Here is a 288,358-nt window from a genome sequence, read left to right as displayed (position 1 = left end):
TTCTGCTGATAGGCCAGTTAAATTGAAGATTGGGGATTAATCATTGGCTTTAGCAACAAATAAGTCATTGGCAAATTTGCCTATATCCTGATAGATTGTAGATGACGGAAAGAAAGTAAGAGTCAGCTGTCCTACTGACCATTGATTCCTCAGAACCTAATTAATTTTTTGGCATACAGTAGGTGCTGAAGAAGAAGAAGGAACATATTAGTGTGAGTCAGGATTCCCAATTCTACTAAATCTAATGGCAATGAGCCAACAACAAAACTGAGCTATAAACTCATTATATCCTTCAATAAGCAATGGCATCCATCTCAAACTCTAAATGAAAAGAACGGAGAAGTCATGTTTAGCCTTCTCTGCTGGGCAAATTCCAATAATGTCCCCCACAGGCCATGATTATAGTTCAGTAGTAAGATAGTATTAGAGCAAAGACAGCTCAGCACCTCAGCAATGAAATACCATTCCCTCTATATTATGTGATGTTTTGGTTTGCTAAAGCTGCCAGTATGCAGTATACCAGAAATGGATTGACTTTTACAATTGGGATTTATTAATTTACAATTTACAGTTCTTAGGACATGAAAATGTCCAAATTAAGGCATCAACAGGATGATACCTGGACTCTGAAGACAGGCTACTGGCATCTGGGACACCTCTGTCACATGGGAAGGACCTGGCCAGCACCTACTGACCCTTTGCTCCCAAGTTTCACTGTTTTTAGCTTCTGGTTCTAGGGGCTTCCTCTGTGAGTTTCTGTGGGCCTTGCTCGCTTTTCTGGGCTTTTCCTGTCTCATATCCTCATAAAGAACTCCATTAAAATGATTAAAACCAATCTGGGTGATATCTCAATTGAAATAACCTAACCAAAAGTCTCACCGACAACAGGTCTGCCCCCATAGGAATAGATTAAAAGAACATGGCCTTGGGCAGGCCATCGTGGCTCAGCAGGCAGAATTCTCGCCTGCCATACTGGAAACCCAGGTTCAATTCCCGGTGCCTGCCTATGCAAAAAAGAAAAAAAAAAAAAAAAAAGAACATGGCCTTTTCTGGGGTATATAACAGCTTCAAGCAAGCACACATGAGGACCCCAGCAGAGTCAAGCAAGATGTGTGTTAACAGATGAAAAGCAACTCAAACTAAACAGCAGCTTTAGGAGTAATTAGAGAGGAGTAACTGTATTCAAGATAGGCAGGACAACTATGTTCAACTCATATTTATATCACTTCAAATAACAAAGCAGGGTCCTAGCGACCTGAAGGAGGAAGGCTGCTAAGAAACTGCTCTGTATGCAGCAATGGGAAATAAATAAGTAATATTCCAGGAAAATGATGCACAAGCACAGAGAAACCAGTAATGCTCAGCTTTGAGAGGAGTGACCATAGCTCTGGACTAGAGAATCAGCCTGATGAATAATCACCATAACTGCTAGATGCTGATGAGTATTTTTACCAACATGCATAGGCAGATACTCACCAGTGAATGAATGGGTTTTCATAGCTCTACTACCCAGCAGACAACAGTCTTTGTGTATTTCTTTATTATTTCAACAAAGAAGTTACATTTTAATACTAAGTGCTCTCTGTTAAAAACTTTTTAATTTATGAAATAATTCATACTAACTATACAACTCGTAATGTGTTGATGTATTCAGAATATACTAAAAAGGATATAAAGAAAAAAAAAACAGAAAAGTAGGGGATAAATTTCTCATGAATTCACAACCTAGACCAGTACCTGCTATTACTTTAATCATGTTTTTTCTTCATATATATATATTTATATATATATTTGTGTGCACAACTTTTAGTATAAAATTGGGCTTAAATTACATATATTATGTATATATATAGTTTCATAGCTCATTCTTATTTCACTTAACTTTTTCACATCAAACATTTCAGCTCTGTTTCCTCTATGCTGACTTTATTCTTAGGAGTGTTTTTTTTTAATATATGATGGCAAGTAGGTCTACAAGAGGCTCCATTATGAAATGGTCTACAGATGAAAACCTGCTCTTTGTACACATTTCCCCACATCAGTTCTCCAAAGAACTCTAAATGGGCCTATGTGCATTATATGTCTATCCTAGATCAATCAATCACGGTGTACAAAGGAATGCTACACCATGATTGTTCAGGTCGGGTCCACATTCAGCCCCTGGACTGGAAGAAGGAGACTTTCAACTAACAATTCAGCCAGGTAGGAGAAGCAGTGTCCCAAAAAGGAAAAAATTCAAGTGTTAAAACATGTACTAGATATCCACTAAACCTTGATAGCAAAAATTATCTGAAAACATCACAATTAATTATTGCCTAAATTTTATTGTATGCATATGCTGTAATTAATTTAATTTATCCTTTTTTGGGGGGGTAAGCAATGCCAAGACCTGATAATTGAGTTTCACTGGAGTAAGATCCAAGGCAGGGTAGAAGATATAATATCAGAAGATGTGGGTTCCAACCCTGACTCCTTCATTAAATAGATAGCCCAAGCTTTGAGCAAGTCACACAACTCTACATTTTAGTGTCTTCATCTACATAGTAGTGGTAAATCATATCTGCCCTATTCTTGCCCAGAATTTATACAAGAAGAGGATAAAATGTTGATGCCATATCTATAAATACTTTTCAAAGCTGAATGAGTAACACAAATACCACTTCATACAAATCATTTTAATTTTGGTGGTTACTCTTTTCATTCAGAATTTTAATCTAAAACTTATCAAGGCATTGGACATACTTTGTCCATTTGGGGAATCTTTTTCCTTCTAGTTCTTCACAGGAAACAGAAAAGAAGTTTAAAAAAATAAGTGAAAAGATAAAAACCTCCCTCATTCCAATTGTCCCAGTCTTCGAAAGAATAATTCTTGTAAAGCTAAAACTTAAAAGCTCAGGTTTGCATTTTCCATAGTTACCTCACAAATTCAGCTTTAAACCCATGTGGCTCTGTAAGGGTGTTCAGTGCCTGTTTTAATTAGTTTCTTTTCTCCCTTGAGACAATTAAGATATTGGCATTAACACTTTTCAAATGCCACTTGTACAAATTCCAAAAGGACACTATTTGCAGAACTAGCCTATGACAAGGCCAGAATAACACATCATTAATGGCTTAAGCAAAAGAAAAATGTATCAATCAAAACAGTTCTTTTATAAAAAGACAATAATTAACCAAATGCCCACGTGTTGGCGGATACTGTTATTTCACAGCAGATTTAATGTGGTGGTAACACCACTGATTTGGGAAGTGAAAATAATTGATGCTTCAGACATAAGTGGTACTGAAAATAGAATTTTCTTCCTTTGGATGATTGAGATGCACTGTTGACTAAAAACATCCATTTCTATAACCAGCAACCCTAAAGGCATACTAATAGATATGGATTAGAGAATATTCTGTCTCCATGGTAGCTATAGCCTAAGCATCTGTGTTGAGCTTCGTTACTGCTTCTAGATGTAGAATATTGTTCAGTTGATAGATAATTGAGACACAATTCATATTACCCATGACATAAAGTGATTAACTTAACTAACCACAGTTTTGCAGTTGGACATTTAAAATCTAGCAACATATTAATTAAATATAGTCTATTATTATTCTAAAATAGTAAATGTGATAGAAATAAAAGAATCAACTCAACTCATTCAATTCTGTTATTGAGCACCAAGTCTGAATCAGGCACTTTGCTAGGAGTGGTAAGTAGAATTTTATATAAATGAAACTTTTGTACAAATAATATTGCAAAATAGGAAGTGCTATGTATCATAAGAAAACTGTAGATAAAATACCATAAAAGAAAAAGGAAAAGATCAGTGAAAATTTCATGAAAGAAGTTTTTAACCTGGATTTTGAAGAATAGATAAAGCCCACTGTTCTAGTTTGCTAGCTGCTGGAATGCAACACACCAGAGATGGATTGACTTTTGATAAAAAGGGATCTATTTTGTTAGTTCTTCAGAGGAAAGGCAGCTAACTTTCAACTGAGGTTCTTTCTTATGTGGGAAGGCACAGGATGGTCTCTGTTGGCCTTCTCTCCAGGCCTCTGAGTTCCAACAGCTTTCCCCAGGGTGATTTCTTTCCTCATCTCCAAAACCCTGGACTGATCTGTGAGTGCTGAGATGAGGTATGCTGAACTGCTTGGCTGTGCTACATTGATCTCTCTCATTTAAGCAACAACCAATTAAATCAAACATCATTCATTACAGCACGCATGCCTCTTAGCTGACTGCAGATGTAATGAGCAACAGATGAGGTTCACGTACCATTGGCTCATGTCCAGAGCAATAGATCTGGGTACCTTCACCTGGCCAAGCTGACAACTGAATCTAACTACCACACCTTCCAAATAAGGGAAAGTGAAGGAGAAGTGTGTAGATTTGTGAATAGTTCAAATAAACTGAAGCATATGATATTTAATAGGAAATAGTAGGAATATATGGTTCAAAAATGGGTAAGCCTTTGAGCATGATTTTGAATGACAGGTTATAGCCATATTTAAAGTGAACTGGAAGTTGTTGAGTGCTTTTGGGAAGGGAATTGCATGATCATAATTATACTATGGGAAATCATACTTATTGTGTCAGAAAAATTAGAGAGGAGATATATATTGGGGCAGAGAAAGTTAAAGGTCATTTTTTGAAAAATGCAGGCAAGGGATAATAAGAACTTGAATAATGGTAAATTCAGAGGGAATGATGAGGAAGGAAGCTTGTGCAAGTTTTCATGGTACTTGATTGGCAGGACTTAGAACTTGTTCCCTGGGAAAGCAAGAAGGATGGAGTGGCCTTCAAGAACTTGGATCTGTATCATGGGAAATACAGTGATTTCCTTAGCAGAAGCAAGGAACACAGTAGGTGCGAAATAAGATGAAGAGGCTAATAACAAAACTAACAAAAGTCATTCAGTCGTCAGAGTAATAGCACAGTTTCTAAATACACATTTCTTTTTTTTAAAATGAGAGTCTGCATGATAAAGTAGAAAGGGCATTAGAATTAGTCCCAAGCTTCTGCTTTTAACTTCTTAGACAATTGAGATCTTAACCATCCCAAACTTTCTAGAAATGATCATTTCTATTTATTTTGTCATGATAAGTTAGAAAAGGCAACTCTGAAAGTCATTCCATTGTCATATTCCATGTGAACATGGTATATGTCCTAGTTTGCTAGCTGCTGGAATACAATATACCAGAAATGGAATGGCTTTTAAAAAGGGGAATTTAATAAGTTGCTAGTTTACAGTTTTAAGGCCGAGAAAATGTCCCAATTACAACAAGTCTATAGAAATGTCCATGAAAGGTATCCAGGGAAAAATACCCTGGTTCAAGAAGGCCGATGAAGTTCAGGGTTTCTCTCTCAAGCAAGAAGGCACATGGTGAACACAGTCAGTGTTCCTCTCTCATCTAGAAGGACACATGGCAAACATGGCATCATCTGCTAGCTTCTTCTCCTGGCTTCCTGTTTCATGAAACTCCCTGGGAGACAGTTCCTTCTTCATCTCCAAAGGTCCCTGGCTAGTGAACTCTGCTTCATGTGGCTATGTCATTCTACTCTGTTCTCTTTGAATCTCTCTTTCTCCAAAATGTTTCTTTTTTATAGGACTTCAGAGAATAATCAGGACCCACTCAAGTGGTCAAATGCCTCTACCTAATCCAGTTTAACAACCACTCTTGATTAAATCACATCTCCGGGGAGATGATCTAATTACAGTTTCAAACATATAATGCTGAATAGGGATTAGAAGAAATTGCTACCTTTACAAAATGGGATTAGGATTAAAACATGGCTTTTCCAGGGTACATACATCATTTCAAACCAGCACAGTATATAAGGAGAAAAGAAGAAATGATTTGTCATTCTCAAAAGATTTGAAAATTCAATTTAGGTAAAATGGGAAAAACTTTTCAATTTTTTTCTTTCTTATCTTTTGTTATTCTTGGGACATACATACAACCTAAAACTTCCCCCCTTTTAACCACATTCCCATATACAACTCAATGCTGCTTATAACACTCCCAGTAATGTGCTGCCATTACCACCATCCATTTCTAAAGCTTTACAACCAACCTAAACAGAAATTCTGTATAAATTAAGCATTAACTCCACATTCCCTATGACAACCCAGCCCACTGGTAGGCTATATTCTGAATTTCAACTCAGTGAGTTTGCTTACTCTAATTATTTCATATCAGTGAGATCATGCAAAAGTTCTTTGGGTCTGGCTTATTTCAGTCAGAATAAATGTCTTCAAAGTTCATCCATGTTGCTATATGCATCAGGACTTCATTCTTATTGTGGCTGAATAATATTCCATTGTAGGTGTATATGACATTTTCTTTATCCATTCATAGGTTGATGGATACCTGGTGTATTAGCTAGGGTTCTCTAGAGAAACAGAATCAGCAGGAGATATCCGTAGATATAAAATTTGTAAGTGTCTCACATAACTATGGGAATGTACAGTCCAACTTCTGTAGGGCAGGCTGCAAGCTGGTAACCCCGATTAAGGTCCTCAATGAACTCTCAGGAGAGGCTGGCTGGACAACTGTGGGAATGGAAAAATCCAAAATCTGTAGGGCAGGCTGTGAAGCTGGTGACTCTGATGAAGGGTCTGGATGAACTCCACAGGAGAGGCTCGCTGGCTGAAGCAGGAAGAGTGACTATCTCTTCTGAATCCTCCTTAAATGGTTTCCAGTGATTAGATTAAGCACCACTCGTTGCAGAAGACATTCCTTTTAGCTGATTACGAATGCAATCAGCTGGGGATGCAGCCAATGTAATCATTCTTTAAATCCATGAAATGTCCTCATAGCAACAGACAGGCTAGCACTTGTCTGACCAGATGACCGGGCATCACCACCTGACCAAGTTAACAAATGAACTTGACCATGACATCTTCTGTCAATTGTGCTTCCATCTTCTGGCAATTGTGAATAATGCTACTATTAACATCAGTATACAAATATTTGTTTGAGTCCCTACTTTCAATTCTTCGGAGTATATACCTAGTAGAGGGATTGATTGCTGGGTCATATGACAATTCTCTACTTAATTTTCTGAGAAGCTGCCAGACTCTCTTTCATGCAGCTACACCATTTTACATTCCCACGAGCAATGAATGAGTGTTACTATTTCTCCACACCCTCTTCAACTCTTGTACTTTTCTGTCTGTTTGTTTTTACTGGCCATTCCAGTAGGTGTGAAATGATATCTCATCGTAGTTTGATATCCATTTCTATAATAGTCAGTAATATTGAACATCTTTTCATGTGTTTTCTAATCATTTGTATTTCCCCTTTGGAAAATTTTATATTCAAGTCTTTTGCCCAAATTTAATTGATTTGTTTATCTTTTTATTGTTGAGATGTAGGATTTCTTCTTATATTCTGGATATTAAACCATTATTGGATATGTGTTTCCAAATATTTTCTCCCATTGAATAGATTTATTTTTCAATTTCATGATTAATTCCTTTGATGCACAAAAGTTTTTCATTTTGAGGAGGTCATTGCTTGTGCTTTGGGTGCAAAGTCTAAGAAAACTACTTTCTACCATGAGTTCTTGAAGATGTTTCCCTACATTTTCTTCTAGGAGTATTATGGTATTTGTTCTTATGGTGTGAGATAAGGGTCCTCTTTCAGTCATTGAATATGGATATCCAGTTATCCCAACATCATTTGTTGAAGAGTCTGTTTTATCATAGTTGAGTTTATTTGGCAGCCATAGATGTGAGGGTTTATATCAGAACACTCAATTTGATTCCATTGATAAAATAATTATCTTTATGCTAGTACCAGGCTGTTTTGATTATTGTGTACCTTTGCAATATGCTTTAAAGTCATGAAATCTGACTTGACTTACCCTTTGTTCTTCAATGTTTTCGGTTATATGGGGTCCCTTGTCCTTCCAAATAAATTTGTTAATTGGCTTTTCCATGTCCACAAAGTAGGCTGTTGGATTTTTACTGGCATCACATCGAAATTTGTAAATCAACTTGTGTAGGACTGACGTCTTAATAATATTTAGTCTACCAATCCATGAATATGGAATTTTCTTCCATTAATTTAAGTCTTTGAGTTCGTTTAGCAATGCTTTAGAGTTTTATGTGTAGAAGTTCATTACATCCTTGATTAAATTTATTCCTAGATATTTTAAATTATTTTTTCTTGATTTACTTCTCAGTTTGCTCATTACTAGTGTATAGAAACATGGATTTTTGCATGTTCATCTTGTACCCCACCACTTTGCTGAACTAGTTTATTAGCTGTAGTAATTTTGTTATATTTTTTTGGTACTCTCTGTCTATATGATTATGTCATTCTTCCATTCAAATTTGACTGCTGTTATTTCCCTTTCTTGCCTAATTGTTCTAGCTAGAATTTTCTAGCACATGTTGAATAAAGTTGGTGACAGTGGGCATCCTTGTATTGTTCCAGATCTTAGCAAGAAAACTTTCAGTCTTTCACCATAAAGTACAATGTTAGCTGTGAGTCTTTCATATATGCCCTTTTATCTTGTTAAGGAAGGTTCCTTCTATTTCTATTTTCTAAATGTTTTTGTTTTTGTTTTTTTATCAAGAAAGGCTGTGTGTATTGTCAAACGACTTTTCTGCACCAATCAAGAAGATTATGTGGTTTCCCCCTTCATTTTTTTAGTGTATTACATTAATTAATTTTCTTGAGTTGAATCACAGTTTCATAGCTTGGATAAGACCCACTTGATCAGGGTGAATAATTCTTTTAATGTGCTGTTGGATTTGACTTGCAAGCACTTTGTTGAGAACTGCTGTGTCTTTAATAGTAAGAGAAATTGGCCTGCAAATTTCTTTTCTTGTAGTATCTTTGTTTTTACTATTAGGGTGATGTTGGCTTCATAGAATGAGTTAGGCAATGTTCCCTCTTCTTCAATATTTTGAGCAGGATTGGTATTAATTCTTTCTGGAATAATTAGTAGACTTCACTTGTGAAGCCTTTTGATCCCAAGGTTTTCTTTTTTGAGAGGTTTTTGTTTTGATTTTTAATGAAATTTTATTGAGATGTATATTCACATACCATATAACCATCTAAATGGTACAATCAGTGGTTCATAGTGTCATCATATAGCTGGGCATTCATCATCGCAATAGATTTTTTGAATATTTTCATTATTTCCACAAAAATAAAAATAAGAATAAAAGTTTTTTTAAAAAAAAGTGAAAAAATAAGAAACACCCCAAACATCCCATAGCACCCTTCCCTTCTATTATTTATTTATTTTTTTGTCTTTTTTTTTTTTTTTTTTTTTTTTTACTGCAACTGTCCATACACTCTATCAAAGGAATGTCAATCACAAGGTTTTCACAAACACATGGGTTGAATTTATTGTGCACCCCAGGAAAGCCATGTCCTTTAATCCTCATTCAATATTGTTTGGTGGGAGCTTTTCAATGATCCTTGGAGCTGTGTCTCCACCCATTCAAGGCAGCCATTTCTTTTAATCCCTATTCAGTACCATAGGTTGCAAACTCAATTAGATTATCTCCACGGAGATGTGACTCATCTAATTGTGGTATTAACCTTAGATTACAGGGAGATGCGACTCCACCCATTCCAAGTGGGTCGTGATTACTTTACTGGAATCCTTTAAAGTGGAAGCATTTTGGAGAAAGCTTCAGAATGATGAGAACAATGAGACAGCCATGGGAGAGCATGAGATCCACGAGAAACAAGAGAGCCTATGCCACCAGAGACTTTTGGAGATGAACGCCCCTGGGGGAGCTTCATGAAATAAGAAGGCTGGAGAGAAAGCTGTCAGATGCTGCCATATTTACCATGTGCCTTTCCAGCTGAGAGAGAAACCCTGAATGTCATTGGCCTTCTTGAGCAAATGTATCTTTCCCTATATGCCTTAGATTGCACATTCTATAGACTTGCTTTAATGTGGATATTTTCATAGTCTTAGAACTGTAAATTAGCAACTTAATAAATTCCCCTTGGTAAAAGCCATTCCATTTCCAACATATTGCATTCCAGCAGCTAGCAAACTAGAAAAATCCCCCTCTCAAATTTTATTTTATTTATTTACGTCTTCTTTCTTATTTTCTTTGTCAGTCTAGATAGTGTTTGTCGATTTTATTGACCCTTTCAAAGAACCAATTTTTAATTTTGTTAATGCTCTCTATTTTTTTTATACTCAGCTCTATTCTGCGTTCTTTCTTTCCTCCTGCTTGCCTTGGGTTCAGTTTGCAGTACTTTTTCTTGTTCTCAAGGTTTAGAATGAGGTCTCTGACTTCAGCTCTTTCTTTAATAATGTACACATTGGAGCTATAAATTTCTCTCTCAGCACTACCTTCATTGTATCCCATAAGTTTTGATATATTGTGTTCTCATTTTAATTGGTCTCAAGATTTTTATTGAGTTCCCTTGCAAATTTTTATTTGACCTACTGATTGTTTGAGTGTGTCTTTTAACCTCCATATATTTGTGAATTTTCCACTTTTCCAGCTTTTATTGATTTCCAGCTTCATTTTATTATTGTAAGAGAAGATGCTTTATATAATTTCAATCTTTTAAAATGTATTGAGACATGATTTGTGACACAACTTGTGGTCTATCCTGGAGAATGATTCATGTACACTTGAGAAAGACGTTTGTCCTGATGCTTTGGGGTACAACGTTCTGTGTATGTGTTTTAGGTTTATTTTACTTATCCTGTTTTTCAAGTTCTCTATTCTCATTAGTATTCTGTCTAGATGTTCTAACAATTGATGCTGTGGTGCATTGACTCTCTAACTATCATTTAGAGGTCTATTTCTTTCTTCAGTTTGCTAACTTTTGCCTCATGTATTTTGGGGTATATGGTTAGGTACATAAGTATGATTATTGTTTTGTTTGTTAGTGGTTTGCCCCTTTTATTAACACATAGTCACCTTCTTTGGCTCTTATATCAGCTTTTGGCTTAAAGTCTATTTTGCCCAATATTAGTAATAATTACCCTAACTCTTTTTTGGTCACTATACACCTGAGGTGTCTTTTTCCATCCTTTCATTTTCAACCTATTTGTGTATTTAGGTCTAAGGTAAGTCTCTTGGAAACAATATATATAGCTGAGTCATGCTTTTTTATCCATTCTGCAATCTGTGTCTCTTGATTGGGGAGTTTAATCCATTAAGATTAAGTGTTATTGCTGTAAGTACAGTACTTCAACCATTTTACTCTCTGGTTTTTATAAGTTGTATATTTCTATCTTTATTTTCCTTTATCACAGCCTCCTTCTCTGTATGTTTGATCTTTTTTGATGTCTGACTGATTCCTTCTCATTTTTGTTCCTGTGTGTTTTAAAATGCTTCCTCTGTGCTTACTCTGGGGTTTACGTTATACAATCTATGTCTACAACGTACTAACTTAAAAAGATAACAATTTGGCTTCAATAAAGCATACCCATTTTCTGCTTCCATAGCCTTCCGTTTCTCGTTTTAGGTTATTCTGGTCCCACTTTAACACTTTATATTTTGGATAGTCATTATCAAGAAATATGACATTTTCTTGGTAAATTGTATCCTGATTCCTATAGGAATTTGAAAATAGAGCTGTATATTGAGGAAACAGTACCGCTGGATTTTGCATTTACCCTTTTAGTCACCTTTACTGAAGATCTTCATTTCTTCACACTATTCCACTCTCCTATCTTTTCCTTTCCACCTGCAGAACTCCCTTTATTATTCTTGTAGAGCATATCTTTTGTTGACAAACTCTCTCAGTTTCTTTTTATCTGTAAATATTTTAGATTCACCCTCATTTTTGAAGGGCAGCTTTGCCAGATGAAGAATGTTTGGCTTGCAGTTTTTCTCTTTTAGCACCTTAAGTGAATCTGACCACTGCCTGCTCTCTGCCATGTTTTTTGATGAGAAAGCAGCACTTAGCCTTTTGTGGAGTCCAGGTGTGCTGGTTTGAAAGAATTGTGTACCCTAGAAAAACTGTGTTTTAATCCTGATCCAGTTTTGAAGGAGCAACATTTCCTTTAATCCCTATTCAATAACATAGGTTGGAATCTTTAGATTAGATTATCTCCATGGAGATGTGACACACCCAATTGTATGTATTCACTTTTTTATTAGATGGAAGTGTGACGCCACACATTCCAGGTGGGTTTTGATCAGTTTACTGCAATCCTTTAAAAGAGGAAGCATTTTGGACAGAGCAACAGAGTCATGAGTGAAGAGAGTCACCAGAACCACAAGAGCCTGCAGCCAAAGACCTTTGGAGATGAAGAAGGAAAACACCCCTGGGGGAGCTTCATGAAACAAGAAGCCTAGAGAAAAAGCTATCATATGTTACCAAGTTTGCCATGTGCCTTTCCAGTTGAGAGAGAAACCCTGAACTTCATCAGCCTACTTGAACCAAAGTATCTCTTCCTGGATGCTTTAGATTGGACATTTCTATAGCCTCGCTTTAATTTGGACATTATCATGGGCTTAGAACTGTAAACTTGCAACTTAGTAAATTCCCCCTTTTAAAAGCCATTCTGTTTCTGGTATATCACATTCCAGCAGCTAGCAAACTAGAACACTTAGTATGTGACACATTGCTTTCCTGTTGCTGCTTTCAGAATTCTTTCTTTAGCCTTAGCATTTGTCATTATGATTAGTATGCATCTTGGAGTAAATCTATTACTATCTATTCTATTTGGAGTACTATGAATTTCTTGGCTTGTATATTTATGTCATTCATAAGAATTTGGAACTTTTCAGCTATTATTTCCTCAAATATTCTTTTTACCCCTTTTCCCTTCTCTTCTCTTTCTGGGACACCCATGATGCATATATGTTTGTGTGCTTCATGTTGTCATTCAAAGTCCTGACACCCTACTCTATTTTTCCATTCTTTTCTCTATCTGTTCATCTGTCTGTAAGATTTTGATTGTTCTGTCCTCTCATTTCCTGATTCTCTTTTCTGCCTTTCAAATCTGTTCTAGTTGTATGCCTCAACTGTATTTTAATTGCTAGTATTGTGACTTCCATTTCCATAATTTTTATTATTTTTTATACTTTCAAATTCTTTATCCTCATACACTGTCTTCTTAATATCTTTTATCTCTATATCCATATTTTCCTTCATCTCCTTTCATTGACTTAAGAGATTAGTTTTAAATATTTTTTATTAATTTTTCCAAATTCTTTTTCTCTGAAATTTTAATTTGTTCCCTTGTCTGAGCTGTATCTGCCCATTTCTTAGTGTGGCTTATAATTTTTTTGCTGCTTGAGCATCTGATTATCTTTATAAGTTAACTTTGAAGGTCACTTTCTCCCTCTGGTCTATGGTTTTATCATTGATGGGGTTTGTGTTAAAGCTCTTTTATGATGCTTGATCCAACTAATTCTAGACCGTTAGGTAACCCATATTTAACTGCTTAGGATTTCTCAGGCCTTCTTCTTCTGATTTTTGCCCTGGATATGTGGAATAATTTTTATTATTGTACTTTTTTGCATAATTATTTCACCTCCAGGAGAAAGTTTTCCTTCCTCCAATCTTCTCTGGGAAATCTTGATTTGAACTGTTTGTTTCTTGTAGTATTTTCTCCCCCTGCTCTTATGATTTTTTTTTTTTTTTTTATGTTCTCCCTCATTCAATACCCCCCTTTCCTTACACTTTTTAGTTCTGGCATAGCCTTTCAGCTTAATTCCCCTCCTCTTTTTTAACATGAGGCTTTTCTGTCTCATTTCTTCCCCATTAGAGTGTCCCACCTAGGGAGCCAGATGAGGTTAACGAGAAATGTGGGCCACTACAGAAAAGTCCATTTTACATTTAGATGGTCTAGCCAACAGAAACTGGATTTGAGTGAGCATACCTCTTGCCAAAAGTTCTGCCTGAGTCTGTAACTCTGCCCTCCCTCCCTGCTGGGGTCTTTTTTGCAGGCAGCACAACTTAATGGCTATGTTCTGCATGGGGTATCTATGGACTTATGTGCCTGTGCCTGGATATGCATGGGATTCTAACTCACTACTGTGAGTGGCTCTATTTTATGCATGCATGGCTGGAGGAATTCAGGATATCCTGCCTCTGTACAGCCAAGCTGCAGAGGACTGAGTATTGGGGAGGGATCCATACTGATGGGTCTGGGACAGGAATTTCTCACCTGATCTTGGAGATTATTATTTTTTCTTTGATTCAGCATTGGTAGAGTCCTTCTCCAGTCTCTATCATCATCCAGAATTCTAAGAAAATGGGAATTGTCATTTTATTAGTTGATTCTGAGGGAAGACTTTTCCAGAGGATGTCTTATGTCACCATGTTGATAATGTCACTCCAAGAACTTTCTAATTTTATCTTTCTTAATTTCAGGGTTTCTTGAATTCAACAGAGAAAAACTATATAAATTACATAAAAGACAATTGATCAGAAAGTAATCTAGGAACCTCTTATAATTATGACTTACATTAATACAGTTTGCCAGGATTTGGAAAATTCCTTCACATGCCTCAAGACATACAATGTCCACTTTCCCAATCTCCTCTGAACCTTGTGGAAAAGAGGTTAGGTATTATTGTCTCTAATTTACAGGAAAAGAGGCCCATAAAGTAGAAGTGCTTTACCTCTGTGGCTAACAAATTGAGAACTCTGGAAACCAGCCCAGAATTCTAAATGATACCCAATGCTACCCCTTGAAAAGGACTGATTTGCTTTTGAAGTGTGTCCATACTGTTCTAATTATCCTCTTCTTATACACTGCAATCATTTGTTTGTGGTGTGTTGTTTTGCAGTGTCACACAGGAAGATCTCAATTAATTACTATTGCTGATGATAAGGATGTTACTAGTCTATCTTGGTTAAGTCAACTGCTGTACTGACGACAAGCTCAAGCCTTGAAAATATGAATGTTATGGCATACAGTGCATTTGTGGGACAATGAAGAACATAACTCATTAGTTCTTTAGCCTGAGGCCAACATATAGCTCAACCTGGAACACTGCCTCTTTCTGCATGTATCCAATTTATTCCATTTCTAGGAAACCTGAAGAAGCATAGCAAATATCAGTGCAAAAGAGATCATTCAAAAGTTTATTTAAATGAATGTGATTTTCTCTTTCACTTTTTTATTAGGTGATCATTTCCTTGTTAAGCCAGATTTGGCTATCTGCGTCAGAACAGATCATTGTTATAGTGGAAATTTAAAGTAAAAGAAGAATCATTATTTAGATTTTGATTAGAAAAAAACAAGACATTTGAGTCCCTACTCACATTTGATATTTCACTGAGAAAATATTTTTGAAAGGTAGTTGTTGTGAGAAGATATTTTCTTTTCTTTCTAAAATAAGATGATTGGAGACATGATAATTTCTGTACAAACATACATATATACATATATGTTTTTCTAAATCCCTTAAATTACTCTTAACATACCCAAATTACATAGAAATATGAGGAAATTCAAACTGGGGAGGCAGAGGAAGCACTGTTTCAATCCACCCCAGACAAATGTGGCCAGAGCCATTGTTTCAACTGCATATCAGACAGGGCCAAAGTGGTGGAGATTTAAGTATGTAGTGCTTCCCTCAGGGCTGTGGGGGAGAGTTAGCTGAAAGGCTGCATTTGCTGAGCAGACCAGGAAAGCAGAGTGTTGGAGTCATCAGTGAGGCTTCTCATTTCCTCCCTGATCCTCACCCCATGGAACTTTGGAGCAGGTCTATGCCTCCTTTGTGGATGCCTGGTCTTGTTTTGGCTGGGAAATACTGATTTGAGAAAGTCCTATTTGAAGTTACTTTCCTCCCAGAATTTGCCTTCCAAGCAAAAGCAGCTAGAGAAAATGAAAAGAGGGGAAACAAAGAAAGAAAGAAAACATAGAGGCAAAAGAAATACCAACAGAAAAGATCAAGATTCCTGGAGAAGGAGCAGAGGAAAGGAAGCTTTCTGCTGGAGGTGAAACAACTGCACAAATAGTGCAATCTTAAAAACTGTACTGCATACACAGACCAAGAAGCAGATGAAGAAGAGGTGAAAAAAAATTCTGATCAGTTAAACGGGGTCTTCTAAAGGTCTAGAATAAGTCAAAACCAAGCATCAAAAAAGAGTCTTAACACAAACCCCACCAACAATAAAACCCTAGATGAGAGAGAGAAACTAACCTTCAGAGTTAACTTATCAGGATAATCAGATGCCCAGACATCAGCAAAAACTTATAAGCCATACTACAAAACAGGACAATATGACTCAATCAAAAGAACAAATTAAAACTTCAGAGGAGATACAAAATTTGGACAACTTATCAAAGATGTTCAAAGAAATCTCCTAAATCAATTCAGAGATGAAGGAAAATATGCATAAAGAGATAAAGGACATTAAGAAGAAAATCTGTGAACATAAAAAAGAATTTGAAAGTATAAAAAGAAATATAATAGAAATTATGAGGATGAAAGGCACAATACAAAAGATTAAAAATAGATCAGAGGCATGCAATAGCAGATTTGAACAGGCAGAAGAATCAGCAAAGTAGAAGAAAAGACAATAGAAATCTTATAGACAGAACAGATAGAGAAAAGAATAGGAAAAATAGAGTAAGTTCTCAGGGATTTGAATGACAGTATGAAGTACAAAAGCATGTATGTGTCATAGGTATCCCAGAAGAAGAGAGGGGAAAGGGGACACAGGAACGTTTGAGGAAATAATAGCCAGAACTTTCCTCTCTTAGCAAGGACATAAATGTATAGGTGCAAGAAGTTCAAAGTATTCCAAAGAGAATAAATCGTAAAAGACCACCTCAAAAAAGACATGCTAATCAGAGTGTCAAATGCAAAGGATAGAGAGAGAATTCTGATAGCATCAAGAGAAAAGCAATTCATCACATAAAAGAATTCCACAAAAGACTAAGTGCTGGTTTCTCACCAAAAACCATGGAGGTGAGAAGGCAGTGGTAAGATATATTTAAGGTATAAGGTATAAGGTAAAAGAAAGAGAAACACTACAAGCCAAATTTTTTTTATTTGCCAAAATGTCCTTCAAAAATGAGGATGAGCTTCCAATATCGAATGTTTAGGGTTGCCATAGCCCAAATGACCCCAGAGAAAGGTATGGAAAGATCAAAGGTGATGGTGGAATTATACATAGAAGATAGGACTTAACAAATGAATATGAATGCTGAATCATTAAATTGATATCTTTTTTAGTCTCCAGTATTTTAGAGCAGCTAGAAGTAAAAACCTAAAATTGTGAAACTGTAACCCATGTCAAAGTCTGAAATATGTTCTACAACTAATTGTTGTGCTGTGCTTTAAATTTATAGCTTTTTTTTGTATATATGCTATTGTTCACCAAAAAAAGAAGGAAAAAAAAGTCAATTGTGATGATAAAAAAGTATTTAAGCCCTCTAGCCGCCTATATTCTGGAGCAGCTAGAAGGAAAAGCATGAAAGTATTGCATGGTAGCCTATGACAAACTCTGGGATCTATCCTGTAACCACTTGTTGAAGAGTGCTTTGAAAACTATTGCTTTTTTATTTCCTTTCTTTGTATATATGTTATATAATAAAATGTTGTATATATGTTACATATAATGTTTTATATATGTTATGTAATGAAAAAAATTTTTTTTTAAATTAGAATGGGCATAGCCCTAATACCCCTATGCAGTGTGAGAAAGATCAGAGGTGATGGTGGAATTATACAGAGAAAGTTGGGTTTATCAAATGAGTGTTGAATCATTTTGCTGATATATCTTTTAGCCTCCGGTACCTTTGAACACCTGCAAACAAAAACCTAATATTATCGAATTGTAACTCATACCAAACTGTGAAATTTGTTCTACAACTATTTGTTGCAATGTACTTTGAAATGTATTGTTTTTAAGTATATATGTTATTTAAAGAGAAGGAGTATAACAGAGAAGATAGGATTTAACAAATGAGTAGAACTGCTGAATCAGTATATTGACATTTCTGTCTGTCTCCAGTGTCATGGAGGCACTAGAAGGAAAAGCGTGAAATTGTGAAACTGTAACCCATACCAAACTGTGAAATCTGTTCCATAACTACTTGTTAAAATATACATTGAAATTTATTGCTTTTTTGTATATATTTCACAATTAAAAAACATTTAATTTTTTTTAAATGAGGGTGAGGTTAAAATAGTTACAGATAAACAGAATCTTTTGGTCATCAACAAAAATACACTCTACTAGAAATATTAAAAGAAATTCTGCAGGCTGAAAGGATACGATAGGAGAGAGTGGTTTCCAAGTAGTTGAAGAAATGAAGATTATCAATAAGGATGACTAAAAGGAAAAAGAGGTGCACAAAAAAGATATGATATAAAATGCCAAAGGATAAAATGGCTGAAGTACTGCCTTTACAGTAATAGCTTTGAATATTAATGGATTAAACACCCCAATCAAAAGACAGACATTGCAGAATGGATAAAAAAAGTCATTACCCAACTATATGCAATTTAAAAGAGACTCACTGCCAAACCCAAACCAAAACTACTCCAGCCAATCCTAAGGAACACCTAAGGCCATAAGATTCTACAATGTTCCATGCACTGGAGTAACCTTCCAGAAACCTACAACCTCCAGATAAGTCCAAGAACCAGATAAGTCTTGAAACCTACAGGGACCAGCAGCTCCAGAATATCAGCTAGTTCCATCTCCCTACCCCATATTATTGACAGTCCCTTCCAACATGAAAAAGTTAAAATGAGCATAGCCCAAATACCCCTAAGTGTGAGGTTGGAGAACGAAATTCCATGTTAAAAAAAAATGAAAAAGACCTGGGGAAGCTATGCTAATATCAGACAACACAAACTTTAAATGCAAAACCTTTATGAGAGAGGATTCTGTATTAATAAAAGGGACAATCTTCTAAAAAGAAATAATTATAAATATGTGTGCAGCTAACCATGCTGCTCCAAAGTACATAAGGCGAACACTGTCAAAACAGAAGGGAGAAATAGACACCTGTATAATAATAGTTGGAAACTTCAATACACATATCTCATCAACAGACAGAACATGTTATACAGAGGATAAATTGGAAACAAAGAATTTAAATAGTATGATAAATGAAATACACCTAAAAGACATATGCAGAAAATTGTACCCCAAAACAGAAGGATATACATTCTTTTCATGTGCACATGGATCATTCTCCAGGATACACTAGAAGATGGGTCACAAATCAGGTCTCAATAAGTTTTTTGAACATTTTTTGTTGTTAAATATAACATGTATGCAAAGAAAAGAAAAAAGCAATGATTTTCAAAGCAAACTTCAATAAGTAGATACAGAACAGATTTCAAAGTTTGGTATGTGTCATGATCAAGTTCATGTGCCAACTTGGCCAGGTGCATTTGCAATCAGCTAAGGGGAGTGTCTTCTGCAATGACTGATGCTTGATCTAATCACTAGGAGGCTTTTAAGAGGGATTCAGAAGAGACAATCATTCTTCCTGCTTCAGCCATCCAGCCTCTCCTCAGAGTTCGTGAGGACCTTCATTGGAGCTGCCAGCTCACAGCCTGCCCTACAGATCTTGGACTCTTACATCTCCACAGTTATGTGAGACACTTTTATAAATTTTATATTTACTGTTATCTCCTGCTGATTCTGTTTCTCTAGCGAACCCTAGCTAATATAGTATGGGTTACAGTTCCACCATTTTAGATATTTACTTCTAGCTGCGTTAGTGTACTGGAGACTAAAAGAAATATCAATATAGTGATTCAGCAATCATACTTATTTGTTGAAACATACCTTCTCTGTATAACTCCACCATCACCTTTGTTCTTTCCCCCACTCTTTAGGGGTTTTTGAACTATGCCCATTCTGACTTTTTCATGTTGGAAGGGGCTGTTGATAATATAGGATGTGGGATGGAGCTAGTTGATGTTCTGGAGAGGCTGGCCCCTCAGTATTTCAAGACCTCTGTGGTCCAGGGACCCATCTGGAGGTTGTAGGTTTCTGGAAAGTTACCCTAGTGCATGGAACCTTTGAAAAATCTTACATAATGCCCTAGATATTCTTTAGGATTGGTTTTGGTTGGGATTTGGCAAGTTATGATAGATAGCAATGTCTAACTGAAGCCTGCCTAAGAATGATCTCCAGAGTAGCCTCTCAACACTATTTGAACTCTCTTAGCCACTGATACCTTGTGTTTCACTTCTTTTCCCCATTTTGGTCAGTATGACATTGCTGATCCCATTGTGTCAGGGCCAAACTCATCCCTGGGAGTCATTTCCCGAGCTGTCAGAGAGACTTTCACCCTTGGATGTCATGATGCGCTTAGTGGGGAGGGTGATGATTTCACTTGCAGAGTTGGGCAGATCTCAATAAATGTTTAAAAATTGAAATTATACAATGCATGTTCTCTTTACAATAATGGAGTGAAGCTGGAAATCAATAAAAGCTGAAGAACTGGAAAATTCACAAAGATATGGAGGTTAAGAAACACACTCTTAGACAATCAGTGGGTCAAAGAAGGAATTGCAAAGGAAATCAGTAAATATCTTGAGTCAAATGAAAATGGGAACATAACATATCAGAACTATGGGATGCAGTGAAGATAGTGTTGAGAGGAAAATCTATAGCCCTAAATGCTTACTTTAAAAAAGAAGAAAAAAGCTAAAATCAAAGACCTAACTGCATACCTGAAGGAACTAGAAAAAGTACAATAAACTAATCCCAAAGCAAGTAGAAGGAAGGAAACAACAAATATTAAAACAGAAGTGAAACTGAGAATAAAAAAATAGAAAGTATTTAAAAGAACAAGAATTAGTTCTTTGAAAAGATCAATAAAATTTACAAACCCTTATTAGACTGTCAGAGAAAATGCAAATAAATAAAATCAGTAATAAGGGTGAACATTACGACTGGCCCCATGGAAATCAGAAGGATCATAGAGGATACTATGTACGACTATATACCAACACGTTAGATAACTGTTTTGGTGTTCTAAAGCTGACAAAATGTAATATATTGGAAATGAATTGGCTTTTAAAAATAGGAATTTATTAACCTACAAGTTTACAATTCCAAGGCCATGGAAATGTTCAAATTAAGTCATCAACATGCTGATATCTTCTCTGAAATCTGATTTCTAGCAAGCTTGGGGTCCTTTGTCAGATAGCAAGGCACATGGCAATCTCTGCTGGTCTTTCTATCCTGAGTTTCATTTGTTTCCAGCAGCTGGTTTTGGTGGCTTCCTCTCAGCTTCTCTGGGGCTATTTCTGTGAGTTTCTCTTGATTTTATCTTTTAGCTTCGATATGTGTTTTATCCTCTTATAAAGGAGCACAGTGAGAGAATTAAGACCACCTTGAATGAGGTGGGTCACATCTCAATTGAAATACCTTAATCAAATGTTCCCACCTACAATAGGTCTACACTCACAGGAGTGGATTAAAAGAACATGGCCTCTTCTGGAGTATATAACAGCTTCAAACTACCACAACAACCTAGATGAAATGGGCAAAATTCTAGAAACATATGAATAACCTACATGGACTCTAGAAGGAGTGGAAAATCTCAACAGAGCAATTATAAGTAAAGAAATTGAATCAGTCATCAAAAACCATACAACAAAAAAAAAATCCCGGGATCAGATGGATTCACATGTGAATTCTATCAATCATTCCAAGAAGGAGTTATACTAATCCTGTTCAAACTCTTCCAAAAAATTGAACAGGTACAATGAAAATGTTCTTGAATTGACTGTGGTGATGAATATGCAACTATGTGATTATATCATATGCCATTGATTTTGAACATTTTGAATGGATGTGTGGTGTGTGAATAAAAGTGTTTAAAAAAAATAGCCTTGAGACTGCATTTATTCTCCCTATCAGTTTCATACACTTTAAACTAAATTTGTTTTCCTTCCACAAATTTTTCTGTTATTTGAACTAATGATAAGCTATTTTCTCCACCTCATATTGCGCTGTACTACAGAGAGAGTCACAGAATGAGAAATTCAGAAATTTCAGTTATCATCTTGATGTAACTGACTAGTGAGAAAAATCTCATTCTGCCATTAGAAAATATTTGGAAGTTTTTATGTAAAATTCTTCCATTTTTATATTTGGCACTGTGCTGAAACACTCAAGGGACATATATAAATAAATATCAAGTAGTGAGTTACAAGTGTGTGAATTTTACTAATTCATATGACTATACATCTAAAAATTAAATATTATGCATTTTATTAATAAGAAACTCTGTAAATTCAGGTATCGTGAACGTAATTGTCCTTGCCTCCTTGACATTAATATTTAAATAATAGCTGTTTGGAGAAAGTAAAGGGGAAACACTGGAATGCTTGTTTGCATTTCGATGGCAGGAAGGTGAGGAGAAAGGTACAGCTAAAAGCAGAGCAGAGAATGAGCATGGAGTGGTGAAGGGGGACCATGAAGAGGATGGCGAACTTGAAGGGATTATACAAGGAAGCAGATAACCATATGAACCTATTTCAGAAACTTACATAAGCAACTGAATTAAATTAAAAATTAAGAGAATATATGAGAAAGCATCTGCCACAGTGTCTAACACAAATAGACTCTAAATCGGCAGCCCAAACCCTTTGCTATCAAGTGCTCACAGGGGTGAGTTTTAACCATGCACAGGAGTTGGGGAAGAAATGGCTGATAAAAGGAAAACATCTGCACCTAAAACGGACTGTAAGTATACCTATTTGTTTCCTTTAAGTAGGTAGAAAGCAAGTCCCTTTCACAAAGAGATACAAATGAAACATATATAAAAACTACCTCAGAGCAATGGGACAGTATTCCTAGAAAGCCTATTCCCTGCTTAGTCCTGCATTGGTGCAGTGGTAACTGACGCAGCGATACAACACTTGCTGCCCAGAACAGTTTCGAAAACCAGTCAACTACACATACATCAGTCTGAGAGCAGGTGCCTAATGTATTGTGAGTGCATCTTATTGCGGATGCACTTGACTGTGCATCTTATTGCAGGTGAAAGTCAAGAAATGCAGATAAAGGGGTGAGGGACTTAAAGCTGCAGTGCTGGGAAGTAGGGGAAAAGTGGGGGTGTTTCTTGGGGAAGCTCCCTGGAAGCTTCAAGGACATGATTCCCAAAACACCTTTTCTGAGGATACCAAAGTCCTGCTTATAGGGATTTCACTTTCTAAACATTCTTGTTTGTTAAGGTGTAGGTGTTACTGAAGAATTAATACAAGAAGAAAACTTAGGTTCCAATTCAATAAAGGGAACTGACCTCGTTTCACAGAGCATCGGAGCATAGGCTTTTCTGAACTGCTGTGAATACTCTGCCTGGTTCAAACTCAGGAAAGATATTACTTCTTTCTCTTATGATCTACCTACCACACACCTTCAGACACATCCCTTTCCTACATTGTTCTTATGCTAGAGCCACACAGCTAAGGGAAACTCCCTTCCTTCCTTCCTTCCTTCCTTCCTTCCTTCCTTCCTTCCTTCCTTCCTTCCTTCCTTCCTTCCGTCCTTCCTCTCTCTGTCTGACTCTCTCCCACTTTCTCTCTTTTCTTTCCTTCATTCACTCCCTCCCTCTTTTTTCCTCCCCCTCTTTCTTTGCTTTTCCTTTTTCTACTCTCCTCTTGAGGCTTCTCTTTTTCTACATTCTCATCTAATAAATAGTTTTTCAGGGGCTTAATCTTTGGGGATTTTGCCCAAAAGCAGTCTGGATCAATGGGAAAGCTGCATGGCTTTGCTCATGCATTTCTATTAGCCAAAACGAAGAAAACAAAGGTGTAGAGTACACACTTCCTGGAGCTGCTATTAAACACTGCAATTACCTTTTCGTTCAGAAAGAGCACTTTACAAGCCTCTAACATCCAGTAACTAAAGTCATATGGAGAAATCGGTTTTCCTCATGCAGCAATGATCCCAGCTGCTGATCATTAACTATTTCCCTTCAGAGAGAAAGGGGAATGGAATTTTAACAACTACACCCTAACTTGATTCTTTCAAGCAGAAAAGGGTAAGAAAACCCTCACCCCAAGTGATACTTCAAATTATGCCATGACAGTTTATAAATTGTTATGCCAATTTCTAAATATTTTTGGCCACACTATCTCTAAGGATAAATTTTTATTCCACTCTTGCATCCGACTCTTATTTTACATTTTATTCAGATATCAAGAAGACAGCAGGATAGAAAAGTTAGACTCCTGAGTAGTTCTTTAGAGAAGGAAATCTTACAATAAAAATTGTTCCCACATTACAACAGCAACTTTCAGAATGTTACAATTTTCAGAATGAATCCAATAATGGGGTTTCAAGGAGAAACCCTAGCCATTCACAGGCCCTTGACTAAAGGACTCTCTTCTTTCTGGAAGAAACTCATCTTTAGCTAAAGGAAGGATGCTTATGGGACAGTGAGTAAGGAAGGTGGCACGGGTCCAGTCACTAGATCACAGCTGAATTAACTTTGGCAATCAACACAGTCTTGCATTCATCCAACCGCTATTTGCTGAACATCTGTATTTAAAATCCCTCTAATACTATCTTGTGATAGCAAAATGAAAAAGGCCAAGTTATCTTGAAGGAGTTCCAAAATCAGTTACTGGATGTTAGCTACTCATAAAGATCTCTTTCTGATATACTAGGCGCTATATAAAAAGTTAAGAGAATAAAGTCCAAGGATACATTACCAGAATTCTGAGAGTTCAAGCCTTGGAAACCCTTGGGAAGGTAAGTGGTGGTGGTTATGAGTGCAAAATAAACTTTTGTGAAATGACGATAAAGTTATTTAATTGTGATTTCAGTGTGAATAATCTTTGTTTTTATTTATTTGGGGGAGATTCAAGTTTTTAGGCACTGCAACCGCATGAAAGCTCCATTACAACCATGTGGCAGTAGGAACACTGGAATCCAGGTTTGAACCACTAAGATTGCAATGTCATTGCATTTTCTAAGCTGAAGATGATAAACATGAAATCCTCAAACCTCTCTTTTTCATCAACCTGTTCTTTAAAATAATTATGCTTAATTATTGTATCAAGCCCTATGTTAGAATAAGGCCTATAAATCATTTAAAGGAAAATAAAGGCAAAGATATAGTATAGTAGATCTCTCACTGGCCTTCCCTGATATTTATACTGCTTGATCTGATTAATCTATTTGGATTAATTTATCATAAAATTTGACCACAATATCCTTTCTATTATATTCTGATTCCTTGTTTCAGAACCAGATACTTCATCATTTGCCCACAGCCCCAGGACTTCAAAACAACTTGGAATAAAAAGTACAGATACAGTTATTAAGCGCATATACGTATTTCAATTTAAATAATCAATCCAAATATTCATTTTTATTATAATCTGTGGTGAGAATAATTCTGTTCAAATTCTGTGCCCTCAAATAGTCTCTATGATATCTTACATGAAAAGAACAAAAAGAGCAGTAATTTAGCCTTATAATGTCACTGAACATCAGAAAGCACACCCACTTCCCTGGTAAGAAGGAGGGCACGAGCACTCAGCAGTGTACATGGATAAAGCATAACTGAAGCCTCCTTGCCTGGGGCCCTTTATATTCAGGGGCCCTTTATATCTCTGTATTCGTCTCAAAGACCCTCTCATCTAGGTCTCCTTCCATTTTCAATGTCATCCTGGCTTGGTATAACTCGTCCTTTGGGCCCTCCTGTGCCTCTAGATCAACAGGCTGACACGAACCCCACTGAAGTGGGTGCTGACGTCAGTACAGAACTGAGTTTCAACCCAAATCATCTGATACACAAGTCTTTAAAAAGTCCAGGCACTCTTTTGATGTTTACCCCCAAAAGTGTAAAAACCGTGCTTATAATCATTTTCCATTTTAAATTAAGCAACTTTCTAACAACTTTTTAAGAGGATATAAGCTCTCTCTATACAAAGAGAAATTTGCATGGCAGCTTCTTGCTAAGTATCACAGGAAAAATAAATTTCCTGACTTTCATCTTCAGCTAAGGCTGCCCACTGCAGCTAGCACAAATGACAAATTTTATTAGCAAAACAGTGCTGTTAAATTGTTTTTATAAGGATAGGTATATGTCTGTCAGGATAAAACATTTAAAATAATTTTAAAAACAGAATATAAGTAGTTTCATTACAGTAAGTCATATTGGACTTGCAATAAATATCTGTTGAATGTTAGCGTATCTTCAGTTACACTGAATTAAACTGCTAGATATCAAGGGTGGGGGAGGTTTGGAGAGAAAAGGGACAAAAGAGAAGTCAAGATAGAGGCTGTACTCCTTCTTCTCAAAGAGAATGATGTGCCAAAGAAAACAGTGCTAATAATTGGCAATAGCACTTAGCACATTTTTTAGTGCTGCATGTAGTTCTCACAGACCTTCATGACCGTCAGTTGTTCTGTGGGCCAGAGTGACACAATTTCCCTGAGCTCTAGCAGAATAGTGCGGAAATTGGCTTAGGATTCATTTCCCTTCTCATAGGTCAGGGTGTTTGGGTTATTGTTTCCTATGTCATAACTTAATAGAGCAAAATATCTACAATTTAGTCCTATCTTTTCACTTATGTTCATTGCAACACTAACAGATATTTTCTATTTCCTTCTATTGCGTATTTGACTCTGAGTTTTTCTTAACCATTTTCCGTGTGTGTGTTGTGTGCGTGTGTATAGGATTATGGCGTTACATATACAGGGTTATGGGGGTTATAGGGTTATGGAGTTATGGGGTTAAGGACTTTAAAATATGCACTCCAAACCAACAAATAGTCCTCAAGGGCAAATATATAATTATAAATATATGTGTGTGTTTCTTCTAGGGTTCTGGTTGGAATGTTTTATCCACATCTTTATACTACAAAGAAATATCTCCTTTATATGTCTGCCATGTCCAGTGTCTCCAGCTATTCGTCAATGCCTTTGTAAGTCATCATTCTGTCTTTTAATCAATATGCATTTCTCTTAATAAATATATAGATCCCTGAAAAGCAGTGTGGTACAGTGGAAAGCACATAGCTTCGGTTTTATCAGATTTGGTTCAAATGCTTCCAAACCATGTGACCACAGTCAAGTTACTTAATATTTCTAAGACTTAATTTCCTCATCTGTAAAATGGGATGATAATAATACTTAATTTATAGGATTAAATAACTCATCTCCCTTAACCTTTATGTTCTATTTGAATGAACTATATGAGAAAGTCCTTTCAGCACATGCCTGCTGAAATGGACACACTCTATAACCTATATACCAGGACAGAGCTTCCCTCTATATGCATCTTAATATGGAATTGTCCTATAAATCACTGCATCCCTTACATATAGTTGAGCTGTAGGGTAACAGCAAAACTGGGAAAAACTAAGTCCCTCTAAAAATCGTGGATCATTTCATCTGACATTATGTATTTATGTTTTATTATTTATAGAAAATTATTCAAAATTGTTATAGTAAGGTTTTCAAAATAAAGATACACACATATATAATAGTATGCCCGTTCAATAACTTTTCCCTGAGGACTGTCTGTGGTTTTGGAGTGCATATTTTGAAGTCCCTGAGAACTCTGGAAAGTGTTACATCTCAAACACTTAACATTTACATTTGGATTATAATTCCCAAGTTTCACCATTTTGGATACTATATGTGAGCAGATGCGAGTGGAAGACATTCCAGTGAAAATCCCTATTCTGTCAGTTTTCCCACTTTGTTGAGTTCTAATAGTAGTTTTAAAAAGATTTATATTTTCAGAGCTCTCAACCCATCCAATGAGAAGATTGTTTTGCTTTGTTTTGTTTAATCTTGTGTATTTTGGTCTTTCTGTAAACCTTTACATTAGCCACTGCTTCTGAAATCCTGACAAAGTAAGATGTTGTGCAGCAACATTTCCATGAAATACAATGACACACCGAGTGTTGAAAATTTTGTGCAATGTGCAGGTCTGTTTCTACTTCTACATGAAGTTTTATTGCCCATTTCTCTTTTTTAAAAAATAACAAAAAGGATCTGCTTTTTCCCATATTGTATTTGGATGCTATCCCACAATTCATATGGAATGGTTTGCAGGATGAGGCATTTTAACTTTGCATATTAATAATGAGGTTAGTAAGATTACCCTATCATCATCATCTTCTTCACCACAAAAAAAATCATCAAATTCTTGGAGATTACAAAGAGTTCCAATTGAGATCTTAGTATTTCAGTTTGCTAAAGCTGCCAAGTGCAATATACCAAAAATGGGTTGGCTTTTACAATGGGGGGTTAGTAGTTTACCAATTTACAGTTCTAAGTCCATGAAGATGTCCCAATTAAGCATCAACAGGATGATACCTACTCTGAAGAAAAGCCACTGGCATCTAGGGTTTCTCTGTCACATGGGAAGCCACATGGCTGCATCTGCTGGCCCTTTGTTCCCGGGTTTTGTTGCTTTCAGTTCCTGGTTCCAGTAGCCTCCTCTCTGAGCTTCTGTGGGTCCTCTCTTAGCATCTTTGGGGATCTCCTCTCCTTATGAGCTCTCTCTCAGTGTTTCTCTCTGAATTCTCTTGACTTTTTCTGCCTCTTATCCTCTCATAAAGGGCTGTAGTAAAGTATTCAGACCCACATTGAATTGGGTGACCCACATGTCAATCGAGGCAACCTAATCAAAAGGTCCTGCTACATCAGGTCTGCATCCACTGCAATGGATTAAGAGCATGACATTTTCTGGTGTACGTAACAGTTTCAAACTGGCACACTTAGGTAGCAGTAGTGACTGCTTTTCATGGCGGAAAGAACTGAGGACCTCTAGTGCTGTTTCTGACATCTTTACCTGTGTGAGTTTGGGCAAGTGATGGCTTAAATTCTTCAGGATTCAATAAATGAATCTAGAAGCTAGAAGGTTTCATTCTTTGACCTCAAAGATCTATTTTACCTCCAAAATTATACTGTCTAAGAATGAGTGATCAATACCAGCAGAACAATTTAAATTATAAAACTACTGAGTAGCCTTTTTCATTTAATTCTAATATATACGTACATCTCTTTCCATGGATTTTCTTTTTTAATCCTGTACTTTTAGAATTCATTCAGATATATCCCACATATAAAACTCACTATATAAAATTACCAAATTATCCCTAATAAAGTTCTGATACAAATCTTCCTATTTACAAAGTTTCAGAAACTTTCTATTAATGGTTTCAATAATGATAGGGAATACCTACCACCCAGTTTTCTAAGAATCATAAAAAATATGATCTATTCACCATTAAAGTAAAAACACAAGTTACATAAGTTGTTAATTTTCAGAATCTCTCTTCATTTTTCATATTTTGATGTACATTAAAAGAACACCAAATATTCATAGGTGAATCTGAATCTATATCAGAAATATGCCATCCACAAGATTATATATATGTGAACATGCATTTTAAGTACAAAGAAAGTCAAGTTTTTTGAGGTAAAAAATAACTTTTAATAATTTTATGGCAAGCAGGTTAAAGATGATGGATAATGTTTGCTATTATAGTATCTATTTCTCCAAAAGCATCATGCTATCATATTCTGTTTTTACAAAGAAGCACTACAGAAGTTCTTCATTTTACAAAGCCAAAACAGACTTATTTTCATGATAACAATGAAATTTAATTAATCTGATTTTTGCTATTATATAAGTACACTTCAAAAACAGCTTTCAAAATAATAATAATAATAACAATTTTTAAATCCGAGTTTTCACTTTATTAGTTACCTGTCTAAACTTAGCTTAAGCGCTCTGGCTGGTTTTCGTAAGTTTGAAAGTGAGCCAATCTCTTAGAAAAAGAAATTATTTTTCTTGGGGAGTTTATGGCTTGGGGAATTGGTAACAGGATATGGAGACATTTTTTTCCTTTTACTTTCTTTCTTTGTGTGTGTGTGTGTGTGTAAGTATGTGTATTGCACTTAAGTTGTGAATATATCCTGGTTTGGAACTTAAGGGAAGAAGTATACTGTGATTTGAATACTGATAACTGTTTACATGTAGTTCAAGCTATAATGTTCAACAAATAGCTAATATGTAGTTGCAATGCTTAATAAATATTTTTCCAATAAATGAATGACCTATTGAATAAAGGAATACTGGAAATTTGAATGTCATTTGTACTCAAAAAATGTCTAACAGTTGCTCAGTGAGTATGTATCTAGTTAGTATGTCAGAAAATTGATCTTCATGAAAATTAGACCTGTTACACAAAGCGGTGAGTGTTAGGCTCTTTGATTTCTCCCAGTGCCTGAGGTGATAACATTGTAGATATGGGGAAAAGGCCACATTGAGAATTTTCCTCTGTACTTTAACATAAAACCCTAAGCACATCTCTGAATTTCCACTGTTCTCAAACACATGTTAAACAAGAATACATTTTTACTTTGAATATTATAAGAGAAAGTACTTCTAAGAACAAAACAAAATAAAATTTCAAAGCTCCAAGAGTTTAGGATGTATAAAAAAACTGGAGAGATTCCATAGATTTACCTAAAAATAATCCGGGCTAATAAAATTTGCTTGGTCTGAGAAAATTATGGAACTCTTCTCACTTAACGAAATCTCAGCCAACACAGTACTAATAAACTAACCTCATTTTTCATAACTATATTTTTGGACAGCAAAACTTCATAATATTGGATAGAATCCACAGTAAACTGATTCTTCTTAAGATTTCAGTGAGTGTGTGGTCCTTTACCATGAGAAAAAACATGCATTTTGGTTTGCTAGGGTTTTGTAATCAAATAACATCTCAAAATACATTGAGCAGAATAGCTCTCTGTGTAAAAAAATATTAATTAATGCTCAGAGAAAACAAATGCCAGGTAGGCTACTATTTTGAAAAATCTCAGTATCAGCTTCTATAAGTAGTCCAATATAAACACTGGTGTCTTTAATTTTTCTATAGTATGTCTTTGTTTTCTAAATGTAATGGCTCTGTGTAAACTGCCTTCCAGCTCTATTTGTAAGGCTTCCATTAGCAAAATAGTGCTGAAGGAAGCTGCCGGAGACTAGTGATTATTGGTCAACCAAAGCAAGAACATCAATATTTTAGAAGCAAGGCTTCCAAATATTTTCACTCCAAGGCTTATAATTGAAGCAAGCATCTCATTCAGAATCTGTACCTCTGATGAAAACATTCTCCACCTAGCACTAGGCAGCTGCACTCTGGAAACAGCATTTTTCCAGGGACTAAGCAGTCTTTAGGGAAGCTTAACAGAAGGGAAAATTATATGGAACCCAGAGTTCTGGGTGACATAGGCACGTGGTTGAGAATGAGATACAATAGGCTTGACTGAAAATTTAAAGGAGAAAGCAAAATCCAGGCTATTTCTCAGAAGAAAAGAAAGTCGGTTTCATGGTGGCAAGTTTGAGGACTCTATCAGAAAAAAAATGGCATGGATGTGGACAGTAATATAGGAGATGACGAGACTGTAGATCTCAGAAATGCAGGGGAGTTAAGATTGTCATATAATCCAACAGTCAATTTTAGCATGCCTGTAGATAGATACAAATGTGTTAGCATAGCATATGACCTGTATTAGGTATGGATATCATTGGGGTATGATTTAATCTGTCTCTTTCACCTCATTAATTTTCATGGGCAATAGGTTTTTAATTCATTTATTTCTTTTTGCTTCTTTAGTGACTTCATTTTGGTCCTGCTCTTCATTTGTTTTGTCCCCATAACATGTCTTTCAGCAAATGTTGGCTTCTTAGTATCACATTCACCCATGATCACCTTTACAGAGATTATGAAAATAATGAGGTCAAAATTTTAGATGAGGTGTCCTCTTTATGCTAAATATTTTGGAACCAGTCTGTATCTATGCTTAGTTAACTAGATCCAACTGCTGTGGCTCTAAGAGTAGTTGAGAAAATTTCTTTAAATGATACTGGAAATCCTGCACCATATTGGCTTTGTAATAAACAGTACAATGAAAATACTATCGTCTAACAAATTAGCCTTGCTTTGAATGACTTAAGTTTCAATCTTAGTACTGCTATTGAGCTCTGTTTATGATTCTGGAGCAGTCAATTAAACTCCTGGTCTGTTAGTAGTTGCAGAAAATTGACTCTATATGCCACTTGTTGGTCAGAGATACAAAAATAAGCATCGGTTGAACCACACTCTGATTTTCAAGTAATAAAAATAAATAGTAGAGTTACTCACTATTGTTACTCAATAAGGGAATAAATCATCCTAAACAGTTGTTAATGGCACATCTACCTGAGTACTGGCTTACCAAAAAAGCTCAGATGATATCAACTATACATTCGTAAACAGTATTGTTTCTGCACAGAAATTTATCAAAGAAATTGGAGCAAGATACTCAAGTGACCTACTTGTACATGCCAAACTCAGTACATCTATGATACAACTCATGATCTCCATGTATTCCAATGACCCCCAATTTTTCCTTTTACAGAGTTCTAATTTCTGTGAATGTCACCACCATCTATCCAGTTAAAAGAATCGCCTCCCTCACCCTTAATCCCTGTCATCAATTTCCCCACCTAAATATCATCAATTTCTCCACCTAAATATCTCTTGACACTATTCACTTCTTGTGATGGTTAGGTTCTGGTGTCAACTTGGCCTAGAGATGATGCCCAGTTGTCTAGTCAGGCAAGCACTGGCCTGACTGTTACTTCAGGAATATATACTGGAAGGCTGATATATTAAATCATCAGTTAGTTGATTGCATCTGTGGCTGATTGCATCTGCAATTAACAAAGGCGTATCTCCCACCAATGTGATAGTCCAATCAGTTGAGGGTTTTTTTTGTTGCTGTTTGTTTGTTTTTAAGGAAGAAGAGAGGCTTTTTCACTGCTTCTTCAGCCAGTGAGCCTCTCCTGTGGAATTCATCCAGACCCTTCATCCGAGCTGCCAGCATCACTGCCTGCCCTGCTGATTTTGGACCTTTCCATTCCACAGTTGCATGAAACACCATTATAAATCTCATATTTACAGACATCTCCTATTGGTTCTGTTTCTCTAGAGAATCCTGATAAATATACTTTTCTATACCCACACATCCATGTTACCAGCTTCTCTTGCCTATATTTCTTCAGTGATCTTCTGAAAGAGATCCCCAAATCCATTTTCCCAATTCCCCCACCAACACTATCTCCACACTGTGGCCTGTATGTTTTTTTTAAACATTTACTTGATTGTATCATTCCTTAGCTTAGCTCCTTAAGTGGCTTCCTCATTGCTCTTTTGGTAAAGGCTAAAATTGCTAAGGTGGGTCACTTTTATGCCTAAGACAAATTAGATATGACAGTTAGCATTCATTTTGGTGAGTACATGAGTCAGTCTGTGTTCTGCTTTGGCAACAACAATAGCTATCAGTGACTTACAGCAATGACCATTTATGTCTTGTTTTTACAGTGCTCATCATAGATCTGCTCCATGTTGTATTTGTTCTGGAACCAAGGCTGAGGGTACAAGCCCATGTGGAACTTTTCAGTTTAATGGAGAATAGAAAAGATGGTGAACCATGAGCTAATTCTGTTCAGAGTGATAAAGGTCAAGTCTGATATCAATACAGCAGGACGTACAATTTTCTCACAGGAAGAAAGGACAAGGAATGTTTGGTGTAATGACAATACAGCCTACTACAGTGACTAAAGAATAAGCCTAAAAATCCAAGTTGTTCCAAGAAAGAAGAGAAACAAAGACTGAATATATGAAATTATTTTTTGTATCCAGACAAACTTCTGGTCAGGATTTTCTTTAATTTAAAGATGAATTAGTATCACAGCCGCAGAGTTTCTTGGTCAATAGCCACAAGATCTTCAATTCCACCTTATTACCAAGATCATTGTCTATATAAAGATAAAAACCCAGGGGCAAAGCAGAAAGCATGCAAGAGCATCTTCAATCTATCAGATAGATTCCCGCAGGGGTAGAGGAAGATACCAGATGCACCTCTCTAGGATTTAGTTCTTCTTACTAGCAGAAACAAAAAGTGGAAATAAATTATCTCTAAAGTTCCTTCCAATGTTAAGATTTTAAGTACATATATATATATAAGAATAAAGATCAAAGTGATTAGATGAGTGCATAATTGTGCTTTATTTGGAAAAGTAATTCTCAAATACTCCTTTTACAATTTAATACTTATTTTTATCTTAATAATATATCAATACAGTTAACAGAAAAAGTCAAATGCAGACACATAAAGAAAAACAGCATTTCTTTGTACCATTTCTGCTTAAGCCAATAGACTACTTCTCAGATGTAACCACTTTCACTGTTTTGAGGTCTTTCATGTAATATGTATCTCAGTATTTTCAAATAAGATGTTTTCAAATTTTCAGATAAGATGTTTTAATGTTATTTTTTGCAATAATTATGGAATTTTACAGTAAATGAGTCTGACTATGGTCATTTTTCCCATCCATTGTCCTGAGCCCTCGGAGAATACTTTCAATCTGGAAATCCTGTCTTGCAATTCTAGAAGTTTTCTCCTATATTAGGTTTTTGATACTTGATTCCTGTCTGCTTTTTCTGATTTCCATTTTGAACTCCTATTACTCTGTTGTTAACCCTTTTAAAAAGACTTTTTAAATGTAATACCTTTTTTCTCTAATTTTCTCTCTCATCCTTTTTTTTACTTTCTTGGCCATTTCTTCAACTCATCTTCCAACTCTTCTACTAATTATTTATTTCTTTTTTATTTCTGCTATTTGATTTGTTTTGTCTCAAAGAGGTTTTCTGACTATCTTTCTATTCTTAGCATCCTTCTATTCTTTTAAATGCACTGTATTCTCTTATCTGTCTGATGATAGCTTTGTTTCCTGGCTTTATTTTTTAACTTTCATCTGATCTAAGCATTCTGGAAAGAGGGTGACATTAGTATTTGAATATTTATAAATCCCAACATAAAATCAAACAGAGAAACAAGATAGCAAAACCCCAAACCCACGGACAACAGCTAAAAGCAAACCATGTCACAAGGTATTCACCAGTCTCAAAATACAAGAAAGAGGGTACAAAGCATCAACAGCCACACCACCTATATGATATCAGTCTCTGAGCAAGAGGAAGCAGAAGGAATTTTCTTTAGCCCTCTTCACTGTTGCAGTCCTTTAAAAGTTTAGTAATAAATAGTTTTAAGAATTTTAGGTTTGTGCATTAGTCTCAATGTTTCACTGGCTCTTTATCTTTCAGGTTGTTTTCTACTTTCACTGGTAATCTGTCCATTTTTAAGAATAAAACTGATTGAAAACTGTGTGTATAGCTTATAAAGTGGTGAGCTTTCTGGTGAAGTAATAAGACATCTAATTCCGTGAGTGAACTACACCAAAATGGCAATATCTCTAGGAATTTGCTGCTGTTGCTGCTGTCTAATCTTCTATGGAATAGTTTCTTTGAAGAGAGATATTCCAATCTCCTGCCTAGAAGTTAAAAACCATGCAGTTAGCATTCTTGGAAACAAACCAGGAAAGCTATTATTTTTATTATGAGTCTCACTGTTTTATAGATTTTCAGTTTTCCCTTTTTTCATTGTGGTACTCCTGCCTCATCTATCCTTGGTGTCTCTGAGACCAGAGGCTCTTTAACTTCTTAGAGCATAAACCTCCTAGCTCCTGCTAGAATGTCATTTCTTGTCTGTGTGGAAATCTAACTGACCCTTAACACAGATTTTTAATGTTTCTTTTTGGGCTCTATTTTCCCCCAAACATGGATACCTGTTGCCTCCAATTCCTGAATTTCTCCCAAATTTGGGTGCTTTTGCATTGCTTCTCTGCATCCCACTTTGCAGTCATTTAGTTCTGTGCTGTTTGAAATAATGTATGTCCCCTAGAAAAGCCATGTTTTAATCTAAATCCCATCTCATAAAGGCAGAATAATCCCTATTCAATACTGCATGTTTGAAGCTGTAATCAGATAATCTTCCTGGAGATGTGATTTAATCAAGAGGGTTGTTAAACTAGATTAGTTGATGACATGTCTCCACCCATTTGGGTGGGTCTTGATAAGTTTCTGGAGTCCTATAAAAGAGGAAACATTTTGGATAATGAAAGAGATTCAGAGAGAGCAGAGAAGAATGACATAGCCACGAGAAGTAGAGAGCCCACAAGCCAGTGACCTTTGAAGATGAAGAAGGAAAACGCCTGCCAGGGAGCTTCATGAAACAGGAAACCAGGAGAGAAAGCCAGCAGATGATGCCATGTTCGCCATGTGCCCTTCCAGCTGAAAGAGAGAAGCCCTGGCTGTGCCTTCTCACTTGAGAGAGAAACCCCGAACTTCACTGGCCTTCTTGAACCAAGGTATCTTTTCCTGGATGGATACCTTTGATCGGACATTTCTATTGACTTGTTCTAACTGGGACATTTTCTTGGCCTTAGAACTGTAAACTAGCAATTTATTAAATTCCTCTTTTTAAAAGTCATTTTGTCTCTGGTATATTGCATTCCAGCAGTTAGCAAACTAGAACAAGCTCTAATCCTTCTCAGATACCATTTGTCCTTCCAACCTCAAACTTTTGTTGACATCTTTTAACTGTTGTCACCCCTCTAATTCTTTTTGCTTTGGCAAATTTGTGTGCTTTTATTAAACCTGTTTTTGTTGGATTTGGAAAGCATCAAATCTCAAAATATGTGCCCAGTCTTCCACATTAAACATAAATCTTCCTTCAGCCTATTTTTAAGCCTATGTATATGTTCTTATATAAGTATGATGTTTATTTTCTTCCAACATTTTAAAAAAGAGGGAAGCATGAAGACTTAAGAGCCATACCTTAATTGAAGCATAACTTCAGTTTAATGTATTCCATGCTCCGTATAGAGTTCTTTTTCCTGTTTTTGTTTTTTTTTCTTCTATTTTCAGTGTGTTTGTGAATGTGCTCACATTTAATTCTACAGCATTCCTGTGAAATACAGACAGTTCAGCTTTAATTGTTAGTGTGGGCTTTTGGGGTTAATTCTTTGACTGCAGCTGCTAAATTCAGTTGATAGTGTCTCCAATGCACCAGGAAAATAGTAATGAACAAAGGTAAGAAATAGTGCAAGAGGAGGGGTTACAGGAGGATTGGGCTTTTCAAAGCTTCTGATGGCTTTGCCAGACATTCATACAATGTACCTTTAGTCACTATGGGGAAATGAGTAATAAAACAAATAAGCATTTTGTCAAAAATAATCAAAGTTAATGCAACACATACACACACACACACACACATGTCATCCAACTAGTTCAATCTAAAAGCTGTATGTGTCCTGGTAACTGTAGTCAGATTCTTCCAATGCATAAGCTGCTTCCTTGAGATAGTAAATTCTACACATACATTGCAAATTAAGTAAGAGCTTTCCTAGAGGAAGAACCTTTGTTTAAAAAATAAAAGCACCCAAACACACTACTTCTTAAGGAAGTTCAAAGAAAGCACAATTCACCAAATATTTCTTCAACTGGAAATATCTAGGGACTCCTATACCTCCCCTCTTAGATCATTATCTGACACTTTTAGGCTCTTCAAAGACTTCTTACTGACTCTTTTTTCCACCTCCTTCTCCAACTACTATTCTCCTTAGTTACCTAATTTTTCCAATGAGGAGATTGAGCTTGAAGACATTAAGTGAATCATCCTAGGTTCCACTTCTAAGAAGTAGTAAAGCCAGGATTCCAATTCAAGTTTGTACAATTCTAAAGTCCATGCTCTTTCCACCATGCCATGCCCTCAAAATGAGTCAAAAAAATAATTTGTGTAATTATGAGGAAAGAGAGGAGACAAACTTGAACCAAGATAGTCAAGCCAGCTGGTCGCATTTTCAAAGGTAATAATCTACTATAAACTGTGACATAGATTTGAAATCACAGAAACAATGACATCTTAGAGTCAGGGGACAAGGACTCCTCAAAAGGAAAATCCTTTCAAAGCACACTACCACTGTGATTGTACTAAAGTACAAGGACTGAGCACCACACAGTATATCCACAGAACTTGTTCAATATTATGAACAGTCAAAAAAGACATTTTTCAGAATGCCCCAAAGTTGAGCTTCTTATATTATTGTCTTTGTTAAATTTTCAATCTGTTTCTGTAAAATCACATTCATTAAAATAGTCATTAACTGCCGAAAATTTTTTTCTATGAGTTTCATCTTGGTTTAAAAAGTTGTATTTATTGTTCTGAGTTGACTAAAATTAAATATGAAGTTAAATTTTATCTGGCTCCATTATATGTACCCTCAAAGCCACAATGACTAGTTTTTCATTAATTAAAAGCTTCTGAAAATTAACATGAATATTGTGATACCTGGATAATAATAAACCCAGTAATCAGTATGAATGAGGAATGCCCTAGTTCTTTATAATCCAGGGGCCTCTGCCCCTTGGTATTCTGGAGCTGAGCAGTCCTGGGCCCAAAACTATTCTAAGGATGAGGAAGCACTTAGGTATAGAGAAATGGTAGAATTTAACTAGAAGTAGAGGAAAGGTAGAAGAATTTCTGGTAAGAAAAATAATCCTGATGGCAATGACTGCTGTTTGTCCATCCAACAGCCATTCTCCCATTTCCTTGCTAAGCAATTTCCTATATTATTGAGACTAGCAATGTTCCCAGCTGAAAGTTCATATTTCATGACCTTTCCTGCAGCTGGGTGGGGCCGTTTTCTTAAGCAGAGGCGAATGAGATCTAAAGTAGAAGGTACTGGGAGGAATAACAGGAAGGCTTCTTAACAGGGTAAGGAAAAGCTAAATGAAGTCCCATTTGATGTCCTTCTTTCCCCCTTTCTCTTAACTGGAAACAGATAAATGGTTGAAGTTCTAGCAGCCATCTGTGACCTTGAGAATGGGGTCTGCACGGTAAGAATGAGGAAGCAGAAAAGTTAAAAACAGCCTGGGTCCCTGGCACCTGCAGGGAGTCATCACGCCAGCTCTTACCTCCTGCTCTTCAGGCTTCCTTTCTGTGATGGAACATTATTCATGTTTAAAGTACTGTTGCTTTTGGGTTTTTGGTCATTTGCAGCTGAATTTTTACTTGACTGATACTCCTAATGGGAAATTGGTATTTTAGTGTCAAATGCATTCAAGTTATGCTATGAGAATCAGTCAATATTATAAAGAAGAAAATGTGTTTTATAAAGGCAATACTTGAGGACTGTGAAAGTATCAGGTCTATTGAGATCTGCAGCTGTCTGTTGAGAATGGAGCCTGAAGCAGTGGTGGCCCTCAGTGGATACAGTACTATGGAGCAGGCAAAGCATAAGGTAGAAGGGTAGAAGGAGAAATAAGGAGTGAGACCAACAGAAGAGATACTGCCCAAAACTTCCTATATACGTGCCAGAAAGTGATTTAACAGGAAGATTAAATAGGTGCTTTTCAACATCTAATTAGACTCTAGGAATAGTTTTGATCAGCTACGAAGATGAAGATGATGTTCTTTCTGGAAAGAGACCAAACCTGTATGTTTTCCCAGATGTTGAGGAACATTTGAAGAACTATATTACCATGTATCATGTTGAACCATAGAAAATTGCTACTATTTGACCATTTTTTACCCTTCAAAATGGGAATTCCATACCATTCATCTTTACACTTTTGACATAATTTTAGTATTCTTAATTGTTAAAGAAAATTCTTATTATTTTTATGCATCCTGTTTTCATAATTTGTATTGCTCATGAGAACCACCAAATAGCCACTTACCGAACTATTATCAATTCCTATATTTATTTGTGAAATTTATAGTAATATTTTCATTTTGAAAACATTCATTTCTAATGAATTTTATTTTTAAACATCATCCTCTACTTTTAACTCATCTTTTATTTGTCAATTTATTTTGCTTATTTCGTTTCTAATAATCTTGAAACAGAAAAAGGTGACAACTATAATGAATGTTCAATCCATAAGCAGGGCCCATTGCATGCCTTTCCTCCTTATACTTTCTCACCACCACACCTTCAGTTTCTCATCAATGATTAGGGAAGAATTAAAAAAGAATTCTTAACATGGGGTATCATGATTCCTAAATATTTATATTTTCTCCATGGATAAAGGCATACTTGTACTATCGGATCTTATTATATAATAGATTTAAGTTTGCAAACTCAAATTCTTATACAAATCCAGTGGTTTGGCTGTGGTAGTGGCATCCTGGAGATGGAGAATATCATAAGAGGGCCAGCTACTCAGATTTTGCTGTCAGATACCAAATAGGAATGAGACGATGCTAGATCTTCCCAATTTTCAAGACAAATTTACAATCTGACTTTTTAAATAAATTCTTCCAATTTATAATATTAGTTCATTTTTATAATTCTGAGAAAGCTGTGCAAAATATGTCTGTGTGCCAGAATTGCCCCAAAAGCACTGATAAGCCCTTGATAAGAAATCATCTGATCTTTAAAACTTTGGAAGTCTATCTTCTCCCATGTAGAATCTTTAGATATCAGCTAACCCAGGCAAAGAAGAACTGAACCTTCTCAGATATAAGGTCACAAGAATGTCTGTAGACAAGTTTCTTTTCTCACCTGTCTATTTCTGCTGACACAGTTTCTTCTAGTCAGGATTAAAGAGGGACTCCCATTTTGTAGACAATACACAACAACCAACATTTATTAAGCAAGGGGAAATGGAAAGGAAGAGAAAAGGTAAAATAAATATGGTTGATATTTGTGGGTTTCTTTGAGATAGCTTACAAAAAAAATGACAAGCCAAGTAAATGAACATTTTTTTTACTTCCTGAGAACTTGATGGCAGATTTTCCAAATATACCTTACACTTGTGAGCTGAACTAGCCCACATGTACATCTTGAGAAACTTTTTGCCATTTTAGTTTAAATCTAGATAGAAGATGGTTTAACTTGCCTGCCTGGTATCTACTTTTCCTTGGAATAAATGGTATGGGGGGGAAAGAAGTCTTCCCAAATTAGATCCATGGAGATTCTAGAAGGAGGAGCTCCAAATGAATGTTGAATTTCAAAAGGAAAAACATTTCAAGAAAGGATGAAGGTATTTGCCTTCATTCTAATTCTTTTCATGATCCTTTTTTGTTTTCCTATGATTGCCTAGCATATTGGCCAAATCACATGTCTAGAATTCACTTCGGTCTTAATCTATAACTGAATGCCTGTGAGCAGCAGCAAAGAAAAGAAAGAAAGACAATAAAAGATAAATCTACACAGTTCTTATGGGTAGAACGTGTTATCACCTAACAGCTCTCTCTATTTCTGTCCTTACAGATCCCTTCCCAAACGCCCATCAAAATATAGTAATCATTCATGTGACTTTCTCAGAAATTTGTAGAAGCATTTCACTTCTGATTTTATACCTAACTGGCACATTGTATTCTTTCCTTAACTTTATGATTTGGCTATTCTCCTTATCACTTTGTATTTTCTCAATGTGAGCATGTCTGGAAACCCAATACTGGAAATCGATGTACTGGCATTTCTTATAGAGAACGATGTCATTATGCAATGTTTGAACATACATTCTTGCCTAAAATAACAGAAAGAAATTAATAAAGAAGCAAAAATATAGTAGGAACTATGAAGACTCAAGATGTGGTACCAGTTCAGCCATCAGACCCAAGAGTCCTCTACCTGGAAGCTGGAGCCTGGATTAGATCATCTCTAACATCAGTTCTAGGGCCTGCCCTACATCATTTATAAGAGTTCCAATTCTACTTTAGAATCACCAGGGCTTTTGAAATGGCAGGCAAAGAATAAGATGCTGCTGGAGATATTGTTGGTGAGTTATGTTTCCCATCTTTCTCTGTTTCTTTCAGTAAACTGAAGATCCAAACTTTTTGTTTGTGGCTTGTCTCCATGACTAATTAAGATTGCAATCTCATTGATCAGGGCTCAAAATGATGTTTGCTTCAATGTGTAATGTATTGATGGAGCTAATAAATGTCAAATAACCATTTATAGAACAACCATGTTCTGAGGAGTTGTACTCATATGTTGATAACAAGCATTGTTTAGGCATGGTGCCATTATGTAATTGGTTGACCTTATGAATATGTTTCACCTCTTCAGGTCAGAGTTATTGTATCCAATTTGCACCACAGGCATAGTCCCTCTTTAGAGCTATCAGCATTTTAAGATTTTTTAAATGGTTCCAAAATCTGAAAAAGAAACTGCAAAATCAAAATTAATAAATGCCAACTTATATGTCAAAGAAACCTGAATTGTTCATGATACCGACATAACTGCAACTCAACTCTTATATTTCTCACCTATATGTGATGCCATTGCATTTTAATATGTCAGATCTGATGTGAGGTATATAGTCCTCAGGGAAAGGTTAAATGGTTCTGCTGTTGGCTTCATTTTCCTTTCCTATCCCTAATATTCTTAACCAAGTTCAGCGAATCAATTGGAAGATAGGTCATTCAACCATATGTAGTTTTCTGCCACCCCATGACATCTTCTTTATGTATTTCCATATTATTTTTGAGGCAAGAGAATTCCTGATTTAAAGTTCTGAAATATCATTGCTAATATTCTTACTACACAAAGTTGAAGCCTTGAACTGATCATTTAGATAGTTTCTAAATTTGAATAAAAAGCCCTATGGCTTACTTGCTTGAATCCCCACTGCTCCAGGCTATCCATGTTTGAAAATTAGTGGTGATCAGTTTTCAAAAGCTAGATAGAAGATAGAGGCAATATGATATAAGAAATAAAATATCTAGTGGTTCATTCATTATAGAAGTTTGTCTTTTCACTCTATTGAGGGAAAAAAATGAAATTACAAAATAGCATTACCAACTCAAGCCAATTAGGAATTGAGTTGACAATTTACCCTCTGGACAAATAAAATCAACATTTATAGGATGTTGGAATCTGAGATCAATACCTTGTACCTTTAAAATACATCTGCTGTCGTTTTCACTAACATGAAAATCCATTGTTTTCTGGCATTTGCCTTACAAAAGTCAGCATTTTCAAAAGCTGAAATAACGTTTTCCCAGCAGATATTAGAAACACTCTGCTAAGAAAGAATCACACACTTCATTCCTTAATTTTGAGAACTGTCATCATATGCTTTCCACAGGACTATATCTGAATGATGTGTTTCAAATTTCTCCAATGCCTGGCCCAGTGCCTGGCACATAGAAGGACTTAATAAACTTTGGCTAAATAAATAAAGCAGTAAAAAAGAGTGAATTATGAACAATCAGACTATTATATCTAAACGTAGAAATTATTAAAAAGTTAATATCTCAAAAGTTAAAAAATAAACTTAACCAAGGCTCACCTGGCTCTACATTGACAAGCATCTTAACTTTAACATTTAGCTCTACAACATCTGTCTCCTGAGACTGTTGTGAAAATTAAATAATGTAACCTAGGAATGGCATCTAATTGAGGTTAAAATGCATTTAGTTTGCTCAGTTCCCCCACTATAATATTATAGAAAAATATTACTATATTCTACTTTCTCTTAATATATAGAATATTTTGTGTCAGGACAGTCTAAAGTTGATTTCTGCAAAATGGCAGATTTTCCAAAGCTTAGGAAATTTCTCTTTATACAGTTAAGAAAAAATACAGGAAGAAAATATGGAGGAAAAATGCCAAAATTTTTTATACCAAATTATATTGTAACTTTAAAAATAAGTATTTTATATATGATCCAATGTTGAAAATACTTTTAGAATTATTAATTGTTAATAAAATATTGTTAATGTTTCAGAAAGCCCTCATTTTTATTGAGTATCAAAGGAAGCATCATTAATTTGTTTCAATTGAGATGGTATTTTTTATATTAAAATATAAAAATGTTTACCATTTTTTGTGCACTTATTCTATGCCAGGCACTACATGTACTATTTTGTATGCATTATATTTAAAGTTTACAAAAGCCCTTTGAGATTTATTCTTTCTACAAATATTTATTCAATATCTGTTACATACCATCTACTTTCTTAGCACTGGACTCAGCAATAAAAAAAGCAAAAGAAAATTCCTGGTTTAAGAAGATTAGGTTCAAGAGTTGGGCACAGTCAATAAGCAAAAATTTTAGACAATTGGTATTCTGGGGTAAAAAAGACTAAGGAGATAGGGAATCTGGGGATAAATGGTGATTTGCAACTTCAGATACAGTGACCAAAGAAAGCCTCACTGAAAGGATGACGTTTGAGTGAGTGAAGGCATAAAACTGGTGAGGGAGTTTTATTTCTTCTGTGTGAAGAAATAGTCAATGCAAAGACCCACATGACTCATTTGAGGAGTGGTAAGGGGGCCAGTTTGGTCTCAGCAGAGTGAGGTCAAAGATGAGGTCAAAGAGTTAAATGGGTAAGGATGGAATCTTGTAGATCCTAGTAGGTGCCTGTAAAGATATTAGGAGACAGATACTGTCATTCTTACTGCCACCACCATTTTGCAAATGAGGAAGTTGAAGCTTGGAAAGTTTTGGTAAAGTTCCATGATCGCACATGGAACAAAGAGTAAAAAGGCATTTGAACCCAGGCCTGAATCCAAAGACAGTGCTTCTTACCACCATTACATCCACTAAACAGTCCTAACCTATGGGAATGTTGTAAATGTTTATGATGGTGATTGAATTATCACATGTCCATTAATTACGGGGTGAGTGACGAGTTTCTATTTTCTAGCAACCAATACAATGTACACTATTCCTTCTGCCTGGAATGTTCCTCCCACCACTCGTGCTTACTTCTACTTATCCTTCAAATGCTACTTTCTCAGAGAAGCCATCTGCCACCATTCGATCTAAGTTAGGCACCCTCTAATAGCACCCTGCTCTCTTTACTCATAGATCTTATCACAAATTGCAATTGTATATTTATCTCTATGTTTATTCAGGTAAAGCATCCTTTTATCATTAAATGATAAACTCCATAGAAGTTTCCCCCTGCAGATACAGTGTCTAGGATATAGCACATACTCTGAATTAATTACAGGATTTAATGACATTTACAGGAATAGAATAACACAGTGAAATAAGTCAATATAATGAAGTCTACTAAAAGAGTAATGCATGTGTATCTATTATACAAGATTATCATTGTTCATGTATTAAGCTTTTATTCTATGCAGTAGTCACATGCCAAACTATAAGTTCCATAAGCTTTTGGAAAAATGCTTTCTATCCATCTTTGAATCTCTTGATTCTAGCATCGCACTTGGTGGCCACTATCCTTGCATTATATGCTATTAAATACAATGTCAGGAACAAGGATTGATGTAAAGTATGTTGATTCTTACCACAGTGAGTCTTGTTACAATTTGTACCACATTCTGTTGAAAAAAATATATACTATTTTTCATCAATCAACAATCAAATCTTTGATTGTTACAACAAGACAATATGAATTAGTTTTAGAAGAAGATAAACTTGAAACTGCTTCCATTTTTTTCACAATAAAACAAACGAGGTAACTCAGAGTAAATAAGGATGGCCTGATGGCCCAGAAACCAGGCCATCTGTGGTGGCCTCAACTCTGCTCCTGAGGACTTTTAGTACTTGCCTTCTTTGGCTCTTACATGTTACATCAAAAAAATTGTGGGAAGTCTGGCAGAATATCTAGAATTTTGGATGGTCTCTGAGACTTATTCCAGTTAAAAATTTCTATGAACCTAATTATACTATCCTTTGAAATTCTTGGAAATATTGTCATTTGAAATACAAAATTGGTAATGTCCCAAGCTAACAAATATTCATGAAAAAACCTCTTTTCCCCTTTCTTTGTGAGCTATCAGGATTTAGAGTCACTTTTAAGTGTAGTATTTGGATTTCGGAACAAATAATGCATTTTTTTTTGAACAACTAAATCATATTTGTTATATATACTTTGAGCATTAGTAGACAGAAAATACATGTACTTAAAAATTGAAATGGTCTTCAGACCTACTGAAGCTTTGTAGCTACATCAAGGATGAATTTAAAGACATCAGTTATTCAGTAAAATAGACTCTTGAAACTTCAAAGACAAAAAGAACCACATCACAGTTAGTCAGTGTATGTCACAGTTTTTCAATCTCAGCACAACTGATGTTTTGGTCCAGTACATTTTCTGTGGTGGAGCTGTCCTGTGCATTGTAGGACACTGTTTTAGTTTGCTAAATACCAGAGATGGAATGGCTCTTAAAAAAGGATTTTATTAAGTTACAAGTTTACAGTTCCAAGACCATAAAAATGTTCAAACTAAGGCATCCAGAGAAAGATACCTTGACTCAAACAAGGCTAATATCTGTCACATAGGAAGGCACATGGCTGGTCCTTGCTCCCAGTTCTCGTGTCTCCAGCTTCTGATGTCAATGGATTTCTCTCTAAGCATCTGTGGGCCTCCACTTAGCTTCTCCAGACACAACTCTGGGTTATGGCGTGCTTAGCATCTCATGGGAAGGCACATGGCGAATCTGTTGGGCTTTGCATCTCCCAATGTCCATGTCTAGGCGTCTTCTCTGTCAGCACTCCAAGCATGTCCAAATGTCCGCATCTTTGTTGGCTCTGAAGCAACTGTATCTCCTGGAGTTTCTGCATTTCCAAATGTCTGTGACTGCACCTCCGTTTCTCCAAATGCTTCCCGTTTTAAAGGACTCCGGTAAACAAATCAAGACCCATCTGGAATGGGCAGAGTCACATCTCCATGGAAGTAATCTAACCACAAGGTCACACCCACAACTGAATGGGTTACATCTCTATGGAAACAGTCCACTCAAAAGGATCCTACCTGTCATGGTTAGGGACAGGTGTCAACTTGGCCAAGTTGTGGTACCTGTTCATCTGATTGGGCAAGCGCCGGCCTGTCTGTTGCAATGAGGACATTTCATAGGATTAGGTCATGATCACGTCAGCTACATCCACAGCTGATTCCATTTGTAATCAGCCAAAGGGGAGTGTCTTCTGCAATTAGTGATGCTAAATGCAATCATGGGAAGCCTTTTAAGGAGAACTCAGAGGAGACAGGTTCCATTCCTGCTTTGGCTGGTGAGTCTCTCCTGTGGAGTTCATCCAGGCCATCCATCAGAGTCATCGGCTTCGCAGCCTGCCCTGTGGATTTTGGACTCTGCATTCCTACGGTCACGTGAGACACTTTCATAAATTTTATATTTGCAAGTGTTCCCTGTTGATTCTGTTTCTCTAGAGAACCCTAACTAATACACTACCCTACAATATTAAGTCAAGATTAAAGAACATGCTTTTCCGGGGTGCACAACAGTTTCAGATCAGTGCAGCTGTCTAATGACATTCTGGTGTCTACCCTCAATGTGACAGTAGCACCACCCAAGTTGTGATAACCAAGTACCACTGCCAAATATCCCTGAGGGTCAACATCATCCATGGTTGAGAACCACTGGTATATATGGAATGACTGCAGGATCCATGGCCTTGAAAACAAGCCCCCTCGTCACACTCCAACTGACCCACAAAAGTCCTCACAGAAATGATAACAATTGCACGTATGTTGGTGAAATGAGTCCAGTACTAGTGTCCTAGACTGGAAACGCAGAAGCTCCAGGAGATACAGTTGCTTCAGAGCCAACAAAGATGCAGACATTTGGACATGCTTGGAGTGCTGACAGAGAAGACGCCTAAACATGGACATTGGAAAATGCAAAGCCCAGATAACTGAGTCCCTATATTTATTTGGGTAAACAAATTGCTGCAGCCTATATCTGAAACTTAATGGAAAATCTAGAGAGGTTAACATATTTGCAGTTAAACAACTAGTTAAAATGATTTACATAATCTGTGAAAATTCACACACGCTTCCTAAATTATAAATTAAATCCAAAATTTTAAATTCGGAACAGTAAGCTTCTGAAGCATTTTATAAATAATTCAAACAATTAGTGAAAGCCTTTACTTCACCCTTTAGAAAATAAGTCTTACTGTGCTTCGTACTAAAATCCCTATGCACTAAAACATTCAAACGATTCAATTGCACTCACATAAACTGAGAATTGGCAAATAATCAGACACCTAGATGTTGTCTTAAATATAAATAGAATTTTGACAGAATTCCATTTTCTTTTCCTTGTCTAAGTTTAGCTGTCCCTCCAAAATTGTGTAATAGTATGGACACAAGACGATGAAAAGAAGCAGAAATCTGAAAATTTGAAGGGATAATCTAAATATAATTATGACACCACTCTTAGGATTCTCTGCTACATCTTTCATCTTCCCACTAATCCATGAATGAAGAAAGAAGCTGAAGCCTTACTGTATTAGTCAGGGTTCTCTAGAGAAACAGAACCAACAGGATATATCTACAAATATGAGATTTATAAAAATGTCTCATGCAACCGTGGGGATATAAGAGTCCAAAATCCATAGTACAGGCTGCAAGCTGGCAGCTCCAATTAAGGTTCTCAATGAACTCCCAGGAGAGGCTAGCTGGCTGAAGAAGAAAGAAAGATTGTCTCTTCTGAATCTCCCTTAAAAGCCTTCCCAAAAAACAAACAAACAAGCAAAACAAACAAAATTCAACAAATGATGTTGCAATAATGGGATACTCACATGGAAAAATAATGAAAAGTGACTCCACCATACAGCATACCAAAAAAAGCATTTGGGTGATAGATTAAGTGTCACTTATTGCAGAAGACACTGCCCTTAGCTGACTGTAGATGTAATCAGCTGTGGATGCAGACAACATACTCATGATCTAAGTGCCTGAAATGTCCTCATAGCAACAGGCCAGAGCTTGCTTGACCAGACAACTGGGCATCATCGCCTGGCCAAGTGAACACATGAATCTCAGCATCACACTTACACTGAAAACTGAACCTTATTTATAATTTATAAGCATGAACTCTGAAGAATTGTTCCTCATTATAAGGCACAGGGGTCCTGATTAAAGAAACTATGCCAAGGCTTTTTCCTACAACTCAGGGCTCCCTCTTCAAAAAGGTAAAAAGAAGTGATACAGTACTTATAATATCTCCCCTCAACTAGAAACCCAGATACATATTATCTAGAAAACTGTTAACCTTCACTTTATAATATTTATGATGATTTACATTAGCCAGAATACTTACTACCTACCTCTTTGTTCTGGCAATTTTTCTTTGTCTTTGGTAATTTTTATTTGTCTATTCAGAGGCAGCATCTCATGCAAAAAGTTGGATAGGAATTGTTTGGTAAATTTGTTGGAAGTGGTCATACACTAACAGTAGTATGTTGGCTCACAAGTAAAGCTAGCTAAAGGGAACCAGAAAACAGAAGAATCTCAGTGGTGATATATGCAAGGAACCACTAGCAAGTGTCAAATGGTATGACAAATACTCTGAAACGTGAAGAAAAATGAAGAAAACTAGAACATAAAGGAAATAAATAAAAGAAAGTCATGGGAATGAAGTTAATGTTTATAGAGAACAGAAAATTAAGAATCAACTCAGATTACTAGTGGTCAAAAGAAAGGGGCTAGAATCATGGACAAAGAATACAGAACAATATTGATATAAGGCAACTTTCTTGAACTGAAAAGCAGTATAAGCAGTTGTCACAGTCAAAAATAACAATAAAATCAATGAATGGTGACAACTGATACAAGTGTGTATACAACAGAGTTAAAGAAAAAAAAATCATGCAAGCATCCAGGCCAGGGGAAATTGTCTATTTGGCAAACAGGATATTATAATTTTTCTCTTTAAACATTAAATGTATGTTTTCATTTTATTTCTTTTTCTGAATAGATGCAAATGTTCTGGGAAATGATCATGATGATATTGTGAATTACTGATTATATATGTAGAATGGAATGATCAAAAGAGGAATGTTTGCCTTTGTTACATGTCTTTTGGTATTTAAAAGAATAAAATAAAAAAATTAAAAACAACAAAAACAACAAAAAAACTTAATTCTTTCAAATTAAGAGAGAAGACTCATTCTCTAAAACAATAAAGGATGAAAAAGTCAAAAAAGAAAAAAATGTAATGGAACAAAGCCAGGCAATATTTGAGGGAAAATATGTGACTATAGAGTGTTTTAACCAGTAAGTTGTGTTTCATCTAATAAGCAGAAATAGAAGTATCCAAAAATATTCCATTTATGACCTTTACTGAAAAAATTGCTTGAAGAAGTAATTCCAATTCACCACGGCATGAATCGAAGTTAAGATCTCAAGAATGGAATATTATTATATAAAAGACTACTAGTAAGTATTGCAACAAATTAAACAGAAGTATGTGTAATTAAATCTGTTTACAAAAACAGATTCACACATCAAAATTTTCCATACATCAAATAAAACATATGAACTGAAACAAAATGATGTACTATAAAATTATTTCTATTTTAAAAAACAGATTTTAAAGATGAAATGTTGGGGAATAAGGGAATAAACAAATTAACTTTGACAATTAGAGAAACATAGGCTAAAATGGTTGCAAGTAGAATGGCAGTAATATAGTCAAAATTAATAAATAGCACCCAAAATAGTGCTTAATAATGTTGCATTATTAATTTTTAAATGGAAAAAATCAAACATTCAGTTACCAATTATGGGGAAAGTAGAATAACCAGTGGAAAAATAATAAAATTAAAAGCAGAAAGGAAGGAATTTGAAGACAGAAAAAGAAGATAAATCATACAATTCAAATGCTGATTCTTTAAAAATGGCAACAAAATGAATATTTTACAAGTCTGTTCAAGAAAGTAAAAGAAATTACAAATACAGTTTTGGAGAAAATTATTTTCAACTTTAGAGAAATAAACCATAAAAATAATGCATTTACCAGTTTAAAAATAGACATACTAACATAATTGCACAGTATGATCAAGTCGTATTTTTATACCTATACAAGGATAGGTATACAAAGATGGTTTACTGTTAATTCATGTACTATCATAATTCATCACACAAGTTGGTCAAAGAAGAAATAAATCATTTCTATAGATCTGAAAGCAACATTTAATACAATCTAACATCTATTTATGGAAAATATATATCATAATAATACAAAAATTGAATTTTAAAAACCCCACTGCAAAATAGCACCAAAAAATTTAATTTCAGATTAAGACAAAGATTCACATTTTTTGACAAAATGGAGAATAAACAAGGATACTTATTCTTTAAATCAAGTATAAGCAAGGATGCTCAATATCACCTTTAATATGAACAATAATTATAATATGCTGTAAACAGACAATTTTCCATATTCTTTTTTAACTTTTTAATTGCATAGTATAACATATATACAAAGTAAAGAAATAAAAAGGAAATAGTTTTCAAAGTACTCCTCAACAAGTGGTTATAGGACAGATCCCAGAGTTTGTCATGGGCTACCATATGATCTTTCAGATTTTTCCTTCTAGCTGCTCCAGAATTAGGAGACTAGAGGGCTTAAATATTTTTTTATCGTCACAATCGACTTTTTTTTCCTTCTTTTTTTGTGAAAAATAACACATAAACAAAAAGCTATAAATTTCAAAGCACAGCACGACAATCAGTTGTAGAACTTATTTCAGACTTTGACATGGTTTACAATTTCACGATTTTAGGTTTTTACTTCTAGCTGCTCTAAAATATTGGAGATTAAAAGAGATATCAATTTAATGATTCAGCATTCATATTCATTTGTTAAATTCTTTCTTCTCTGTATAACTCCAACATCACCTTTGATCTTTCCATACCTCTCTTTAGGGTTGTTTGGGCTATGGTAATTACCAATTTTTTATATTGGAAAGGTCTGTCACTAATATGGGGTAGGGAGATGGAACTAACTGATGTTCTGGAGAGGCTGGGCTAGGGTTTCAGGACTTATCTGCAATTTTCCATATTCGTAACCAAGACAATTGCATAAGTTATCCTTAATCCTTACATCAATCCATGAAGATGCTATTATTTTCCCAGTTTTAGTGAGGATAAACTTAAAGTTTTGAATACTTGAACTGGAATTGAAACAAGGTCTTTCTAAATCCAAACTGGTACTTTTGACTGCTTTTTATGGATTTCCTTGCTTTGGATATTCTAACTATTGAAATAAGGCAAAAGAAACAAATACGGAAAATAGGAGACCAGATTAGTTTTATTTGTAGATGATAGAGTTATTTACATTAAAATCAAGGGAGCCGGGCAGGCCACGGTGGCTCAGCAGGCAAGAATGCTTGCCTGCCATGCCAGAGGACCCGAGTTCGATTTCCGGTGCCTGTCCATGTAAAAAAAAAATAAAAAAAAAAAAGTATAAAATCAAGGGAGCCAATTGAAAATTATTAATGAAATAAGAGAATTCAGTAAGTCATCAGACACAAATAAATATGAAAAATTACAGTGGTTGCATTTGAATATATAATGAAAATGCTCCCTTTGTAATAACAAAAAATATATAACAAGAAAGCATACCTCTAAAATGTGGAGGAGGGCAGGCTATGGTGGCTCAGCAGCCAGATTCTTGCCTGCCATGCCCAGAGACCCAGGTTCAATTCCCGGTGTCTGCCCATGCAAAAAAAAAAAAAAAAAAGCGGAGGAGCTATATGGAGAAATCTATAATGTGTGTGCTAGTTAGTAAGCTGCCAAATTTCAATATACCAGAACTGGAACTGCTTTTAAAAATAATAAAAATTTAATAAGTTACAAGTTCATAGTTCTAAGGACATGAAAGTGTCCAAATTAAGATATCAGCAAGAGGCTGATATTTCACTCAAGAAAGGCTAATGGGTTAGGAACACCTCTGTCAGCTGGGAAGTCATGTGGCTGATATCAGATCTTCCCTTGCTCCTGAGCTCCATTGCTTTCAGCCTCTGTTCCTTTGGGGATTCTTCACTTTGCTTCTTTGGGGCTGGCTTTCATCTCTTTACTTCCCTTGGTTGCCTCCTGGTTCTGACTTGATTAACATCCCAGGGTGATGTCTGCTGGGCTCCAAGCATCTCCAAACATTTCTATCTCTGTTCTCTGAAGCAACTGTTCTCCAAGCATCTACATCTGCTCTCTCTGTCAACTCTGAGGCTTCTGACATTTCTGTCTGCTCTGTCATTTCAGAAATGAGTCCCCTTTTAAAGACTCTAGTAATTTAATCAAACCCCACCTGGAATGGGTGGAGTCACATCTCCATCTAATCAAAAGAGCACACCTACAATTGGATGTGTCACATCTCTATGGATAGAATCTAATCAAAGCTTCTGCCCTACAATGTTGAATTAGGATTAAATGAAACTGTTGCCCCCACAAGATTGGATCAGGATTTGAACGTGGCTTTTCTGGGGTACATAATACTTTCAAACCAGCATAATGTGGTATTGGTAAAAACTTTAAAAGGGCCTAGATGAATGAAGAGATAGGTTTATCTTCTTGAATAAAAGAGAAACTAATGTAAAGATACTAATCATTTCCTCATAATTTGATAATAATTAAAATAATGTTACAATGGTACAGTCAGAGGACTATATAAAAAGAACATACTTTTTATATAGGTCAATTATGATTATAATTGACAGTGCTTAATTGTATGTGAGTGTGATTGATAGGGGAAGTTTAAAATCATGAACACCAGTAGAAAAGCCAAATGATGAAATATGGAACTCTTTAATGTAGTCAACTTTGTGGTGGATAACTATGATTAATAGCACAAACATCAAAAATTTATTCTATGAACTGGAACAAATGTGTGAAACTATTACAAGGAGTTAACAATAGAGTGATATATGGGGCTAAAAACTCACCAATTGCAAACTATGGACTATAGTTAGAAGTAATATCTTAATATTCTTTCATCGACAGTAACAAATATACCACACCAATGTTAGGGAGCAATGATAATTGTGGATGAGGGATATGGAATGTTTTAGGTTTTCTCTTTTTTTAATTTTCTTTTTTTTCCTGGAGTAACAAAAATGTTCTAAAATTGATTATGGTGATGAATGCACAACTATATGATGATACTATGAGCCACTGTATATACTTTGGATGAATTTTATGCTGTATGAATATATCTCAATAAAAATTGCATTTAAAAAGAAAACAGCAAAAATGGACACAAGGAAATACATAAATGTTTCTTACTGGAGAATGTATTTTTTTCCAGTAAGAAGATGGATAAAAGTATTAAGTATAATAGAAGACAAGGACATTTCTAAGATGCTCTATCTTCAAGAAAATACATAAAACAACTTGAGTCTAGATTACAAATGTATACATGAAATATACTGATTTTTAATGCAGCTATGGATATCAAATATTGATAAAAATATTTTCTTTGAGTATTAAGCAAAACTGTGGCTTCCACATCATCCCATATTTTTGTTTTTTTATCTATTCCAAAAAAAAAAAGTGAGAAAAAGCAATTTGCAAACTTTTAAAGTTTAACTGTATACATATACTACAGACAGATGAGAGATATAGATAGATAAATGGAAGGATGGATGAGATAGAGAGAAAAAGAAGGAGAGGAGAGAGAAAGAGAAAACTCTTAGCAGATGCTTTTGGTGCCCCATCCAAATACCCTTAACTGAGAAGTGTACTTGCCAATCCCCCTCCTTCCCAGGAGCTTTGTCTTATAACAACAGTCTTAGTTGTCCCTTCTCCGGAGACTATGGAATTTTACTCGCCAGCTTGTCTAATTTTTTTTTTCATTTACATCCATGAGAAAGCCTTTGAAAAATAATTGTAAAGAATAAAAGAGTTCTTTTTTTAATGTGACATTATTTGTGGGTGGGGGGAGGGAGATGAAAAAGTGGAGATCAGTATGATAGATGATGCATCAACTCAGCAGAAAATATCTTAATGATTTTTAAGCTTTATTCTGATTATAAAAGAGTTCATGTTAACTATAGAAAAACATAGAGGCTGTATAAAACTATAAATAAGGACATGTAAGAACAATAGATCAAATCTCTTGTTGGACTATTTCTATTATTTCTGTTCATATTTGTATTTTGCTTTAGAAATTATAATGATAGTAATCAATATCATTCAGTGAACAGCTAATATATACTGGAAACTATGAAAACACTTGTTGACATAGAGGAACTCATTTAACAAAATAACATCATGAGGAAATGAACAAACTGATATTCAAGAAGACAAAGTATCATATAGTTAGGAAGTGGGAGAGCTGGGGTTCAAATTTAGAGCTATCTTCCTTCAAAGCCTTATTCTAAACCATTATGATATCCCTACATCCTATATGCAGACAGCCACAATATTTTAGTTCATCGGAATTTTCTCTATATAACTAGTGTTTTACTAAGCAATAGCACGGCCTTAAATCTTCTCCAAAAATATTTATCATTTCTGCATTTTAAGCATGTTCCATACAACTTTTAAAGTTTCTTTTTCCTGTGGTTAGACATTTAGATGATTTTTCCATTTTTTATACTATAAAAATCATAGATAAATTCTGAAAAATAGAATTACTAGGTTGAAAGGTGTTGCCTCCAAAAATATCTACCACTTCATATTCCTATTAGCAATGAATGAGAGTGTATCCTCCATTGCTCATCCTTTAACTGCATCTTCCACTATTTACTCATTATCATTATCATCAATTTGATAGGGTAAAGTGACAGCATGTCAAAATTTTAATTTTGATTTTTTTTATTTCTAGAAGTGTAAACATTTATTATTACTTCTAAATGTCATTTTTATTTCATTTTATACTTGAAATTCGTGAATCTTTTTTATTGATTTTTGAGAGTTCTTCGTATATTATGAAATTGAGATTTTGTTCTGAATATTGACAAATATTTTACTACTCTATTATTAATTTTAAAACTTTTGATTTTTTGAGAATAAATATCATTATAGAGTTGTTGTGCACATGTGTTTGGTTATCATATAGTACTAAGCCCTAAAAGATATGATTTACTAAAAATCTAAGTCCTTAAGTGACTGCTTCCAAAAGGTTATGTTCCTTACTTTAATAGAAAGCAATTGAATTTTCAGATAATCTCTGTCCCAAATTTAAGTATTTTATTTAAAAAGAACACTCTATCCAAACTATGAAATGATTTATTGAAAAATATCTAAGAGTCAGAAAAATACAATAAAAATTTGTTTGTTTTTTTATTATTTGAATTATTTATTAACTGTTACTTCTACAGTTGCATATTTCACACAATATTTTGATATGAACCAATAATTTTTTAAGGCAATTGACTGAAATATAGTCACATATCACATAACCATCAAACTGTACAATCAGTGGTTCACAGGATCTTCACATAGTTTGAACAGATAAACTTTAAGTAAATGATCTGAAATTGGGATTTTTAGAAAAAGCAGCTTCTCCTGGGCTACATTATGTGGTTAAAATTGATAAACCAAAATTTCTTGAAAGTTCAGAACAGTACCTGGAGAACGATTCCAAACTGCTTCAACAAAATTAAAGTATATATACTATGATCTGTGTTCCATGTATTTTAATATATTTGAATTCTTTAAAAACTGACCTGTGATGACGGCTGACTGGTAACTTTAGCCACAGTTCTCCTTTCTGAGCATCTTCCCTTGATCCACCCTCCACATTTTGTCAAAATTGGTTTCTAAAATTCAAAGGAGGTATGTTCTCCTTAAATACACATACACTATTATATATAGTTGATTAATCAGAAAATTTCTCTCCCTCAGCTAGGCTTAGAAAAGCATGTTTCCTTCTTAGATATGGGAATTGGAGTCTACCTCTCATTTTCCAAAAATATGACTCCCATTTTCCAAAGTATATTTTTTATGAAGGGCTATAAGTCTGTTTCAAAAGACATACAGATGCCTTTTTATGTATATTACAACTTTGGTAAATTGCACCTGACAAAATAATGAGAATATTAAGTCTGTGCCCTTAGAGAAAATGAATGGCGGTGTAAAGGGTTGGGAGAACAACTTTAGTCAAATTGAACACAAAGTCATCTCTAGGTAAACTTTGACATTTGAGGTTTGAATTCATCTACTCTTAGGAGTTCCTGGTTCTAAGAAAGCAACTTGAGAAAAACAGGGAGGTCTCCTAGGCATTGAGTAGTTCTTGAAGGTCAGATGTGCATGACTCAAATTTGCATCAGACAGACAGTCTTTGGTAACTAAAGGAAATGTCTTAGATAAAACACGTTGTTGAGTTTGACTCACTTCTGGAAAAGCTATAAAATTATTGAATGAAAATTCTGCTTCAGAGGGTCAATTCTACCTTTTCCATTCTTATAAATGGACTACTTTCCTTCTACAACGATACCCACTATATTTCAGAAACCAAAACAAGTAAGAGCTAACCTAAAATTTACAATGTAACCAGAAATATGAAACAGCTGGCAATTTTCTTCTAGTAACAAATTGGGATTATTGAAGTGCATGTATTACTTCCCCAATTTTATTTTTTTTTATGCATAAGATACTGTGTGAGGAGTAAATGGATATTACAAAATGGAAGGTATTATCTAGGACTACCTCAAAGTATTATAGAATTTTAAAAATTCCTAAACCAATTCAATCCAGCAGATTAGTATTTTAGCATTTAAGGATACAGCCAAAGGCATATATTAAATTAAATAATTTGGATGGACTAAGATCATGAAATTGTTATCTTAGGCTGCATGATTTTTCATTTAACAAATATATAGAGGGAAAAAAGAAACATGGAAAGAAAAGAAGAGCAATGAAAAGGAAAAAAGAAAGGAATAAGAAGCAAGAAAAGAAAGAGAAGAAAGGAAGGACACAGGGAAGGAAGGCGGGAAGGGGGAGGGAGGAAATTAATCTGTGCAAAACCCAATGTTAACTCAAGAACAGTTAATACAGACCTAAGTTCCCTAATATTAGGAGGTCACACTCTAGATGTTAAACAATGAACTGTAGTACAGAATGTTCATGAGAAAAAAAAAGATGAAAAGACTTTATATATTTAATTATTGGTATTTAGTTTTAGTCACTCAAATCATTGTTAAATAGCAAAAATTGTATGGTATAATAAATAACTTCTCAAAATTACTAAAATGAAAGGAAATTAATTTTTTTCTTTTATTTTCATCTTTCACTGGAAGAGTTTGCTCTTAAAAATAAGAATTTTACCTTCAAATATGTTTGGGAGTATATGAAGAAAGAAATGAGACATAATTTTAAAGAAAATGCATATAAATGTATACCTCACTTTTTAAAAGAACATTTTAGGAAACCAAAGCAATTATTTCAAGAAAGAGTAGGCTTTCTTGATGAAGCCCTAAAAACTATGAACAAAAGCATAATTGTGAATGACTATTATTTTTACAACACAGACAAGAAATAGAAACTAACACCAAAGGAAAATTAATTCAATAGCTGGAGGCAATATTACAGGGAAAAGCAAGGGCCAATAAATGCTTTGTCCTTGATACACATCAAGCAAAAGCATAATAAAACAATGCTTAAGAGATATTTAACTAGTTGAAAACATCTCAAAGATAAAGTTGATTACAAATCACTATTGGAAGAAAAGTGATACTGAGCTTTTATTAAATCAGATTTCATAAGCTCTATGTATAAGGTTAGATAACAGTGCCAAATATTTTATTACTTTTGTTTTTAAAATCTACATAAATCTGGGTTAAATTGATTATAGCATTATGTATTATTTACCAGGTCTAGTAAGTAATCTATTACACAACTGGAAAATCCTAGAAAAAGAAACTCCTGTATGTTTACTTAATATGATTAATTTCTACTTCTCTGATATGCCCAACTAGCCAACTAGTAATCAATAGTTATCTAGGTAACTTCACCTTTGGGTCTTGACTTGGGCTGATCAGATAAAACTCAATCTAAGGGACATAACAAATGTGATAACAAATGTGTTAGTATTTTACAGATTAATATTGTCTTTTAAGAGAATCTTTTTTTTTTTTCTGGTAAATACTATATGTCAAAGTAACTGCCCTAAAGAAGAAATAGACAAAGATCTGTATCCTTTTGAGATAAAGGACAAAGCAACCATTGTCCTTAGTGAGTTATACTGAACTTGCTGAAATATTTTTGGAACAGATCTCAGAACTTAAAATATATAGTTTGTTATTAATTCTATTTATCATTGCATTACATTTAGTTATTTAAAGAGGAAGGGACATGAAGGACAGAGTGAATGGCATACTATAAGGAAATCTATTTTTATTTTTTATTTTTATTTCTATTCATCTATAGACAAATGAATATAGGTTCCTTATTTATGCTTGTTGAGATGTTATCCATACTTTAAGATTTAATCCAGTGATTCCTCTTTCCTCTCATTATGCCATATAGAAACATAAATTACATATTCAACGTTACTTAGACATACGTCATAAAGAAATAGAAATTGGAAAATTATGAGACATAAAAGTATAAAATAAGCTGAAGAGGGAGACTGGGGAAAAGAAAACTAAATCTGGAAATGGTACTAAATTGTAGCACCTTGTGATCCTAAAATAGATGACAAAAAACAAAATGATACTTTTTATTGCAAAGGTTCTTGTTATAATCTAGCAATACTGATGTGCATTTGAGAATTTGGCAGCCTTGATGAGGTGAGTAAATGTAGAAATTACATGTTGATATTTTGTAGGGTACTGGGGAGAAAAATGGAGAAAGAGGAATTTTTCCTAAAATAAGATTTACTGTACAATTCTTTTTTCTTTGAAAATTGCCTTGTTCTTATGTTTTTTTTTTTAATATATTCATTGCAGTTAATTGGCTTGAACTTTACCCCACAGGGAAAATAATGCAATATTTAGCCATATAGTAGCTAGGAATTTGACACTGAATTCACTGAAAAGTACTTGAACCAATATCCATCAATGTACTCATATCCATAATATTTATCACAAAATTTTTGCAATTAGGCAAAACCACAAGGTTACCAGTTTATAATCTTGTTCTTGTGTTTGATGAGAAATTATGAAAATATATTTTAGAAAGCCTTTTTGTCCATCATAAATTATCAGTGCTGTCCGTGTGTTTAAAGAAATTCAGTGAAGGCAAGCATTGTTTATGGTGCGCAAAGATAATTAGAAAGAGATGAAGTTCAGGCCTTGTCTTGCATTCGATTTGGCTTAATTTATGTTGAGCCTTTCCTAAAATATGAGTCTGTGTTACTATTAGGTTATCCCACTAATGAAATATCATTACACATCATCCTTTCTTTTCTGTCATTTTCATGACCCTCAGCCTAGGCTTTCACTCTTTCATGGTTGTACTGGCACAAAATCATACCTGCAGTGTGTCAATAGAGATTAATGGATTTAGTGGATGCTTTCTGATGTAGTAGGGGTATGTAATGTAGAAGAGTGGTAAGAAGGTGGTTGAACCATATCTAATGCAATAGCATCCCCACTGTTCTGCATACTTCTGGGTTGTCTTTCTTGCCCAACATGTACACTGGTACCCATTTAGTCTTCCTAAAATATCACTTCTCATTTGCTACTCCTTCTCCCTGCCCTGCCCTGTTCATCCATTCAACCATTTGAATGGTTACCATGGTGGAGTGGGTTACTGTATGGTGTGTTGTGAGAACACAGCCTCAGGAGGAACTTTGAGCAGATGACTACTTTATTACTTACATAGCACAAAGTGTCCAAAAGAGCAGGAGAAGAGATTCCATTCTGGCCAGTCTTCCTGGTGCTTAACAGTTCAGGTCAGGGTCTGTGAACCCACTTCACAACCAAAAGGAGAGGGAGGCCCTATGTTGTTTGCATGTTGCATATTTATACTTCTCCCAGTGGGGCTGAGGAACCCTGTCACTGAGGGTTCCCGCCCTTATAAGCACTTGGGACTGCTTATTCCTGGTTTCCAGATTTTAGGTCTGGCCAGGCCTTTTCATTGGACCTAACATATTGCCTGTACTGTGCAGAATGGAAACATACTGAAATATCTGCCCACAATAGAAAATGGGGTGAGAGGTAGGGGGCGGGGAGTAGGCATGGGCTAAGACAGGGCAGAGAGATGGCAGCTAGGTGTGTCCCTGACTTCCCCAGCAACCACAAAGCCTTAATATATGAAGTTCAAGATCTTTATCTGTCATCAAATGCAATCTAGATAAATTGCCTATTTAGTCTGCTGTTCCATGAACAGACCATATAATTTTCTGCCCTTGTTGGGATGTCTTAAGTTCTCTTTCTCTTGAATCCAAATTTGACCTGTGGGCATGAACCAGTTTATTCTTATCCATCTCATGAGTTCTTCTCCACTCACTTCTTAAAGGTCATATAGTGCTGACTTTATAGATTGCTTGAAAAATCTTACATAAATGAGATAGGATAATATAACTTGGTGGCTTTCACTTTTTCATCCTCCTGAGAATCATCTAGAATATTTATTAAAAACAAGTGTATTAGCTGGGGTTCTCTAGAGGAACAGAATCAACAGGGAACACTCGCAAATATAAAATTTATAAAAGTGTCTCACATGACCGCGGGAATGCAGAGTCCAAAATCCACAGGGCAGGATGTGAAGCCGACAATTCCGATGGAGGGTCTGGATGAATTTCCACAGGAGAGGCCCACCAGCCGAGACAGGAAGCGACTGTCTCTTCTGAATTCTCCTTATTAGGCTTTCAGTGATTAGATTAAGCATCTCCCATTGCAGAAGACACTCCCCTTTGGCTGATTACAAATGGAATCAGCTGTAGATACAACTGACATGATCATGATTTAATTCTATGAAATGTCCTCATCGCAACAAACAAGCCAGCACTTGCCCAACCAGACAAACACGTATCACCACTTGTCCAAGTTGACACATGAACATAACCATGACAGTCCACCCCTTGTCAACTTGGCAGCTATACATACCACCTAAAACCACACCTAATTTCTAAATAAAAAAAATAAAACACATATATTTTCTTTCACCTAACAATACTCAACTGTCTTGCATATAACTGGAAACACACAAATCTCTCCAGAATAGGGTGCAAATCCTTGGATAATATTCATTCTTAAACTTGATATCTTACAACTTAAATAGTATAAGATGAACAAAACAGCATTACAGTCCTCGTTTCTGTAACTGATCACGTGGTCAAAGTTCATATTTATCACTATCTTCTTCCACTACCCATTCCATGTTCCCTTTCCCCTCAGCAAGCACTTCAGCTGGCCGTGGTTCTTTGCCTGGTGGGGTGACCCAAACCTTCATTCCTGAAGTTTCAGAGCCATTAGTAGCTCTGCCTGGATTGAGCAGTTGCAATTTTCCATTGATTTTAATCACAGGGCCTGTAGTACTAAAAGACGTCCTAGGGATCTCCTATATTCCAAGAAAACTCTTCTTTACCTCCATTATGTAGTTGCAGTCCTACTTGCCCCTGATAGTCAGGATCAATCACAACAGACAATAATGTAATCCCCTTCTTGGCTTGTTGATCCAGTGGCATAAGTAGCCCAAAGTGACCAGGTGGCAGTCTTAACTTCCAGTTCAGTGGAATCATTGCTGTTTCTCTGGGAGGAAGCACTCCCCATTTTGGAACTAAAACCTGTAGACCTCAGGGTCGCAGGGACAGGAAGCAAAAATTTTCCTAGTGGATCATTAAGGGTAACAGTGAGCAGTACCACTCCCATTTCCACCCTTGGTTCCTGGACCCATGGATCCTGGCTATGAGAGAAACAGCACCATATAGTGGATGCTGATTCAAAGCATATACAGCTTCCTGGAGAACATTACCCCAGTCTTTCGAGGTATTACCACCTAGTTGGTACAGTAATTGAGTTTTCAAAAGGCCATTCCACTGTTCTATCACCCCAGTTGCTTCTGGATGATGGGGAACATGGTAAGACCAGAGAATTCCATGAGCATGTGCCCATTCCTGCACTTCATTTGTTGTGAAGTGTGTTCCTTGATTAGAAGCAATGCTATGTGGAATGCCATGGTGATGGATAAGGCATTCTGTAAGCCCACGGATGGTAGTTTTGGCAGAAGCATTGTGTGCAGGGAAAGGAAACCCATATCCAGAGTATGTGTCTATTCCAGTAAGAACAAATTGCTGCCCCTTCCATGAAGGGAGTGGTCCAATGTAATCAACCTGCCACCATGTAGCTGGCTGGTCACCTCGGGGAATGGTGCCATATCGGGGGCTGAGTGTGGGTCTCTGCTGCTGGCAGATTGGGCACTCAGCAGTGGCTGTAGCCAGGTCAGCCTTGGTGAGTGGAAGTCCATGTGGCAGAGTCCATGCAAAACCTCCATCCCTACTACCATGACCACTTTGTTAATGAGCCCATTGGGCAATGACAGGAGTTGCTGGGGAAATAGGTTGACTGGTATCCACAGAACGGGTCATCTTATCCACTTGATTATTAAAACCTTCTTCTGCTGAAGTCACCCTCTGGTGTGCATTCACATGGGACACAAATATCTTCATGTTTTTAGCCCACTCAGAAAGGTCTATCCACATTCTTCTTCCCCAGACCTCTTTGTCACCAATTTTCCAATTATGGTCTTTCCAAGTCCCTGACCATCCAGCCAAACCATTAGCAACAGCCCATGAGTCAGTATACAAACACACCTCTGGCCAGTTTTCCTTCCAAGCAAAATGAACAACCAGGTGCACTGCTCAAAGTTCTGCCCACTGGGAGGATTTCCCCTCACCACTGTCCTTCAAGGACACCCCAGAAAGGGGTTGTAGTGCTGCAGCTGTCCACTTTCAGATGGTACCTGCATATTGTGCTGATCCATCTGTAAACCAGGCCCGAGTTTTCTCTTCCTCAGTCAATTCACTGTAAGGAACTCCCCAAGAGGCCATAGCTCTGGTCTGGGAAAGAGAAGGTAATGTGGGAGTGGAGACCATGGGCATTTGGGCCACTTCTTCATGAAACTTACTTGTGCCTTCAGGACCTGCTCTGGCCCTATCTCGTATACACCATATCCATTTTCCAATAGAGTGCTGCTGTGCACACCCAACTTTATGGTTTGGTGGGTCAGACAACATCCAGTCATGATAGGCAACTCAGGTCTCATGGTAACTTGGTGGCCCATGGTTAAGTGTTCAGTCTCTTCTAAGGCCCAGTAGCAGGCGAAAAGCTATTTCTCAAAAGGAGAGTAGTTATCTGCAGCACATGGTAAGGCTTTGCTCCAAAATCCTAAGGGTCTGCGTTGTGATTCTCCTATAGGGGCCTCCCAAAGGCTCAAGACAGCATCTCTATTTATCACTGACACTTCCAGTACCATTGGATCTGCTGGATCATACGGCCCAAGTGGCAGAGCAGCTTGTACAGCAGCCTGGACCTGTTGCAGAGCTTTTCTGGTCACCTGATAAATGGGCTGGAGTACCATACGCAAATGAGGAATATGTTGTCGCCAAAATCCAAAAAGACCAGCTAGGTGTTGTACCTCTTTTTTGGTCGTAAGAGGGGCCATATGCAGCAACTTCTCCTTCACCTTAGAAGGGATATCTCGACATGCCCCACACCAATGGATACCTAGAAATTTCACTGAGGTGGAAGGTCCTATATTTTTGCTGGATTTATCTCCCATCCTCTGACATGCAAATGCCTTACCAGTAAGTCTAGAATAGTTGCTACTTCTTGCTCACTAGGTCCAATCAACATGATATCATCAATATAATGGACCTGTGTGATGTCTTGTGGGAGGGAGAAATGATCAAGTTCCCTGTGGACAAGGATTATGGCATAGGGCTGAAGAGTTGATATACCCCTGAGGTAGAACAGTGAAAGTATATTGCTGACCTTGCCAGCTGAAATCAAACTGTTTCATGTGGTCCTTACTAATAGCTATTGAGAAAAAAGCATTTGCCAATCAATAGCTGCATGCAGTACCAGGGGATGTATTGATTTGCTCAAGCAATGATACTACATCTGGAACAGCAGCTGCAATTGGAGTTACCACCTGGTTGAGCTTACCATAATCCACTGTCATCCTCCAAGACCCATCTATTTTCTGCACAGGCCAAATAGGAGAGTTGAATGAGGATGTGGTGGGAATCACCACCCCTGCATTCTTCAAGTCCTTAAGAATGGCAGTAATCTCTGCAATCCCTCCAGGAATACGGTATTGCTTTTGATTTACTATTTTGCTTGGTAGGGGCAGTTCTAGTGGCTTCCACTTGGCCTTTACCACCATAATAGCCCTCACTGCATGAGTTAGCAAGCCAATGTGGGGATTCTGCCAGTTGCTCAGTATGTCTATACCAATTATACATTCTGGAACTGGGGAAATAACTACAGAATGGGTCTGGGGGCCCACTGGACCCACTGTGAGAGGGGCCTGAGCTAAAACTCCATTGATCACCTGGCCTCCATAAGCCCCCACTCTGGCTGGTGGACCAGAGTGATGTTTTGGGTCTCCTGGAGTTAATGTCATTTCTGAACCAGTGTCTAATAATCCCCGAAATATCTGATCATTTCCTTTTCCCCAGTGCACAGTTACCCTGGTAAAAGGCCATCAGTCTCCTTAGAGAAGGCTTGGAGGAAGATTAACAGTATAAATTTGTGGCAGTATAAGAGGGTTCTCTCCCAAAGGGATCTGGCCTTCCCTTCATTCAAGGGGCTCTATGTCTGTAAACCATCCAAGTCTGGTAATTGATTAAGGGGCTGTGACTCTGTGTTTTTATAATTCAGGTTAGACTTCTGTTCACGTGATCTAGAATTCTTTTGTTTATACAGCTTGAACAATAATTTAGTAGACTGCCCTTCTATTGCATTTCAGGTATCCCATGAATACTACCCAATGCCACAAATCTCTGCATGTCATATAATTTTGACGCCTGCTTTGAGTTTGTTGTCTATTATAATAGTCACGTCTACTCTGTCATTGGTGATTAAGTACTGCCACCTGGCTTCTGCCAACTCAGGATCCCATCATCCCCATTGTGTTTAAGGATTCCAGCTCAATGACAGCAGTTCCTACAGTAATATCTGACCTAAAGAGAAGTGCAACTACAGAACTCTTCAGGGATGATGGTGCTAGTCTCACAAACTTATTTCTCACTGTTCTGGTAAAAGGTGCATCCTCCGGACATTCCTGGGGTGTAAGAGCAGACTTTGCATGATAAATTCACTCTAACATTCCAATCTCTCTAAGCCTCTGGATCCCCTCATCTACATTATACCAGGGCAGTTCTGGAATTTCAACCTCAGGTAATGTTGGCCACCTTTTGATCCATGTTTCCGCCAACCATCCAAACAAACTGTTAATACCTTTTCTAACTGCTCAAGCTATAACATTGAATGCAGAATCTCTGCTTAGTGGGCCCATATCAATAAATTCAGTCTGATCCAGCCTTATATTCCTCCCACCATTATCCCACACTCTTAAAATCCATTGCCACACATATTCCCCTGATTTCTGTCTATATAAATTGGAAAACTCACACAGTTCTTTTGGAGAATAATGTACCTCCTCATGTGTGATACTTTGTACCTCACCTTTAGGGGCTTGTTGGGACTTTAGTCTAGTTATAGGTCTGGAAGAAATGAGGGGTGGTGGGGGTGGGTCATGAAAAGAATTAGAAATATCTTCCAAGCCATTTGCTTCAGGGCCTTCATTTGCAGTTTCATCTGGTGAAACAGGATTAATCACTCTAGGGCTAATCCCTTCAGGAGGAGGTTGGGTGGCCAACTCCTCAAGGCAGGCTGAAGGTGGGGCAGTTATGTCCTTAGGGAAAACTACTACAGGGTTTTCTAGAGAAGACTCAGCATGATCGAGGGTTTCAACCTCACCCTTGACATCATTATCAATCCATATGTCACCATCCCATTTTTCAGGGTCCCACTCCTTTCCAATCAATGCCCTCACTTTAATGGCAGACACCAAGCAAGATTGAGATTTCAGCTTACATTGTAAAGCTGCTACTCTAACAATAAGTTTCTGAGTCTTATTTTCAGAGATCTCAAGTCTACAGTTACAGGAAATAAGATTTTCCTTCAGGATACTCATAGAAATGTCTACATCTGTCAGATGGCCCTTAAGCTTCTCGTTTGAAGTGTTAAGCCCATCCCTTTCACTCCTTAATGTAGCCAATGTATCTAACAACAACCAACCAACATCTCTATACCTCTTTCTACAAAACTCTGTAAAGGTGTCAAAAACATTATCCCCCAGAGCCTGGCTTTGTACGAGCGAAGCATGAGGAGAATCGAATGGTGATATTTTGACTGCCCCTTTTGCCAACTCAGTCCATGGATGGGGAATGTCATTCTGATCATGGGAATTAGAGTACTTACTGTCTTTGAGTCCAGTCAGAGTAGAGAACCATTCATAAAAAAACATTTTTAAGATTCTGCTTCTTAAGAACCACTCCTGATACCAAGACGTATTAGTTAAGGTTCTCTAGAGAAACAGAATCAACAGGGAACACTCGCAAATATAAAATTTATAAAGGTGTCTCACATGACCATGGGAATGCAGAGTCCAAAATCTACAGGGCAGGCTGTGAAGCTGATGATTCCGATGGAAGGTCTGGACGAATTCCACAGGAGAGGCTCACCAGCCAAGACAGGAAGTGCCTGTCTCTTCTGAATCCTCCTTATAAGGCTTTCAGTGATTAGATTAAGCATCACTCATTGCAGAAGACACTCCCATTTGGATAATTACAAACGGAATCAGCTATGGATGCAACTGACATGCTCATGATTTAATTTTATGAAATGTCCTCATCACAAGTCACAACAAACAAGCTAGCACTTGCCCAACCAGACAAACAGGTACCACCACTTGGCCAAGTTGACACATGAACCTGACCATGACAACAAGGAAAGTTTGTTACAGCAGTTTTGAGGTGAGGCCTAGAGGTCTATATTTTAACAAGTAAATGCTTTGTTAAGCAGACCTATATTGTACAAAGAGCCTGTGGTAGTGAGAGTTAGGTGTCAATTGGCCAGGTGAAGGTGCCTAGTTCTATTGCTGTGGACATGAGCCAATGGCATGTGAACCTCATCTGTTGCTGATTATATCTCCAGTCAGCTAGGAGGCATGCCTGCTACAATGAATGATGTTTGATTTAACTGGCTGGTGCTTAAATGAGAGAGCTCAATGTAGCACAGCCAAAGCAGCTCAGCCCAGGCTTTTGGAAATGCAGAAAGGAATCACCCCTGGAAAGTTGTAGGAACTAGAGGCCTAGAGAGAAAGCCAGCAGAGATTGCTTTGTGTCTTCTCATGTAATAAAGAACCTCAATTGAAAGTTAGCTGCCTTTCCTCTGAAGAACTATATGTTAACTAAATAAATTCTCTTTTATTGAAGGCCAATCTGTCTCAGTGTGTTGCATTCCAGCAACTAGCAAACTGGAACAAATTTGGTAACAGAGAAGTGGGGTGCTGCTGAAGTTTGCAAATACCAATCATGTTGGACAAGTTTTTTTGAAGGATAAGGGAAAGATTTTAGAGGAACTATGAAGAAAATGATGGAGAAGTCCTGGAGTGCTTGAAGAGACTGTTGGTATAAACAGAATCACTGCCAATCTGGACAAAGGGGAACACAAAAGGGACAAACCAACCCATATACATGGAGAGGGTGAGTTTGCCCTGAAGGCAGAAGATGAGTCTCCCATCTCATTGCAGTGGAAGAGTTGTGCCACCTCAGGCCTTGGAAAAGGTACAGCACACTCCTTGGGGACTGGAGAGAGCTTGGCTGCCACCACATGCAGGGGTTGAGCATGTGCCCCAGAAACGGCAGAGAGCCCAGGTGTGGCCCCGATGCCTGGAGAGGGTGGAGTTGAGAAAAATGTGGTGGTCTCAATGTTCCCCAAGGTTGATTCAGAAAGAGGCAAGCCACTGCATAGGCCCTTGGAAAGGGTGGGACTGCCACTTTCTGAAGCTGAAGGATAAATGACTTTCAGACTTTGAAATCCAATGGTGTTTGCCCTGTAGGGTTTTCAGAACTGCTTGGGTCTTGTGACTCCTGTATTCCTTCCAATTTCTCCCTGTGGAAATAAAACCTATATCCTGTGAATGTCCTTCTTTGCACATTGGCATCAGAAAACTTATTTTGAGATTCATAGGTCCACAGCTAGAAGAGAATTTTTTGCACTTTAATATTGTTTAAGGTGATGTGTATAGTTGCCAAGTTGACAAGGGGTGGACATGTGGTAGTTAGATTCAGGTGTCAACTTGGCCAGGTGAAGGTGGCTAGTTCTATTGCTGTGGACATGAGCCAATGGCATGTGAACCTCATCTGTTGCTGATTGCATCTGGAGTCAGCTAGGAGGCGTGCCTGCTGCAATGAATGATGTTGATTTAATTGGGTGGCGCTTAAATGAGAGAGCTCAATGTACCACAGCCAAAGCAGCTCAGCATGCCTCATCTCAGCACTTTCAGCTCAGCCATTCCTTTGGAGATGCAGAAAGGAATCACCCTGGGGAAAGTTGTCGGAACCCAGAGGCTTGGAGAGAAGGCCTGCAGAGATTGCCCTGTGCCTTCCCACGTAAGAAAGAACCTTAGTTGAAAGTTAGCTGCCTTTCCTCTGAAGAACTATACATTAACTAAATAAATCCCCGTTTATTGAAAGCCAATCCATCTCTGGTGTGTTGCATTCTGGGAGCTAGTGAGCTAGAACAGAGTCCAAATTTAAAGCTGATGAATCTACCACCTATTAGCTATGGACCCATAGGCAAGTTTTTAAATCTCTCATTGCTTCTATGCATTCTCAGAAAAATGGAGTTGATTGTGTTGTACAGATAAAATGCTTCACTAAATAGTAAGCAATCAATAACTATTAACTACTAATATTATTGTTGACAGATAACTATGTGACTTTGGATCATTTTAACTACCATCTTTGAATAGTTTCCTTATTAACAATCTGATAAAAGAAATGATAAACTTTCCTGACTTCCAATGTCTATAACAAAATGTAGACAGGATCAGTTACTTTACAATACAACTATTGTTACGACTTCTACCATAAGACCTGATATAAAGTACATTCTCAAAAAAGTTCTTGAAAGCTGAATGAAAAAATAAATGTGCCCATTGTATACAAGAGAGGGCTAGTACCTTTTCTAGTCAATTCCGAAATTAAAACAACTGTTATCATTATGTACTCTTTCCTGAGCATTCCCATCCCCTTGAAAAATATTGTTGAAATTTTGCCTTAGTCTTTATTTTTTTAAATGCACAACTTTTCATTTGACAACTATATTGCGAATTGAAACCATTATTAGTCTTTTCTCTATTTCTTTGATAACTTATTTTTATAACCGCCTTAATTTTGTTACTAGAGTTTTCTTCTATACTATTTACCTGTGTTCTTGGGATAAATTATTAAACAATTTTTTCTATTAGTAGAAATTGTAATTTCATTTAAATAAGGTTTTAGCTGAATTCTTCAAATTTTGGCATGCAGTATGCCTTCTTTTTCATTCAGAACTAAGTACTTCATAACTCCCCTCATGATTTCTTCTTTATTGCCTAGATTATTTATTAGTGTGTTATGACTGTTATATCTTCCTGAACTTTTACAAATATGCAACATTTTCCTTTGTTCCACATATCATATGTGTGTGTTTAGCTACATAATAAAATAATCCCCATATGCAATTTATTTAAACAACTTTGTGATGAGCATCTGTGCTGATTTGAAACTGTTGTATACCCCAGTTCTTTAACCCTGATTCAGTATTGTTGGTTGAGGTCATTTTTATTAAGTTGTTTCCATGGAGATTTGACCCACCCAACTGTGGATGGTACCTTTCGATTAGGAGGTTTTCATGGAGCTATGTCTTCACCCATTCAAGATGGGGTCACTTACTGGAGTCCTTTAAGAGGGAACCATTTTGGAAAAAGCTTTAGAGCCCACATAGCCAGAGATTTTCAGAAACACAGAAAGCAAATGACCCCAGGGAAGCCATTTGAAATAAGAAATGGAGAGAAATCTAGTGGACCCCATCATGTACCTTCCCAGCTGACAGAGAAACCTCGAACGTCATCAGTCCTTTCGTGAGTCAAGGTTGCCTTAGAGCATTTTTATGCCCTTAGAACTGTAAACTTGCAATGTAATGAATTAACTTTAGAAAATCCAACCCTCTTCTGGTATACTGCATTTCCAGCAGCTTTAACAAACTAAAACAGCATCTGTGCTGTGTTTGTCTTCATTTTTTTATTTTTTTTTTAGATTTACTTTCCATATTTATCAAAGTTATACATACACAGAGGCAACCATTTTCACTTCTTTTAGGTCACACTTTTGGAATTTAACAGCACATTTCTATTTCACATTATTGAATGGATTTTTTAATTTAGGCCTTATCGTCTGAGTTCCTACAAATGTAAGATCAAGACTCAGTCCCATTTCCTCCCCTAGTACCCAGCAGGTACTCTCCCTCTTCCCATTACCTCATATTTCCTAAAGGGTTATATTGTAATTTAGTTTAGATCCATATTCAACATTCAGCTCCATGTGACTGTGCAAATGCTATTGACACACAAACATGTAGTAACCTATGAGCCTGTTATTTTAAATAAGATTTCGTTTTCTCTAGAGTTAATAATTACTTGTTTTTAATTTTCTTGTTACTTAAGTAATTCATATAAATTTCCTCGTAAGGATTTCAGACCCGAGTTTTATCTCAATTTCTTCTCTATTTTTTCTAGATCAGATACCTCTAAACTCAATCCACAAATGCCATTTTGAGAACTCCCTGATCCATCATCATGGTGATTTTTTTTTTCCTCTCCTTCCTACATTCCTGGTTTCTTGTTTCTAGATTTCCTCTCCCATGCTGCAAAAGTCTATCTCCAGTAGCTTCCTCAGAAAGGAAATATCTTTGCCTAAAAATGTTTGATAATACCTGAAAATGTGTGTTTTCTACATTAAAATTTGATTGATAGTTTGACTAGATATAGTAATTTAAGATGGAAATCATTTCTCATCAAAACTTTGATTGCCTTATAATTTCCAATGTTGTAAAATAGGAAACTATGTCTCTCTCCCTCCCTCTCTCTCTCTCTCCTTGTATGATCTTCAACTTTCTTCAGCGTTCTAAAATTTCCCAGTGTTATACTTTCATTGCAATTTCATCCATGTACTGGGTCCTCGACTGTTTCTTTCAACCAGTAAAATCTTACCTTTTAGTTCTGAATTTTTTTTCTTGAATTAGTTGAAGGATTTCCTTCCCTTGAATTCCTCTATCCTCACATTTGGAATCTGTATTTATTAATAAACCTCCAAGGTCACTTGTCTAATTTCCTTATTTTTTTTTTTTTCTGTTTCATCTCGTTGTCTTTTTACCCTAGGTTCCAAAAAATTTCCTCAACAATATCTCCTACCCTTTTAACTGAGTTTTACCTTGTTGCTATATGTGTTTTTAAAATCTAAGAGTTCATTTTTGCTCTCTGTTCTGTTGTTTTATTTGGGGGGTGGGGTGGGGTACATGGTCTGGGAATCAAACCCAGGTTTCCTGCATGAAAGGCAAGCCTTCTACCACTGAACCACCGTGCACCCTGAATGTTTTTTAATAACATCTTGTTCTCATTTGATGGTTATGATACCATCTCTAATCTCCCTCAGTATGTTAATGATTGCTTTTTAAGTTTTCTGTTTGTAAAATCTTCAAATTTGTGCATTTGTTTATTGTCTGTGTTGTGCTTTATGTTTCCTGTTAATAGATTTCCTGTAATTTTTTATGTACTCTCCATATTTAAGAGATCAATATTAAAAACCTGACTGATAGGGAAATGCAGACTTATCTCATTGCAAGCCATCATTTCCACCCTACTATGAGACCCAACTATGTTCTGTTCTTCAGAGATAAATAGCCGATTTTGTTTCAGTTGCTAAGAAGATGGGCTTTGAGTTCTAGGAACTTTCTAATCTCTTTTTTGGCATCTTCAACCTTAAATATGGAAAATAAATGCCCCCCATGCCTCCTTCCCTCTAGTGAACAGCACCTAAGGGCTGAAGGAGTAGGCAGATTCTTATTAAACTGCTGCTTCAAAGACAATTTGTTTTACTTACTCTCAAGCTATTCTTCTTAAATAAAGCTACTATCAATGATTCCAAGATTGTTTTATCCCAATATAATCTGTGCTATACCTTGCAGTTTCTCTTGCTAAATAAGAAGGAAAAAAATGCAAGTTTACTCTCTATAAAGAAATGGGTTTGGGAGGAAGAAAGGAGAGAGCGTGAAGAAACTCAACATTCAAAGTGTCAGCACCTCCAAAAGGGAAAGGGAATTATACTTTGACTTCTTTGTCAAATTGTTTAGGCTCAACCATGCAGCTTCCCCAATCCACTCACACTAGCCCACTCAGTGTAGATTTCACAATAACCAAAAACCAGGCAAACACCTGCAGAGATAATGCTGCCAACAAGAAGATTTAGATGCTCAGTCTGCTTCAAAGAAAATAAAATTAGAAACTGTCTAATTTTATGTAAAATTCAACATGCACACAAAGACGAGAACAGTTTTAGAATCACTGTTAGGTAGAATATCCTACAGAATTAATAATGTGCATATGTATCAGTTCAACAAAAATTCTACGTTATCTGGTGATCATTTTGACTACGGATTGGCAATAAAGATGCTTGCCCTTTGTTCCTAGTTGAGTAAATGGAGGAATGTCAGCCCTGAAGTGCAAAAGTGCTGGCATTTAGCAGAGCCAGCTGAGAGCTACAGATTGTGTATCCAAAGCAATTATATTTTTAAACATGTTCAAAGTTATTTTTAACCTTTTATAGTCCTTTCTGGTTTTAACTGTTCAGAGGCTATTTTAAATCTTTTCCTTCTATATTAAATTTGGAAATGCAGACAAGGATGCACTGCAAATTATGAATGAAAGAAGGAGTCAGCATCAAGAGGAGAGGAGCCTTTCTGAGTTGTCTAAAAGGAGAAAGCGGCATACCTAAGGCAGAAGAAAGGGTAAAGTAGATTGGCAGTCTCCCATTTTCTACAGAATCTGTTGACAAACACTTCTAGACCAGTATCTACCTAGGCCAGGGCTTTATCTCTCTTGGTCTCCCTGTCTCCCTTTGTGTCTTGTCTTTGCTGTGACTTCCTTTGGTGTCCTACCTCCGTACATGCCCAAATCATGCTTCCTTAGGGTACCTACAATGATTGGATCCAGTTGAAACTTACTTAACTGCTTTAGATATCTTATTTTTATCTTCCATGGATCATCAACTTGTGGTTGCACAATTTGCACTTTCAATCTACGCACCTCTCTAGTTTATGAGATCCTGGCCTCTGATGGAGTTACTCCAGTCTGCTCTCTAGAACTTCACTACCATTTGTCTCTTGTTAGATTCTTGGGTGGGGTAGGGTCAGACGGAGTAAGGAGGTATACTGTATTCATTTGTTCTTATTTAAGAAAATCTGAGAGATTTATTTTTCCTAGCCATTCTATAATATTTCTTTCTGAGTACATCTTCTTCTCCTTTTTATATCTCTCAGTCCTGGACTTTTAGATTTCATTCCTCAATGCCCCCCCTCCCCCATTTTATTGTTTAGTGTCTCTTTCTCTTAAGAAAATGCTCCTAAGTTTTACCAGTCATTCTTCCTTTATGCTTCTTTCATTCTTCCATTGCTTCTTTTCATAGAATAGGCTGAAGAAACTGTTATGGACTTTGATATGTTAATGAATTTTAAGGAAGGAGATGAAGGAAGGCAGAAAGCAGAAAAGTTAGGCAGGAGGAAGGAGGATGGAGGAGAACAGAAGTATATCAACCTAATTTGACTGTTCAGCAGGAGTGGAAGGGATAGAAGGATTAAATGTGCAGTGATCAATTAATGGAAAATGAGATGGAAACTAGTATGTGGGGGAATGGAAGAAATGGATATGAATAGTAAAGCAAACTTCATCTCATTCTGTTGCTATGATTTAGAGAAATTGAGATTTAACAGGTTCAGTTGAGGATTCTTTCCTTTTAAAATCTAAGAACAGTAGAAAATACCATTTTTTAATTCCTCCAGGAGAGTGCATCAAGCATTATAGATTCCCATTTGTGTGTGTGTGTGTGTGTATATGTGTGCGTATTTTTGTCTAAGTACAGAATAGATTTTTTTTTTGGTTGTTTTTGGGATTAAATTAATATTTTCTTCAACATCTTTACTTGCCTTATATCACTTAATTTCAAAAGTTAATTTAGGCATAATTTTTTTTTTTCTGTGAAACTTTCCCTGATAGCTTAACGTTGTTAGGTAACCCAACTCCATATTCATTTACCATGGTTTGCATATCTTAGAATTTTATTTAATGGTATTTATTTCTTCCAGTTTCTAGAAAGTAAATTCTTAGTGAGCTTAGACCATGTCTCCTAATTTTTTGTATCCCCAGTGTTTGTTACATAGTAAGAATCAAACACGTATTTGTTAAACTAAGCTGAATTTATAACAGAGGCTCCAGAAAATCATGTCTCCTTAAGAGAGGAAAAGGTATGGTAAAATTAGTCAAGATATACAGGTTTTATTCTTAGTTCAGTCACTAAATCTGGCCCTACATAAATCATATTTTTATGTTGGCCTCCATTTTTCATTTGCCAAATCAGAAGTATATTAAGACCACTTTGATTCAAAAACTCTTTTGCTAAATGTCATTCCTCTCATTATTTTGTTTGAGTATATTTGACTTCTAAGACCTCTGCCCATTTTCCAGAGATGACACCTTTTCTAAGGTCACACCCAACCAAAAAATATCACCCAAGTATCTACTATTGAATGCTATTATTGAATCAGAATATTGGAAGGGTCTATAATGACCATATGAAAAATTAATGATGCTAAAAATCAAAATACATGCAAGTATGTCCTGACATTGTTCTAGAAAAGAATGAAAAAATTCCAAGGAAAGAATGGAACCCATTAAAACATGTTGGTCATTATCTCCCTGTCCTAGTTTGCAAGCTGCCAGAGTACGATATGCCAGGTACAGAACGGCTTTTTAAAGGCGGAATTTATTAAGTGGCAAGTTTACAGTTCTAAGGCCATGAAAATGTCCAAATTAAGGCAAGGCTATGAAGATGTCCAAATTAAGGCACCAACAAGAGGTTATCTTCACTCAAAAAAGGTTGATGAAATTGGGGTTTCTCTCTCAGCTGGAAGGACACATGGTGAAACCTGCTAGCTTTCTCTTCTGGCTTCTTTTTTCATGAAATGCCCCTGGGGGTGTTTTCCTTCTTCATCTCCAAAGGTCTCTGGCTGCATGGGATCCAAAGCTTTTTCCAAAATGGTTCCCTCTTAAAGGGCTCCAGTAAGCAACCCCATTTTGAATGGGTGGAGACACATCTCCATGGAAAAATCAGAAAGAAAGGTCCTATCCAGCAATATTGAATGAGGATTAAAGGGCATGGCTTTTCTGGGGTACACAACAGCCTCAAAACACCACCACCCCCTAATATGCCTAAATATATAACAAGTTTGTATATGTAGCTCATGAACACATCATCATTAATATGGGTCATTGATAAAACAATTTAACCCTCAAGCTCACTTCCGTCATACAGCTAAATCACTATAATGAACCATGACCTTTACTACAATCTGTAAAAAAGGATACTAAATTGTGGTCATATGTTTTCAGCAGGGACTTCTTACATCCTTGCTGATTATAGTAAGGAACAAGAAAATTTTGCACATAAATATTTTTAATATTCCACATATAAGTAAAAAGGAAATAAAATGACATTTTAGTAATGTTTTGGAGACCCAGAATCCTTTTTCTAATAAAAATTCAGGGCTCCTAAGGAACTATCCAGAAGACTGGAATATTAGATACTGCTGTTGGCTAACTGTATTTGTTTTCATGCCCTTAAATTCTCAAAGCACAATGTTTTATTTATGGGAACTCTATATAAAACTTGGAAAATTAAACAAAAACAAACAGCTATGGTTTACCTTTTGAATTATGAGAGTTCAAAAATTACCAGCTCAACAATGAATTCATGTTACTTTCATGGCTCCTACCTTTTAAAACACCATTACAGTAGACATAGCAAAAATAATTAAGACATGCCACCAAACCCACACTGTCATTTATTTTGTATGCCATAAAATTTTTGTCTTGGACCTGATAGAGTTAGAGAGCGTTCCATGTTCAGCAGGGGACATCCCCAATGTGTGGAAAATAAGATTTCTGGCTCCTAGGTCCTGAATCTATAAGCCATGAAATTGGGTACATCTGGAAATATTGAGTTGTATGTTGCAAGATAGGGTTGGAGAAGAAAGCCTATGAGTAATCTTTACCAGCCAACTTGACTCTAGGAAGAGCTATCTTTTCATCCATCTTCTACTCATGATAGCTGTTGGGCATCACTATAGAACTTTAGAACTATAATTCAGGGTTAGCAGCAAGAGATTGATTTTCATATTTATCTTTGTGGATTCTCAGGCCTGTTCAGAGGGTTCTAATTATTTATATAAACTTGGACATCTGGAGACTCATGTGCAAGAACAGAAGATAGTCACAATTTCCTTTAGATAATAGAGTCCGTTTACAATATTTTGAGAGTCTTGTGTTAGGTACAGAGTGCCAAGCTGCAAAACTCTTGGGGAACATGAGAACACATGTTCAGCCAATAAATACCACATAAGAAAACAAAAGCTTAATTTAAAGCAAAAGAGTAATCAAGTTTCCCATCAGTATCCTCCCTTCTAAGCTAAGCAGTCAACATGTTTAAAATTATTTTCTACTCCATTAGTCATGTTGCTCACTCTTCTCTGAACACTTTTTCATTCCTCCCTTTCCTTTTAAGATATAAGGAAGGACAGTAGATACAAGACACAAATGTATACTATGAGAAGTGCAGAGGATAGAAATAGAAACGTTCTTTATCCTTCACACAAATTTCCACAAATTTCTGAAATAATTTGGCTTTTCCACACCTGTACCACATTACTGATTCAAGACTTTGTAGAAACAGAATACAGAAGCAATAAATCTGCATTTTCTTTGCAGCAGTTTGCTGCAATATGACCTTGAACAATTCACAGGGCAATACACAAACTACTGTTGGGATCAGAAGATTAAAGGCATTTGCTTGTGGAATACAGATACATAAAACAATAGAAACAGAGTCTCTCTGATTGGAGCATGGATCTAGATTCTTCTTATTCATTCACTAGCTATGGCTTCTGTGATTCCAACAAATGAGCCACAGGACCCATAGCTGGTGTGCCAGCCATAGCCAGCAAAAACCTCTGCATATCCTGAGGACTCCAAGAAATGCAGTTTCAGATGAATTGACTTCAAGTTTTTAAAGCTTCCTTCATAAATCTAAATGTTACCATTTTCAAAGGCCCTGACTCAAGGTATAGTGGGAAACCTGGGAGGAACCCAGAGCATGTCACCCGGTGTTATTATAGAGATTTGATTTTTCTTTCAATACACAACAACCCAGAATATTTCATCACTGAAGGAACTATAAGTTATCATCATTGTCACCAGGTTGCTCAACCAAGAAATTGCGTAATATTTTCTTCCACTGAGGCACTGAAGAAGTTTTTTGAGAAGTACTTGAGAATTTTGATTGAAACTCGTGGAAGTAGACGTACGAAGCTCCTTGGCACTGTGCTTAAAAAAAAAAAAATGTGCTGTGCAGGTTTAGTGAAACCATTTTATAAAAGCCTCGGCTTGGGAAGGAGTGAGTGATGACACATCAAACAGGACGGGGCACCCAGAGACTACAATATAAAGAGACATCTGAGTCACAGTACTCTTAAAAGTCTCAGTGAAAACCAATGGTGATGGGTCATGAATATGGTATGGGATGTTTGCACACACAATTCATGGCTTAGAAAATAGAAGTAAAATTCTTTCTTTAGATAACATATCAAATTGGTACTTCGTGGTCACATAACTAGAAGGCACTGACTTCCCAGGGTTGATAAATCATTTAAAATAGGCTTGTAAAGAAATTCCCTCCAACTTGAGATTCTCACCAAATTCCCAAAGTAGCAACATGTTTTTCTTTCCTCTTTGCTTCATGGGATTTCAAAATTAAAGCTAGAGATGCTAACCTCCTTTCCTTTTACATGCTGTTTTTCAGGATCCAGGGAATTCTGGATCAACTACAATCCCGTGTGAGCTTGTTTGACATTTAGAGGTGGTATTTCTAAAAGGCTTTTTCTCCATATACCTTATTTTGTCTCACCTCCTTCTCCTACTGTCTGGGTGCTTCCTGTAGGTGCAGAGCAAGAGAAAGAGTGCAGTGATAAAAATGTTACCTCTTTCAAAAGGGGCAATTTTTATACTAATCTTATCATTTCAGATCCAAAATTAAATATCTTTTTAGTGTCTCAAATTAATATTATTTTACTACAACCATACTACCCTGAATGCACCTGATTTCATTTGATCAAATTAATATTATTTTAGGTGTTTAATGTATGCAAATATATTTTTTACTCTCTTTTATTACATAGTTATTAATCGAAGAGATACTACTTTGTGAATTATGTTGGTAAAGAGGATAAACTGTTCTAATTATTCACCTCTCTCTGACACTATGTTAAACATTTTTCATTTGATCTAACCTCATCCACAAAATAACCCATGTGATAGGGAAAATTGTTCCTATTTTACAGGTGAGGGAACAGAATGTAAAACTTGGCCCAAATCGCTCAGCTTGGATATGAGTCCAGGCTTTGACCCCAAATCTCTTTCTATTTTTATTCCCCATCTTGCCTTCTTTGGAGAATAATAGACCTTCACTCAACAATTTGATGTGCCCTTACTGTTCATGGGTTTCCTTTGATCTGGGGACACAGAAAGCTCTCTCTAGGCCACCAGACACCTCTAGAAATAAATATTATGAGAAATAACCCAACACATCACAGATGACACTTTCTCATTATTTACTTCATTTCATTTACCTCAAGGTGGTCAGGGCATACATATTTTACGTTTCCACTTTATGCATGTGGAAATCAAGAATTAGAGAGAACAATTGTTTGTTAGTTGCAAGCTGGAACTTAAAATCACTATCTTTTGATCCATCTCTGTGATCATCCAGATTACCAAATATTTTGCCAACCTCACAAGAGAAGGTCAATCTCCTTGGAGACATCTCTACACATGATGTAGTACATACTTTTCCTTTAAATATATCTGTAAAAGTGAAAGGTATAATATTTGCATATTTTACTGAGTGAAATTTTTATAATTTTTTTATCTGTTTAAGTATTGTACATAAATATAAGACAATGTCCTACCCAAATTATGTATTATACCTCACCCATAATATTCTGTGCTTAAAACTTCAGCTACAGGTAATTCTCAGGTTTGCATAGAGCATTGGCTTTGCCAAGGAGTAATTTTCTTTCTGGCTCTTATGTTCTAGATGCTATACCTGCTTGATTAATTCTTTCAACATTGACAGAGTGTCTAGTCCCCTGTACCAAATCCCTAAGAATACAAAGATAAGTGAGATAGGATCACTGTCCATAAAGGGCACAGAGCCTGGTGATAATTATTTTTCCTAGTCAGCCTCTTGGTCCATTTGATCAAAAACTCATTTGTTGCTGTCCATTGATCAAAAACTCATAATTCATGGCAGAAAAGGTTCTATTTGCTGGGGACAGAGCTACAATTCACATCTGTACTGTTGTAAGAGCCTTTTTTCATACATTATCTCAATACAGTGAGGAGAAAATGCCCTAAATTAGCTATCCTAAAGACATTAAGAGATTTTCCAATATGCTGAAGAAATTTTGGAGATTTTAATCTCCCATTTTTCTTCTCTCTTTTGTTTCACTCCTATTCTTGCCCTTTCTTTTGCTGTCTCAGCAATGTATGGGATTCCCAGTTCCAGGGAAAAACAACTCCTCTCAGGTTAAAGAGCCACAGTTTTAATTGTCTATACTGACTTGATTTGAGTTTAACTGCTTCCTCCTAAAAGTTTAACTAAATTCATTAATGAAATCATGCCTCTACCAGATTTGAGAAGGGGGTGTCCTTCTCAAATTGATCCCAAATTGATCATCCATTGGTTGGAGCCTTTAAACAGACAGATGAAATTCATAATTCACATTGTATACAAGTATGGCCAAAGCACAACTCTCAATACTAAAATGCAATATTAAAATGAAAAAGAAAAAAAAAGGTTGTCTAGAAAGGAGCGTGAGGAAGAGTTTATAGTATTTCATTTTACTCAGTAAAGTCCAAGGGTACGTGATCAGCCTGAGAATATACATGGAACACTCCCTAGGCCTACTGAACAAATCATATTTAAGCAGAAAAACAGAAAATTGGAAAGAATGTATTCTGCTTTTGTTTCTTCATTTTACATGATTTCAAATCACCAAAGTTCATAGAAAAGAATTGGGATTTATCAATAGTCTGTAAAATCTTTTTCCTTTCTTTTATTAAAAAAAATTGTAAAATTAAAAAAAATACAAATGTATAAAATTCAAAAGGTACAAGGCAGTAAAATAGAATTCTTCACTGCACCTTTTTGCTAGTCACCCAGCCCTACCAACTCAGAGTAAACTATAGCACCTATTTCTTCTATTTCCTACCAGAGCTCTTCTTTGGTCTGCTAATTCTTAAATCCAGTGTGAACATTCTAGGTATTGTGGCCCTGCTCTAAAAAATATGATGCAGTATTTTCTACCTAAATTTGACATTTTTCTAATTTGTTTTCTTATTCTGAGATCTCTTCCTTCATCACGCTGTTAAGAACTTCTAAACAAGATGGAGCAGGTGACCTTGCCTGCCTTTCATTAAAAGCTGAGTCATGTGGCTGGATGCCCTTGGAAAACAACTTCTTCAGGATGTTTGAAGTGTCAAGTCCAATCTAAATTGATATCTCACATGTTCATCAACCTTTCATAATTAGCACGTGCTGTATTGATTGCATGTGCCCAAAAGCTGAGCAACTATGAAGTGCCTGAATTATGCTAGGTCAAATCAAGAATGCTGTGTCAGGGCAAAAGGGATGGAGGCTGGTCTTTTTCCAACCTCACTGCAAACACAGTTCTGGGCTGTTTATATCTTGGTGCTTTTTCTGTCACTTACTAAGCCACCATGGAGAAGATGAAAAATTCTAGTACTGGGTGCATAGAAGTAATTTGGCCAGAAGCCAAGAGAGTGGCCAGTGGATTGCCATGCTAAACTGTGATTGTGGAATTTTGCCTTTATTTGGGTACCAGAACAAGAAAGGAGATTAACAAATAAAAAGGATAGAAGCTAAGAAATATTTCTTGAGGGAAAAAATAAAAATTTTTTGTGAATTTGGGTCATTGAGGGATTTATCCCTACATTTTAGTGCCAATGAAAGAAAACCCCTGTTAGTCCTATAAAGCCCTGATCCGTGTACTCTAACACATTCAACAGATGTCTTATATTATGAACAGAATGCTTGTATGGCATAAGGCCTGTCTAATCAGTGTTCATTAAACAAGGACATATAAGGGGTGCCAGATACTTGGCCAGCCCCATCCTTTCTATCAGGCCATATACATTTAATATAGTTATTTACACTTGGAACATCTAAAACGAATAAACTTGTCCTAATATTATACTATAACTTGTTAATTCTTTAAATAGAGGGGGTCAGGAGAGAAAGAGTATCAGTATTTTATTATTTCTGTTCCTTGAAGTAGGCTCTTTTCTTAGGCTGACACCAGATTCTACAGGCATCTGGTTGCTGTTCTATTCTGCAAACAATATAAAAATTAGACTTCTTAGTCTTTTTCCTCCTTTTATCACTATTAAAACCATGACTTAGATTTCAAATTTGTGTATTATTAAACTTGAAGGTTTATCTCCTATAAGACAATGCTGATAATTTGCAGGGCAATCGGAAACTTGAATCTTAGAGGATAATAAGCCAAAAATAAATTCCTTTTATCGTGAAAATAGGAAAACTCTGCCAAAATGACAGAGACAAGTTCTCCTGAAACTGACAAGGATTTAGGTGCCAATCTGATGAATCTTCCTATCCTCTTTGACTCATTAAAATATTTTACGTGCAGTTCTTCCATTAAAAAGAAAATACTTATGGAAACAACTGCAGAGGTGATACTGAGAAATGGGGGGTGGGGATCTGAAAAAGACTACGAGATAAAAATAAAGATTCTGTTAGGCAATTACAGAAGCTAAAGCAGTAGACTAAATAACAATTTGAAGCAATCATAACAGCTGCTTAATTGGTGAGATTTCCTTCCTAACTTCTTAACTATGTTATCCTTTATGCAAGCCTTAGGTGCCCCCTAGCTAGGACAGGAAAGAGAGTCACAGAATGTTATAATTAGACATGCCCATCTGAGCTAACAGAGTCCAGGCTCCCATTGATTACAAGAATCCCCTCTAAAAAATCCCTTCCAAACAGTTGACTGGATGCTACTAGAAGCGCTGATAACTACAGAGTCTGATTTTTTATTCCATCACAATAAATGCCTTAATTAAACTGAAACCTCAAACTCTCTTCTCTTATGTGGGTTGACAGCTCTGACTATACAACAGAAAGTAATTTAGTTGAAAAGTGAGAAATGCCATTTACTTTGGTGAATGGTGAGTCATCATGACTATACCACTTAATCTGCATAGAATATGAATGGGTCCTAAGAGATCTTCTAATTTAACTTTCTTATTTTACATGTGAGGATGCAGAGGCCAAAAAGGTTAAGTAACTTGTCTAGGATCATAAACTAATTAGTGTCACAAGGGTGACCAAAATCTTGTCTTGAATGAGATGACCTATATAGAGTCGTAGCACAGCACCAGAGACACAATATGTGCTCAGAAAGCATTTATTTCCATCTCTTTCCCATTCATTTCTCAGATTCCTAATCTAGAGTTGTATATCTTACTTCATATTTACTGAATTGACTCAATGGAATAAACTAATTTTTCAGTCTTCTGGGGCTTGAATTTTCTTTCAATCACTGCAGCCAGATTGACCCATGTTGGGTGTTAGGTATATCTGGGATGTCTTCAGCCAATCTATGTTCAATTTTCCTAAAATATACTCAGACTAAGTAAGGTGGGTGGTAAAAGGAATTTCAATTGCTGCTTTGAGCATCCCTGCCACTCCCACTGCATAAATACCTGTTCAGCAATGAGTAAAAAATTCCATTTGAACTCAATTAAATAATATTAAAAGTATATACCATAATTTACATATTATGCATTAATTCAGTATTCAGGCAGGAAGCATTGTCTGGTCTCCCACAACAAATATAAAAAATCTGGCAGATAATATCTTTTTGATATGTACTTCTGGTTAAATATGTAGACATTCCCAACCAAAGAGAAGCTTTCCATTGGAATATTAACTGCTATATTGATTCTTCAATAACCATTGTAACTTTATTTCAAAGCTTTTCATATTAGAATGGAACTTTCAATATCATCTAAGTGGTTATAATTTGAAAAGGATTAGGAAAGCCTTTCTGCACAGACGGTTCAGTGGTAGAATGCTCGCTTGCCATGTGGGAGACCCAGGTTCGATTCCAGCCCAGGCACCCCCCCACCAAAAAAAGCCTTTCTGACTGAAAAATTTCCCTAACAACCTGTCTAAAATTTGCAGTCTAGGTTGTTAAGCGCTGAGTAAAGGCAATGACTCAATCATTCAAAAAACATTTTTTGAGTGTCTACTATGTTTCAAGCATTCAGCTAACACTGAATAGGCTATTCTAAACAAAACAGATTATTCTTGCTCTTAAAATGCTTATAATCAAAAAAGAAAAAGTGGCAGACTTTTCTGATTGTGTACTTCATCAAATACTTTTCAGCAGGCATTCCCAATCTATGGGTAATTATCTGTTGATATATTATATATGTGTACTACTGAACTAAAATATCATATATGTTGTAAAATGTATACACACCTGGAGATTAAGAGTGATGAGCTAGAGATATATAATAATAGAGGCTCTATTGTTTTTGACCCACACCCCAGCGTATCCCATTTCACATCCTCAGAGAGTACATTCTCACTTTGGAGACTATTGGCCTAGTGAAGTTAAACCTTTGATTTCTCAGTAAATTGAACAGCATTTCTATGGTTCATTTGTTTCCTGTCATGCTTTGATTACACTTTCATTATCTACTTGTTGCAGAAACTTATGAAAAGGTCCACTATGGAAAATTGGGGGTTACTTCAGTTTCATGCACAAAAAAATAATATGGGGCGGGCCACGGTGGCTCAGCAGGCAAGAATGCGTGCCTGCCATGCCAGAGGACCCGGGTTTGATTCCTGGTGCCTGAACATGTAAAAATAAAAATAATAATAATAATACGTTTCCTTCTTTCTCCTCTCTCAAATCAAATACATCCTTTTTAAAGCCCAAAGGGAGAAAATTAAATGATAACAAATGCACATAGGAACAAATGAACTAAAAACTGAAACCAAAGCTACATCTCAAACAGGACAAACATAAGCAATCCACAAGTGGACCAGGTTCACCAAATTGTCACAGAGGAAGCACGAGCAGTAGCTTCAGGCATGTGCTGCCCCAACACCCAGAGAAACCCCAACCTGTCAGCAGAGATTAGGCTGGAGAAGCTGAAGAGGTGAGAAGAGAAGGCCGCCAGGACAGTGGGAGAGAAAATGAGAAGAGGCCCCAAGGAGGAACAGCTCAGGTCTGAGGCTGTGGAGTACTGGGTGGCCTTCTTAGGGCCAGAAGCCTTGGGGCTGGAGGCAGAGCCCACAATGTGTTTTCAATTTGGGGAACAGAAACTCACCATAAAGGTTGTAAATATATATGACCTTTTCCTTCTCCATATAGTTAGACTAAGTCTCTTGACACCACTCACGATAAGCATTCAAGAGATTTCGATGGCAAAACAGGTTCAGCCCTAGCTTTGTAGACCAGTGAAATAAAAGCCCGAAGGTTTTACTGGTGTATGTTTAGTCATTTAAACCCGAATGAGAGAGGAAGTGGTGGTGGTAGGGGGAGATAAAGGACCACTCAGGGCTCCTGTCCAAATGAACAAAAATGTATTTGTCTTCCTTGCCTCCTAATCTTGGGCCTGGAACAGTACTTTGTAATCTTTCTATTTTCTTTGGATTCACTTAAGTGGTGAATTGTCATGCATTTTTGAACTGCACTAAATGCTACCTCTGTCAATAACAACTCTCCCAGGATTAACAAATGCTAAAAAAGCCAACTGGCTGACAAATTCCTAAACTGAATATAGATTTAAATGTATATTTCCCTCCCCCCTAGTTTTTTTTCCTCTGAATTAAATTCCAGATGTTTTACAGGACAAAAGATCTGTGTTGCACTCACATCAAAAAAGTGATATGGTTGATTGTGTGAAAATCCAGATAGGAGCCTGAAACATTCAAAATCTGACTTAGCATAAACATGGAAATCCAATAAATTTTCCTTTGTATAAAAACTGGGGTCATTTTATTGTACAATACAGTTGTAAATATAAGTATAAAGATTTATGATATTACATCCATTCCCTGTGACATCTTCCCTGACAAATTTATTTCATTTCTTTATTCAATATTTAAAATGTTAAATTGCTTGTTGGACTCACAGACTTAAAATTTGGCTCTACAATTTTTTTCTTAATGCAATTATGGGTGACTTTATTAAGAGCACTAAGGCTCAGTTTTTATATCTGCAAAATGGGGATAATTATAATCTCTACCTCATAGGGAGGATGCATGACCCTATTTAAAATTGCAAACACCCTTCCTACACTTTCAAACTTCTTTTCACCCTGTTTATTTTTCTCCACAGCACTTTCATGATTTCACACACTATATATTTTGTTTGCTTATTTATTATCATTCTCCTTTCACTATAAGTTCTATGAGAACAATTTTTCTTCCCTATTTATTCATTGCTGTATTTCCAGCACCTAGTATGGTGACAGAAACTTAATGGGTATTCAATAAATATTTGTTGAATAATGAGTGGATGGATGAATGAATGTTTCTAGCTTAGTACAGTTACTGACATATGGTACACACCAATTAAATGATGGTAGTGTAGTAGTAGTGGTAGCAGAAGAAGCAGTATTATCTTTTGCATGTTAACATCACATTGCCAGGAAAAAGAATCAGTACTCAATGAATTGACTCCACCCTCCTCTAATTCCTTTTAAATTTAGAGTCTCAACTCATCCAATTGGCACCTTATTATTCCTAGTCTTATATCATCATTGACTAGAAAGGACAATTGGTATTTATTTTTTAATCAAGGCAATACCTGCATCAATTACAGAGTCAAGTCAGTTTAATGAAAAGTAGGTTCATTGGGCAATCAGTTTCCCAGGTGCACTTCGCAGAAGTTATTCCTTTAGCTGTTCCTCTCTTGGGTCCTTCATGTAGCTGCCTCCAAATTTCATATATATTTGCTTATACCCCTATTTCTTGATGTATAAATTTCAGAATAGTTTGCCGGCTTTCTAGTAAGGTACATGTCACCTACCAGATTCATCTCCCCCTACAGCATCCCCAATAAAATAATGATGTTCCAGTGTCCATACTTTTTTAATAACCTGAGGAATGTAAACATACATTAAACTTTCTGATTCATCAACAATAGACAGTATCTTTAGATTGCCTACTTCTAACACAAGGATATGAATGTTCCAATTCTTCTTTCTAATTTGCAACTCAGTATTTTCTATTTCAACATCTGTCAATTTTATATTTACTTTCCTTGTGAAGACTGATATCCACTGCTTTTTTTCTGTAGATTGTCTACAAGTTATTTTAAAATCAATAAGCAGCATATGCTTCACGATGATTATGTAAATATTCACTACAGAGGCAAGTAATGTGCTAGATAATATTTCTTTTCCCAATGTTCAATGTTCTGACTCCTCAATATTCCCAACATAAATTTCAAAGAGATTTTCTTGTTCCGCACATTACTGTCTGCTTTTAGTGTATCCTCAATTTAAGCCTCATTCATATAATCTATTTCTATTATATTTCTTTTTCCCTGAAGACCTTCCACTTAGAATCTTCTGTCCTCTTCCTTTTAAGACTCTAATCTAGAAGGCTAGCTCTTCATAATTGTTGTGCAAGCATTTCATTTCACAAGTCTTCAGGTTTGAATCTACTCTTTCTTAGTTACCATACCCCTTTCTTTTTTGGGTTCGTCCTTTCTTTTACTTCAAAATGTACTTCAAAACAAAGGATGGGTTAAGGTAAGCTTTCTGAGTTCTTGCATAACTGGGATTGTGTTTTACATTTATACTTCATTGATAATTTAATTGGGGTAGAATTTTAGGATACAAATCATTTTTCCTTTATGATGTAAGTGCAGCACTACTCTTAGGAACCAGTGATATTGATGAGAGATCTAAATTAGTCTGAGTCTTATTGTTCTGTAAATGATTTGTTGTTGCTGTTCCTGTTTCTGTTAGAAGTGATGGTCATTTTTTTGCTCTCTGAATGTTTTCTAAAACTTTTCTCTATTTTTAGTGTACTGAAAGTCCACAACAGTGTTCTGGATATAGGTTGTTTCTCTCATTCTGCATGCTGGGCATGCAGTAGACACTATCAATCTAAAAATATGCATTCTTCTATTATTCCTTTGATAATTTATTTCTCCCCCCTCCCCCACTGAAATCTTCCTCTGTTCTCCATCCCAATTTCCCTCTCAAACACCTATTTGTTAGAACTTTTGAATTGATCTCATGTGCTTCTCATCTTTTCTCTTTTTTTCAATACAGTTTTTTCCACATACTCCACAATCCATACAGAGTGTACAATCAACGGTTCTCAGTAAAAACATAAAGCTCTGCTTACATTGCACAATCAATTTTAGAAAATTTTCATAGCTCCCTAAAGAAATAGCCCGTGTTCCTTATATCCCCCTGTTTTGGTTTGTTAATGCTGCTGGAAATGCAATATACTGGAAATGGACTGGCTTTTATAAAGAGAATTTATTAAGTTACATGTTTACAGTAACTTAAGTCCGTAAAAATGTCCAAACTAAGGCATCCAGGTAAAGCTACCTTGACTCACGAAAGGCTGATGGGTCTACAACACCCCTTTCAGCTGGGAATGAATGTGGCTGGTGTCTGCTGGTCCTCTGGCTTCTGGTTTCAAACAGCTTCCCTGGGAAGGATTTTCTTTTTGCATCTCCAAATGTTTCTCTCTGTGTTGATGCTAAAGCTTGTTTCCAAAATAGTTCCCTCTTAAGAGGACTCCAGGAAGTGACCCACCTTGAATGCACAGAGACACATATTCATGGAAACTGCATAATCCAAAAGATCCCTCCCAACAATATTGAATCAGGATTAAAAAAAAAAAACAGCTTTTCTGGGGTGCATAACAGTTTCAAACCGGCACACCATCTATTATTGACACTTGACATCAGTGTGGTACCTTTGTTACAATTGATAGAAAAATATTAAGATATTATTGTTAACTATAGTCCATAGTTTACATTAGGTGCATTTTCTCCATATATCACCTTATTATTAATACCTTGTAGTTATACATTTGTTCTAATTCGTGGAAAAATATTCTTGTATTTATACTATTAACCACCTTCATCATCAACAACAGGGTTCACTATGTCATACAGTCCCTTGTTTCATTTTCTAGCTTTATTTCTAGTGATATTCATGATCCTAAACCTTCCCTTTCAACCTCAATCACAGGCACAACTCAGCAATGTTATTTACAGATATGATAATATGCTGCCATCACTTCTATCCATTTCCAAATATTTACAATCAACCTCATTTAACATTTCTGTAAGAATTAGGTAGCAATTTCCCATTCTCTATCCTCATTCTATCTCCTGGTAACCTGTATTCTAGATATTACCTTCATGCATTTGCTCATTATATTTAGTTCATATTTGTGAGATCATATCACATTTGCCCCTTTGTGATGGGCTTATTTCACTCAAAATAACATCCTCCAAGTTTATCCATGTTGTTGCATGCATCAGGACTTCATTCCTTTTTACAGCTGAATAATATTCCATCCTGTGCACATACCACATTTTGTTTATCCATTCATTGGTTGATGGGCACTTGGGTTGCTTCCATTTTGACAATTGTGAATAATGCCTCTGAATATTGGTGTGCAAATGTCTGTTTACAACCTCACTTGCAGTTCTTCTAGGTATTTAGCTAGTAGTGAAATTGCTGGATCATATGGCAGTTCCATGCTGTTCTCTTTAGCTAGTTGCCAGAATGTGATATACAAGAAATAGAATGGCTTTTTAAAAAAGGGAATTTATTACATTGCAAATTTACAGTTCTAAGGCCATGAAAATGTCCCAAATAAAGCAAGTCTATAAGAATGTCCAAATTAAGACACTAACAAGAAGTTACCTTCATTCAAGAAAGGCCAATGAAGTTCAGGGTTTCTCTCTCAAATGGAAAGGGACATGGTGAACATGGCGATGTCTGCCAGCTTTCTCTCCAGGTTTCTTATTTCACGAGGATCCCCCAGGGGCGTTTTCCTTCTTCATCTCCAAAGGTCTCTGGCTGCATGGCTCTCATGGTTCTTGTGGCTCTGTTGTTCTCTCCAAAATGCTTCCTTTTTTAAAGGATTCTAGTAAATGAATCAAGACCCATCTGGGGAATGAGTGGAGTCACATCTCCCTCTAATCAAAAGTCAATATCCACAACTGGGTAGATTATCTAATCAAGTTTCCAAACTACAGTACTAATATGGATTAAAAGAAATGACTGCCTCCACAAGATGGATCAGGATTAAAACATGGCTTTTTTTTCTAGGGTACATAATACTTTCGAACTGTCACACATACCTAGCTTCCTGAGGAATCATCAAACTCCCTTCTATAGCAGCTGTACCATTTTACATTCCCACCAGCAGTGAATAAGTATTCCTATATCTCTACATCCCCTCCAACATTTGTAGTTTTCAGTTTGTTTCATAGGTGACTATTCTAGTAGGTGTGAAATGATATCTCATTGTGGTTTTGATTTGCTTTTCCCCAATAGCTAGCAAAACTGAGCATCTTTACATCTGTTTTTTAGCCATTTTTATTTCCTCTTTGGAAAACTGTCTATTCATGTGTTTTGCCCATTTTTTAATCAGGTTGTTTACCTCTGTTCTTTTTTAATTTTATTTCATTAATCATTTTTTCTTAAGCATTGTGGTGGGCTGAATAATGGCCTTCCAAAGATGTCTGTAGATCTATAAATATTATGAAATTTTTATAAGGATTGTCTCATGTTATTGCCTGATGGGCAAATTCAGATTCTGTAGGGCAGAGCACAAATGAGGAACCCCAGTGAAGGTTTTCAAAGAATTCCCATGGAGTTGAGATTTCCACATTCCACCTTCTTGCTTCCATGGCTTTCTTCTCTTTGCCTGATTTTCATTCTCATAAAAAGGACTTCGGTAATAGGAATAAGACCCATTCTGATTGAAGTGGGTCACATCTTAATTGAAGTCGCTTCATCAAAATGCCCTGCTTACAATAGGTTCCCCCCACCTGCCCACCCAGGCAAAGACTGACATGTTTTTTCTGGGGTGCATACAGCTTCACACTTCCACAATCCACCCTTCAGACCCAAGACATGTTCTTTCCATTTATCAAATACATTCTTTCCATTATAATATTCCAAAAATCTAAAGTCATTTCAGTAACAATGTGAAGTACAAAATTTCATCAGAGTCAGTTATGGCTTTGGCCTATCTTGGGGCACAATTCCCCAATGCCTATGAACTTAGAAAACAAGTTATCTTCTTCCAATATACAAAGGAGGAACAAATATAAGATAAACATTTCCATTCTAGAAGGGAGAAACTGGAAGGAAGGCAGGGGTCATGGTTCCCAAACAATTCTGAAACCTGGCAAGACATACTCCATTAGATTTCAAGATCTGAGAGTCATCCATGGGACAATGTTTTGTCTTCTGGGCCTGATGAAGTAATACTGCCACCCATTCCAAGGGCTTGCACGGAGGCTATGCTCTTGCTGATAATTGAGATGAAAGCTCTATCCTCAGTCATCAAATGCCAGGGCATAGACTCAACCTTCTCAGAGCACTGGGGTGATGGCCAAACTGTCTACAGTCCATGGGGCATATGCTCCACCCTCTTTGAATATTGGGGTATCAGCACTTTTCCTGAACAACAGTGCAAAAGGCCCAAATCACCAGGGAAGATTTGCCCTTTCTACACACATGCATGGACGCTGCTCTCTTGGCCCAGGAAGATATCTTTGGTCCAGACCTCAGCTTTCATGGTTCTGCACTTGAAGTGATTTTTCCTCTATCCTTTTTCTGCCCAAGTTAGTCCACTCTGACAGTGATCCAGTTCATACAGATCCCACAAAAATCTTGTTGGTTTTGCGTATAGTAACCAGGGGTCCAAACCATCAGATGAAAAGAATTTTCCACAGAGCTTTCCTGGATAACTGCATTTCCAATCCTGACTTCTTCTCCAGAAATTGCTAACTAATTTCATGTTCAGTTAAACCCACACATGCATCACTATTCTGTGCGAACTTGTATTCCAGAACTTCAGAATTTTCTAAACCATCAATTTCTGGTTTCTTTGTGCACAAGGAGTTCATTTCTCAGATTATGCTCTTACTCTCACATTTCATATAAGCTATAAGGGGAAATCAAACTGCACTTCCCACATTTAGTTTGGAAACCTTCTCAGCTGAATATCTAAGCTCATCATTTTCAAGTTCTGCCTTCCATCCAACATCAGAACTTAATTTTGCTAAGTCCTCTGCCATTTTAAAACCAGGATCATCTTTCCTCCAGTTTTCCAATTACATATTCATTTTCTTCTATGGCCTCATCAGAAGCACCTCCAGCATCCATAGTTTTATCAACAGTTTCTTCAAAGCAATATAGGCCTTTTCTATCAAGCATCTCACAATTCTTAAAGCTTCTATCCATTATCCAATTCCAAACCATTTCCACATTTTTGATAATAACAGCACCCTACTCTTGGTATCAAAGCTGTATTAGTTAGGGTCCTATAGGGAAACAAAACTGATAATATCTGTAAGATCTTAAGAATTGTCTCCTATGACTGTGGCAATGGATAAGTCCAAATTCTGTAGTGACTCCGTAGCTGGGAACTCTAATGAAGCTATTTGATGAATTCTCAGGGAGAAGCCGGGTGACTGAAGCAGAAATGGAAAATCTCTCTTCTCTTCTGAGTTTTGTTGATTTCAGCTTCTTGCTTCCATGGCTTTCTCCTCTTCATTTGAACTTCATTCTGCTTATAAAGGACTCCAGTAATAGAATTAATCCCCATTTCTGATTGAGGTGGATCACACCTTAACTGAAGTTAGCTTCATCAAAAGTCCTACTTACAAAAAGAAGTCCTACTTAGTATATGTGCCACAGCAGGAAAGGATTAACTTTAAGAACATGTTTTTCTTGGGTACAATCCACTTCAAAGCACCACAATGTTCATGTCCTAATCCCTATAACCTGTGAATGTGTTACTTTACATAGTAAAAAGAAGTCTGCCAATGTTATTAAGTAAGGTGATGAGATTATCCTGAATTGTCCTAGGTGGGCTCAATATAATCACAAGCATCCTTATAAGAAGGAGGCAGGAGGGTCAGAGTCAGAAAAGGAGATGTGGGAGAGAGGCTAGAGTAATATGTCAGATTAATTCCCAAAACCAAGGAATATGGATAGCCTCTGACAAGATAGAGAGATGGTATCCAGAGATGTTTAACAGCCATAAGTGATAAACGCTCATGACAGGAATCTCCTGGAATACTAAGATAAATACATCTTATGAAATTGTCTTTATATTCCAGAGATCATGAGTCACCTAATATGATTGAAATTCATGAAAAATGGTCATTTTGATCACTGCTTTCTTGTATTCCACCATTACAAATATTATCAGCTTAAATAAAGCCACTGGCTATAGTGTTAAATGTTTGTTGAGGTAATATATGAAAATATCATTCAATAAGTCACAGCAACTATTCTTTCTCAATTATGGCAAAAAGTTTCTGTTTATAAGAATTAGTTGATATTCCCTGAATGAAATTGAAAAAAAAATAAAGCCGAACACTTTGGGGCAATTAGTACTTTAATAAAAATGTAGGAAGTTTTTAAAATATCATTTTAGAAGCATATATTCTTTCTTTCTTTCAAGTTTGTAGTATCTTTAGGTCATTAAGTAGCATCAGTTGTATTACATATAAACAAATTTATAGCACAGAGACTAAACAAATCAATGTGGTGTTTGGTACTTCTGTAAACTCAAGAATGGGAATGTATAAATTTTCTACGACTATTGTAACAAAGCAGTACAAACTGGGTAGTATAAAACAACAGAAATGCATTCTCTCCAGTTTGGAGACTATAAATCTGAAAACCAGGTATTGACAAATTCATGCTCCCTCTAAAATCTCTAAGGATGAATTCTTCCTTGCAACATCCCAGCTTTGGGTGGCTGTCAGAAATCCTTGGTATTCCTTCATATGTAGCTATCACTATAATTTCTGTTTTCGTTTTCACACAGCTTTCTTCTCCCTGTGTATCTCTGTGTCTCTTCTCACAAGGACATCAGTGCTTGGGTTTAGGGCCCACCCTAATCCAGTATTTTCTCATTTTAACTAATTACATGTGCCAAGACTCTATTTCCAGATAAGGTGGCATTCACAAATACTGGGGATTAGAATATCAACATACCTTGTTGATGGGGCCAGAATTCAACACATCTTTTGGGGGGGCTATACTGCAAACCTACAACAGCAAGTTACTTTGAAAGATGGGAGTCATAAATCAAAATATTTAGTTCTTAAGTATCATTATTCAATTCATTATTTAGGTTGAGATTTTAAATCACAGGTTTAAAATTTCCAATGTTTGGACTGATACTGATACTGTTGACATGTACATAGCTGGCCACTTCTTAAGACCAACTCTGGTTGCTTCCAATCCACTTGAAAGAAAGCTTTCCAACTTTGATTATCTTTGTGAGGGAAGTGGTAACATTTCTGCTGAGAACAAAATGCTTTCCTTAACTCTTAACTCTCTGAAACAAAATTGGGAAATGGAACAATGCCTCAATCCTAAACCAGTGAACACTGTAATGTTTCCAAGTAAATCAATTCACTTTGTCAAACCCATGAAATTATATAAAGTCAGCTGTCAATGAAATCTTAAAGGAATTTTCATATTCTTATTTTGGAATTTTTATTGAATCATTTAAGGAGATATTTTAGCTTTTCGCTTTGATATACATCAAAGTCATGTGTTCTTCAATTAAATGGTCAATCTCATTCAACATGGATTTCCAATCAGATTCTGAGTCACAGCCTGCCAAGGTAAAATACCGATCTCTGGATAAAAGCAAGAAAATTTCAGTAGAAATCCTTGGGTAAAATAAATGGCCTCTGTTCTGTTTTAAAATATCTAAAAGATCCAGGAGTTTATGCTTGAGAGAGAGAGACAGAGAGAAGAAGAAGAGTTCTATATGTTTCTCAGTATACGTGAGACGTACAGAAACACATCATAAGAGCATTTACCCAACTAGAATGCAAGAGAAAGGTGATACTTTATTTATTATATATAAAAACAAATTGCTTATTTCTATTACAGTGAAAATGTGACCTTTAGTTTGCTGGTATTATTAAATAAAAGAAGTACTTAATATATCAAACTAAGTTCTCTCATGTATATTTTAATGAAGGTGAACTATTGACATGTGATAATAAATAGCTGTATATACTGCAAAAAAATTCAGGAGAAAAATATTGCTACATCAAGCAGAGAAATAGCTGGCTATAAAATATCCATGTTGAAGTCCCATGGTAACTGGAAGACTGAAATTTAATTCTAATTAAAGCTTCATTTAAAAAGAAGGATAAATTAACAGAGTGGTTACCATAGCAACAAAGGGAGATGAAGGGTATCAGAGTACCCCTGCATTAAAAACAGGTAACATCGTAGTTACTGTACTTGCTAAATACATCCATCTTGACAATTCATTGCATGTATTCTTAACTGATAGCATATTATACCATCTCAGAAAAACTGGACCATATAGAAGCAATGCATTTTTTTCATAAATTATAGTAAGAAATAAATTAACAGAAAATATTAAATATATATGCCAGCATTAATTTTTTTGCTTTAATTTTTTATTAATTTTTTAATTTTTAAAAATATATAACAACAAACACAGACATTCTTAACATATGATCATTCTGTTCTACATATATAATCAGTAATTCACAATATCATCACATAGCTGCATATTCATCATCATGATCATTTCTTAGAACATTTGCATCAATTCAGAAAAAGAAATAAAAAGACAACAGAAAAAAATTCATACATACCATACCTTTACCCCTCCCTTTCATTGATCACTAGCATTTCAATCTAAATTTACTTTAACATTTGTTCCCCTTATTATTTATTTTTATTCCATATGTTTTACTCATTTGTTGATAAGGTAGATAAAAGGAGCATCAGACACAAAGTTTTCACAATGACACAGTCACATTGTGAAAACTATATCATTATACAATCATCTTCAAGAAACATGGCTACTGGAACACAGTCTACATTTTCAGGCAGTTCCCTCCAGTCTCTCCATTACATATTGACTAACAAGGTGATACCTATTTAATGCATAATAATAACCTCCAGGATAACCTCTCAACTCTGTTTGGAATCTCTCAGCCACTGACACTTTATTTTGTCTCATTTCTCTCGTCCCCATTTTGGTCTAGAAGGTTTTCTCAATTCCTTGATGCTGAGTCCCAGCTCATTCTAGGATTTCTGTCCACACCCCTGGGAGCCATGTCCCACATAGCCAGGAGGAGGGTGGTGAGTTTGCTTGTTGTGTTGGCTGGAGAGAGAGGCCACATCTGAGCAACAAAAGAGATTCTCTTGGGGGTGACTGTTAGGCCTAATTTTAAGTAGGCTTAACCTATCCTTTGTGGGGTTAAGTTTCATATGAACAAATCCCAAGATTGGGGACTCAGCCTATTGCTTTGGTTGTCCTCACTGCTTGTAAGGATATCATGAATTCTCCACTTGGGGAAGTTGAATTTTCCCCCTTTCTCACCATTCCCCCAAGGGGACCTTGCAAATACTTTTTTACTCACTGTTCAAATCACTCTGGGATTAATTGGGGCCTCTCTCTGGACAAACCTACAAAATCTTGTGCCCTACTCAAGGTTCCATGTACTTATGGTGTTCAATTAAGCTGCCACATAAGTTATATTAGGAACTGCACCAGTCAAAATACAGATTTTGTACCAAATAAACATTTTTGACAGCATTAATTTTGTTGGCCATGTGTAGGTACTTACATTTCCCAGATAACCTTAGTTTATACAGTCATTCACTTCACCTAATACCAATGGTGATTTTTTTTCCAAGTAAGCATTGGATAACTTGCACTGAATTTGCTCCTATTTGGTTTCCTTGACTTCAGATGCTAAATCTTTGAAGCTTCCACGCAACAGCCTTCTTCATGGCCAGCAAAACCATGATGATCATCTGTAGTTGCTCAGGCTTTAATGTTTTCTTTTTATTATATTTCCCATAGGCCAGAGAGATACAGTCCAATCTCTCTTAAACTCTGTTACCCAGTTGGTCTTCCAAGATCATTGCTATCTACTCACATAGCCAGTCCTTGTTCTTTTTATAAAATAAGTCTGTATTTCCATCTAGTTTAGGAAGTTATTTTTTCAAAGATATCATAAAAGAACTATGAAGATAGTGGAAGAAGCACTATGAAGATAGTGGAAGAGTCAACACCTTGATTCTTTGTCTTGATCCTGCTACGTAGTAAGTTCATATTAAGTGTCACTTAGTGTCATCTTAAATAAGTAACTTCACATCTCTGAACGATGACCAACAAAAGTGAAAGTATTACATCAGTAATTTTTAACATCTTTCTACATTAAACTCTTTGTTTAATATAACATTAAACTCTTTGTTTAATGTAACATTAAACAGAAGCCAAATTTAAAAATAAAAGAAGAGCTGTTCTAGATTAAGTGAGATTTAAGAGCCTATATACCAATTCACAGGTTTCCTATTGGGTCATGGAGATACTTAGAGCTCTTGGAACACTGGAATTCATTTTAATTCAATAGTCTATGATTGTATCAATTAATTCAACAACCAAAGAAACAGAGAGAGGTTTTCATGCAAGCAAGAAAACTCTACTGCCTATAAAATGGAGAGGCCTAAACTCTTGATCAAAGACAAAAAAAAAAAGAGCAAGTTGTCATTTGTATAGGAAGTAACATAAATTTTTTATTTCCAGTAGAAGTCCTAAGTCACAGTGATCAATTGAGTTGTAAGTTAATTCATTGATAGATTAAAGTAATGTATATTAGGGTTGAATTTTGTTGCATGTTCAAGGAAACACAACTCACAGTAGCTTAACCAAATAGAGAATTATTTTTGCACTAAACAGTTAATAGTTAAACAATCTGGCACTGAAACAGCAAGTACACAATATTGTCAGAGTTCCAGTATTTTTCTGCTTCATACATCCTGGATTTAGCTTGAGTTTTAATGGTTTCAAGATGGCTCTTTTTGAAGAATAAGAAATAATGTTTGTGGCTGGCCAAAAAGCCACCACTTCCCTCACATTTGGGTTTCAATTAGGAAGGAAGCAAAGGTTTTTGCATCCAGCAGGTTGTGCAAATACCTTCTTTGACCTTCCAGATCTTCTCTTTACACTTTTCACTTTATTGTTGTTCTAGAAAGCTAAAAATAAACTACATTAATGGGTTTCCTTGCATTCTAATATACTATTAGATTCAGCCAATAGGAAGTTCTGCAGAATATTGTAGGGAAGGTGAAGAAGTTTTGGTTATTTCCTTCCTATTCTGACCCTATAAATTGTCTCAAGCTGCCTCCACTGAAGATCATACCTCTATGTGAGATTTTCCTTACAAGTTCTTTGGGTTTAGGAGTGGAAACAGCCCCAGCTTACTACAATATCCTTTAAGGTTGGTTTCCTATAGCTTACTGATAACTTTGTAAATAATCATTTCATTAACTCTTCCCTTAATTAATCTAATGGCAAATGAGAGCATAGGCAAATAGCAACTACTAACACAAATGCACTCTATTGACTAAGTAACATCCAGACACATTCTTATTCAATACATAGAATTACGTTCACTCACTTTGAAATCCAGGATATCAGGAAGATGTAAAGTCCTCTGCATTCAGTTCAAATATGGTTCCTCCTATTCACTGACCAATGGAGCGGCCCCTTTCAACTCAACCAATGTGCATGCATAGAGAAGGAATAGGAACAAAAGCACACAATAAATTCCCCAATCACAGAATAATTGGCAGCACATGGCAGACACTAGTCATGCTAAGAAGCGAATGTTCCACAAAATATCAGAAATGCTGGTTCTAATGTTTTTGAGCTACTGAACTAACACCAAGAGCACTTAACCTCCTGACTTCTTGTGTGTGGGTCTGTGGTTGTTGATGATTGAATCATGTCCTCCACAAATATATATATATGCAAGTCTTAATGTACTTTCTTGCGGGTGAACCCATCTGTATATAGTACCTTTGAAGACATTACAATCAGTTAAGGTATGGACTCATTTGTGAAAAGGATCTGCTATGATTCTATTTGATGAGGGCGATTAATCCATATGACTGGAATCCTTAAGAGCAAGGGAAACTTGTACACAGTAAGTCAGAAGAAGCCAGAAGTTAGGAACTCAGAGGAAAAGACAGAAGGAGAAAGAGATCACAATGTGACAGAGGACTGCTGGAACGTCATGGACTTCAGGAGAAAGCAAGTCCTGCCTATAACTTGATGTTGAATTTTCTAGCCTCCAAAACTATAAGACAATAAATTCCTGTTCTTCAAGCCAATCCATCAAATGGTATTTGTCATAGCAGCATGGCAAACTGACAATGTATGTGTACATTTATATTTATAAATATTTTGAGCTTTCTGTTACTTGTTACGATAAACATTACTAAGGCATTGATTTTCAGCTTTTAGGTTAACTATAGCCAGTGCATGATACATTCTTTCATGGTTGAACAGAATATATGTGTTATCAACATTCAAAAGAAAAATGTAAAATCCCTGATACAGAAATGGGGCAAAGAGAAGGTAAAAGGGATAAAAGAGGTGCTTATAAACTGGAGAGTCAAGTGGTATTCTCTACAATAAATGTAATATTACATTTATTGTGTATATATTATAGATTTTCCACTATAACCAATGGAGATTCAAAAAATAGAAAAGTAATTATATTTTATATTGATGGGATGAAAGGGGAGGAAAGTTGTTGAGTGATGTCAGGGAGCTAAATCTTTATCTTCTTCAGAAATCAATAGACATTTTGTAAAGTGCCCTAACATACTTAAAATCATCCAAATTAGTGCTTCTCAAATTTTATTGTGTATATGAATTACCTGAGAATCTTTTAAAATACAGATTCCCGTTCATTCTGTGTGAGGTGGGATAAGGTACTGAGATTCTGCATTTCACACTCCCAGATACTTTCAAGCTGATCCAGCAACAAACTTTGAGAAACAAGGTCTTAAAATGACATCATCAGCATCTGGTGGCAGATCCTAAAGCTGTAGGAATGGTCTTAAGAAATGAATAGACTCTATGTTACATGTTCAATGTGAAAGAAATCAGGTTATTTTTGTATGTGCATGTTTGGCTTAGTTTTGAGACTTGTTTATTTGCTGTAACCAATATATTCTCCATATTTTTTTGAAAGAACAGTACAGACATTGTGCCAGTTTGAAATGATGCATGTAACCTACAAAAGCCATTGTTTAATCCTAATCCCATTTTGTAAAGGTAGCCATTTCTTCTAATCCCTATTGAGTATTGTATGCTTAAAATTGTAATCAGATCATCTCTTCCTGGAGATGTGATTTAATCAAGAGAGGCTTTTAAACTGGATTAAGTTGAGGCATGTCTCCACCCATTTCGGTGGTCCTTGATTAGTTTACTGTAATTCTATAAAAGAGAACGATAAGAGAGAAAGCCAGGAGATTCAGAGAGAGTGGAAATGCTGCAGCACCATGAAGCAGAGAGTCCATCAGCCAGCGATTTGGAGCTGAAGAAGGAAAACACCTCCCAGGGAGCTTCATGAAAAAGGAAGCCAGGAGAGAAAGCTAGCAGATGATGCTGTGTTCGCCACATGCCTTTCCAGATGAGTGAGAAACCCTGACCATGTTCGCCATGAGCCATCTCACTTGAGAGAGAAACCCTGAACTTCACCAGCCTTCTTGAACCAAAGTATCTTTCCCTGGATGCCTTAGATTTATTTCTATAAACTTGTTTTAATTGGGACATTTTCTCAGCCTTAGAATTGTAAACTAGCAACTTATTAAATTCCCCCTTTTTAAAAACCATTTTGTTTCTGGTATATTCCATTCCAGCAGCTAGCAAACTAGAACAGACATAGAGAATGAATACCTATATAATGTTGCAAGTGATCTCTCCTTGTCTCTCAGTTTTATAGAAAATTATGGTGATGATGATGATGATGATGTCGACATATTTTTTAGTAAAAAAAGGAGTTGCAGGTAGGAGAGAAAAGGAATTGCAGGACACCTTTTACATATTTTTTTCCCAAAAATACCCTTGTCTGCACTTAAACCCCCATTCAAGTTTAACTAGAGTAAACTTGACATTAATGAGGCTTGAAAATGCAGAATCCCACAGTAGTAAACACAACTTTATCTGCAAATATCACAATGTTCTTATGTAGCTTAACAAAACAAATATTAAAATAACCATTGTAAAATACAAAGAGATAATCAAAATAATTCTAAAACATACACAAATTGTTTTAAAAATCCAGTTCTACATAATGACATAAAGAAATGTAGGTTAACAACAAAAAAATTACTATGAATAGTGATTCACTTTGTAAGGTGCATATTTTCTTTAAAAAGAAATTAACCATAGGTTCTTTAAATGACAAATATCCTTAGCATATTTAAGATTCAATTCAACTTAAATTTCACCCATATTCTCAGGGATACACATATGTAATTATAAGCATATCCTTAGAGTCAGTTCCTCAAAGAAACACTTTGTAAAAAATTGAATCAGTCATCAGATGGAATTTAGACAGATGCCAAACATTTGGAAGTATCTGGGTGATTGACTACATTTTTCATTTTTCATATGAATTTTCCTGCAGTCTGTAGAGTAGACATTGCCATAATATATATATCACTTTCTCAAAACTGAATACATTTTAAAGGGCAGAGGAAATTATAATTACAAACTCATACATATGGGATTATTCTTTCACAAATCTGCTAATCATAAGGGTTCAAATAAATGTCAAAAAAGTAAAGAACATTTTTTTCTCCTTGTACATGGAAGTTAATCAGAAAAAAAGCTTTACCTAATTAAAGCTACAATGTAGGGGATGATATGAAGTTTTTCCCTTTATTTTCCATCACTCTGATATTTCAACCTGCTGACAATAAAAATGAGATTTCTTCACTCTTTAGTGTATACATGATATTAGTCATTAGAAATAGTCATCGAGGTTTGTGATAAGAACAATCATGCTAAGTAAGAAAAACTCTGAACTATATTAAATAGCATTTATCAATTAATTTTAGTGAAAACAGTCCTATGTAAACAGCTTACTGGTAACACTTCGAGTGCCTTTAAAATTGCACCAATCAATTCCAGTTGTGAATAAATTCAACCCAGACATTTATTAGATTTGTTTTAACCTCATTGACATCATGATTATTGATAACATTTAGTAAGGGCACAAAAATGAGACTAACAGAAATCTGATTTCTTAATATGAAGGAGCAAAAAGTTAGAAGTCAAAGATTATGAATGATGAAAGCTATGTTTACTTCCTGCTATATCCAACTACAATTTATATGTGCCATATAATGCCAATTATTAAAATGTATAAGGCAATTAAATATATACTAACTCTATATAATTTTACTAAAGTTATAGCAATTTAAAGATACAGGCTTTAAAATAAAGGGCTCTTCTTTTGTTGCTCAAATGTGGCCTCTCTTTCTCTAAACCCAACTCTGCAAATAAAATCGTTAACCTGGTCCCTACATGGGACATGACATCCAGAGGTGAAAGTCTCCCTGGCAGCGTGGGATATGATTCCCAGGGATGAGCCTGGCCCTGGCACCATGGAATCAACAATGCCTTTCTGACCAAAAGGTGAAAAAAGAATTGTAACAAAATAAGGTAGCAGTGGCTAAGCGAGTTCAAAGAGAATTGAGAGGCTATTCTGGAGACTACTCTTATGCAACCTTTATCTAGATATTGCTATTTACCATGGTTTGCCAAACCCCAACCAAAACCATTCCTGCCAACCCTAAAGAACACCTAGGCTTTATCTGAGATTCTACAAAGGTTCCATGCACTATGATGACTTTCCAGAAACCTACAACATCCTGACAAGTTCCTAGGCCAGAAAAGTCCTGAAACCCAGAGGGCCCAGATTCTCCAGAACATCAGCTAGTTTCATCCCCCTGTTCTATATCATCAACAGTCCTTTCCAACATGAGAAAGTTATAATGGGAATAGCCCAAATACCCCTAAATATTGGGATAAAGATAAAAGGAGAAGGTAGAGTTATAATAGAGAACACAGGATTTAACAAATGAATATGACTGCTGAATCATTATATTGATATTTCTTTTAGTTGCCAGTGTCTTGGAGCTGCTAAAGGGTAAAACCTAAAATTGTGGAACCCATATCAAACTCTGAAATTTGTTCTAAGACTATTTGTTGTGATGTACTTTGAAATTTATTGCTTTTTTGTATATATGTTATTTTTCAGAATTAAAAAGTTTTTAAAAAGTCTCCCTTCAAAAATGAATCAATTCCCACACTCAAATATTCACACTCTGTGTAGAGCAAAGATCATCCATTACCATTCTGCCAAACCCTACTGTTACAAGATATTGTTCAAACTTTTAATGTAACACCATTAAAATTAATGATTATCATTCTTAATCTGGGCATTTTCTAAAGGGCATTTTTTGTAAATACATAATAATAATTACATATGAAATACAAACAAAATAATATATTATCAAGATCTATAATGACAGCTTTCAGGTTTATGATAATGTTCAATTAACTAAGTCAGTGAAACCAATGTAGTTACATCATGCTTGACTAGGAGTGAGAATGCATGAGGCCAGTAAAAATGACTAGACCTTTAGACCTCTCTAGAAATTTCAAAAACCTTTGAAAGGGATTCATTGTAAGAGCATAAAGACTATCATATAATTGTAATCATTTGTTCACAGATATGAAAAAAAGGATAGGTATAAAATTAATATTTTCAGAATACCCAACCACAAGCAGCTACAAAGATTTTAAATCTATATGCTGGCAGTGGCGATACACAATTAAAAGTCAAGGCCACAATCCCATTACTAGGTATATATTTGGAGGAATGGAAGGCAAAGACACAAATGGACACTTGCACACTGATATCTATAGTGGCAAGATTGCCAAGAAATGGAAACAGACCAAATGACCATCAATGGACGAGTGGCTAAACAAACTGTGGTATACACACATTATGGAATATTACACAGCAGTAAAACAGAATAAAGTCAAGCAGTATGTAACAAAATGGATGAACCTTGAGGATATTAAGCTAAATGAAATTAGCCAGAAACAAAAGGATAAATATTGTATGGTTTCACTAGTATGAACTAATATTAATGAGCAACCTTTGAGAGTTAAAGTTAAAAACACAGGGTAACAGGAGATAAAAAGAGGGTAAAGATTAGGCATTTGATGTTGATGGAATACAGGATGTTCAACTGGATTGATGGTAAAGATCCAGACATGGATAGTACAATACTATCTGATGGTAGCACAGTATTGTAAGTACACTGAGTGAAGCTGAGTGTGAGTATGGTTGAGGGAGGAGGGCTGGGGGTATGTATGACACCAGAAGGAAAGACAGAGGATAAAGAATGGGACCCTAAAACTTAGAGATGCTTAGAAGGAATAGTGATGGTGATTAAATGCACATATATTAGAATGTTTTTGCATGAGGAAGAACAAATGAATGTCAACCTTGCAGGTTGCTGAAATGGGATGGTATGAGGAGGGAATGCAATCAATGCAAACTAGAGTCCATAGTTAACAGTAACATTATAATATACTTCCACTGAATGTAACAGAAGCAATTATGATATGCTTCTATTGAATGTAACAGAATCTATATGTCAAAGCTAAATGCCTATAAGTGGGGCATATGGGGGAGGGGTATGGAATTCTTTGCAGAAGAAATGGAAATGTTCTCATATATATTATGGTAGTGAAGCCGTGGCTATGGGATTATCCTGAGAACCACTGATTTTTCACTTAGGTTGGATTGTATGGTGTGTGAATAAAACTGATTAAAAATGAACCGAGAGATAAAAGCGCTGGGGAAAATGTGGAGAGAGAGAGATGTACCTAGTGACTGTTGATAGGGAAGCAGAGGCGTGTAGCTCCTCTGGAGGACAGTGTGGATAGCTCCACAGGAGGCTAGGGGTGGGGTTGCCATATGATCCCGCCACCCCATAGTTAGGTGTATACCCAGAGGAACTGAGAGCGGGACATGAATGGACAGTTGCACACTAACATTTATGGTGGCAGTGTGAGCAATTTGCAATGGATGGAGGTAGCCTAAAGGTACATTAAGTGAGGAATGGAAGGGGGAACTGTGGTGTATACATACAATGGACTGCTGAGTGTCTATAAAAAGGAATGAAGGTGTGAAACATGCAAGAGATGAATGAAGCTTGAGGACCGTATGTTGAGTGACACAAGGCAGAAATGAAAAAACAAATTTTATAATCCTAACTAATATTAACTAACCATAAGGAACAAACTCTGAGAATTGAATTCGAGAGCATAGGTTATCAGGTGAAGGTATATTGTAAGGATTCCTAGATTGTAGCTCTTACAGCAGTCACATTTATTCCAGAGTTATAATTGTGATTACTAAATTCTGAGATACTGAGCTCTTTGTGTATAACCTGGTCGTCCCCTGGAACTTCGGGCATTTGTATGACATCTGAGATTCCAGACCTAGAGTTCTGCTGCTATGAAAGTCAGCATTACTCCGTGCAGTAACTGTTACAAACACTGAAAAAGTGATCAGACTTCAATTAGAGATATGAATGAAGCTGATCTGAGTAGGACTAAGGTAAATCAGACTAAAGAGTAACAGATGATATCGACTGTATTTAAAACTTCATCTTCTGTGGGAGACCAAAGGAAGAGATGTTTATTTAGTGCAAAATTTATATTTTCAGTAGCACACTATCAATTAGACTTGCATGGTCTGCTTATTCAAACACCATAATTACATGAAACTGTGAAGAAAGCGTGAGATCTTGTTTGTTTGTACAGGTTGGTGTGATGTCCTGATATATCCCAGAGTAACCTGGGCAAGAGATTAAAAAGTATTTACAAAGACCTCTTGAGGGACTGGGATAAAAAGTGGAAATATTCAACTTCCTGACTTGGGGATATTCTTGCAAGCACTGAAGACTACCGAGTTGATGGGCCAGGCTTGATCTTGGGGCTGACTCTTATGAAACGCCTTCTTGCAGAGGAGAAGCTAAGCCTACTTATGATTATGCCTAAGAGTCATCTCCAGAGAATCCCTTTAGCTTCTCAAATGTGACCTCTCTCTCTAAGCCAAGTCCACAGGCGAACCCACTGCCCACTTCCCTTCATGGGACTCCCAGGAATGAAAATCTTCCTGAAAACATGGGACATGACTCATGGAGATGTACCTAGCCCTGGCAACATCAAAGTGAGAAAGCCTTCTTCACCAAAAGGGGGGAGAGAAATGTAACAAAATGAAGTTTCAGTGGTTGAGAGATTTCAAATAGAGAAGAGGTCATTCTGGAAGCTATTATTTTGTAATATATAGATATCCCTTTTCAAGTTTTGGTGTATTGGAGTAGCTAGAGGGAAAAATTTAAAACTGTTGATCTGTAATCCAATAATAGCTTTGATTCTTGAATAACTATAGAACTTTTAAGGTCTGTCCATGTGATTGTGAAAACCTGTGACTGATACTCCCTTTTTCCAGTGTATGGACGGAGGAGTAAGGAAAAAAAAGACAAAAAATAAATAAACAATAGGAGGTGATGGGAGGAGTATGATATTTTGGGTGTTCTTTTTACTTTACCGTTTCTTATAAAAAATGTACATGCTCCTATTTGGAACAATGGAAATGTTTGGGTAATTGATGGTGGTTATGGTAGCATGATGTTGTGAACATAATATTTTTTTATCAACACTGAAATATATTTATGAATGTGGTTAAAAGGAGAAATGTTATATTGTATATATGGTAGTAGGATAACATTTTTTTTAAAAATCCATGAAAGTGCACTATACAAACAGTGAACTCTAAACCATGGACAATAGTTATGAGTACAATTCTAAAAATATACTTTCACCAATTGTAACAAATGTACCACATCAATGCAAGGTGTTGATAGTAGGGTGGTTTATGAGAACGCTGTATTTTACACATGATTTTTCTGTAAACCCAAAATTTCGCTAATAAAAATTAAAAACAAAAAAAAGGGAAGGCAGCAATGACAAGTCTATCAGATTATAAAGTGCCAAACTATTCAAGAAATATTGACTGATACTATCTCACAACTGTGGAGAAAAGTTCAGATGAATTTCATTTTGAACATATATAAAGGGGGAGTTCATTTAAAACATGTGTCAAACTCTTTTTAAGTTATCAATATTTGACCACTCAGGAGGAGAACTTGGGAGTCATCAGAAACTGGATCCTGAAAAAGATTGACTCCACATGCTTATGAAAACAGAGGTGACAATGAAATGTAATCCAGTATCTCAAAGTAAAAACTATGGTGGCATATGCAATTAGAATACTCTGGACAAAGTTGTAATCACATTTCATTATGGCAGGTTCTAAGAGAAACATCAAGAAGAGCCACACAGAGTCACGAGGCCGAGAGCCTGCACAGTCTGAGACCTTTAGAGACGAAGGAAAAGGCTCCCCGGGGAGCTTCATGAAATAAGAAACCTGGAGAGAAAGCTAGTGGAGTTTGCCATGTTCACCATGTGTCTTTCCAGGCTAGAGAGAGAAACACTGAACTTCATCGGCCTGTCTTGAGTGAAAATTTTTCTACAGAAAGCAGCTGTGTAACCGTATGGTGAAGTGGCAGGAGCTGAGTTGCTGTGACGTCATTAAGATGTTTCTTATCCCTGTACTGCCTTTCTTCTAGGAAATAGGAGACCCTCTTCTTTGACAATGAGTAGATGAATCCTTATGTTGCAAAGTTCCCTGGGAAAAGGGAGTTCAAGCAGATCAAGATAAGTAGTGAAGCTATTAACCATTCCATTTTCACAGCATGGAAAATGGCAATTTTAAGGAAAAGCAGAAGTCTTTGAAAGGATATTTGGTGACCCAAATTCTTATGTCTATTTAAAAAGGAAATTGCTTGCAATGATCTCTCAGAAAGATACCTTCCATTCTATGTTTTCAACATTTCAGCTATAACCCATGATGGAGAAAATTAAGAGTTAAGTGAACTGTGTTCTAAGTGAAGTCATCAACCTTTCTAATAAAGGCAGGAGCAAAAGTAGTGAAAAGTAAGAGAACAAGAACGATAACTTCTTAAGATAAACCTAAGGATAATAATAGCACAAAGTGGAAATTGAAGCTAATTTTCTTTTTGTTTGTTTGTTTGTTTAACATGGGCAGGCATCCAGGAATCAAACCTGGGTCTCCAGCATGGCAGGCGAGAATTCTGCCATTGAACCATCATTGCACTGCCCAAAGCTAATTTGTATTTAGGAAAAGGTCTCACAAAAATCTCTTCTTTTCTAAGTTACAATGTAGAGGCCAACAACAAGATCTTGCTAAGAAAGGGAAAAGAACAGGAACTCTTCAAAGTGGAAGAAAAAAGAAGAAAACTGTAGAAGAGCCCTGAAAGAAAGAGAACACATATTTTAAACAACCAGCTAATATCTCCTGAAGAACTTTGATCCAGGAAAAAACAAGCATGGCTTTTGAAAGAAAAGGAAAATCTATGATCTGGCATGAAGAATTATGGGGAGGGAATGTGGCCTAAAACATTATTACATTATAAATTTAACAACTGAACAAGCATCATGTAAAAGATGGAAGCCTATGAACAAACTAAAACTGATTTGCTCAAGTAGTAATGACTGAATGTTTTTGTGAAAGCTGATTAAAAGGAGAAAAGTTTGGGGTGCAAGGATAGTTCAGTGGTAGAATTCTTACCTGCTATGTGGGAGATGTGGGTTTGATTCCCAGCCCACGCACTTTCCCCCTTCCCCCCCCCCCAAAATGGAGAACAATTAAATATTTTAGTCACTGCAAATGTTTTAAACTTGCTGGTCACTGATGTATCTTATAATTTTGTTTTAAGAATTAGAATTGTTTTATGTAAAAAAAAACTGATTCCTTTGAGGACTTATGCTATATATATGCCATTGTATTCTTAAGAATCTTTTTACTTTGATAAAATTGTTTTGCCCTGCCACATTCAATACTCCCACCCCAAATCCTGGTCCAATGAATAAAGCATGAAAAATGAAAATATGAATAAAAATATTTCTATTTCAAAAAAAAAGAATAAATATTACCATATAAGAGCAGTCCCCCAAATCCAGGATTCAAAAAGGACAAAAGCCAGGAGCATATTTGGTCAAAGTTTTATAAATAGCATGAGAAAGTAATAATGCCTTCTCTTTAGTTACAAAAAACTTTTATATCTATTAGTTTTTTCAACTTTAAAAAGAACCTATACACTTGTTCTATTTTGCCAGCTGCTAGAATGCAACACACCAGATATGAACTGGCTTTTAATAAAAAGGGATTTAATAAAAGGGAAAGGCAGCTAACTTTCCACTGAGGTTCTTTCTTACGTGGGAAGGCACAGGATGGTCTCTGCTGGCCTTCTCTCCAGGCCCCTGGGTTCCAGCAACTTTCCCCGGGGTGACTTCTTTCTGCATCTCCAAAGGCCTGGGCTGAGCTGCCAGTGCTGAGATGAGGTATGCTGAGCAGCTTAGGCTGTGCTACGTTGAGCTCTCTCATTTAAGCACCAGCCGATTAAGTTAAACGTCATTCATTGCAGCAGGCCCACCTCCTAGCCGACTGCAGATGTAATTAGCACAGATGAGGTTCACACACCATTGGCTCAAGGCCACAGCAACAGAACTAGGTGCCTTCACCTGGCCAAGCTGACAACTGAATCTAACTACCACAACACTAAAAAGAACTGATACTCCAGAATAACTACTAAATAACCAGAAACAGTACAGAACAGCTCCTGGGGCCATGTCAGGGACCAGACACACAGCGTAACCCAGTCTGGACCAGCTGGACTGGCTGCGAGCACCCCCCAGAACAGTGAGTTCCCAAAACTGCGGCGGTCAGTGCCCCTCCCCCACAGGCCACTTCCCAGAGGGGAAAGGAAAGGACTTGACCAGCAGCAGGGACTGGACACAATCAAATGCCAATTGTGGAACTAATTAACAAATTCTGACTACTAAAAATAGGCCCCCAGCTTAGGTGAACCTGATCAAAGTGGAGGTTGCTCATTTTTGCCGGCACCAAAGGGGCAGGACTGACAGAAAAAGGGGGAAAAAAAAAGAAGGAAACAGAGATTTTTGTGGCTGTGTATCTACAAAGGCTTGACTGCCTCTGGATACAGTGGCAGGACTTTTCAGGCTGCAACTGCCCCAGGCATAGGCAGAAGTGAGCTTTTTTGGGGGCTTGTCTGGAGCCTGCGCCTTCCCCAGGGGAGGAGTGAAGCCCAACTCAGGTGGAATCCCTCCATCAAGGAATTCAGACACCAGGGCTTGGTAATTTGAAGCCATTAAAGCCAGCCTACAACCTCTCCTCTGTCTCCACCATGCCCCCAGCAGGGAGAGTCTGCCAAAGTTAAAGGTACCGCATCATCTTATGCTGGTGGGACCTGCAGTCAGACAAGCACCACACACAGGGCAGGATAAGAAAAACAGAGTCCAGAGACTTCACAGGAAAGTCTTTCAACCTGCTGGGTCTCACCCTCAGGGAAAACCAATGCAGGTGACTCCTTCCTCCTGACAGGAGGCCAGTTTGGTCAGGGAAAATCTGTCTGGGGTCTATAATATCTAAGTAGACCCTCCTAAGTGTGTGTGTGGGGGGGAAGGCACCACACAAGCAGGACAAGAAACAAGAAAACAAGAACTGAAAAATTCTCCTCTGTTAAACAAAATAAGCTAACGGTCCAGATAAAGCTGAACGGAATGTCAAAGAACAGATAGACAACAAATTCATCCAGCAAGAAAACCCTAGATAAAAGAAGTGAAAGCAATCTCCAGAATAAACTAATTAAGGTAATTAAATGCCTAGACGCCAGCAAAAAAATAACAAATCACACTAGGAAAATTGAAGATATGGCCCAGTCAAAGGAACAAACCAACAATTCAAATGACATACAGGAGCTGAAACAATTAATTCAGAATGTACGAACAGACATGGAAAACCTCATCAAAAACCAAATCAATGAATTGAGGGATGATATAAAGAAGGCAAGGAAAGAACAAAAAGAAGAAATTGAAAGTCTGAAAAAACAAATCACAGAAGTTATGGGAATGAAAGAGACAGTAGAAGAGATGAAAAAAACAATGGAAACCTACAATGGTAGATTTCGAGAGACAGAACATAGGATTTCAAAACTGGAGCACAGAACATCTGAAATCCAACAAGAAACAGAAACTATAGGGAAAAAAAGGAAAAATATGAGCAGGGACTCAGGGAATTGAAAGACAATATGAAGCGCACGAATATACGTGTTGTGGGTGTCCCAGAAGGAGAAGAGAAGGGAAAAGGAGGAGAAAAACTAATGGAGCAAATTATCACTGAAAATTTCCCAACTCTTATGAAAGACTTAAAATTACAGATCCAAGAAGTGCAGCGTACCCCAAAGAGAATAGATCCAAATAGACATACTCCAAGACATTTAATAATCAGAATATCAGAGGTCAAAGAGAAAGAGAGGATCTTGAAAGCAGCAAGAGAAAAGCAATCCATCACATACAAGGGAAGCCCAATAAGACTATGCGCAGATCTCTCAGCAGAAACCATGGAGGCGAGAAGACAGTGGGATAATATATTTAAATTATTAAAAGAGAAAAACTTACAACCAAGAATTCTATATCCAGCAAAATTGTCCTTCAAAAATGAGGGAGAAATTAAAACATTTTCAGACAAAAAATCACTGAGAGAATTTGTGACCAAGAAACCAGCTCTGCAAAAAATACTAAAGGGAACACTAGAGACAGATACGAAGACAGAAGAGAGAGGTGTGGAGAAGAGTGTAGAAAGGAAGACTATGAGTAAAGGTAAAAAGAAGGAAAATTAGATATGACATATAAAATCCAGAAAGCAAAATAGTAGAAGAAAGTACTCCCCATGCAGTAATAACACTGAATGTTAATGGATTAAACTCTCCAATCAAAAGACATAGTCGGGCAGAATGGATTAAAAAACAGGACCCATCTATATGCTGTCTCTACTCAAAGGACACGAGGCGAAGGACACAAATGGACATTTACACACCAATATTTATAGCAGCATTATTAACAATTACCAAGAGATGGAAACAGCCAAAATGTCCATCAACAGACAGTTGGCTAAACAAACTGTGACATTTACGTAAGATGGAATATTATGCAGCTGTAAGACAGAATAAAGTTATGAAGTATGTAACAACATGAATGGACCTTAAGGACATTATGCTGAGTGTGATTAGCCAGAAACAAAAGGACAAATACTGTACGGTCTCACTGATAAGAACTGACATTAGTGAACAAACTTGGAATATTTCCTTGGTAACAGAGACCATCAGGAAATAGAAATAGGGTGAGATATTGGGTAATTGGAGCTGAAGGGATACAGATTGTGCAACAGAACTGAATATAAAAACTCAGAAATGGACAGCACAATACTACCTAACTGTAATGTAATTATGTTAAAACACTGAATGGAGCTGCATGTGAGAATGATAGAGGGAGGAGGGCTGGGGACATAGATGAAATCAGAAAGAAAGATAGATGGTAAAGATCGAGATGGTATAATCTAGGAATCTCTACAGTGTATAATAATAGTGAAATGTACAATGTACAAATTTTAAAAATGTTTTTGCACGAGGGAGAACAAAGGAATGTCATTGCAGTGTGCTGAAAATAGATGATAATACTTTAAAATGTCACCTTATGTGTGAGACTAAAGCAAAAAATGTTTATTTGTTACAAAATTTAGATTTTGACTAGAGCATTTCCTAATATAACTCATGTAGATAGTTTGATTGAATGTCATAAGTACTTGGAATCTCAGGTAGAACATGAGATTTTGTTGGTTTGTCCAGAGTGATGCCCCGATGAATCCCAGAGTGATTTGATCAGTGACTGGAAAAGTATTTGCAAGCCCCCTTCGGGGAATGGTGAGAGTGGGGAGAAATTCAACTTCCTCAACTTGAATTCTTGATATTCTCACAAGTAGTGTGGACAACCAAAGCTATAGGCTGAGCCCCCAGTCTTGGGGTTTGTTCATATGAAACTTAACCCCACAAAGGATAGGTCAAATCTACTTAAAATTTAGGCCTAAGAGTCACCCCCAAGAGAGCCTCTTTTGTTGCTCAGATGTGGCCTCTCTCTCCAGCCAACATGACGAGCCGTCTCACCACCCTCCCCCTCTCTGCGTGGGACATGACTCCCAAGGGTGTGGACCTTCCTGGCAACGTGGGACAGAGATCCTGGAATGAGCTGAGACTCAGCATCAAGGGACTGAGAAAAACCCTAGAATGAGCTGAGAATTAACATCAAGGGATTGAGAGAACCTTCTCGACCAAAGGGGGAAGAGTGAAATGAGACTAAGTGTCAATGGCTGAGAGATTTCAAACAGAGTTGAGAGGTTATCCTGGAGGTTATTCTTATGCATTAAGTAGATAACACCTTGTTGTTCAAGATGTAGCAGGGAGGCTGGAGGGAACTGCCTGAAAACGTAGTGCTGTGTTCCAGTAGCCATGTTTCTTGATGATGATTGAACAATGATAGAGCTTTCACAATGAGACTCTGTGAATGTGAAAACCTTGTGTCTGATGCTCCTTTTAGCTGCTATATCAACAGATGAGTAGAACATATGGAATAAAAATAAATAATAGGGGGAACAAATGTTAAAATAAATTTAGTTTGAAATGCTAGTGGTAAATGAAAGCGAGGGGTAAGGGGTATGATATGTATATCTTTTTTTTTCTCTGTTATTGTTTTATTTCTTTTTCTGTTGTCTTTTTTATTTCTTTTTCTAAATCAATGCAAATGTTCTAAGAAATGATGAATATGCAACTATGTGATGATATTAAGAATTACTGATTGTATATGTAGAATGGAATGGTATCTTAATGTTTTGTTTGTTAATGTTTTTTAATTAATAAAAAAAGTTAAAAAAAAAAAAAGAACTAATAGTAATACACTTCATAGATAAGGAAATGAGGGGCCACAGAGGTTAAGGGAGTTTAGGTCACAATGAAAGACGTCAGAATCAAACCCAGTTCTTCTGGTATTGTGCCTGATCTCCTTCTAACTTAAAGTCTTTTCCCTTCACTCTGAAGCTAAGCACACTCAAGTAGCTTCCTTTGGAATTTTGTACTAGATCGCAGCATATAAGGACAAAGAGACATCCTTTGAGTTATGTTTTGTCTTTTGAATTATGTTTAGGATGAATTAAAGAAAGTATTTTACTTAATGAAAAGTACAATTATGTAACCACAAAAGGTGGAACAAACTACAGATGTAAAAATATCAAAAGATATATATGAGGAATGGCACCAATATTTCTTGACAATAACCTAACAAGATACAAAGCAAAATCAGGATATTCCAGGGCCAATCTGAGGTTCATATCAAACGAACAAGAAGAATGCCTTTCAGTAACTTGTCCCTTATGGTTTTTTAAAGAAGGGAATGCTGAGTTGGATGGATCTGGAAGTACTTCTCACAGGTTACATATTTTGTCTATAATGGTGCAAAGCTCAAATGGTGCCCATGCCTAGTGGCTATATCTGTGCCCAGTGAAGGTAAATTTATTTGCTCCTAAGCAAAACAGTCATCTCAGCGATGTGTTCCCATCTACACATGTGGCAGCAAAAAAATGGTCTGGCAGCGCAACTTGCATTCCTCTGTCCCTATACAAAGTAGAATATGAGTGATCTGTTTTTATTTAAAGTTTTATTTAGTCTTGTATTTGTTTCATATAAATTTCTTTTTTCTTTTTTGGAAGTAGGCTAAAGTTACTTCTTCAATATGTCAAGCAATGAGAATTTATTTTGCTCACTGTAGTATTCCTAAACCTGCTTAGAACAGAGTTCAGCGTACGGCAGTTCAGCACGAGATCAATACGTGCTGAATGAATGAAAGAGTCACCTTATGGATCCTTTGAGTAGATCCAAATTCAAGTTTACATTCTTTTTTTTCCCCACTATGTTTTTCAATGCACTTATAGAATTGTATAACACCAAGAATGCTAATCTGAATATGAAGCAATAAAGAAAAAGATGATTCCCTTAGGAAGCCTGAAGTTTTCTCTACTTTCCATCATCATCTCCACACCCTCATTCTGGACATCCTCATTTTTTCACTTATATGACTTTAGACTTTAGTTCAAATGCCTTCTCTTCAGAGATGACTTTCCCTTCTATCTCTAGTCATCTCATCTCTATTCAGCAAGTTTTTCTTCTTTCATTCTTCCTTCTTTCTTCTTTGTACTTTTTATAACTTGCCCTTAATTTTAATCATTTATGAATTTACTTGGTTTACTCTCTCTCTCTCCCCACAGGAGCAGGGATTTTTATAATATATGCAGTTACGGGTTGCAGTGTTTGACATATACTGAATGTTCAATAACTCTATGTTCAAAGAATGAATGTCTGATTGAATGAATGAATGAATGAATGAAAGATCTGTCTATCTCTACCCTCAAACTGTTGTGGTTCATTCTCCATATTTACCACTAGAGTGATCTATAAAAAACATCAGTCTTGTCATGTTTATCCCCTGCTTAAAACTCTTCAATTGCTTATCACAAACTACTGGATAAAGTCTGAAGAACTTACTCAAAAAACTTGCAGAAATAAGTACTCCTGTTATTTCCATTTTAAAAATGAAGAAACTAGGCCCAAAGAGGTAGAGAAACTAGTTTACATTAATAAAACTCGTGAGCAGGAAATCAGAACTTAAATCTCTATATATGTCTCCAAAACTCATGTTCTTTTCCACTCTAGTATGCTGCATTCTTGAAAGAAAGTGGAAATGGCATATAAAGCCCTTTATGAATTGGACTCAGCATCATGTCTCCTCATCATTTCTTTTACAATCTGCTCTAGAGATGAATTCCTCACATTTTCAAAATATGCCCTGTTCTTTGCTTCTACTTTACTTTTATACCCTTTTCACATGTCCTTCCTTCTTTCCTTCTCCTCTTCATCCATTAACTTCAAGGACCACGGACTCTCTGAAGCGCCCTTTACCCAGCGCCGAGCCACATGAACTATACTTTCGACTCTCCACCATTCATTTTTTGTCCACTATCATGAAATTCTAGTTTACATGTTTGTCACCTCCTGACTTGGAGTTTCTTGAGGGCAGAAATTCTCACCTCTGTCTCCTGAACACATAAGAATTTAAAACAATGGCAACTGAAAGTGTGTGTGAATCAGTTTCTCAGCACTCTATTTCTTAGTGGATGTATAGAACTGTTTCTGTTTGACATCCACTTAAACTCTTAAGTTTTATCAGGATCAGAAATTGGTCTATATTTGATTGGTGCTGAGTATCCTAAATCCTCTTTGCCTAATGGACTGCATAATAATAGTAGCAAACATTAGAAGAAGCAGTGTTACTATATTCAAATGCTCCCATGAATCTAAGTAAGGGTCAGATGAGCAAACAATAGACAATTCTTATCCCAGTTTATCTGCAGCCAACTATATATACATATATATATACATACATATATACATATATATATTTATATATACATAGTTTTCTTCACTTAAGACAAGGCTGTGTGATGTCTCAGAAAGTAGTAGATAGCCCTTATTCATGGTTCTGAGTGCTGGCCAGTCACATGGACATATACTGATTCAGGATATTTCAGTACACTTCATAATTATAGATTTTCTATGCAGCTGTGAACAAGTCACAAAATTCTGCTGCCCCAGACACTCTGTAGGATTTGGCTGATGCTCTGTCTCATGGTGTATTATAAGAAATGATGAAATATAGAGAAAAAGGACTAAGGACAATGCACAATATGGAAGATAATAATGGTCAGCAATTATTAATCTTTTTATTTTTATAAACACTGTACTAAAAAGTTAACATATATTATCTCATTTAATATTCATAAAACTTGCAGAGGTAAGTACTACTGTCATTTCTGTTTTATAAATGAAGAAACTGGGTCCAAAGAGGTAGAGAAACTAGCTCACATTAATAAAACTGGTGAGTATGAAATCAGAACTTAAATCTATATTTGTGTCTCCAAAACTCATGTTCTTTTCCACTGTACTATGCTGCATTCTTGAAAGAAAGTGGAAATCAGTAAAGCTGACTTTTCAACTGTCATCTCCCCCATTCTCCTTTCATACAGCCTGTGCTTTCTTGCCAAACTCACTGAGTTTCTGGGGTTTCCTATCATGGGACTTCACTAATACAGTTCCTTTGGTCCAGGAGGCTCTACCCATATCTCAATATGAGAAATTTCAATTCATCATTCAAATGCATTTTAAATGTCACTTTTCCTACAAAATTTTTCCAGATACCTGCAACAGGATGTGATTTTTCATGAATAACAGTATATTATCATGTCTTTAATATAAGATCATATGCTTTTTGAAAAGACAGTCCATGTTCAAATTATTTTTATAATTCTACAACATTGGTTTTCATAGAAAAGGCACTCAGTAAAATTTGTTTAAATAATGATTTGTGAGCCTCCATCAGTTAAAATAACTGAATAAATCAGTGTTTATTCTTCTCAAAAATATTCACATCGTACATACTGCATTTCCTACATTACACCAAGCATTGGCAATATAATGATGAACAAGAAGTAGTCTGGCCTTCAAGAATATTACAGTCTAATGGAAGAGGGAGAAAAGTAAACTAGGATATACAAGGAAACTAAACTGAATAAATGAAATTGATACTATGATGATAATAAGCATAGGATGCAATGAGAGCACCCAACCTGGTTTTAGAGATCAGGAAAGATTTCCCAGAAGATATATTGTCTAAGCTGAGTATAAAGATGAGTAAGAGTTAGTCAAGGAAAACAAGGGGTAGAAGAGGGGAAAGAAAGATGTCTCAGGCAAAAAGAACCACTTGGATAAAGGTTCTGTAGGCAAGAATTTACGAATAGATTGGTATGGCTCAGGCATACATTTCGAGACCAGAAGCAGCTTCAGAACTTAACAGATAAACTTACTGCCCTCCCCCACCCACCTACATGGGACATGACACCTAGGGGTATGACTCTCCCTGGCAAGGTGGGACAGATGCTGGGAGCCAGCATCAAGGGATTGAGAAAGCCTTCTTGACCAAAAGGGGGAAGACAGATATGAGACAAAATAAAGTTTCAATGGCTGAGAGATTTCAAACAGAGCCGAGAGGTTATCCTGGAGGTTATTCTTCTGCATTATATAGATATCCCTTTTTAGTTTATGGTGTATTGGAGTGGCTGGAGGGAAGTACCTGAAACTACTGAGCTCTGTTCCAGTAGCCTTGATTCTTGAAGGTGGCTGTATAAAGATATAACTTTACAATGTGATTGTGTGATTGTGAAAACCTTGTATCTGATGCTCCTTTTAACCATAGTATGGACAGATGAGTAAAAAAAATCATAGACAAAAATAAACAAACAATAGGGGGGATAAGGGTTAAACTAAATTGGGTAGATGGAAATACTAGTGGTCCAAGAGAGTGAGGGATAAGGGGTATGGTATGTGTATTAGTTAGGGTTCTCTAGAGAAACAGAATCAACAGGGAACATTCACAAATACAAAATTCATAAAAGTGTCTCACGTGACCATGGGAACACAGAGCCCAAAATCTGCAGGGCAGGCTGTGAAGCCGATGACTCCGATGGAGGGTCTGGACGAACTCCACAGGAGAGGCTCGCCAGCCAAAGCAGGAATGGAAACTGTCTACTCTGAATCCTCCTTAAAAGGCTTCCCTTGATTAGATTAAGCATCACTCATTGTAGAAGACACTCCCCTTTGGCTGATTACAAATGGAATCAGCTGTGGATGCAGGTGATGTGATCATGATCTAATTCTATGAAATGTCCTCACTGCAACAGACAGGCCAGCACTTGCCCAACCAGACAAACAGGTACCACAACTTGGCCAAGTTGACACATGTCCCTGACCATGACAGTATGTATGAGTTTTTTCTTTTAATTTCTTTTTCTGGAGTGATGCAAATGTTGTAAAAAATGATCGTGGTGATGAATACACAACTATGCAATGAGATTGTGAGCCACTGATTGTATACCATGTATGGAACGTATATGTGTGAAGATTCGTCAATAAAAATATTTTTTAAAAAAAGAAGAAGAAGACGCTTCAGAGATGAAAACAAGTGCTACAGGACTTTTTTTCTATCCTGAGTTACTCACTACTTAGAGGAGAGGCGATCCAGGAACACTAGTGAAAGGGTGATAATCTTGCTTGCATGAGGATCATTTATTGGAATACAATCCTCTCTACCTGACTATCCACACGGGGATGAGCCAGTGCCCCAGACCTGGGCCAGGCATTAGGAATTGAATAGTATTTCTTCCTAAAGTACTTAAGGGAAAAGAAAACACCATAATAAGTATTAGTTTTCTAAAGAAAGCATATTTTCCTTGTTCACATTGACTTTGAGCCTACTTATTATGAAGCATAACATGGAATTTTTGTTCAGAAAAGCATTTGACTGAATGCTGACCAATAGAATGTAGTCAGAAATTATGTATGTCACATCCTGGCATGGCTCGTAACAAACCCCACTAAATTTTCATTTTTCTTCTCTTCATGCCCACTCAAGGCAAATGGAAAGAATTCAACAGAGGACTTCTAAGCCCTAAGAAAGGGTGAAGCCTGAGTGACTCCATGAAGCAGATCACTCAGGTCATCAGATCACCATAATGTATTAGACTGCAACTTGAGGAAAATAAAGTTTTATTATATTAATTATTTGTTAATTATTACACAACTTCATTTGAGAATATCTTTAGTACATGGTACCTTGATGACATTTTTGAAGAATCTACATGACTCCAGAATATTACATGTAACACTGTTTATCAGGATATTTGATATCTGGCAGAAAAAAAATTCAGAAAATAGATTGACTGTAGATATATTGGTGTCATTTGTCAACATATATACCTAGATTTTGTTCAATTATTCCCATGATCCCATGAATGGATTTGACTGTGGACCACTGGGATGGCTTTTTTTTTTTTTAACAAATAGCAGGGCCTTTGTTTTTTTAAAAACATGTGGATGATGAGTGTGCATGTTCAAACTTATTCTCTCAAGTACCATCAAAAGAGGTGCTAGATTGGAGCCTCCATAGGCAAATAAGTCAAGGTGCCTTGAGACCTTTCTAGGTGGGTTTTGGGACTAAACCAGTTCAAACAAACAAGATAAAGTCCATACTTCCCTTAAGTCATTCACCATAGATAGTCCTCTTCAGGTTGGCCATGAGGAAAGCAAAAAGAATGACAATAAGTCAATTATGCTATAGAATATCCCAAGCTTTTATACAAAACCCTTGGATCACATTACTTTGCAACATGTACCGCAAAATAGTTCTGTATGAGATGTGTGTCAAGTGGGAAGGGGGTGCAGGACCTTAGAATAGTTTGTTTCCTCTTATTTTAGGGAACAATTAGGCAGAGTGCTATTTAGACTGCTATATATCTTGCAAACATTATTAATTCTAAAGAGTTACATTTATACTAGGGAAATGGGACCTCTTAGAGAATTTGTCTTCCTAGCTCCTTTACACATTTTCTAGTACATTTCTAGGATATTAATGATGTATTGATACTAAAAAATAACAGAATTTGTGAAATTTTAATATTAAGCAATATTTCCTTAGTACATATAATGTTATCCTTTACGAAAGGTAATTATTTTTCTCTCTACTGAGGGATTGTTAAATTCTCTAACTTAATGGTTGACAAATATGTAACAATTCATTTATCTCAATTAATATTCATCTCAAGCAAAATATATACTTTTGTGGGAAAAAAGAAAAATTATGGTAGTTGAAACTTTGGGGTTTAACTCAAAAAAATATCTTGCCCATCTCATGACACAGATGTATAATAAAAGTAAATTAACCAAAACAATTTACCCCCCTCTGGTTAGTTTACTTCCTATGGTCCAATACAGTTTTCTCAAAATGAAAACAAAACTAATCAAATCCAGCAAAAGAAATTATTAGTTATTTTTCCAGTGATTCTGGAATGCAGTTTGATGCTTAATTTTCTCTCTTATCTTTTTCGGCTTTTAGTAGAAAGTTCTTCACTTACTAACGGAGGGAATTAAATTATTTAATATGGATATATCACCTCTTCTTGCCTGAAAACAGGTGGTGAAACTTACAGTGATGATTTCAAGTGAATTTCCTTCAACTTTTTGTAGAAAACATTTCATTTTGTTTTCAGACATTTTTTGGTAACAGTTATAGAACTTTATAGTTTGAAACTTCAGAGACCATCCAACCCCCTCATTTTATAGGAAAAGATACTGATAAAGTAGTTTGTCAAATACAAGTTCAAATTTTCATGTAAGCTTGTCTATGTTTTACTTTGCCTTAACCAAGATAACCAATCAATTTAGTCAATCAGATTGTGTCAACAATGGGCATAATATGCCTATTACTGGTGCTTGAAGAACTCCAAGACATTTTTTTCTGACAATACTATAAATTGAAAACTTCAATACAGTTTAATAAATCAGCGCAGTCTTATCAGTTGCATAAATTGTTAAAGTCTGCAAAATTGACATATAAAATGAGAGGCATCTGGAGTCATTTCAGCACAGAGCTTTGCAAAAATGAATGGATTAATACATGAATTTCTGATTCCTAATTGCCAGACCTCATGAATCCAAATACCAATCAAGCAGAAGCTATGTTGTCATTGTTTATGTATGAAGTTACCTAATGAGTTGGCCTGAAGTATCAGCACACACAGTTGGATGGTAGAAAGGAATCAGAAGATTTATTCACAAAGAATCCCCTTGTCAGTCCCATTAAAAACTGCAAACAAATAAAGGACAATATTAATGACCTGGAAAATTTTCTTTGGTTGGTAGAATGGGGGGAGGTCTTATTGGTACTTTTTAGAAGAAACCTAGCTTTAGTTTAGGAAAATACTATTAAAAAGAAAATATTCTATATAAATTTGAATAATACATGGGCTAATTTCTTGTTGGCATTCTTCACTATGGCAAGGTATTTTTTTTCCAAATCCAGTTCTACAACTAAATATTTTTCACAACAATAGAAGCTTTCCATGTTTCTATAATGCTGGAACTTGCACCACTATAGGAGTCAGGGTAAATTCAGGATGCTGAATGAGACAAGGAAATGAATGTCAGCAAGAGGAAAGCTTCTGTCACTAGGCGTCGCTCTTGCAAGAAGAGCTTACATTTATTTTGATAGAAAGGGGAAAAGGCAGAAAGGAAAATATCTCATTTTATCTGCTTAAGATCAGTCAGGTATGAATTCTCATTGTTTTCTGAATATATTTTAACAGAAACTTTCATATTTTAGTCATACTGGTTGCAAAAAAGAGAAAAAAAAATGTTCAGCCTGATCAAATCATTTGCTTTTAAAGAAAGCAAAATATAAACATATACTCAAAAAGGAGAAAAAGGGCTAGATTTTAATATCTTCCATCTCTACTCTATTTACACCACCCCCCCTCTGCCAAACACATCTTCTTCCAGAGAAAACAGACCATGTGAAGGAAGGGGGATAGAGAGAATAGGTAGAGAGAGAGAGAATACTGCCAAAAAGTTATCGGGAAATCCAGCAACTAAGAGCCTTTTCTATGTCAGTGAAATATTTAGTAGTCTTACACACACATGCACTCTGGCAGCATCTTTGTGTCACTGCCATAGTGTAACCGCCCCTGTTAATGGCGGAGGCTTTTAATTCTTACCCACACTCTCCCTTTCTGGTATCGTACTTAGAACACCTTTCCCAATTAGATCTTCTGCCTTGGAGTACTTCCAGCTCTTGCCCAGAAAGGGCCAATAAAATGGGAAAGTGCTCAATTGATTGATAATACATTTTACAAGAAAAAAAAAATTAAGGAGGTAAATTGTGGAACTACTTCCTTACAGAATTAGCCCTGAAGGCAACTGCTCCAGGCAGGGGAGGTCAAAGATTTCTGTCCTGCAGGTTTTTCAGGGGAAGGTGAAAAGAAATATCAAGTCTACTAGAGGATTCAAACCAAGATTTAACAGGTAGAGTCTGGGTAAGCTGGGGGGCAGTACAGTCTCTGAAGGAACTGGATGTTAGTGTTAACCTACCAACTAGTCCTTTGAGTTGCTTGTACACAGTCATAGACAGAGCCGGTGGGTTCTAGTAAGAGGATGCAGAAGTGGGGAGGCAGTGGGGAATACCTGCACACACCTTTTTTCCTGAAGTGTGTATTTTGTCCTCGTTGTCTCTTTTTTTTCCCCTTCGACAAGCCATTTGCAAGCCCACTGACCATCATCACTGTCCCCCTGCATTCGGTGAAGAGCCGCCTTGGGCAGGGGGCGCTCGCCTGGGCACCAGGACTTGGGACGGTGCAATGTCCTTTAGAGTAGTTCCCCAGCGATGCCATCTGATCCCTCCAAAATAGATAGACTTTAATTGACTTATTAAATGTCGAGGCAATCAAGCAGCCGCTCCTTTTTTAATAGCCCTAAGATCTACATTTAGACAAAAACAGATCCAAGTTCCTGGTAAAGGCGTTTCTTCTCATCCTGTCACAAGTGACAGGAACGAAGGGAAATAGACTGAGAGAGAGAAACGGGGGGGGGGGGGAGGGAGAGATTGTGGCGGGGCGCGGGGAGGGGGGGTTGGTTGTCTGACGAAGATCCACACAAAAGAGTATGAATATTTCAGCGGCTTTTTAACGAGCTTCTAATTAAAGACGCTGGCTTTTGAACCCCCGGGGGACCCACGCCTTACGTCCGCAGGCGCGAGAATAAGAAGCGGCCGAACTGACCCTGCCAGGAGGATCCGAGAAGGGAATTTGGGCGACAGACAGCACTCACTCTGAAGGCGGCCGCGCGGACTTGCCGAGCCTTTCCACCCACTTGGAGTTGACCGTGACACCGGGCGCCGCGGCTCCCAAGCATCCTATGAGGCATATAAGCCGAAGCGCCGCCGGACATGGAGTAGTGGGGCGCGCTACGGCTCCGGGCCGGCGTGTGCAGTGCCCAGCCGTCTAAGCAGACGTCCACGGCTCCCGGGCCGCCGAGGCAGGTAACTCCCGGGCTCCGGCTCGCCGTCCCCCACCCTATGCCGGTCTCTTGGCACAGCTCCGACGTGCAAATGACCAGCAGGCTGGAAGTGGCCCTGGCAGTTAGTTGTTCGCAAAGCGTCTCGGTGGCGCCCCTAAACCTTGGCTCTCGGCTTCCCGCCTCGCCTGCAGGCTGCGGAGGAGCGAGGGGGTTTCGAGAAGCCTGGCAGTCACGGGCGCGGCCGGGCGAGGGGGCGCCACGCGGGGCACCCATCTGGTTGGGGGAGCGGGTGACCACCCTCCCCGTGCCCGAGGCTCCCGAGCGCCTCGCCGCACTCGGGTTCCCGGGTGCCCCGCAGTAGCAGCTTCAACTCCGGGAAGGGCGCTCCAGGCGCGCGGTTCCTCCGCCTTTGAGACTGAGTCTGGGCCGCGGAAAGGGGTTCTGGCAGGGCGCGTCCGCCACTTCGGGTCCCCGGGAGGGCGACGTAGCCGGACAAAAAGGCACTAGCTTAGAAACTTGGTTTGAGACTCCCAAACTGGGCACATGAACACGTACTTATCCAAACTGAATGGGTGCTTTTTTTTGAGGGAGTTGGGGGCACATAAGTGCGGGCGGGTGGTGGTGGTGCGAAACCTTTTCAAAACTGTCGCCCCGCAGGCAGATATGCTAGCCTGAGCCTCATGTATTTTTTTAAAGTTTAAAAAAAAACACGTTGATATTATATATTGGAATATAGAGTCAGATAAGTTAAAAGGGCCAGCCGGATGAGTGAGACTCAGGGAGAGAGCCAACCGGAGGGAAAAGTAGATTTGTAGCCAGGGCATTTGGGGGCGGGGGCCGGAATTTAAAACCGTAAGATGAATGACTGTGCTTCTCATTGTGGAGTGGGATCGTGGGGTGGGGGTCCTAGTGGAGACCTCAATTGACCGACCCTCGGCGATTGTACTTCGCCGACCCTCTCGCACCCCTCCCGACTGAGGAAGGTTGGCGGAGTGGTAGCGCCGCCCGGCCGGGAGGCGACCGGTCAGCGTTAGTCCCCGGAACTTTTAAGGATGCCTTCTTCGCGGGCGCTGGAGGCTCCGAGGCTCGCCTCTCGTGCGGCTCCTTCCGTAGGGCAGTGGGGTGGGGTTGAGGAGAGCGGTGCTCGGGGCGGGCGGCGCGGTGAGCGCCCGGGAGACTGCGTACGCGTGTGCCTGCCAGCACCAGGTGGCCGAATCTGACCACAGTGTAGACGAGGAGTTGGCCACTTCTTCCTCTGGGATCTCAGAGCTTTTTCCCCTTCCTCCGCCAACCCTGACTTTCTCTGTCTCTCCTCCCTTCCCCTCCCCCCATCGCCACCCCCTTCTTTCAGTGAACCTAGAGCCCAGAGAGGGTGTTGGATTATTTTCCAGCTTCATTCCTAACTTAACGCACCATCCTAAGGCTTCCCTGTGCAAATTGAAATGAGCGGACCGAGGCGTCCTGTCCTCCTGGGGCTGGTGTTCTTGCTGATGACAGTGGGACCTTGCCGAGGGAGAACTGAATCTCGAGAAATCACAGACAGACAGACTCTTTTAAACCTCATCATGGAAATCATTCAGGAACTTAAAAAATATCACTTGGGAGAATACAAGAGATTGCAGATTTTCAGCAAACATGACTATACGCTGGGCCGTAGGGAGGTCTCTGACTACGGAGTTTATCCCGAGGAGCAAAGAGTTGGTAAGTCAGCCTCTTCATATATTTATCTCAACAAGTCTCTATAATGTGTGCATGTCTGTGTAATCACGAACTCCTTTTAACGACTTCAATCTTTAGTGTATCTGCGTATCTTTCATATCTAAGACACTAGGAGAAATTGTGTTTGGCTGGAAGTAGAACTGTCTATAAGAAAACACACTTTAAAAAGATCCTGATTTTTTTTTTAAACTAGGAAACATTTTAAAAATGAAAAATAGAAAAAAAGTAGGGGGCGATGTGTAGATAGCTCACATAATCGTAACTAGTCCACATCTAAGCCATATGAATTGCTACCTATGCCATAACTGTGGTGTTATTTTAGAAATGGAAATATTTTCAACGAAGCAGTTGCAACTGAAAAAGAAATGTTTCAGAGCTTTCCCTCTATGGTAGAGCCTTTCTCAGAGTGACTGCCCCATGGGAAATTTCTGAGGAAAGCATGTAAGCTTTTAATGCTTTTCATGACACAATTAGGCCAAATATGATAAGGTCAATTTTATATAGACTGACTTCATTTAAGAGTAAATGAAGACTGACATTAGGGAGATGTCTAAACCTTCGAAGTGAGCAAGGTTCGGATGGAAATGTTCTCTCTTCAAATGAGATGTGGGAAGGATCTAAGAAGTACTTGTGGTAAAATAAATAAAGTGTGACATCACATACAATCATCACTTAAGTTACCAGTTCAGAACAGATAAGTGAAAATGATTAAAGATGACTGTGAATAAACAAAGGCTGCAAACAGAGGGAATGCCAATGAAACCATTGCTATTTACCAAGTGCAAAACAAAAGATATGCTTGGAACAGTCTTTTCCTAGGAATTTTATTTTTATCTTACAAACCAGATTAATGTATACCTCCATTCATTTACACCAGTTCTCATAACAGGTGGTTTTGAAAGCATTCAATACTTCTTCTAAATATGCAGCTGGACAAAGTAAAATTATTTAACAATTTCTTTGGTTGTGTGAAGGATCAGGTTTGCTTCCTAAAACTTTGAGAGGGTGTAGGATTTGATTCACAATCTCTTCAAAACAAAAGCATCTAGAAATGATGTATTCACTGGAAGCTTGTTGTAAAAAAATAATCTTTTTCACCTTATAACTTCACAATCAGTATCCCTATCTTGGTGTTAAGAGACTGGAGAGAAAATATAAGAGCTTTGTGAGCTGCTAAAACTATATGTCTGGGTACAAGTTTTCACATTATAGGTATATAACAACCAAGGAAGGCTCCAGTATGTATTATTTAGTTCAAAGTAATATGGCCAGTGAAGTTTCCAATAACTTTCTTCAACATTCACCTAAGATCATGTGAGGAAAAAAATGCTTCCTTCAGGCAACATGATAATTCGCTTCTTTTCTCTCAACAGAAATTGTTCCTCGAGACCTAAGAATGAAGGACAAGTTCTTAAAACACCTTACAGGTAAGTTTTCTTTACATTCCTTCACGTCTCCTTCAGTTCCTTTGCATCTTGCTGAATCCTCATTATCTGTTTTCCACTTCCATGTTCCAGGTCCTCTTTATTTTAGTCCAAAGTGCAGCAAACACTTTCACAGACTTTATCACAACACCAGGGACTGCACCATTCCTGCATGTAAGTGACAGCATCTGTGTATTGCTTTAATAAATGCTAGGACACTGTAAAGACTGATTGTCTGAAACATGCTTCATGTCCTTTCATTTAATTAAATAGGCCCCTGCCTTCTAAAATGCACATTTGCTAATATTTATTCCTTCTTAACTATAGAGTTAGGAAGGGACAAGGGTGTCCAGACCACTGAAGAAGGTAACTAAATTCTCAGCAGCCAATGACAAAACAGAAAATTATATTCATGGGAATTAGCCTTTGGAATGGGCTGAAACCTGTGATTCACATACTTCTTTGGTTTATGACTTCTGGCATAATGCCTGTATTTGTAACTACTGAACTATGACAGTCAAACAAAAGTTAAGAATGAATTGCTAAAATGACTACTGCTGAGTCACTATACTCTAGGGTGTAAAGTGGATTGGCCTGAACCATTCTGGTTAAACTTTCTTGCCATCCCCACTACGTTGACCAGGGACTTCTTCCAACAGTAATTATAAACTCATCATCCAGGAATTTTATTGTTATTTGAAAATTCTTTTTTTCTGGTTGCCTTCATCACTAGTTCAGAAATGCACAGCTATCCTCATCAGTCTAGCTCATCAGTCTAGCTGTAATTTTCTCTCCTTCTTGTAGGTTTTTTATGACAATGTCCATATTATTGTTTTCTTTTTTCTGGGCATTAATCCATAGCAAAATGTATTTTCCCCAAAAGGGTTCCCATCCTCTTTACACAATGCATAACAAGTACAAGTGATTTATTAGTTAGAGAGACATCTGCTAGAGCTCTAAACTAAACATTTTGTAGGGACTAAAACTTTAATGTCATTTTAGAGCTTGCAAGAGAAAAGTCATGCAGATACATCAGATATCATAGTAACTACTTTCAGAGACTTTCCAGAGGGTACCAGCAGATTTCGTCAGCAGACTAGACTTGCCTGCCATGCCTTAAAAAAATAAAAAAATTAAAAAGCCAATTTACATGAAGTGAAAATTTGTTTTCTGTTTAGTCAACAAAGTTACTCCAAATAATAATAGCTATCATTTCTACAATAACTACTATGTGCCAGGTTTTTTGCTAGGCACATTCACTGACATCCTATCAGTTCATTTTTATAACAGTCCAAGAAGGTAGGTATTACTACCATTTTACACACAAAACTAAAGTACAGATTAATTCAAACATATCACAAGGAAGCAAGCATCAACAACTGGAGTTCAAATGAAGGCCTACCCACATTCTTATTACTATACCATTCTCACTCTAAGACAAGTAGCAAACATTTCCCAAGGACTTCTGTTTTTATATTTTTCAAGCACTGTGCTTCAGTCCCACCCTTTCATTCATGCCATGTGTACTTAGCACACCATTACTTCCTTATATCCTTCTTTTGAAATGGAATCACCTTCTGTTTGAGAACAATTAACCTGTTTCCTGGAGCCAGAAACCTCCTGTTATTTCAGTGTGTTAATATTTTCATGTGAAATATTGCCTTATAATCATAGAGTTAAAGATTCACAATTTGTGAGTGCTTTAGAAGTAATTATATCTAATTTTTTCCTAGTTAGCAAAACTAGGACCATAACACCTCATATTCTGACTCCTCATATCCTTACTATAGCACACTACACTATGCCCCATATTAGCTGCCCCTTTTTGCTCATGAATCAAGATTCCTGGTCATCCATAAAGTAAAGCTATAGTGAGGGTAAAATTACAACTCATCGTGGGCTTACAGATCTGTACGTTGAGATGAGTGGCTATTTACCTGGTCTCTGCTTCTTCTTAGCCTGCAAAAAAGAACCTGGAAAGCTGAAGTTCTATTTAGTTTTAATTTGTATCAAAGAAGAGCCATAGAATCCTGAAGTGGTAGAACTGAAAGGAACCACAGAGCCTTCTTACTCCAAATGTGGTGTCAGGACCAGCAGTCTCATCCTAGTCCTACTGAATCAAAATTTACATTGTATTGTATTAAGATGCTAGATTATTTGGACACACGTTGATTTGAAAAGCACTGCCTTGAGAACATTTAGATTTAGTGAGAATATGTGGTCAATTTTAGGATTTCTTAACATGTTAACAAATAGACATACTTACAATCTCTGATTAAATCAACCCTTAAATTTACACAACATACTGTAAAAGTACCATGTATAATTTATTTAGGACAATTATATTCTAAAAATGTGCTGCAACTGATGAAAAAGAGCAATAAGCTAGGAACCTAGATGACCCAGCTTCCAGTGTTAGATTACTTTTCTTCCTTTGAATCCAAGCTAACTTTTGTCCTAAATATTTAAAAAGGTATTTCTTAGAAGTAGTTGGCTAATTATCTGTTTAACATATCGGCAGATTTATTTATATGTCAATTTACTTACTCATTTAGATTTTTAGTTAAGAGTATGAACTGTTTCATTTTTAAGTAGAATTTTGCTCCTCTTGAGAAATAAATTTAGATAATTTGTAAACTGCTACAACTCTCCACAGAACTTCCCTCTGAGGAAATAAACGTATGGTCATGGTGACAAAACTTTCTCACTTATTTTCACTAATGGAGTACCTATTGGAAAGGTAAAACGGAAGATTATATAAAATAATGTGGGAAATCAGTCTCCTTTTAGAATTATTTAATTATTTCTTCTTTTCATCATCCAATCTAGTTCTCTCTGCCTTGGTACTTGAGTTTTGACCCATTTTCTTTAGAATTTTAATGAAGGCAGCTTTATTTTGATTAACTGAAGTGAGGACTCAGTCTTAACATAGCCTAAAAGTTACATACAAGAGTATGGAAAGACCCTATCTCCTAGGAAGCAAAACTATTTTATTTTAATGCATGCTGGTAGCCACTGAGAAGAAAATGTGCAAAGAGAGAGGGAAGCTCTGTGGTATATTCTGCCTCTACTTCCTCCTTCCTCCACCCCCTACCAATGATATTATTTAACTTCTGCCATGTGATGCTGAATCTCCTGAAGTATCATAAAATAGTAAATCAACAACTTAGAGCCCATGAATATAGATAACATATATTGCTTCCAGGGAATTCTGGATATTTATAGAAATAAGTAGCTTCTCTCACTGGTGTACTTGCAAAAATTAAAGGCTATTCATTTTATAAAGAAGAGTTCAGGTAACTGACAAGCTCTGTGATTTACTCCCATTATAGACTATAAAAGATGTGCCAGGCTTCTTACTCGGTTGGCTGTCAGTCCAATGTGCATGGAAGGATAAGGTAAGCTCTCTGACAGCAGTATTGCACTGGCTCACATAACTAAGATTGAATTTTGTTTGGGAAATGAAAAATTCATGGGAGTTCAGAAAGACTCATTCTTTGGCTAGGGTAGACTTAATTTTGAGTATGGATAATTTAAAACTCAAAATATCTTAAATACTGGCCATAAATAAAAGGAGGCCCCTACTGGCCTATAAACAGTGCCCTAGGCAGCTATTCTGAATTATTCATCTAGTTGCCACTTAATGCGTTAATGTGAAACACAAACTTTATAGCTAATTTCAGCACATGACAGTGTATAAGTTAGGGTGCATATTTAAAATCATGCCTGGGCGGGCCACAGTGGCTCAGCAGGCAGCATTCTCGCCTGCCATGCCAGGGACCAGGTTTGATTTCCGGTGCCTGCCCATGCAAAAAAAAAGAAAATCATGACTATTCACTTTTAGGTTTTTACTCATTCACTTACACTCAAATCAATATATGATAAACTATCAATTGATACTAATTTTATAAACATATCTAATAAATGTACCTATATAAATGATAGTTTGATTCTATCATTATGCAAATAAGTTTACAGATAACAGCTATCCTCTTTAAACCTATCAAAGTTATTTTACTGTAGTCTCTAGTAGCAGAAATATAAACACAATTCCAGAGTCTATAAATTCAGTTTTTTACCTTGGCTTTTGAGGGTTGGTATGTAAAACACAAGTCAGGCATGCATTTGCTACATGGACTGAAAAGTTCTGGCTTTATTTTCCTGACATAAATGCCATAGAGTTCTGTAATGTTAAACGGCAACACAAAATTTTAGTTTTACCACTTTTAAACTTACTTTATGTCTTACATCAGGCACTACTAGAAGCTTGATACACCATGATAACTAATGTATGGTTTCTGTCTTCAAGAGTCTGTGTTCCCAGAAAATTTACTAGCTGACAAGAAAACATTGTTAAAAAGGCAATATTATTTTGTATTTTTCTAGCAGTTACTCTAATTTGTCTCATGTAAAATGGGCATGTGTAGCTCTTTCATACAGACACACTAAGGCAATGCTTATAAATATTTAGAAAGCAGCAGATGAAAGCTGAGACAAAGCCCTTGCACTTCTGTTTTAGGCATATAGGGTAAATGTTGACTTCATGCGTGGCACATGATTAACATTATCCTTCACATCATTTTTTTCCCTATCAGAATCTATTTTAAATTTATAAGAAGTACTTGTAATAAATGAGGAATACAATTGGGGGAATGAAGCATGATATAAAGTGGTAAATAGATGACTGTGATACCACATTTTATATAGGTTCACTGAAATTTCTAAGGGGAGAGAGGGCAAGGGAAAACATGGGTTGGGAAATATACAGTATTTATCTCCCGCCTTCATTTCTTACTATAATGTTCAGTTTCTAGTCCATTACCCATGTGGCACATAGGAAAGGCTCTTTAAGACACTACAACAAAAAGCAATGAATGCATGCTTTTTGTAAGTCTCCGAAGGCAGTATGCTAGATAAAAAATGTTATATTTTTTAAGTGTCTATCTTAGGTACAATCATCATTGCTTCAAGAAAGACCAGGCACCTCCTTGGGGGTGGCAGGGGGTGGGTGGGGGGTGGGAAATCCACTTACTTAGAAGTGGAAGGAGAGGAATTCCCCTATCTCTACATCTATTAAAAAAAGCAAACTGTGTACATTATTCCTCTTTATTAGTTAATTGATCAGCCACTATTTCCTGAGTCAATTACTCCTGGAGAGACATTAATTGTAAACAAATGAGCAAGTGTAATCATCACCAGTGGAACTTTTGCTTATACAGAATTGCTACTAAGAGTGGTTCTACTTCTGCTTCCATTGCAGAATGGGCACATCACTGCTTTAACAAATACAAAATGAATACTAGTGTGGTTCTCCACAGAAAAGCTGTATAGAAAAGAGATAATGCTTAAGAATTCTCAAGTCCTGATATTACTTTATCAGGCATGTATAGTAATTGCTGCTTGGGGGGGGGTGGCCACATTGATAATTAATATTACCCTTGACCCATTTACCCACCCTAAACCACCAAATTAGGTCTTAACTGGAAAATAAATGTTAAATGTGAAAGGATTAAGGTGTGTTCAGAAACTGATATCCCCCAAAAGGACATCATTATTGTGTGAAATTAAACAAAATTGCATTAATTAAAAAAAAGGTCACCATCATGATAGCTGTGGTATTACAACTATTAGTAACTATTCCTTTTGGCCAAAATTTGGTAAAGTTTAAGACACTGATAGTTCTGTTCAACTCATAACATTTATTTTTTTAAGAATTAATTTTTTCTAAATTAAAAAGTTGAAATCTGCGATAGCAAAATCTAAAAGCAAAAATATGTATGGTTGAGAGTTTATCTATTACTTTGCAAGCTGGTTTAAAAGGCATTAACCAAAGACACTCTGGAGATGAGAGTCTAATGGTAACACGCATGAATCACTTTCTGGTGGTAGAAGACACAATAGAGACTTTACCTGTAACAATTTGTTTTTCTGTTTGTTATTCCAATGTGACCATAAACCATGTAATATCACTCCACTGTACCAAAATACTTTTCTTCTAAAATTCTAATACATGAAAATGGTATCACAAAAGCTGGCAGAGTAAGACTCCTTTCTACGCCAGAAAATATTTTCTTCTTAATGGTCAAATAAAATCTGAGAAAAGCAGGTATTGAAAGGGGTCCTAGCCCAGTGACTGAATTCTACATATTTATGCTGTCTCAGAGTAAATGCCTATTTCTGAAGCTCATTAATTGACATCCTTAAGCCAAATAATTATAGAAATTTTATATTCCTAACTAATCTTCCTGTTACAAAGACTTTTCACATGAACAAACTTCATCAATCTGGATTTACAGATAAACTATATCAAGACTCAGGAGTATTTTCAATGAAATGTAGTTTTGACTAACAAGTACCTAGGACAACTCCAGCATAGTGTACAAAATACGATCTAATCTTAATAACCTTGGAGTTTTTTTTGCCGTTCTGAAAATAAATAGTATACTAATGGTTTAGCTCTATGTGGAATACTAGAATAAATGGTTTTTGATCTTGATTAAATTATTAGTTTCATTAATCTTTTGTTAACACTGATGGTATAAACCAGACAATCCAGCTACTTTCTAAGACAGTGTAGACTGAATTACTGAGGATTTTAACTATAGCACAAATATCAAGACCAAACACTATTTCTTCAGTAAAACATTAATAAACATTTACTTTTATTTATGATTTTCATTCTTTCAGCAAACTGAGCACCAATTATATGGCAGGCAAACACTGCACATAGCAGGCACATAACTGCAGAACTAAGTTATTTTTCAAAACAAAAGTTTATACTTCTTTGAAACACAGAAACATATATGGACAGATTTTTTTCATGTTTATAAAAATGTTACATAATTTTAATTTACAGGAATAGTTACAGGACTCCAAGTAATTATATAATAAATGTCTTTATTTTCAGGAGTGAGTAGTGGTAAAGGAGCAACACATCAAGAACCATGAGAAGTGCCTTGGAAACCAACAGAAATAGATCTTAACTTTATAAACACATTCCCTTGTGAACAAGAGGTTTATTTTTGCAGACACTCTTCCATAATCTCTTTGAGTTTTGTATGTTGTTGACAGTTTGCGTATATGTCTCTACATTAGTATACTTTACAGTAATATCATTATTTTAGAAAAAGATAACACTCCACACTTGATGTAGAGTTCTACAAATGGTATTTCTTGTTCCTGACTAGCTGAAATTGCAGAGAATATTTCTTTAGAAACATACACAGAATCTGGAAATATATTTTCATATAGTGTATGGTATGATACAGCATTTTTAAAATTAAATTTCCAGAATATTATTTGAAATTGCATGAATGAAAAACTTCAGTCATATTTTGGAGACAGTGGAGTGTAAATCTGTGAACGATGTCAAGGCTAATTTCATTTATTCTTTGTATAATAAATGTAAAATAGTATTCCAGCTATTGTGCAATATGTAAATACTGTAAATAAACACAAATAATAAATGAAATGTTTGTTATAATGAATAGTTTTTAAGATGATTCTTTCTCTCTAATAAGTTATTTTTTTGGGAATCCCTGATCTATAAATCAACTAAGACCATTACACTAACAGAATGTTACAGAATAAATAAGGCATAAATAATGTGAAACTTAAAAGGCTAAAATTCCCTGTAAGGGACAATGAAATTCTTTTTTTGTTTGTTTTGTTAACAATAGAGGCTATTACATAGTGCTGACAAGATTTAAGTTAGGCCCTAATCTGGCAGTGAATAAGCTTGCAACCCTAAATCCCTGAATTTCCTGTGATTTTTCTAATTACGAAAACACAAAACCAAGAGACCATAAAACTTCTAAATGGTCCCATTATTTTATATTTTAAACTCATCTGACTGGATCCAATTTTTAAAGGTTAAATTGAATTCAGCAAAGCAATGGGTTTCTATGTTCATACATAGATTAAACTGTCTGGATATAACCATAAAGACAAACATGACATTAATGTATGACAGTGTGAGGATCCATATCTAAAATACCTATGTAAAAATTAAATATTTAAATCTATCAACATAAACATACAAGCATAAATACACAGAAAAAGAAATTTGAGATTATTAATTACTGAAATGATAGGATAAGGTGTAACTTTTGAAGCATTCTTGATTCTATTTTCTAATTGTAGTTAATTACTCGACCTTTTCTTATTAATCTTTACATTTTAGGGGTACCATGATCAAATTCAAATTTTTTTTATCTCCTAGGCATAGTTTTTCAGGGTAAGGCTGTCATCAAGTAATTCCATTAGGTCACTAAAATTATTGTGGAGCTAGACAACTGGATATTAAATCTTTCACTAATCACATAACTAGTCATTATTTTCTTCTCATACCTCCTTGGTGGCGTGGCAGGAAAGATAACTCTTATAAGGGGAAAGTGAGTTAAAGATACAAATGTTCCATACATACCACATGGGACCCAAAAGAAATAAATACCCTAACTGAAGTTTCACATCATTAATTCTTATAGCCTTTGGATGAGTATTAGTTTTAAAGTTTTCTTAGGATTTCAGATCACTGATACAGAAGTTTAACAACTTAACACATTCAATTACTTGTATTACAAGGGGGCATAACTTAAGAGGTACCATGTCTAAGTTTGAAGACAGGGAAGGTGGAATCAAATGAAGAAACTATCATACTCCACTAGCAAAAGTACTAGTCAAGTACACAGAACATAGCACAGTCGGCCATAGTGATCTCCAACTTCTTTCACAAATTAGGTATTATATGTGTGAAAATATGCTCATTTTCATCATTTTACTTCCTAACACCCCAAAATAAATATGGAGATCATTTGAAAGGGAAAATAAAGGTATTAACTTTTAATACTTCTCATTTGTCAATAAAAAAGAAGGTAGACACCAGACTCATATCTCAGTTGTATTTTTATACTCCCCAGTTTATTTTGAAAACAACCTTTTCTGCTATATAGCCAAATACAGTTCTCTCAAAGCACAGAGTAATTACCTATAAATGAAACACTGATAAAAGAACATGACACATATTTAAGGACTTCAACATAATAGATTTCTCTTTTTCTAGCTTTTTAAACTATTTTTTTCCCATATAAGCCAATATATAATATTTGACATTTGGGTTATACGTGCACACAAAGCAGACACATTTGTCAAAGTGAGCGTATGATGAAACAGTATACAGTGTCCTTTCTGGATAAGATTAAATTTTCAGAGCTAACGTGGTCCAAATGGGAGTAAAAAGTTGATTTCCTCATGAAATAAACTAGATAAAGAAAAATTAAGACTAATGCTAAAGATTTATACCATAAATTATTCTATTCCTCTCCTTTTAACATACAAATGTGCACTCTGGGTATGTGTGAATCAAAATACTATCAAGATTGTGAAAACCCATAACTAGGGTAGTATGTAATTCAATAAAAGGCCCTGGGGTAAGAGAAAAGAGGTAGTATAGGTAAAGAGAAGACATTTGTCCATCAAGTTATACGTATCGTCTTATTAAAGAGGTAGATTATTTAAAAGTCTCAATGGGCTCAAATATTGACTTGGGCCTGAAAGAAATGTTTAATTATTTACTAAGATCATAATTAAGCATATTAGAAGGCTAGTTGCCCATGGATAGTATCTTAAGGTTAAACACTGAAAAGAAACGATTGTTAAAAAACACACAAAACATTGTATTTTGTGGTTCTACTTTTTTGTTTGTCCTACTTTTTAAATTTTGTTTGTTTCACTATTTTTGTAATCGGGGCAAGAGAAGAGGTCCCATTTGTTTAAGAACATTTAATGTACCCCATAAGCTCAATCAGAGAATTTTATTAATTCTTCTGCAAACACAACATTGATTTTCAGCTACAATTATTTTTTAAGATAAACGAGTCAATTGAAACAAAAGTTGTGGTCTTGAGCTATGAAACATTACATTTTTAACACACTGAAAAATCTAGAACATCACTGTAAGATGTTAATCATTGTTGGCCTTCAGCAATGAACAGCTGCAGCTTTACTCTGACTTCTCCAAAAATGCTTTGCAGCACCTAACACACTGCTGGTACACATTCTCAAAGTCCAACTCATTCCCCTGAAGAACAGAAAAAAAAATTAAAAATAACAAAAATCTGCATAATGACAAGTCTTTAAGAGAAGCTAATTACTGTTAATATAATAGAATATACAAATATACTACCCTTTACATTAGCCATAAATAAAAAAATTCAAATAGAAATGCAAATTGTACTTACATAATAGGGATCTTCAATAATAAGTTGCTTTTGTGGATCATAGCTCCCGAGTAGTTCAATTTTTGCTTTGCAGTTTTTAACTTTACTACCTTTTCTATTCAAATCTCTGTAAAATTGAAATATGAATTTGATTTTCCTGATCTATGGTTTCAAGTTAAATAGAGAATCTCCTAGGGTCTTATGAAACATACATTATCAAAACCCAGCAAGTGACCTGATTTAAAAGTGAAATCAAATACTCAGGAGATCTGTGCAGTCCATGCAGTTCTATGTCACAGGCTGCTGTCTCTGTACAAAAAAGCTCGCAACAGCCTATTTTCACTGCTTTCTTACACAAAAGACACCTTAAGTCAGAAAATAATTATTCTCCAGTGAAATATATTTTAAGACAATCAATCAAAAAGAGTCTGCTTCAGAGATAAAGCAAAGGGTATAAAAAAAAGTAACCCCAAAAGCCATATGAATCAAGTTTATGCTTCTGCAGGTCTATATCCAAGACAAGGAGTTATTAATTTTAAGATATCATGAAAATATACCATGTCATAAGCCTTATTATTTAGGTATTTTCCCTTCTTTTATTCCTCAAAGCTCTTTCTGTTCTAAGCAGACAGCTCTGCTCTATCCTCTTTATGGTCTTCCAGCTTTAGCTTACATATTGCCATATAAATAAAAATTAAACTTAGCTAAGCTATATTCTGATCATTGATTCATTTATTCAACAAATGCTATGTATGGGGGAGCACTGTATGTGTGTGAAACACGACAACCGCAAATTCCAATCTCTTGAACTTTGCAATCCAGTGGTTAACTACAAGGATGCAGAATTGCAGGGAATCTCTACAAGATAAAATGGAAGATTTGGAGTGTAACACAATATCTCCCTGAAGAAATTACTGTAAGTTGAAACATGAAGAATAGAAGGTGACTGGACAAAGCAGTAAAGGAATAACATTCCAGGAAGAAAACAGCATTGTACAACTGAGTAAGGGGAAACTTAGCTTGTTTCATGTGCAAAGAAAAACTGGGTTTTGAATGTCAATCATTCTCGAAAATTTTGTTAATAAAGACTGTCACATAATGTTTTAAGAAGGTACTTGTGAAAATACCTATAATGCTACTCCCAAATAAAAAGGAGAACAAAAATGAATTAAAAACATTAATGTAAAATTGATGTATTTTAATGATGGCCCCAAATATATATTAATATGTAATTATCAGTTTATAAATAAAATATAAACTGATAAACATGTAAGGATAAGACAGTAATTTATTGTTACATGATAAAGGCATCAAATGAGAATAAGCAAATGTAAGAAAATATACAATACTATTGAAATTGTTTTATTCATATCTATTCACTCCTACAAAAGCTCAGGGATAGTGTGTCCTCAAACACATGGATCATTCACAAATTAGCACCGATATCAAGTTAATACACTCTCACGTTTATACAGAATTATGATGTATTCCTTGACTGTCATGTTTCTGTTTATTTGTAATAGTACTGAAAAAACTATAGATGTAATGAAGTCTTAGTTGGAGGTACTGCTTCATGTTATGTTTCTCCTGTTAGGTTCGATTTTATCTCGAGTAATACATGTAGCCCAAACTAGACTGTAAGCTCATTAGGGTAGGCAGGATGAAGGTTTTTCTCCTATCCGTTTTACCAATACCTAGCACAGTGCCTGCTATGCACGGTTGAAGAAATGACATCAAGATGTGTGTTGCCCAACCAAAGCACTCCCCCACTATATGTTACATGACTCCCAGGGGTATGAATCTCCCTGGCAATGTATTAAAGAACTCCCAGAATGAGCCTGGACCCAGCATCAAGGAATTGAGAAAGCCTTCTTGACCAAAAAGAGGACGAGAGAAATGAGACAAAATAAAGTTTGAGTGGCTGAGAGATTTCGAACAGTTTCGAGAGGTTATCCTGGAGGTTATTCTTATGCATTATACAGATATCTCTTCTTAGTTTATGGTGTATTGGAGTGGCTGGAGGAAAGTACCTGAAACTGTTGAGCTATGTTCTAGCAGCCTTGATTCTTGAAGACAACTGTATAAAGATAAAACTTTTACAATCTGACTGTGAAAACCTTGTGTCTGATGCTTCTTTTATCCAGGGTATGGACAGATGAGTAAAATAATATGGATAAAAAAGGGGTAAAATGAATTGGGCAGATGTAAATATTAGTGGTCAGTGAGAGGGAGGGGTAAAGGGTATGGTATGTATGAGTTTTTTCCTTTTATTTTCTTTTTTTCTGGAGAGATGCAAATGTTGTAAAAAATGATCATGGTGATGAATATACAACCATGTGATGATATTGTGAGCTACTGATTGTACACCATGTATGGAATGTATGTGTGTGAAGATTTGTCAATACAAATACTAAAAAAAATACAACAACAAAAAAAGATGTTTGCTGTCCAACTATCTCACATGGACTGGACACAAATTTCACCATAACCATTCGGTAGCTGTGTAAACTTAGGCAAGTAACTTAAAAAACTTAAAAATTTTAAGTTTTAAAAACTTAAAAACAATGAGCATCAATTTCCTCATTGATAAAATGTGGGTACTACATACTAAAGTACCTCACTGTGTTGTTGTGAGGGTTCAAGGCGTTAACATGCATAAAGTTCATTGAACCATGTAGAGCATACAGTAAGCATTATATAACAGATATTATTATTTAATACAATAGTCTGTCAGCTTTTTTAAAATCAATTAAGACAATCAATAACTTCAATAGAATAAGTTTTCTCAATCTTCCTTTTTGTAAGGGAGGGTTGGTAAGGGAGAATAATATGGGAAACAAAATGCCGCAGTATCCATATAAATTAACACTCATGATAAAAAGGTCTAACTTCTCATACACATAAAACTGATCACAAACTAGATCTCCTTTGAATTATTTTAACATGTATAACACTGTAAGTATTCCTATCAGAAAATTCTTTTACCCTGGATTTCTTGCTATTCTATATAAATATATATATATCGCCTATTAATCCTTTACAATCAAAAAAGTCACTTTGGACAACAAATTGCTTGGCTTTTTACATGAATCAAGAGATGAACAGAAATACTGCTTTAAAAACTGATTACCTCAGATTGCTTTCATCCATACACAGTATATAATCAAATGTGGTAAAGTCTTCTTTGGTAATCTAAAATCAAATAAGAAGTAAAAAAAAACAAAAACACTTAGAATTTATATTTCTATCAGTCAAGTCCCAAGTATTCAAAAAATTATTTTAAAAACACATTTTATATTTGAGCCTGTCATTCACTAAATAATTTAGGGTGCCTTAAGTTAAAAACAGAGTTAAATCTATTTCCCAAAATCGTAATTGCAAACAAAATTCACATTATAAACTTACTTGGAATAATCAAAACTTAGCATAATATGTGGACAAAAAATTGTGCAGATTTAGTTTCTCAATAAAAAATTATAATTCACTTAACATATAAAAATACATATTTTAGCCCTTAATTATTTTATCATATTTTTCGTTCTGCAACCACTTACTGAGTATGTATCATGTCTGGCAATATTCTAGGCCCAGATAATACATATAAAACTGAAGAATCAAAAGTCCCTATACTTGTGGAACTTACCTTCTACTTACAAGAGACAGATAATACACAGAAGACATAATAAAAGTCTTGGAGAGAAATACGACAGAGAAAGGAGTTGGTAGAAAGAGAGACAGAATTTTAAATTTGATGGTTAGGAAAGATTCACCAAGAAGGAAAGATACAAATAACATATTAATTAAATCTATGGTTCCTTTTTACTCTTAATGAATATTCATAACTTGAACATGACATAGAAAATAGTGCCACTCAGTATTTTTGCTGAATGAAAAGCTTATAATTGTCTTCTAATTTATACATAAGCCTAAATAAATCTTAAATGAGAAAAACCGTGTGAATTTTGATTATTATAATAATGGTACAAGGAAGACAAATACACATGCTGCACAATGAAAGTGGAGTAGTTTTAAGAATGTAACTTCAATAATCTTCCTCATTAGAAAATACTCTAAAATATAGTTACAAAACGATACTATAAAGATACTGTATATCTAGTTAAACAAAGTATTAATATTATTATAGCAATTAGTGTAGAAATACATACAATGAATATACCTAGTATTCTATGTAAAAATAAGAAATTTTGGCTTTTAGTTAGGAAACCAGTGAACTGCCAAACCCCAGAAAATTCATATTAAAAAACAAAAAACAATTTTCAAAGTCAATAGAGAAGCTCCTCTACTAACTAGGCACTGAGAGGACAAAATTCCAAAGAGGACAATACTATATAGTAGGAGGTTTGTAAACTTCTTTTATATAAAAGTCTGCTGTGTTCTAATAAAACTTTACTAAAAAAAGGAGCAGGCCTTAGTTTGGTAACTCTTGACAAAGCAGAATGTCAAATGACATTCTACTCTAAGGCATCTGTGGATAACTTGACACCAATTTACACAGAACAGAGTTTCAAAATCTGAGGTTGCAGGATCCTTTTAAATTCTTAAAAATTATTTAGGATCTCCCTCTAAAAACGTTTTGTTTATGTGGATTATATTTATCAATATCTACCAAAGCTATTAAAACTAAAAAAAAAAATTTAAACATCTAGAATTCATTACCAGTTAGAATATTTTTTATGAAAACTATAATTTCCAAACCAAAAAAGAAAAAAAAAAATCAGTGATGTGTGGCATTGTTTTCCTGTTTTGCAAATCTTCTTTAGTGTCTGCTTAATAGAAGGCAGACGGGTTCGCATATCTGCTTCTACATTTGAGCTGTTGTAATTTGAGTTGAAGCAGGTTGAAAAACTTTGATCTAGATGTTGAAAATTCAGGCAGCGGACCATTGTAAATACCAGAAAAATAAAAACCAAAACGACAGAAGAAGTGTCATAATCTCATGGAGTTGGAGAGAAAAATAAGTTAAGGGGTGGCAAGACATTAATATCTTGAAGAGCAAAGATCCTTTTCAGTAGGGAGCTCCATCCTAGCAGTGGGTAGGTAGTTTAAGCCTAAAAAAGGTTACAATCAAGCCTCAAGTCAGTTCAACCCTTAGTTGATTAATGTGATCTGCCACAAACTATGTACAAAAGTGAACCCATTTTGAAGCAAAATATTATCTAAAATCACCTACAATTTTTTACACACCATGTTCAGAATTTGATCCAAAATGAACATGCAACCAAGCAATAAAAACAAAGAGAAAAAAAAAAAAAAGAAAAGACTTATAGATGACCTAAATATGAGTTATCTGAGGCACATTTTATTTAAAATAACAGTTAATTAACATGTTCCAAAAATATTAATGTAGAATTTCACCAGACTACAGTAATCTATAAAAAAAACCACAAGTCAAATAAAATTAACATTTATAAAATTAAAAAGATAAAATTATAGACATTAAGATCTCAATAAGAGGTTTTTAAGGATTGTTTTGAAACAGGAGACAGAGTAGTGTATTTGAAACAGATCAACAGAAAATCTCAGAGTGAGGAACGGAGCAAAAAAGATGTACGAAACAGAAAAGAGCATTAGGAATGTGCTCAACATACATACAGTGAAGAGAGAATGAGAAAAGGCAAATCTATGAAAAGCTAACAGTTTAAAATTTTCCATAATTCATGAAAAACTTCAAGTCACAAATTCAAGAAGCATACTTTGGTGTATCAGAGTAAAACTTCCGAGAAACTAAATACTAAGAGAAAAACTTAAAAGTAGCCACAGAGAATAATTCCAAAGGAACAATAAAACAACTGATTTGAACAGAAATAATGAATGACAGGCAATAATGGACTGACATCTCAAAATGCTAAAAGAAAATAACTCCCCAACTAGAATTCTATACTCGGCAAGGACACCCTTGAATGACAGAGGTGCAACAGACAATTCCAGACAAACAAAACCAGATAATTTTCTGGCAGGAAATTTGCATTAGAATAAATTCTAAAAGAAGTTCTTCAGGCAGAAGAAAAATGATCCCAGACAGAAACACAAAATTGAGAGAAGGAATAAAGAAAAATGGAAAAGACAAATCTATATGAAGACTGAATATATAAAACAATCATGACGAGGATAGCCTGTGAGATTTAAAATACATTTACAACTAAAAGGCACACCAACAACTAGTGTCAAGAATGTGTTACATATGACCTGCATTATCTTGGATGACTTAGGAACAACATACAAATATGTAACTAAAGAGTTAAATACTGGAGAAAAGAGAAAAAAATAATTAAAAAAAAACAAGCAGACTGGGGAAAAAATATGGAACTTCCCCACCTGGGGAATTCCTGGTATTCTCAAGCATTAGGGACTCAAATTTAATAAGCCAAGAACCTTGATCTTGAGGCTTAGCCTTATGAAACTCATTTCTATAATGGTGAAGCTAAGGCTACCTATAATTATACAACAGTCACCCCCAGCAAACCTCTTTCTCTGGGCCAAACTGCAAATAAACTCACTCCTCTGTACCTGGGTCATGACTCCCAAGGGTCTAAATCTCCCTGGCAAAGTGGGATTGACCAAAAGGGGGAAAAATGAAATTTCCATAGCTAAGAGATTTCAAATAGAGTCCAGAGGTCATTCTGGAGGTTACTCCTATGCAAGCTTCAGTCAGGTATAGGATTGTGAAATTGCCATAGTATGTCATGCCCCAAATAACAGTATTTCTGAAAACCTGAAAAGAATACCCTGAGTTCTATATATAACTCCATAAAAGTTTTACTTAGTAAATTAAATTTTTTTTCAGTAATTTAAGGCTTCCAGATTGTTCCTATGCCAGATAAGCCCTGAAATCCAGAAGCACCAGTCTCTCCAAGAACATTCACCAGTTTCATTCCTCTATCCCATAAGGACTATACCCCTTTCCAGCACAAGGTAGTTAAAATGGTTATCATCCAGATCTGAAGACTGAGAGTTTGATCAAATGAGAAGGAGGAGCTGTAATTGAGAAATTAGGATTTAATAAATGTTTATGACTACCGCCTTATTACATAGATATTTCCTTTTTGTTTCTAATTTATTAGAATAGCCAGAAGGAAATAGAAATTGTTCAACTGTAATCCAGTAGCTTGATCTTTAATAATAATTGTATAATTAGACAGCTTTTATCATGTGACTGTAAAACCTTATGATTGACATTCCCCCTTATCCAGTGTATGGGTAGAGGAGTCATAAAGACATGCATGAAAAAAAAAAAAAAAGAAATACATCAGGAATATGGGGTAAAACACCCTTAAGCAAACTATGGACAAGTTATAGTACTATTTTAATAATCTTTTCTCATAACTATTGTTAAAAAACAGGAGAATTACAAAAGTGTTACCAATTGTAACACAATTTCCACACAAAATATATTGGCAGTGGGGTGCTGTATGGGAATCCTGTATTTTATACATAATTATTCTGTAAACCTACAACTTCCTCTAGTAAAAAAAAGATTAAAAAACAAAAACAAAAAAGATGCCAACTCAACTAAACATTACAAGTAAGAAATGAGTACGGTAGATGAGAGAAGATTATTCATCTGAAAAATAAAGCCTTGTATCACTATAATTATAATAAAATTTTAGATTTTTAAAGAAGAAAAGTAAACAAAGGAAAACTGGGGAAGGAAAAACAAAGAACAAAAAAAGATTAGTATATGCTAAATGTAAACAAAAATATTACAATAGATAGCAAAAAATGGGCTAAAAAAGTATTCAATAAAAAGTTTAAAAAAGAAAACAAAAATCAACAATAAAATGATTAAATATAAAGGAAAAGACTATGCAGGACATGACTCTTAGGGATGTAAATCTCCCTGGCTAAGTGGAGCATGACTTCCAGGGATGAACTTGGCTCTGGTGATAAGGGCTTGAGAAAGCCTTCTTAACCAAAAGGGGTAAGAGAAATGAAAACTAATGAAGTTTCAGTTGCTAAGAGATTTCAAATAGAGCTGAGAGGTCATTTTTGAGGTTATTCTTATTCAGTATATAGATACTACTTTTCAGGTTTTTCTTTATTGCAGTAGCTAGAGGTATATATCTGGTACTGTTGAACTGCAATCCAATACTCTTGATTCTTTTAGACAATTGCATAACTATATAGTTTTAAAATTGTGACTTGTGATTGTGAAAATTTTGTGACTGACACTCCCTTTATCCAATGTATAGACAGATGAGTAAAAAAAAAAAAGACAAAAAATAATAATGGGGGATGGGATATCTTGGGTGTTCTTTTTCCTTTCCTTTTTTTTTTTTTTGAGTAATGAAAATGTTCAAAAATTAACTGTAGTGATGAATGCACAGCTATATGATGATATTGTGAATGACTGAGTGTAAACTTTGGATGATTATAAGGTATGTGAATATATAACATATATCAATAAAACTGCATTAAAAATATGAAGGAAAAGGAAGACAAAATCCACTGTAAATAAAAAGGCATACCAAAAATGAATGAGAAATAATACATCATACAAACAACTACAATGTCAATAGTTATGAACATCAGAGAATGGACTATAGAGAAAGAAGAAAAAGTGGCAAAAGATAGTTCTTAAGAGTCAATCCAGATGGATGTATAAAAATTCTAAACATGAATCCTAATAATACAGATTCAAAATATTAGGAGAAAAACTGACAAACTATAAGGGAATTTAGACAAATCCATAATAATGGAGACTTTAAAATTAAGGAGTATATTTCTGACCACAATTAAATCAAAATGAAAATAATGTAAAGATAACTAATTAAAACATTCCCAAATGCTATTAGGTAAATATCTTATGGATCATACAAAAATCAAAAAAGAAATTACAAAATGTTTTGAACTGAATAATGAAAATGTATCATATAAATATTTGTGGGAAGGAATGTACCTAAAGGGAAATTACATTTGAACCGGTACACTGAAATTGAAGAAAGGCTGAAAAATCAATAAGTATCTATCTCTAGAATTCAGAAAACAGAATAGCAAATTGAAGTTGAAACAGAAGGAAAGAAAATAGCAGCTGAGACCACAGATACTACACACATTAACAAGATAATATGAGGACATTAGAAAAGCTCCAGTGAAATGACCAAATTCCTAGAAATACCCAACTTAAAACTGATACCAGAATATAAATAAATGATCAGAACTGTCTTAAACCTAATAAAGAATTTCAAGCTAAAACATTCCATACAAAGAAAAATCTCCAGGCCTAGACAGTGAATTCGTCCCAAAAATGAAGAACATTATCTGTCTTGCAGAAATTTAAACAACAGAGAGAAGGAACATTTCCCAAATTGTTTTAAAAAAGAGGCACAAACCTTATGCATCATATATTGTGCTAAGAATATATTCAAAGACATACACAAAAACAGTGGCACTACCTGTATCTAGTTTCCCCCAAACTAGGAATAACCCAAAAGTATACCAGCATAGAATGGATAAAGTGTAACATTTTATAAAATGATATTGTATCCAGCAATGAAAATAAACTACTGCTATAAGCAACAAAGAATCTCACACACAAAAAACCAGACATGACAGTTTAATATGTGTGATTCTTCTTAAAGTTGAAAAAAGGCAGAATGCAGGATAGAAGTAACCTCTGGAGGAATGGGGAGTGACTGTGATGAGGCAGTCCTGGTCATGTTCTAGTTGTTGAATATGGTGCTGATAACATAGTGCTGGTTCATGTGCAAAATATACTGAGCTGTACACTCACAATCTGTGCATACTTCAAAAAGAAAGTTTACTGAAAAAAAACCCAAAAGAACATATAATAAATATAAAAATCTCCATGGAATTCACTAGACATGAGAGCTCATATACTCAGAGGTCTGTTTGCATTGAGTTAAAAAGATATATAATGCCTGACATAATTTTATTACATCAACAAGGTTAAGTATTGAGAAAATTAAGGAATTAAGGCACATGAAGAATAACCAAGATTTTAGGAAAATACTATTTTTCCTCAAATTATACCAAATAAGGAAGATAAAGAATCTGTAAACATTAAGATACAATGCTAACAAAGATTTCAGGTGATATTGATTTCAACAGCACATCTTAAAATTTAAAAGAATGTAACAGCATAGGTGAGAATTTTCTTAAAAACAAAGGGGAAAAAAAGATTCTGGAAATGCTGGTTCCAAAACTGATAATTATGAGCGTTCTTACAAAGCTTTTAGCTTTGCTTTTTTAAGGCACACATATTTAAAATGCATCATTTGCATCCACTTTTATTATACTTGTATATAAAAAAGAATGTCATCTTAAAAATAGAAAACTTCAAAGTATGATTACTCATAACTCAGAAGGCTATTCAAAATCGACACTCTTTAAAATCTGGAAAGTAAATGGCATCATTAAGGTATACAAAAAGCTGAAGAGATTAAGAATAGATGATTATTAAAAATATTTCATCTTCTATCCAATGAAAATTCCATTTAAGGAATGATGATATCCTTAAGGTATTTCATTATAAGAGTAAATAGTTAACATGTAGACTTGACTGATACAGCCAGAAATTAGGGTATTAGCATTCAGGCAAAAAAAATTCTAACTTTAAAGTGAACGATAACATACACAATATATACACAGTCATTAACATTCACAAATACCAGAATAAATTTACCTAAAAATAATCATTACTAATTTATTTATAGGACATCTTTAATGTATTAAAATATTTCTATGACCATTCTGTTTTATGAATTTACTGACTCATACCTACATATTCACACTTCAATATAATACAAAAATTAATACATTATATAAATATAGAAAATAAATACATATAATGTAAAAAATGTTATACTCCTTCTACCCTAATGAAATAATGGGGAGACTATAAAAATTTAAAATAAAATGCTGTATGGCAAAGTAATTTAAAAATTTTAAGATTTAGTCCTAAATAATGACTGAATCCTCAGTCTTGCAAAATGCTGACTTTAAGCACTAACACTAAAATTTAGTTCAAATTTTGGCATACATAATGGGTAATATATTTATTACCCATCATAAATGGGTAATATATTTAACAACTGATTTTCAAAACACCAGGTTTCAAGTTCTGAAGACCCTGAAAACCCATGTCTGAAAACATGCCTCTTGTTCTGATGTCAATTTATGGTCTTTAACTACAGAGCCTGTATATCTTTGTTAGGTTGGACAGACAGATTATAGTTATAGTAAATTAAATGACGTAAGTAAGTTCTCGCAACTGTGTTGTATACATACAACGGACTACTGAGCAGCTGCAAGAAGGAATGAAGCTGTGAGGCATGCAATGAGGTGAATGAACCTTGAGGACAGTACATTGAGTGAAACAAGCCATAAATGAAGACAAATAGAATGCCTCACTAATATGAACTAACTATAATGTACAACTCTAAGAACTAAATTCAAGAGCACAGGTTATCAGGTGAAGGTCATTGTAAAGATTCCTAGATTGTAAGCTCTTATAGCAGTCACATCTATTCTGGAGCTGTAGCTATTTGTGTATAACCTGGTGTTTCCTGGAACTTCGGGTATTTGTGTGACACCTGAGACTCAAAGCTCTGCAGCTAAGAAATTACCCCATACAGCAACTGTATGAAAATGTAATCAGACTTCAATTAGAGATACTGAAAACGTAATCAGACTTCAATTAGAGATATGAATGAAGTTGATCTGGGTAGGACTAAGGTAAATCAGACTAAAGCGTAAAGTGTGATACTGACTATATTTTAAATCTTCAACTTTTCTGTGAGAGCAAAGGAAGTTATGGTGCAAAATTTATATTTTCAGTAGCACACTAATTTATATTTTATGGTCAGTGTTATTTGAACACCTTAATTACATGGAACCTTGAGTAGGGAGTGAGTTCCTGTTGGTTTATACAGGTTGGTGTAATCTGGGAAGATTAAAAAAGTACTCACAAAGTCCTCTTAAGGGACTGGGGTAAAAAGTGGAAATATTAAACTTCTCCACCTGGGTAAGACCTGATATTCTCTCAAGCATTGGGGACTGCCAATTTGATGGGCCAGGCTTGATCTTGGGGCTGATCCTTATGAAACATTTTCCTGCAGAGGAGAAGCTAAGGCTACTTATACCTAAGAATCACCCCTAGAGAACCTCTTTTGTTGCTCAAATGTTAACTCTCTCTCCAAACCAACTCTGAGAGTGATCCCACTGAACTCCCCCCATATAGGACATGACCCCTGGGGATGGGCCTGGTCTTGGCAATGTGGGATTGAGAAAGCCCTTCTTGACCAAAAGGGGGAAGAGAAATGAAACAAAATAAAACTTCAGTGGCTGAGAGATTTCAAATAGAGCTGAGAGATCATCCTGGAGGTTATTTCTATGCAGTATACAGATATCCCTTTTCATTTTTTGATTTATTGGAGTAGCAAGAAGGAAATACCTGAAACTGCTGAACTAAAATCAAATAGCCTTGATTCTGGAAGACAAATAAATAACTTTAGAGCTTTTAAAGTCTGTCGGTGTGATTGTGAAAAACCTTGTCACTGACACTCCCTTTATCTAGAGTACAGACAGCATGAGTAAGAAAAATAAGACCAAAAATAAATAAATAAAAAATGGGCGGGGGAATGGGATGTTTTGGGTGTTCTTGGTTTTTTTTTTCCTTTACTTTTATGTTCTTTCAATAAAACTGTATTTAAAAAAAGTTCCTCAAATGTTTAATAAATTTATTAGATTGAAATGCTAGTGATCAATGAAAGGGAGTGGTAAGGGGTATAGGAAAAAAACTAGGGCAAACAAAGGCTAAAATACATTGGGTAGATGGAAATACTAGCCGTCAATGAGGCAGGGGTAAAGGGTATGGTATGTATGAGTTTTGTTCTTTTTTCCTCTTTTTCTGAATTGATGCACATGCTCTAAGAAATGATCAAGGTGATGAATATACAACTATGTGATGATACTGTGAGTTATTGATTATATACCAAGAATGGAACGATTATATGGTAAGAATGTTCGTGTTTGTATGTTGTTATGCTTAAAACAAAACAAATCAAAAGTTCCTTTGGAAAACTAAAGCATTTTTTATCAGAAATAAGTAATTGATTTCATTAGAACCTATTCCATAATGATTATGAAAGAAACCAGAGCATATCTGCATCTGTAGCATGCTACTAGTGTTAAAATGCTCTACACATCTCTGTTGCTGGACATAAGGTTGATTTTCAATCTTAACACTAACAAGAACGTTACACTGCAAAACCTCATACTTATTTCCTGAATGTGGTCATAGGTAAGTCCAGAACCATATAGTCCAGTAAGTTGCCTGCTAGTCATGTGGCTATTTAAATTTATTTTAAAATTAAAAATTCAGTTCCTAAATCATACCAGTGATATTTCAAGTGCATAATAACTACACCTGTCTCAAACATGAGGGACTTCAAAGTTAACAGCCCTTGATTTTGAGGCTTGTTTTGGTGAAACTTATCTATATAAATAATAATTTCTCAGCTATATAACTGAGAAGCTAAGCCTACCTATAGTTATGCCTAACAGTTACTTCCAGAGAACCTCTTTTGTTGCACAGATGTGACCTCTCTCTCTCTAACCCAACTATGCAAGTAAAATAATTACTCCCCCAGCCCCCCACGTGGGATATGACATCCAGGGGTGAAAGTCTCCCTGGCAATGTGGGTCTCCCAGGGATGAGTCTGCCCCTGGCATCGTAGGATCAACAATACCTTCCTGACTAAAAGGGGGGAAAGAATCGTAACAAAATAAGGTATCAATGGCTGAGAGAATTCAAATAGAGTTGAGAGGCTATTCTTAAGCAAGCTTCGGCTAGATATTGCTATTTACCATGGTTTGCCAACCCCCAACCAAAACCATTCCTGCCAACCTTTCCTGCCAACCCTAAAGAAAACCTAGGGCTTTATCTGAGATTCTACAAAGTTTCCATGTAATATGATTACTTTCCAGAAACCTACAACATCCAGATAGGGTCCCAGGCCAGATAAGTCCGGAAACCCTGTGGGGCCAGCCTCTCCAGAACATCAACTAGTTCCGTTCCCCTAGCTGATATTATTGACAGCTTTTTCCAACATGAAAAAGTTAGAATGGGCATAGCCTCAATATACCCCTAAAGATTGGGAAAAAGATCAAAGGAGAAGGTGGAGTTATAACAGAGATGATAAGATTTAACAAATGAGTATGACTGCTGAATCACTACATTGATATTTTAGTCTCCAGTGTTTTAGAGGAGCTAGAAGGAAAAATCTAAAATTGTGGAACTATAACCCATATCAAACTCTGAAATCTGTTCTATAACTAATTATTGTGATGTGCTTTGAAATGCATTGCTTTTTTTAATACATGCTTTCACAATTAAAAAAAAAGAATTAGAAATAAAAGAAAAAGTTATTTTATAAAAAAAGACTAAACTGGAAGAAACACAGGTGCAGATGGCACAACAAACAGTATCTTCTAAGAAATGCAATGTGACTGAGTATACTGACCTAACAAGACCAATATCAAGTGATAATTTAGTAACATTAGTAAACTTAAAAGAAAAAAAAAAATAGCCACTGATTTTTAGGAAATACAGATGATAGAAGCACATGTTAAATTACACCAAGAGAATGCAAACAGCAAAATTCCAAGTGTGGTAGAATATACAGGTCAACTGATTTGGGTTCTCAAACAGATAAATTATAGAAAAAAGAAAGGGATATCGTCTATGGATTAAGTCTATAGATTAAAGAGATTTAAAAGGGATACTCAGTATTTAATAAATGAATAAACTAAACTATAATGTCCAGAGTTGCATATTTGGGTGATAAATTCATTTTTTAAAAACAGTGAAAAGAGATAACCATAAAGTCAAGATACTGGTTTCCCTTGGTGGGAGGCAGGGGTCTGCTTTTAAGATAGGGTCTTCTAGGTGGCTGGCAAAGCTCTATTTCCTGAACTGGGCTGTGGTTAAAAGGATGTTACATTTTATAATAATTCACAAAGATATGAATTTGTTTTGTGTGGTTTTTTTCTTTATTTGAATTTTAGTTAAAATTAAAAAATTGAGAAAAGGAAATAAAAATAAAATAACTAACTCCATGTAGCCAGTGACTTTCATATTGAAAAGGGCAAATGCCAAAAATTTCCCTCATCACAGAATGTTATATTGGGTAGCACTGACCTAGAATCTACACGTAGAAGTAGACTTGCTGGGTCACAAGATATGGGTATCTTCAACTTTACTATTATCAAAATTGTTCTCTGAAGGATATCAATTCATACCCTCACTAGTAGCATTTCTCCATATCTTTAATCATACTTGGCATAGTCAAAAACTTAAATTTTTGCTAATCTGATTGGCAAAGAATGGTATGCCTGTTTAAATTAGTGTTTTCCTGTCGTATCTGCATTTGAATGCAGGGTCCACGGATAAGGAAATGGATAAATGAACGGATTACAATAAACTTCTATGGAGATTAAAATAATAAACTAGATTTATATGCAACATGTAAATAAATATCAAAATACCTTGTCCAATTAAAAAACAGCAATTCACAAAAGGATATATTTAATATACCTATCTAAAATAGAAACTCCCAGACCTATCACTCTCTATATCTCTTTTCACAGAACTTGTTTACTCTCATTTATTCGTTGTGCTTCTAATGTGAAATGAAGTCACTGAACAAAGAATTCAAAAAAGATGCTAACAGCCCACTCTTGCCAACCAGCGTAAAACAGAGACTATACTCATGTTTCTAGCTCTTAAGTCATAGATTACGATCATGCAAATCTTTCAGAACAGAGGAGCCAGAAGTAAAACAAAATGGGCACCATGTAGCTGTAAGTTAATGTTAAATAAATGTACCTATTAACACAAAATTTGGAGAAGCCTCCTGCTATGGAAATCTACATATTAGAAATTAAACAAACTCTTTTCTACCTGTCGTGCTTTATGGGTTGTTTTTATGCCATGATTTCTTAGGCAGCTTACAGCTCTTGGATCTGGTGACCGGCCCACGTTCCAGTCAGAAATAGCACCACTGTCAATGATCCACTGTAACACAAAACATACATGTGTGTTTTGAAGTTAAAGTACGGTACCTGCCGGGCAACGTGATTCATAGGAATATCATGCTTCTTCATGCAATTTTGCCCTCGATAATCAGGAGGGTTTCCTAGCTCATAAGTGGATGTTGCGGCACTGTCTATCCTCCACTGCAGGGGAGAAAAAGAGAATTTTTTTTCCATAATTTCCTATCCCAAAGACACAGAAGATGGCCTCTATAAGATAGTGAATGGTACTTACATTATCTGAAATATTTTGATCAGTTACAAGTTTTCTGAAAACTGCTTCTGCAATGGGTGACCGACAAATGTTACCTTAAAAAAAATGGGGAGGGGGGCAAGAGGCAGAAAATTAGTACCATAGGTCTCATGAAACAGCAAATACCGATTCCTCTCATAATATGATTCTATAAACTACATAACATACCCAATATAAAATGATTGATTTTTTCCCTAAGGAAATATAAACAACAAACATTATTATTTGATATTATAGTTGTAGTCTGTGAATAGTAGAACCTTGTGGAGAACAGATGAGCAAACGTAAATGATTTAACACCAAACGCCCAAGTACTCAAAATATGAACTGAAAAAGCCATCAGAAAAACAAGATCATCACCTTTCACATTGCTACTTATGACCCAGGAGTGAATCAAGAAATCAGTGAGGTGGTTTGTGACTACTTCAGCTTACAGCTCTTGGATCTGGTGACTGGCCCACATTCCAGTCAAAAACAGTACCACTATTTTTAAATGAATTACAACAGAAGAACATGTATTTTCAAGTACACTGCACATACTGTAATGGATTTTGTTTCATGAAACAATAGAAACACATGAAATTATGCATAAATACTAAATCAACACAAACTTACTACACAATTATGTGTAAAGCTTTGTGCTAAGACTACTTTGGACAAAGATAAAAGACAGAAGCTCTCCCTCAAAGTATATCCAGTATGTGCCAAAGTACTTCGGGGAGATACACAGGTAGCTATAATAAAAACTAGAAAATAAAATGATGACAGGTGAGCAATACATTAGAGGAACAGAGAAAGAAATAGATCCTAAAAAAATAACAAAAACTAAGATAAAAGTTCATACTAGGAAAAAAGAAAAGATTGGACCTGATCTATATAGAATAAAGAGGATCTGAATGGACAGAGGCAGAATGAAATGGCATTTAAATTCAGGGGGATTGTATGAATATGAGCTATGTAACTGGTATACAGGAGCCCTAAAATACTATGCCAGAGATCTAGACTTAAGTGTTATCCACTGGAATTGAAGGTACTGAATAAAAGAGCAATGCAATTTATTCATTCAGTAAACTTATTAATCCACCTACTGTTTATGAGCTAAGCACTATGCCAGGGTCTAAAGACACACAAAAAAACATGGACTCAGATCCTTCCCACTATTTAAAAGGAAAATAACTCTCACACTATTGAAGATGGCGAGACTACTTAGGAGGCTAATGTGAAGTAAAGATAACATCAAGTAAAGATGGAAACCTAAGTTAAGGATATGGCAATGGAAAATGAAGGGGTAAAAAAGAAACTGATAGGGCAGATGAGAGATTTTATCAATATTAAAATTTTCTAGTTTACGATAAGTAGAATTAGAATATTCTAATGTGTTGTGAAATGACAGAGTCCCTATTTCATGAGGCATTAAATTAGGGTAAACAAAAACAATTTGCTAGCTTCACTCAATATTCTTCAGTTTCTGTTATAAACTCTATTCATACTTTCTCTCCCACAGATTGTGGCTCCTATAGAAGTAAAAATAAAAACGCCTTTAAACCACAAAAGGGAGAAAGACAGAAATTAACATTGAAACCCCTCTATATGGTAGTCTGTGCTATGAAGTATTTCCTTTTCAATTCTAAAATTATATACAGTTTTCAAAACTGGTATTATCATGGCCACTACTTTAATTACTGAAAAGTTCCCTATGGGTGATTATTTTACTTGCTGCCATATAACCTGAGGATACTTTTAACAACAATCACCCTATCCCAAATTAAGACATTTATCATTTTGAAACTCTGGAATGCCTAATTTCAGAAATTATAAACCTATAATCTTGGCATGTGAAGTCATAATAAAGACAATCCTGCCCCTTTACAAAAAAATTATCATTAACTGTAAAAAAGCAGCAGTTTTCCCAGACTTTCTTCTGCCTGGGAAATATTCCTTAAAGTTCTCACCTGCTTTTTAACTAGGCAAGTATCTTTAAAGGGCAAGAAGATGTGTTATAAGTATGAATGAAAATCATTTATTACTATGAAGATTGAAAGCAAGGTCATACTACCCAAAAGGTCAACAATAATAAATCCTGTTTATAACTTGCCCTCTTAATTTCAAAAGTTGTGTCTTGAACATGTGCTATTTTAAAATAAAGCACATTTATTTTTAAATGGAGCACACAGGTAAAACACAATGCTTTAGAGTTCACCTATTTAAGTTCTAAAAACCTTAGATGTAAACTTCTGATTTCTTTATAAAAATGTTCCAATCTGTAAAGCCTTCAAGGTTTGTTATTTCCCATCTTCCTCCCCTCCTCAAATTTGGCAACAATATGAATACCCTTACTCAATACTATCATTTCAAGAACAGACTCACAAAAGAAAAAAAGCTCTCTACATGGGTAGAGATTATTTTACTCATTGGGGTGTCCCCCAGTACCTATCTAGCAGTGTATGGCACATAAAAAAAAACACTCAAAAGTAATTTGACACCACTAATACACCATTATCTCCACCAACCAGGATGGTGCTGGCTGTGGCATGATTAACAAGCAGCTCATGCTCTCCAATAGGTCTTAATCTTACAAAAAACATAAAATATTTTTCAATAATCTTGCCAAAATAAGGAGTTCTTTTCTGCTATTAGGCTTACCAACATACACTTCAGTCTCTAAAGAACCCATGTAAATGTTTTGAAGGCATAACATTTTGGGGGATGGGTGGGGTGAGGGTGATGCATAGTCCAGATAGGCATAACATTTTAAATTTCAAAAATATATATACAGTTCCTTGTATTCTACCTATAGTCTACTATGTAAAATGGCATCTCTCGCTAATCTATCTGAATGCACCCCTGACCATGTCAACCAGTCTAACCCACATGCTCTATTCTGCACAGATTATGGCAATATCTTCCTAATGGGTTTGCTTCTCTGCCCTTGCTTCCCCTTCAACCTAATCTCAACAAGAGTAGCAATGTTTCTTTTAAAAAGTAAATTAGATCACTTCCTGTCTCTGCTAAAAGTACTCCAATGGATTATTATCTCCTTCAGATTAAGAGCCTGTCTTCACAAAGCCTACAAAGTCTCAGGAGATATGAACCCCCATACAGTGATTCTAAAACTGGCCCACCACTTTTTTTTGTACAGCCCAGAATGAAGAAAAATGTTTACACTGTTAAATGGTTGAGGGGAAAATAAAAATCAAAGGACTATTTCATGACACATGAAAATTGTATGAAATTGAAATTCCAATTTTCACAAATAATGCAACCCAATCATATTGAATTGTTTATGTATTGTTTAGGGCTGCTTCCATGGTACAACTCTGATATGGTACTCTGGCTCTTTACAGAAAAAGTATGCTGACTCCAGTCCTAAAGCATCCACTACATTATAGTGAATTAGCTTTCCCCATATTCATCTAGAATGGTACTAGTTATATATCATTTGTGGGAGCACTGATCAAGTAGTCATTATCTTCTGAGTTCTCCCGTTCAGATGAGGAATTCTGCTTGGGAAATGGCTACTTAGTAACTAGGTCCCAGTCTTTCTGGTTTCCTTGCTGTTTCTTAAACATGACCAGCAAACTGACTTCAAAACCTTTCCTATCCTTCCTCATTAGCCCAAGATGATTTTCCAAAATATGCACTAGGCTTGCTTCCTCATCTTTCTGGTCCTTGCTGAAGTATCTTCTAGATGAGGCCTTCCTTAACCATTCTATTAAAACTGTACTCTGCTCCCAATCCCACTTCCTGCTTTATTTTTCTTAATACTTAACACTACCTGATTGAGAATACCAATTACTTACTTGTTTGTTGCCAAGAGAATGAGTTCTAGAAATGTAGGGATTTTGTTTTGTTTTGTTCACTACTCCAACCCCAACACTCCTGTGCCTGATGTAAAGAGGGGCTCAGAAAAGAACTGTTGCATTATATTGTAAAGATAAATATATGTAAGGATACACTTCCCCATTAACAGCTGCCATGATGAATTACAACAGTATGATCAACAGTATTAAGTAATCAAGGCAATAAAATGCTATTAGGTGCCCAACCTAAACAGAAATGTTTAACAAATGTGTTGGTTCCATCAGCCTTCCATGAAGAGCTTAAAAATCAAATGCAACCTACTATTCAGATGAAACAAAAATATCCCTTGGTGACATTTATACGTTTTTCCCTCAGAACTTCAATTCTACAAATACCTAAAGAGTACCAGATAGTGTTCTAAAAGTGGAAATACAAAGAAAAATAAACCAAGTTACTGCTGTCAAGCAAATTTAATTTATCTGAGATTTCAGCAGGTTATCAAAGTATTATACAATGTAATAAAAGGTGTCTAAAAAGGTCCATAGGAAGAAACTAATTCCACTTACAGGGTGTGGGAAAATAAAGATGGGATGTTTGAGCTTGACCTTATAAAATAAAAAAGCACTCCAGGCAAAATGAAAGCCCAGGAAGAGTTAACCCCATTATCACAGGCACATCACATTAACCTTCAGATGTGGAGGGACCAGCAATTAGTTTTGGACAGGTAATATACTCCAAGGAGATGGGTGAAAAAAGATAATGAAAGTAAAATGGAAAAGGCCCAGGGAGACTTTATGAAAGGCACATCATAAAAAGGAGCTGGATTTTTTTCTGTAGGAAATGAGCCATCAGAAGATTTTAAAAACTCTGACTAGACTACAGACAGCTTAGGCCTTCCTCTTTTGAGGGATGAAGGAGATACGGTGGAAGCACTCCGGTGAGGAGAGGAGATGAGGTAAGGAACTGAGAATGAACCCTGAAATGCTACACCGAAGGAAAAATCCCGAAAAACCAAACGGAAGGTGAACTCTGTTATGAGTAGGAGTCCAAAGACTTACTGAAATTCTAAGAATAAAATTCTGGGCGGGAAGATATTTGAAAGATTATTAACACAAAACAGCTCCATTTTTCCATGAAAATGGAACTGGGACACGTGGGTTCTAGAAACAGGGTTACATGGAGATCTGAAAAATCGGTCTCCTGGACTTGGTTTTTAGACCAAGAGATGAGGAATCCTTCCACTCATTGCACTGTTAACTCAGATCCATTTGTAAGCCTGGGCCAAAATAGCAAACTGGTGTTTTCATAGACCCCAGGGCACCAGAAGACTCCTAATAAGAGTGTATCAGAAAACTCACCTCTCTAGATTGGGGGGTAGGGTGGGGTGGGGGTGGGGCTGTCTATGCGGGTACAATGGACCTGGAACCAGGGACTCTAGGTAGGTGCACTGTAGGAATACAACGACTTGCAGACAGAGCTCTGCAGGTGCGACAAGGAGAGCGGGGCCCAGGTCGCCCCCATCCCACGCTAAGTCTCCATCTCCCCCTCCTTGGCCTCCTCCCGCTCACTTTTCCTTCTCTCAGCGGCGCAGCCCACAGTGCAAGATGCCGATACCCAACCCGTCAGTGAAAGTCAGAAGTGGGGTTAAGTCAGTGTTCTCTTACCCAGACATACAAACAGCACCGATTTGGGAGGCCCTGCTGCCATCTTCTCACCCGCAAATAAAGACACTTACTGAAACGGAACCACACGGCCAGAAGCCGAAGTGAGAACAGCGCATGCGCACTTCGAGCATCCGGCCCCCATGCGCCGGCGCAGTCCAGACTTCGGCTCAGCGCGGGGCGTGGTCAGAGCATGCGCGCTGAGGCGCGGGTCGAGTCTACCTGAGGAGGCGGGCAGGGGAGGGGTGACTCACCTGTCAGGTCACTGCTCTCTGGCGGCTTTTGCAGCGGGTCAATATTGACAGCAGGGATGGGAACGCTGGAAGCGACCTATTTGTCTCTTAGCAGTGCTGAACGCTGTAATGCAGCGTGTCTCGGCTGAGTTAGTTCGCTTGAGCGCACGTCTGGTGCGAGGCCGAGAGCGGGCCAAGTGTGGAGGTCAATGCGCCGACTCTGCCTCCCTGAGACACAGGATTTGGGTGGTGGGAGGCAAGCACCTGATACCTGTAGGTCTGTGAGAAGGGCCATACGGGACTCCCGAGTGTTAGCGGAGGGAGCTCAGAATCTTGCGGAGCTATAGGTAAGACTCGAGTGAAGACCGTCGATGTCTTACAGTTGAGAACACGCACGCACTCGTTCTCAGCTTTTAAGTTTCCACGAAAGCAAAACCTCCTCTGGGATCCTTAAGCCTCGTCAACCTTCAGCGTAAAGCCCCGCCGGCGTTGTGGAGATAAGTAGTGATCCGAGGAGACAAGCCCTCGCCTCTGAGCGCCTTAAGGGTGGAGTCCTTTTGGGGGACTCCGCAGCTACAACTCTGAATTACCAGCACCTTCAGCTCCCGCTTTTCCGGGTCCGCAGTCAGCGCTGTCGCAAACACACACACATATACAAGCACAGAAGTGGAGCACCTTCCGGCTCTCTATAGGGATCATCTGTCTTGGTTTTTCCCAACGTAAATAAGACCGGAATTTTTAAAAGCCGCAATGGCAGTTATCAAACTGAGCGGAGTCCCTATCCAGCTGCCAGCACCATAGTTTTATTATTATTATTTTTTTGTCCTGTGGATATTAATAAAGTAGGTGTTTTACACTGGACGAAAGTGGGTGTTTACTTGCTCCTTTACCTGTTTCAGGTGTGCAGCTTCCTAGGGACCTATCCCTACTTTGGGGAGGCGGAGCCCAAGCCAAGAGCAGTTCTTCCTCTTCCTTGGTAGTTGTTTTGGAGCTGGAGTGGTACCGGAAGAGGAGAAGGTTCTGGGGGCACAAGTGAGTACCGACATTTAGTTATGCTGGCATGAATCTCAACTTGAATGGGACAGGATTTTTTTTTTTTAATGGTAAATCACCCTCCTTCCCTTTTTAAGAAGTGATTGTTGGGGAAAATAATTTGTTGGTGAAAAAGGACCGATGATGTCTGGGTTTTTTGTTTGTTTGTTTGTTTGTTTTAACCTTTGCACATCTATAACCACTTCAACATAAACTATTCTTGAAAACTCTCAAAATGTAAGATTAGGTAGTTCCCAGTACTCTTGACCATACTGGTTTATATTATTTAAGTTTAGTCACATTCGTTTCAATTCATAGAGACACTCTTACTAAGTTTTGAATTTTACCTATTATAACTCATTTTATTAATGATTTGTAAATAGCTTGTATTTGAAAAGCCGCAAATTAATCTGTTTTTCTATTTTTTTTCGTTTCAAATTATTTTGATAAATGACATTCTCAAAACTTTGCCATAATGTTATGGGCTTGAGATGAGCATGATATATCACAGGGTAGGAGTCAGTAAGATGCCACTACTCTAATGCCAGTAAGGTGACATGTTTGGGTTTCTTTTCTTGAAATGAAAAGTGCCAGGCCATCCACACACTCTCGCCCGAACCTCCCTGTGACCAGCAGAACACGTTTACAAAACAACTTGGATAAAGAGGTCACTGTTTAGCAAAGAGCAAAGCTGTTTGAGCTGCGTCTGTATTAAGCACATGACGTCACCCTAGTATGAGCTCCTGAACTTTTCTGTGGGTCTCATTGCTGTAAAGCATTTTCTTTATTTAAAGAAGTATGAAATTATCCTAAATTGGGACATAACCATGAGAAAATAGGGTTTACACTGCTGGCTGGTAACGTGTCATTTTCACAATCATTTCAGAGTCTACCACTACTCCCTGCTAATGCTGTATTGGAAAGAATAGCACCAAGATGTGATCCCTGCCCACAGGGATCTTGAAAGTCTGACTGGCTAAGAATATTCTTTTAGGAGATAAGGTTTTCAGTTTTTTTCTGCTTATAGAATATGCATCCTGGGTTCCTGTTCTCATAGGTATTTTTATTGACCTGAAGAAATACCTGAATTAATAACGAGGTAAAAAATTTGTACACACACAATTCAGAGAAATAATAGGTCTCAGGTTTAAAATGCTATTTACTCTACTGTGCTGGCCTTTGATTGAAATGCCTGTGGAGTGACTAAATGTTGAGGTGTTTAAAAATTACTATGTCGGAGGTTAAATAATCAAAATAGGTTATAATCCTGTGTTATCTTGCTTACAGTGATTAAGAAGAAGTGGCTATTTGGTTCAGTGATGCTCTGTTTAAAGAAAATTTCAGTGAAACATGTAAATACTACCTTTTATCTTTTGTAATTTTAAAAAATAATTTTTCAAAAACCTTGCTCACCAAGAGTGTTGATATTTGACAATTTTATGATGTTTAGAAAATCTTTTTATCGGGAGATTTCTTGCTGTTTAGAAATGAAGATTTAATGTTTCAAAATAAAAAAATTGATGCTGGTCAAAAAGAAATATTGTTTCCTGTGTTGATTCTACTGAAGAGTAGAGTCACAGAAATCATATACACATTGCCTTATGTGCAAAGACATCAAGATAAAGCACATTTTTTTGCAATTTAAGACCTAAGCACATTTTTTTTTTTTAATTTTCCTTGGGAAAAGTCAGCTTTTACACCAAATGATAGGACAATAGTGGAATATACAGTCCTGTTTTGAGTCACCACCCCTTTTCAGTTTGCATTCTAGTTCTGCCTCTTAATTAACTATAGAAGCAGAGCAAGTTATCTCTGAGACTCAGTTTTCTCATCTATAAAATGGTTCTTAAAAGTACATATTGAATAGGATTGTTCTGAGAATGAAGTGAGAATATATGTAAAACACTTATAACTGAGCTTGTTATATAATAGACAGTCAACATTTAGTTTCTTTCTTATGTGAACTTAGACAAATGAAAAATATTGTTTTATTTTAGTAGATTATATGTTTTAGCTGAGTGTCTTGATCATGCATTGCTTTTTTGTGTGCTTGCTTTGTTTTTTTTTGCTTCCTAATCCTCCATTGTCTGGAAATAGTTTCTTCAAATCTATATTTGTCTGTAGTTTTAGGCTCACTTATTGATTAGCCCATAATAAAAATACGGAATAGCTGCTAGTCATAGATTACATGACATTTTCATGCTGCCTAGTATACAAAACACTAAAGTTTCAGTTCTTTGAAATTACCAACTAATGGGCTGTTTCTGAACCTTACTTTGTAGTAGTAAAATTCAAGGATGGAGGGAAAGATGTGTTGGGCACATTTTTCATAATTAGCATTATTTATTTATTTTTTGCATGGGCAGGCACTGGGAATCGAGTCTCCAGCATGGCAGGCAAGAACCATAATTAGCATTTTAATATGATGTTAAATTTGTTTCATTAAAATATCCGCTTTTGTTTATGCAACTATATGAGTGTTAATATGTTAATAACTCACTTCTCACTTTGCTTAGATACTCTTCATGGGCTTTAGTTTCCAGGTTTTTGTACATTTCAAAATTTTAAAATGTTATCAATTATTATAAAAATAAAAGGAGTAATTTTTTTTCTATATTTTTGAGACAGAACAGTCGAGCTGGTCTGAATAAAATGATTTAATAAACTTCTCCTTAAAAAGTAAATGTGAAATATGGTTTCCTTTCCCATTTCTGCCTGGTTAAAAAATATCCAAATTCATTTATAAAGAAATATGTTAGTAATAAATTGCATTATTTTGTATTTTTCCTCATATAATGCACAGACTAGAGAATTAGTCCTCTTGATTCTGCAGCTCCATAATCTAGGTGTATTTGTGGGGTATCAATGGGCTTCATGCCAGTATATATTTGAATATAAGATTATAACTTTTCCTCAGTCAAACTAAAGATGGGTATATTAACAATTAAATATGTGTAGTCTTGTATATTATTTTTCAAAACCTTAACAATTTAGCAGCAATTTCAGTGGACTTTGAAAGGATTTTTTAATTGCACTTAAAAGTATCTGACACTTATGTAAACATAGAGGAGATGTAAATGTATATATTAAAGATTTTTGAATGATAAAGTTAATTTTCTTATCCATTCCCACTCTTTGTTCCCCCCATACTTAGCATGGGGTCAAGGGTGATACCTACAGAAGGGGTAAGTACTGTGCCCCATGTGCCTGACCAATCCCTGAGAAACCAGGGTTTCATAGAGAAATTTTATTGCTAGAAGTGTAGCAGGGGATCAGTTGGCCTATTGGCCTGAAAATCTGTCTCCACAACTGTATTAACTGATATACATATATATATTTTTTCATGGGCAGGCATCAGGACTCGAACCCAGGTCTCCAGCATGGCAGGTAAAAACTGCCTGCTGAGCCGCTGTGGCCCAACTGATAATTTATAGTATCAAAAAATGGGCAGGTTTTAGTATAATGAGCACAATGGTTCTAGATGATGTAATTAGAGGTGGTGTAATTATTAAGCTTGCACAGATGGATCACATGTTTAGTCACAGAATTTATGTAAGAAAATGGCAGCCTTAATTTGATGATGGGCATGATTTTAGTATTCTAATGACTTATAGGTCATTTATCAGTTAAAGTCTAAGCTGCTGCACATGTCAGGTGGGCCCATTTTGGTTTGTTCCAGTTTTGGTTATCGAGATAACTTTTGAATTGAATTGGTTTAGTTCTGGATTGACTCACAGCCCTTCATTAATAAACATTAGGGGCTGTATTTAGTGATCATAAGACTCTAAAGTTGAAAAACCAGATGAAATACATATTGGTGACAGCCAGTCACAGTTTTTATAATGGCAAGGTCTCAAGATAAAGGCTATACAATCATTATTGGAGATCAGTACAGCTGGATTGCAGTTCAGAGATTTAAGCTATTTCTCTGCTACTCTAACATAGCAGAAAATAAAAAGGAATATCTATGTGGTGATTCAGTAATCATAATCATCCCTTAAATTCTAACTTCTCTGTTACAAGGGGATATGAAAAGAAGCGCAGGCCACGCTTGTGTTTGGGATTCAAGTGGTAAGTCATGGTTTAAAGTTTATAGTAGGTTGGGGAGGTCAGCATGATCTGACCAGAAATTTCTAGAACTTTAAATCAAAGAAAGTAGTTAAACCAAGGCATTATTTGTCAGTCAGTGGTTCTCAAGATCGTACAGTAGTAATAAAGTTTTCTGAGCTAAAGGCAATGTTTCAAAGTCTATGTGAAGAGATAAGCAGATCAGAGGTGCACAGATTGATAGATAAAGTTTCTTTGATCTGGCTAAAATTTTATCAATTTATTCTAGATATATCATTATCAGCAATGTAGTTTCTTTGATTTTTGGATGAATTTTAAAATTTAATAAGTCAGCTTCTATTTCATGCAAATTACAAGGCTTAGTAATTTGCTTCATGGCTGATTAATGGAAATTTAGAAAGCCATTTCTATACTTACTTTTCCTATATGTGCATCTTTCATAATTTAAAGTCCACAGTGAAGAAGATAACTCAGTGGGTGCTTATTGATGGAAAGAAAGTTTGGAAAGTACTGAACTCTAATAATGAAGGTGGTGGGTAGGGGTCTGTTTTGTCTCCTGTCTTTAATTCCAGAGATTTGGCAGTGATCTCAATTGGGGTCTGTCCTGGATTTCTAGCTGCCAGAATGCAATATACCAGAAACAGAATGGCTTTTTAAAAGGAGAATTTAATAAATTGCAAGTTAACAGTTTTTAAGCCATGGAAATGTCCCAATTAAAGCAAGTCTACAGAAATGTCCTATCTAAGGCATCCAGGAAAAGATACCTTGATTCAAGAAGGCTGATGAAGTTCAGGGTTTCTCTCTCAAGTGGAAAGGCACATGACAAACATGGTCAGGATTTCTCTCTTAGCTGGGAAGGCACATGGAGACATGGTCAGGATTTCTCTCTCATGGTAAGCACAGTGTCATTGCTAGCTTCCTCTCCAGCTCCCTGGAAGTCATTTTCCTTCTTCATCTCCAGAAGTCACTGGCTGGTGGACTCTGTTCTTCGTGGTTCTGCAGCGTTCTCTGCTCTCACAGAATCTCATGACTTTCTCTTTTGTTCTCTAGCTTTTTCCAAAGTGCTTCTTCTTTTAAGGATTCCAGTAAAACCAATCACGACCCACCTGGAATGGGGTGGAGACACCTCTCCACCTAATCAAGTTTAATACCCGTATTTGACTGAGTCACATATCCATGAAGATTAATTAAGTTTCCAACATACAGTACTGAATAGGGATTAGAAGAAACTGTTGCTCCCACAAAGTTGATTAAAATTAAAACATGGCTTTTCTAGGGTACGTAAACCTTTTCAAACCCACACAGGGGCAATATTCAGCTTTCTCACCCTAAATGGCCATTTGCTCTAAGTAGGTTTTCTAATGTCACTGTTTGCTACCATGAACTTTACCACTGAAGATCTGGCCTTGAAGATCAGTATGTAAATTATTTCTAGTACTTAAACCATTTTAAATTATTCAGGTTTCCAGGGTAAAACCTTTCTTCCCGATATGTTATGACTTTCAGTTAAAAAATAAAATTGTTACTATGGAAATTTTCAATCACTTTAATTACTTTTTAAAGAAAACTTTGTATCTGAGAATTTCTTAGCTTGGGGTTTGGCAGCCATCTTCCTCTTAGGAAAACACAAATATTTATAGAAAGTTTGCTTGGCCTTGGGAAGCAAGACGTTTAAGATTTTTGTGAATGTTCACATGCTAACCATTATTTAGAATTTAAGAGGCTTCATTGGTAATGATTTATGTCTTTATAAATATAGCAGTATAATGGAATATAATATCAAGATTCCTATCGAACCATGCTTTTTATGCCTTATGATACAGCAGAGTAAAATCTGATTGAGCCATGATTTGATGATGAGGGCAGGAATGGAGTTGTTTATCTGAATTAATTTTTTTTAGATGTCCTATAGACAAGGTCATTATATAGAACTATGACCAGTCACTATGATTTTATCAGAAGTTTAGTAGAGTCTGTAATATTAAAAAAAAAAAATTAGCTAGGCTATTTTGTAGTCCTCACTATGGCTAATCTTGTCAACATACAGTTTGCAGTGTCAGAGGAGAGTGTCTAGAAAGGGCTTTTACCACTTAGTGGCTTAGTGGTCTGAGCTCTGTGGTCTGCAGGCATCCCAGACTGAATCTGAATTCCCAAATCAAATAGCCTTCTTTCCCCTGTTTACAAAAGAGGCTATGACCTTCCCTACAGCAGGATGTTTGCAATAAATACTCTCAACTGTGGAATTTGCTTATTTATCTGGCCTCAGACAGTCTTGGTTGAGAGAGTTCAAAGTAGAAAACCCTTTTTTGTGAAGTTGACATATTATTTACTATGCATTAGTTGCACATGTCAAAATATCTGGTCTAAATTGGTGCTAGCAAAAAATATATATATATTTTATTGCTCCATGTAACTAAAAAGCCCAGAGCCACTTGTGACTTCAGTCATGACTTGATCCTGGACTCCAACAATTTCAACAGGTTCTTTCCATCTCTTGTCAAACACTTCTCTAGATGATTTTATTCACAGAAAGACTCCACCCTCATGATAACGAAATCCTGCTGAAAGTCTAAGCTGAAGTGCCTTAAAGATAGAGTTTTGGCAATTCCCACACAAGTCCCTGTTTTGACGCTGATATATTGGATCAACACTGGTTATAAAGTACTGCTGTGGCACAAGAAATAGATTTATTTTAATTTTATAGACTTGGGTCACCTGCACCACTCCTGATGCCAAGGCTGCAGCTTCAATGGAAGCACATGGTCTGTGCTAATTTATAAAATATAAAGTAGATTAGACATTCCACAGTAAAAGAAGAAAATTTTCCATTACAGTTTATTAATTCTATTTGATAAAATGTTTCGAACACTTTGAATATATGAACAAGGTACTTTAGTGAATGCAAAGATTAGTAAAATATATTGCTTCTAGCCTGTAAGAATTGTACAGGTTAGTAATAGAAAAAGGTGAGAGTGCAAAGGAATTGGGCAGAATAGATAAATGTATAGGTATGAATCACAACCTTGAGAGCCAACAATATAAAAATTGTATTTTGAGCCCTCATTTACCATCAATTTTGAATTCCCCTTCTCTTTGGAGGGAAAAGGGTATGTGTGACAAGAGATGTCTGGCCTGGGTTGTCACCATCCACTCTAAGATTTTCTTCTTTGGTCTCTGCTTATCAATACTACTTAAAGATACTGCTAATTTGATCCTTGTTCCTTTTGCAAGGTTTTGACAGTTCAGCTCTCTAATATGACAATAGTAAAGTTACGTGCTGCGGATAGAACTGTTGACTCTTTCTGTGTGTTGTTGGCTGAGGAAATTTTGCAGGGTGAGCTATAATCAGGATTATATACTACTTCTGTGCTAATCTCCAGAGCCATACTTGACATTGGGATGTATGTGAGACTTCTTAGAACATTCTACTTGGGTTCTTGCTTCCTGGCTGCATTGCACTTGGATCTCCCTAGTTTTTTTTATTGTTGTTGTTGTTGTTGTTTTTTTTTCCCTTCCTTTTTATGATTGGACCTGAAGCAGAACTAGTTACATTGTTCTCCTACTTTAGGGCAATGACTTGTACCTTACTTGTCTTTTGACCGTCTTGTTATTCAAGGACTGGAAACTGTTACCTAGATAATAAGGAAACTTTGCTGTTACTCAGTTTGCTTTCTTCTGAATCCATTGGATTCTCTGTGTGAATGAATCCTTTCTATTCCTCATGGGGATTCAACTTTTAATTCACTAAGGCACATATTTAACAAATACGTATTGGGCACTTGCTATATGCTAGGCATTATGGTATGTGTTGACAATATTGCAGTTAAAATAAAATAGCCAATATGCTTACACTCATAGAACTTATATTCTAGTGAGGAATAATTACAAAGAAGAGGTTGTATGTGTGTATATTATTATATACACACAATATATTGATATATTAATGATATAGACCAGGGTAAAGACTAAATATGGGAAAACATTAAGGATTTTAAGCAGTGGAGTAATATTATCTGAGATATTACTTAAAAGGACCAGTATGGCTGGTCCGTGGAAAAACAACCTTAGAGATTCAAGACTAGAAATAGGTAAATCTTTTTGTTTTATTTCTTAATTTTTTTCAATTTTTTAAACATAACCTACAAACGCAAACATTCTTACCATATGATCATTCCATTCCTGGTATATAATCAGTAACTCACAATATCATCACATAGTTGTATATCCATTACCATGATCATTTCTTAGAACATTTGCATCTGTTCAGAAAAATAAAAAGAAAAAAAGGGAAAAACTCATACATACCATACCCCTTACCACTCCCTCTCATTGAGTATTAGTATTTCTATCTACCCAATATATTTTAGCCTTTGTTTCCCCTATTTTTTCTATACCCCTTATCACTCCCTTTCATTGATCATTAGCATTTCAATCTACTAAATTTATTTTAACATTTGTTCCCCCTATTATTTATTTATTATTAATCCATATATGTTTTACTCATCTGATTATACCATAGATAAAAGGAGCATCAGACACAAAGTTTTCACAATCACACAATCACGTTGCAAAAGCTATACCATACAATCATCTTCAAGAGACATGGCTACTGGAACACAGCTCTACATTTTCAGGCATTTCCCTCCATCCTCTTCAATATCCTTAACTAAAAAGATGATATCTAATATCCTTAACTAAAAAGATGATATCTGTATAATGCATAAGAATAACCTCCAGGATAACCTTTTGACTCTTTTTGAAATCTCTCAGCCATTGGCATTTTATTTTGTCTCATTTTTCTCTTCTCTTTTTTGGTCTGGAAGATTTTCTTATTTTCTTGATGCTGAGTCCCAACTCATTCTAGGATTTCTATCCCACATTGCCAGGAAGGTTTATACCCCTGGGAGTTATGTCCCACATAGAGAAGGGGAAGGCAGTGAGTTTGCCCGTCATGTTGGCTGAGAGAGAGAGGCCACATCTGAGCAACAAAAGAGGTTCTCTGGGGGTGACTCTTAGGCCTAATTTTAAGTAGGCTTAGCCTTTCCTTTGTGGGGATAAGTTTCCTATGAACAAACCCCAAGATTGAGGGCTCAGTCTATTTCTTTGGTTGTCCCCACTGCTTGTGAGAATATCAGGAATTCTCCACATGGGGAAATTGAATTTTCCCCTTTTCTTGCTATTCCACCAAGGGGACTTTTCAAGGAACAGGGAAATCTCACCAAAAAAGGAGGCTGTTGCAGTAGACCCAATGAGAAATGATAGTCTTTGAACCAGGGTGGATGCAGTGAAGGAGGTGAGATGTAGAAAGATTCTGGATATATTTTGAAGGTAGAGCTAATAGAGTGTGTTGATAGATTGGCTATGGGGCATGAGAGATATGGAGAAGTCACAGTGAACAAAGGTTGTGAGTGTGAGCTCCCAGATAGATAATAATGTCTATATTATCTGACTTGCAGAGCAGATTATGGGGGAGATGGGATATCCAGAGTCATTTTTTTAATGTGTTAAATTTGAGAGGCTTATTTGATATCAAGGTGGAGATGTGGAATAGATCTTTGTTATTGTGAGTCTGGAATTTAGAGGAAGATTAAAGTATAGATAAAAATAACAATTATTAGATAGAAATGGTACATAAAGTCAAGAGACCTGAGATTTGAGTATAAATGGAAAAAAAGAAGATTATTGAGGGTGGAGGCTTGAGAATGATGAGGACCTGTTAAATGAGATTGAGAAGAAAAAGCCAGCATTCCTAATGCTTTTTCATTCTTTTCTTGAGGTATGATCAAGTGGTGTTATCAACCTTGGTTGCATTAGAAAAAAAAGTGCTGCCTGGGTCTGCACCCAGACCAGTGAAACCAGGTTTGGTGGGAGGTAAACACTCTTATATTTTTTGAAACTCTTTGAGTGACTTTTTTGTGTGCAGCCAAAGTTGGGAATCACTGTTCTGGCTACTCTTTGAATTAGAGAAGACTCTTGAGACAACAGGAAAATGAGGAACAACAAACAATTCAGACAATATAATCTTGCTGTACAAGTAAACACTCACTCCTATTTCCATTACATGTTTACTTTGATCGAATCGTATCCCCTAAAAAACTCGAATCGTTCAAGTCCTAAACCCTGGTCCATTGAATGTGAATTTATTTGTATGTTGAGTTTTTGAAATATTAATACTGAAAATGAGGCCAAACTGGATCAGGGTGGGCCCTAATCCTGTATGACTAGCATCCATAAAAGGAGAGGAAATTTGGACAGAGAACAGAGACATGGCCATGTGACAGAGGCAGAGGTTGAGTTATGGATTGCAGCCAAGCCATTCCTAGAAACTTACTAACTTCATAGCAAAGAACTGTATGGACTTAAGAAGAAGCATGGCCCTGTTGACAACTTGATTTTGGACTCCTAACTTCCAGAACTGAGAGACAGTAAGTTCCTGTTATTTATGCCAACTACTCTGTAGTACTCTGTTAAAACATCCCTGACAAACTAAGACAATGCTTTGAGCAAATTACAAGTAGGATGCAAATGGAATTGAGTCATAGTGAGATTTCTTTTTATTTGAAGGGCTATGCAGAAAAGTTTCATGGAAAAGGCAGCATTAAAAATTGGTCTTGATGCATGAGTAATACTCCAGTAGATCAGAGTTTTATAACTTTTTCCATAAAGTGCTTAATAGAAAATAGTCTTTGCTTTGCAGGTTAAGGGACAAAATAGAGGATATTTTGTAGATACTTACATATCAGGAGCATAAACAGACATACACAATTTTTTGTTGTTAATGAAACCCTAAATATAATAATAATGGAGTATGTTTTTTTGGTAATGCAGGTCTTATTGGGGAGAAGAATGGAATCTCTTTTTGGAAGGGATAATGTTTTACACAACTGAAGTTCAAAGTTAGTGTTCCTTACCATCAAATAAATCACAGATGTTTATCTGTTAATACTCATCTGTAATGTCATTTTACTTTATTTTATCTTTGGAAATGTCTTTTCATATGCATTATTATGCCTTTTTTGTTTTAATTTTTTTCAACCATTAAAATTGATTTCTAACCTCAGAGGCCATACAGAAACAGGTGGTGTACTAAATTTGGCCTACCATTCCTAATGGTAATAATGCTTGCCAAGCATTGTTGTGTTATTTCTCAATTTATTGCTCAATATGTGCTCTTGCATAAATATTGGAATTTCATGAAGTATTTATTCCTCCTTTAAAGTGAGCATGATGTCTTAAGTTTTTGCCAAAGGGCAGTGGGGCATTGCTGAAGGCAGAGGCTCTCTTGCCAATTTTAGCACAGGACAGGGACTAACAATGTGGTGTAAAAGTTATGTAGTGGAGCCTGCCGAAACCACAGGCTCAGAACCTGGATCTTTTGTGACCTTGCATCCTTGGCCTAGCAAAATCCTTTCCAGTGCCACCTCTGCATTTAAAACAGATTCCCCTAATGCTCTGAAGAGTTCCTGTTCCTTCTATCACCCAGCACCCAGACTTCCATAGCATACACATGCCTGCAGTTGCTGATCACCCAGTCTCTCATCTATAATCTGAAAAATAGCCTATTTCTAGCCCAACAACTCCAGACAAGGTTCAGCCTGGCCTCACCGGTAAAATTGTTGTGGACTCAATGGCACCTTCATTAGTAAGGCCTGAACACCTTCCAAATTTGTCCTTTCATGAATACTCTCATTCAGCCTGCTTTCTTTGCTGGCTTCTGGTTTCAAACAGCTCTCTTAGCTCCCATGGATCCTTCTTACTTCTCCCTGGGGTTTTTTTCTTTCTTAGCTTCTCTCAACTCCCTCTTAAAGGAGTCCAGCAGATGGATTAACACCCACCTTAAATGGGGAGGGTCACATCTCCTAATCAGAAAGTCCTGCCCAATAATATACCTGCCCCCACAAGATGAGATTAAAAAAAACATAGGTTTTTCTGGGGCACATGACAGATTCAAACCAGAACAGGACCATACAGAACATCCTTATATCCTTAACATAGTTAATAATTCTTTATATTAAATTTTCCCCTCTTTAGTCTACTATGTGTTTTCTATCTCCTGATTGGATCCAGGCTGCTACTGTAGGTGAACAGGGATATGAAAGGAGGTATTATAATTGGAGGAAACAGCTCAAGTAAAGGCATAAGGAGTATAGCACTGGATATGGTCCTAGAATATTAAATTGTTTTAAGATGATCATCATAATAAGAGTGTTTAGTACTGCAAGATAACATCTCTTTTATTTTTAGCATTTAATGATAAGACAAAATCACTGCTTCACTTTTTTCCAAAGGACTTACAAATAGTTCATAATGAATGCTGTATCATCACAGAGATGAAAATACTGACACAGAATGTGACCATATTTATAAGTGTTTTTACCTGCTTTTCATTCTCCCTTACTGAGTGATTATAATGTATAAAACAAGTTAAATCTAATCCTAATTTAGAAAATTAATATTACATATACCTCTGTTCTTTCTTCCTTAGCTCATATCATGGAGTGATCAGAAAAAAAAATTGAATACAATAATTAGAGTATGTTGGTGGCAATAACACATAAGCTCCAAAATTCCAATTACTTAACATATTAAGAGCTTCTTCTCACTCATGTATTAGTTTAATGTGGCATGTCCAGGTAGTAAGCAGTTTTCTTCCATGCGGTGACTCAGGGATCTTCAATCCTTCCCCTTATGGCTTTGTCATTAGAGTCTTCCTCATCTAGCAGGCAGATGAGGAAAGAGAATGAGGAGAAAACACACTACTTCTCAACTGTCTTGGCAGAGATGTGACACAGATTCTATTCACATTTGGTGGCAGGAACTAACCACATGATTATAATGAGATAAACAGTTGTGCAGGGAAGGAATAGGAAATATTGTCTGTGACTGGACAGTTGCCTTCCCAGGATAACTCCATGCTGTGACATAGGGAGTACACATATTGGGTGACAACTAGCTGTCCCTTTCATAAATAATACAGCAAAACCTCTGTATATAAGTTATAACCTTAATTTTCATAGAATGGTTGAATATGCTTCATCTTAGATACCAACTAAATTCAGATACATTATCTAGTTATAATGCAAATTACAGTGGGTGAATTTTCCTTATAAATTTACAAATTAATGTTAGTCAATTTTCTAATTATATTCTCATTTGCCTTACTATCTCAGACAGCTGAGTACCTTCTCTTCTTTCTAGCAATCAAAATAGACATGAAGCTAGGTCCCATATGAGTATTTACTAACTAATCAAGAGTTTTCAGATCCTCTCAGTGGTATAATTACTTAATTGGAAATTTAGAAAATTGGAAATGCCTGTTACTATATATTTTTCTTGATCATTTGTGCAATACTAAATACCTAATTGTATGTCATTAGTATATTACCTCAAATCATGACTAAAAGCTACCTCTATAAAATGTACATTAAAGGTCCATATAGCTATATAAATATGTTCACATGAAATTTTCCTAGTTCATACTTTTTTCTAAAATCTTATAAATATAAACTATATAATCAAAGCATTAATAACAGGAAAAATTTGAAGGTTATTATTTCATTAATATCATTTAGAATGGGTATATTTAAATTCCTTACTGATATATGCTTGTTGATTTTAATGTATTAATTTCTATTCTTCATCTTGATCATTGCAAGTAAAAATAATAATGGCAAAAGATTATCAGGCTTTCAGTATTTCAATACAATTATCAAAATGAGATAATATGATTTTAAAGAAGTAAATGATAGAGAAGTTGGGGAGTAAGTTTATATTAGGTTCTAAATATTAGAATTCCAAAATTATCAATGATATGTTAAGGTATGCAACAAACAATTAAGTATTTAGGGTACAATCTCTCACCAAGACCTGTCCTGTGACTTTTATATGTGTGTATATGTGTGTGAGGAATATGTGTGCATTTATGTGTAAAACATAAGATTTTACTTTTATGTAATAGTTTTATATAATAGTTTTACTTTTATGTAATAGTTTTATGTAATAGTTTTATTTTTCCATATGTCTTCATACAAGGGATAAGCCTGAGAAGTCAGGTTTTGAATGAAAGATAACCTCTGGAGTAATTATTTATAACGTGCATTTTTTAATTTTTTATATAAGAAAACAAAACAATGCACTTAGAACCACTGAAAATGGATATCTTATTTAGCTTAACCATAGGCATAAATAAATTATCCATATAAATTATTTATAATATAACTGTATACAACAAAATTATAAGTTCCCACTAATCTCTTAATTATTTTTAATTATACAATTTTCAGTTTATGCTGAACAATTTTTTGTTAGTTAATGTTTTAGGCACATAAAAAGCTACTGAGAAAAACAGAATTTACATTTAAAGGAATCAGTTGAAACACAATAAAATGCAGACAGTAGCTCTGAGTAGGTATTAATAAAAAGAATGCTTTTTTTTCAATAATTGCATATCTGCACTTTTGCATTTATTTTTTCAAGGAATTTATGCCATAATCTCTGATAGATTAAACGTAGAGATTTTATCGTCATACTAGGATCTTTTCCACTATGGAGTTCAAAAATAATTTTCCCATAATTTCTTCTAGTTCCTTTATGGTTTGTTTTTGCTATTTAAATATTTGATGAATTTGGGTTTTTTTCTTAGGCAACATGGAACTGTGGGTGAGTATTTTTTCCTACAAAATGTCTACTAGTTATTGTGTAATCCATCTTTTCCACGTTTATTTGAGGTGCCATTTTTACCCAATAGTAAATTATTTTAAATATTTGGGTCAATTGGGAATATTCTAGTCTATAAAATTGAAATATCTATCTATATTTGCATTAATACTATAATTTATTAATTATTCAAGCTTTATAATATGTTATAGCTTTTGGCTGAGCTGATCTTCACTCATTATTCTTATTTTAAATATATTTTCTGGCTTTTCTTTCTTTTTTTTCTCCATATGAACTTGAGAATTACTTTACGTTAAAAAGAAAACACTTGTAAAACTTAAAAGAGATGAATTGCTTTTATTAAGAAAAAATATAGTAGGGGAAAAGATATCATAATCAAAATCAGAAGACTAATGGCAAATAGGGAAGGAATACTTGTAACTCATATCCTGAAAAAAGTTTAGTTTCTTTTATATACAAATCAATAAGAAATAGAGAAATACTCCCCTAAAAATGAACAAATGATGAAAAACGCTTGCCATAAATGGAACAATATACAACATTACCCATAATAGAAGAACAAATGAAAAGAACCCTGAGAGCTTCTGGCCATAACAAAGAGACTAGTATTGGAATTGCCATTTGCTGAAAACAGCTAGAAAATGCGCAAAATATAGGAAATATATACTTTCACATGCTGGACAACAGGCAGAGTAGAACTATGATCTATGAGAGAAGGGAAATAAGTGAGGTAAACTCTCTGCTTGCCCATTTTTCTCCCTGCCAACCTTCCCAAACTGCAATGCAAGGATGCAAGAGCATGTGCCCTTGCTGAGTGAATTGAAGAAAAAGAAATTGGGTTTGGAGGGGCTGTTGGAATTTGCAAGACAGACTACCAGAGCATAAGAAGCTATTGGGAGAAAGAGATCAAGAAATCTTCAGAAGGACCCCATGAGTCTTTGACTAAATGTGAAGCATCATATATGCAGGGTAAAACTTTCAAAGCAAGGTCAAGAATAAATTCCAGCAAGATGTGGGGTGAACAATTCTCAGATTTTTCACAAAGTTGAGAGACAGAAGTTCCAACCAGTCATACTGGAAAGAACTCATTAAACATCCAGGACATTCAGGAGAGAGCTCAAAACTGGCACACCTTAATTATAGGGGTAAAATAGCCCCTACTTTATACATATACAACGAGAATGTAAAACAAGTCCTGAAAAGATCAAGTTGATTTGTAAGTAACTCACTGCCTCAAGACATTTTAAAGACAACAAATTCTAGACATTCAGTATATCTAGAACCATCAAGTTTTACTACACACAGGTATAAAAAGGAGAATATGACCTATAACGAGGAGAAAAATTAGTCAAAGACAGGCGTATAAGTTACAGAGATGGTGGAATTATCAGACAAGGATTTAAATGACAACATAAATATAATGTGATAAATGGAGGGTATGGGAAAGAACCACATGGAACTTTGGGTGCTGCAAAACACAGAATTTGAAATTTAAAATTCCTTTGAAGATCTGAACAGTAAATTTTGCAAAGACAATGAAATTAAAGAAACAGCAATAGAAAATATCCTGGAAAAAAGGCTAGAAAAAAAATGAGCAAAATTTCCATAACTTATGTGTGTGTCGGGGGGTGGGATCACATAGTCTAATACAGATGCAATTTGAGCACAAAGAAATTGGGAAAGAATGTTCTGGAGCAGCTAGAAGGAAAACTCTGAGATGATGATATGGTAGCCCATGACAACCTCTGGGATCTGTCCTGTAACTACTTGTTGAGGAGTGCTTTGAAAACTATTGCTTTTTTCTTTCTTTGTTTTATATATATATATTATATAATAAAAAAAAAGTAAAAAAGAAATTGGGAAGGAAGGGTCAACACAGATTCAAGAAGCTAAAACTATTATAAACCGGATAAACACAAAGAGTATCACAACAAGGTATATCACAATGAAATTGCTGAAAGCTACTAATAAAGAGAGCATTTCAAAACTGCCAGAAGAATAGAAGACATTACCTATAGAATAACTGCTAATTTCTTATCAGAAGCAGTGCAAGCCACAAGATAAAGGAATGACATCTCTAACCTGAAGAAGGAAGGAAGAGGGTTGAGGCTGACAGGGACTCCCAGTCTGGAGTTCTTTATCTAAATAAAGCAACCTTCCAAAATTAAGATGAGGTAAAACTTTTCAGACAGAAAAAAAACCAACAAAAAACCCTGAGAGACTTCTTACCAGAAGACCTGCATGACAAGAAGGGTTTTTTTTGTTTGTTTGTTTGTTTTGTTTTTTGGCATGGGCAGACACTGAGAATCGAACTGGGGTCTCTGGCATGGTAGGTGCGAACTCTGCCTGCTGAGCCACCAGGCCCACCTGACAGATGGTTTTAAAGTTCTTCAGGCTGAAGGAAACTAATTTAAATAAAAGAAAAGACAATGCTAGAAAAGAAAGTTAAATAGAGAGAGAATATAAGCAATGTTTTCCCTCAATTTTTTTTTCTTTTTGAAATTAAGTTTTTAAAAAAATTTATTTATTTAAAAAAATTTAACAACAAACAAACAAAAACATTAGCATATGATCACTCCATTCTACATATTCCACAGCAGTTGTACCATTTCACATTTCTACCAACAGTGGATAAGTGTCCCTCTTTCTCCACATCCTCTCCAGCACTTGTCATTTTCTGATTTGTTGATAATGGCCATTTTGGTGGGTGTGAGATGATATCTCATTGTGGTTTTGATTTGCATTTCTCTAATGGCCAGGGAAGTTGAGCATCTCTTCATGTGCTTTTTGGCCATTTGTATTTCCTCTTCTGAGAAGTGTCTGTTCAAGTCTTTTTCCCATTTTATAATTAGATTGGCTGTCTTTTTGTTGTTGACTTGAAAAATCTTTTATAAATTCTGGATACTAGACCTTTATCTGATATGTCATTTCCAAATATTGTCTCCCATGTTGTAGGCTGTCTTTTTACTTTCTTGATGAAGTTTTTTGATGTGCACAAGTGTTTAATTTTGAGGAGTTCCCGTTTCTTTCTTTCTTTCTTCAGTGCTCTTGCTTTGGGTGTAAGGTCTATAAAACTGCCTCCAATTATAAGATTTATAAGATATTTCCCTACCTTTTCCTCTAACTGTTTCATGGTCTTAGACCTAATGTTTAGATCTTTGATCCATTTTGAGTTAACTTTTGTATAGGGTGTGAGATATAGGTCCTCTTTCATTCTTTTGCATATGGATATCCAGTTTTCTAGGTACCATTTATTGAAGAGACTGTTCTGTCCCAGGTGAGTTGGCTTGACTGCCTTATCAAAGATCAATTGTCCATAGATGAGAGGGTCTATATCTGAACATTCTATTCTATTCCATTGGTCAATATATCTATCTTTATGCCAGTACCTAGCTGTTTTGACCACTGTAGCTTCATAATAAGCCTCAAGGTCAGACAGTGTGAGACTTCCAGCTTCGTTTTTTTCCCTCAGGATACTTTTAGCAATTCGGGGCACCCTGCCCTTCCAGATAAATTTGCTTATTGTTTTTTCTATTTCTGAAAAGTAAGTTGTTGGGATTTTGATTGGTATTGTAAATCAATTTAGGTAGAATTGATATCTTAACTATATTTAGTCTTCCAATCCATGAACATGGTATGCCCTTCCATCTTCTGTGATTTCTTTTAACAATTTCTTGTAGTTTTCTTTGTATAGGTCTTTTGTCCCATTAGTTAAATTTATTCCTAAATATTTTATTCTTTTGGTTGCAATTATAAATGGAATTTGTTTGTTGATTTCCCCCTCAGATTGTTCATTACTAGTGTATAGAAACACTACAGATTTTTGGGTGTTGATCTTTTAACCTGCCACTTTGCTGTATTCATTTTTTAGCTCTAGTAGTTTTGCTGTGGATTTATCAGGGTTTTTGACATATAGTATCATATCATCTACAAATGGTGAGAGTTTTACTTCTTCCTTTCCAATTTTGATGCCTTCTATTTCTTTTTTTCTTGTCTAATTGCTCTGGCTAGAACTTCCAACACAATGTTGAATAACAGTGGTGATAGTGGGCATCCTTGTCTTGTTCCTGATCTTAGCAGGAAAGTTTTCAGTTTTTCCCCATTGAGGATGATATTAGCTGTGGGTTTTTCATATATTCCCTTTATCATTTTAAGGATGTTCCCTTCTTTCCTATCCTTTGAAGTGTTTTCAACAGGAGAGGATGTTGAATTTTGTAAAATGCCTTCTCAGCATCAATTGAGATGATCATGTGATTTTTCTGCTTTGATTTGTTGATATGGCATATTACATGAATTGATTTTCTTATGTTCAACCATCCTTGCATACCTGGGATGAATCCTACTTGGTCACGATGTATAATTGTTTTAATGTGTTGCTGGATTCGATTTTCTAGAATTTTGTTGAGGATTTTTGCGTCTGTATTCATTAGAGAGATTGGTTTGTAGTTTTCTTTATTTTGTAATATCTTTGTCTAGCTTTGGTATGAGGGTGATGTTGGCTTCATAGAATGAATTAGGTAGTTTTCCCTCCTCTTCAATTTTTTGGAAGAGTTTGAGCAGGATTGGTACTAGTTCTTTCTGGAATGTTTGGTAGAATTCACATGTGAAGCCATGTGGTCCTGGACTTTTCTTTTAGGGAAGCTTTTGAATGACTGATTCAATTTCTTTACTTGTGATTGGTTTGTTGAGGTCATCTATTTCTTCTCAAGTCAAAGTTGGCTGTTCATGCCTTTCTAGGAAGTTATCCATTTCATCTTCATTGTTGAATTTATTAGCATAAAGTTGTCCATAGTATCCTGTCATTACTTCCTTTAGTTCTGTGAGGTCGGTAGTTATGTCTCCTCTTCCATTTCTCATCTTATTTATTTGCATCCTCTCTCTTCTTCTTTTTGTCAGTCTTGCTAAGGGTCCATCAATTGTATTGATTTTCTCACAGAACCAGCTTCTGGTTCTATTGATTTTCTCAATTGTTTTCATGTTCTCAATTTCATTTGTTTCTGCTCTAATCTTTGTTATTTCTTTCCTTTTACTTGCTTTGGGGTTAGTTTGCTGTTCTTTCTCTAGTTCTTCCAAGTGGACAGTTAATTCCTCAATTTTTGCCCTTTCTTATTTTTTGATATAGGCATTTAGGGCAATAAATTTCCCTCTTAGCACTGCCTTTGCTGCATCCCATAAGTTTTGATATGTTGTGTTTTCATTTTCATTCACCTCAAGGTATTTACTGATTTCTCTTGTAATTTCTTCCTTGACCCACTGGTTGTTTAACAGTGTGTTGTTGTGCCTCCACATATTTGTGAATTTTCTGGTGCCCTGCCTATTTTGATTTCCAACTTCATTCCCTTATGATCTGAGAAAGTGTTTTGTATGATTTCAATCTTTTAAATTTATTGAGACTTGCTTTGTGACCCAGCATATGGTCTGTCTTTGAGAATGATCCATGAGCACTTGTGAAAAGGATATATCCTGCTGCCGTGGGGTGTAATGTCCTATACATGTCTGTTAAGTCTAGCTCATTTATTGTAATATTCAAATTCTCTGTTTCTTTATTGATCTTCTGTCTAGATGTTCTGTCCATTGATGAGAGTGGGGAATTGAAGTCTCCAACTATTATGGTAGATGTGTCTATTTCTCTTTTCAGTGTGTTCAGTGTTTGCCACATGTATTTTGGAGCATTCTGATTTGGTGCATAAATATTTATGATTGTTATGTCTTCATGCTGAATTGTTCCTTTTATTAATACATAGTATCCTTCTTTGTCTCTTTTAACTGTTTTACATTTGAAGTCTAATTTGTTGGATATTAGTATAGCTACTTCTGCTCTTTTCTGGTTGTTATTTGCATGAAATATCTTTTCCCAACCTTTCACTTTTGATCTATGTTTATCTTTGGGTCTAAGATGTGTTTCCTGTAGATAGCATATAGATGGATCCTGTTTTTTAATCCATTCTGCCAGTCTATTGATTGGGGAGTTTAATCCATTAACATTTAGTGTTATTACTGTATGGGTAGTACTTTCTTCTACCATTTTACATTTTGGATTTTATATGTCACATCTAATTTTCCTTCTTTCTACACTCTTCTCCACACCTCTTTCTTTTGTGTTTTCGTATCTGTTTCTAGTGCTCTCTTTAGTATTCCTTGCAGAGCTGGTCTCTTGGTCACAAATTCTCTCAGTGATTTTTTGTCTGAAAATATTTTAGTTTCTCCCTCATTTTTGAAGGAGAATTCTATACCCATTTGCTGCGTATAGAATTCTTGGTTGGCAGTTTTTCTCTTTTAGTAATTTAAATATATCATCCCACTGTCTTCTTGCCTCCATGGTTTCTGCAGAGAAATCTATGCATAGTCTTATTGGGTTTCCCTTGTATGTGATGGATTGCTTTTCTCTTGCTGCTTTCAAGATCCTCTCTTTCTCTTTGACCTCTGATATTCTGATTAGTAAGTGTCTTGGAGTACATCTATTTGGATCTGTTCTCTTTGGAGTATGCTGCACTTCTTGGATCTGTAATTTTAAGTCCTTCATAATAGTTGGGAAATTTTCAGTGATAATTTGCTCCATTATTTTTTCTCCTCCTTTTCCCTTCTCTTCTCCTTCTGGGACAACCGCAACATGTATATTTGTGTGCTTCATATTGTCATTCAATTCCCTGAGTCCCTGCTCATATTTTTCTGTTTTTTCCCTATAGTTTCTTTTTCTTGTCAGATTTCAGTTGTTCCTTCCTCCAGTTCACTAATCCTATCCTCTGCCTCCAAAATCTACCATTGTAGGTTTCCATTGTTTTTTTTTTCATCTCTTCTACTGTGCCTTTCATTCCCATAAGTTCTGTGATTTGTTTTTTAGACTTTCCAGTTCTTCTTTTTGTTCATTCCTTACCTTCTTCATATCCTCCCTCAATTCATTGATTTGGTTTTTGATGAGGCTTTCCATGTCTGTTCGTATATTCTGAATTAATTGTTTCAGCTCCTGTATCTCATTTGAACTGTTGGTTTGTTCCTTTGACTGGGCCATATCTTCAATTTTCCTGGTATGATTTGTTATTTTTTGCTGTGGTGTAGACATTTAATTACCTTAATTAGTTTATTCTGGTGATTTTTTTTACTTCTCTTACCTAAGGTTTTCTTGCTGGATGAATTTGTTGTCTATCTGTTCTTTGACATTCAGTTCAGCTTTTTCTGGACCTCTAGCTTGGGTTTTGTTTAACAGAGGAGAATTTTTCAGTTCTTGTTTTCTTGTTTCTTGCCCGGCTTGTGTGGTACCTTTTTCCCCCCACCCTTAGGAGGCTCTACGTATGTATTATAGACCCCAGCTGGGCTTTCTCAGACTAAACTGGCCTCCTATCAGGGGGAAGGAGTCAACTGCATCAGTTTTCCCTGAGGGTGAGACCCAGCAGGTTGAAAGACTTTCCTGTGAAGTCTCTGGGCTCTGTTTTTTTTTATCCTGCCCAGTATGTGGTGCTTGTCTGCCTGTAGGTCCCACCAGCATAAGATGATGTAGCACCTTTAACTTTGGCAGACTCTCCCTGCTGGGGTGTGGTGGAAATGGAGAGGTTGTAGGCTTGTTTTAATGTCTTCAAATTACCAAGCTGTGGTGTGTGAATTCCTTGAGGGAGGGATTCCACCTGAGCTGGGCTTCACCTCTCCCCTCGGGAAGGCACAGGCTAGAGACAAGCCCTTAAAGGAGCTTGTTTCTGCCCACGCCTGGGGCAGTTGCAGCCTGAGAAGTCCTGCCGCTGAATCCAGAGGCAGTCAAGCCGTTGTAAAACCAGCCACAAAAACCTCTGTTTCTTTTCTTTTTCTGTTAGCCCAATGAGTGACTTCATTGACCAGGTTCACCTGAGCTGGGGGCCTATTTTTAGTAGTCAGAATTTGTGAATTAATGCCACAATTGGTGTTTGGTTGGACTCAGCCCCTGCTGCTGTTAAAGTCTCTTTCCTTCCCCTCTGGGAAGCAGCCTGTAGGGGAGGTGTGCCAGCCACTGCGGCTTGGGGAACTCATGATTCTGGGGAGGCTTACAGCCAGTCCAGCTGGTTCAGACTGGGATACGCTGTGTGTCCAGTCACTGATGTGGCCCCAGGAGCTGTTCTATACTGTTTCTGATTATTTAGTCGTTGTTCTGGAGGATGCGCACATTGCTAAGCCGCCATCTTGAGCCCCTGTCCACTGTCTTTTGATACCATTTGTTTTTAAGAAGAAAAAGGAATATACACACATGTACATACGTAAATATTCATTTTCTTTGCTTGTATAAAATATCTATGAAAATATTTCCTCTTACCCAAACTATCATGAATATTTGCAGGAAGGGGTATTCGGTTTTCTGATGGCTGAAGTCTAGTCAATTCTCCTTCCTTTATTTACAACAAAAACTATACTGACTTCATTCTAAGAAAAAAAAAATTCCAATATGAACCTAGTTGGGATTCTATTTTTAAAAGAAATTACATATTTTCAACTCACCAGGTGTCAAAATATATATTATCACATTGCTTTAATAAAAATATCTGTTTTGAAAAAAAGTTTTTTTCCCTATGCTTCTTTGATAATTTATTCTATCGAAGTCAAGCTTTTTCTTTAGAGTATACCTATACCTGTCATTCTATAAGTTACTCAAGTGAAACAGTTTTACAGAAATAAATGCCTTCAGAATTTTTGATCCTGAGATTTTAGTCTCATTTCTGTGCCTTTTAATCATAGACAGTTAGATGGGATTCCTCATTCTTTATAGTATCCCAAAGCAAACTTGCATTACTTGGCATTATCATACCGTTCATGAGTCTCCTATAACTTTACTAATAAGGAAAGTCTGTTCAGGCAGCCAGTTCAAACATTTTGAAAAAGTAACCAAATATACTAAATTTAAGGCATCAATTATATAGATAGTTTTAAAGTGCATATTTTAATTGTTAAAATTTTGGTTTTATTTTTGAAATAATTTAAGAATTACAGAGAAGAGATACATAATGAAGAGGTTGAACCAGATACTTGAAGATCCTGTGACTTTATAATTTCCTGGGACTTTGAAAGATTAAGATTTCCCAATCTCAGGGTGTATTTGATTTGTTAGGAAATAGAGATGAAGCGGTTTATAATTGAGGATTTACAATTCATTTCTTTTGTCTGGTAGGATACAACTTGTTAATGCATAATTGTGTATGAGAAAAATGGAATTACAGTGCACCTCTAACTTTTATTTAGATATTTTAAATTAAAAATATCTTTTTTTAAAAAATATTTCAGTGAATAATCCTATACCTTCCAATTTGAGATCAGAAGCAAAAAAGGCTGCTAAAATATTGAGAGAATTCACAGAAATAACTTCTAGAAATGGACCTGATAAGATCATTCCTGGTGAGTAAATGAAATGCCTCTTGTTCATTTTGAAATTTGTTTTGTTTCCTAAATTACTTTTTTTCCCCATCAACAATATTTATTGGACATTAACAGTGTACAATAGAACATATATATATATGCCATAGTTCCCCCTTCCATTTCTCAGTCATTGTACCCTTAGGCCACCTCTGTCCACCACTGTGAACAGGAACACTGCTGCCATTAACACCAGTGCAAGCAACTCATTTTTTTTTGTTACTTGTACATTTGTTCTTAGGTTGCCTAAAGCATTTAAATATAAATAAAATGAGTATAACAAAAATAATGAAAGCAAACAGCATGTAACTTTACAAATAATGAAATGTGAACCATTTCTGCCCTTCTCCAGAGTAAACTGGTCATACCTTTGCCTAAAGGAATGCTTTGTACCTTATTCTAGTTTGCTAGCTGCTGGAATGCAATATACCAGAAACAGAATGGCTTTCAACAAGGAGAATTTAATGAGTTGCTAGTTTACAGTTCTAAGGCCGAGAAAATGTCCCAATTAAAACAAGTCTATAGAAATGTCCAATCAAAGGCACCCAGGGAAAGATACCTTGGTTCAAGAAGGCCGATGAAGTTCAGGGTTTCTCTCTCAAGTGAGAAGGCACATGGCGAATACAGCGTCATCTGCTAGCTTTCTCTCTTGGCTTCTTATTTCATGAAGCTCCCCGGGAGGCGTCTTCCTTCTTCATCTCCAAAGGTCGCTGACTGGTGGACTCTCTGCTTTGTAGTGTTGCTCTCTCTGAATCTCTCTGAATCCCTCATTCTCCAAAATGTTTCCTCTCTTATAGGACTTCAGAAACTAATCAAGGCCCACTCAAATGGGTGGAGAAATGTCATCCCCTAATCCAGTTTAACAACCATTCTTAACTAAATCACATCAACCAGGGAGATGATCTCATTACAGTTTCAAATATACAGTATTGAATAGGGATGATTCTACCTTTATGAAATGGGACTTATATTAAAACATGGCTTTTCTTAGGGGACATGCTTCCTTTCAAACCAGCACATACCTGTAGTCAAAGGTGTACATGTTGAGATTGTGTATTCCACAGGTACTCATAGTTTAACGTGTAATATCCATGGGATATCTATTTTTACCACAGCCTTGATAGTGCTCATCTAAGTGCTCTTCCAAGCTGGTCTCCTAGATAAGGCCAACTGTAAACCAGAGAAAACCAAATCATGAGAATTCCTTTTAATCATTTTTCCTCCTCTCCTTTTTACATGGGCTTCTTCTCTCTACCTCACCCCTTCAGGGTGCTTAGTACCCCTTAAACTTCACATTTTTCTTCTTCATTTCAGCTTCTAACAAAACTCATCTGTCCTTTTCTTTTTTCGTAAGAACTTTGCAAAATTACTTGCTAGCTAATCTCATAAATAAATATTAAGTTTGTGTTTTCTCCTTCCAGGTAAGACATTTACATTTTATAGTGGTTTAAGAAGAAATTACTCAGTAATTCCCAACACAGTGATGCATTGATATCCCCTATGTCATTAAAACACAGTTCCTAAACTCTACTCCAAACCTATTGAGTCAGAATCTCAGCGCAGTGGGGCTAGAAAACCCATATTTTAAACAGTTTCTCATGTGATTCTTCTTCAGTCAGGCTGACCCAGGTCCAGAGATAAGCATTTGGGAAGAAAAACCTATTTATTACCATTACCATTTTTTTCCAAAGTGTGTTTCATAAAATGCTTATTTCATGAAAGGAAGATTTATATGCAATTAATTTGCAGATGACTTTTCTCTCTTAATTAATCATTACACATGACTCCGAGTCCTGCATTTAAAAAAAAAAAACAGTTTAATTTTTTAACCCAGATTTTCTGAAGTTATTTAACCACAGGGCTTTAATTTACTTAAAAAATTTGCTGTTATAATAATAATATTAGTTATTGTTTTGGCCTAGCCTTATTTCACATCTTGAGAGAAAAACAGGGTTTCATAGAGCCTTGTTACTCAAAGAGCAGATTGTGGACCAGCACCTCCATATCACATGAGTTTGTTAGAAATATAAAACCTCAGGCTCCATTCAGACCTAATGAATCAGAATGTGCATTTTTAACAAGAGTCTCAGTGATGTGTATACACACTCAAATTTGAACAGCACTACTTTATAGCTCAAAGCAAATTCAACCAGAAAAAATGAATTTTGAGTAGCAATATACTGAAACAGGAGAATGGAAGCATTTATTGATATTTAACAATGTATACATACAGGCCAGGCACCCAATTTATGGATAAACTGTATTTCCTACCCTTAGAAACATACAAGTGTACAGCAAAATTTTATCTTGCCTTTCTTCTGTCTCCAGACTTCTTTCCTTACTTCTTCTCCTTTTCAGTGGGTATAACACAGAGAATGAAAATTGGTTCACTTATTAGTCTACATAAAAGCTTACCCTTATATGTGTGTGTGTCTGGTGGTGAAAGGGGGCTCTAAAACAGTACAATAATCAAAGCTTACCTTTTCTAGAACCTCAGTTGATTAGAGGACCAATTGGGTTTGGTTGAGGGGGAGGAAGAGAGAGGATATTATGTTTACATAAAACCAAAGGTAACATATTTGTAATAGATGTTAAAATGTACAGAAAATTTTAAGATAAAATGTCTAGGCCCTCTAGACCTTAGTGGTGTGAGTTTACTCTCCCTTGAAATGTAAGTGAAACTTAATTTAGAAGGTAAATCTGCAATTGGAACATTGTATGCTATGCATTATGTATTTTACTTTAGTACATTGTATGCTACAAATGAAAATTTGTAATTTGTAAATTATTTAGGAATTATTAGTATTTCCTTGTCACTCAATTTGGTTGTATACTCAATAGGAACATTTGACATTTGAAATATGTTTATATTAAAACATTTGCTTTTGTTTTATCTATTGCTTCTAAGTAAATGGAATAATAACTATAAAAGCATTGCAATTTGAAGCTAGAATGAAATATGAGGTATTGAGGAAGATATTCTGCCTAATGTATGGTTTTAAAAATAAACCTGCCTGTTGTATAATATAAGTGTCAATCCTATTATCATTATGTTTATACCCTTTTAAAATGCAAAAATAAGGCAAATTTAATAGACCACCATCTGAGATGACAACTTTATTTTATATTCTTTGTTTAATTAAGAACAACCCTAAAAATGTTTTCTGGATGTTAAACTCTTTATGCTCTTACATGAGTTATTTGTAAAACTCCGTTATTAATTTAAATGTTAAAATACTATACATAATATTAGAAATTTAGTAATTTTTCTAGATAAATCAACAGAATCTTTTTGTGCACAGTTTGGTTTGACTTTATTGACAGAATATTTGACTACAGTCATGATAAATTATGTTAAAAGTGATATTGGGACATCTGGGAAGGTGGTGGAATAGGAAAGGATGAGTTCACAGCTGCTCCACGGAACAACTAGAGAAGTGACAGAAAAATGACTAGGACAGCAGTTCCAGGGTGCAAGTATCCAGAGAGGGTCTTCTGCACTAAATAGGAAAGTCCTGGATGAAAAAGTAGAGGATTTGGGACAGAGAGGATGGGGTGTGAGTGTGCTTGGTCATGACTCCAGCAGGAACAAGAGGCATAAAGTGCAGGTCCCTGGACTCCTGCCTGCTCCAGCAAGTAGCTTGGGAGATCTTCCCATGCAGCTCTGCAGCTGGGAGTTCCTGTGGGGATCCTGAAAGCTGGCAGACTAGTTCACCCTGTGCACAGAGACCATCCAGCTAGTGCACGGTGCCTACTGCTCCCTTTTATCTACAGAGGCCTGCAGCCCTCAGGAGAGCACAGATGGAGAAGCAGGGATGAGGAAGTGAGCCGTACCACACCTTGCACTCCCCACCACACACCCTTCGAAATGATGGACAGCACAAAGTGTACAAATTTAAGAAGCTTCAGTGTCCCAGAAGGAGAAAAGAAGAGTAAAGGGCAAGAAAAATTAGTTGAGGAGATGATGGGGGAAAACTTCCCAACCCTTATAAAAGATATAAATATGCAATTAAAAAAAGAGACACACACATACACACATATACAACATACACAAATAGAATAAATGAAATATATCCACTCCAAGACACATACTAATCTGTCTGCCAATGTGAAGAGAAGCAAGAAGTCCTGAAAGCAGCAAGAGGAAAGCAAACCACCACATAAAAGGAAAACCACCAAAGACTAAGTACGAACTATTCAACATATACCATAGAGGTGAGAAGGCAAGGGTATGATATATTTAAGATCCTGAAAGAGAAAGACATTCAGCAAAGAATTCAGTTATCTCTTTCAAAAGTAAGGGAGGGCGGGCCACAGTGACTCAACAGGCAGTTTTCACCTGCCATGCGAGAGACCCGGGTTGGATTCCTGGTGCCTGCCCATGCAAAAAAAAAAAAAAAAAAGTGTGGGAGAGATTAAAATATTCATAGACAAAAGAAGGCTGAGAGAATTTGTCAACACGAGACCTGCTCTACAAGAAATATGTATCAGCTAAAAAAAAAATTAGACAGGAGAGGTAGGTCTAGAGGAGGGCACAAAATTAAATAGTACTAGTAAAGGTAACTTAAAGGATAAAAAAGAGAAAGTGGAAAAATAATGTATAGATCTGATGAATAAAAAAAAAAACACCAAAGAATAAGATGGTAGATTCAAGAAATGCCTGTTCAGTAATAACTTTAAATGTTAGCAGACTAAACTCACCAGTTAAAAGATACAGACTGGCAGAATGGTTTAAGAAATATGTTCCATGCATCTGGTGCTTACAAGAGATCATCTTACACACGAAGAGACAATTAGAAAGTAAAAGGATGGAGAAAGATGTTCAATGCAAGCTGTAAACAAAAGAAAGGAAGAATTTTGTCTATCAGACAAAATAGACTTTCAGTGTAAAGATTCCATAAGAGACAAGGAAGGAAATGTCAAGAACAAAAAGACAAATATTATCATACCTCAATTATATGAACTAGCTATAATATAGAAATTCGATGAACTAAAGTCAAGAGCATGGTTTAACAGGTTGGGGCTTATTGTACAGGGTCCTAGATTATAAGCTCTTACAAAAGTCACATATGTACAGATCACCTTTGATCTTTCTCCCACCCTTTAGGGGTATTTGGGCTATGTGCATTCTAACTTTTTCATATTGGAAGGGGCTGTTGATAATATGGGATGGGGGGATACTAGTTGATGTTCTGGAAGGGCTGGGCCCTCTGCATTTTAAGACTTATCTGGTCCACGGACCCATCTGGAGGTTGTAGGTTTTAGAAAATGAACCTATTGCATGGAATCTGTAGAATATTATATATTACCCTAAGTATTCTTTAGGATTGGAAGGAATGTTTTGGTTGGGGCTCGGCAAGTTGTGATAAGTAGCAATGTCTAACTGAAGCATGCATAAGAGTGACCTCCAGTTTAGCTTCTCGACTCTATTTGAATTCACAGCCACTGATACCTCATTTGTTAGACTTCTTCTCCCCCTTTTTGTCAAGATGGCATTGTTGACCCCACAGTGCCATGGCCAGGCTCATCCCTGTGGGTCATCTCCCATTCCATCAGGAAGACTTTCATCCCTGGATGTGATGTCCCATGTAGGAGGGAGGGCAATGGTTTCACTTGCAGAGTTGAGCTTAGAGGGAGAAAGGCCACATCTTAACAACAAAAGAGGTCCTTTGGAGGTGACTCTTAGACATACCTATAGGTAGGCTAAGCTTCTCTGATATATACATAAGCTTTACAAGAGCAAGCCTCAAGATCAAGGGTTTGGTCTATTGAGTTGGGTACCCTAATGTTTGGCATAGTATCTGGGGTTTTCCTGGTGACAAAGTTTAATTGTTCCATATTTTTTTTCACACACTGAGATTACTTTTCAGAAACCACCTTCCACATTTCCTAGGCCAAATAAATCCTGAAACCCAGAGGGGCCAACCTCTCCAAGAACATCAAGTTCCACCCCCCTATCTGATATTGTAGATACCCCTTTCCAACATGAAAAAGTTAGAATAGGCATATAGCCTAAAACCTCTGAAGATTAAAATATGAAGCTGTATATTCCCAAGGCCTTCAGGGCCTCTCTGGCTGCCCTCCATTGACAGGGTGATAACAGAGTACATAGGATTTAACAAATAAGTATGACTGCTGAATCAATATATTGATATTTATTTTAGTCTCCAGTGTCTTGGAGCAGCTAGAAGGAAAACTCCGAAATTGTGAAGCAGTAACCCATACCAAACTTGGAAATCTGTTCTATAACTGCTTGTGCAATGTACTTTGAAATGTATTACCTTTTTGTATATATGTTGTATTTCACAATAAAAAATGTTTATAAAAGTGATACTGGCATCCAAGAATAATTTCCAGTTTTTATGCTGCCTTTGTTAATTTGAAAGATATACTATTATGTAAATAAATTCACAGAATAGTAAAGTACTGTGTTTATAGGGCACATGTATTAATAACCCTAATTTTATGTAATGTATTTCCCTGAAATATGTTTAAACCAATAATTGCTAAATTGAGTTATATTTTTAGTGCACTAGTAGTGAAGTAGTATTTGTGAACTATACTAGATCATTTATAAATTTAAACAACTTTTTTTTTAATTTAAACAACTTTTTAAAATGATAAAATCACTTAATTTTTCTGTTTTTCAATACTGATTTCCACATTAATAAAAGGTGAACTTGGCTGTTTGGCTTTAAGATAAAAGTTCTGTCCCATGCTGCCTTTAGTTCATTTCATAAGTTTCTCCTTAACATATATATGAATCTTAATTAAAAAAAATACTTTGCTTTTTTAAATTGTGAATTATTTCCTAAATTAATTGAAATCATCAAATTGTCCTGCTATAGATACCAATATAATTTCATTCAAATATCCAATTTATTATGGTAGTTGCAGGATTTTTGAGCATTTATGGTGTTACATTTAGCATTGCAAAAATAACAACATGCAAAAAAGAGGTAGGAGTAAAGAGGCTTCGTGCCCATCTGTTATGTAAGTAAGTTTTATTCATGGCTCATATATGTCATTAAGATTCTTAATTAGAACCTGGAATCTTGTCAAGCAGATGTCTGTGTATACTGTTTAACACTTGCTTATCTATTCAATCATATGTATTAAGTATGCTTACCTGTCTATTGTTTTAAATATTTGCAGCCCATGTCATTGCTAAAGCCAAAGGTCTTGCGATTTTATCTGTGATAAAGGCTGGATTTCTGGTAACTGCTAGAGGAGGCAGTGGGATCGTATTAGCACGTCATCCAGATGGAAGTAAGTTGATATTTTTTCACCTAGAGGAGTAGAGAATCTTAATTCTTTTAGTTTGTTTGTTTGTTTGTTTGTTTCCATTTAATAAACGCTTTTCATAGGGAGTATGACAGGTTTCCCATTGTCACTGAAAATTGACTTTTGAAGTGCAGTTCAGTTGAGCTTGTAGAGTGTGGGTGTTAACAAATAATCAAGAAAAAAATGAGTCTTTTTCTTTCCTTCTCTCAAAATCATTAGGCAAGACTCAATAGATAGATCTTACTTAGTTTTGTATACATTTTGTAATTCTTCTATGGAGCAAATATTTAAACATGATAAATGTTCATTTGTGCTGCTAAATGTGAATTTTTATTCCTTAATTTCATGGTATAGCTGTTTTCTTTTGTTTTATGGAGGTTGATATGAAAATAAGGGGCCCTGTAAGCTTTTTTACTATTTCTGTGGTAGATCCACAGACACTGCGTTTTGAAAAAGTTCCCCTGTGGTTAAATCATACCAATATCAATATAACTTGACTTTACTTTCTGGGATGTAATCTATTACTTGATTTTCAGAGACAAAATCTAAATATATTTGGCATGACTCCCAAGGCCCAAATATACAGTAATATTTAAAATATACGTAGGTGTATCAAAACCAACTAAAATTATTTGTATTTGCTGACAAATCATATGAGTAAACACATTTTTATATTAATAGGTATTTTCAATGTAGATAATTTAACTTTTATTTTGGGAGACAGCACTGGACACTTACAGAAAATAGATACATTTAGAAGTCTTGGAGAGAGTAAGGCCTTTAAATACCAGTTAGTTATATTCACTAGATTTGTTGTCAACGTGTCTCCACAATGAATGAGAGTCTCTACCCTAAATAATTTCTCAACTTTCATAACTTTATGTGACCATGAAAGAAAAATAATGAAATACTATTCTTCTCCAGCATTACCCAAATTTTCAAGGGCAAACTTCTCAGCAGCAAACGAAACAAAATATAGGTTTATTCAAAGGGGGTTCACTATCAGATGAGACTCAAAGTCTGTAGAAAAAAAATCATGACGCTGTATATTCCCAAGGCCTGCAGGACCTCTTTGGATGCCCTCCATTGACAGGGTGATTATATTTGAAAAGGTTGAGGAACTATCAAGCTCTGGAGTTTCTCTCAGAATCCCAGGCGAATCTTTCTGAGGATTTCAAAAGCCTAAATTTCTCTTTCCAAACTTGGAGAGCCAATAAGCCAGCTGTTTTTTCTGTGAAGGATAATTTAAAAGCTGTCCAAATAAGACATAGCAAGATCACCAGGATTATGGCCAGATGTGCTTGTGTTTTAGATGCTACATTACAAGAGCAGTCTTTAAACAAGGACAGCATACTTAATGTAGAAATTGGAAAATAACCTTGGGATTATCAAACACTTATTTCTGTAATCAGAATTCCTCTAAGCTTCCATAAAATCGTTCTGGATATATTCAAGCTATGTCCTATTATCTAGAATACATATTAGCCAGTAAAATTAGGTTTGAAAAGCTAATACGTACTTTCAAAAAGTACTTTATCTCAATTATCCAACACTTTCCCCACCAAATTAAAAAAAAATCCTAGTTTTGTTTAACATAATTGTTTCTATAACAGGAAAAATAAGCATTCAATAATCCTATAATGTGCCATATCTTGGCAAATGGAATTAGTAAACTTCGTTTCAAATTGTAAAGAAATTTATTTTCTTGGAATTTTAAGATTCTTGAATTTATAGACTATTTTTGTGTCTCCACTAGGCACAAAGGTTGTCAAAATAGGCTTTGCACTCAGGAACTTTCAATAAAAGCAATTTAGTCTTATAAACCCTTCCTTAGAAGTAATTACAATAAAAATATCACCTTTAATTCCTTTTAATCTCTTATATCTATGATAAAATTCTAACAAAAGTCAAGAGTTATAGCTAATTTTTTGGTAGACATTATAAAAATATTGTAGCTAAAACTACCAAATGAGAAGTATATTTATTAGTGGGAAATCAATAGTTTGGTATTCTGCGTGTTTTATAGAGCAAAATGAGAATATGGATTTATGAGTCAAAGAATCTCATGCTACATGTCTAATCCCTTTCAGATATAAAAAGCTGTATATGTTTATTAAAGAACATATAAAAACAAAGGCAAACATTTATGGCCTATTGCTTTTTGACAAGGGAGCCAAGTTTACTCAATGGGGAAAAGAACAGTTTCTTCAACAAATGGTGTTGATAAAACTGGATCACCACAGGTGAAAGAATAAAAGTAGACCCTTACCTCACACCAATACAATAATCCAACTCAAAATGGGTCACCAACCTAAATAGAAGAGCTAAAATTATAAAACTCTTAAAACCTAGGGAAATATCTTCAGGACTTTATATTTGGCCATTGATTCTTAGACGTTATACTGAAAACACAAGTAGCAAAAGAAAAAATAAATAAACCAGATTTCATCAAATTAAAGACTTTTGTGCATCTAAGGACCTTATCAAGAGAGTGAGGAAACTACCAACAGAATGGAAGAAAATATTTACCAATAACATACCTGATAAGGGTTAGTTTCTGGAGTATAAAAGAGAACTCCTACAATTCAACAAGAAGAAGAAACCAACCCAATTTAAAAATTGGCAAAAAACATGAGTAGACATTTTGCAAAAGAAGATATGCAATGTCTAGTAAACACATGAAAAAATGTTCAACATCATTAATCATTATGGAAATGCAAATCAAAACCACCGTGAAATACTACCTCACAACCACTGTAGTGGCTATTATTTTAAAAATGGAAATACCTTATATTGACAAGGATGTGGAAAAGTAGGTATCCTTGTGTATTTATGGTTATTGGTGGGTATGTAAAATACTGCAGCCACTATGGAAAACAGTTTGGGGCTTCCTCAGAAAGTAAGTAGAGGATTACCACATTGCACGACAATCCCACTTCTAGATATATCCCAAAAGAATTCAAAGCAGAAACTGGAACAGATATTTGTAAACAACATTTATAGCAGCATTATTTATAATAATAGCCAAAAGGTAGATTGCAACCCAAATGTCCATCAGCAGATGAATGATTAAACAAAATGTGGTGTGTGTATATATATATATATATATATATACACACAATGGAAGGTTACTCAACCTTAAAAAGGAATAAAACCCTCTTACCTGCAAGACTTGAACTACAAAGACAGCATGTTGAGTGAAATAAGCAAGACACAAAGGGACAGATATTATTTGATTCCATTTATATGAAATAGCTAGAATATGCAACTCATAGAGACAGAAAATAGAATATAAATTGCCAGGGGTGGGGGAAGAAGAATGGGGAGTTCTTCTTGCATGCATAATAGGGTAGGATTTATGTTTGGGGTGACAGGAAAGTTCTGGATAATGAAAAGTTGTGAGGGTTGTTCGAGCAAGAATGTAAATGTGATAATCCCACTGAATGGTGTGCTTGGGAGTGGTTGAGATGGGAAAGTTGGTGTTGTATATATTTTTCCACAATAAAAAAAAAAGTAACTGTATTAGTCAGGATTCTCTAGAGAAACAGAACCAACGGGAGATATGTTATGTAAATATCATGATTTTTTTCTTTAATTAGGAATTGGCTTATGTGACTGTAACATGGGCAAGTCTAAACTCTGTAGGGCAGGCTGCAAGCTGGGAACTCCAATTTAGATTTTCAGTGAATTCTCCAGAAGCTGACTGACTGAGGTAGAGATGGAAATTCTCTCTTCTGACTGCTGAATTCATCACCACCTTTTTAAGCCTTCAATTGATTGAATGAGACTTTTCTCATTGTTGAAGGTAATCTCCTCAGTTGATTATAGGTACAATCAGCTTACTGATTATTTAAATCTGTGAAATAGCCTTACAATAACAATCTACCCAAACAACTGGACACCATAATATGTCCAAGTTGACACATGAACATAACCATTACAACAACTAAAGAGACAGTGGAGGGCGGGCCGCGGTGGCTCAGCGGGCAGGAGTGCTTGCCTGCGATGCCGGAGGACCCCGATTCGATTCCCGGCCCCAGCCCATGTAAAAAACAAACAAACAAACAAAATATAATAAAACAAGAAAATGTTTAAAGATGTTTCCCTTTCTTCCTTCCTTCCATCCTTCCTTCCTTCTCTGTCTTTCCTTCCCTTCCTCCCTCTCTCTTTAAAAAAAAAAAAAAAAAAAAAAAAAAAGAGACTGGAACTTAAAAGCAATATATGATCCTGGACAGCATCTAATAATGGAGAAGTAAAGACTCAAAAGGACATGATTGGAACATATGAAAAAATACAATACGGATTGTAAACTTCAAATAGAAGTTAAAATTTCTTGAACTTGATAATTGTACTTAAAGGTCATTACATAAATGAATATGCTTATTATTAGGAAATGTTCATGTACATGTAAGTATTTTGTGTTCAAGGAGCATTATATATACAATCTACTCTCAAATATTTAGAAGATAGATAAGTATACAGAGAGTCAGATAGATGACCGATTAGGTGCCTGGCTGTTTAGCTGGCAAGAGGGAAAGGAAAGGAGAGAAGAAAAAAGGGGAGTGGGGGAGGGGATGAGGAAGGTAGATAGATGACAGAATGATATAGCAAATATTTCAAACTGTTAAAATCTGGGTATCTTTGTGGAGGGCGAGGGGATATTGGCGCTCTCTATATGGGTTGTGTGTTATTTTTGCAATGTTCCTTAAATTGAAATTATGAGAAAGAAATAGAAATAGTACCTGTCTCATTATTTACAAAAGTAAATACTATTCACATTTTAACATTTTTCTTTCTCATATTTATATGCCAAAGGATATTAATGCTGATAAAATGTTTGGTTTTGTTTTTATTAGAATGGTCTGCACCTTCAGCCATTGGTATAGCTGGGCTTGGTGGAGGATTTGAAATAGGAATTGAGGTACGTTGGTTATGTATATAAATACCATTGTCGCGTTCTCTGAAATCACCTGAAACACAGCATATAAAATTTAAGAGATTTCCTATTTTTTTTATTTTAACACTGACACCTATGGAAGTTTTCCTTTTTATCTTCTGGATAAATCTTTACCTAAAATGGTCTAAGTGTTCTGTTTTCCTTTTTTCCACTGAGAATAAGATTTCTTTTGTTCACCGTTTCATCTATTTTCATCTTAAGAACATTGGTATAACTGAATGTCTCAATTCTGACAAAATAATTTGCAATTTATGGACTGCTAATTGCAAATTTCTTTATCTCCTTCAGTGGAACATTGACCAATCTAAAGCTCAGTTTAACACAGTGCATCATCATTTATAGCAAAATCGAGTTTTCTGATGTTGGAGAGTCAAATTACTTCAAATCCTTAAGTAAAAATGAACTTCATAAATTTCATCCTGTATCTTTACGCTTAATGGTTTTGGCTTCTATCAAATGGACTAGAAATTATGTACTTGAATACATATGTTTACAAAGATCTGTTGCATAGGCATCATCTTATTCATGATATTAATCTTTAATCTGTTGCCCTATTGCTTACTAAGTGATAAGTAAATCAAATCAAATATGTCAAATCATTTTCTTCTCACATTTTATCTTAAGCTGTCTTTCTATGCATTTGGTCTGTTGCCATAGTTCTAAATTCCCCTCAGCCTTATTCATCGGAAGTATTTTTGCTAGTTCTTCTGTCTATATAAAAAGAAGAACCAATTTTAGTTTTGCCTATCATAACTGCATTTTTGTTTTATATTCAACAAAATGAATGCCTTCAAAAATATCGCCCTCTTGTGGAAAGTGTATTTTCACAGAAGTTTTAGATTCCTTCCTTCCCTTCCTCCTACCTCCTACCTCTTTGTGGATCATACCAGTTTTCTTTAAACAAATCATGACCTACAGGATTACTAGTTCTCATGAGTCATAACCCACTACTTTTCACAACACCTCTGACTCTTTATAAGGCTGGGAAACATTAACTTGATGCTTTGGGGATCTGTTTCAAATAACATTTATTTAAAAAAATTTTAAATGATGAGAGACAAGTAGTAACTACATTGTTTCAATGTATTGAAGGTAAAAAAATGAAATTTTCCATGGTAATCACTTGGAAATAATAGATTTTCAACCATTGTGTACATTAATTGTCTCATTAAGAGTGAAGATATAGGATGAAATTTATGAAGTTCATTTTTACTTAAGAATTTGAAGTAATTTGACTCTCCAATGTCAGAAAACTCAATTTTGCTATAAATGATGATGCACTATGTTAAACTGAGCTTTAGATTGGTCAGTGTTCTACTGAAGGAAATAAAGAAATTTGCAATTAGCAGTCCATAAATTGCAAATTATTTTTTCAGAATTGAGACAAGTATGAATAAAATGTGGTTCTACATCTAGTAAATGAAATAGATTTTAAATAAACATCATAAAATGATACATTTTATTATCTTTAAAGGCAGTATGGTATAGTTAAGCTCTGAAAGTGAAAACTCTTAAGTCAGACTGTTCGAATTTGATTTATACACCTACAAGCTGTGTGCGGCAGGCTACTATTCTTCCTGTCTGTGCTATAGTTTCTTCATCTGTAAAATAGAGAAAATATTAGACTTCCTTCTGGGTTCATACTAATGATTAAACAAATGAAGGTATAAATGAAAAGCTTGTAATGGCATATGCTATTATAATTTATATATATGCATACTTTACTAAAGAAGTTGTAGATTTACAGAAAATTATGCAGAAAATTCAGAATTCCCATACATACCTCCCTTTTGCCAACGATTTTCATTACTGTGGTACCTTTGATACAATTGATGAAAAAATATAGTAATTGTACTATTAAGTATAGTTCATAGTTTATATTAGGGTTGACTGTGTTGTACAATCGGATGGTTTTATTTTTATTCTAGCAACACACATATATATATGTTATACAACCTAAAATTTTACCTTATAACTACATTCAAATATATAACTTAGTACTGTCAATTACTTTCAAAATGTTGTACTGGGTGGGCCACAATGGCTCAACAGGCAGAATTCTCATCTGCCATGCTGGAGACCTGGGTTCAATTCCTGGAAAAAAAAAAAAAGAAGTTGAGCTACTATCACCACCATCTATTATTAAAATTTTACAATCAATCCAAATAGGAATTCTGTCCAATTTAAGTATTAAGTCCCATTCCCTACCCTCAACTCAACCCCTGGTAACTTATATTCTAGATTCTTACTCTGAGTTTGCTTATTCTAATTATTTCATATCAGTGAGATTATATGATGTTTGTCCTTTTGTATCTGGCTTATTTCACTCAACATGATATCTTCAAAGTTCATCCATAAATCAGATTTACATGAATTAGAACTTCATTCCTTTTTTAATGATGAGTAATATTCCATTGTTTATATAAACTGCATTTTGTTTATCCATTCATCCATTGATGGACCCTAGGGTTGCTTCCATCTTTGTACAGTTATGAATAATACCACTGTGTACACTGGTGTGCAATTATCTGAGTAAGTCCCTGCTTTCATTTCTTTTGGGTGTATGTCTAATAGTGGGATTGTCAGATCATATAGTAATTCTATGCTTAGCTTTCTGAGGAACTGCTAAACTGTCTTCCACAGTAGGTGCACCATTTTGCACCAACAATGGAAGAGTGTTCCTGTTTCTCCACATCCTCTCCAACAATTGTAATTTTCATTTTTTTAAATAGTAGCCATTCTAGTGGGTGTGAAATAGTCTCATTGTGGTTTTGATTGCATTTCTCTAATAGCTAATGATGTTGACCTTCTTATCATGTACTTTTAACATTTACATATCCTCTTTGAAGGACTCTGAGTCTTTTACCCAATTTTAAATTGGGTTGTCTTTTTGTTGTTAAGTTATAGGATTTAAAAAATGTATATTCTGTATATTATGCCTTTATCTGATGATTATTTGCAAATATTTTCTCCCTTTCTATTGCTTGCTTTTTCTCCTTCTCGGTGAGATCCTTAGTTCTACAATAGTTTTTAATTTTGATGAAATCTGATCTAAGTACTTTTTTTCTTTTTGCTTATGTAAAAACTATTCCCAAATATAGGGTCCTGAAGATGCTTCCCTATGTTTTCTTCTAGAAGTTTTTATTTTAGATTCTTATATTTAGGTCTTTGATCCATTTTAAGTTAATGTTTGTATATACTGTGAGGTAGGGGTCCACCTCATTTTTTTTATGGCTATCCAGTTTCCCTACCATCATTCATTAAAGAGCCTGTTCTTTTCCAATTGAATGGACTTGACATGGCACCCTTGTCAAGTACTGATTAGCCATAGGTTAGAGGGTTTATTTCTGAATTCTCAATTCAGTTCCTTTGTTCTATGTCTGTCCTTGTGATGATGCCATGCTATTTTGATTATTGTGACTTTGTAATAAGTTGTAAAATATAGGAAGTGTGTCTCTTCCAACTTCACTGTTCTTTTTCAAGATGGCTTTAGCTATTTAGGGTCCCTTATCATTCCATATAAATTTGATGATTGCCTTTTCCATTTCTGCAAACAAACCAGTTGGAATTTTGAATGGGATTGTGTTGAATCTTCAAATAACTTTGCATAGAATCCACATCCTAACAATATTTGAAATATTGATTGTCTTCCAGTCCATGAACGCAGAAATGTCCTTCCGTTTATTCAGGTCTTATTTGATTTATTTTAGCAATGTTTCATGGTTTTTGATGTATAAGTCTTTACATCCCTGGTTAAATTTATTCCCAGGTATTTGATTCTTTTATTTGATACTGTAAGTATAATTTTTTTCTTGATTTCCTTGTAAGAGTATTCATTACTAGTGTATAGTATAGAGAGGCACCACTGATTTTCGTACCCTGCCATTTTGCTGTATTTGCTTATTAGCTCTAGTAGCTTTTTTTTTTTTTGTATATTTTATAGGATTTCCAAAATGTATGATTATGTCATCTTCAAATAGATAAAATTATTTATTTTTTCTTGCCTAACTGCTCAGTCTAGAACTTACAGTACAATGTTAAATAACAATAGTGACAGTGGGTATCCTTGTTTTATTTCTGATCTTGGAAATAAATATTTCAGCTTTTCCCCATTGAGAATGATATTAGCTGTGGGTTTTTCATAAATATCCTTTATCACACTTAAGGAAATTTCCTTCTATTTCCAGTTTTCTAATTGTTTATAACACAAAGGGGTGCTGGATTTTGTCAATTGCCTTTTCTGTGTCAATTGAGGTGACCTTGTGCTTTTTTCCATTGTTCTGTTAATGTGGTGTTTTACATTAATTAATTTTCTTATGTTGAACCACCCTTGCATGCTTTAAATAAACCCCACTTGATCATGAGGTATAATTATTTTGATGTGCTGTTACATTTGGTTTGCTAGTATTTTACTGGGAATTTTTATATCTATATTCATAAGGGATATATATCGTTAACTTTCTTTTCTTGTGGTATCTTTACCTGGCACTGGTATTAGCCCAATATTAGCTTCATAATGAGTTAGGAAGTCTTCCCTCCTCTTCAACTTTTGTAAGGATTTGAGCAGGATTGGTGTTAATTATTTTAGACTATTTGGTCAGGTTCACCAGTAAAGCCATCTGGTCCTGAGCTTTTCTTTGTTGGGAGGTTTTTGATTACTGATTCTATCTTTTTAACTTGTCCCTGATTTTTTTGAAGTCTTCTGTATCTTTTTGATCAGTGTTGGTAGTTTGTGTGTTTCTAGAAATTTGCCCATTTCATCTAGTTTAATTTATTGGAATACAGTTGTTCATAGTATCCTCTTATAATCCTTTTTATTTCTGTGGGATCACTTTTACTTTCTAGTTTAATTATTTACATACTCTCTTTTTCTTTGATAGTCTAGCTAAAAGTTTGTTTATTTAATTCATGTTTTCAAAGAACCAATTTTCAGATTTGTTGATTTTCTCTATTGCTTTGTCAGTCTCTATTTAATATATATCCATTCTAATCTTTGTTATTTCCTTCCTTCTGCTCACTTTGTGTTTAGTTTGCTCTTCTTTTTATAGATCATCCCAGTGTGGAGTTAGATCTCTGATTTGAGATCTTTCTTCTCTTTAATTTAAAACTATAAATTTCCCTTTCAGTATTGCCTTTGCTATATCCATAAGTTTTGATAATGTGTTTTCATTTTCATTTACCTCCAAATACTTCCTGATTTTTCTTTTGATTTCTTCTTGACCATTTGATGTTTGAGTATGTGGTTTACTTTCCACATATTTGTGACTTTTCCAGCTGTACATCTATTATTGATTTCCACCTTCATTCTTGTATCAATTTGAAAATATTATGTGCTCCAGAAAAGCCCTGTTTTAATCCTGATTCAGTCTTGTGGAGGTAACTGTTTCCTAATCCTAATTCAATATTATAGATTGGAAACTTTTTATTAGATTGTATCCACAGAGATGTGACACACTCAGTTGTGGGTGTGACCTTTGATTATATGGAGATGTGACTCCACCCATTCCAGGTGGGTCTTGATTAGTTTACTGGAATATTTTATAAGAAGAAACATTTTGGAGAGAGCCATAAACAATAGAAATGACAAAGCCTACAGAGAGGACAGAAGCCTCAGAGCTGACAGAGCAGATGTAGATGGTTGGAGAGCAGTTGCTTCAGAGAACAGAGATACAGATGTTTGGAGATGCTTGGAGCCCAGAAGATATTACCTTGAGATGTTAAGCAAGCCAGAACCTGGAGAGAGCCAATGAAAGTCAAGAGATAAAAAACCAGCCCTGGAGAAGCGAAGTGAGGAACCCCTACAGGAACAGAGACCAAAAGCAATGGAGCCTAGGAGCAAGGGACCAGCAGATGCCAGCCACATGACTTCCCAGCTGACAGAGCTATTCCTGACTCATCATCATCAGCCCTCCTTGAATTAAAGTATCTTTCCCTGGATGCCTCAGTTTGGGCAATTTTACAGGCTTAGAACTGTACATTTGTAACTTATGAAGTTCCCCTTTCTAAAAGTTGTTCCAGTTCTGGTATATTGCATTCCAGCAGCTTGCAAACTGATGCAATTCAGTTGTGGTCAGAGAAGGTAAATGGTATGATTCCAATGTTTTAAATTTATTGAGATTTGTTTTGTGACCTAAAATATGATGTATCCTAGAGAATGATCCATTTGCACTAGAAGAGTGTGTACTCTGTATTGTTGAATGAAGTTTTCTTTGTTTAAAGAGTTGTTTTCAGTGAAATTTTTTTTTATTTTTTTAAACATAACAACATACCAACATGAACATTCTTATCATGTGATCATTCCATTTCCGTTCTAAGAAATGTCCATTTCTTAGAACATTTGCATCAATTCAGAAAAAGTAACATAAAGAAAAAAGAAAAAAACTTCATACATACCAAACCCCTTACCCCTCCCTCTCACTGATTGCTGGTATTTCCATGTATCCAATATATTTTAGTCTTTGTTTCACCTATTTCTTGTCTGTACCCCTTATCACTCCCTTTCATTGAACACTAGCATTTCAATCTGCTAAATTTCTTTTAATATTTGTTCCCCCTATTATTTATTTATTCATTTACTTTTTTTTTTGCATGAGCAGGCACCAGGAATCGAACCCAGGTCCCCGGCATGGCAGGCAAGAACTCTGCCTGCTGAGCCACCATGGCCTGCCCTATTTATTTGTTTTTAATCCATATGTTTTATTCATCTGTCCATACCACAGATAGAAGAAGCATCAGTCACAAGGTTTTCAGAATTACACAGTCACATTGCAAAAGCTATATCATTATACAATCATCTTCAAGAAACATGGCAACTGGAACAGAGCTCTACATTTTCAGGCTCTTCCCTCCAGCCCCTCCAATATACCTTAACTAAAAAGGTGATATCTATTTAATGCTTAAGAATACCCTCCAGGATAATCCCTTGGCTCTGTTTGAAATCTCTCAGCCATTGACACTTTATTTTGTCTCATTTCTCTCTTCCCCCTTTTGGTCTAGAAGGTTTTCTCAATCCCTTGATGCTGAGTCCCAGCTCATTCTAGTGTTTCTGTCCCACATTGCCAGGAAGGCTTACACCCCTGGGAGCCATTTAGAGACGGGGAGGGCAATGAGTTTGCTTTTCATGTTGGCTGAGAGAGAGAGGCCACATCTGACCAACAAAAGAGGTCCTCTGGGGGTGAATCTTAGGCCTAATTTTAAGTAGGTTTAACCTATTCTTTGTGGGGATAAGTTTCATATGAACAAACCCAAAGATTGAGGGTTCAGACTGTGGCTTTGATTGTCCCCACTGCTTGTGAGAATATCAGGAATTCTCCATGCGAGGAAGTTGACTTGTCCCCCTTTCTTGCCATTCCCCCAAGGTGACTTTGCAAATACTTTTTTATTTACTATTCAGATCACTCTGGGATTTATCAGGGCATCACTCTCGATAAACCCTACAAACTCTCAGGCCTTACTCGAGATTCCATGTACTTATGATGTTCAATTAAACTGTCCACATAAGCTATATTAGGAAATACATTAGGCAAATTATAAATTTTATAACAGATGAACATTTTCTGCTTTAGTCTTACATATAAGTTAAAGTTTTAAAATATGAATTACCATCTGTTTTCCATACCCTGCAATATTGACATTCCTTTATTGTTCCTCATTCAAAAACATTTTTTAAATTGTACATTTAGTCACTATCATTGTACACTCTAGGCATTCCTAGATTATACCATCTAAGTCTTTATTGTCTATCTTTCCTTCAGATTTCATTTGTGCCCCCAGCCCTCCTCCCTCTATCATTCTCACATTCAGCTTCATTCAGTGTGCTAACATTATTGTATTACAGTTAGGTAGTATTGTGCTATCCATTTCTGAATTTTTACAGTCAGTCCCCTTCAACTCCAGTTACCTAGTATCTACCCTATTTCTGTCTCCTGATGGTCTCTGTTCTTAGCTGAAATTCTCCAAGTTCATTCGCTAATGTTAGTTCATATCAGTGAGACCATACAGTTTTTGTCCTTTTGTTTCTGGCTAATCTCACTCCGCATAATGTCCTCAAGGTCCATCCATGTTTTTACATACTTCATAACTTTATTTATCTTCCAGCTACATAATATTCCATCATATGTATATACCACAGCTTGTTTAGCCACTTATCTGTTGATGGACATTTGGGCTGTTTCCATCCCTTGGCAATTGTAAATAATTCTGCTATAAACATTGGTGTGCAAATGTCCATTTGTGTCCTTACCCTTATATCCCCTGAGTAGATACCTAGCAGTGGTATTGCCAGATCATTGCTGGATCATATGGCAATTCTATACTTAGCTTCCTGAGGAACCACCAAACTGCCTTCCATAGCGGTTGTACCATTTGACATTCCCACCAGCAGTGGATAAGTGCCTCTTTCTTCACTTCCTCTCCAGTGCTTGTCATTTTCTGTTTTATTGATAATGGCCATTCTGGTGGGTGTGAGATGATGTCTCATTGTGGTTTTGATTTGCATTTCCCTAATAGCCAGGGAAATTGAGCATCTTTTCATGTGCCTTTTGGCCATTTATATTTCCTGTTCTGAGAAGTGTCTGTTCATGTCTTTTGCCCATTTTGTAACTAGGTTGTTCATCTTTTTGTTGTTGAGTTGAACAATCTCTTGTTCCCTACATTTTTTTCTAAAAGTTTTATGGCCTTAGATCTAATGTTTAGGTCTTTGATCCATTTTGAGTTAATTTTTGTATAGGGTGTGAAATATGGATCCTCTTTCATTTTTTGCGTGTGGATATCCAGTTCATTGAAGAGACTGTTCTGTCCCAGGTGAGTTGGCTTGACTGCCTTATCAAAGATTAATTGTCCATAAATGAGAGGGTCTACATCTGAACAATCTATTCCATTGGTCAGTATATCTGTCTTTATGCCAGTACCGTGCTGTTTTGATCACTGTAGCTTCCTAATAAAAATAAAGTCAGGTAGTGTGAGACCTCTGAGTTCATTTTTCTTTCTCAGGATATTTTTAGCTATTTGGGGCACTCTTTCCTTCCAGATAAATTTGATTATTGTTTTTTTTATTTCTGAAAAGTAAGTTTTTGGGATTTTAATTGGTACTGCATTGACTCTGTAAATCAATTTAGGTATGATTGACATCTTAACTATATTTAGTCTTCCATTCCATGAGCATGGTATGCCCTTCCATTTATTTAGGTCTTCTGTGATTTCTTTTAGCAATTTCTTATGGTTTTCTTTGTATAGGTCTTTTGTATCCTTAGTTAAGTTTATTCCTAAATATTATTTTGGTTGCAACAGTAAATGGATTTTTTTTCTTGATTTCCCTCCAGATTGTTCCTTTACTAGTGTATAGAAACACTACAGATTTTTGAGTGTTGATCTTGTAACCTGCCACATTGCTGTGCTCATTTTTTAGCTCAAGTAGTTTTGCTGTGGATTTATCAGGGTTTTTGACATATAGTATCATATCATCGGCAAACAGTGAGAGTTTTACTTCTTCCTTTCCAATTTTTATGCCTTGTATTTCTTTTTCTTGTCTAATTGTTCTGACTAGAATTTCCAACACAATATTGAATAACAGCTGTGGTAGTGGACATCCTTGTCTTGCTCCTAATCTTAGGGGGAAAGTTTTCAGTTTTTCCTCATTGAGGATGATGTTAGCTGTGAGTTTTTCATATATTCCCTTTATCATGTTGAGAAAGTGCCCTTCTATTCCTATCCTTTGAAGTGTTTTCAACAGGAAAGGATGTTGAATCTTGTCAAATGCCTTCTCTGCATCAATTGAGATGATCATGTGATTTTTCTGCTTTGATTTGTTGATATGGTGTATTACATTAATTGATTTTCTTATGTTGAACCGTCCTTGCATACCTGGGATGAATCCTACTAGGTCATGGTATATAATTCTTTATATGTGGTGCTGGATATGATTTGCAAGAATTTTGTTGAGGATTTTTGCATCTATGTTCATTAGAGAGATTAGTCTGTAGTTCTCTTTTCTTGTAATATCTTTGCCTGGCTTGGTATGAGGGTGATGTTGGCTTCATAGAAGGAGTTAGGTAGCCTTCCCTCCTCTTCAATTTTTTGAAGAGTTTGAGTAGGATTGGTACTAATTCTTTCTTGAATATTTGGCAGAATTCACGTGTGAAGCCATCTGGTCCTGGACTTTTCTTTTGGGGGAGCTTCTGAATGACTAATTCAATTTCTTTACTTGTGATTGGTTTGTGAAGGTTGTCAATTTCTTCTCGAGTCAGTGTTGTTTGTGACTGCCTTTCTAGGAAGTTGTCCATTTCATCTACATTGTCTAGTTTATTAGCATAAAGTTGTTCATAATATCCTCTCATTACCTCCTTTATTTCTGCAGGATCAGTGGTTATGTCTCCTCTTCCAGTTATGATTTCATTTATTTGCATCCTCTCACTTCTTTTTGTCAGCCTTGCTAAGGGTTCATCATTCTTATTGATTTTCTCTATTTTTTTTTCATGTTCTCATTTATTTCTGCTCTAATCTTCATTATTTCTTCCATTTTGCTTGCTTTGGGGTTAATTTGCTATTCTTTCTCTATTCTTTCAAGTAGATAGTTAATTCCTCCATTTTTGTTATGCCTTATTTTTTGATATAGACATTTAGGACAGTAAATTTCCCTCTTAGCATTGCCTTTGCTGCTCCCATAAATTCTGATATGTTGTGTTTTCATTTTCATTTGCCTTGAGGTATTTACTGATTTCTCTTGTAATTTCTTCCTTGACCCACTGGTTGTTTAAGAGTGTGTTGTTGAGCCTCCATATATTTGTGAATTTTCTGGCCCTCTGCCTATTATTGATTTCATCTTCATTCCTTTATGATCTGAGAAAGTGTTTTGTATGATTTCAATCTTTTTAAATTTATTGAGACTTGCTTTGTGACCTAGCATATGGTCTATCCTTGAGAATGATCCATGAGCACTTGAGAAAAAGGTATATCCTGCTGTTGTGGGGTGTAATGTTCTATAAATGTCTATTAAGTCTAGCTCATTTATTGTATTATTCAAATTCTCTGTTTCTTTATTGATCTTCTGTCTAGATGTTATGTCTATAGATGAGCGTGGGGAATTAAAGTCTCCAACTGTTATGGTAGATGTGTCTATTTCTCTGTTCAGTGTTTCCAGTGTTTGCCCTATTCATTTTGGAGCACTCTAGCTCGGTGCATAAAATTCATGATTGTTATGTTTTCTTGTTGAATTATTCCTTTTATTAATACATAGTGTCCTTCTTTGTCTCTTTCAGTTTTTTTACATTTGAAGTCTGATTTGTTGGATATTAGTAGAGCTATTCTTGATCTTTTCTAATTGTTGTTTGCATGAAATATCTTTTCTCAACCTTTCACTTTCAACCTATGTTTATCCTTGGGTCTAAGATGTGTCTCCTGTAGACGGCATATAGATGGGTCCTCTTTTTTAATTCATTCTGCCACTCTATTTATTTTGATTGGAGAGTTTAATCCACTAACATTTAGTGTTATTACTGTAAGGGTAGTAATTTCTTCTACCACTTTGCCTTTTGGATTTTTTATGTCATACCTATTTTTTCTTCATTTTACTTTTGCTGATAGTCTTCATTTCTACACTCTTCTCCACACCTATCTCTTCTGCCTTTTCCTATGTGTCTCTAGTGCTCTCTTTAGTATTTCTTGCAGAACTGGTCTCTTGGTCACAGATTCTCTCAGTCATTTTTTGTCTGAAAATGTTTTAATTTCTCCCTCATTTTTGAAGGACAATTTTACTGGATATAGAATTCTTGGTTGGCAATTTTTCTCTTTTCGTATCTTAGATATGTCATCCCACTGTCTTCTCACCTCCATGGTTTCTGCCAAGAAATCTACACATAGTCTTATTGGATTTCCCTTGTATGTGATGGATTATTTTTCTCTTGCTGCTTTCAAGATTCTTCCTCTTTGACATCTGATATTCTGATTAGTAAATGTCTTGGAGTACATCTATTTGGATCTATTTTGTTTGGGGTATGCTGCACTTCTTGGATCTGTAATTTTAAGTCTTTAATAATAGTTGGGAAATATTCAGTGATAATTTGCTCCATTATTTTTTCTCCTCATTTTCCCTTCTCTTCTCCTTCTGGGACACCCACAACATGAATATTCATAGACTTTATGTTGTCATCCAGTTCCCTGAGTCCCTGCTGATATTTTCCCATTCTTTTCCCCATATTTTCTTTTGCTTGTCAGATTTCAGATGTCCAGTCCTCCAGTTCACTAATCCTATCTTCTGCCTCTTTCTGCCTCTTGAAATCTAACGTTGTAGGTTTCCATTGTTCTTTTTTTCATCTCTTCTACTGTGCCTTTCATTCCCATTAGTTCTGTGATTTGTTTTTTCAGACTTTTGATTTCTTCTTTTTTGTTCGTTTTTGCCTTCTTTATATCCTCTCTCAATTCATTGATTTGATTTTTGATGAGGTTTTCCATGTCTGTTCAAACATTATGAATTGTTTCAATTCTTGTATCTCATTTGAATTGTTGGTTTGTTCCTTTGACTGGGCCATATCTTCAGTTTTCCTAGTATGATTCATTATTTCCTGCTGGTGTCTAGGCATTTAATTTCCTTAATTAGTTTATTGTGGAGATTGTTTTCACTTTTTTAAACTAGGATTTTCTTGCTGGATGACTGTTGTCTATCTGTTCTTTGACTATTCAGTTCAGCTTTTTCTGGACCTCTAGCTTAGGTTTTGATTTAACAGAGGAGAATTTTTCGGTTCTTGTTTTCATGTTTCTTGCCCTGCCTGTATGGTGCCCCCCCCCCCCCCCACACCTTAGGAGGATCTACTTAGGTGTTATAGACCCCAGTCAGATTTTCCCAGACCAAACTGGCCTCCTCTCAGGAGGGAGGGGTCACCTCCATCAATTTTCCCTGAAGGTAAGACCCAGCAGGTTGAAAGACTTTCCTATGAAGCCTCTGGACTCTGTGTTTTTCCTATTCTGCCTGGTATGTGGTGTTTGTCTGCCTTCAGGTCCCACCAGCATACGGTGATGTGGTACCTTTAACTTCAGCAGATTCTCCCTACTGGTTGAGACTGAGGAAAGGTTGTAGACTGGCTTTAATCACTTCAGTTTTCCAGACCCTGGGGTCTGAATTCCTTGAGGGAGGGATTCCACCTGAGCTGGGCACAGCCTCCAGACAAACTCTCAAACAAGCTTAATTCTGCCCATGTCTGGGGCCATTGGTGCGTGAGAAACTCTGCAGCTGTATCCAAAGAGCAGTCAAGCTGTAGAAACACAGCCACAAAAAAAAGAAAAGAAAAAAATATCCTTTTCAGAGCAGGACCCCCATTCCTCAGGTTTGCCAATCAAGAGCTTAAGTTGGTACGTTGTTCTGTGTATCTCCAGGTCCTATGTATCCACTCTTTTCCTTCAGGGCCTAGACCCTTTCAAGTATTTTGTGCTGTCTTATCTGAAAAACCTCTGTATTTTTTTTTCTTTCTTTTTCCGTCAGCCCTGCCCCCTCTGCACTAAGATAAAAACCAGCAACCTCAGCTTTTACTCGAGGTTCAGCTGATCTGGGGGCCTATTTTTAGTAGTCAGAATGTGTTAATTAATTCCACAATTGGAGCTTGGTTGTGCTCAGCTCCTGCTGCTAGTGAAGTCTCTTTCCTATCCCCTCTAGGAAGCAGCCTGTGGGGGAGAGATGCTGACTGCTGCGGCTTGGGGATCTCACAGTTCTGGGTGGGCTCACAACCAGTCCAGCTCATCCAGACTGGGGTACACTGCATGTTGGGTCACTGACATGGCCCCAGCAGTTGTTCTATACTATTCCTGGCTATTTACTAGCTGTTCCCACTCCTCATTAAGCCACCATCTTGGCTCCCACCCAAATGAAGTTTTCTATATACATCTTTAGTTCTGTTTGGTTTATAGGATCTTTCATCTCTTTTATTTCTTTATTGATGTTCTGTGCACATGTTCTATCTGTTACTGAAAGTGTTATATTGAAGAATCTTCATATCTGTGTAGATGTATATATTTTTTCTTTCAAATCTGTCAGTATTTGCTTTGTATGTTTTGGGGCTCTGCTGTTAAGTGTATTTATATTTATAATTGTTATGTCTTCTTGTTCAATTTGGCTCAATTGGCCCCTTTATTGGAATATAGTGACCTTTTTTTGTGTGCCTTGTAACAGTATTTGACTTAAATTCTATTTTGTTTGATGTTATTATAGCTAATCCAGTATCTTCCAGTTACTATTTGTATCATATATAATTTTTTCCATGCTTTCACCTTCAATCTATTTTGTCTTTGAATTTAAGATGAGTTACTTGTAAACAGTATGTAGATGAGTCTTTTTTTTTTTTTTTAAATCTGTTCTGGCAGTCTCTGTCTTTGCCTAGAATTTAATCCATTTACATTTAAAGTAAGTACTGGTAATGCAAAACTTTCTTCTATCATTTTGCTATTTCATCTTTACAAGCCTAGTACCTTTTTTTGGTACTTCAGTTCTTCTGTCAGTGTCCACTTTTACATTTATTTGTTTTGTTTTTTACAGTATTATGCCATTTTAAGTCCCTTCTGTCTGTATATATTTTCTTATATTTTCTTTGCAGTTACTATGGGGCTTAAATTTAACATCCTAAAATTATAACAGTTGTTTGATAGTAACATAACTTTAATAGCATGCATGCACACTGTTCCAATAACCTTCTATTCCCCCAATTTTGTTCTTGTTGCAAATTATATCTTTATATATTGTGCATTCAAAACCATATATTTATTAGTACTTTTTATTTATTTAGATTTTACAGGCTGTAAGAAGTAAAAAGTGGGGTTACATACAAAAATACAATTCAGTAGTAATGCATTTATAATTGCCCATTTGGTTAGCTTTACCAAAGATCTTTATTCCTTTATCCTACTTTGATCTCTCCTGTCCAGTGTCCCTTCCTTTCAATGTGAAAACCTCTCTTTAGCATTGCTTCTAGAAAGGTCTAGTGATGCGGAGCTCCCTCAATCTTTGTTTATCTGGGAATGTCTTAGTCTCTCCTGCATTTTTGAAAAAAGTATCACTGAATACAAATTTCTTGGTTGGTAATCTAGTTTGCTAGATCTCCCTTGTACATAACTCAAAACTGCTGCTCTTTCTTGAATTTTTCAGAATTCTCTCCTTGTCCTTGACACTCACAGTTTGACTCCTATGTATCTGGGCATGATTCTCTTTGAGTGTATCTTGTTTGGAGTTCATTGGACTTTTTAAATGTGTATATTCATGTATTTTGTTAAATTTTGGAAGTTCTCTGTCATTTCTTTGAATATTCCTTCCACCACATTGTCTCTTCTCTTTCTGGAACTTCCTTTGTGTATTTGTTGGCACACTTGATGGTGTTCTACAGATTTCTTAGGCTCTGTTTGCTTTTCTGAAATTCTGTTTTCTTCCTGTTCTTCAGCCTGAATCAATTCAGTTGTCTTATCTTCTAGTTTGCTGTTTCTTCTTATGCCAGCTCCAATCTACTGTTAAAACCCCCGGAATTTCTCATTTTAGTTATCATGGTCTTATACTTCAGTATTTATGTTTGGTGCCTTTTTAACATTTCTTATCTTTAATGAGATTCTCATATTGTTCATTTATTTTGTTTACCTGATGTCCTTTAATTCATTTGTTGTTTTTTCCTTGTCTCCTGAACAAATGAGGATCATTTCTAAAAATTCTTTGTTTGTATAACCAAAGTCTGGTCTTCTTCACTGATGGTCTGAATTTTTATCTTGTTCCTTTAAATGGGCTAAGATTTCCTCTTTCCTTGTCTTGTAATCTTTTGTTACACAGTGTACATTTTCATATTTTAAAATATTAATACTCAGATTTAGTCCCTGGGATGTCCTTTATCTTTGTTTCCAGCTAGTGATATGACAGAGATTTTCTTGAGTTCCAGGAGCTAACAAAAAACAAACTATGCAAAAAAAAAAAAAAAAACCACTTTTCACAGACTTTGTACTTTGGCTCTGTGTTGGCTATTGATATCCTTTAGAGTTTAACCTTCCTATCAAGAAAATCGGCCCAAAGCAAATGTAAAGTGCAGATTTCTCCATCTTCTCTTAGCTTCTCTTATCCTGAACTTGTACTTGCTTGTGACTTTAGGAATTCTTCCATTTATGAGAATTTGAACACCTCCCTTACCCCCTGTGAAATAAACTTTCTCCCCCTACTGTGTGCTCTATTGTATGACTGAAAACAGGCAATCCTTTATCCCTGACCACTTTGATTTCATTGTCTCTTACTCATAGCTGTCTGCACGCTGCTTTTGCCTGCTGAGCATATTCTGGGTGGGTGAGCCCCAAGAAAAATTTCCTAGTTCAGTTTTTCAGTCAGCCACCTGATAGACATTGATATACAGGCACCCCAGTATGCACATAGGGGTTACTCTACTCCCTCTGGAACAGAACTGAGGGCCAACAATGGAAGTCTATGGTCCACACAATGCTGCAAAGGGAATGGGGGAGGGGATAGCAAGTTTCGTCAGTTTCTCCTACCATTTTTTTTTCCTCCTACCCTTTTTAAAACCACGTTTTCTTGATTAAGCACTTACCCAGTTACTACGACCCTTGAACTCTTTTCCAGGATTTTGAGGAAGATGACTGTGCCAGTTTTTTGCTAATTCAAAAATTCTGCTTGGGAATAGCACCCTGGAGCATTTTACACCATCATCTTCTTCAACTAGAAGCCTCAACATAAGCTATTATAACTTCATTAATATCTTTTTTGTCTTCACAGTTCTTATATATATTTGCCAATTGTAAAAAAATTTCATTTCAAAGTTAATTTGTGACAGTATACAAATTAACTCTAGAATTTCATTTACTTAGCATACATGGAAGATAATTAACTTTTTAAATATCTATTTCATGTAGAGATAAGAAGAATGTGCAGGAGTTGGAGACCCTGGCTTTAAACTTTGATATGATCTGACTTTACGTCTCTGAGTTTAATTGCAGTATAAGTAATGATATTAATCAATTACTTTTTAATATTAGCAAATATATTGTTGTAGTGTTTGCTGAAGCATTCTCACATTTTGTCATGAGCACGATTTACCTTCTCTTCATGTGCTGCCACTCTCATATAAAGTTCTTACCTCTTAGATCATAATGAATGAAGGAGGTTGGAAAAATTATACAATACACTTGATACTGTGATAAATATTAGCTCTTTTGAAGTCCAAGGTGAGACTCCCTTAAAACTAGCATTAGCTCTAACTGCCAGTAAAAAGCTAGTCATCATGTGTGAGCATAAGTATAGTTTAGAGGACAGGGGATGTCAGTGTAATTCATGAATGTCGTCATTTATGAAGAGTAACGGAATCTCAGAGAGCAGTTCTTGACTATTGACCACTACAACTGAAGGCTGACTTTAGTTTTCTTCTTTGATATTCATCTTCTATTCTTCCTTAGCAACTTGTTCCTAATTTTGACCAATCATTTGACACAAATATTGGCCTTTTGGTTTTTTGTGTCTGGCTCCTTAAGTAGATTATGATAACCTTGAAGACAGAGACTTTCTTATTCATACAAAAGTCCATAGAGACAATCCAAGTATCTAGCACAGAATAGATAATCAAAATAAATCTGTTCCCCTATTTTTAAAATGCAATTATAATAGTACTTATTAGCAACCGGGTTTTACCTTCAATCACACAGAGCACTCATAATTGCTTAATTACTACTAAATATTTGCTGGATAATTTAATTATCAACCATTCTATTTTAGAATGGAACTATTAATAATTGTTAACATTTCTTAACTGTTTGTTTCCCTGGTTCTTCCTGTTAATCTTCTGGATGTTATTTGGCTTATCTTGTTGCTCTCATGGAGCTACCAGCCTTCTCTCTTTTTTTTAAATTAATTTTTAAATTTAAAAAAATGTATAACAACAAACTCAAACATTCTTAACATGATCATTCTGTTCTACATATATAATCAGTAATTCACAATATCATCACATAGTTGCATATTCATACTCTTAATTGTTTCTGAAATCTTTTGTTGTTGTAATTTGTCTTTGTTTCCAACAATACACTTAGGTTTGACCTTCTCCATTCTCCATTCCAGATCCTGGGAGTTCTATATTCTTGCATCCTGCCCCTTTCCCTGGGAGAAATCTCTGTGCCACTGCTCCAGAGCTAGGACCTGAGAACATTAGCTGACTTCTGTTAGAGCGATACCCCTGTTGCATAGAGGATGGGTAGCAGTAGCCTTTCTTCTTCTTGGCTTGACTATCCCAAACGGGATTTTTTTCCCGTGAGTGAGCTGAGGTGAGGGTGATTGGAACCCCACTATTCTTGAACTGCTATACCTGGGATTGAACTTCCACCCTATGAGTGGGGGCTGGGTGTAGAGGTTGCCAAGACCTCAACCTCTCTTACCTGGAATAGAGCTTCTGCAGCACAGAGCTGGAGCTATTAGAAATACTGGCAACTTGCTCCTTTTGGAGATTCTGTAGCCCTATACTGGGAGCTGGGGAGAAAGGAAGTCCTGTGTTCTTGTGTTCCCCTTCCCTGGGAGGGAAGCATCCATTAAGCTGAACTATGAGAGGGAAGTGGGAGCAGGAAAACATGGCCACAGACTCACTTTTCTTACTCAAGATTCAGTAGATTTTATGAATAAATGCTTCTCCATTTACTTTGTATCATAAAGACAATTTCCATAGATGTTAAATGTTTCTTTTTTAAATTTTAAAAATTTTTCACCAGTTACTGTTGTTTCACTGGGAATAATATCTGTGGAGCTCTTTACTTGGCCAACATGGAAGCTGTTTTTCTACTAGGTATGCCTTAAACTAGGTTTTAACTATTCCAAGACCTTACTAATCTTTAGATAGCATTTTGATTTGCAGCCATATGATATAATGAGGCATTTAAATATAAATCTTAAGTTTTAATTATTTTATTAGTCATGAAACGTTGCTCTAGCTATTTAATCTTCACAAATTAATTCTGTAAAATAAGAAACTTATACAAGATATTTTCTAAGTATCCTCTCTGTTCATATATTCATGACTGGCAACAAAACTTTCCTGTTCTGGGCTAAAGTTCGTGATGTATTACTTTGAATCTGAGTCTGTCTTTTTATTTTCCTCCAGGCATCTCTCCAACCTTCAATTTGGGTGTATCCAGTCCACTGGATACTCCCAATTTACTCCTGGTTCATATGCAGTATAGAACACAAAAAATAATTATATTAGTATTTTCTCAATTATTTACACTCAATTTCTTAATTATTCTAGACAATTTGAGGAGAAATTAACTCATTACTTGCAGTAGATCCCTTAGAGTATTAGGGCTCAATTCTCTCAGGAAAATCCTTGTAGAGAAATTTACAGTGTCAACTTTGTGTCCTCAGTGTCCTGTGCTTAATGTCAGTTTTTATAACTGACAAGAATTAGTCACATATTGGATGCTATTTAACAACAAACTGAGTGGTTTATTGCACTAGGTAGTGATTTTACTTAAGAAAAGTTATCAGATTTCAAGCCACTTCATGATCATTCTTCCCGAGATCGAAGCAAAAGTGACCCATCCTAAACCTTAACCAGTAGGTCAACTTGGAGATAATTTACATTTATCACTCTTAACCTTTTGACCCCTTTTATCTGGGTGGGAGTCAGATCTATAGTCCCCTAGTTCCTGGACTCAGGGGTACTAAATCAGTAATTGTATACATGTCTCCAAAATAAGGGTCAGATTGGGGGAGCAGGAAAGTTATTGTGTTAGGAAGAGAGATATTGGTAAAGAAAGTTGTGATTATGAGAAGTTAAGATAATGCTAAGACCAGCTTTAAACACTAGTAAGATGTTTTTTTTAGAGACAATTATAGTAAAGCCAGAAACTCTGAACACTTTCGTGCATAGCTTGTCTTTGGATTTATCCTTGATTATTTGGTGTTACCAAAATCAGAGTTCACAATGGGACTGTCAAGTCTGATCAATCTTGGTTTCATCCAGGATTGTAATTTGAAAAAAAATGACAGCTTTTTCCAGGGAGAGTTTGGGTGAACTGTCTTACTTTAATGAAGAGAAAAGTATCTAGCCTTAAGTAGAGAACGAATTATTGTTGGAATTGAGTCCCATTTCCCTGATTGATTCTTAGTCACCTTAGACTGACATATAAGGAAAGGAGCTGTGCATATATGAATTGGTGTGGGCCACCCCTCAGAGGTGGAATAGATCATCCTCCTCACCAAAATTTGGTTTGAATGTTAAGATTAATGATGTCATATGCATGTACACTCAAACACCATATCAAAAGGGTACAAAAAAGTTTATTAACCACAAATGGGGGTTTTCTGGGAGGCCCCTGAGAGCAGGTCCAAGAATGACATGAGAGAATAGGGAATGGAGACTGGCTCAGCTTTTGTGGTAGTTAGGAATCATGGTGAGGGTGAAGATTCCAACCAACTGCAAAGAGGCAAATGTAGAGATTAGAAGTATCCCCCCACTTCTCCTGCATGATAGTTCTGTTTATTTTGTTTTTTTAATCTTATGTTTTAGAACTGACTTTAGTTGAAATATGTGGATCTTATTTAGAGTTAATCAAGTCTTTAATTCAAATTTATTAGGAAACCTTTATTAAATTTCAAATGGTTGTCTATATTCCAATGTATTTTTTCACTGCTCAAATTTCCTTGCAGGAAATTTGTTTTGCTTTTTATTCAAAGCTGTTGGGGGGTGGGGCACAGAATCAGAATCTCTGTCCTACTGCTCTTCAGGCTGCTTGTATAGCCTTTAACCTGGTTCTCTGTCTTATTTGTGGTATCACCAAAGAACATAGGATTATCTTACTCTCATTTCAGAAGAGCTGAATAGGGATCAGACAGAAATTAAGTAACCAATTTTTTCTTTAATTATCTCTTAAAGCTTTACCTTACTTAACTGTGCTAAGACGTACTAAACAGAAGAAGAAAATAATGACTTGAGACTGTACAAGGTCATGGCTGATAGAGTATATTTCATGAGTGTGTGTACCAAGTGTTGTACAAGGCAGCTTTATATGTGTAACATAAAAATGCATATACAATAGATATTATACAACCATTGGAAATATTGCCTAGCTTTGCTTAAAGAATGCTAAATAATTCTGTGAGTCATTAAGTGCAATGATTCTCAGAAATTTTTCCGTATGTAAAGGGGAGATAATAGAAGTCAAGGGCAAGTATTTTGCATGATTCCACTAACTGAAATAAATATAGTTTATCCTCTGACTCTTGAGTGTCTTTTTTTTTCATAAAATGATTCAAATTAAACTTTTATTAAGAATCTGCTTTTAACAGTACCCTGTTCGGTCCTTATAGGTGCAATTTCATCTGGTAATAATAGAATTTTTCTGTGGGTCAGATGACAAAATTGATTTGAATACACTTGTAAAAATTTAAAGAACTAGATAAAGGCACTCTTTATTTTTTTTAGGGGTAAAAGTCTTCTTGGCCTTTTTATATTATAGTGAAATATGATAACTATAATAATAAATACTATTCCCTTATGTCTACTATATATTATTAATATTAGCTAAATTTTATTGAATACTTACTATTTGCCAGGCTTTATAGCAATTATAAATAATTTCTAGTCATCCTCAAAACAACCTTGTAAGTTTTACAGAGGAGGAACCTGAGGCTTCAGATAGTTCTGTGATTTTCCCAAACTCAAACAGCAAGTAAGGGCCAGAAGTGGAATTCTCATTTCAATTTTGAGCCCAAATTCTTAGCACCAGTCTTCATGCCTTCTATTTTCCAGGTATACTGGACACATATATCTGATCCTCACTGTAGTTCAGTGAGGAGGTCTTGTTATACCAGTTTTAAATATGAAAAGATCAGAACCAAAGGTTAAATTCCTAAGTTAAAATACAGAATGTCACACAGCTGTTAGAAGTGGAGTTGAGGTGGAATCTCAGATTTCTGTGACCCTTAGGACCGTGCACTTGCCCATGCTTCCTCTCTCATTTTGATGGTCATGCTGCTTTTCAATCCTGATTTGGGCTCTACCATTGAGGAGGTTAATTTGAGAAACAAATGCTTTCTCCATGTTGACATGCCTTGAGTATTTGACTAAACCTCATTCTAGGCTTTGGTTTTTCTAGAGAAGAATGAAATCATAGAAATGAGTCTTAACTAATAGTCATGAATTTTCTTCCTGATATTTTGAACTTTTGTGACCTTAAATAAAGTATTACAGAGTGCAATTTACTAGTATTAGGCACATGACCTTGGCATGACATGTAAGTGTACAAAATGTTATTAGGGTCCTTAATCCCTACTGTCCCTTAACTTTATTACCTTATTCCTCATTCTGAGATTTTTGTGCTCTGCTTTCTAGAAATGTTTAGTCTGAAGAGATTGGGGGAGTTGTTTTGATTTTTCCCACTTACCTATGTTTGATCTGTTTCTAATTATCATTAATGACAGTTTACTTAACCTCACTAAGCCTCAGAATCACAACCTACATTAAAAGGTTGCTGAGTTTAAAGGAGATAATGCATGTAAGCATCATAGTACATCACATGGTGCATAGTAAATGCTCAAAAGATGCTTTTATAATTACCTATGGCAATATTAATTGCTTTTATCCTCAGCTCAAAATAAAAATGTGCTCTTCTTTCATATCCTTTCTCTCTCTACATTGAAATTTGTGACAATATATAGAGTGTATTTGAGTTATAATCAACAAATATTTTAAATGATAGGTAAATGTGTTATTTTTAAATAAATAGGTTTTTTCCATTTTAGGTATCAGATTTGGTAATAATTCTGAATTATGACAGAGCAGTAGAAGCCTTTGCAAAAGGTGGTAACCTAACACTTGGAGGGAATTTTACTGTGGCAGTTGGACCCTTGGGAAGGTAAGTAGTATAAAATACTTTATGAACACTTTTAGATAGTAAGAGTTTAAAATATATATAGAGAGTTTTTTTGCATAAAGAGAAAACTTTAATTAAAATGAAATGCGACAGGAGATGGGTGCAAAATGGCAGCTTAGTGAGGTGTGGAATTTAGTTCTTTCCCCAGTTCATCCTCCAGAGCAGCTAGTAAATAGCCAAGAACAACTGCTGGGGCTACATCAGCGACCGGACTCACAACATACACCAGTCTGGACAATCTGGATCAGCTGAGACCCCACACAGAACTGCAAATCCCCCAAGCCATAGAGGTCAGTGCCACTCCCCAACAGGCACAGCAGCCTTGTTCCCCGAGGGGAAAGGAAATGGACTTTTACTAGCAGCAAGGTCTAGTAAAAGCTTGGGGCTCAATCAAGTTCAACTTGCAGAATTAATTAATAAATTCTGACTACTGAAAATAGACCCCCAGCACAGAGAAACATGGAATAAGCGTTAGTTAAAGGTACTAAGAGTTTTTGCTGTGGCATAGAAGGAGTAGGGATGATAAAAAAAAAAAAAAGAGGCTTTTTTGAGCCAGACAGCACAAAATATTGCAAAAGGGCTGGACCCAGGGTTCTGGGATGATGGCTGAATAAGATAGGTGGAGTTCACCCCTGCTCCAACGAGCAGCTAGAGAAAGAACAGGAAAGCAACTGAAACGGCAATTCCAGGGTGTAAGTCACCTGGGAGAGTCTTTTATACCACTTAGGGAGGCTCTGGTTACAAAAGCTGAAGAATTGAGACACAGAGAACCAGAGATCATCCAGCTGGTACAAGCAGCTAACGCACCCCTTTCTAAACTGAAACCTGGAGCCCTCAGGAGTGCACGGACCAGAAGATCAGGACTAGGAACATACTACCTCTGTGTTCCCCATACTGCACCCTACTCCTACACTCAAAGGTCTACCTGCACTGCAACATATACCCATGGCTCCTGCACCACACCTCTACAACCCCACAACATGCACCTCATGCTCACAGGCACCAGCATAACATCCCCAACCTAGACCTATACCTGCACTGAAAGACATCACTGCACTGTTGTGTCATGCCCCACATCCTGCTTCACAACCATCCTGCAAATGCAAAGCTTGAGACTACTGAAGGAAATCAATTTAAAAAGTAAACCAATCAAGATAATTACATGCCACAAAGATGACAGAAGATCACCAAGCATAACAAGATGCAGACAGATAAAGCTCAGTCTAATGACCAAATTAAAACACTAGAGGAAACACAGACTGTGGAACAACTAATCAAAGATGTTCATATATCTCTACTAAATAGAATAAATGGGATGACAAATAGCATAAAGGAGATCAAGAAGACACTAGAAGAGCATGAAGAGGAATTTGAAAAAATAAATAGAAAAAAAGCAGATATCACAGAAATTAAAGATGCTATAGGCCAAATTAAAAATATGCTTGAGACACACAATAGCAGATTTAAAGAGGCAGAAAAAAGGATAAGTGGACTAGAGGACAGGACAACTGATTTCGAATACTCAAAACAGCAAATAACAAAAATGATGTAAAAATTTGAATTGGATCTCAGGGAAATAATGGACAAAACGATACACGCAAATATAAGAATCATCTGTGTCACAGAAAGAGAAGAGAAGAGTAAGGGGCTAGGAAGATTAGTTGAGGATATAATGAGGAAAACTTTCCAACCCTTTTAAAAGACATGAATACACAAATCAAAGAATCCCGACTACTCCAAATAGAATAAATCCAAATAGGCCTTCCCTAAGACACATACTAATCAGTCTGTCAAATGTTTAAGAAAAGCAGAAAACCCTGCAAGTGGCAAGAGAAAAACAATCTACTGTATACAAGGGAAATAACAAAACACTGAAATCAGACTACTCAACTGGCACTATGGAGGCAAGAAGGCAGTGATATGATATATTTAAGATCCAGAAATAGAAAGACTTCCAGACAAGAATTCTGTACCCAGCCAAACTGTCCCTAGAAACTGAGGGAGAGATTAAAATTTTCACAGACAAATTGTGGAAGAATTTGTCAACAAGGGACTGGCCCTACAAGAGATACTAAAGGTAGTTCTGCCGGTTGAAGAAAAAAAAAAAAAGGAGAGGGAGGTCTGAAGGAGGGCACAGAATTGAAAAGTACCAGTAAGAGTAATTTAAAGGATAAAAAGAGATAGAGGGAAAGGAGCATACAGATATGACAAAATCCAAGGGATAAGATGGTGGACTCAAGAAATGGCTATTCAGTAATTTGAATGTTAACAGACTAAATTTACCAATTAAAAAATATATATTGGCAGAACAGATTAAGAAATCTAACTCAGATATATGGTGTTTATAAGACACTCATATTAGGCACAAAGATACAAAAGATTGAAAGTGAAAGGATGGAAAAAGAGGTTCCATGCAAGTAGTAACCAAAAGAAAGCAGGAGTAGCTATACTAATATAGGACAAAGTAGACTTTAAATGTAATGACACCATAAGAGAGAAAGAAGTACACTGTATATTAATAAAAGGGACAAGTCACCAGAAAGAAATAGCAATCATAAATGTTTGTGCTCTCAATCAAGGAGTGCCAAAGTGCATGGGATGGACATTGGCAAAACTGAAGGGAGCAATAGATGTTTCAACAATAATAGTAGGACACATCAATACATCACTCTCCTCTATAGATAGAACAACCAGACAGAAGATCAACAAGGAAATAGAGAACTTTAAAAATTTGATAAATAAATTAGACCTAACAGATATATGTGGGTCATTATACCCCAAAACACAAGGATATACATTCTTCTCTAGTGCTCATGGATTGTTCTCCAGGATAGATCATATATGCTGGGGCACAAAACAATATTTATAAATTTAAAAACATTGAAATTATTCAAAGCACCTTCTCTAATCACAGTGGAATGAACTAGATATCAATAACCCTAAAGAATGATAACTTTCATAAATAAATGGAGATTAAATAACACACTCTTAAACAATGAGTGGGTCAAGGAAGAAATTGCTAGAGAAATCAGTAGCTATCTGAAGATGAATGGAAATGAGAATACAACACATCAGAACTTATGGAATGTAGCAAAGGCCATGCCGAGAGGGAAATTTATTGCTGTAAACACCTATATTAAAAATGAAGAAAGAGTATAAATCAAAGACTTAACTACTCACCTGGAGAAACTTGAGATAGAACAGCAAACTAACCCGAAAGCAAACAGAAGAAGAGAAATAAAGATTAAAGCTGAGTTAAATGAATGGGAGAACAAAAGAACAGTACAGAGAATCAGTAAAACCAAAAATTGAATTCTTTGAGAAAATCAATAAAATCGATGGGCCACAAGCAAGGCTGACAAAGAAGAAAAGAGAGAAGATGTAGATAAACAAAATCAGAAATAAGAGGGGTTACCACAGACCCTGAAGAAATAAAAGAAATCATAAGAGGATACTATGAACAACTATATGCCAACAAACTGGACAACTTTGATGAAATGGACAAATTCCTGTAAACACACAAACAAAGTACGCTGACTCAGTAAGAAATAGAAGATCTCAACAAGCCAATCATAAGTAAAGAGATTCAATCAGCATCAAAAATCTTCCTATAAAGAAAAGCCCAGGGCCAGATGGCTTCACAGAGGAATTTTATCAAACATTCTAAAAAGTACTAACACCAATCCTGCTCAAACTTTCCCAAAAAACTGAGGATAAAGGACCTCTACCTAACTCATTTTATGAAACTAATATCATTTTAATACCAAAATTGGGTAAAGATGCTATAAGAAAGGAAAACTACAGGCCAATCTCCCTAATGAACATAGATGTAAAAATTCTCAACAAAATATTAACAAATCAAATCCAACAATACATTAAAAGAATTATACACAATAACCAGTTGGGATTTATACCAGGAATGCAAGAAAATCAATTAATGTAATGCAGCACATTAACAAAGTGAAAGGGAAAAATCACATGATACTCTTGATTGATGCTGAAAAAACATTCAATGAAACTCAACACCCTTTTCTGATAAAAACACTCCAAAAGATAGGAATTAAAAGTATCTACCTCAATATGATAAAGGGAATCTATGACAAACCGATAGCCAGCATTGTACTCAGTGGAGAGAGACTGAAAGTTTTCCCCCTAAGATCAGGAAAGAGACTAGGATGCCCACTGTCACCACTATTATTCAGCATTGTGCTAGAAGTTCTAGCTAGAAGAATCATGCAGGACAATGAAAGGAAAGGCATTCAAATTGGAAAGGAAGAGGTAAAAATTTCATTATTTGCAGACCACATGATACTATACTTGGAAGATCCTGAGAAATCTACAAAAAAGTTACTTGATCTAATAAACTCAGCAAGGTGGTGGGATATAAAATTAATGTGCAAAAATCCATAATGATTCTTTAAACAAACAATGACCTAACTGAGGGGTCAGTTAAGAAAAAACTTCTATTCAAAATAGTAACTAAAAGAATCAAGTACCTAAGAATGAACTTAACTAGGGACGTAAAGGACTTGTACACAGAAAATTACATAACATTGCTAAAAGAAATAAAAGATCTAAATAGGTGGAAAGACATTTCCTGCTCATGGATAGAAGGCTAAATATAGTTAAAATGTCAATTCTACCCAAATTAATCTACAAATTCAACACAGTACCAATCAAAATTCCAACAACCTACTTTGAAGAGTTGGAAAAGCTACTTATTAAATTCATCCGGAAGGGAAAGAGACCCTGAATAGCTAAAAGCATCCTAAAAAGAAGAACGAAGTGGGAGGATTAACACTTCCTGACTTTAAAACCTATTATGAAGCCTCAGTGGTCAAAACAGCATGGTATTGGCACAAAGATAGAAGCATTAAGCATTGAGCAAAAGAATCAAATCGAGAATGAAGTAATAGACCACCAAATCTATGGTCAATTGATTTTTGACAAGGCCCCCAAATTCTCTGAACTGGGACAAAATAGTCTTTTCAGTGGAAGAAATGGATATCAATAGCCAAAAGAATGAAAGGTGACCCGTCTCTTACACCCTGGATCAAACGCCTAAATATAAGAACTAGCACCACAAAGCTCCTAGAAGGAAATGTAGCGAAACACCTTCAAGACCTAGTAATAGGAGGCAGTTTCCTAAACTTTATACTCAAAGCACAAGCAACAAAAGAAAAACTAGATAAATGGGAACTCCTCAGAATCAAATGCTTCAGCACATCAAAAGACTTTGTCAGAAAGATAAAGAGGCAGCTAATTCAATGGGAGAAAATATTTGGAAATCCATATCGAACAAAGGTTTGATATCCTGTATACACAAAGAAAACATACAACTCAACAAATAAAAGAACAAGCAACCCAATTATAAGATGGGCTAACAATATGGATAAGGATTTTTACAGATGGCTCAAAAGCATGTGAAAAGATGCTCATTTTCATTGGCTATAAGGGAAATGTAGATCAAGACTACAATGAAATACCACCTCACACCTATAAGAATAGCTGTTATTAAACAAACAGGAAACTATAAATGTTGGAGAGGATGTGGAGAAATTGAGACACTTATGCTCTGCTGGTGGGAATGTATAATGGTGCAGCCACTATAGAAGACTGTTTGGCAGTTAGTTCCTTAAGAAATTAAATATCGAGTTGTCCTATGACCCAGCAATAGCACTACTTGGTATATATCCAGAAGAGCTGAAAACAATGACATAAAAAGACATTTCACACCGATGTTCATAGCAGCATTATTCACAATCAGCAAAAGATGGAAACAATCCAACTGCCCATCAACAGACTAGTGGAACAACAAAATGGTGGTGTATCCATACAATAGAATATTATGCAACAGTAAGAGTAAACGAGGTCCTGAAGTACATGAGAAGATAGATGAGCATTGAGGACATAATGCTGAGTGAAATAAGCAGACACAAAAGGATAGAAACTGTATGATTCCACTTTTCTGACCATAGTAAAGGTAAAATCAGAGGCTTATAATACAGACTGTAGGGGGGTTACAGACACAAAGAAGCTAGAGATGGGTGAACGGTTAGCTAATGAGGTTGAACTCAAATGTAAGGAAATAGATAGAAGTAAAGGTGGTTCACTAGTGGGTCTTTAAGTAATATTTCATCATATTGAAGATGAACAAAATTGGGAGGGGTTGTATAGACCTATGTGTCCCACTGATTAACATTAAAAATATAAATTAGTTCTTACATGAACTACTTCAAAGGTATGACTCCTGTACAGGGTATAGGAGGAAAACTGCCATTGCATGCTATGGGATATGTTTAACAGGAAATCCTCAGGAATACCACAGCCATACCAGGGGTAAATAATAAGAAGAGGACAAGAGTTAAGGGGAGGTTTAGATTTCCTATTTGGTGAGGGTTTGTTTATTGCTTGTCTTTCTCTTATTAACAGTGAAATTATCTAAAATTGAGATGATAAACTGTGGACTTTGGACATTACACATGATGCTTAATGAATGCAGGTGGCTGAAGGATAGATCCACTGAGAAGTAGATTGGCAAATGATAGTGTATATATATGATCGAATATTGTGCTGCTATAAATAGGACAAAATTGTAAGGCATGCAACATTGTGAATGAACCTGTGGGATTTGTTTGGCCCTAGCCTCATGGGCTCAACAATTCCATCCTGATTTGTTGATATGGTGTATTACATTAATTGATTTTCTCATGTTGAACCATCCTTGCATACCTGGGATGAGTCCTACTTGGTCATGATGTATAATTCTTTTAATGTGTTGTTGGATATGATTTGCTAGAATTTTATTGAGGATTTTTGCATCTATATTCATTAGAGAGATTGGCCTGTAGTTTTCTTTTTTTGTAATATCTTTGCCTGGTTTTGGTATGAGGGTGATGTTGGCTTCATAGAATGAATTAGGTAGTTTTCCCTCCGCTTCGATTTTTTTGAAGAGTTTGAGGAGAGTTGGTACTAATTCTTTCTGGAATGTTTGATAGAATTCACATGTGAAGCCGTCTGGTCCTGGACTTTTCTTTTTAGGAAGCTTTTGAATGACTAATTCAATTTCTTTACTTGTGATTGGTTTGTTGAGGTCATCTATGTCTTCTTGAGTCAAAGTTGGTTGTTCATGTCTTTCCAGGAGCCCATCCATTTCCTCTAAATTGTTGTATTTATTAGCGTAAAGTTGTTCATAGTATCCTGTTATTACCTCCTTTATTTCTGTGAGGTCAGTAGTTATGTCTCCTCTTCCATTTCTGATCCTATGTATTTGCATCCTCTCTCTTCTTCTTTTTGTCAATCATGCTAAGGGCCCATCAATCTTATTGATTTTCTCATAGAACCAACTTCTGGTCTTATTGATTTTCTCTATTGTTTTCATGTTTTCAATTTCATTTATTTCTGCTCTAATCTTTGTTATTTCTTTCCTTTTGCTTGCTTTGGAATTAGTTTGCTGTTCTTTCTTCAGTTATTCCAAATGGATAGATAATTCCTGAATTTTTGCCTTTTCTTCTTTTCTGATATAGGCATTTAGGGCAATAAATTTCCCTCTTAGCACTGCCTTTGCTGCGTCCCATAAGTTTTGATATGTTGTGTTTTCATTTTCATTCGCCTCGAGGTATTTGCTAATTTCTCTAGCAATTTCTTCTTTGACCCACTCGTTGTTTAGGAGTGTATTGTTGAGCCTCCACGTATTTGTGAATTTTCTGGCACTCCGCCTATTATTGATTTCCAACTTCATTCCTTTATGATCCGAGAAAGTGTTGTGTATGATTTCAATCTTTTTAAATTTGTTAAGACTTGCTTTGTGACCCAGAATATGGTCTATCTTTGAGAATGATCCATGAGCACTTGAGAAAAAGGTGTATCCTGCTGTTGTGGGATGTAATGTCCTATAAATGTCTGTTAAGTCTAGCTCATTTATAGTAATATTCAGATTCTCTATTTCTTTATTGATCCTCTGTCTAGATGTTCTGTCCATTGATGAGAGTGGTGAATTGAAGTCTCCAACTATTATGGTATATGAGTCTATTTCCCTTTTCAGTGTTTGCAGTGTATTCCTCACGTATTTTGGCGCATTCTGGTTCGGTGCGTAGATATTTATGATTGTTATGTCTTCTTGTTTAATTGTTCCTTTTATTAGTATATGGTGTCCTTCTTTGTCTCTTTTAACTGCTTTACATTTGAAGTCTAATTTGTTGGATATTAGTGTAGCCACTCCTGCTCTTTTCTGGTTGTTATTTGCATGAAATATCTTTTCCCAACCTTTCTCTTTCAACCTATGTTTATCTTTGGGTCTAAGATGTGTTTCCTGTAGACAGCATATAGAAGGATCCTGTTTTTTAATCCATTCTGCCAATCTATGTCTTTTGATTGGGGAATTCAGTCCATTGACATTTAATGTTATTACTGTTCGGATAATATTTTCCTCTAACATTTTGCCTTTTGTATTATATATATCTTATCTGATTTTCCTTCTTTCTACACTCTTCTCCATACCTCTCTCTTCTGTCTTTTTGTATCTGACTCTAGTGCTCCCTTTAGTATTTCTTGCAGAGCTGGTCTTTTGGTCACAAATTCTCTCAGTGACTTTTTGTCTGAGAATGTTTTAATTTCTCCCTCATTTTTGAAGGATAATTTTGCTGGATATAGGAGTCTTGGTTGGCAGTTTTTCTCTTTTAGTAATTTAAATATATCATCCCACTGTCTTCTAGCTTCCATGGTTTCTGCTGAGAAATCTACCCATAGTCTTATTGGGTTTCCCTTGTATGTGATGGATTGTTTTTCTCTTGCTGCTTTCAAGATCCTCTCTTTCTCTTTGACCTCTGACATTCTAACTAGTAAGTGTCTTGGAGAACGCCTATTTGGGTCTAATCTCTTTGGGGTGCGCTGCACTTCTTGGATCTGTAATTTTAGGTCTTTCATAAGAGTTGGGAAATTTTCAGTGATAATTTCTTCCATTAGTTTTTCTCCTCCTTTTCCCTTCTCTTCTCCTTCTGGGACACCCACAACACGTATATTTGTGCGGTTCATATTGTCCTTGAGTTCCCTGATACCCTGCTCAAATTTTTCCATTCTTTTCCCTATAGTTTCTGTTTCTTTTTGGAATTCAGATGTTCCATCCTCCAAATCACTAATTCTATCTTCTGTCTCTTTAAATCTATCATTGTAGGTATCCATTGTTTTTTCCATCTTTTCTACTTTATCCTTCACTTCCATAAGTTCTACGATTTGTTTTTTCAGTTTTTCTATTTCTTCTTTATGTTCAGCCCATGTCCTCTTCATGTCCTCCCTCAATTTATCGATTTCATTTTTGAAGAGGTTTTCCATTTCTGTTCGTATATTCAGCATTAGTTGTCTCAGCTCTTGTATCTCATTTGAACTATTGGTTTGTTCCTTTGACTTGGCCATATTCTCAAGCTTCTGAGCGTGGACAGTTTTCTGCTGCTGGCGTCTGGGCATTTAGTCAGATTTCCCTGGGTGTCGGACCCAACAAGGTTGTAAGATTTTTCTGTGAAATCTCTGGGTTCTGTTTTTCTTATCCTGCGCAGTAGGTGGCGCTCATGGCACACGTTTGTCTGTGGGTCCCACCATTAAAAGGTGCTGTGGGTCCTTTAACTTTGGAAAACTCTCGCTGTCCGGGAGGTTCGCTAGCCGAAGCGGCTTGGAAGAGTGCCAACCGGCCCGGGGTCCAAACGCAGGGAGGATCGCTGGCCGCCACAGCCCGGGAAAGCGCCCGTCTGAATTTCCTAGTCAGCCCGGTGGCGGGAGGGCGCCAGCCGCAGCGGCCTGCCCGGGAGAGTGCACGTTCCCGGGGATTCACGGGTTTGGAAGGGCCCCCCCCCGTCGCCGTTCTCCGCGGCCTGGGGATTTCCGATCCAATTCTCTCAGTTGGTTCGGAGGGCCGCGCATGGTGTGGGCGCCAGCCGCCGCGGTTTAAGGGGACCGCCTGTCCAATTCTCCCAGCCGGCCCGGGAAGGGGGAAGGGAGTGACTCCGGCCGCTTGCCGCCCCGCCCGTTGAAGTCCGTGCCCCTTGGCGAGCTCACCAGAGCGCGTTCTCTCAGCCAGCCAGCCATTCCAGGATGGGGTACGCTGTCTTTTTTATCTCTGTCATGGCTTTGGGAGCTGTTCTGTATCGTTTCTACTCCCCTAGTAGCTTTTCTGGGGGAGAAATTAAGATCCATGCGTCTTACTAAGCCGCCATCTTCTCCGGAAGTCTGTGCTTTGAAGTTTATTGCTGTTTTGTATATCTGTTATTTTTCACAAAAAGAAAAAAGTGATGATAAAAAAATGCATACTCCTTTTAGCTTTCAATGTTCTGGAGCAGCTAGAAGGAAAAATCTGAGATGATTGTATGGTAGCCCATGACACACTGGAATCTGTCCTGTAACCACTTGCTGAAGAGTACTTCGATAACTATTGCTTTCTTTCTTTGCTTTTTATGTATGTTATATTATACAATAAAAAAAGTTTTAAAAAATGAAATACAGCAAATTTATGATTAATATGTCTGCCTACACCCAGAGTATTAGTGGTACTTTACAGATAAGAAACTTATAACTTATAAAATACAACCTGTGTAATAGAATGAGAAAATCAAACAAGATACAAAAAAAAAAAAAAAAAACTAAATGTTTCAGAAGCACAGGCTATTGTGTCTACTAGAAGTGAACATAACATTTATCTTTAAGCTTTGAGGTAGACAAAGCAAGTCAAATTTTATTAACTGATAAAAAGGAAACATTGATAAGGGAAAGAAAGCTGTCTTTCAAACTAAATCATGAAAAATTGAAATGGAAGTGTTTTACTTGAGTGTTTATAATATTTAAAGTGTATTGTCCTTCTCTGTTAAAGAAGTACTCTTCTTGGTTTAATTGAGCATTGTAGAAATATTTTAAACCTAGACTATTTATAAAAGATATATAATAAAATTAACTAAAAAGTTTTCTAGGTTCCATGAAAATAGTCACTGCATTCTTCTATAATAATTTTATGTACTATTTACTTCCTTTAGTTCGTCTTTCCTTTAGAGTACATTAAAATGACATGTAATTCAGGCCAAAGTGAAGTTAAACATATGAAGTAAGCACAGAACAAAATAATTATTTTGGGTTAAAAGTGCAGTGCTATTCATATAGTAATCTTTAATTTTTAGAGCCTCTTGTGTGATGTAAAATCTGTTTTGTAGGAATTTGGAAGGAAATGTAGCATTAAGAAGCTCTGCAGCTGTCTTTACATATTGCAAATCAAGAGGACTGTTTGCTGGCATATCTTTAGAAGGTAGCTGTTTGATTGAGAGGAAAGAAACTAATCGAAAGTAAGTTCAAACCAAAATAATTGTAATTGATTTAAAGAAAGTATGATGAGAAAAATAGTGCTTCATAGATTCACATAGTTCATAAAAGTTTAGAGTACATTTGTATATTCTTTTTTAATATAACACCATATGACTCTTAAGTGTTCATTTCTTTGCTTAAAATCTTCATAGGATACCTTTTCAATATAAAATTAATAGGAACTTATGGACAATTTAGAAAATGTAAAAAAGGAAGAAGAAGTAAGTCTACAACTTTAAAAGTGTGCTGTTAACATTTGGTTTATTATCTTCAGAACATTTTTCTAATTTTACATATTACATAGTAATAATAGTAATAATGTAGATACTTAATATAGATCTAACCAAAATTACACTATAAATATATTGAGGATTGGAGTTTGAGGAAAGGTATGCATGTCTAAGAAGAATCAGGGAACAAGGAAGATAAAGCGTCTTCTATATTAGAAGTAGAAAATGCCGAAAGCTGAAAAAAAATAAATCCCACAATTGCACCACAAGAAATTTGTTTACAGATATTGTGGTAAAACCAAAATTACCAGCCTAAAGAAGTGAAGGGGATAGCTTTTGGGGGGAGTAGAAGCAGGAACAGCAAGGGTCTGAAGACTGCTGGGATAAAAGATTTCAAATAATTATTTAATCTTTTATACTATGTACATGTATAATTTTACCATTTTTGTAAAAAACTTAAAAATAAAAGCCTATAGATAGCTATGCACTTGTATGTATATGTTTATATATGTGTATATATGTATATATGTGTATATGGGTATGGTTTTTATATTAAAAGAGGAAAGAATACTTAGGATATTTAACCCTTTATGGATGGGTTTAAATGGATGGATTTAAGGAGTTGAACATGGGATATGGGTTGTAATTAGTATTTGGAAGAGTGGTGTATATGATGTGTTATATATGAATGATTATCTACATGTGTATGTATGTATAATTTCCTGTGTTTAACTTCAGAAGAGTTCCCATGTCTATAAAAGAAATGTTCTCAATTTGATATTTTTTATTAGATTTTATTGTCAAGATATTCGTGCATATGACATTTTATTTGGAGATATACCACGGCCTGCTCAAGCAGAAGGTCTTTATGAAATTCTTGATTCCTTTACTGAAAAGTATGAAAATGAGGAACAACGAATCAATGCAAGAAAAGCAGCAAGGGAACAGAGGAAGGCTTCTGTAATGTTTGATTTTTCTATTTTTCTCAATAGTCACAGGGAGTTCCTTTATACAAAATATTCTGTCCCTTAATATAGGGGTCCTGATAGCTCACTAATGTCATAATTGGTAATGTCATTTATATGATTTTCTTCTTAGGGGGTGTGAGATTAGTTCAGTGGTAGAATCCTCGCCTGCCACGCGAGAGACCCGGGCTTGATTCTGGCCCATGCACTTCCCAAAACAAACAAAAGAAACCAAAAACAAGCACACAACAACAAAACAATTCATCAAATGGTGCTGCAATAATGGAATACTTATGTGTAAAAAAGAAAGAAATGTGACCCCACCATATGGCATACAAAAAAAAAAAAAAAAAAAGTCATACATGTAGCCTTGACCCTTTATCAGAGTTTCAAGGAGAATACAGTTTGTTTTCACTGTTGCATTTTTCTAAGGATACTGCTTTGTAATAGTAAGTAATAATAAAAGCTACTGAAACTAAGCACCTACTGTAAGTCCGGCCTTTCAGTACCAAGGGTTTTGTGCATGTTACTCATCTAATTCATTACATCCTTTCAGAATTGCCTTGATCTCTGATATACAGGATGAAAACTGAAACATAAGAAGTTTAAGTTCATCACTGTCACCCCCAGTTGATTGCTAAACCAATTACCATATCAGTGTACCTGAAATTCCCTGGAATTTGTGTTTACATTGTCAGAGGTGCCTGGGTGAGGTTAGCTTCGTTTATAAGAAGAGCATACCCCGGCCCCACATCTGTTTCTTTTCATCTCACTCGATTAAGTATGAGCTCAAAGAGTGTCATCTGTAGGCTTTTAGAGTAAAATTGCAGCATATATTGTTAAAGATAAAAGCCCCATATTTTAAGTAAGAACAAGAATTTAAAATTATGTTAATTTATTTATTTTTGTTCTTTCCAGGCTAAAGAATCACCTCCAAAATTATTGTCAAGGCCACAGCCATCATCTGCACCACTTCAATTGAACTCTGGCTCTCAAAGTAAATATTTTTGCTTAATTCAAATACAATTATTACTAAATAATTATTAGTGTTTATTAAGAAATTCAGCTAGCCTTTAAACTTTAGAGTCAAACAGAAAAACTAATGGATATTTAAGAGAAAAATAAATGTGTGGCTTCTTCTAAATACAGAAAAACTCTCATGGCTATGATTTGTGAAAATTTCTGTTCTCATTCATAAAATGCTTTCTTCGATTTACAAAGAGATTTGCCTTCATAGTGTTTCTCATTTATCTTTGTCATTTCTTCTAAAGAATGTCATCCTCCTGATTTGAAATGGGAACAAAGTAAGCCTATTTTTATTATATAGTTAACAAATTTACATTTCTGTATATTCATTTTACATGTATTTCTGGGAGCTCTGAATTCATAAGGTAGGTTTTAAAGCAAATAAATTTATAAAGAATCCATGTTTGGCAAAAAACTGGTCAGGCAAAAATGGTGAAGTAGCAAGGAGAAAGCAGATACTGCTTCTTTCTGTAATCTCTCTTATCTTATGACAGTCACTCAGAATTCTGCTTTCCATATATAGAGGTTACCAGTAAATAACAATATATTAAAATAGGTAGTGTTTCATATAATATCAACTGTCATACTTGAGGTGCTGTATTAAAGCTTCCTGGAGTAGAAAGATGAAGATAACTTAGATTTTGCTTTTAAAGAACTTTCAATCTAGTAGTAAAGATATTACATATGGGAAAATAACTGCAATTAATGAATGAAAGTTTTTAAGTTCTGAGAGGAGTAGTAAAAATATTAAAGTGCTTCAGAGTACAGGAAGGTTCTTTCAATTTTTGTGGAAGTTTTTCTTTACCCTCCTTTTTCATGTTTCTGTATTCATTTTCCCAATTGTAATGCCCGAGGTCCTTCATGTTGATTCCTGGCTTTAGCTTGTCAAACATCAAAAATTAGACATATTCTTCTTTATTACATGCCCTTTCTCCTCAATAACTTAGTCTGTATGCAATTCTCTTGCTTTCTTCTCAGAGTGGTAGTCTATTTCTGATTCATGTTAAGGTGATTAATTTGCTTATACTCATATTTTCGGTGGATAATGAGTTATAAAATTTGGTCTGTGTGTATGTTTTAAAATACATGATTCTAGAATTTCCTCTCTAAGAGATGATATCTCTTTCATGCCTGTGTCAGTTTGAAATTGTTGTGTACCCCGGAAAAGCCATGTTCTTTAATCCTCATTTGGTATTGCTGGGTGGGGTCTTTTTGATTGTTTCCATGGAGATGTGACCCACCCAATTGTGGGTGGTAAGTTTTGCTTAGATAGTTTCCATGTAGATGTGTCTCTACCCATTCAAGGTGGGGTTGCTTACTGGAGTCCTTTAAGAGGGAACCATTTTGGAAAAAGTTTCAGAGCCAACAGTTCTGACAGAGCCCACACAGCCAGAGATCTTTGTAGATATAAAAGGAAAATGCCACTGGAGAAGCCTTATGAAGTGAGGAGAGAAAGCTAGCAGACATTGCCATGTGCCTTTCCACCTGAGAGAGGTATCCAGAAGCCAGAGCCCTCAGCAAAAACCAGCTATGTGCCCTCTCATCTGCCAGAGGTGTTCTAGATGGTATCAGCCTTTCTTGAGTGGAGGTAACCTCTTGTTGAGACCTTAATTTGGACGTTTCTGTGGTCTTAGAACTGTAAACTTGCAACTTAATAAATTCCATTTTAAAAGCCATTCTGTTTCTGGTAATGTTGCATTCCAACAGCTTTAACAAACTAAAACAATGCCTATAAAAAAATTCTGTTGGTCTTTGTAATATCAATTCCTTGTCAGTATAGATTTAAAAACTATTGTACTTCACCTTAAGAACTCCTTTTATTAAATGATAATAAGCTCAAAAGAATTGTTTCTGCTGCACTTCCTCTTTTTTCAATAAGAAGACAACATTTATTGCATTTATTTCCATGCACATAATCTTATCTTTGTAAAACAATAAGTTTCATCTTTACCATTTTTTTCCATACATTAAGAACCTCAGCTTTATATATAGTGAACCAAAATGATTAACAGCAGAGGAGAACAAAAGTAAAATTTGATTCCCCTCTTTCATTTCTAGGTCTATTCAATAAATATGTAGGGACCTACTATATACAATTTGTTCAAATGACTAAGGAAAAGACATTATGAATAAGCAAAGCTTTTGTCCTCATGGATTTTGCTGTCTTAATGGTGTAACTTATGACTAATTTTCCCTCTTTGATGTCCTCAATGCAGGAGCTTTATGCAGTTTGGGACAGGACAATCCAGCTCAATGAATTTACATTCTCTGAGCTCAAAACAGAGAAAAGATACTTTCTACAAGCAACTTAGGCTATGTCATAACTTCTACAAGAAAGAATCAGATCAGACTTTCAGAACCTGTGAAATGAGCTTAGGAAAATTTTACAAATACATTTAAAAAAAAAGAATAAGTGTTGTATTTCCTCTTGAGCATACATTATAAAATCTGCATGTTTCAGCATAACCTTTTGGTCACCAGGACCTTTGCCTGTGCCAACCCTGGATTCACATCATGATCTCCTGCCTTCTACTGAAACCTTTTTTGTGGAATCAGTGTTCTCTCCATTTTACAGTCAGCAGTTGTTTTGTGAGCAGTATCTGCTTCTCTCTGCCAGTTTACCACATTTGCCTGATAACATTTCTGCAAATTCAACTCTACTCACTATATATATATATATATGTATATGTGATATATATATCTTATGAATACTTCTCATTCTCCCTAGATTTTTGCTCCCCCCCTTTTTAATTTTTTTAATTGAGAAATCTTCACACACATACATTCCATACATAGTATACAATCAGTGACTCACAATCTTATCACATACTTATGTATTCATCACCATGATCAGTTTTTAGAACATTTGCATTACTTCAGAAAAAGAAATAAAAAGGAAAAAGAAAATATTCATATATACCATACCCTTCCCTCTCATTGACCCACAGTATTTCAATCCACCCAGTTTTTACCCTCTATCTCCCCCTATTATTTATTTATTCTTTATCCTTATTTATCTTTTTTTTTTACTTGTCTGGCCATACCCTGGATAGAAGCAGACATAAGGTTTTCACATCACACAATCACATTGTAGAAATTGTATCTTTATACAGTCATCTTCAAGCATCAAGGCTACTGGAAAACAGCCCAACAGTTTCAGGTCCTTCCCTCCACTCCAATACACCATAAAACTAAAAAGAGATATCTATATGATGCCTAAGAATAACCTTCAGGATAACCACTAAACTCAGTTTGAAATCTCTCAGTCACTGAAACTACTTTGTCTCATTTCTCTCTTTCCACCCTTTCAGTCAAGAAGGCATTCTTAATCCCTCAATGCCAGGTTCCAACTCATCCTGGAATTTCTGTTCCACATTGCCAGGGACAGTTGGAATCATTTTATGGGTAGGAGGGAGAGCAGTGAATTCACCTGCTGAGTTGGCTTAGAGAGAGAGGCTACATCTGAGCAACAAAAGAGGTTCTCTGCCCCCCGCCACCTTTTTTTTTTTTAGCATGCATACTGTCTTCTCTCATGAAGCACATTATCCCAAATTTGAAGTGCCAGCTTTTTATTCAATAAAAGGAATATTTTAAAACTACCACCCATTTTGACCTTTAAATTTTTAATCTGACCTACTTTGATATTCTTTATTTATAAATTAAAGCTTTATTTTTGTTATTTCTGTATTCTCACATGCATAATTAATAATTCATAAACAGGCCATATAAATTCTTTTTGTATGTAACATTTTTTTCCCTTTTCCTTTTTCTTTTTTGTCTTAAAATTAGGTAGAGCACAATACTGGTGGTCAATAAGGGGGGGTAGGGATATGGGATGTTTGGGATTTTCTTTTTTATTTCTTTTTCTAGAGTAATTCAGATGTTCTAAAAATGGATCATGGTGATGAATGCACAACTATGTGGTAATACTGTGAACCATTAATTATATACTTTGAATAGATTGTCTGGTGTGTGAATATATCTCAATAAAATTGAATTAAAAAAAAAAGCATGGCCTTTTCTAGGGTACATGATAGTCAAATTACCACCTAGATTATTGGTTATATTTATCCTCTGCCCTATACTTGGTATCTTTTCTGAGTTTATTTAGTCATAACTCTTGATTTAAAGCATGATCAAATAATGATACTTCTGTCAATTGTAGTGACTAAAATATTTGTTTAACAAAGCAAGACTTGGCAGTTTTGTGGCTATTATGCACTATATACTAAATACGTTTTCTAAGTTCTGCCTCTTTTTTTGTTTTTCAGGTGACAGAAATGAATATAAGCTCTATCCTGAACTTTCTAGCTATCATCAGAGTGTTGGTAAGTAAAAGTATCTATACGTTAAAAAATAATTCATATTCATCATATAATCACAAAATTTCCAACTAATCTGATTATAAAAACCTCAGTGAAAATGTTCAATATCTTATCTATGATTTATAGAAGTCAAAATCTTTGATTTATAGGAATCTGTGTTATTTTGAGCAGTACTTCACTGGTGAGGCAAAATAAGCCAGAAACAAAAGAACAACAATGGTATGGTCACTTTTAGAAAATGTTAATAAGAAAACAGGGGTCTAGATTATAAGCTTTTATAACAGACACATTAAGTCTGGAGTGGTGATTATTATTTCTGGATTTTGAGAGGCTGCTATATATATAAAACCTGGTATTTAGAGGTAAGAATGAAGCCGATCAGGTTGGGGTTAAAGTAATTCAGAACATAAGGTAAGGAAGGCAGTGTCTATATTTTAGAACCACACATGCTCTTTGAGACCAAAGGAAGAAAGGTTTATTTGTTTTGGAACTGTAGTGTATAATCTCAATCAGCCTGCCTGTGTAGCTCATTTGAACAATTGAAACAGGGAGCCCAGAATAAAAAAAGAGGTCCTTTAATCCTGTATAGATTATTGTAATGCCTGGATACATCCTAGAGTACATTAAGCAGATAATCAAAAAGTATTGACAAAGTCCCTTGAGGGATGGGAGAAAGAATATGGAACTATTAAATTGTTAAATCTTACTATCAGGGAATCCCCTGATACTGTGTCAAACTTTAGGGATACCCAAATCAATAGGCCATGCCCTCGATCCTGAGGCTTACTCTTGTGAAGCTTATGCAGGTAGAGGAGAAGCTTAGACTACCTATAGGCATGCCTAAGAATTACTTCTGGAGGACCTCTTTTGTTGCTCAGATGTGGCCTCAGTCTCTCTAAGCCCAACTCTGCAAGTGAAATCATTGCCCTTCCCCTACATGGGACATGACATCCAGGGGTGAAAGTCTCCCTGGTGACATGGGAGATGACTCCCAGGGATGAATCTGGCCCTGGCACCATGGGATCAACAATTCCTTCCTGATAAAAGAAGGAAAAGAAGTGTAAGTAATAAAATGTCAGTGTGTTCTAGTTTGCTAGATGCTGGAATGCAATATACCAGAAATTGAATGACTTTTAAAAAGGGAAATTTAATAAGTTGCAAGTTTACAGTTCTAAGACTGAGAAAATGCCCCAATTACAACAAGTCTATGGAAATGTCCAATCAAAGGTATCCAGGGAAAGATACCTTGGTTCAAGAAAGCCGATAAAGTTCAGGGTCTCTCTCTCATCCATGAAGGCACGATGAAGTTCCACGTTTCTCTCTCAGGTTGCTGCAACCCGGCACGTGGTGAACATGGTGGCATCTGCTAGCTTTCTCGTGACTCTACCAAAAGGGACACTCTCCTGAATGTTTCCTCTTTTAAAGGATTCCAGTAAGCAACTCCACCTTCAGTGGGTGGAGATACACCTCCATGGAAATCATCTAATCAAAAGTTACCACTCACAATTGGGTGGGTCACATCTTCATGGAAACAATCAAAATGCTCCCACCCAGCAATATTGAATGAGGATTAAAGGACATGGCTTTTCTAGAGTCCAGCACAGATTCAGACTGGCACATTCCACCCTTTGGACCCCAAAAAGACATGCTCTTTCCAAATGCAAAATGTATTCATTCCATAACAGTATCAGAAAACCTTAAGCCTTTCAGTAGCAATATAAATGAAGTACAAAATTAGAGACAGTATAAAATCTTATCAAGTCAGTTACAGGCATGGTCTGTCCTAAGGCAAAATTTTCTCCATTTGCTCTGGATCTTTGAAAACTCATAATGAGTTATTTGCTGCCAACGTACAAAGGAGGACTCATAGGATACATATACACATTTCCATAGGGAGGAAGGAACACAGGGGTCACTAGACCCATACAGTTTTGAAAACCTGCAGGGCATAGTCCATTAGATTTCAAAGTCTGAGAGTCACTTATCCTCAGGGCTTTAGAAAGCAGCAGTCCCACCCTTTCCAAAGGCCTATGCAGAGGCCTGCCTCTCTCTGATACAACCTTGGGGGACATCGGAGAGACCACCTTTCTCAGCTCCACCCTCTCCAAGCATTGGGGCCACACCCAGGCTCTCTGCCTTCTCCAGGGCACATGTACAACCCCTCCATGTGGTGGCAGTCAGGATCTCCCCAAACCCCAAGGAATGTGCTTCACCCTTTCCAAGGCCTGAGGTGGCATGACTCTTCCACTGCAGCAAGGTGGAAGGCCCATCCTCTGCCTTCGGGGCAAACTCACCCTCTCCATGGGTTGGGGTGGGTCCGCTGTCCTGGCCCAAGACTTCTTGACTTCAAAACCTCAGCCTCCATGGTTTTGCCTCTGAAGTTATTTTTCCTCCAGTGTGTCCCTCCTCTGAACCCCCCAGTCCAGACTGGCAGCGGCTCTTTTTATACAGGTCCTACAGCACTGTTGTTGGCTTTCTATGCAGTAGCCTTGGGTCATGCCCATCAGGCATAAGGAGTTTCCACAGATCCTTCCTGGATAACTTCATGTCCGATCCTGACTTTCTCTGAAATGGCTGGCTGGTTCCACATTTGGTTAAATCCTCACACAGGGCACTATACTCTGGGTTCTTCCTTTCTGGAGGCCCAGAATTTTCCAGGACCTCAATTTCTGGTTTCTTTTTACTTAAGAGTTCAGTTTTCAACTTTTCTCTCTCCTGTCGCATTTCACTATAAGCTGTGAGGAGAAACCAAGCTGCCCTTTTGACATTTAATTTGGAGATCTCTTCTGCTAAATATCCAAGTTCATGGTTTTTAAAATCTGCCTTCCAGCCAAAGCCACTAGTCAACTTTGCCAGATTATCTGCCATTTTAAAACAAGGATCGCCTTCCTTCCTGTCTGTAATGAAACGTTTCATTTCTGTCTAAGACTTTATCAGAAGTGTCTTTAAAGTCCACATTTCTACCAACAGTCTCTTTCAAAGCATTCTAGGCCTTCTCTATCAAACTTCTCACAACTCCTCCAGATTCTTCCCCTTATCCATTTAAAAAGTTGTTCCAACATGTTTGGTATTTGCAAACTGCAGCAGCACCCCACTCTCGGTACCAAAATCTGTTCTAGTTTGCTAGCTCCCAGAATGCTATTTACCAGAAATGGAATGACTTTTAAAAAGGGGAATTTGATAAGTTGCTAGTTTACAGTTCTAAGGCCAAGAAAATGTCCCAATTAAAACAAGTCTATAGAAATGTTCAATGTAAGGCATCTGGGGAAAGATACCTTGGGTCAAGAAGGCCGATGATGTTCAATATTTCTCTCTCAGCTGGAAAAATCTGTTCTAGTTTGCTAGCTGCCAGAATGCGATATACCAGAAACAGAATGGTTTTTAAAAGGGGGGATTTAATAAGTTGTTAGTTTATAGTTCTAAGGCCAAGAAAATGTCCCAATTAAGACAAGTCTATGGAAATGTCCAATTGAAGGCATCCGGGGAAAGATACCTTGGTTCAAGAAGACCGATGAAGTTCAACGTTTCTCTCTCAGCTGCAAGTGCACGTGGCAAACATGGCAACATCTGCTGGCTTTCTCGTGGCTCTACCAAAAGGGAAGCTGTCCAAAATGTTTCCTCTTTTAAAGGATTCCAGTAAGCAACTCCACCTTCAGTGGGTGGAGATGCCCTTCCATGGAAATCATCTCATCAAAACTTACCACCCACAATTGGATGGGTCACATCTTAATGGAAACAATCAACATGCTCCCACCCAGCAATATTGAATGAGGATCAAAGGCCATGGCTTTTCTGGGGTCCACCACAGATTCAGACCGGGACAGTAGCTCATGACAAACTCTGGGATCTGTACTATGACTACTTGTTGAAGAGTACTTTGAAAACTGTTCCTTTTTTATTTCTTTACTTTGTTATCTATGTTATACTATACAATTGAAAAAGTTTGAAATATGCTATGTTTTTGTTCTCTTATTCTTAATTTGAATAAAGGAAAATGATTGTGGGAATTTAAGGAGTATGGTTATATGCATAATGAATATTGGAGCCAGCAAAGCTAAGGGACTAAATGCTGTTTACTTCTGAGAAACTACGATGTTGTATGATGCTCACATGATATTTTAGAAACTGCCTAGAAGCTTCTGAATATATAATAGGAATAGAATACCATAGTTTGTTAATTTTAAATTATAATTTATTTCCTACAGCATTTTTTTTTTTTTTTTTTTTTTTTTTTTTGGATTTTAGCCCCATGAATTTTATATTCTTAGGGGACTTTTTTCTTTTATTTTTCATGTTCGAGTATTTTACTGTTATTGGGAAGTACTTCATAAAACTTATTAGGATTTCCTGTAATAAAAATAGTTCTTTCAACCTATCTTACTTTAATATTCTTTAGAAAATGTCCTTTAAAAGGATTAAGAAATTATATAAAGATGTAATTGGGAAAAAGAAATTATATAGAGATGTAAATGGGAAACATTGAGGGAAAACATTAAATAGTAAAATGATATCCTATTTATTTTTTCACATTGTATACTCATGTCACTGGAATCACAATACCGTATACTACTGGTTTAATAAAATGTTGGAGAATTAACCATTCCATGTAAATAAAACATCAAAATATTTAGATAACCCAACTATCTTCTAAAAAATTATATCCTACAAATAAAAATATCTCTAAAATGTCTCTTAAACAGAGTCTACTGTGTAGAAGTCAACTTTTTCTTGATGTATTTAGGGCTTCTGTTTATCTTCTTATATTCAGCTGTGTCTTCTGTTATGGAATTTACTTTTGGCAGTCTTTTCCCTGATGGTTTGCCTCAGAAGGGATCTGAGAAATCCCAAGGCCAGGGTTCTGTGTTAGAGTTAAGTGTGATGGCCAGGCCTCAGCTATGGAACAGATATTATCCTTGTGGTCCTAAGCATACTGGGGTTCATCAGAAAGCTCCAAGAGGTTTTATGTTTTATAGTTTTTAAAAAATGTTTTCTCTCTTTATTAAAGATTGCTGCAGTTGTTAGACGTTTGACCTTCAGATACATGTCTTTTAGGAGTAAAAGTGTTTAGGATATAAATGTTTATAACAAAGTAGCATAAACACCTAAATTTTTTGTATTACTCAGTCTTTCACCTTTAAAAATTCTGTTAAGACTAGATTTAGGCTTAGGTAGCTAGCAGTTAAAGAGGTTCTTAAACTTGGCAGAGACAACAGACTTTCTGAGTTTGCCTGGAAAGGGGGGACCGAACAGAGAGTTGGAAAGAGATTGAGAGAAGGAGAGGGGAGGAAGTTAGCTAGGGATTAAAGAGAACAAAGTCTGTGAATCCTTCCAAGAATACCTCCCTGTAATGTTAAATTGGGAGCTAGAATTTCTGGCTAATGTTTTTTTTTGTACCTGTACCTATAGCCTAGGTGCCTAATAAATATTAGAACTATCTCATAAACAGCAGCAAGGAAAAATGTTTAATGGAAAATAATATGAAGTGGGCTCTGATACAGAGACTCAGATTTAAATCCCAATGCTTTGATTTATTAGTTTTATGATCTGAAGATAATGTTACCTGCCCATGGTTTGTTGGCTTGTTTATTATCTTGTAAGACAAGATGATGTGTAAAAACACTTAGTAGGTACTAAGTGAACATTAATATTAATTTCTTTTAGCCCTTCCTCCCTTGATAAGAGATTTAGGAGGAAAAAACAAAAGGGAAGTTTTAAAATCTGTTTTGTAGTTTTTTAAATGAAACTTATATTACTATATTTTTTTAAAAGCAGTTTTGAAATCAATTAATCTATTCTTAAAGACTTGCCAGAGAAATGTCCTGTCAAATGATCCTTGCCATTATCTTGTAAGACAAGATAATGTGTAAAAACACTTAGTAAGTACTAAGTGAACATTAATATTAATTTCTTTTAGCCCTTCCTCCCTCGATAAGAGATTTAGGAGGAAAAAACAAAAGGGAAGTTTTAAAATCTGTTTTGTAGTTTTTTAAATGAAACTTATATTACTATATTTTTTTAAAGCAGTTTTGAAATCAATTAATCTATTCTTAAAGACTTGCCAGAGAAATGTCCTGTCAAATGATCCTTGCCAGAGAACAGTCACTGTGTTCATGACTGTCCCTTACTTGAACTAAAAATTTATTTTAGCAGGCCACTTCATCCTCCCACTGTGGAGGATATAAACCTTAAACTTGTTATAAACCCACGGAGTCAATCTGCAATTTTACACATGGGTTGTCAACCATAATGATGCTATTCCAAATTGCATGTAGTTTCTTCCCACTGATCTTTCGTTTTACACCATTTGGAAGGTCCAACCAAATTTGGTACTAGAGTCTCTCAGAGAGCAAGTCTTGCTTTTCCATTGTCTCATTTACTGAATCTCTCTTTAAGGAATTCTGAATGAACATTTATCTGTAGTGAAAGTCTGTTCCCTCAGTATGCCAACATTTATTGCTCACCTTTTGTCCATCCTATAATTGTCTATGACAGCTTCTACACCTGCACACTATTGACATTTTTGGCCAGATAATTCTTTATCATGGGGGGTGTCCTTGTAGGATATTTAGGAACATCCCTGGATTCTAACCACTAGAAATTAGTACCACCCTCCTCCCCAGTTTTAACAATCAAAAATGTCTCCAGACTTTGACCTGGGGGACAAAACTGCTTCCCACTGAAAACCATTGCTATGTATGAACTGGTGTCATCTGGGTAGCTTACCATTGATTTTCATACCCATACAGGGGATATGATCCCCAAAGCCTTTAGATCTATCTCCAGAGAGCTGGCATGGCAGCAGTGACCGGGGGAACTTGAGCCGCTAGAATCATGTTAACCACCCAACCAATCACTATTATTTAATTGACAAAAACAAGTTGTTTAACAAAACCAAAAGCTGTGTTCTTTTAGTTCTGGTTTCTTTCCTGAAGTGGGCCTTCTAAAGGCTGAGATTCTTTGTCTGAAACAGGTCTAGGGCCAGATGTGTTGGCTGCACATGGGTTACATTATGCAGGCTCCACTGAGAAAGTGAATTAGGTGCTGTGAGTCAGTAAAAGTAAAGCAGTGATGTGCTGTGGACCTAGCATTGCTAAATGGTGAACCTTAGGGCAGCTGCCATTCACTAAATGCTGATTGTAATCTAGCTCTATTTCTTATTAAGATTAGCCCTGGATTGGGGGAGGAAAATAGCCTCTATTTGACTTAAACTTAAATGTTATAATAATCAAAGTAGCCATTTGCTTCAAAGATCCTTCAAATTTACTTTAAGCACAGGAAGATAAATTTTAAAGGCACATATTGCTCAGGAGGGTAAACCTCAGGCAGGTATTCAAATAACTTAATAGAGTTTGCTTTCTAGTAATCAGTGCAGTTTCTCTTCACAAAAGGACATCCATCCTTGGTGTACCTTTAAAAAAAAAAGATTTCTTTTGTGGGCACTAATATTAGATTTATGGAAATTTTCTCTGACATTTACAATAGAGAGGAACTTTAAGTAATTTTGAACTTATTGAAGAGATACGGCTACGAAATAGATTAGTTTATAAACTGTTATGTCAGAAAGAAGTTATACTCAGGAGAGTATCTGTCTTCATGAAAGTTAACAGCATGCTTTTCTTTTGCACTTTTGGGTAGGGGGCCCACTTCTCTGGTGTTCATGTGGATGAACTTTACTTCAAACACTACTAAACACTTGGCCATCCCATATTCCCCATTAAGAGGGTGGAGGGATTTATATGTTTAGTGAGTTTGAGTGAGGAGTTTGGCACATGTGGGTCAGCTATTCACTGTGGAATCTGCCTGCCTGCTGCTAGGGTTTTTGCTATGGCCTGTTTTCTTTCTCCCAAGTGATAAAAAGGCCCAGACCCTGTAAGAGATGTCTCTAGCTCTCCAGGGCTGTCCATGGCTGGGTGGATAAATAAGTCTGTCTAATTTACCAGGTCAAATTTAGGAAATGGATAGTTACCACAAGCCTCAACCACATTCTTCAATAGCTCTTTCAATAATCATGTCCCCGTCTGCCTCACTTCTGTTCAAAATCAGGTTGGAGGAAAGAGTAATGTGAGATATTGACCTCCTCAAACCCAACATTAACTGAGTTGCTCTCTGTGGAATCTCAAAACCATCCATTTTGCCCTTATACCCATGATTCCCATCACTGCTTTATCTGTTATTTCATCTGGAATCAGACAACATGTCTTGGTGGACATTCGTCTGTCAGAAGTCAGGGGGTTGAACCAGATCTGTGATTCTTCTCTATCTTTATTTTCTTTAGGTCATAAGATCCTTCTTTCTTTAACTAATTATCATAAGATATATTCTTTTAAACTTTTAAGTTAATTGTACTATATAGAAAACTGAAAAGCACAAGAAGGGAAGAACACAAAAGTCATCCAGAATCACAAGCAATTTACAGTGTGACATATCCTTCTAGGTCCTTTATGTACATACATTTTTATGTGACTGAGATCACACAGAAAGTATCTTGCTTTTAATGAATATTTACAAATTCAAAGTCCTAAATCCATGAGTATTGTGATAAACAAGAATACATGACATCAGTTCAATCAAGAGGGAAAATGTATTCCTGCCTCTTTTGAGACAAAAATTTCTTAAAAGACAAAAATGGCAACAGGCCTCTATAAATACTGTCATTTACAAATACTGCATTCCCTTAATGCTCAATTAAAAATTAAACATAAAGCAAGAATACAAAAAATATAATGTATCTAGTAGAATTCCTGCTTAAAATAATAGCAAGGTAAAAAAAAAAATAATAACAAGGTATGTTTCCATGGAGTTATTTAAGATTTTCCTTCGGTACAGCCAAGAGATGTACACTAAAATGGTTATATCAGAATGGAAATACGAGAAGTACATGGCTAGTTCAGTGGTAGAATTCTTGCCCACCAAGCGAGAGACCTGGATTTGGTTCCAGGCCCATGCATTCCCCCTCCCCCCAAAAAATCAACAAATGATGTGCAATAATGGGATATTCACATAGTGTTATTTTTCTTAATTTCCTCCAGGTAAGCGGTTAAGTCCTCAATTTTTACTCTTTCTCCCTTTTTAATATAGATAGTTAGGGCAATAAATTTCCCTCTCAGCACAGCCTTTGTCACATCTCATAAGTTCTGATATGTTGTGTTCTCATTTTAATTTGTCTCCAGATAGGTATTGATTTCTTTAGCAATTTCTTCTTTGATCCACTGATTTTTTAAGAATGTGTTATTTAATCTCCATATATTTGGGAAAGTTCTTGTTCTTTGGTGGTTATTGATTTCCAGCTGCATTCCATTGTGATCAGAGAAAGTGCTTTGAATAATTTCAGTGTTTTTAAATGTATAAATACCTGTTTTGTGCCCCAGCATATGATCTTTCCTAGAGAGTGTTCCATGAGCACTAGAGAAAAATGTATACCGTGATGTTTTAGGGTGTAATGACCTATACATGTCCATTAGGTATAATTTATTTATCAAATTTTTTAAATTCTCTGTTTTCTTGTTGGTCCTCTGTCTCGTTCTGTCGATCGGGGAGAGTAGTGTATTGAAGTCTCCTCCTATTATTGTTGAAATGTCTATCCCTCCCTTCAGTTTTGCCAATGTCATTCTCATGTACTTTGGATCTCCTTGATTGGGAGCATAGACATTTATCATTGTTATTTCTTCTTGGCTAATTGTCCTTTTACTAATATATAGTGCCTTTCTTTGTCTCTTATGATGGCTTTACATTTAAAGTCTATTTTGTCTCACAGTATGGCTACTCCTGCTTTCTTTTGGTTAAAGCTTGCATGGAACATCTTTTTTCCATTCTTTCACTTTCAATCTATTTGGATCATTGTGTCTAAGATGAGTCTCTTGCAAGCAATGTATAGATGGATTGTATTTCTCAATCTATTCTGCCAATCTGTATCTGTAAATTGGTAGGTTTAGTCCATTAACATTAAAAGTTATCACTGTAAAGGCATTTCTTGAATCCACTATTTTATTCTTTGAATTTTATTTGTCAGATCTATATGTTCTTTTCCTTCTTTCTCTTTTTATCATTTAAGTTACCCTTACTGGTATTCTTCAATTGTGTGCCCTCATCCAGACCTCCCTCTCCTGTCTTTCTTTTTTTTTTCAACTGGTAGGATTCCCTTTATTATTTCTTGTAGAGCTGATCTCTTGTTGACACATTTATTTGTCTGTGAAAATTGTAATCTCTCCCTCAGTTTTGAAGGACAATTTGGCTGGGTATGGAATTCTTCTCTGGAAGTCTTTCTCTTTCAGGATCTTAAATATATCATACCACAGCCTCTCACCTCCATAGTTCCAGTTGAGTAGTCTGAACTCAGTCTTGTGTAATTTTCCTTGTATATAGTAGTATTTCTCTTGCCACTTTCAGGATTTTCTGCTTCTCTTCAACATTTGACAGCTGAATAGTGTGTGTCTTGGGGTAGGTCTACTTAGATGTATATTCTATTTGGAATTCTTTGGGCTTCTTTGATTTGTGTATTCACGTCTTATGTAAGGGTTGAGTAGTTTTCCCCCATTATATCCTCCACTACTCTTCCTAGCCCTTTACTCTTCTCCTTCTGGGACACTGATGATTCTTATATTTGTAAACTTTGTTTTGTGCATCATTTCCCCAAAATCCCACTCAAATTTTTCCACTTTTTTTTGTCATTTGCTCTTTTTTGTGTTCAGAATCAGTTGTCCTGTCTTCTAGTTCACTTATTCTTTCTTCTGCCTTTCAAATCTGCTTTTATGTGTCTCTAGTATTTTTTTATTTGGACTACAGCACCTTTAATCTCTGTGATATCTGCTATTTTTCAATTTATTCTTTCAAATTTTTCTTTATGTTCCTCTAATGTCTTCCTGATCTCCTTTATGTCATTAGCCATCCACTGATTTTTTTTTTTTTTTTTTTTTTTTCGCATGGGCAGGCACTGGGAATCGAACCCAGGTCTCCAGTATGGCAGATGAGAATTCTGCCACTGAGCCACCATCGCACCACTCCATCCCAGTTTTTTTATTTAGTAAAGTTATATGAACATATTTTATTGGTTGTTCCAAAGTCTGTGTCTCCTCCAGTGTTTTAATTTAGTTATTAGACTGGGCTATATCTTCTGCATCTTCATGCGGTTAGTGATTTTCTGTTGTCTTTCCAGCATGTGCATATCTTGATAGGGTTACTTTGGAGGTTGATTTACTTCAGTAATATAAGGCTTTGTGTTTGTGGGATGGTTATGGAGCAGGATGTGGGTGTGGGAAGGGCACAACAGTGCAGTAACAGGTTGTGGTACAGTAACAGGTTGTGGTGCCTGTGAGCATGGGATACAGGTCACAGGGTTGTGAATGTGCAGTGTGGGGGCTATGGGGGTGAGGTGCAGCTCAGGCAGGCCTTGGAGCACAGGAGTAGGGTGCGGTATGGACGACACAGAGATAGGGCATGGCAGGAGGTAGATGGGTGACCTAAACGGTTGTTCTGGGGCTGGTATGTGAGCAGGATGCGGGTGGGTGCATGTAGCATGTGAGTCATGGGTGTAAGGGTATGGGGTAAGGACACAGAAATCAGAGCACAGGGAGGTTAGAGTATGGGTGTGTACTTGCACAGGGGGAGGGGTCCAAGGAGGCTGGGATGTGGATGCACAAGTGTGTAGTGTTGGGACATAGGTCACGGAAGTTGTGGGATGTGTGTCAGGGGTAGATGATGATGGGTATGGCCCTAGTGGGGTGGGGTAGGTTGCTCACTTGTGCAGGGCAGAGGCTGTGTGGCACAGATGTGCCCAAGAGTACCTGCCTGGTGTGGGAGAAGGGCGCTTGTGCCATGGGGTAGGGCAAGTGTGTGCATGTGTGCAGCGCAGGGGAGTGGGGTGCAGGGGTCAAGAGGTCTGTGTATGGATACATGGGTGCCCAGAACGGAGGATGTGGCTATGCCAGTATGCGAATCTGGTGGGCAGGGCCCTGGCATGCGTGCCTCTGGGGGGCGGGGCCCTGGTGTGCACATGTGCAGAGCTCAGGGACAGCAGGGTGGAATTATCCCTGTATGGGCTGGGGGTGGGTATGGCCCAGATGCACAGGTCAGTACTTGCCCAGAGGTGAGGGTGCTTGGTGCAAATGGGCACATGTGTATGCACATTTCTGGTAGACCGGATGCTGATGTGCGTGTGTGCAGAGCTGTAGGGGATGGGGGTGGGGGGCAGGCTGGGTTGAGTGACTATCGGTGTGGTGCGGGTGTGGCCAAGTTATGGAGATAAGTTGCCTGCAGGAGTCAGGGAGAGGGAGGTGGGGGTCAAGGGGCTAAATGCTGGTAAAGGAGTCTCAAGAGGGGTATGGCGAGACTGTGCACTTGCACAGAGAGGTGTGTCGCACTGGGACAGGCTTGTGTGCATGCATGGGGTAGAGTGAGGAATGCATGGGAAAAGGGGGTTCTTGGAACACAGTGGGGGTGCAGGTGACGGGTTCCAGGTGTGTGGGGTGTAGGGGGAGTTGCGGGTCGTAGCATGGGGTGCATGAGGTTATCGCGTTCAAGGAAAGCAGCTTGGCTTATTTCCTTGTCTCAGTCTCCCTGTCTGTGCACTCCTGATGGCTCTGGGCCTCCATCTGGAAATGGATGCACTAGGCTGTTTGCACTAGCTGGCTGGTCTCCAGTTCTCTGCATGTCAATTTTTCTGATTTTTCAACCAGGACTTCCCTATGTGTTGTAGAAGACACTCTTAGGTCACTTACACCCTGGAATAGCTCTCCCAGTCATTTTTCTGTCCCTTCTGTAGCTGTTCTTTGGAGGAGGGATGAACTCAACCTATCTATTCTACCATTTTCTCAGAAGTCACTGGTCTACCAATACTTTTTAATTATCAGCCCACCATAGTATGAGATGTATCCTGGTATTATATTAAACTTGTATAAAGAATTACAAGGCCTTGCTACTGTTCTGGACTCCAGGAGTTTGGGCTGTTTAAATGAGCTATCAAGAGAGGTTGATTTAGATTATGTGTTACATAAAGTTTAGGTTCTAGACATAATAAACCTATCTGCCTTTGGTCTATATAGTAGCTGAAGGTCTAGAGTACATACACTATCATTTTTAACTCTGCTTTCTGATTTACCTTAGACCCAACCAGTTCGGCTTCATTTTAAACTCTAGTTGAGGCCTGGTCTCTTTTTTGATTACTTTAACTGCATATAACTATGCTAACTTTCAGGGCTGCAGCACTGCATTTCTGAGTCTTAGGTGTCACATAGTTATTCAAAGTTCCAAAGAAATACTAGATGATAGACACACAGATCAGGGCCTCAGAACCCAGAAATATGTCTACAACTTCTGATCAAATATGACTGCTATGAGGGCCCACAATCTAGGCTCCTATTTTCTTATAAGCATTTTGTGAGAGAGACCTTAGCTTATTTGCTCTTTTGTTTCTGGCTTATTTTGCCCAACTCATTGTCCCCAAGCTTTATTCATTGGGTGCTTCTCAACGTCCTTCCTTTTTGCAGCCATATCATATTCCATCATGTAAATGTATCACTGTTTGCAATTCTGCTTCTCAGTCATTGTACCCTTTAGCTCCCTCCATCTATTGGGCATCATGGATAAGGTCCAAAATAAACAATCCATGTCTTATATTATATTCACTTGGTTGTACAACCAGCAGCACTCTCACTTTTAGATAATTTTCATTGGTCCATGATGACAAAGAACTAGCAAGCACAACATCACCAACTATCAAATCAAAACTACCCTTTATTACTTGTCCCCCACACACACACCAATTAGTTGCCCCTGATAGTGTTATGGTAAATACTGTTGATATCTTCCTGTTGACTATTGAAAATAGCATGCATTTTTAGTTTCCCCTCCGTATCCCTCTACTATTAATTCTTTATCCACTGTTGAACTATTGAAATAGTTCATGCAACAACTTATTTATAATCTTGAATAAGTATGAGATCTTGTAGGTTTGTACAGGTTAGTGTGATGCCCTGATATATCCCACAATAATTGGGGCAGAAAAAAAAAGTTATGTAAAGTCCCCTTAGGGGGCTGGGGAGAAATGAGGAAATATTAAAATTCCCCATACAGGGAATTCTGATATTCTTGCAAGCAGTGGGGACAACCAGTTCAATAATGCTAAGCCCTCAGTATTGGGGCTTACCCCTATGAAGCTTATTCCTGCAAAGGAGAGGCTAAGCATACTGATAATTATGCCTAAGAGTCACCCCCAGAGAGCCTCTTTTTTTTCTTAGATGTGACCTCTCCCTGTAAGCCAACTTGGAAGGTGAACTCACTGCCCTCCCTGCTACATGGGACATGACTTCAGGGGTGTAAATCTCCCTGGCAATATGGGACCTGGATTGCAGGGATGAACGGGGATCCGGAATCATGGGAATGAGAAAACCTTCTTGACCAAATGGGAGAAGAGAAAAAGACAAAATATAGCTGAGAGATTTCAAACAGAATTGGGAGGTTATCCTGGAGGTTATTCTTATACATTTTATAGGTATCCCTTTTTAGTTTATGGTGTTTCGGAGTGGCTATAGGAAAGTACCTGAAACTGTTAACTGTGTTCCAGTAGCCTTGATTCTTGAGGAAGACTGCATAACTATATAGCTGTTACAGTGTGACTGTGTGATTGAAAATCTTGTGTCTGATGCTCCTTTTATTCAGGGCATGGACAGATGAGGGAAAAAAAGGATAAAGAATAAATAAATAAATAATAGAGGGAGTTAAAGGGTAAAAATCGGGTGGATTGAAAACACTGTGGGTCAATGAGAGGGAGGGGTAAGGTGTATGGGATGTATGAGTTCTTTTATTTTATTTCTTTTTCTAGACCAATGCAAATATTCTAAAAATGATCATGGTGAAGAATACACAATTATGTGATGATATTATGAGCCATTGATTGTATGATATGTTTGGACTGTACCTGTGTGGATGTTTCTCAATAAAAATATTTTTAAAAAAACTCATTTATAATTTTAGATTTTATCAGTGGAATAGAAGGCACCATATATCCACTTTCAGTCATGTTTACCTTCATTATGGCAGTGTTACTTAAAAATTCACTAATTAGTTTCCATCACTTCTGTCTGTTCCCTTGCATTTAGATTCAGCCTTATTGGGTAGCCCTCCCACATCTCTAACTTTTGTGTACCTCTAGGTCTGCTATATTCTACAATGTAACCCCTGAGATTACCTTTACCAGAGGCATAATAGCAAACTCATACAGTTTCTGTCCTTTTGTGTCTTATTTCACTCAACACTGTGTTCTCAAGGTTCATCCATGTTGTCATATGCTTCAAGACCTCATTTTTGTCTTACTACTGCATAATACTCCATCATATGTATATGCCACATTTTGTTTGGCCTCTCATCTGTTGATGGACATTGGATTGTTTCCATCTTAGGCAGTTGTGAATTGCTGCTATGAACATTGATGTGCAAATTTCTGTTCATGTCACTGCCCTCAGCTTTTCTGGATATATACCAAGTATTGTTATTGCTGGGTCATAGGGCAACTCAATATTTAGTTTTCTAAGGAATCACCAAATTGTCTTCCACAGCAGCAGCACCATTATACATTCCCACCAGCAGTCAATAAGTATTCCTATTTCTTTGCATCCTCTCCAACATTTGTAATTTTCTGTATAATATCAGCTGGTCTTATAAGTGTGAGATCATATCTCACTGTCATCTTAATTTGCATTTCCCTTATAGCTAATGAAAATGAGGATCTCTTCATGTGCTTTTTAGCCATCTATATTTGCTCTTCAGAAAAATGTCTATTCATATCCTCTACCCATTTTATAATTTGGTTGTTTGTTCTTTTGTTGTGGGACTGTATAATTTCTTTATGTAAACAGGATATCAAGTCTTTATCCAATATGTTGTTGCCAAATATTTTCTCCCATTGAGTTAGCTCCCTCTTCACTTCTTTATCAAAGTCCTTTGAGGCTCAGAAGCTCATGATCTTAAGGGATTCCCATTTGTCTGTTTTTTTCTTTCACTGCTTGTCCTTTAGGTGTAAAGTTTAATACATTACCTTCTATTACTAGATATTGAAGATCTTTTCCTGCATTTCCTTCTAGAAATTTTATGGTAGTGGTTCTTACATTTAAGTCTTTAATCCATCTTGAATTAATTTTTGTATAGGGTGTAAGGTTAGGGTCCTCTTTCATTCTTTTGGCCATTGATATTCAACTCTCCTATGCCCATTTATTGAAAAGACTATTCTGTCCCAGTTCAATGGATTTGGAAGCCCTATCAAAAGTCAATTGTCCGTAGACTTGGTGGTCTGTCTCTGCATTCTCGATTCTACTCCATTGGTCAATACTTCTGTCTTTGTGCCAGTACCATACTGTTTTGACCACTGTGGTTTTATAGTAAGCTTTAAAGTCAGGAATTGATAGTCCTCCCACTTTGCTCCTCTGTTTTAGGATATCTTTAGCTATTCAGGTTCTTTTTCCCCTCCAAATAAACTAGATAACCAGCTTTTCCAAATAAACTAGATAACCAGCTTTTCCAATTACCAATTCAAAAATTGGTTGTTGGGATTTTGGTTGGTATTGGATTGAATCCATAGATCAGTTTGGGTAGAATTGACACCTTAATGACATTCAACCTTCCTGTCTATGAGCATGAAATATCTTTCCATCTATTTAGGTCATATTTATTTCTTTTAGCAATTTTTTATAATTTTTGGCATACAAGTCCTTGATATCCCTGGTTAGCTTATTCCTAGATACTTCATTCTTTTGGTTGCCATTTAGAATGGCATTTTTTTCTTACTTGTCTCCTCAGATAGGTCATTGCTTGTGTATAGAAACATTACTGATTTTTGTACATTAATCTTGTATTCCGCCATTTTTCAGAATTTGTTTATTAGCTCACATAACTTTGTCGTAGATTTCTCAGGCTTTTCTAAGTATAGGATTATGTTGTCTGCAAATAATGAAAGTTTTATGTTTTCCTTTCCTATTTGGATGGCTTTTATTTCTTTATCCTGTCTAATCACTCCAGCTAGGACTTCTAGTACAATATTGAATAATGGTGACAGAGGACATCCTTGTCTCATTCCTGGTCTTTGGGGAAATGCTTTCAGTTTCTTACCATTAAGTATGATGCTGGCTGTGGGTTTTTCATATGTTTTTTGTGGATACTGAGAAACTTTTCTTGGATTCCTGCCTTTTGAAATGTTTTTATCAGGAAAGGATGCGAGATTTTGTCAAATACTTTTTCAGCATCAATCTATATGATCATGGGTTTTTCCTTTTCTATTTGTTAATGTGCTATATTACATTTATTGATTTTCTTGTTTTGAACCACCCTTGAATTCCTTGTATAAACCCCACTTGGTTGTGGTGTGTAATTCTTTTAATGTGTCATTGGATTTGATTTGCTGGTATTTTGTGAAGAATTTTTGCATCTATATTGATTAAAGAGATTGGTCTATAGTTTTCCTTTCTTGTAGTATTTTTATCTGGCTTTGGTATTAGAGTGATGTTAGCTTCATAAAATGAGTTAGATTGCATTCCTTTTTTCTTCAATTTTTTGGAAGAGTTTGAGCAGGATTGATATTAGTTCTTTTTGGAATGTTTGATAGAATTCTCCATGAAGCCATGTGGGGGTTGACTTTTCTTTGTGGGAAGATTTTTGATGACTGATTGAATCACTTAACTTGTAATTGATTTGTTGAGAACTCTTTCTTCTTGAGTCAGAATAAGTAGTTTGTGTGTTTCTAGAAATTTGGCCATATCATCTAAGATGTCTAGTTTGTTGACAAATAGTTGTTCATAATATTCTCTTATGATTTTAAATTTTTTTCATGATCTATGGTAATGATCCCTTCCCCTCATTCCTGATTTTGTTTATTTATGTCCATTCTCTTTTTTTCTTTGTTAATCTAGCTAGGAGTCCATTGATTTTATTGATTTTTCTCAAAGAAACAACTTTTGGTTTTGTTGAGTCTTTCTATTGTTTTATTGGTCTCCAATTTATTTATTTCTGCTTTAGTCTTTGTTATTTCTCTTCTATTTGCTTTGGGGTAAGTTTGCTGTTCTTTCTCTAGTTCCTCCAGGTGAGCAGTTAAGTCCTCAAGTTTTATTTGTTCTTGTTTTTTAAATATAGGCATTTAGTGCAATAAATTTCCCTCTCAACATTGCCTTTGCTGCATCCCATATGTTTTGATACATTGTATTTTCATTATCATTTGTCACCAGATAGTTACCAATTCCTCTAGCAATTTTTTCCTTCACCAATTGGTGATTTATGAGTATATTGTTTAATCTTCATATATTGTTGAAAGCTCTGGTTCTTTGGTGATTATTATTTTCCAACTTCATTTTCTTGTGGTTAGAGAAAGTGCTTTGGATAATTTCAATCATATTAAATTTATAAAGACTTATATTGTGTCCAATTATAAAGACACTTATTGTGTCCCAGCATATCATCTATTCTGAGGAACCTTCCATATGTGCTAGAAAAGAATGTATATCCTGGTGTTTTAGGGTATAATGATCTATATTATAGATCTATTAGGTCTAATTCATTTGTCCCATTGTTTTGTTTCTCTGTTTCCTTGCTGTTTGTCTGTCTGGTTGTTCTATCTGTAGTGGAGAGCGGTACCTTGAAGTCTTCCTCTTTTACTGTTTAAAGATTTATAGCTCCCTTCAGTTTTGCCAGTGTTTGCCTCGTGTACTTTGGGGTTCCTTGATTGGGAGCATAAACATTTATAATTACTAATTCCTCTCAGTGAATTGTCCCTTTTATTAATATGTAGTGTCCTTCTTTGTCTCTTATGATGTCTTTACATTTAAAGTCTAATTTGTCTGATATTAGTCCAGCTACTCCTGCTTCCTTTTGATTACAGCTTGCATAGATCTTTTTCCATCCTTTCATTCAATCTAATTGTGTCCTTTGAGTTTAAGATGTGTCTCTTGTACACAGCATATAGATGGAATATGTTTTTAATCCATTCTGCCAATCTGTATCTTTTTTCTTTTTCCACCGGGAATCAAACCCAGGTCTCCAGCATGGCAAGTGAGAACTCTGCCTGCTGAGCCACCATGGCCCACCCCTGTCTGTGTCTTTTAATTGGTGAGTTTAGTCCGTTAATGTTCAAAGTAATTACTGTAAAAGCAGTTCTTGACTCTACCATCTTATCCTTTAGTTTTTTGTTGTCAGATATATATATATTCTTTTCCTTCTCTTTTTTTTTATCCTTTAAATTACCATTACTGTTATTCTTCAATTATGTGCCCTCCTCCAGAACTCTGTCTCCTCTTTTTTTTTTTTTCCAGATGATAGGACTCCCCTTATTATTTCTTGTAGAGCAGGTTTCTTATTGACTAGTTCTCTCAAACTTTGTTTGTCTTTGAAGATTTTAATCTCTCCCTCAATTTTGAAGGATAACTTGACTGGAGAAAGAATTCTCATTTAGGATCTTAAATATACTGCCTTCATCCTATTATGGTGTTTGTTGAGTAGTCTGAAGTCCGTCTAATGTGTTTTTCCTTGTATGAAGTAGATCACTTTTCCTGTGTTGCTTTCAGGACTTTCTGTTTCTCTTCAACATTTGACAGTTTGATTATTAGGTGTCTTAGAATAGACCTATTTGGATTTATTCTATTTGGAGTTTGTTGGGCCTCTTTGATTTGTGTATTTATATCTTTATAAGGATTGGGAATTTTTCCCCAAATATATCTTCAACTAACTTTCCCAGCCCTTTACTATTCTCTTCTTCTGGGACACCAATGATTCTCATATTTGTGTGCCTCTTGTTATCTATCATTTACCTAAGAGCCCATTCCATTTTTTCCGTATTTCTTGACGTTTGTTTGTTTTGTGCTCTAGTTCAATTATTTTGTGTTCCAGTTCACTGATTCTTCCTTTTGCTCCTTCAAATTTGCTATTGTTTACCTCTAGTATATTTCTAATTTGGTCTACTATATCTTTCCTTTCTGTGAGAGCTGCCATTTCCTATTTAATCTTTCAAATTCTTTTTATCTCTTCTAGTGTCTTCCTGCTATCCTTTATTTCTTTATATCTATCCTTGACTCCAAAATCTGTGTCCCCTTGTGAGTTTTTATTTGTTCATTTGGCTGTACCATTTCTGCTTGGATCTTCATGTGCTTTGTGATTTTCTGTTGGGTTTAGGGCATTTGATTATCTTAATAAAGTTATTTTGCAAGTTGGTTTCTTTCACTAATCTAAAGTTTGTATTTACTTGGTTTTGCATTGAAGATTTTTTTCGGACTTGGTTTGTCAGTTATTCCATGCTAAACCAATGACCAGATCTCATGTAAGGGATACAATTTAACTTGAGAGTCTGTAAAAAGCAAGGCTGGGGCTCACTGGTATTTTAGTGGTAAAACACCCAGCCACCCACCACACAGGAGACCCGGGCTTGATACTTGGCCTAAGCACCACCAAAAAAGGAATAATAATAATAAAATAAAAATATTAAAACAGCAGTGACAACAAAACACACATCAAGAGTAGGCTCCGAAGTCAGGAGACATCCCAAGATATATTGGGAGTAAACTAAGACTGGATACATTAAAAAAAAAAGATAATACAATAGAATAATAAAAAGATATCTATAGTCTGCCTTCCATGCAGGAGACCCAGGTTTGATTCCTGGACCATGAACCCCCCCCCAAAAAATAGAGAGATAGATATGAAAAAGATGAATAAAAATATACAAATAAATACTACTAATAATAAAAATAAATGTACAGTAAAATATATATTAAAAAAGGAAACCAAAATAAAAAAGAATATTAGAAAAAAATTAAAACCTAGGCAGATGAGTTAGCATGCCTGCGTTTACTGATTCACACCAGGAGGTGCTCCTGAGGCTCCTCCCTGAGGCCTGCCTCTCCTAGACTGCGACTGCTCTAAGACATCATACACGGCCTGGGAGTTTGCTCCTGGCCCACTGCGGTCAGATGGCTGTTCCCAGCCCTTGGGAGATCAGCTGAATCTCAGCACCCAGCGCCCAGTGGGTATACGAGACACCACACTTGTCTGGTCAGCTGTTCTTGGCACCTGACTAGGTGATCACTCCCAGCACGTGAAGGCCTAGCCCCCCACAGCAGATGATTGGGAACTCCGCCTCTGAGTTCCCCATGAGCGCTGTTGACTACATAACTGCATGGGGAGATTTACCAGCTAGCAGCTAGGGCAAGCTAGAGCGGAGGGATGATCAATTCCCTCCAATCCGCACCTCCCTTTATGTCACATGGTCGGGGATCCTGGTCAGTCAACCCACTCCACTCACCCCCTCTCGATCCCCCTGCCTCTCTCCTCCCCCATATACCCAGACACCTAATTTGTCTACTCACCCCGGGACCACAGCCCCATTCATTTTGTCCCCATCCCCTGTCTTCCACAGAGCAGCAGTGTACTCAATCCACTCAGCTTCACCATATTCCTGGAAGTCTGTTTGATAGACGTTTTTTTTTTTTTGGTTTGTTTTTACATTTTCCCTGGATATTCTTTTTTTTATCATTTAATTTTTATTTATTTATTTATTTTATTAGAGAAATTGTGAGTTTACAAAACAATCATACATAAAATAAAGGATTCCCACACACTACCCTACCACCAGCATCTTGCATTGGTGTGGAACATTCATTACCATTACTGATAGCACTTTTTAAAATATAGCATATGTATTTTTTTATCATCACATTTGTGTATTCATAGCCATGATCATTCTTAGAACATTTGTATCACTCCAGAAAAAGAAATAAAAATTTGATACATCCCACACCCCTTCCCTCATTGACCACCATTTCAATCTACCTAATTTTTTTAACCCCTTATCTGCCCCTATTATATATTTAGTTTTTATCCTTATTGTTTTACCTATCTGTCCATAGCCTGGATAAAGTGAACATGTTTGATAGACATTTAACAACAGTAGAACTTGTTTCAAAATTGGAGTGAATCCTCTCAAACCCTGTGCTGCTTTATCAACTAAGTTTATATAACACTTTAATATAATATTAAAGTGCTGCTTTATCAACTAAGTTTATATAATCCTTTGTTACATTTCAACAATGCCCATAACATCTTCATCAGGAGTAGATTCCAATCTCAAGAAACTACTTCCTTTGTTCATCCAATAGGAAGAACTCCTCATACAAGTTTAATCATGAGATTGCAGCGATCTAGGCACATCTTCAGGCTTTACTTCTAATTCTAGTTCTCTTGCTATTTCCACCTCACCTGCAGTTACTTCCTCCACTGAAGTCTTGAACGTCTTAAACCCCTCAAACCATGAAGGTTGGAGTCAACTTCTTCCAATCTCCTGTTAATGTTGATATTTTGATCTCCTCAAAATGGATCATAAATATTCTTAATGACTACTAAAATAGTGAATCCTTTCCAGAAGATTTTCAATTTCCTTTGCCTAGATCCATCAGAAGAATTACATCTATGGTGGTAATAGCCCTATGAAATGTATTTTTTAAATAAGATTTAATGTCAGAATTACTCCTTGATCCATGGGCTGCAGAACAGATGGTGTTAGCAGACATGAGAACACTATTAATCTGGTGGTACATCTCCATCAGAGCTCTTGGGTTACCCAGCCTTAGGAGAGGAGGGGAGAGAGATGGGGTAGCAGCTGCTTGGTGAAGTAATCAGAACACACACACACATTTATCAGTTAAGTTTACCATCTTATATGGGTGTGCTTTGTGGTGACCCAAACAATTACAATAGTAACATCACAGATCACAGATTTCCATAACAGTTATATCAATAATTAAAATGCTTGAAATATTGCAAGAATTACCAAAATGTGACGTACAGATATGACGTGAGCACATACTGTTGGAAAAATGGTGCTGATAGAATGTGCTTGATGCCAGGTTGCCACAAAACTTCAATTTGTAGAAAACGTAATATCTGTGAGGCACAGTAAAAATGAAGCACACTAAAAAAAAAAAAAAAAAATGAAGCACACTGAAATGCCTGTATATACATTGAATGCTACATATTAGTATGTTATGTTTCTTATGCATTTGTAATTTTGTAAGTAGTGCTATAAATATATGAGGCAATAGAAGCTGAAATGAACATGGCTTTCAGAATATACCCACAAGTACTCTTTTCATTTGCTTCCTACTGTTATCCAAAATATCTGGGGAGATAAAAGGGAGGAAGAGGACTAAAATTAATTGAGGGCTTTCATTGTTTGGGTCTGATTAATCAAGTTCGAACTTTATATATGGATATCATAAATATGAATACCATAAGTATAATAATAGATAAGGAAGAATTCAGAAAAATTTTTTGAACATTAACTTATATTCTTCTGATCTAATGAAAATGAAGCATGATATGAGTACTCTGCTGTATGTGTCCCATATCAATTTAGTATCATAGTTGATTTTCATAGTATGTAATGATTATTGTTCATTAGTATGAATTGTCATTTAACTTGCATTAATTGTTTCAAACTATATTGCAGTTTTCTATTTTGGTGCCATTCTTTAACCTTTTTCCTTAAAATTAATAGGTTAAAAGTAAATATAATATAAAATATAAAAATATGCAGGCAGAAATTATTTTCATTATAGAAAAACTAAGTAACTAGTAGTATCTCTAATGTATCACATTAGGCATTATCAGGATTTTTACATTAGGAGAAATCAAAGAACTAGGTATCACGTTTTATAGAAAGAACTGTAGCACCATCTTGTGAGAACTTCAAACTCAGTGTTTCAGTGAATGTAGTATAATTTTAAATAAAATGATTCCTATTTTCATTTGTACTGACAGTCCAAGTTTATTTTCTTTTTATTATAGATTAAATATGTAACTGATTTTAGAATCCATTTATTCATGTTTTCTCTATTACTGTACTTAAATGCATTTAACAAGTATCTAAATAGCCTAATTTAAGCTCAAAATTATATGAAACATAGAAACATTAGACATTATATAACCGAATGTTCAGAAAGTACCCATTTCTTTATTTTTGTGGTGTTATACAATTTATATCTTTTATGTCTTTTATTCATGTTAACCACTCAATTCACATAGTATTTTTCTTAATACATTTAATTCTACGCATTGTGTTGGAATACTCTTTAATATGTTTAGCTTATCGTATTTTATATAATATAAATTACATACATGATATTGAGAGAAATAACCCAATAAGTGAAGAAATGAAAACAGTTATGAATCCGCAGTGAACAAATATATTAGCTAACATAACAGCAAAATACATATAGGCTGAAAGCATCTGAGCTAGAATCCTTAAAAACAATTACTATAAAGTAATATTTTAAAATGTAATCTTTTATATACAATCATAAGGGTAAATATTAGCTCTTCTCCAACAGCTACAATTCAAAGAAACAATCATGACTACTGTTTTAAAATGAGATAAATGAAAATAGTGTAATCTCATAGATTATTCCAAATTCAAATAATTATAGCCACAAACATTTGCTAAATAGATACTTAAATATATAGTAATGTGAAATTCTGAGATATATAGATTTGGAAATATTATTGCCAAATATTTGTTCTTTTTGAAGGAGAAAAATATAAGTTCAATAAGGTGATGAGAATACAATGCATAATCAAAAGAAGACTAAACAAATTGTGTGCTATGGAATCTGCCAGCATCTAAGACATCATTTGTCTTAAAGTACCAAGCCCTATGTGGTTACTTTATATTTCATATACAAATGTTCCCAATTTTTCTCTGAAAAATATGAAGAATTTAAATACTTTTTTCTCATTTTAGGTAATTCATATCGACCTATAGAAGTGACAGCACTATATTCTTTTGAAGGACAACAGCCAGGGGATTTGAAATTTCAAGCTGGAGACAGGATCACAGTTATATCAAAAACAGATTCACATTTTGATTGGTGGGAAGGAAAGCTTCGAGGCCAAACTGGCATTTTCCCAGCCAACTATGTAACCATGAATTAAAACTTATATTATCTTCTTTGAGAATCAAAATATATGTATTTTCTACACAGACCAGATTATTAGCCCATTAAGCAATATTTAATATAAACTTAAAATACTTATGTTTATTCTACAAACTTTCAAGCCAATATGTAAAAGATTTTCTTTTCAGATATATAAATAAATGGTTAACTTACATATCTTTAAAGACTCTATAAAAATTTTATCATGTATACTATTTAATAGGTGCTATCCTCCAGTTTATATGTTCACATTTTGAGGTGTACATTTTCAAACATTAACATTTTTCTTTCTGTATATGGTGTTTATTTTTTTGTTTGTTTGTTTTTGCATGGGCAGGCCCCAGGAAATGAACCCAGGTCTCTGGCATGGCAGGTGAGAATTCTGCCACTGAGCCACCTTCGCACACTCTATGATGTTTATTTTGAAATAAGAATATAGAGATAGGGCCATGAATGCCAATTCTTACATTTCTATTTGCAAAGTGACTCGAGAAGGAAAATCAGCTTAAATCAAGTATTAATTAATAATTAGAATTTTAGGTGCTAACAAGAATATGAATCTTTTAAAATCTTTTCATTTTTAAAAGTTGTTTGAATACATTTATAATATAAACATACTATTACAAAGAAGTTCAACTGCAATGCATTAAAAAAAAGATTGTATTTATTATATTATCTTCTTTATGAGGTTATGTATGTCCATAACTATTCATAGCCAATTTTTTGTTACTTTTTTAAATTAGAGAAGTAGTATGTTTATGGAAAAATTATTTAAAAGATACAACATTCCCTATTGTTGACACTTAGCATTAGTGTGGTAACTTTGTTACATTGACAAAAAATATTGAAGTATTATTACTGTTAACTATAGCCTATAGTTTATATTAGGTATATTTTTTACATACACCACCCTATTATTAATGCTTGGTAATAGTGTTATACATTTAGTTATAATTCATGAAAGAACATACTTGTATTTGTGCTATTAACCACTGTCCATTGCCCACAAAAGAGTTCATTGTATTATACAGTGATATGTTTTATCTTCTCGCTATCCTTCTAGTAACATACATGACTGTTTCATTTTGCTAAAGCTGCCAGAATGCAATGTACCAGAAATGGATTGGCTTGTATAAAGGGAATTTACTAGGTTACAACTTACAATTCTAAGGCCATGAAAATGCTCAAATTAGGCACCAAAAAGAGAATAACTTCTTTCAAGAAAGATGGATCATGTCCAGGCCTTCTCTGCCGCATGGAAAGGTACATGGCATTGTCTACATCTCTTCTGGCTTCTGGGTTCAAATGTCTCCTTCAGTTAATTCCACATCACTGCATCTCCAGATGGCCTTGAGTGTACTTTCTCCAAATGTCCCCCTTTCAAAGGATGCCAGTAAGCTAATTAAGACCCACCTTAAATGGGCAGAGTCAAATCTCCATGGAAGTAATCTAATCAAAAGTTTCCACCCACAAGTTGGGTCACATCTCCATGAAACAAACTAATTCCAATTGAGTGGGAAAAGTGTAGAAATGAAGACTATCATCAGTAAAGGTTAAAAAAAGAAGAAAAAAATAGAAGTAACATATAAAATCCAAAAAGCAAATTGGTAGAAGAAAATACTGCCTTTACAGTAATAACACTAAATGTTTTTGGACTAAACTCCCCAATCAAAAGATATACACTGGCAGAATGTATTAACAAGCAGAACCCATCTATATGCTGTCTACAGGATACTTATTTTAGACCCAAGGACAAAAATAAATTGAAAGCAAAAGGTTGAGGAAAGATATTTCATGCTAACAACAATCAGAAAAAAGCAGGAATGGCTATACTAATATCCAACAAATTAGACTTCAAATGTAAAACTATTAAAAGAGACAAAGAAGAACAGTATGTATTAATGAAATGAACAACTCAACAAGAAGACATAATAATCATCAGTATTTATGCACTGAGCCAGAGTACTCCAAAATACATGAGGCAAACACTGAAGGGAGAAATACCTCTACCATAATAGTTGGAGACTTCAATTCCACATTCTCATCAATGGATAGAACATCTAAACAAAGGATCAGTAAAGAAGCAGAGAATTTGAATAATACAATAAACAAACTAGACTTAAGAGACATTTACAGTACATTACACCCCACAAAAGCAGGAATCACCTTTTTCTCAAGTGCTCATGAATCATTCTCAAGAATAGAACATACAGAGCACTTCTGGGAAGGAAAAGATGCTGGGAAGAAAAAGAAATACAGCTGTTTACAACATCCCTGATCATCATTTCCTACTTTTACTTTCATGTTTTGGGGGTTCCTAGGCTGAGGAAACTCTGCAGAAATATTTAAAGTCCAAGGAGACGGTGAGTGATGCAATTCTACGGACGGACCAGGCTCTCACAAAAAAGAAAAAGGAAGAGGAAGAGGCACGTGAGAGAGCGATGGCTGCCCAGGCTGAAGCACGAAGGTTGGAAGAGCTGCAAAGGAAGAACCAGCAAATGATGGCAGAGAGAGAAAGAATCCATCAGGAACAAGTGAGACAAATGCAGCTGGAAAGAGAGCGCAGGCTGGCAGAGGAACAGAGGGCCCGGGAACGTCAACACCAGCAACAGGCTGAAATGCTGAAACGGCAATTAGAAGAAGAACAAAGAAGACTTCAAAATCAGCTCGAGCAGTACCAGAGGATTGCCAGCTCGCGAGGCGGTGATCCATGTACCTTACTTTAAAGAGTCAAATGTCAGCACTTCCTTTTCTTGCTCACCTTCAGTGTACATAGACCTGGAATGAAAAACTATGATACTTAAGACAATTATCATTTATATGACCTTCATAATTATTATATCAAACTTCTACAGAGAGTCATAAAGTTATGGTCATTGTAATTGGTAAATTGTATTTCTCAACAGTCCAATAGTTTAAATGATGCTCACTTCCTTAAGGAGAGTATGAGTTATATAATAAAATGCATTTTATCACAAAAAAAAAAAAAATAGAACATATGCCGGGTCACAAAGCAAGTCTTAATAAATTTAGAAAGGTTGAAATAATAAACACTTTCTCAGATCATAAAGGAATGAAGTTGGAAATCAATAACAGCCAGAGGGGTAGAAAATTCACAAACATGAAGGCTAAACAACTCAAATAACAAGTGGGCCAAGGAAGAAATTACAAGAGAAATAAGTAAATATCTCAAGGAAAATAAAAATGTATCAAAATTTATGGGATGCAGCAAAGTCAGTGCTAAGAGGGAAATTTATTGCCTTAATTGCCTAAATGAAAAAAAAGAAAACAGCAAAAATTGGGGAATTAACTGTTCATTTGAAAAAAACTAGAGAAAGAACAGCAAACTAATCCCAAAGCCAGCAAAAGGAAAGAAATAATAGAACAGAAATAGATTGAGAACATAAAAACAATCAAGAAAATCAACAAAACTGCAGGTTGTTTCTTTGAGAAAATCAATAAAATCTATGGACCCTAGTAAGATTGACAAAAAGAAAAAGAAAGAGGATGCAAATAAATAAAATAAAAAATCGAAGAGGAGACATAACCACTGATCCCACAAAAATAAAGGGGGTAATGAGAGGATACTATGAGCAACTATATGCTAATAAACTAGACAGTGTAGTTGAAATGGACAACTTCCTAGAAAGGCATTGTTCTAGTTTGCTAGCTGCTGGAATGCAATATACAAAAAATAAAGTGGCTTTATTTGGGCGGGTGGCAGGGGGAGCATGGGTAGGCACTGGGAATCGAAGCCAGGTCTCCAGCATAGCAGGTGAAAATTCTGCCACTGAGCCACTGATGCACCACCCTGAAATGTCTTTTAAAAGGGGGAATTTATTAAGTTGCAAGTTTACATGTTCTAAGGCTATGAAAATATCCAATTTAGAGCAAGCAGTCAGGGACAGATACCTTGGTTCAAGAAGGCCAATGATGTTCAGGATTTCTCTCTCAATTAGAAAGGCATATGGTGAACATGGCGGTATCTGCTAGCTTTCTGTCCCATTTTCTTGTTTCGTGAAGTTCCCCCAGGGCCATTTTCTTCTTCATCTCCAAAGGTCTCTGGCTGCATGGGCTCTGTAGGTCTTTCCAAAATAGTTCCCTCTTAAAGGGCTCCAGTAAGCAACCCCACCTTGAATGGGTGGAGACATACATCCATGGAAAGCATTTCATCAAAATTTACCACCCACATTACCATTGATAACTAATACTGAATGAGCAATACTGAATGAAAATCAAAGGGTATGGCTTTTCTCAAGTCCACACATTCAAATCAGCACATTCCACCCTTTGGACCTCCAAAAACATGTTCTTCCCAAATGTGGAATACATTCATTCCATAACAATACCAGAAGGCCTTAAAGCATTTCAGTAACAATGCAAATGCAATGCAAAGTCAGCAACAGTACAAAGTCTCATCAAAGACAGGCATGGTCTGTCTTAAGGTAAAATTCTCCTCTGTCTGTAGACCTATAAAACTCAGACCAAGTTATTTGCTGCCAACATATAAAGGAGGAACACTCATAGGATACATATCCCAATTTCTGTAGGGAGAAAATACAGGCATCATCAGATCCAAGCAGTTTCAAAAACCTGCATGGCAAATTCCATTCATTTCAAAGTCTGAGGGTCATTTATCTTTGGGGATTTAGAAAGCAGAAGTCCCACACTCTCCAAGGGACTACGCAGTGGCCTGCCTGTCTCCAAGTGAAACCTTCAGGGACATTGGGGTGATCACCTATTTCTCAGCTCCCCCCTCTCCAAATATTGGGGCCGCACCAGCCTTGGTGCCATCTCTGGGGCACATGCTCAACCCCTCCTTGTGGTGGCAGCCAGGCTCTCCCCAATCCCCAAGGAATGTGCTCCACCTCTCCAAGGCTGAAGCAGCACCACTCTTACTCTGCAAGGAGGTGGAAGGCCCATCCTCTGGCTTCAGGGCAAACTCACCCTTCCCACATGCTTGGGTGGGTCTGCTTTCCTTGTCTGAGGTTTCCTGACCCTAGACTTAAGCTTCCATAGTTCTGCCTCTGAAGTTATTTTACGTTCACATTGTCCCTTTTCTGAGCCCCCCAGTCCATACTGGCAGTGGCCCCATTTTTACAGGTCCCACAGCACTCTTATTGGCTTTCTATTAGTAAGCAAGGATCATGCCCATCAGACAACAGGAGTTTCCAGAAATCCTTCCTGGATAACTCCATTTCCAATTCTGGTTTTTCTGAAATGGCTGACTAGTTCCCCATTTAGTTAAATCCTCACATGGGACACTATTCTCTGGGGTCTCCCTTCCTGGAGGCCCAGAATTTTCCGGAACATCAATTTCTGGTTTCTTTGTACTTGAAAGTTCAGTTCTCAGCTTATCTCTTTCCTGTTGCATTTCATTATAAGCTTTGAGGAGAAACCAGGCTGCACTTTCCACATTTAATTTGGAAATTTCTTCTGCTAAATATCCAAGTTCATGTCTTTTAAAATCTGCCTTTACACCAAAGCCACTAGTCAATTTTGCCAGATTATCTGTCATTGTAAAACAAGGATCACCTTCCTTCCAGTTTGCAATAACATGTGACTCATTTCAGTATAAGGCCTTATCAGAAGTATCTTTCAAGTTCACATTTCTACCAACAGTCTCTTCAAAGCATTCTATGCCTTCTCTATCAAGCTTCTCACAACTTCTCCAAAATCTTCCCTTTATCCATTTAAAAGCCATTCCAGCATGTTTGATATTTACAAACCACAGCTGCACCCCACTTCTCTGGTACCAAAATCTGTTCTAGTTTGCTAGCTGTTGGAATGTGATATACCAAAAACAGAATGGCTTTTAAAAGGGGGGATTTATTAAGTTGCAAGTGTATATGTTCTAAGGCCATGAAAATGTCCAAATTAAAGCAAGTCTATAGATAATGTCCAATCTAATGCATTCAGGAAAAGGTACCTTGGTTCAAAAAGGCCTATGATCAGGATTTCTCTCACAACTGGAAAGGCACATGGCAAACATGGTAGCATCTGCTAGCTTTCTCTTACAGCTTCTTGTTTCATGAAGCTCCCCTAGAGGTTTTTTCCTTCTTTATCTCCAAAGGTCTCTGGCTTTGCAGACTGTAGCTCTTTCCAAAATAGTTCCCTCTTAAAGGGCTCCAGTAAGCAACCCCCCTTGGATGGGTGAAGACATACCTCCATGGAAGTCATTTAATCAAAAGTTACCAACCACAATTGGGTGGGTCATATCTCCATAGATAATTTAAAAATTCCCACCCAGCAATACTGAACAAGGATTAAAGGCCATGGCTATTCTGGGGTTCACAAATTCAAACCAGCACAGGCATGAACAACTAACATTGACTCAAGAAGAAATAGATGACAAACCAGTCACATGAGATTAGCCATCAAAAAGCTCCCAAAAAAAGAAACTCCAGGACCAGATGGCTTCACATGTGAATTCTACCAAACATTCAAGAAAGAATTTGTACCAATCATGCTCAAATTTTTCAAAATAATTGATGAGAAGAGGCTACCTAACTCATTCTATGAAACCCACATCACCCTCATAACAAAGCCAGGCAAATATAGAAGAAAATAAAATTACAGTCCAATCTCTGTAATGAATATAGGTGCAAAATCTTCAACAAAATTCTTGCAAATTGAATTCAGCAGCACATTAAAAGAAGTATACACCATGACCAAGTGGGATTTATTCCAGGTATGCAGAGATGGTTCAGCATATGAAAATCAATTAATGTAATGCACCATGACAACAAATCAAACAAGAAAAACCACATGATCATCTCAATTGATGCAGAAAAGGCGTTTGACAAAATTTATCATCCTTTCTTGATGAAAGCAATTCGAAGGTTAGGAATACAAGAGAATTTCCTCAACATGGTAAAGGGAATATATGAAAAACCCACAGCTACCATCATCATCAATGGGGAAAGATTGAAAGCTTTCCCCCTAAGATTAGGAACAAGACAAGGATGTCCACTGTCACCATTCTTATTCAACATTGTGTTGAAAATGCTAGTCAGAGCAATTAGATAAGAAGAAGAAATACAAGTGTCAGGGTCACGTTCATGTGTCAACTTGGCCAGGTGGTGGTATCTGTTTGTCTGGTTGGGCAAGTGTTGACCTGTCTGTTGCTATGAGGACATTTCATAGAATTAAATCATGATCACATTGGCTGTATCCACAGCTGATTCCATTTGTAATCAGTCAAGGGGAGTGTCTTCTGCAATGATTGACATTTAATCTAATCAATGGAAGGCTTTTAAGGAGGATTCAGAAGAGCCAGTCTCTCTTCCTGCTTCAGCCAGTGAGCCTCTCCTTTGGAGTTCATCCAGACCTTCCATCAGAGTCATCAGTTTCACAACCTACCCTATGGATTGGACTCTATGTTCTCATGGTTACATGAGACACTTTTATAAATTTTATATTTACAGATATTCCCTGTTGATTCTGTTTCTGTAGAGAACCCTAACTAATACAACAAGGCATCCAAATTGGAAAGGAAGAAGTAAAACTCTCACTGTTTGCAGATAATATGATATTATATGTCAAAAAAACCAAAAAATACACAGCAAAGCTACTGAAGCTAATAAGTACAGCAAATTGGCAGGGTACAAAATCAACACTCAAAACTCAGTACTGTTTCTATACATTAGTATAGAAACAATCTGAGAAGGAAATCAAGAAAAAATTCCATTTACAGCTGCAACCAAAAAAATAAAATATTTAGGAATAAATTTAACTAAGGACACAAAAGACCTATATACAGACAACCACAAGAAATTGTTAAAAGAAATCATGGAAGACTAAAATAAATGGAAGGGCATACCTTGTTTAATGGATTGGAGACTAAATATAGGTAAGATGTCAATTTTAGAAGCGTGCCAAGATGGCAGCTTAGCGAGGTGTGAGATATAGTTCATCCTCTAGAGCAACTGCTAAATAGCCAGGAATAATGCAGAACAACTGCTGGGACCAGGTCAATGACCGGACACACAGTGTACACCAGTCTAGACCAGCTGGACTGGTAGCGAGCCCACCCAGAACCATGAGTCCCCCAAGCCGTGGTGGCTGGTGCCCCCTCCCCCACAAGCTGCTTCCCAGAGGGGAAAGGAAAGGGACTTTACTAGCAACAGGGGCTGAGCACAACTAAGTTCCAATTGTGGAATTAATTAACAAATTCTAACTACTAAAAATAGGCCCCTGCTCAGCTGAACCTCGAGTCAAAGCGGAGGTTGTCTATCTCCACCATGCCCCCAGCAGGAAGAGTCTGCTGAAGTTAAAACTGCATCACCTTATGCTTGTAGGGCCCGCAGGCAGAAAAGCACCACATACTGGGCAGGATAGGAAAAACACAGAGTCCAGAGACTTCATAGGAAATTCTCTCAACCTGCTGGGTCTCACCCTCAGGGAAAACTGATGCAGGTGACTATTTCCTCCTGAGAGGAGGCCAGTTTGGTCTAGGAAAATCTGGCTGGGGTCTATAATACCTAAATAGAGCCTCCTAAGAGGGGGGTGGGGGGGGTGAAGTCATCATACAGGCAGGGCAAGAAACAAGAAAACAAGAACTGAAAAATTTTCAACTGTTAAACAAAACGTAAGCTAGTTTTATTATCCAGAATAAGCTGAACTGAATGTCAAAGAACAGGTAGAAAACAAAGTCATCCAGCAAGAAAATCCTAGGTAAAAGAAGTGAAAACAATTCCCAGAATAAACTAATTAAGGTAATTAAATGCCTAGACTCCAGCAAAAAGTAACGAATCACACTAGGAAAATTGAAGATATGGCCCAGTCAAAGGAACAAACCAACAATTCAAATAAGATGCAAGAATTGAAACAATTAATTCAAAATGTACGAACAGACTTGGAAAACCTATCAAAAATCAAATCAATGAATTGAGGGAGGATATAAAGATGTCAATTTTACCTAAATTGATTTATAGATTCAATGCATTACCAATTAAAATTAAAAAAACTTACTTTGCAGAAATACAAAAGCCAATAACCAAATTTATTTGGAATGACAGGGTGCCCTGAATAGCTAAAAAAAAATCTTGAGAAAGAAAAATGAAGTGGGAGGTCTCATACTTACCTGGCTTTAAGGGATATTATGAAGCTACAGTAGTCAAAACAGCATGGTACTGGAATAAAGATATCCTGACCAATGGAATTGAATAGAGTGTTCAGATATAGACCTTTTCATCTGTGGACAATTGATCTTTGATAAGGCAGTCAAGCCAACGTATTTGGGACAGAGCAGCCTCCTCAGTAAATGGTGCTCTAAGAACTGGATATCTATCTGCAAAAGAATGAAAGAGAATCTATATCGCACATCTTATACAAAAAATAATTCAAAATGGATCAAAGACCTGAACATTACAGCTCAGACCATAAAACTTTTAGAAGAAAGTTTGGGGAAATATCTTATAAAACTTGTAATATGGGGCCTTTTCCCAAAGCACGAGCATTGAGGAAAGAAACAGATAAATGGGAACTCCTCAAAATTAAACACTCTTGTGCATCAGACAACTTTGTCAAGAAAGTAAAAAGGTAGGGTATGCAACGGGAGACAGTATTTGGAAACAACATGTTGGATAAGGGTTTAGTATCCAGAATATATAAAAAGATTCTTCAACTCAACAACAAAAAAACAAGCAATGCAATTAAAAAATGGACAAAAGACATAACAGACATTTCTCAAAAGAGAAAATAAAAATGGCTAAAAGGCACATAAAAAGATGCTCAACTTCTCTGGCTATCAGGGATATGCAAATCAAAACCACAATAAGATATCATCCCACACCCACCAAAATGGCCATTATCAAAAAAAAAAAAAAAAAAACAAAGAAAGAAAGAAAACAATAAGTGCTGATGAGGATGTGGAGAGACACACTTTACACTGTTGGTGGGAAGGTAAAATGGTGCAACCACTGTGGAAAGAAGCTTGGTGTTTCCTCAGGAAGCTAAGTAGAGAATTGGCAAATGATCCAGCAATTCCATTGCTAGCTATCTATTCAGTGGACATGGGAAGAAGGACACGAACAGACATTTGCACACCCATGTTTATAGCAGCATTATTTACAATTGCCAAGAGATGGAAACAGCCCAAGTGTCCATCAGTGGAGGAGTGGCTAAACAAGCTGTGGTGCATACATACAATGGAATAAATTATGCATTTGCAAGACAGAATAAAGTCATAAAGCATGTAACAATATGGATGGATCTTGAAGACATTATGCCAGAAATAAAAGAACAAATATGGTATAGTCTCACTGATATGAACTAACATTAATGAGTGAACTTGGAGAATTGAAGTTAAGAACACAGGTTATCAAGAGATAGAAATAGGGTAGAGATTGGGCAATTGGTGCAAGAATGATAGAGGGAGAAGGGCTGACAGTATGTGTGAAACCAGAAGGAAAGCTAGATGATAAAGACAGATGGTATAATTTAGGAATGCCTAGAGTGTACAATGATAGTGATTAAATGTACAAATTTAAAAATGTTTTTTCATGAGGAAGAACAAAGGAATGTCAGTATTGCAAGGTGTTGAAAATAGATGGTCATCCATATTTTAAAACTTCAACTTCTATGTGAGACTAAAGGGAGAAATGTTTACTTGGTGCAAAATCTATATATCGACTAATGCATTTAGTAATTTAACTTGTATGGTCAGTTTAATTCAGCACATAAGTACATGGAAACTTGAATAGAGCATGAGATTTTGTTGGTTTGTCCAGGTTAGGATGATGCCCCAATAAATCCCAGAGTGACTGGGACAGTGAATAAAGAAATATTTGCAATGTCCCCTTAAGGGAATGGGGAGAAAGTGGGAAATATTTAACTTCCCCATTCGGAGAAATCCTGATATTCTTGCAAGCAGTGGGGACAACAAAATCAATAGACTGAGGACTTGATCTTGGGGTTCACCCCTTGAAACTTATCCCTGAAAAGGATAGGCTAAACCTACTTAAAATTAAGCCTAAGAGTCACCCCCAGACAACCTCTTTTGTTACTCAGATGTGGCCTCTTTCTCTGTAAGCCAACAGGGCAAACAAACTCACTGCTTTACATGGGACATGACCTCCAGTAGTATAAACCTCCATGGCAACATGGGACAGAAATCCTGGGATGAGCTGGAATTCCACATCGAGGAATTGAGAAAACCTTCTTGACCAAAAGGGGGAAGAGAGAAATGAGGGAAAATAAAGTAGCAGTGGCTGAGAGATTTCAAACAGAGATGAGAGGTTTTCCTGGAGGTTATTCTTATGCATTATATATATTATATATTCCTTTTTTAATTTATGGTGTATTGGAGTGGCTACAGGAAAGTACCTGAAACTGCAGAGCTCTATTCCTGTAGTCATGTTTCTTGAACATGACTGTATAATGATAAAGCTTTTACAATGTGACTGCATGATTGTGAGAAACTTGTGTCTAATGCTCCTTTTATCTAGGGTATGGGCAGATGAGTAAATAATATGGATAAAAAATAAACAAGAAATAAGGGAACAAAGGTTAACATAAATTGGGTAGATTGAAATACTAGTAGCCAATGACAGGGCAGGGTAAGGGATATTGTATGCAGGAGTTTTTTCTTTTCTCATTTTTGTTTCTTTTGCTGTAGAGATGCAAATGTTCTAAAAATTATCATGGTGATGAATACACAACCATGTGATGATATTGTAAGCCATTGATTGTTCACCATGTATAGAATGTTTGTATGTTTGTTAAGATTTGACAATAAAAATATTTTATAAAGAATGAAGTAAAAAAAATCTCAACCATCAATAGTTCTACCTCAAAATAATGGATTAGGGTGGGCCATGGTGGCTCAGCAGGCAGAGTTCTTGCCTGCCATGCTAGAGACCCATATTCAACTCCTGGTGATTGTCTATGCAAAAAAAAAAAAAAAGAATGGATTTTCTGGAGTTGTGTTAGTCAGGGTTCTCTACAGAAGCAGAATCAACAGGAGAAATATATAAATATGAGATTTATAAAAATAACTCACACAACCATGGGGATGGAAGAGTCCAAAATCCCTAGGACAGGCTGTGAACCTAGAGGTTCTGATGATGTATCTGGACAAACTTTACAGGAGAGGCTCACTGGCTGAAGAAGCCATGAAAGAGTCTCTCTTCTTCTTTAAAAGTCTTTAAATGATTAGATCGTCTAATTGTGGGATTTGCACCTTAGTTGACTGCAGATGTAATCAGCCACAGATGCAATCAACTGGCTGATGATTTCATCCACTGGCCATGAAATATCTTTGCAGCAAAGGTCAGGCCAGTGTTTGCCTGATGAAACAACTGGGTATAATCATTTGACCAAGTTGACACCAAAACCCAACCATCACAGTCCACCCTTGTCAACCTGGCAGCTACACACATCACCTTGAAATACACTTAATTTCAAAATAGACCTCAGTAACAGACATATGTTTTGCCTAACAATAGTCAGCTTGTCCTGTGTACAACTGGAAATGCTCTAACGTCTCCCCAAAATACTGTACAAATCCTTAGGTAACTTTCACTCTTGATCTTCATAACCTATGACTTTGTGTCTTTTTGAAAGATTATGTGCCCTTGAAAAGCCATGTCTTAATCCCAATCCATTTTGGGAGGCAGCCTTTCCTTTAATCTCTATTCAGTATGGATAATCAAAATTTGATTATCTCCACTGAGATAAGACTGACCCAATTTCAGGTGGGTCTTGACTAATTTACTGGAATCCTTTATAAGAGGAAATATTTTGGAGAAAGATTGAGAGTCTTGAGAACTACAGAGCCCATGCAGCCAGATACCTTTGAAGATGAGGAAGGAAAATGCCCCTAGGGGAGCTTCATGAAACAAGAAGCCTGGAGAGAATGCTAGCAGACATCACCACTGTTCACCATATGCCTTTCTAGTTGAGAAAGAATCTCTGAATTTCATTGTCCTTTCTTGAGAGAAGGTAACCTCTTGTTGGCACCTTAATTTGGACATTTTTATAGACTCTCATTAATTGGGACATTTTCACAGCCTTAAAACTGTAAACTTGCAAGTTATTAAAGTCCCCTTTTTAAAAGCCATTTCTGGTATTTTTCATCCCAAAAGCTAGCAAACTAGAGCAGATTTTGATACTGGAGAAGTGGGATGCTGCTGTGGTTTGTAAATATCAAACATATTAGAATAGCTTTTTAAATGGATAAGGGGAAGATGTTGGAAGAATTGTGAGGTGTTTGATAGAGAAGGTATAGGATGCTTTGAAGAGAAAGGTGGTAGAAATGTGGACTCTAAAGATGCCAATGATGAGGCTGTAGACAGAAATGAGTCATGTGTTATTGTAAACTGGAAGGAAGGTGATCCTTCTAAAATGGCAGGTAATCTGGCAATATTGACTAGTGGCTTTGGCTGGAAGGTAGATTTTAAAAGCCTGAACTTGGATATTTAGCAGAAGAGATTTCCAAATTAAGTATGGAAAGTATGGCCTGGTTTCTTCTTGCAGTTTATAGCAAAATGTAACGGGAAAGCAATAAGCTGAGAACTGAGCTCTTGGGTACAAAGAAACCAGAAATTGATTATCTGGAAAATTTTGGATTTTCGGGAACAGAGATTCCAGAGAATAGTGCCCCATGTGAGGATTTAACCAAATGTAGAACCAGTTAGCCATTTCAGAAAGAGCCAGGATTGGAGATGGAGTTATCCAGTAAGAGTTTTTGGAAACTCTTGTCTGATGGACATGATCTGAGGCTACTGCACAGAAAGCCAACAAGACTGTTGTGGAATCTGTATAAACAGAACCACTGCCAGTATGGACTGAGAAGGACAGAAAAAGGACACATTGGTCAAAAAATAAATTCAGAGGCAGAACTGTGAGAGTGAAAGTCTAGGCTCAGGAAACCTTGGAATAGGAGAGCAGACTCATCCAAGCACGTGGAGAGGGTATTTGCTGGAAAGGCAGAGGGTGGGCCTTCCACTTTGCAGTGGATGACTTGTGTGGTCTCAGGCCTCAGAGAGGGTGGAGCACATCCTTGAGGTTTGGGGAAAGCCTGGCTGCCACCACATGGAGGGATTGAACATGTGCCCCGGAGATGGCAGGGAGCCTAGGTGCAGCCCTGATGCTTGGAGTGGGTAGAGCCAAGAAAACGGTGGTCTCCCCAATGTCCCCCAAGGTTGCATTCAGAGAGAGGAGGACACTGCATAGGCCCTTGGAAAAGGTAGGACTGTCACTTTCTAAAGCCCTGAAAATAAGTGACTCTCAGACTTTGAAATCTAATGGAGTTTGCCCTACAGGTTTCAAAACTGCTTGGGTCTGGTGACCCGTTTTCTTTACAATTTCTCCACATCAAATGGGAATATGTATCCTATGACTGCTCCTCCTTTGTATTTTAGAAGGAAATAACTTGTTCTGAGTTTTACAGATCCAGAGCCAGAGGAGAATTTTGCCTTAGGACAGACCAAGCCCGTAGCTGACTTTGATGAGATTTTGTACTGTTTCTGACTTTGTATTTTATTTGTATTGTTACTGAAATGCTTTAAGACCTTCTGATATTGTGATGGAGTGAGTGCATTTTGTATATGGGAAAACACATCGTTTTTTAGGGTACAGACTGTGGAATGTGCTGGTTTAAAGGATTATGTACCCTAGAAAAGCCATGTTTTAATCTTGATTCATCAAGTGGGGCCATCCATTTCTTTTACTCCCTACTCAGCACTGAAGGATGGAACTTGATTAGATTATCTTCACAGAGATGGTATGTGCTCAATTATGAATATTAACCTTGATTAGAGGGTGATGTAACTCCACCCATTCCAGGTGGGTCTTTATTAGTTTACTGGAATCCTTTAAAAGAGAAAGTACCTTGGAGATAGTAACAGAGCTATGAGAGAAGAGAACCACAAGAGCCCACGTAGCCAGAGATCCTTGGAGATGAAGAAGGAAAATGTCCTCAGGGGGGGCTTCATGAAACTAGAATCCTGGAGAGAAGGCTAGCAGAATTCCATGTTCACCATGTGCCTTTCAGTTGAAAGAGGAACCCTGAATGTCATTGGCCTTTCTTGAGTGAAGATAACCTCTTGGTGCCTTTATTTGGACTTTCTTATAGACTTACTTTGACTGGGATATTTTCACAGTCTTAGAACTATAAAATAACAACTTAATAAATTTCCAAGTAGCTTTTAAGCCATTCCATTTCTGATATATTGCATTCTAGTAGCTAGCAAACTAGAACACTGTTCAAGTCCTGCTTTCAGTTCTTCTCAGTATATACCTAGCTGTGGGATTGTTGGGTCATGTATCAATTCTATACTTAGCTTCCTTAAAACTACCAAACTGTTTTCCACAATGGCTGCACCATTTCACTTTCCCATCAGCAGTGAATAAGTGTTTCTATTTCTCCATATCACATCATCTTCAGCACATACAGTTTTCAGTTTTCTTAATAGTGGCCATTCTAGTAGGGATGAAATGATATCTCATTGTGGTTTTTATTGGCATTTCTCTAATAGTGGTGTTGAATATGTGCTTTTTAGCCACTTGTATTTCCTCTTTGGAAAAATGTCTATTCAAGTATTTTGCCCATTTCTATATTGGTTTGTTTGTCATTTTATTATTGAGTTGTAGGATTTCTTTATATATTCTGTATATCAAGCCATTATTGGATTTGTGGTTTCCAAATATTTTCTACCATTGTATAGGCTACATTTTCACTTTCTTGTCAAAGCCCTCTGAAGCATAAAAGCATTTAATTTTGAGGAAATCCCATTTCTCTCTCCTTTTATTTGTTGCTTGTGCTTCAGGTGTAAATTCTAAGAAACCATTGCCTACCACAAGGCTTTGAAGATTTTTCTCTACATTTTCTTCTAGGATTGTTATTGTCCTGGTTCTTATATTTAGGTTGTTGATTCACTTTGAGTTAATTTTCATAAGGGTGAGATAAGGGTCCGTTTTAATTCATATACATGTCTAGTTCTCCCAACACCATTTGTTGAAGAGACTGTTCTGTCCCAGTTGAGTGAACTTTGCAGACTTGTCAAATATCAATTCCCCATAGATATGATGGTCTAGTTCTGAACTCTCAATTTTATTTCATTGGTTTGCATATCTATCTTTATGCCAGTATCATGCTATTTTGGGAACTGTGACTTTCTAATATGCTTTAAAGCCAGGAAGTCTGAGTCCTCCAACATCATTCTTCTTTTTCAAGATGTTTTCGGCTAATAATAAATCTTTTTCAACATTGATTTGGAAAAGCTTTCCAAATAAATGGCTTTTCCATTTCTGTAAAGTAGTCCATAGGAATTTTGATTGGGATTGCATTGATTCCTAAATCAATTTGGGTAGTATTGACATCTTCATGCTATTTAATCTTTTAATCCATGAATGTGGAATGTCCTTCCAATTATTTAGGACACCTTTGATTTCTTTTATCACTATCTTGTGCTTTTCTTAGTACAAGTCCTTTACATCTTTGGTTAAATTTATTCCTACATATTTGGTTCTTTTAGTTGCTACTGTAAATGGATTTTTTTTTTCTTGGTTTCATTTTCAGATTGCTCATTACCAGTAAACAGAAATACTACTGATTTTTTTTCATTTTGACCTTCTATCCCACCACTTTACTGAACTCATTTATTAGCTCTAGTAGCTTTGTTGTTGATTTTTCAGGACTTCTATATATAAGATCATGTCATTATAAGTAATGAAAGTATTATTTCTTCTTTTCCAATTTGAATGTGTTTATTTCTTTTCTTGCCTGGCTTCTCTAGCTAGAACTTCTAGTACAATATTCCATAATAGTGGTGACAGTGGGCATCCTTGTATTGTTTCAGATGTTACTGGGAAAGCTTTCTTCACCACTGAGTATGATGCTAGCTTTGCGTTTTTCATTTATATCCTTCATCATGTGCAGGAAGCTTCCTTCTATCCTTATTTCTCTAAATGCTTTTATCAAGTAAGTTTGCTGGATATTGTCAAATGCCTTTTATTCATCAATTGAGATGAGCATGTAGATTTTTGCCCTTCCTTTTGTTAATGTTATGTATTACATTAATTGAATTTTTCATGTTGAACCATCCTTGCTTACCTAGGATAAAACCCACCTGATGATGTTATATAATTCTTTTAATATGCTATTGGATTTGATTTGCAAATATTTTGGTGAGGAATTTTGAATTTATATTCATCAGAGAAATTGATCTGTAATTTTTTTTTCTTGTACCATCTTTGTCTAGCTTTGGTATTAGAGTGATGTTGACCTCATAGAATGAGTTGGATAGTGTTTCCTCCTCTTCAGTTTTTCAGAAGAGTTTGAGCAGAATTGGAGTTAAGTTTTCTTGGAATGTTTGGTAGAATTCTCCTGTGAACCCATCTGATTCTGGGCTTTTCTGTGTGGGTAGGTTTTTGATGATGGATTCAGTCTCTTTAGTTGTAATTGGTCTGTTGAAGTTTTCTGTTTCTTCTAGAGTCAGTGTAGGTTGTTCTTATATTTCTAGAAATTTGTCCATTTCATCTAATTTGTCTAATTTTTTGGCATACAGTTATTCATGGTATCCTCTTATGTTTCTTTTTATTTCTATGAGGTCAGTAGGAATTTTCTCCTCATATTTGATTTTATTTATCTGCATCTTCTTTTTCTTGTTCAGTCTAGTTAAGGGTTTATCAATTTTATTGATCTTCTCAAAGAATCAACTTTTGGTTTTGTTTATACTCTCTGTTTTTTTTTTAATTCTCAATTTCATTTATTCTGCTTTTGTATTTACCAAGCCCAATCAGTTAAAAAATGTAATGAAAAGAACATCTCAATTTAAAAGACCACTAAAGAAGTTAAATACCTAGAAGCAAAATAAAACAGGAATTTTTTTTTGTTGTTGAGTCTATGAGAAGAATATTCTTGAAAGACACAAAGACTTAAGGAAATGGGACAACATAAACCTTGGATAAGATGATTTCACATCACAGAGATGTCAAGCTTCTTTAAGTTAATTTTTTATAGACTAAAACAGTGTGGTCACCAACCCTATCAGATACTAAATCATACTATAAAGCTTCAATAAGTTGAACAGGGTGGTACTTTTCTCTTAAGCAAAGAAAAGCATTTTTCTGCATGTTTAGTTTTTTTTTAAAAAAAATGTTTAAAATGTTAAATAATTTTATGTCATCTCTTTATTTTGCCTATTGTTATAGTTTTTGGCATTTTTGCTTCCAGATTTTTTTTGGAGTTCTTCATATCTTAGGGAGATAAACCCTGTGTCTGTGTTATGTTTACCAGTATTGTCTCCCCTTTATTTTTATGTAGTTTTATTTATGGTACTTTCTCTACTCCCAGTTTTAAAGAACTTGATCCTCTATTTAAAATTTTTAATGCTTGTGTAGTATTATGTTTTTGCACTTACAACTGTGATTCGTTTGGAGTTTATGCAAATTTATGGTATGGAATAAATCCAATTGTTTCTTTTTCCTAATACCTATTTCATTCTCTTACCACCAACCATTTACTAAAGTTCATCTTTTTCTGTGAGTGATTTGAACAACTACCTTAATCCTATACTTAATTTCTTTGTATAGTTCAGTCTATTTCCGGGCTTTCTGTAGTGTTCTATTGGTCTGTCTAATCGATTGCCAGAACCACACTGCTTTAATCATAAGACTTTATGGTATGTTTCAAAATAAGACAAGACTAGTAATTTCAGTCATTCTTCTATTTTTAGGGTTGTTCTGGCTATTCTTTTTGCTTATTTTCACATGTGAAGTTAAGAATCAACTTACCATCTCCAGAAGAAAAAGATTTATTATTATTATTGTGTTAAATTTGTGTATTAACATAGTGATTGACATTGGCATTTTTACAATGTTCAATTTTCTGAAGCAAGTACAAGAGTGCCTTTCTATTAGTTCAAGTCTAATTCTGTTGTTTTAGGAGTATTCAAGTTTTTCTCATATACGATTTACATATTTCTTTTTAAGTATACATCTTGGTGCTTATTTTTGTTGAGAATTTAGACATAGCATATCCTTGCTTTAATCTATCTCATCTATGTTACCTTATTTCATTTGTTCCTAGGCCTCTCTTCCTCCACTTCACATGAGTTCCTTGAGGATGAAGACCTTGTCTTGTGTTTCAAATGCCTACTAAAATGTTCCACTATTGAATGTATTCAGATTTCCAGTTGAGAGGAAAACAAAACAAAACAAAAAAACAAGTCATGGAAAAATTAAGTGGCTTGCCAAGGCTAACACAACTCTTAAAGGAAAGGCTAGGGCTTAAAACACATTCTCCTGAATCTATAGAGATATTCTATATTTAATGGAGTTAAACTAAATCCTCCAACCATTGTTCATGTATTCTAATTTTTTTATTTTACATATTAGATTTCACTGGTCGGTAGTTTTTTGTACAAAAGATAAACATTTTTCCTCAACCAAAATGCTAATTGATATTTTTCTTCAATATTGCCTACATTTCAGAACTGTTAGCAAGATTTCCACTTAGAATCTTTAAATGCTTTTTAAAAAACCGACCAGATGCCAAACACCTTTCAAATTTTATCTTTTGCCATCTATAGTACAAAACATAGCATTTCCCATACTTTACCATATTACAATATTCTCAGTTTTCTGGTTATTTAATTTAAGACCACATTGAGTTGGTTAGGGGTTTTGCAACTCAACATTGTATGTTGTCTGTCATCAGAATACAGAATTTACCAAGATCCTCTATACATTTTTGACAACTGCCTCCCGAATGTTTCTAATAGCACCACTTCCTTTTGCAGATCTGTCTTAATTTTGTTTAAATGTGGTCTTACCTCACTGCTTCTAGAAAAGTTGTAATGAGGCCACAGGGATTCCCTTGCAATGTCTCCAATTAAAAACTAACTCCAATAACCAGTCAATTACATAAGGAGAGAAAGCAGTCAAGATTGTTAAATTGAGCAGCCAGCTCTTTGACTGAGGTGTATGTTCAACATAGTTAGAAGAGTTAATTCACTAGCACTGTGGAAAGTGAGCATGTTTTCCAAACCAAAAATCAGATCACACTACTTGAGAATGAGACACAATGTTTTAAATCTAACTGTCACAGAAAATGTGTTACATGGTCACTCTTCTCAAAGTTTAAAATGTAAATATTGGATTCCTTTTTTCCTTGTGGCATGGTGTTGTGGACAAGGAACGGGCTTTAGGATGAATTAACCGAGCTGTATATTTTGTTTGGCAATTTAGCCAATATAATGAGCTTGGGAAATTCACTTTTCCTCTCCTAATCTTCACTACCTCATCTGTACCCACTTTACAGGATTTTAAGTAGGATGATATAAGGAAAGATGCAAGTATCTGGCATTTTGTAAGTATTACAGTTTTACTCAAATTTTTATACTATGGGGAATACATATCATTTTTCATGAGCACTAGCTCATTTTTTATTTTTGTTTTTTTTTTAGCCAAACTTGAAAACTGACTAAATCTCTCCATGTGTAACAAAAAGCCTTACACTTAAAGGATGAAATCATTCATATCTTAAAACTTCAACTTCTGTGTAAGACTAAAGGGAGAAATGTTTATTTGGTACAAAATATATATTTTGCTTAGTGTACTTCCTAATTTAACTTGTATGGTCAGTTTAGTTGAATACTATGAGTACAGGGAATCTTGAATAGGGCATGAGATTTTGTTGGTTTGTTCAGGTTAGTGTGATGCCCCAATAAATTTGGACAGTGAATGAAGAAGTATTTGCAGGGTTGCCTTAGGGGAATGGGGAGAAAGGGGGAAAGATTCAACCTCCCCATTTGGAGAATTTCCAATACTCTCACAAGCAGTGGGAACAACCAAATCAATAGGCCAAGCCCCCATGGGGTTCACCCTATGAAACTTATTCCTGCAAAGGATAGGCTAAGTGTTCTTAAAATGAGACCTAAGAGTCACCCCAGACAAACTCTTTTGTTGCTCAGATGTGGCCTCTCTCTCTAAGCTGACACAGCAAGTGAACCCACTGCCCTACCCCCCCACATAAGACATGACTCCCAGGGGTGTAAATCTCCCTGGCAGCATGGGACAGAAATTCTGGGATGAGTTGGGACCTGACATCAAGGGTTTAAGAAAACAATTCTTGACCAAAAGGGGCAAGAGAGAAATGAGAAAAAAATGAAGTGTCAGTGGCTGAGAGATTTCAAACAGAGTCACGAAGTTATCCTGGAGGTTATTCTTACACATTAAATAGATATCCCTTTTTAGTTTATGCGGTATTAGCATGGCTGGAGGGAAGTACCTGAAACTGTTGAGCTGTATTCCAGTAGCCTCGTTTCTTGAAGATGACTGTATAATGATATAGCTTTTACAATGTGACTATATGATTGTGAAAACCCTGTGTCTGATGCTCCCTTTATCTAGGGTATGGACAAGTGAGTTAAAAATATGGATAAAAAATAAACAAATAATAGGGGAAACAAAGGTTAAAATATATTGGGTAGATGGAAATACCAGTTGTCAATGTGAGGGAGGGGTAAGGGGAATGATATGTATGAGTATTTTCTTTTTTCTTTCTTTTTCTGGGGTGATGCAAATGTTCTAAAAAATGATCTTGGTGATGAATATACAACTGTGATGATATTGGAGCCATTTATTGCACACCATGTATGGAATATTTGTATGTTAATAATGTGTGTGTTTGTATGCTGTTTTATCAATAAAAATATTAAAACAAAGAAAAAATGGGTTAAATTGCAAATATTATGATATATATATATATATATATACATTGCCATAATAATTTTTTTTAATTTTTTAAAAAGCCTTATACTTACACAGTGAAGATAGTACCTTAATAAAAGCCATCCTTACACTCCAGAACTTCCCCTGCATACTAGCCCTAAATATGATGATAGCATTTTTAACAATAAAAATTAATGTATATTGCATTGTCTTCTACAATGGAAATAACAATTTACTTACTGGATAACAATAAGTCAATTGTACAGCACTACAAAGAAAATCCAGTTCAATTATTAAAAGAAAATTAAACAATTTGCTCTTATAATATAATCCCTTACAAATAAAAGTTTAATATTTAAAGAAAAAATAATTCCCATTTTTGCATGGGAGCATTGGTCTTTGTTTTCAAGTTTCAAACATCACCATATATGCTGTATAATTTAAACATCTCAAGAAAATTAGAAATAAACTGATTATATTCTAAATATGACTCATAGAGGTAACTATACACTCTCTGGAAGAGCACTAAGCTTTTTTAAATTATCATTATAAGCAAGAACTAGAGGGAGAATATTCAGTTCAATAGAATCCATGGGTGTTTGCAGCTACTTTCTGAAAACAAATACATATACAGAAGCATGGACTTCAGAGGTTTGGGAATGTTTAAATTAATGAATAAATATGAAAGCTCTAAAATGTCCAAAGTGAACAGAAGCTGGTGATAGAGTTGGCGATACCTCCTTCTTTCCTACTAGCTGCTTTTAGTTAATGCTCATCTATATAAACGGTTGTCTCCCCAAATAGTCAGTTCAGTTCTCCAATTCATCACTTCTAAGATTCAACTCTTATGAACTTTACAATGAATATAATATTAGATCTAAGGTAGGAAAACAAAACAGTTTGAAAGGTTATTTCCCGTAAGCATAAATGTGTAAGTTCATGAGTGTCTATTTTTTTTTTTAATTTTACAGATATATTCACAGAAATTTTAACTGGAAATTCCCAATGAAATCATCTGGTAGCCACCTGATTACTAAACTAAGCATGAGGGGAAAACTGTCCCCCACAGCAAACATGGGAACATGTTTTTGCTTATTTCTGTGACTGGTGGGAATCAGTCTTCTTAAATGACATAGAAATTGCCTGTCTTGTATAAGCCAGAGTTCACTAAATCTCACAGTAAGAGAGTGTAGCATAGTCCCAGTGAGCTCTGGATCCAACCTTTACTGCCATGTAACTTTGAACAATTTACTTAACCTCTCTATGCCTCAGTTTTCTCATTTGTAATGGTGACATGAGTTAATGCATATGAAGCACTTAGTGTCAAGCATGTTGAAGAGTTCAATAAATATTAGTGATTGTTATTTTTCATTGCAATCAAAAGAAATCTTAACTGATACAGTTACTTAACCAACGTTTTCAGTTAACCACTTGTATGGACAGTTTGGATAAGATACTATTGAGAAGAGAAGAAGCAGTATTAAAGTGCTCCAAAATGTGTAACCACATGTACACTGGTGTTCAGCTCAGCTGCATTTAGAGCAGAGAAGGCAGTTTCCTTTAGAATCCTCTGTGCCTCAGAATACCTCCCATAACTAAATTCTACAAAGCCTGTGATCCTTCATGTGATTCATTCCTAATAAAGAAAGGAGTCCCTTTATCATCTGGATGAACACTTAAATCCTGAAGGAATGAAACTTTCTAGCCTAATCAGCTTTTCTACTGCCCCTTGGTTCTTGCTATCTCTGTCGAATATTGGGTAATTTTGGCCAACTCACTTAACCTATCTAGGTTCATGTTCCTTAACTTAAAAATAGTGAAATGACCTGTTTCATAACATTGTAGTGACATTAAACAAGACAGGTAGGTGAACCTTAAAGGTAGTCTATTAAAATGATAAAGAATGAGAACTACAAAAGACATTATATTATTGAATTTTTAAAATTGGAATGGAAAATTGTTTCTCAGCATGATTCCCTTTTTATTAGAAATGCATCTATGACAGAAAAAAATGGAAAACATATGCATCAAATTGTTAGCAAGGGTTAGATCTAGGTTGAGGACTTATATTGCTTTTATTTATCCTTTTGTAAATTAACTATAAATGAATATTTATTAATAAGAACAAGTTACTTAAAATATAAATCGATATGTAAGCCATCTATGAAAAACATGGAGACAGGTCTCCTTTTCACAGATCTTATGAAAAGAAGGGAAGGAAACTTTGTACTATCAGTACTACAATGTGTCCAATGTTTCAAATTCATTATGCCATCAAGTTTTAATGTGCCTGAAAAAGTGCACATTGTTTTAATTTTTTAGCATTTAAGAAATTATCTGAGGGTGATTAAGCTAGTAAAGATCACACAGCAGGTAATGGCATAGCAGCATTTTTAACCCAAATCTGTCATGAAACCTAAAAAACATGCTCTTTTCTACTACATTGACAACTCAAATGGATTTCCTTTAAAATATGTGCCAGCTATAAAAATAGCAAAACCCTGTTTCTCCTAAATTGTGGGTTCCCTCACTTCACAAAGCATCCTGATTATTACACATATGAAGAAGCATATGAAGAAAATTGGGGTGGGGAATGAAGAAGATCATCTCTATGTTTGCTCCAACTTCTCCAGGGCAGGAGAGGAGCAGAAATCTTCTGGAGGATCAGATTCTTAGCTCTCAACTCAGCACTGTCTCATTAATAGCTCTCACTAGTCAGGACATCATTAATTATAACAGTTCCAACTCTGTACAAATATAGGCACATGTGCTGGGGGAGCCAGACCTGCAACTGAAACACTGTGTAAACAGAGTTGATTTCCAGGGCTCAGAATATAAACAGTTTGCTGGGTGGTCTCCTGCTCCCTCAACTGTCATTACAGCCCCCCTTTGTAAACAGCAGTGTCAGAAAGGATTGCTGTCTCTTAGTCTTCACAGGCAGAGCAGGTTGAGGTGTTTGGGGCTCTTGTTTGGTGGCTAAGGAAATAATCATGCTCTAAGGACAGAATGACCCAGTAACCTAGAAAATGGTCTTGATATTTGCCCTTTGGAAAATCCAGGGTGAAATATTAACTGTGCTCACTCAGAGGTAGAGATCAGAAAACAGAAATAACAGAATAAAGAGTAAGATATAAAACAAATTAATACTATGAGCCTTATTTTTTTTTATCCTAGTGCTATATACTAAATGCTATGTTTGCCATATTAGAAGCTCAATTTACATTTGTTTGTTTAAAAAAAGGCATCAAGCTCTGTCAAGTCATTTAATAAAGGCCATACCCTGTACCAAGTCTAGGAAAAAAGGTCTAAAGATTCTAGGGGAAAAAAGGCAATATTTGTTTTCAAAATCCACCTTCTATCATCTTCAGGTATTCTCTCCTGTCATTCAGCCCCTCCTTTATCAGACATTGTTTGTTTCCATGTAGTTTTCAGACCTCCAGGACTCTGCGTTGTGACAGTCTATATCATGACACACCTACCCAAACACACTCTTACTAAGAAACACCCTCAGAAATAATGAAAATTTATACATGTATAAGTTTGCCCATGCAAGTAACAGCAACTTACAGAAGGCAACATTGGTTTATTATATCTGAATTTCTTTTACTACTTTTTGGGAACTGAATCATGCCCTCCTCAAAAGGCATTTTTCAGATCCCACCCCCAGGTCCTGCGTGTGTGAACCTATTTGTAATAAGACATTTGATGGGTTTTTTGTTTATTTTTTTTCTCATGGGCAGACTCTAGGAATTGAACCTACGTCTCCAGCACAGCAGGCCAGAACTCTGCCACTGAGCCGCTGTTGCCCGGCCTGATGTTGTTTTTAGTTAAAGGTGCTCATACCAAATGAGGGTGAGCCTTAATCTAATATGGATGAAATCTTTATAAGCAAAAGAAATTCACAGAGAAAGAAGAATCCACAGAGATCAGCCAGAAGCTGGACATCACTGGAACACAGAAGAGAAAGAAGATTATGCCATATGAATTGCCATATGTGATGATTAGGTTCTGGTGTCAACTTCACCAAGTGATGATGCCCAGTTATCTGGACAGGCAAACACTGTTCTGATCATTGCTGCAAGGA

At 36.1% G+C, this 288,358-nt stretch overlaps 3 protein-coding genes and 1 pseudogene across 6 annotated transcripts; 3 read left to right on the top strand and 1 right to left on the bottom strand.

Annotated features, from left to right (window-relative positions):
- Positions 1-107,937: 107,937 nt before the first annotated feature.
- On the top strand, positions 107,938-108,761 carry LOC143676052 (telomeric repeat-binding factor 1-like; annotated as a pseudogene).
- A 16,534-nt stretch (positions 108,762-125,295) lies between these two features.
- Positions 125,296-134,620, top strand: ALKAL2 (ALK and LTK ligand 2). The gene is made up of 5 exons (XM_077153040.1): positions 125,296-125,823; positions 127,215-127,268; positions 127,359-127,439; positions 130,598-130,663; positions 134,173-134,620. The coding sequence occupies exons 1-4, from the start codon at positions 125,565-125,567 to the stop codon at positions 130,660-130,662; spliced, it is 459 nt and encodes a 152-aa protein (XP_077009155.1). The 5' UTR covers positions 125,296-125,564; the 3' UTR covers position 130,663; positions 134,173-134,620.
- Positions 134,621-137,063: 2,443 nt separating this feature from the next.
- On the bottom strand, positions 137,064-159,426 carry ACP1 (acid phosphatase 1). Of its 3 annotated transcripts, none has more exons than XM_077153037.1 (6): positions 159,275-159,422; positions 153,792-153,865; positions 153,587-153,700; positions 140,613-140,674; positions 137,504-137,609; positions 137,064-137,343 (listed from the first exon to the last, which is right to left on the bottom strand). In XM_077153037.1, the coding sequence occupies exons 1-6, from the start codon at positions 159,315-159,317 to the stop codon at positions 137,266-137,268; spliced, it is 477 nt and encodes a 158-aa protein (XP_077009152.1). In that variant the 5' UTR covers positions 159,318-159,422; the 3' UTR covers positions 137,064-137,265. The 3 variants fall into 3 exon arrangements, with proteins under 3 accessions (XP_077009152.1, XP_077009151.1, XP_077009153.1); XM_077153036.1 differs by lacking the exon at positions 153,587-153,700 and adding an exon at positions 153,426-153,539 and having other exon boundaries at positions 159,275-159,419; XM_077153038.1 differs by lacking the exons at positions 137,064-137,343; positions 137,504-137,609 and having other exon boundaries at positions 140,612-140,674; positions 153,426-153,700; positions 159,275-159,426.
- Positions 159,427-159,458: 32 nt separating this feature from the next.
- On the top strand, positions 159,459-262,772 carry SH3YL1 (SH3 and SYLF domain containing 1). Of its 2 annotated transcripts, none has more exons than XM_077153034.1 (11): positions 159,459-159,851; positions 160,404-160,536; positions 184,519-184,629; positions 191,803-191,916; positions 196,788-196,852; positions 219,630-219,742; positions 230,950-231,078; positions 232,119-232,287; positions 233,211-233,289; positions 237,590-237,646; positions 262,401-262,772. In XM_077153034.1, coding segments are annotated over exons 2-11 (1,029 nt in total). In that variant the 5' UTR covers positions 159,459-159,851; positions 160,404-160,535; the 3' UTR covers positions 262,592-262,772. The 2 variants fall into 2 exon arrangements, with proteins under 2 accessions (XP_077009149.1, XP_077009150.1); XM_077153035.1 differs by lacking the exon at positions 262,401-262,772 and adding an exon at positions 238,970-241,750.
- Positions 262,773-288,358: the final 25,586 nt, after the last annotated feature.

This window comes from Tamandua tetradactyla, chromosome 3 (genome assembly GCF_023851605.1).
Source record: "Tamandua tetradactyla isolate mTamTet1 chromosome 3, mTamTet1.pri, whole genome shotgun sequence".
NCBI classification, from domain to species: domain Eukaryota; kingdom Metazoa; phylum Chordata; class Mammalia; order Pilosa; family Myrmecophagidae; genus Tamandua; species Tamandua tetradactyla.
Note: the sequence above shows the minus strand (reverse complement) of the source record. Positions and strands in the feature narration are given on the sequence as shown.

Bases quoted from the DNA above. Each gene is read 5' to 3' on its own strand.
- ALKAL2 (XM_077153040.1), top strand. From the start codon at position 125,565: ATGAGCGGACCGAGGCGTCCTGTCCTCCTGGGGCTGGTGTTCTTGCTG. The intron at 125,824-127,214 runs GTAAGTCAGCCT...TTCTCTCAACAG, and splicing joins TCCCGAGGAGCAAAGAGTTG to AAATTGTTCCTCGAGACCTA. The intron at 127,440-130,597 runs GTAAGTGACAGC...CTCCCATTATAG, and splicing joins GGACTGCACCATTCCTGCAT to ACTATAAAAGATGTGCCAGG.
- ACP1 (XM_077153037.1), bottom strand. From the start codon at position 159,317: ATGGCAGCAGGGCCTCCCAAATCGGTGCTGTTTGTATGTCTGG. The intron at 153,701-153,791 runs GTAAGTACCATT...TCTCCCCTGCAG, and splicing joins ATCAAAATATTTCAGATAAT to TGGAGGATAGACAGTGCCGC. The intron at 137,610-140,612 runs GTAATCAGTTTT...TCAATTTTACAG, and splicing joins ATGGATGAAAGCAATCTGAG to AGATTTGAATAGAAAAGGTA.
- SH3YL1 (XM_077153034.1), top strand. The intron at 196,853-219,629 runs GTACGTTGGTTA...TTTCCATTTTAG, and splicing joins GATTTGAAATAGGAATTGAG to GTATCAGATTTGGTAATAAT. The intron at 231,079-232,118 runs GTAAGTTCAAAC...ATTTTTTATTAG, and splicing joins AGGAAAGAAACTAATCGAAA to ATTTTATTGTCAAGATATTC.